Source organism: Triplophysa rosa, linkage group LG5, assembly GCF_024868665.1.
Source record: "Triplophysa rosa linkage group LG5, Trosa_1v2, whole genome shotgun sequence".
Classification (NCBI taxonomy): Eukaryota; Metazoa; Chordata; class Actinopteri; order Cypriniformes; family Nemacheilidae; genus Triplophysa; species Triplophysa rosa.
The window spans coordinates 15,073,964-15,298,328 of NC_079894.1; the positions used below are offsets into that span (position 1 = coordinate 15,073,964).

General features: G+C 39.9%; 6 protein-coding genes across 7 annotated transcripts; 2 read left to right on the forward strand and 4 right to left on the reverse strand.

Moving 5' to 3' along the window:
- The first annotated feature begins 3,418 nt into the window (after window positions 1–3,418).
- st6galnac5a (ST6 (alpha-N-acetyl-neuraminyl-2,3-beta-galactosyl-1,3)-N-acetylgalactosaminide alpha-2,6-sialyltransferase 5a) lies at window positions 3,419–43,894 on the forward strand. The gene is made up of 5 exons (XM_057333002.1): window positions 3,419–3,976; window positions 4,601–4,804; window positions 36,894–37,306; window positions 41,516–41,623; window positions 42,384–43,894. The coding sequence occupies exons 1-5, from the start codon at window positions 3,962–3,964 to the stop codon at window positions 42,628–42,630; spliced, it is 987 nt and encodes a 328-aa protein (XP_057188985.1). The 5' UTR covers window positions 3,419–3,961; the 3' UTR covers window positions 42,631–43,894.
- A 4,304-nt stretch (window positions 43,895–48,198) lies between these two features.
- pigk (phosphatidylinositol glycan anchor biosynthesis, class K) lies at window positions 48,199–82,105 on the reverse strand. Its single transcript, XM_057334752.1, has 11 exons — window positions 81,944–82,105; window positions 80,777–80,830; window positions 80,324–80,415; window positions 79,854–79,989; window positions 69,639–69,750; window positions 69,470–69,566; window positions 68,050–68,167; window positions 67,373–67,483; window positions 63,809–63,981; window positions 58,887–58,962; window positions 48,199–49,664 (listed from the first exon to the last, which is right to left on the reverse strand). Exons 1-11 carry the CDS (start codon window positions 82,025–82,027, stop codon window positions 49,548–49,550), a joined length of 1,170 nt encoding a protein of 389 aa, XP_057190735.1. The 5' UTR covers window positions 82,028–82,105; the 3' UTR covers window positions 48,199–49,547.
- Window positions 82,106–83,192: 1,087 nt separating this feature from the next.
- On the forward strand, window positions 83,193–158,076 carry ak5 (adenylate kinase 5). The gene is made up of 14 exons (XM_057334751.1): window positions 83,193–83,571; window positions 84,559–84,745; window positions 86,040–86,207; window positions 86,522–86,694; window positions 89,908–90,021; window positions 114,292–114,483; window positions 135,027–135,117; window positions 144,503–144,579; window positions 148,527–148,569; window positions 149,883–149,927; window positions 152,596–152,759; window positions 154,741–154,857; window positions 156,029–156,223; window positions 157,424–158,076. The coding sequence occupies exons 1-14, from the start codon at window positions 83,512–83,514 to the stop codon at window positions 157,487–157,489; spliced, it is 1,692 nt and encodes a 563-aa protein (XP_057190734.1). The 5' UTR covers window positions 83,193–83,511; the 3' UTR covers window positions 157,490–158,076.
- A 1,092-nt stretch (window positions 158,077–159,168) lies between these two features.
- On the reverse strand, window positions 159,169–190,205 carry zzz3 (zinc finger, ZZ-type containing 3). 2 transcript variants are annotated; one of them, XM_057334748.1, is made up of 12 exons: window positions 189,990–190,205; window positions 176,599–178,051; window positions 173,896–174,034; window positions 172,631–172,778; window positions 172,418–172,545; window positions 169,998–170,069; window positions 169,634–169,735; window positions 169,280–169,375; window positions 168,432–168,581; window positions 166,013–166,147; window positions 165,719–165,819; window positions 159,169–160,694 (listed from the first exon to the last, which is right to left on the reverse strand). In XM_057334748.1, the coding sequence occupies exons 2-12, from the start codon at window positions 177,984–177,986 to the stop codon at window positions 160,550–160,552; spliced, it is 2,604 nt and encodes an 867-aa protein (XP_057190731.1). In that variant the 5' UTR covers window positions 177,987–178,051; window positions 189,990–190,205; the 3' UTR covers window positions 159,169–160,549. The 2 variants fall into 2 exon arrangements, with proteins under 2 accessions (XP_057190731.1, XP_057190732.1); XM_057334749.1 differs by lacking the exon at window positions 189,990–190,205 and adding an exon at window positions 189,048–189,461.
- Window positions 190,206–190,810: 605 nt separating this feature from the next.
- usp33 (ubiquitin specific peptidase 33) lies at window positions 190,811–221,670 on the reverse strand. The gene is made up of 24 exons (XM_057333888.1): window positions 221,396–221,670; window positions 219,624–219,711; window positions 218,989–219,042; window positions 216,923–216,985; window positions 214,779–214,931; window positions 213,407–213,512; window positions 213,230–213,299; window positions 212,964–213,077; window positions 212,750–212,828; window positions 210,236–210,638; window positions 207,230–207,367; window positions 206,197–206,309; window positions 202,100–202,272; window positions 201,859–201,929; window positions 201,653–201,686; window positions 201,514–201,559; window positions 195,083–195,263; window positions 194,416–194,542; window positions 193,964–194,133; window positions 193,099–193,180; window positions 192,910–193,018; window positions 192,548–192,650; window positions 192,311–192,379; window positions 190,811–191,961 (listed from the first exon to the last, which is right to left on the reverse strand). The coding sequence occupies exons 2-24, from the start codon at window positions 219,705–219,707 to the stop codon at window positions 191,804–191,806; spliced, it is 2,700 nt and encodes an 899-aa protein (XP_057189871.1). The 5' UTR covers window positions 219,708–219,711; window positions 221,396–221,670; the 3' UTR covers window positions 190,811–191,803.
- LOC130554328 (zinc finger BED domain-containing protein 4-like) lies at window positions 207,374–210,226 on the reverse strand. The gene is made up of 2 exons (XM_057333889.1): window positions 208,327–210,226; window positions 207,374–208,240 (listed from the first exon to the last, which is right to left on the reverse strand). The coding sequence occupies exons 1-2, from the start codon at window positions 210,018–210,020 to the stop codon at window positions 208,087–208,089; spliced, it is 1,848 nt and encodes a 615-aa protein (XP_057189872.1). The 5' UTR covers window positions 210,021–210,226; the 3' UTR covers window positions 207,374–208,086.
- Window positions 221,671–224,365: the final 2,695 nt, after the last annotated feature.

The window sequence follows — 224,365 nt, forward strand, 5'->3', positions numbered from 1 at the left end:
GATGGATGTCAACATGCTTTTTGTTGTAAAAAGGCTGTTGAATTTAAATTTTGTCACATCTTCAAAGATCTTAATAAAGATCTTAGCACACGCTGTGCACAAATCCCACTGTTTCTTGGTTACACTTTTCTTGATTACCTTTTCCAGGAAAGCTCCTTAGTGATGGCCATTTTGTTAATGAAAAGAATGTGTCATAAATAATGCCTTTCCGTATAATGCTGCACCATATTTCCCTTTTAGATTTTATTGTCTTGGTGCCCTGAATAAAAAATGCCAGACAAGTAAATGAATATGTTGTTTAGCCAAGAAATGCTGGTTTTCAATGTGGCATTGAGATTTTAAAAAGTGCACAACCAATTTTTGCATTATAAATCTACTTGAATGCACAAGGGCATAACCAAGTTGTTTATTGACTTGCCTTTTTCTGGACAAGCATGCATTGAATGTTTGACACTAAAATTTATGCCTTGTTATTTTTCATCGTTTTTCAAAGGGACTTGAAATATGAAGGAATTATGAAATATGCATGATCTGCAGTGGATGACCAGAGGTGGACAGTAACGAAGTAAATTTGCCTGAGTACTGTACTTAAGTACACTTTTTGAGTATCTGTACTTTACTTGAGTATTATTTTTTCTGAGTACTTGTACTTTAACTTGACTACATTTGAAAGACAAATATCATACTTTTTACTCCACTACATTTATAAAAAGGTCCAAAAGTAGAAAATGGTTTCTATGCAGCGGGTTTTCCTGTGTGCTTTATTTATCTTGCTTGCGATCTTCCAGGACCTTTTACTGTTGCCAAGTATTTTATTTTTTCTATGCTCGCTGTTTTCCGGCAAGCTTTGAATGGCCATTTTGCATTTTTTTTACGTAAATCTGGCAACTCTGGGATCTTCCCCGCTAAACTAATGTAAACGTAGGCGCTGCTACATCGTTGATAGCGCTCTGAAAAGGCAAATAGAACATTAAAAGAGGAAAAAGGCACATGTTAAAGTGTGGTGTAATCATCTGTGGGTTACGATCAGTCAAAGATCGTAGAAACATTGTCATGAAAATGATCGGCATAACGGCTAAACGGTAAATAAGCATCACATACACCTTGAGCTACGCCTGCGTGTTAACTTCTGATCTGCTGCTGTATCATTTAAAGCGATTTGGAAAATGAATGATGTTTTTACTGAAGTAACTATAGTTGAAGTATTCCTGTTGAAATAAAAACAATAGAACCCTGCCCAAAAATACAACAGAAAATGTAATGGATTTAATGGTTATAAATGGGAATTGTACTATGGATACTTGTTGTCTACTTGTATGTGATGGATTCTATTGCTGGGATGGTAAATCCTATTGGGATAAAACCCAAAACACACTACAAAGAGGAATTTAATTTAAAAATCTCATTCTAATTAAAAAATTCATTGTTTTTTTTCAGCAGGGATGGTATTTGCATTAAAACCACAGTATCCACAAATTTACCATTTTCTAAATATAGGAACCATACTCCAATTAATAATATTTAGTAAAACCACAGCAACTAAACATACCATAGTTTCATTATATTCATTATTATACTAGCTATAGTTTATGTTTGTAGTTAAATTATGGTAATAAGTCCAACAAACACATGGCTTCTACACTTCACTATTTACAAGAACCTTACTACTTACTGGTAAATTGCTGCTAAAACTGGTAAAGGGAATATACAAAATAAAAGAACACCGCTCATAAATACATATAGGCCTAGGGGGCTAATGAGGATAATTAGGCTAAATGATCATACAGGATTATATCTAAACTAAACATATATGTGCTAAACATATAAAGCTCTTAAAGGAGTTGCTCACTGCAAAATTTGCCCCCATTGACTTTCCACAGTAGGAATAAAAACTACTATGGAAAGTCAATGGGGGCAAATTTTGAAGTGAACTACTCCTTTAATACCACTGATTCTGTGAGCTACTCGGTGTATTCAGTAGGTTGCTTCAGAGGCACAAGGTATACGACAATAAAACAATGCACAACTGACATAAAGGAAATTTACTTTTAATACTTGAGTACTTTTAAAAGCACGTACTTCTGTACTTTTACTCAAGTAAGAATCTGTCTTTACAACTTTTACTTGTAGTGGAGTAATATTTGACCAGTAGTATCTGTACTTTCACTCAAGTAAGGAAGTTGTGTACTTCGTCCACCTCTGTGGATGACATATAGAAAATCAGGCACTGGCCTTCTCTCTCTTTCCTAATGTGGCTGTCATAGCAACATCCACACGTGTGCCTTTTGGCAGCAAATGTAATGAGGTGAGCACACACGGTGTGCATGGGATGTGCTCTGGCAGATACTCTCAGCACGGTGGTCCTCACAGAAATGAATATCAGCAAAGATCTACAGCAAACTGTCCTTCACACACCTCTTCATTAGCATCAGACAGTGTCTCCAGGACCAATCTGACCTTCTTTTCTTTTACAAGCTTTGTAGCACAATGCTTCTATTAATCAGCTGCTTGTCTTATAGTGGATGCTTTTATCTAAATCGGTGTGCGGGACGTTCATTGAAGTTGCAGCTGCAACAATATAAGGTTGACCACCATGCTTACAGGTAAAAAGATTGATAGGGTTATATTAGTAGCACTCTGGACCACATGTACTGTAGTCTTGCAGAGGCAGACTTTTGGCTGTCGGCATAATGTCTGAGCCACTTTGCAATTTTGCCTGCAAAAGAATGTCTGTCTCTAGAATTACTGATAACTGATTTCACTGATTGTGGTTTACGTGCTATTATAAAATAGACAATTCAGATTGTAAATTCTGATTGGATGAGGACTGTACTGTAAAATGCCGATGAATGCACACCATTATATATTAATGTGCCCAGTTGCGACATTGACTATCAACAGTAAAGAGTCTACATCTGTAGATGGAGAAATCCTACACACAGGTAACATAATTACCCACAATGCCCCTGACTATTAATAATACATTTACCTGAATATGTGCATTATACAGGCTTAGTGTCTCAGATAAAAATTTCTGTTTTGAAAGATCCGACACCATGAACTTGGCAAACTGTGGCAGTTTCAGCATCTAGTCTTTCCTCAACGTTGCTCATTGTAGCAGCCTGTCACATTGTAACCACTTTATTTCCCAACAGACAGATAACAAACCTGTCCTGTCTGGCTCCCAGCATTGTTTTGCAGCTAGCCAATGAAATGGCATTAACTATTTCAGAGGTGAATAAAGGTATAATTCTTACATTACGTTTTTATACGATCTGCATTCTTCCCAGTGACGTCAGGTTTAGGGGTGGAGTGAGGGGTGGGGCTTCTTTCTTGCTTTTTCAACATAGCTTTTTGTACGTAAATAGTATGTTTTATATCTTTCACGTCATAACACAGGATCTCCTGTGAGATCAAGAATTTGGGATTTTCAGCAAGCTCTTGCCAATTTTTGTGTGCAATATAGTTTGTCATTGAATGCACTGTGGATCCTAGATCTCAGGTTGCCATGCATGTACCTTCAAAAAACAGTAATAATAGTGAAGTACTAATATATGCTAATTCATGTCAGCAACAATATTTATTTACCTACACTCTGTAAAAGAAAGCACAAAGTATGTTAAATCACAAAATCACATATTTCTGTCTTTTACATTGTAGTTAATTTATATAAATATAAAATATTACCGCAATTTGCAAAACTCGTGAGGAGTTAGAACACGCTGAAACCCAACGCTCTTTAGGACCGCGGGCTGTCACATCGCTCTATATCTGCTCGCTGCTCTCAAGACTGTGTGAATTGCTCGATAAGAATGGGTTCAGACCGAGCGCGCGCACTCTGTCATCTCACGCAGCCAGATCGCAACGCGGCAATTTAACCACAATCTGATGAAGTAACAACAACAGGGAAAAAGTGGATCTTCATGCACACATTCCCGGGAATATACCAGTGGGCTTCAGGATGAAGACACCGATGGTAATTGTTGTGAAACAGTTTTAATGGATCGCTTCTTTCTTGTGCAGCATTGTTAATTCCTGAAGTACTGCGGCTCTCTGTGCCGCTGTCCTCTCAACATGCTGAATGAAAGAAGATTCGAAACATTAAACAAACGAATACCTCAGTCTCCATTTCCTGAATAAGTCTTTGCTGGAAATTAACTGAGTTGGGTCAGGAAATGTTGTTTTTGTGCAGTGAGCGTGGCTTTTAAATGTTTTAAAACAAAATTACAGTTTCATACGAATATGATGTGTTAGCCTATATGCATTTTACAAATTGTGGATATGTTAATATTATTGTAGTCTGCCTGTATTAAACAGTTTTGTTTGAAATAAGGGTGTTTAATGAGACGGTGCAGTTTATACTTAGCTTACCTAATGTAACTTACTTAGTTTATTGTTGTTGGTGCAAAATGATTGTTTCATGACCAAATGCTTTCATTTTATTGAGAACACACAAGTTCATAATAACACGATTCATCGTCTGGGAATGAGATGTATTTCTCACGTGTGACTGCACTGAGCGTAGTTGGTGATGATTAATAACGTTGTGATCAGTCTGTGATATGTGCTCGGTATGAACTTTTGCCCTCGTGTTTTCCAGCGTCATGGAGTAGCCGTGTTTCTCGCCATCACCATGTGCACCAGTCTGTTCTTGCTGTACAGCGTCAGCTATAATAATGACAGTACAGCATCCAGCGCATCTAAGGGCGCGTCGGGTGAGAAAGCGGAGCCCACCAAAGAGACCGTTAACGCGCACCGGACACCTGTACCACTGCAGGGATACAGCGGCATCATTGACCACAAGGTAAAAACCCGTCATTCTTATTGTAAGGGAGATGCATGTCATTACAAACGCGATTTAATTACTTTCTTCTGGAGAAAACAAAAGACGATATTTTGAAGAACGTTGGCAACCGAACAACACTCGCCCCCATTGACTTACATTGTACGGACACAAAACCACTCAAAATATCTTCTTTTGTGTTCCACTGAATAAAGAGTCATACAGGCTTTGAACGACGCAAGTGTGTCATATTATTTAATAATAAATAATATAATGAGGATGAACATGTTGAGAAGTTAAAAGAAGTGCTATTCAAAAACTAGGTTTTTGTGTCAAAAATGACCCACATTTTTTCTCTAGCAGTGGTTTTGATTGTTGGTTTTTAGGACAGTGTTGGCATTTTGCTTTTCAATAACAGGATTTCAATGTGACAACATGCCCCAGTACTAGATTATATCAAATGAATGACTGGTATCTTGTCCCTCAGTAATAACGGTACAAATATTTAGTTGCTTTATTTGTAGCCATAACTTTAAGGTGTGCACCTACTGTATACAGAAATTGACTTTGAAAAATAAACTCACCCTGAGAAATACGTGTAGTCACGTAATATGTTTGTCAACCAGCCCCGGTCTTTCTTCTACAGATTTTGCACTTTTGCATTGATGTTATATTAAGCTTGTGGTTCCAGGGGTAATAACATCTGGTGCTATACTTTTTTACCATCTCTCTGTACTTTAACGATGAAGTGTGCTGCAATCTTGGAAGGATTTGTGGTTAAAAAACGAAACTGCAGCGTTTAAAATGTATGACCATGGTCTACAGACATACAGTATGTCTCCTAGCCTATTTTCAAGCTTTTTGGAGCCAAATTCAGTCAAATCTACCTAAGCCATTCTGACAGATTTAAAGCTTATTCAGTCTCTGACACTGCTAATCAATACACTAGATTAGTTTTGAAAATATTAACATCTGAGCTGGTGTTCTCTAATCTCATCTTTAGTTTACTGGTACATTTAGCAAAAACCCCATTCATTACTAAATTCATTTTGTGTTCACATTGACGTTGAGTCGATTCAACAGATGAGAGCTGACGGAAAGAATCAGATGGCCGGCACTTGCACAGTTCTTTGTGAATCTCCCATTAATCACTATTTACCCCTGGCTGAGACAGACGGGCTGTTCAATACTCACCTGCCTTTAGCAATATCAGCTTCAACTCGAGCGAAATCCCTCACTGGCCTCTTCTACCTCTTATTGATAAACCTAAAGCAATTATTCAGCAATAAAATTTGACACCACTTGGCTCCCGCCCATGCCAAATGCCGGGCATTGTTGTTCACATGAGAGCTTATAGAAAAAGTACTGTTATGGTAGTCGTGGTGCACTTTAGTCACAGAGAAGCTGTTGACAAAGCCAAATTACTCTGTGATCGATCTCCGACTTACTTTGATGGTTCTCTGTATCTTGGTGTTCCAACACACGGGATTATTGGACATGTCTTATTGTTAGAACTGGCATAGGTGAATGATTTCATGATCACATTAGTTAAGAATAATCAAATGAATTCACGAAAAACCATGTGGGCAGCAATTTATAATGAAGGAATTAAGGAAGATTCCTTTTATAAGGCACATGTGAAATCACACGTCTACATGAGTCACTTGCTGGCACCTTAAACTTGGGCCTTGATGATGCATTAAATGTTGCAATTCCTGAGCTGTTGAGATCAGCATTTTTGCTGTTTTTGAAGTCAAATATTCTCTGCTTTTGAACACAAACTGAGCATACTGAGCTCTGAGCCGAGTTTTGGGATCGAGTCCCTCCTTCAAATTCATTTCTATTAAGCGCAGGTGAACATGTGAAATGCGAAATGTTTGTGATTTCCTGTGACGGTGACAAAAACACTCGCCAATGCCATTGATCAAATTTGAACATTCTGCAAATTTCTCCATCTGACATTGTTGCAACCCCCGGCGTTAATCCGCGTCCGTGTGAACTGGCCTTTTTTACTTTCTCGTAACTTGCCACAATGTTGCACAACTTGTTGGCGTCAAGCCTGGTGGCCCCTACCAATGTCGAAACACTCACCAGAACCTTGCTGCTCATGTATTAAACATCAAACACAGACAAGGATCAATTGATTGTGGTATTCAAGACACAGGATATCGACATATTCCTCTAATTCCACAAGGAAACCATTAAAAGCCTCCTTCAACTGACAAGGTGAAGCATCATGGAAGTTATAAAAATACAAGGTTTGTGTGGTTTATATGCTTCAGCTGTGCAGTTCATGCAGAAAATCCATCCACATGCTGATCTGGATATTGTGTAAACCCTCGATTTGTGAATGTTTGGACTTAATAAAAAAAGCGAATTCTTTTCAATCATTTTTCAATCATGCTGTAAACACTAGGTTATTAAAAATTCAATTAGATTATTTTTCTTCTCACCATGCTGTAGAAAGTGTTATTTTTTGATAAAAAAAAAAACATGGGATTTGTGCTTTTAACACTTTATTAAAACATTGTCATGGGACACCAAAGAACACAACACTCACACAATGTTCCTTTTAACGTCCTTTTAAACTCTGCCTAGTTCATATATTTAATTGTGCCCATAAATCTCTATTAAATGAATATTTTACCCAAAAATGAAAATTCTGTCATCATTTACTCATCCTCATGTCATTTCAAACCTGTAAGGCGTTCTCTCTTCTGCAAAACACAAAAGAAGATATTTTGAAGAATGTTGGTAACAGAAAACCGTTGGTCCCCATTGACTTACATAGTTTTTTGTCCACACAATAGAAGTGAATGGGGACCAATAGTTTTTGGTTACCAGCATTCTTCAGAATATCTTCTGTTGTGTTTTGCAGAAGAAAGAAAGTCACACAGGTTTAAAATGACAATCGGGTGAGTAAATTATGACAAAACTGACATTTTTACATGAACTATTCCTTTAACATACATATGAGTCACTTAAATAATATAGCATTAAAATTCATGAATGGCATTTCTATGCAAATGTTTTTGTGGATATTTTCATATATGATTGTGGAACAGGTCTGTTTAAGCAGTATTTCAGTGTCTAGGCATGTCTTTCAGCATTTGGTGGCTTTCTCCATGAGACGAGGGAATTTCAGAGTAAGAGGGTTGTATACATTCATGTTTAGTGCATGACAGTAAGGTTAGATAGGAGAAAAAAGACAAAGATTGGCTTAAAAACAGTAAAAGTCGGGATCATGACTGATGGTGGCGTGCACATTCATTTCAGCCTTTATGCTGCTGTAAAACCTCCAAATGGGCAGCGGTTTAATCTCTAAAGTAGATGCCAAATTCTGCTCATTGTTTTGTTTGCCACAGGATTATGGGGGTGGATTAGGAAGTCCACCATTACATCAGTGATGTCTGGCTGACAGTATAGAAAGAAAGAATGCATATTATACGTTGGCCCACATTTAGACCCGCCAGTTCAAAGAAAGCAATTCTCAAGAGCATGTTGAACGTACAGCCTGCTGATGTGGTTTGAACACTCTGCTCACGGTAGGCAAATGGAATTATGATAGACAATTTCAAATGCTTTTAAACTCTGAATTCTTTGAAATGCTAAGAGACCGTCAAGGTTTCACAGAAGGCAATAGTTCACCCGAAACTAAAATCCTGTCATCATTTTACTCTTACTTCTTTCTAAAACTTTTTGCTGTTTTTTGCTATAAAGTGTCTTAGAAAAGAAAGACAGTTTTCAATTCAACGCTGTTATAATTCCACATTGCAAGCACAGTATTTCACAGATTGGACCTTCATGTCCTTTGAGTGCCCGGTAATTGCAAGGACTGAAGTAGATCTTTTGATTTGAGGTAGAAATACATACATCTTAAGAATTAATTTAAACATCAAAGGATTTTTAGAGTGAGCTATTTGCATTTCCTGCTCACTAATCTCAGTCTGTCTTTGTGTATGGTTGTACAAGCAAGTGTTTGATATCGCACATAAAATGGAGACTATAGGGAGCTGATTCACTTTACAGTTGTAAACACTTTTGTGAGTGGTATTAAGGAAACAAAAATCTGCGTCCCACAATCCACAAAGTGTGTGCGTTGGTGTGGCACTATGACATTTATGGTATTTAGTTATTCTGCATCATTCTTTTCTCCATGAACACGCCTCCTATGTAAATCAGTCTAGACTGCCCTATTTAAGTCAGCACATTTTTCCCGCATGTAATGTTTCACCTACACGGAGCCGGCAGTTAGCAGAACTTCATTTAAAGGATTAGTTCACTCAGACATGAAAATTCTCTCACCCTCATGCCATCCCAGATGTACTGTATATGACTTGCTTTCTTCAGTTGAACACAAACGAATAATTTAATATTTGAGTGTCGTCTTATCTTTTTATATGGGATTCAAAATGGCAAAGCTCCAAAAAGCATAAATCTACAGTAACATTAAAGTGATTCAAACAACTCCAGTGTGTTCTGTCTTCTGAGGCGAAACGATACGTTTTGCAAAATCCCATTGGTTGAAATCTCGCTGTACAGCAACCATCAAAAACAATTGGCTGTGATTGACAGCGTTATGCATTCAGCGTGGGGCAGACAAATTGCTTGTCAATGGAAACAATTGACTTTGTTTAACCCAGTGCCAACACTTTGTCGAGCCTTGGTCAAGTAATGTAGCAACAGTGCTGTCAAATTTGTGATGTACATGTATCATTTAATTTTCTTGGTCACATAGTAATTCAGTATGGTTTTGTCCCGGCCTATGTAATTAACAGCTTCCGAAAGGTGGATGGTGATAAAATTGGTCCCCGTGTTCTCTGACGAGCTCTCTCTGCATTTCATTTGCTGGATGACTGCTCCTTTGAATCCTCCCAGTGTGGGGAGAGATGAGTGTCAGTTCTTCTGTCGAGAGCGTAGAGGCGGAGAGGATGAAAGAAAGAGCGATATCCCAAAGGTCTTCCCTCCGCTCACCGTACCAGGCTGATGTCTCCAGCGATGCTGGATTTGCACACGCTCCCCTCGCTCTGAAAAAACTCGACCTGTAGACCTAACCAGTAGGGGAGCTTTGAATGTGCACTGATACTTTTCTATGGGCTCAGGTACAGAGGGTATTTAGAGGGTATTTGAAAGGAAAAAATGTGAGAGTCTATCCTGACTTTTCCTTCTTTCTTTGTGTGCTGAGAGGAAGAGATTTGTTGCTTGGAGGAAGAGATGAGCTCCTAAAGTACAATCAGTATCTGTCAATACATATGTGAGTGTTGCTACCTGATACCTCATTTATATTTGGTGCTAAAATTCTGTTCACAAGGCCTGTTTTCCTGTTTTTTGACAGTTGCTCAGTGTTAAGAGCGTTCGGAATTGACTTTGTATATCAGCACTTTTTCAGTTAGTGGGTAAAAATCACTAATATTGCTCATACTAAGTGACTGGATTTGAGATTTTCAGTTGGTAAGCAGTGTTATTATATTTTATAGTTTTTATTACATTTTTTGTTTTGTTTTTAGATTTACATTTTTTATTTTATTTTAAATGAGCTTTTATTTTTATATTTTTAGTTTTTATGTTCATTTTAGTTCAATTTTTAGCTATTTTGTTATATGCTTTTGTCATTTTATTATGTATTTGTATGTTGATTATATAAGATATATGACTATATAAGATGATTATAATATAATATTTTATTTAGTTTTGGTTTGGTTTATTATTATAATTCTAGTGCCTTAAACTAAACAAAACTTTAAATGTTGCCTCAGAAATAATCTGAGTTTTTACAATAATTTTAGGCCAGTATTTTATTTGATTTTAATAAACAGAAACATTTTCAAAGTTTTAATTGTAATAAACTAAAAATCCCTTTGCTGCGTTCACACCAAACACGAATTAAGATATTTTCGTGAGTAAATGACATACAAAGTCAAGGCAAAGACGCGAATGATAAATTTCAACTCGAACGAGAAATTCGCCCAAAAAGCTCATCGACACCTACTGTTTGAAGACACTCCCGTTCGTGCGATGATTTTCGCATCACTCACACAAAATTATGAACTATTCCAGCAAGTAATAAAGAGTGAGGAAAGCGATGCTTTGCGTTTGGTGTGAACACAGCATTAGACTGAAATTTACTTAAAGAAACAAAACTGATGGACTGTTTAGTCCTTAAAACAATTCCCTTACAGTAAATAAATCTTACGACTAGCATTTTATACATCAAACACTGCTCTCAATGCCGTTTGTCTATTTTAAGTCAGGAAATAGTTCTGTTTAACACGTAGCAAGAAAATAAGGGGACATTGGATGCGCTTCTCAGTGCAAATGCCAATTTCATGCTTTTTATGTTTAACCTCTTCTTCTCTGTGATCCATCAGCTTGAGGGAATTACGTTGTTCAGTCTCAGAAGGCATCTTGCAAACACTTACACAAAGACGGATTCTTGATATAATCTGAGGCAGGATGCACATACATAACAGATGAATTGATCTTCCTCTTCTTTTCTCCTCATGAGAAATGCAGCGGGGAAAGGCAGCAGATAAATTGCTGTGTATTAATGAATTTTTTTCGCCCCATACCGCTCATGAATCCTGAAGCATTATGCAGCTATTTAGCCGTGATTGATGAGTTTGTCGTTCGCCCTCTGAAGAAGCCGATCAAGCTATTATTTGTGTTTTCAATGTAATCTGGCCTTGATAAATTTGCATGCCGATAATATTTCCCAGCAGATCTGCAACATATTGCGTGAATCGCATGGAACAATTAATTATTGCTCTACTAAGTTAAATGATTTCTCAGAAGTTGTTTTAAATAACCTTTATTCTTTGCTTCTAATAACTCACACGCCTTTAATATATGTTTCTAGATGAAGCGATGATGTAAAATATGACGTTTCTGAGCCCTGGTGCTTTTTTAATCAAACCACAATAGCAGCAAAGGAAAGGATTTCTCGATTCCTATCAAGTTGGTTCCCCCCGGACTCGATTCGAAGTGATCCGAGAGGCAGCTGACAGTTTCCACTAGCTTAAACGAAAGTGAAATTCCCAAAAGGGTTCACCACTTTTACCCACAATTCCACACTGCCTAATGGCACAGCTTTTGTGAATATGATGGATGCTGTTGGCAGCTCTCATCAGCTTTCGTGACATGACAGAATGAAATGTTACACAATACTTTGGTCCCGAACGCTCTTGACAGCCCATTGTGGGAGACTTCATAATCGCTATTGTGCACATAGAGCATTATCTCCCGTTTTTATGCATATCGAAATTCCCACCGGGAGTTGACCGTAATTCAGGATCTGCCTTTGTTGCGAGAATGCGGGAGATGAATGGAGAATGTTTGTGATGGCATATTCTTGATCAGGGTTGGTAAATGACTCATTTTAATATCGTCAGCTACTAAAGATATGAACGCATTTCAGTTGCAGCTATTAAGGAGGTCAGGGGTGAGAGAGGTTTGGGTGTAAATTGAGAGCTATGATTAACCCTATAGAGGGACAATAGACAGCATTATTTGTATAATCATTTTACATTAATCGGTTTAAATAAAATCTTGTCTTCGGGGTTAATTATAATATTTTACACAATGGTAACTCAACGTATATGACTCTTCTGTAATGGAATCTAGTGTCTTACAGATTTCAAGGTCAAAGTTTATTATGTGTCCTGTTCTTAAACGGTCAACATGGAAACAAAGCTGAACTGTGACATTTTTCTGCAGTTATTAGTTAATGAATTAATAATTTTTTTCGCCCCATACCGCTCATGAATCCTGAAGCATTATGCAGCTATTTAGCCGTGATTGATGAGTTTGTCGTTCGCCCTCTGAAGAAGCCGATCAAGCTATTATTTGTGTTTTCAATGTAATCTGGCCTTGATAAATTTGCATGCCGATAATATTTCCCAGCAGATCTGCAACATATTGCGTGAATCGCATGGAACAATTAATTATTGCTCTACTAAGTTAAATGATTTCTCAGAAGTTGTTTTAAATAACCTTTATTCTTTGCTTCTAATAACTCACACGCCTTTAATATATGTTTCTAGATGAAGCGATGATGTAAAATATGACGTTTCTGAGCCCTGGTGCTTTTTTTTAATCATTTTTTAATAATTTTTTAATAGCAGCAAAGGAAAGGATTTCTCGATTCCTATCAAGTTAGTTTCCCCCCGGATAGCGATTATGAAGTCTCCCACAATGGGCTGTCAAGAGCGTTCGGGACCAAAGTATTGTGTACTCTTGTGTACACGGCATTTGCAGGTCAGGTGATTGGCTCAAAATGTTCCGTGGGCTCATTTGCAAAGCTGAGCAGATGCCGTAGAGATGCAGGGAAATGCTTACAGAGCTTTCTCCAGATATTATAGACCTCTTTGAGATAAACACAGGCTGTTGTTATCTATGGTAATGTTTGCATAAGGAGTATGTTGCCTTTGGGGTCTCCAGAGGTGGTAAAGGAGTGCACCGGTGATGAAAAGTCTATCCACTCAAGAGTCCGTGGAGAAAAGAGGTATTTCGAAATGTTATCCATGCAAGGTTAGAGTCTCCGAGCTCAGCAGAAGCCTGTGATCATTACCGTTATCTGATAAAGAGCTGAGAAGTTAATGACAGGCAGAGCATGTTTGTGTTTTATGTGGTGATGATAGGAGGTCTCTCATGAATAATGCGTCTTGGAAATTGCATGTGCCTTCTGGCCTGTGTGTTTTGTGAACTTGTTATACACGTTTGCAGATTTTATTGGGTGCTGACATAAATACACACACATATGAGTATGTATACAAAATGTCAAAATCATCCTCAACACAGTCCCACCTGTATTGTTTACATTTTATCCAACTTGCGTTGCATTTAAGATGTACACGATTGAAGCTTTGACATTTATTAACTTTGGTCAACAGGTTCCACACAACTGTATTTTGTTCATCAATAGCATAAATGTTTATGTTTTCAAGGTCTGCCCATTATATCGAAATGATAAAAATATTGCAAATGCATATCGCAGTTTGCAATAACTAAAACCTATGTAGAACTAAAAGTTATGTTTAATCGAAGTTTCAGGTTGATGCAGATAGCAGAGTGACTGTGCCTGATGTGTGATAGATGAACAAGTTATCGTATCCACAAGTTTTCTACGCCACATGACGCTTTGCGCGAAAGATGGGAGAAACTTCCGGTTCAATGTAAACAAACGTTTCTGCCGTTTTTTAAGTCATTCGTTTATAGCAGAATGTGAACTTACACACTGACAGCACTTATAAAATACATCAGCATACTAGTGTCCACTACTTTATAGAGGAATGGAATGATGATTTTAATTCTTGACGACGATATTTAGCAACTTTATTGATTCAGTTGTTGTGACCGTAAACCAATGAGCAATTTGAAAATCATGGAAGGTTTTCAATTTCTTTACATTTTCTCGGTCAAAAAAATGTGTATTTAAAAGTGAAGGGTTGCACGGCCCGCATGCACATATCATAAAGCTGTTGTATTGTCAGCTGGCCATTAAGCTGATAAACATTATACTAAACTAAAACTGCCTTTTTACATTTTTAAACATTCTCTCTACGTTTTGTTAAAAAGACGATAAGTGGAAGACATACAGTACCTACTGTACACCAAGCATATCAGATGAGAAATGTAGTCCAAGTCCACATCACATGATGTGATATATTCCAACACATTTTTGACAACACGTCTGTAAAATACAGTAAAGAATCCTTGTTTACTGTCTCGTGTTGTTTTTTGAAGACCATACAGTGTTTTGATGATTACATGAAATCTATTTGAACTCCCTTTTAAAAGTGCAAACGTTTTCTTTTTAAATATGCGCACATTCAGTCTAAGTAATGTTTGTTATCTATTTGCTTGAGATAAGCGGTCCACATTTTAAAGTTTGTCTTTTAAAAATGGTACAGTTCCTCATAGAAGAAGTCCTTCTTAACTTTAGATCTGTGTGTGAAGCGCTCTTTTTTTTTTAAGACAAAATAAACTTGGCCTGGTTGTAAGTGCAGCCACGAACAGCAGGTGTTGCTCATCAGTTTCGAAATTATTTTTTAATAGATTCCCACATGAAACAAACAGTATTACAATTTAAAATATGAATCAGTCTCATTTTCTGTCATCAGAATAAGTTATTTAACGCTGCAATTAGTGCAATACACTACTTCCGCCGCTTTGTGGAGCAAAAAACTTGTGGATATAGCATTTTTTAAATATTGTGCAGTGATCTAACGTAGCAAGCTTGTGTGACACAATATTTGTGAATTGAGAAAACTAATAAAAATCACTTCTGATCAGAAAAAGAGATATGTTTAACATACTTCACTCAAAAAGTGAATTCATTACCCTTACTTAATTTAACCGAAAGTTTATACACACACTTTTATTTATTTAATTTAAATTAAATCTGTTTTAAATCTCAGTTGGTTAATGTCACAATAAATCAATAGTGTTTTAAGTTTCTGTAGTGTTTTAACTTTTAGCACATTTATCAAACAAAACTTTCGTGGGTTCCACTTAATTTAATACAGCTTGATTTAAAAAGGTCAAAGTTGTCTTGTAGAAGCAATAACTGATCATATAGCACTAACACCAGTGTAGGCTATGTGTTCCCTGGAAATCAAACTTTTGCGCTGCTGACGTAAAGCTCAACCAAGTGAGCTCCAGGAGCACAGTAAGGGCGTTTATCCTGTGCAACATCACAGCTGGAGTTGTTTGTTCTTTGTTGCGTGATTTGTGTGTGTTTTCTATTCTGGAAATATTTTTGATCTAAATTCTAGACACAATCACACTTTCGTGGTGCTTTTTCCGCAACCTGTTTATCAGTACATGATAGAGAAAGGCAAAAGCAAACTGACAGGATTTTCATCAAAGCACAATGTCTAAAGTATAAGGATGTGATGTGTTTGTATATAATATTAGTTCATATACAGTACATATATGCAATCCATTGTAGCTTGTCACGTATTGCCTGTGTTGCTGGTGTAGAGTAAAACTCTAGATAACATACAAAAAATACCTTTTCTAATGTGTTGTGGCATCACGTCATCACATTGCGTCTGGTGTGGAGTGGACACGGTGTCAGGGGTACTTAAGCAGGTTCCTGTTTGTGTGTACTGTATATCCGCAGGGCAATGAACTGTTTTTAGTTTAACTTCAATTCTATTAGTCATATTGCTGGTTTAATGTTGTTTGTTTGAAGTTTTTTCTCTAATGATAAACCTAATATATTTGAAACATGTCTCTGACATGTGATATACCGTTCTGGGTGTTTCTAGGTCAGTTAGACCCAGGGGCGTCGCACCCATGGGGGATGTGCTTTTCCCGGTGAGAGGGTTCAACACCCGCACTTTTTCCGCAGTTTTGCACAAACGCCTTACAGCAGTCGCTCCTCCGTTTCTCTGGCCGCTCTGTGTCTGCGCTCGCTGCGGTTGCCTCCTCTCCCCTCCCTCTCAAACATGACACCGGCTTTGAGTGTGACCGGCTGATGATTGGCTGTTCTGCCTTAAGTCCTGCCTCTCTTGTGTGTTAGATTTATCGGTCAGCTCATGCTGAGGAGGCGGGAACTTATGATTTACATCTCCCTTTTCCAGGTACTTTAAATGATTGTTTATGCTTTCGATGTTTTTAAATAAGCTTGATATGTGTTTGGGAAGATGTTCTGTTTATGTTTTGTTGACATGTCAAATGTTTTCTGTATTACATTTCGTTTTTTAGACTAATGCTAATTGCTAATTGGGATATTGTTCAGCAGCTAGCTAAATTCGGTTATGTATGTGGCATGCAATGTATAAAGTAACTGTGATGAAGAAGGCAGGGAATTGACGAGGAGGAGGGACAAATTGTCGTTGTTAAGCAGTGTATTTATGGGTTTATTGCCAGTGCAATTGATTTTGATATTTTGAGCATTGTTTGTTGATTAGCTGAATACTTTTGTGGATACTTACCTGTTGTGTTTGATTGTACCTGTTGAGGAGAAAAAAGTGAGAAATGATGTCATTGTTTGCATACCTGTTGAAGAACTATGAAAGAAAAGTGTATATTATTTTAATGTTTCAAAACAGTAAATTGTTACATTATTTATACCACCAGAGGAAAAAGCTTTGTGTGGCCGTTTTTTTTTAATATCTCCCCTTTTCAAGGCGCAAGTAAGCAAAATGTATCAGTCTCAGTCACATTCACAGTCCTGTCAGACCCATGTCACTATCAAGCTTACCACCGAGTGTGTTTTTATACTTTTATAGTATCACTCTTTTAAATGGGAAGCTTTTTATATCTTGTATGTTATACCTTTTGTACCCTTCTGTCATTGTATTCATCGTTTTTATTGTTAACAAACAAACCACATCCATCCCCCGCACTTTTGAAAAGCTTGCTACGCCCCTAGTTAGACCTGTATATGAAGAGTTTGGTTCCAAAACGCGATAAACGCCATTAAAAAAAAAAGAGTTTCCGCCAAAATCAGTATTGTATCAGGTCGGTATTGAGAAGTCACTTTTTAATTATAGGCAAAATGCGATATCCGCCGTGTCTGTCATGTTTTCTCCCTTTACCCAAACCGTCTCACTTCTCTGCAGAATACGACCTATCCGCTCAACCAATCACAGCACACCATTCCACGCATTGTAAACAGTAATGGCGGCGATCTGAATACGGTCGGCTCCTAGTTTCCCTGATCTACTTTGTGCTTTGTGTTCAACAAACAAACACAAAAATGAATCATTTTGACGGCATAGATGAGCCTGTGCTGGTTTCGGCGGTGGGGAAGAAACGAAAGCCATCGAAATCTAATCATTTACGTGAGCAGATTAAGACGAGGCTCTAATTTATAGCATTAAAAAGATGACCCGTTGAATTCATTTTAGGAGCGATGATTGATTGAATGTATTTTTAATCCAGTGCCTTTTCAACAGTTTCAATTTGAAAAATAACTTATTCAATGGATTTACTGCATTTAAAAAAAATATCGTCATGTATTTATTGCATTTTGGGGAAAGAATAATCAGTTTTTATAATAAATCTTTTAAAATCAAAATCTGGATTTGAATTTTTTATGTTACTAGAACCTAAAGATGCTATGTGAAACTTTGAAACAGAAAATAGTGGTTTTCATCTTGCCACTTTATTTGTAACGAAAACACATTTTTACTCAATTGAATCAAAATGGATTAATAGCGGTTTGCAACCAAACTCTTCATATTATTATAAATGTCATCATACTTCAAAGTCCACTTAAAAAAAGTGGTACTTTAGACCCCCCTCCCCCCCCCCTCCAAGCACTTGCAATCCTGGAAACACCTACCCTCACTTGTTCATGATTGCTTCATCTCTGTCTCTCCTCTCCATACCTGTCATCGCTCTCCTTGAGAGGAGCTTTTTAGCATTGCAGCCCATCTCTGGTTTTTATGCCCAGGGATGGTTGCTAATTCCTCCCCAAGGGCTTGTTTTAAAGAATCTCGAGTGTCTGTGGCCAGACCTAATCTGTGCTGGCAAACAACACATACTGTTGTCAGGGGAGCACCTTTTGTATTCAGGGCAAGGCAATCATCTCAGCGGGGAGCATCTTCATCTCATCTTCACTCTGACAGTGACTTTTCTCTCCGTTATATATTTTTTTCAGATTTTTCTCATTCTCTGTCCATTTTCTGGCCATCATTCATATCAACTAAAGAGGGAGAAAGACACAGGGTGCTTCTCAATATGCCTCCTCATTTCCTTGCTCCTCCGTCCTCCATCCTATGACCCGGAAACCGATCAAGAAAGAAAAAAAGAAAGTCAAACAGGTTTGAAATGACAAGAGGATGAATAAATGATGACAGAATTTTCATTTTTGCGTGAACTATCACTTTAACATATTATTAAGAAGGTCTTTTCTTGTTTCAAAAATGATGCATAGAGCCAAAAAATATATTTTATTGTAACTTTATTTTATATGGTTCAAATGTACCCAAAAAAATGTAAACAAAGAAAATGATCATTATCCAATGAGAATCTCTGCAGAGCCAAAAATATGAATTCTTTTGTTAAAGTGATAGTCCACCTTTAAACTAAAATTCTGTCATTATTTACTCACGCTCTTGTCATTTCAAACCTGTATGACTTTCTTTCTTCTGCAGAACTCAAAGAAGATATTTTGAAGGTCCCCACTGACTTCCATACAGTCCATACAATAGAAGTCAATGGGGACCAGTGAACATTTTTCTTTTGTGTTTTGCAGAAGAAATAAAATCACACAGGTTTAAAATGACAACAGGGCACAGTGATGACAGAATTTTCATTTTGAAGGTGAACTATTCCTTTAAACCGGGTCTATTACTAATAACTAGTATAAACAATAATAACATTCAATAGAAAAAATTGGTGTACCATTTTAAACAACATTTAAATCAAATATCATGTGGAGAACTTTGTGGAAGGAGTACACCTTAGGTTTCTCATCACGTGGAGATTAATCTAATGCAGTACTCCACTATCAGCCTGCGATATGATGAGTTGACAGTGGTGATTCATCAAAATGAATGTTTTCAATTTTAATTCAATTTATCTGCTACATTGCATACTTAACTCTGAAGCATACTGTATAAAGATTTTCACCATACCGTAACTCGATGCACATATGGATGTTTTAATCACGACAGAGGAAGCTGACAGGACCCTATCATTTATTCCAGGGCTGTGCAAAATTCAGAATTTCAGAATTTAATTCAATTAAATGAATGAATTTGAATTTGAATCGACTCCACCCTACAGGATGTTGGATTTAATTTGAATTGGAATTACAGGAAGTGGAATTGAATTCATTGCAATTCAGAGAAATTCATTCTTATCACATATCAGTGAGAATGTGATACTTTTAACATACATTTTTCTTCCTAATAAGTACAGACACTAACATTAAGCATACATTCCCTTAATGTTGAATAATTAGCAATATCTTCATTTCAAAGTAATCAAATGAAACAATGTTTTGGTAAATGCAATTATCATTTATTAAAGTACAGTACTTTACAGGGTAACGTTGTTGCATCTAATGGTCAACAGTTCCTCAAATGTTTGGTCAACCATTTTTGAAGACTTGGATACAGCAAAGGTATTCTGGGAAATGAAGTGCTATCCTATCATTTTCCACAATTTGAAAGTTATTACAATTTTAGTGATCTGTTTTATAGAGTATGTTTTTAGTGTTAATTTGTGGTAAAAATAGGCCTATTTACTATAATAAAGTATTGTGTACATAAAGTCTATACAATAATATCTGTACGAAATTCATGTTGTAATCATATTTAATATATTCTGTAAAGCTTCATTGTTAAATACACCTTAATTATGTATCATGAATTTCTTTGAATTTTATGGAATTCAAATTCAAGAATTGAATTGGAATTTAGGGGTCATTCTCAATTCAATTCTGAATTTTGTACAACCCTGATTTATACTAAGCTGACCAATCAGGAAGGATATTTGATGCCAATGTCATTTGATTTTATCTAAAAGGCACAAAAAGAACTCATTTACTAATAAACAGTGACATTTCAAGCCCATATAGTATTTTTTTATTCATCGCACCTACATCCCTAACGTTTTTCTCTATATCACCATGTCTGTTTGAAACATGTTGTACCCGACAGCTCAAATTATAAATCATTTTTATAATCTTACTCTGGCAAATCAGGTAAGGTACTAAGGAGATATTTTTTCCAGTTTAATAACTGGATTCTTTTTAACAAAAAAGGATTGCTGCTTCAATAATTCAGTCTTCATATATATGAAATACAATTTATTAGAGCAGTGTTTCTCAAACTGTGGTAAACATACCAGTGGTACTTGAAGAGACCCCGGTGGTACGTGACACGACAGAAAATGAAAAACTCTATATATTAATTTACATTTAGTGTTTTAAATAAAATTTCAAATGTTTAAAGAGTACATTCCTCGAGATCATAAAAAATACGTTTCATGAAGTGTTTAATTTTGCCGTGTTTGAATGTAAGCAATCTGCCAAGTTGTAAATCCGAAGGTGAACGAATAACAAAGTTATTAGCTTATAAAAAAGGTAATCGACTCTGAATCACGCGAACAAGCCATGACCTGTCCGAATCTTTAACCACAATGTACCTACGTCACTAGAAAAATCCCCGCCTACTGACTGCGAAAACTTAACTCTCTCCTCCCCAAACACTGTACTAGCTCGTTCGTGACGTGTGCATCATGTCTAAGAGAAGCTGTGTTCTATGTAGTGAAACTAAGTCAGTCTTATTTTCACTACCAAAGGAAGAACTTCTGAGGAAAAATGGTTACTATTTATTTTTCAAACGACACCAAAGGAGTATAAACCGAACGTTTTACTTTGCGCGCGTCATTTTACCGAAGATTGCTTCATCAATCTTGGCGCCTTTACTGCAGGATACATTAAACGTCTTTCCTTAAAAGATGTTGCAATACCAACTTTATTTGGACCTGTAAGCTCCACCGAATCACAACCTGTAAGTGTGACTCTTTATTTTTGTCTTTACTTAAAATTAAATTTGTGTGACGTTATCTCATGTCTGTGTTTAGCTAACGTTACCGTTATTTTTGGGGTTGTTACTGTTTGTTTACCTAACGTTAGCTATAAACTCGTTGCGCTAATGTAAGTGTTCAACCATATTAACTCGCAAAGTCTTTATTTCAAGAACTGCGTGGTGTACTATAGTTATAATAACATCTGAAGATACGAACACCGTACACTGTATGCCGTGATAACTAACTGTTACAAGAGAAGTGTCTAAAACAGTCCTTTTTCTTACTGGCATCTGTATAAGGATTAAAGAATGATTCGTCAGACTCGGGCTCGAACTGGTAAGGTAAAATCGACGCCATCTCTCTCTATACACTGTTAATATCCAACCACCTGCAAACCGTAATACAGCAGTAATGATAGGCGGTCCATTTGCGACACATGCTGAACGCGTTTGACCAATCACAGCAGACTAGACCATTTGACCAATCACAGCAGACTAGACCATCTGACCAATCACAGCAGACTACACTATCTGACCAATCAGATCAGACTACGCTGGCGGAAAGGCGGAGATTACACAGATGAATCGCGGAACGAATCATTTGAGAGTCTGTCAAGAAGTAAGGTAATAAAAACTGCTTATTATTACGAAATAATAGTATTTTTACATCATGTATGTACATAAACTTGTTGTCGGACACTCCATAAACCAAAATAAGCCCTTAAAAATATTGAGGAATGTACTCTTTAATACATGGTTGATAAATACGGAATACATCTCAGCCTATGTGCAATTTTAAAATAGTTAATAAAAATAGTTATTGTTTATTTATCATTCATCGATGTAACTGACAGGCAGCTCAAACACAGAGCGGGAGCAGACAGGCGCTTGTGAGTCCCTCACTCTCTCTCTTCCCATGAGCTGCGTGCAAATGAAGGTTCTTATGTATTTCTGCACTTGAACTGCTGTTTAAAGCTGTTGTTAAGCGCTAATTCAACGTGCATCTGCATCTACTCGAGGTTAAATCAATAAAGCGCGCGTTGTGATTTAGTTTTGATGTGCCGCTTTGACAAGAGCCGCTGCAGTTAAGTGTGAGTCTCTGTATGTTATATCGGACTTTGGTTATATACAGCTGTTCTCTTGATGTTTAAGTAAACATATATTTATTTATCTTCTGTGTTAAATATTCCTTCCACATTGTTTGTCTTTAATATAAGTTTGTAGTCTCTCTTCAAGTCCCCACAACATTAATAAATCCCCATAAAAGTAATTGGTAACACTTCAGTATAGGGGGCAATTCTCACTATTAACTAGTTGTTATTAGCATGCCTGTTATTGGCATATTGGTTGTTTATTAGTACTTATAAAGCACATATTCTGCACGACCTACATCCCTAATCCTACCCAATACCTTAACCTAATAACTACCTTACTAACTATTAATAAGCAACAAATTAAGAGTTTATTAGGGTAAAAGTCATAGTTAAGGGTTTGTTAATAGCGAGAATTGCCCCCTATACTGAAGTGTGTCATGGCTCTGCCTCTATTAGTCATGTTTTTCTTGGTCCTGTGGCAGAGCCATGACAAGGCCTTTGGTTATGTGTGGAGAGAAACATATTGTTGTCCTTTTGACAATAATATGCGTTCTCTCCAGTGTCTTGTCATTAGCCCCGCCCCTCTCATCTCATGTATTGCTTTCCTGCCGTGTCTAATGTTCCCCACCTGCCCTCGTTAATTATCCCTCGTTTGTCTTGCCTTTATATTGCCCTCATGTTTCATTGTCCTGTGTTCGGTCATTGTTTGTGCTATGTGCCTTCCAGTTAGTCTTGTTATTCGTCCAGCGTCAACCGTCTTTGCCCGTTCTTGTTCCCGTCTGCTGCTTCCTTGTCTGTTTTGTAAGTGTTTAGTTTAGTTGAGTTTTTCAAGTGTTTATTCAGTTTAATGTCAGTTAGTCTTCGTACTATTATTTATCCTGTTTGTGTTTTGCCCCATTGTGGGTTCTTGTTTTGTATTTTATTATTTAAATAAACTGTTTGTTTACTGTGGTTCTTCCACGCTCTGCCGTGACAAAGTGTGACCAAGTAATTTACAGTGCACTACAGAAAAGTGTTTTGTGTCCACTATTACTGCTGACTAACTTGAAAAACATGGGAAAAACATGTTCTTTAGTTTGAAAACAGCTGGTAAATAAAAAAGTGTTTGTATTATTAATAATACATTAGAATTGGAGGACGAGATGTAAAGAGAAAGATTCACAGCTCTACTATTAATTTAAGTGTTTATTCATGTGATTTTCTATGGCGGTCATTAGGTGGTACTTGGAACAACTAATTTTATTAAAGGTGGTACTTGATCTGAAAAGTTTGAGAACCATTGTATTAGAGGATCTTGGAAAACACTAAACGGCATGGCCATATAATATAATAAAAAGCCATGGTGAAATGGAGTTCTACTACAGATTGAAGTGAATTAGAAGAACAGAGTTCTCCATTTATTGAGTCTCTAGATAGTAGTTATGTGTTCAGTGTTAAGTTTTGGGTTGGTGGTTGGAAAGGTTGTAATGCGTTATCATCAATACTATTAAGATTTAAGGGATAGGTCATATTTGTATCGGAGCATAATTATTAGCCAAAATATAAAATATGCTTTTTTCTGTTGGTGTGAGCAGTATTTATTACATATCATCCTCCCCAAAGTTATCTAGAAAGAGACATTCAGCCTCATCTACAGCTACTGTTTTCAGTCCTGTTTAAAATAGCCCAGCACCTAATAACACTCTCCTGTCTTCTGTTTCCTTCCCATCTGCCCTCAAAAGAATTCACAGACCCTCTAGATAACAAGCCTCTGTAGGTCATGCGCTGTTATTAGAAGCTCTGAATAATTGGGATGCGCTTCTTTTTTTGTGTCCGTGTGGCAAAAAATAAAAGCTTTTTGTCTAATTAAGAGCTTGCAGGCACACGCAGCCTGGACCATCAGCAGGGGATGATGGGAGGCCGATGGGATTCGGCTAATTGCCGCCTGTTCTGTTATGGCTGGCACAACCGATCGCGTCTCCTTTGTTAGCTCACTATATCATGTGTACCGTGGGCCGGTCCGGTCAGCAGAGCGATTTGCAGGGAGTCGGCGATCTCCGTTGGGCCTTTAATCGACGGCGCCCCGGAGCCACTTCCTCCCACAACGCAAATGCAATCTCATTTCCTCTCTCTGCACGTATTTGAAAGAGATATCTATTTTTTAATTTGTGTCCGATTGGCCTGCAGCATGTACACTAAAACTAACTGCTCGGTCTTCAATCTCTATTGCATTTCATGGAGCGTTTACTAAACATTACTGAATGTGGAATCGGAAGCTTGTCTGTATAAATGAAACTTGCCAAATGGAAATCTGGGTCAGACTTTATTAACATGTTCTGTTGGGGTGTTAAAGTTGCCATGAAAACAAAATTGACTATTTTATTGACTACTTATTTCCTTAATGCACGTTGCTGGTCTTACTGTGCATGATTTAACACTGCACAATGTTCAAAACAGAAAAAAGGTTATCTTTGATCAAAATGTGAAACTACTTTTTTCTGCTACTGTATGTCACTTTTTGGCTTTAGATGTCACTGTTGTCCTTCTGAAACCTTGCATCTCCATATTTTGTTTTATTTTTTGCATAAATCATTTTTATTAGTCACCCTTTATGTTTGTCCCTGGGATTTGCAAAAATATAACCAATATAAAGTTAAAAAAGTACTTGTCAACTTTGACCACACAATATTTAATCATTGAAAAAGTACAGTGTTTTTTCCATTTCCTGAAAAACTATGACGACATGCGTTTGTGGGTGAACTTGACCTTCAGCCTTCACATATTTTTCAAAAAGCCTTTTTTTGCCAGGAGTTTTTTAGAAAAGAGTATAGTTTCAGATCGGCCTTTATTCTGCCAATTTTTCATTATCCAATCAACTCCTGACATCTTACATCACGTCCCTTTGACATTTTGAATCTTCCCTTAAATAAGCCATCTTAGCTGACCTTTTTTGGAAGTGCTTCAAAACGCTTTGATTCAACTAGGCAATATGGTAGCAATCATGTGTCATTTCATAAGATTACTCTTCATCTTGTCTCTTCCTCATGACATTTCCTCAAGCTGATGGATAGAGTCTTGGTCTCTCTTCAATATGTTATTCATTGTGTAAAACGCAAGCTTAACTTCCAAATTCCAGCTTGAATCTACCTCCTCCACTTCTGCCCGCTCAGGACACAGATACTGATTCTGCTGTCAGGCATTTTTAGCGAGAACTCCTACAGCCTGTGGGTGTTTATTCAGACAGGTCCCAGAACAGATAACGCTGCCCACAGCTAAGGTATGGTGGACAATGACTGATTTCAGTAATTAGGGAAATCCTATTGTGTTGGTTCTCATTTTCTTCTTCATTACAGTAATGCCTTAAAACTGTTTGGCCATCAGATTGAGACTCTGAACTTGGTCATCATTTTTTACCCTCATGTCATACAAAATTTGTATCGATTACAAAAGAATATATTTTGAGAAATGTCTCAACGGTTTTGTTTTCATACAATAGAAGTCAATGGGGGCCAATGTTGTTTGCTCACCAACATTCTTAAGAGTTTCTTTCTTCTGCAGAACACAAAAGAAGAAATTCTGATGGATTTACAATGGATGAGTAAATGATGAAAGAATTCACATTTTTGGATGAATTATCCCTTTAAGCAGTCAATAATCTCATTTGTGAATGGCAGAGATGCGTGTAGAGACTAGAATGATATGGCCAGTATCTCTAATACGTATCCACAGAATCCACAGCATTTCTTCTTTTAAAAAATAGCAGTTGTGGTTATTTTGTCCACTTATCCCATTTCTTGTATCAAGACAACCCTGTTGTTTTCCTCATTTTACCTGCACTTACACACAGCACACCAGAATGGAATGGATCTCAAGAGTCTCTCGTGCAGCTGTCAACAATACCAAAGTGTTTTTCAACGCTTAAATGAAGGGTTTGGGGCAAAGCAGGAAGCTCATGTGTTCCGCAAGGACCTCGAAAGCTCCTGGCCTCATTAAACATTATGTCAGTGGAGCAGCACCTGTGTCTTCTATGACCTGCGGCGGAGTGCCATTACCAAGAGTGAACAATGGACGGCAATAGGAGAAGCATGCAAATGCCACAGCGCTGCCTGCAGAATACATGCCGCCATTTGTTATTGTTATTTCTCTCACAGCGGATGCTTTCATCCGGGACAAATTATGCAATGCTGGCTGCACTTTTTGCATATTATTGATTTAAAGAGTGTAACAGAGGATGGAGAAGAGTGAAAATGTAATGCTTCCTTTAAAAGCAGAGATAGGCCTTTTCCCAAAACACTTCATCCCCTATGGAGGAGGTGAAGGGGCTGTGCCCTTATCACTGTAGAAATGCCAATGTGGCTTTTATGTCGAGTTGGAATAATTCATGAAAAGCCATAAACTAGAAAAGGGAAAGACATGCAGTGGAATACTGTTTGGCATGTATGTGCAGATGTGTAGGAGAAGATGGATGGATTCTTAAGACTACCAGATATTCAAGGTCAGCCAGTGACCCCTGAATAACTAACCACTGCAATTATATATCTAACAAAAGAAAATCTTTAAGAAAAAAATCTGTTTTTCTGGATGCAAGTACTGATTGCCTTATCCTTTTCATTAGGGTATGCCATATTCCTCATCATCAATAATTATTTCTACCGTCAAGTTCTTAAAAGCCTTGTGCACTTAGATACACACAGCTTTGCATGTTCAATAATTGAAGAAGTGAATAACTGTTGTTAATTTTAGGGGTGTAACGATATTCGAACCGAACCGAATGATCCGCGATACACCTCCCTCGATACGAACCGCGGAACTGCGCGTGACGAGCTCCTTAAAAGCGTCCAAGTGAAACATGTGTTTAAACTTTAAGCACTAAACTATTGTATAAAGATCTCTAACAATACTGCAAAGCATACAAAATGTTATACATCACACTAAATACTATTTATTTGTGAGTCGCTATTGATAGAAGCCAAACGTGTATCAATGCAGCTTTCATGAAGAATAATCACTAAAAGCCTTCAGGTCTCGCGGGTTGTTTGAGATATGCGCGCGCCCAGAGAGTCACACCCGTTTCATACCGCACACATAAGCAGAGCGTAGGCGGAGCGGCTATGGAAAGCCGTTTGGGTCATATTTCGCCATCAACCAGACGCCTGGTGTTCAAAAGACGCCTGGTTTTTATGGCGTTTAAGACTTACAGACGTTTTGTAGCGCATGCGCCGTAAATTACGTTTTTTTCGCCGTCGAAACGGCGTTAATAACGGCGTTTTAAGTGCAATTTGAAACGCCGTTCATTTCGCTGTTTGGACTTCCATAGTATGCCGTAAACGACGGCGTTTCCGTGTAACAATGACGCCGTAAAATGCGGCATTTTCTATAATATTCAAATCAGCCCTGCCTTTTCTACACAGTCCAACCCCTCCAATGAACAGAAAGACCTGTGTAGTAGAATGTCGATCTGAATAACGTTTCCTGTTTTTAACTTTATTGCGAATAATGTTTAGACTTTCATTATGTGATTTTATCCCATTGGGCACGTTTTTCCATCTTTTCGTTTATCATATGTGCACAAACGGCATATTTTCTAGAGTGTGCACGGCCATGACTCTGTGTACGTTCATGTTTGTAAAATGCATTGACTTCTTTCACGAAGGTGTCAGCCTCGGTAGCGCAGTGGATCGCGTGCGCGGCAGCGGCAGTTTCAAATTGCAGTTAAAACGCCGTTATTAGCGCCGTTTCGACGGCGAAAACGGCGTAATTTACGGCGCATGCGCTACAAAACGCCGTACTTTACGGAGTCTGTAAGTCTTAAATGCCGTAAAACCAGGCGTCTTTTGAACACCAGGAGTCTGGTTGATGGCGAAATATGACCCAAACGGCTTTCCATAAGCGGCAGCAGCACGTAGGGAGAGCGTTAAGGCCAATTTATGGTTCTGTGTAACCTACGGCGTAGCCTATGCAGAGCCGCGTACCCTGTGCATACCCTACTCCTACGTAGGCTACACCGTAGGTCTTACGCAGAAGTAAAAATCGCGCTTTAGCAGCGCGTGCCCATTGTTCTTTCATACCGGCAGCGTATGCACTGTGCACCGCGCTGCCTGGGTAACTGTTACCACAGTACAACAATGCAATTTCACATTACGTTATTTACAAACATCAATGAGCAAAATATCTTCCAGAACTTCATCAAAGCACTTTTAAATAGATTGCATAACTATGATTTGTTATATCCGCCTGTTTCATGCTCTTTTAGATCTGTGTAGTACAAGTTATAAATAAAAAACCATCGTGCTTTGAAGGATACGAAGCACATTTAAAGGATTTATAATACAAGTATATCTTAGATGTTATGCTTATATTGCATATGAAGGAGTGGAAAACGATGGGTTACGTAAGGTAACCTAGTTCTATGAATAAGGTCAACACGCCACAGTATGGGTCAGCCTAGCTAAGGATGAGCTGTCAGGAGATGGTATATCAAATTAGCCACGCCCCGCTTGCAACCCTGGCTATAAATACGGGTGTGAACCACCACCCATTCTCTTTTGCCGAGTAGTGAAAAGTACTCCCCGAGTGACCACGCCGTGTGGCGTGTTGACCTTATTCATAGAACTAGGTTACCTTATGTAACCCATCGTTCTATTTCATTTCAGTCAACACGCCACAGTATGGGTCAACTGTATGCCAGATAAGGTCAGGAGGGGAGAACCAACCCAAGCGGGGTAATAATCTCAAGGAAACCTTTTAATGCTGAATAGAACATTTATTAGTTTACCTTGTTGTGTACACAGGTAATCAGAGGGCAGTCAGAACCTCGACAATATTTACATGTACACAGTGAAATCAGAGCGTGTTCTGCACCTCGATATTTACATTCACACAGTTAAGTCAGAGGGCGGTCAGCACCTTGACAACATTACCTTAACACAGTTAATCAGAGGGTGTTCTGCACCTGGACATCACTTACACAAGTCCGATCAGGCAGTACTGCTGTCTGCAGGACAGTTGATGAGACTGTCGTAGCCACATCTAGACGATAAAACTTTGCAAATGTCAGCGATGATGACCATCCTGCTGCTGCGCACACATCTTCCAAAGGAGCACCACTAAACAATGCCCAGTAGGCAGCCACTCCTCTTTTAGAGTGGGCCACTACTCCCTGAGGGTGAGGCATCCCAGCGCTGTGATAGGCAAGCTCAATCAGCCTGACAATCCATTTTGACAGCCTCTGCTTGGATACTGCCTGGCCTTGTACTAAGTTTCCATAACACACAAATAACTGATCGGTACGCCTGATCTGTTCTGTGCAAGAAATGTACCTTCTCAGTGCCCTGACAGGACAGATTAGATGAAGTCTGGCCGATTCCTCTGAAACATGAGGAGGTGGATGGAATGGTTCTAGCACCAAAGGCCTGGAAACAAAAGAACGGGGTAGAACTTTTGGCAGAAATGAAGGGTTTTGAAGAAGCGACATAGATGAGCCCTCTTCTCCCAATCTCAAACATGCCGAATGCACAGAGAAGGCATGAATCTCACTCACCCTCTTGATTGAAGAGATAGACAAGAGAAATGCCATCTTCAACGTCAGAAATTCCATCCCTAGTTCATGTAGAGGTTCGAAAGGAGGTTCTGCCAGAGCCTTCAAGACGACACCCAGATCCCATGAGGGAATTAGTCGAGCTCGAGATGGGCAAAGTCTGCGAGCCCCCTTGAGATAACGTCTGAGAAGAGGTTGAGACCCCACTGTGCAACCTCCATAGCCCTCATGACGGTCAGATATAGCTGCCACATAGCCTCTCAAGGTTGATTCCGTTACTCCAGTCTCCAGTACGAACTGGAGAAATGAGAGGATGGAATCCACTCCACACGACAATGGGTCTATCTCCAGTGAGTGACACCATCTAGAATACCGCTCCCATCTAGAGGCATAAAGCCGCCTTGTGGATGGAGCTTTGGCCGCTTGCAATGTGGTCAGAACTGCTGTTCCTAGAATCCTGGCTGACTCCTGTCTAGTGGCCAGACATGTAACCTGAACTTCCCTGGAGTCGGGTGGGAGATCTGACCCTGGGCCTGGGACAGCATATCGTTTGTGACTGGGAGACCCCAAGGTGCCCCTATCAACAATGCTATCAAATCGGCCATCCATGGCTGTTGAGGCCAATCCGGTGCCACCAGTAGGAGTCTGGCCTTCAGAGCTCTCACCTTGGCCAGGACTGCAGGCAGAAGTGGGAAAGGAGGAAATGCATACAGGAGCACTGGGGGCCAATCGTTCGCCAGAGCGTCCACCCCTAGGGGCCCTCTGGGGCCCCTCATCGAATACCACAGGGGACAGTGTGTGTTTTCCTGTGTGGCGAAAATGTCTACTTTGGCCTTCCCGAAACGAAGCCAAATGGCCTCTATCACCGTGGTGTGAAGTCGCCATTCTCCTGGCTTGGGACCCCCCCTTGATAAGAGGTCGGCTGCTACATTGTCCTCTCCTGGCAAGTGTACAGCCCTTAGGGACACACCTCGAGCATGTGCCCACAACAGGAGATCCCGGGCCTTCCTGTGTAGGGGCATCGACCCTGGTGGTTTATGTACGACACGACCGTTGTGTTGTCTGAACGGATAAGTACTTGTCTCACCAAAAGTTGAGGCAGAAAGTGGATCAAAGCTCGAAATACAGCCTCCAACTCCAAGAGGTTGATGTGTACTCCTACCCATGAGGCATCCCATTCCCCTTGTACTGGATTGCCTCGCCAGACAGCACCCCAGCCTGTCTGTGAAGCATCTGTCGTTATGGTCTCCCTTGAACATAATGGGCCCAGCTTGACTCCTTCTGTCAGGCCTGGAGTCGAGAGCCACCATTTTACCGCTGGAAGACAATCCAGGTCTCTGGGAATCAGTCGACGTCCATTTTCGTATGGATTCACTTTGTATCTTGCGAACCATCGTTGCAATGGGCGCATATGAAGCAACCCCAACGGCACCACCTGACTGGCTGCTGCCATTAGGCCAAGCAGCCTCCGACCCTTCTTTACCTTAACTTGCCTTGTTGTGATGAACTCGGACAGGCTGTCCTTCAGCACTGACTGTCTCTGTAGAGTCAGAGATGCTCTCATCACCATTGAACTCAAACTCAAGCCCAGGAATGTCACAACTCTCGTGGGAGTGAGACAACTCTTCTTGGTGTTCGGAGTCAGCCCCAATTTTCGCAAGTGGGCTAAGACCACGCTTGTGTCGCTCCTGGCCTGTACCTCTGTAGGGGAACAGATTATCCAATCGTCCAGGTAATTGGCAATGCGGAGACCTTGGCGACGGAGTGGAGTGAGCGCCGCACCCATACACTTGGTGAAGGTGCGGGGGGCCAATGACAGACCGAAGGGGAGAACGTTGTACTCGTAAGAGTTTCCCTGAAAGTGAAACCTGAGATACTTCTTGTGGTCTCTGTGAATTGGGATATGGAAGTAGGCATCCTGGAGATCTACTGTCGTGAACCAATCCCCTTCTCTGATGAACGTCAAAAGGGTTGAAAGACGAAGCATATGGAAACTCAGTCGCTTTAAGTGTCGATTGAATTTCTTGAGGTTCAGGATGGGCCGAAGACCCCCATCCCTCTTTGAAATCAGGAAGTAGGTTGAATAAAACCCCTGCCCTATCGCTGAGGGCAGGCGTGTTATTGCTCCCTTTCCTAAAAGAACTGAAACCTCTTCTTCCAGAGACCTGCGTTGCAGTTCTCCTCTCAACACAGTAGGAACTATCCCTTGAAATTGGGGTGGTTTCGATTTGAATTGGATTCTGTAACCGGACTCCAAGGTACTCAGTACCCATGGACATCGAGTGCATTGGCGCCAGTGCAAGAGATGTTGGCTGGAAAAACGTGGAGTCGGAGGTTGATGACTGTCATGGATGGTTTCTTCCTCCACGCGTAGTGGAGAACTTTGCTTGTTGTGTCCTACGAAAGGACTGCCCAGCTCCTTGGCTTGGTCCTGTAGGCGCTCTTTGAGCAGCAGAGTGACGGTGACCTACAAAGGCATGGCTTGATGATTCAGCTCGAGCCCAGCTACTGCTCCCGGCAAAAGTACGCGGACCACGAGTAGCTGGTGCTCTAACCACTGATCGGGTTAGTTCTCTCGTTCTGCGAGACTGTTCCAAGGCAGCTTCTGCCGGGGGACCAAAGACCTCTCCAGGCACCAGTGGGGCTGCAATGACTGCCATGCAGTCTTGATCCAACAGATTAGCATGAGAAAGCCATACCTGACGACGTGCTTGTACCACATTGGCCATGGATTGCCCCAGGGCTTGGGCATGTGCACTTGTTCCTCGGAGCAGCATATCAACCACTCGTAATGATTCTGGGATACTTTCCTCCTCTGTCGAGGAGGAGAATGAATCCTGCAACAGACTTTCCAAACACCAAAAGGAGAGAATTTGTGCATGCTAGTCGAGCTGACAAGGCAGAGGCCTGATAGGCTTTCCGCAGCTGACTGTCAATCATCCTACCCTGCTTGTGAGGGTGTGTAGCGTCCCTTCCAGTCCTAGCCACAGCCCCGGTCAACATAGCAAATGTTGGCCCGATCTGAGGAGCTGTAGTCAGCCCCTGGGTTGCTGCTCCTGCTAGGTTACTCATCTGTGTCCTAGGAAGTGCCGTGGAACTAGGGGCCTTCCAGGAAGACTGCAACTCCGCTATAAAATCAGGAAGGATTGGCAACCCTTCTGATTTATGACGCTGAGGGCCTCTATCGAACACTGAGGTTGATGTTGTGGCAGCCTGGGGAGGCAGGTTTGCCCACACTGCTGCTCTGGCAATCACTGCTCTGTCTGAAGGGTCTAGAGCCATTGCGTCTGAGGCCTGGGAAGCGTACTCACCCATGTCGGAGTCAGAGATGTCGTCCGTCTCAGAATGCTCAGGGCGTTCGTCCCTTCCAAACCTGCCAGACGCTATCACTGAAATTTTACCGTGAACAGTTTGCATCGATAGCTAGGAGGCAAAAAAGAGAATGGGTGGTGGTTCACACCCGTATTTATAGCCAGGGTTGCAAGCGGGGCGTGGCTAATTTGATATACCATCTCCTGACAGCTCATCCTTAGCTAGGCTGACCCATACTGTGGCGTGTTGACTGAAATGAAATAGAACGATCGCATTACGCTGTCAGTCAGTGTACTGTCTGAAACCCATTGTCATCATAACCTTCTGAAAAAACAGATACAACTACATAGACATCGTGTTATATGCTTATATTGCGTATGTGTGAGAGAAAAGCGATCGCATCACAAGTCAGTCACTCTCTCCTATGGTGAGTTAACCCTTAAGTGACTTCGTATCCTTCAAAGCACGATGGCGTTTTATTTATAACTTGTACTACTGAACCGTGGTCCCAAAACCGTGGTCTGAACCGAACCGTGGCATTGTTGTATCATTACACACCTAGTTCATTTCACATCTTTTCATATCTTTTCTATAGTTGAAATGATAGGGATACAAATGTATTGAACATTTTCATTAAATCTCAAGTAATGTGTAGTTTTAAAAAGTGTTTTTCCCTTTGAGAGAAATTACATTTTAAACATTTTTGTGCGTTTTTATGTATCTTAATGCATTTAAACAATACTTTCACACTTTTGGCATAATTTCGCAAAATACAGTTTACACGCGATGAATGTGACATTTTTTCTTTGTTTGTGTACATGCATCACATCTCGATAATGCTCTTTAATAAAACCATTGTTACCTCGGTAACCAAGCACACTAAAATAAAAAAATATTAGGGCAACAGTGTTTGTCTTTACGCCACAATTGTTGTAACTTCTGTAAAATGAATATATTTTTAACATAAGGATATAATTTTTTTTCCTTAATTCCTTAAGGTAATGAGTGTTAAAGTCCCAGTAAACCAGAAGTTGCGATCATTTTACTTCCGTATTCTGAAGCATTTCCGAGTGAAATGGAATTTTAGAATGAGGAAAATTTGTTTTTCATTGCAATTTGGTTGGATGTACGCAGGCGCGTCGCACCCGTGGGGGATGTGGGTGTTTTAACACCCACACTTTTCCCGGTGAGAGGGTTCAACACCCACACTTTTTCTGCAGTTTTTCCGCAGTTTTGCACAAACGCCTTACAGCAGTCGCTCCTCCGTTTCTCTGGCCGCTCCGTTTCTCTGCGCTCGCTGTGACTGCCTGCTCTCCCCTCCCTCTCAAACATGACACTGGCTTTGAATGTGACCGGCTGATGATTGGCTGTTCTGCCTTAAGTCCCGCCTCTCTTGGTGTGTTAGATTTATCGGTCAGCTCGTGCTGAGGAGGCGGGAATTTATGGTTATCGTTATTTACATCTCCCTTTTCCAGGTACTTTGAATGAGTGTTTATACTTTCGAGGTTTTTAAATAAGCTTGATATATGTTTGGGAAGAGGTTCTGTTTATGTTTTGTTGACATGTCGAGTGTTTTCTGTATTATATTTCGTTTTTTAGACTAATGCTAATTGCTAATTGGGATATTGTTCAGCAGCTAGCTAAATTCGGTTATGTATGTGGCATGCAATGTATAAAGTAACTGTGATGAAGAAGGCAGGGAATTGACGAGGAGGAGGGACACATTGTCATTGTTAAGCAGTGTATTTATGGGTTTATTGCCAGTGCAATTGATTTTGATATTTTTTAGCATTGTTTGTTGATTAGCTGAATACTTTTGTGGATACTTACCTGTTGTTTTTGATTGTACCTGTTGAGGAGAAAAAAGTGAGAAATGATGTCATTGTTTGCATACCTGTTGAAGAACTATGAAAGAAAAGTGTATATTATTTTAATGTTTAAAAACAGTAAATTGTTACATTATTTATACCACCAGAGAAAAAGCTTTGTGTGGGCGTTTTTTTTCTTTTTGTTTTTTTTAGTGCTGTCAATCGATTAAAAAATTAATCGGATTAATCACACGTTTTTTCTGTGATTAATCACGATTAATCGCACATAACTATTATATTTTAAAATATACTTTTACATTTTAATAATTTCACATTTAATCTTCAAATTGATGTAGAAACAACATATTTCTTTAACAGCATCATTTTATGAAAGCTAGCATTTTGATATTAGTACTGTAACTGATGTCTCTATTAAATTGATTATTTTAACATGAATTATAGCCATTCAACAGCATAATTGAGAGCTCATGTAGGAAACATACAGGAATTGAAGGACACTTTACAGTCTTTATTAATGCTAAATTATAAATTAAATGCAGAAGAATTCTCATTAAAGCTACAAAATCACATTGATTTCTTCTTTTATTTTGTTCTTTGATTAACATTAGTGACAGGAGTCACAGCAGCACGTTTAAGAACGTGGTCCCTTTAAGAGCTGCCCCAGAACGCAGATCTGACCGTCACCGCGCTCCCATTTTCACAACTCTTTGCATTCATTTAAGATTTTATTTTACACTTTGAAGTCTGTGCTTAAGAAAATGCTAGACAAAACGGGCTTTCTGACATAATCTTGTGTGGTTTTATCCATTCAAGCACGAAAGAGAACTTAACACGGATGCGCTGTCTGACAGAGATTCACCGACGCAGCCCTTAGCAGGTGACTGTTTACACCAGACTGGACCTCGCGTTGCGTTTTGCCGCGTCCCACAGTTTAGAAGCGGTCTATCTCCATTGAACGCGTCAAAGCAACTGTTTCAAATCGTGCTTAAGTGGTTTAAAAGCCTGTACACGAATAAGAGCGTGATTACATAATGTAACGCTAGACAAAGGATGTCAAAACAAACGGATGCTGCGTTAATTGCGATAAATATTTTCTCACGCGTTAATTTGAAAAAGTTAATCGCATGCGTTAACGCGTTAACGTTGACAGCCCTAGTTTTTTTATATCTCCCCTTTTCAAGGTGCAAGTAAGCCAAATTTAGCAGTCTCAGTCACAGTCCTGTCAGACCCATGTCACTATCAAGCCTACCACCGAGTGTGTTTTTATACTTTTCTAGTATCACTCATTTAAATGGGAAGCTTTTTATATCTTGTATGTTATACCTTTTGTACCCTTCTGTCATTGTAGTCATCGTTTTTTATTCTTAACAAACAAACCACATCCATCCCCGCACTTTTGAAAAGCTTGCTACGCCCCTGGATGTACGTATACATTTAAATGGAACTGGCAGCAGACTAAAGGGAGGAGCTGGCAGTTGAAAGGGAGGAGTTAACGGATGCTCCGCCTAAGACGTCTAACTTGTGTCATTTGTGATGGATAGTCACTAGAGGACTGAAGTGCATTATCAGATTTTAACCGAAGATTATGAGGGCAAACAAATTTTCAAGAGAATGACCCACACTGATACACTAGTTACAATAAACGCTGCAATATTTCATGAAAAAATAGGAATTGTACATTTTTATTTCACTGGGACTTTAAGGTAAAGTCCGTTTGTTTTGTAATGTTACACTGGGGGTTATGTATGTTTTCTTTGGCATTTTGTCGTTATTTACATGACACTACATCTTTAATAGACTGTGTATGAAATATTGATGGCTTTAGGGTCGTAGATAATGTTGATTTTTCCTCTCTGTTCCTCGCAGCCTCTGAAGATGCACTGCAGCAGCTGCGCGCTGGTCACCAGCTCGGGTCATCTGACCGGCGGGGGGCGCGGAAAAGAGATTGATCAGGCCGAGTGCGTCATCCGGATGAATGACGCGCCGACCGCCCGCGGTTATGGGGTGGACGTGGGTCAGCGCACCAGCCTGAGGGTCATCGCTCATTCCAGCATGCAGCGAGTACTACGCAGCCGTCAGGAACTCCTCAACTCCAGCCAGGACACAGTCTTTATCTTCTGGGGACCCAGCAGTTACATGCGGCGTGACGGAAAGGGTCTGGTTTACAACAACCTGCGGCTTATGAACCAAGTGCTGCCCAAACTCAAGGTCTACATCATCTCCTGGCAAAAAATGCTGCAGTTTGATGATGTTTTCAAAAGAGAGACAGGCAAAGACAGGTAATGGACACTTTTTTAATAGAATTTGAAAGTGGATTATTTGATAAGTGGCCAATTTTTAGTGTCTGTAATGATTCTGTCCAGAAGCAAAGGCTAAATGTGATGATTCACTACTCTAATAACACCTTGTCTAAAGGCTAGCAGATAGATTTTCATACCCAGCTGAGAATTGAAATGGGTCTGCAGAATGCGATAAAGCGAGCGTGTGCATTTACATGATTGAGAAACCAGACATGTTCGTCAGAATGTGTGTGCCGCACGCTCTATTGATTTGCTACCTATTTTTATTTTTAAAAAGATGTTATGAGGGAAAGATGATAGAATGAAGTGTACAGAGGCCGGTCTTATTCCAGATTTGCTGATGTGTGAGAACGCCAACGTCTTTTTTCCTATTCATCATCAGAATCACGGGGGAAATCAGTTTGTGAGGGATTTTAGATTTGAACATTAAGGAACATTAAGCTCAGATCTCCGCTTAATCAAAGAGAAAAGGAGGTTAGTGTGTATGATAAGAAAATGAACTAGATATACTGTAATATTTATTTACTTAAACGCACTGGATGTATTGATAATGCAGTCAAATTCATAAATGCAAATAATAACTATACTGTACATTATAACAGTTAGGAAGCAAAGGTGATAGTCTGCTGTCTGATATTAATCGGTTGTATGTATGTCCGGTCAAACTGTATTGGTGCAAATAGCCCAAAAAGGTGCAAAAAGGTTCAAATGACATGTTGTAGATCTGTATTTTTACACCTTTCATTTCATTTTTTCACCCCAGTCCAGCAAATTGGACAATTCCAGGAAACGCCACCATTATGATGATTCTGTAGCTCTCATTATTCTGTTTATGCATGTCATTGCTCATTTTTACAGATGTAGGTCTCCTGAAAACTCTTTGGAGACTCATTAGAGTGAAATTCAAACATTACTACTGATGAATTAGCTCAGAATGATACCAGTGTTTTGTCGCTGCGCTCGCTCATTATCACAGCAGCCTTTTTTCATCTTTTATCTGTTTCTGTGCTTTCATTCTCTCAAGTGGCAAATGAAATGGAAAGTGAAAATGAAAGAGCAAACCTCACTCGACAAACACCTGTTCTTGCGAGATGTCAATCAGACTGGGGACGGATGCCTGCTGCTGTTTTTCCTCGGTTTGATCAATGTTTTCGCGTCTTTGTTTGTAAATACAGAATTTCAAAGAGCTGGTCTATCAAAAGTTACTGTAGGAAACTTTTAAGATATTTGCTTACAGGTACAAAGTTTAACTCTTGCATTTTTCATGTGGGAGCTGAGGGGAAAAAACCTTAAAATGGTAAAAGAAGAACAAACAAACTAGAATTCTTTGCCTTCTGACCCAATTAAGTGTTAAAGGAAAAGCGTCCTCTTAAAACTAGAAAGTACAAATTGTACTAAGCCCAAGGCTCATGAATATTAATTTGATCACACGAGCTATACTTTTTAAATGAATGTTTCAGTAATTTACTCTCACTAACTGTACGACTGTTTTCTTATGCAGAATACAGAAGAATAATTATCTTTTGCATACAAGCAAACCATATTTAAAATTCTCTCCATTTATATAGAAAAGCTTGTTAAATGTCAAACTATACCTGTGTAAATGTCGTTTTGATCTTTTTTACTGTAATGCGACAAATTGTTGTAGCTGCCTAGTCCAACCCCCCCCAACCCCCCACCCCCCCCCCCACACACACACAAACTCACGCATGCACACACTACAAGTTATAGACATCAGAGGGTATGTTGAAAGATAAAGTACAACTGACTGAACTGGGTCATCATCTCTCTTGGGTCAGTGACTCGAAATGATGGAACAGGTTGCAAATGTTGCTCTTTTGAATACAATGAAAGTGAATGGTGACCAGTGATGTCACATTCCGAAGCGTGTCACGTGACTACTGTTTGATTTGTGTCTGAGAACCTTCGCAATGTTGAATTAGATGTTTAAGCTCAATTTTGGTTGTCACGGCTCACAAACTGTACTGGAACATTTAAGGAGAGAAAATAAAGACGGCAATGTTGATAGATGCAATAAATGTGAAGGATACAGGCTTGTTTACTGATTATTACCCAGAGCGTTTTTAAACCGAAATAACAATCTACAAAATGATCCAATCATTTGACAACAGGCGTCTGAAGGCAGCGAGCGCAATATAAATTGCTTTTCAAATATTGCCCATTCGTTCCCCCTAAAATTACTAGTTTATAAAGAAACCAGAATCCGTTGCTTATTAATCCCTGATCTTTTTTATTAAAATCTTTTCTTTGATGTAGAACTTTCCCTTTTAGCCAGCAAATATTTGAAGCTTTAGTTGGACCCCAAGACTCCCTAAAGTGATTCATGCTGAGGGTGCGAGTTGTGTATTGTAGGTCATGTAAATAGTCATGCGAGTTATAGAACAGTTGACATTCAGGATGCAGTGTGTTTGCTCTGTGGCCTGGCGCTGATAGTGTGACAGACAGCCCTGCGGCACAAGCACACGTGTTCTACCGTATTGTTTTTCCATGACTTAGCAGCTCTATTCTGTGTTTTCTGTCCTTCCACTCAAAGCAATTGGTTTTGCCTTATAAGAAACGCTTTTTCGAAGAATGCTGTCAAAGTGTTTAAAGGGTTTGAAGTAAATACAAAATTTTCTGGGTTGTGACAAACGTTGCATACGTTGGTTAAGTCCAATGTTATGACTTGGATGACTAAAATATTACCTCACACTTGAAATCTCGAGATGACTAAAATTCAGTGGCTATGGTCGTCCACTGTGTCACTGAATGTATGAACGGTTGTAAACATATACAGTACAGTACAGTACAGTACACACACACACACTTGTCTAAGAGCTTTTTAATTCACTAAACATTCTCAGACTGCCAGTTTGTATATCGGCTTGCAGGAATCTTTTGTTTTTTTGTGAAGACACACTGAAAGAAGCTTTCTCCTCTGTGCTTCTTTAAGAGGTAAAGTGTTGAGATTCATTCCACAGCAAATAGCAAACCCAGGCTTTTTTCTTTCTCGACTGCTGCAATAAGTTTATGCCTTTGGGGGCATGTTTATCCTTGGATGGTTTTTGAGACTATAAGCTAAATTAACTGTCAGCCCTACGAAGTTTGTAACAGTGAGGCAAACAATCTGTTTGCTCTTAAAGTACAGCTTTAAAGGGACAGTTCACCCAAAAATAAACATGCTGTCATCATTTACTCCCCCTCCAAATCTGTATAAATTTCTTTGTTCTGATGAACACAGAGAAAGATATTTGGAAGCATGCTTGTAACCAAACAGTTCTTGGCCACCATTGACTGTTTGCTTTTCTACATTCTTTAAAATATCTACTTTTGTGTTCAACAGAACAGAGAAATGTATAAAGCCGTTTTTCCTAATATGGTAGTCAATGGTGGCCAAAACTGTTTGGTTTCAAGCATTCTTCCAAATATCTTTCTCTGTGTTCATTAGAACGAAAATATTATACAGATAACTGTTCCTTTAATTTCACAAACATGTCTTTTAGATACAATATAATGATTTTTATTTTATGTGGTTGTTATTTGTTGTGCCAATCTTTGCAATGGTTTGTCGGAAATCTTGGTCAAGAATACAGTTTTAGGTCTTCAATAATACATCTACGAATGAAAAAATGTGCTGTTGTCATAAATAACAGTGCGTTCGAACACTTTTCATCAAATCGGATTGGTGGCCAGACCTAGCTGTTGTATAAACCTAATTAACAATGGTAAATGCCAAGCTGATAAACGACCAGAGTACACGCTGTAATAATTCACAGTGTTTGCAAGCTGAGGTTATAGTTTTGATGTTGATTAATTCTATTCATATATTCCACCACATGCACAAGAACATTGACGTGGCAGTAGGCAGAGAGTAGATGCTTTGTTGTCAGAGGTAATTTAACAGTAAGAGGCTTCTAATCAATCACTTCCGGGGCTGTTGTTCGCTAATGGTGTTTGTTTTCCTCTATCAATGTGTTATTTGTCAGAGAATCACCAGGGCTTTCATGTCAAACGGGCGGTTGGCAGAACTGATGAGTGGTTGATGAGAACGTTCAGTTGTAGAAATGATCCTGACAGCTGGGCTGAATTCTAAACAGAACGAAATCTCATGATTGCATGCGCTGAATGTCTATAGGAATTCTTGTTTGTTTGTTAACAATTGTGTTTTTTCTGTATTTTTTTTTTCAGGAGAATCTCTAATTCCTGGTTAAGCACAGGCTGGTTCACAATGACTATAGCCTTAGAGCTTTGTGACAGAATCAATGTTTATGGCATGGTGCCTCCAGATTTTTGTAGGTAAGTCAAAATTATGATTGGTATTTTATTACGATATACAGTATACATAAACTGTAGCGGTGTTCAAAGGTCCAAATTTGCTGTTTTTCATGAAATGTAAAAACACTGAACTTTTGAAATGATTGAATACTGTGTTGTCAAAGTTGACAAGCACTTTTTAATACTTTTTACTGGTTAGATATTTGCAAAACCCAGAGACAAACATAAAGAGTGGCTAAAAATAATGATTTATGGCAAAAAATAAAAATCATGGAAATATGGAGATACAAGAAGGACACCAGTGATATGCACAAAATGGACACTGAAATATGCATGCAATGTATGCAATTCTCCATACACATAGGATTTATAAAAAATACATTTAGTGTAAAATATGTGCACGCTATAAAGATAAAATCTACTTAAAGTTTTATACATGATCTCTCTGTATGATTGTTTTGTGTTTCCTACTGTGGCCTACATCACGACAGACCTTGCCATAACAGTGCTACATGAAAAATAACCGAGAGCTGAAAATTAAATGATTCATTGTGATTCCGGGCTGAGCCATGACCTTTCCCCTAGCCATTTTGCAACCTTAATGTATTACATGAAATCAATTCATTCCCCTTAAAGCAAGTTATTCTGTAAAACCAAATCAGGTTAATTGCCTTGAAAATGAATATCTATCTGAGGATTAATTTGGGAATCGGGGAATTTTGTTCGTGTTATGTTAATATAACACAGTCCCCATTTTAATCTCTACACTTTTTCTCTACAGGGAGTCACAGCACCCCTCTGTACCATATCACTACTATGAACCAACGGGTCCAGACGAATGTGCCATGTACATCTCCCACGAGCGGGGCCGTCGAGGCAGCCACCATCGCTTTATCACAGAGAAGCGGGTTTTCACTAACTGGGCTCGGATATACAACATCCATTTCTACCAGCCGGACTGGAGCCCTCCACCGTTACCCAGAAACAGCACGGAGACCACAGGCTCGCCCCGAACGCAGAAGACGTGACTCTGACTAGAGCCTTTGTCAAACTTAAACTGCATCGGATAGATCACTGGCTATTTGCCATGTGGATGGAGCTTTACGTGTTTGACTGTGAGAGGGCAAATTCTGAGTGAACTTTCTCAGAGTCATAAAAGACTGATGCTTAAACCATTTCTTTTGCTCATTTATAGTTAAGTATATAAAAGGCATTGCAATGGCCTGTAGGCATCTGTCCGAGACCATATCTTTAGATCATCAATGAATAGCAACCCTTATGAACAACCAGCTGAGGTTCACTGGATGTTCTTAATTTTATGCTGTGTGAGGAATTGTGGTAGGGCTTGAATAAAAAAAACAGTTAACACGTAGGGTTTGATGCCAAATGCTATGGAATGATGGAACAGGTGTTAAAGTTAACACAAAATGTAAGGTGATAGTTTTCTGTGTGAAACAGGACTGAGGTAATATTAGAGGGTAAATGAATGGGCTGTATGCATGTATAACTTCCGCGTTTCACAGGAAGAACCCAGTTTCCGGTTGGGGAGATAAAGCAGAGAGAAATGGAAAAATGGTTAAATTTAGCAGATGCTGTACATTGCGGCACACAGCAGTGATATATAGAAGTGCTGTTCTACTGTATTTGAAATGATACTTTCATAAGTTAACATTTAGTTATAACATTAAAATATGGTAGAACGCCACTTCTATATACCACTGCTGTGTGCCGCAATGTACAGCATCTGCTAAATTTAACTATTTTCTCATTTTTCCATTTCTCTCTGCTTTACATTTACGCATTTGGCAGACACTTTGAAAGCGACTTACATTGCATTATCCTATACATTTATACATAGGTATGTGCAATCCCCTGGGATCGAACCCACAACCTTGCTCTTACACAATGCTCTTACCACTGAGCTACAGGAAACATGGAAGTCACGCATGCATAGAGCCCATTGGCCCAGTGTGACACCTATAATGACCCCATAATATACCGAAAGCATATTGCTGTAAAACAGCTGCGAAAAAACATACTAATCGAAATTTATGGGGAATATATGACGAAGTACATTTTTTAAAAATAATTTATCTTTTGCCAATTATCTATTTTCTAGCCCCTACTGGATTGATTATATTTGAGAAATCTTTATTTATTTTACAATATTCTTTTTGGGGATCAATTACTGTATGTTTGCACATTATAAATTGTTTAACAGAACATAAAAGGCACAAACAGTTGTATTTGATTGAAAGTCCAATTTTAAGTGGTTTAACATGAATAAAAGTGTTGGTTAAAAATGAAAAACAAATGATTCTTGTATGTGTTGACTGACAGTAATACATTATTTAAATTTTGGTATTATGCCGAGCTCCAGACGCCTTGGATTTAGGATAGTAATTTCCCACAACCCGGAAATCACGCCTGGGTTAACATTTAAAGTATTTACTAATGTTAAAACATTAATGCTATTATTGGTTTAACATTAAAACAATAGAAGTATTTTGTAAATATTCAAAATCCCTTTTCAGTTTTGAGCACACTGCTTCTTTACGCATTTTTATACTGTTTTTTTATGCCAAAAAGAACGTGCAGCATCATCATCTATTGCTGTGGTCAGAGTGGAAATATGTTCGAGTTGTTGAGAACGCATACAGCATGAGGAATCGCATCATTGACCATGACCACGCTGCACCCGTCAGTCATGCAAATGTACGCGCGCGCAGAGACTGCAAAAGCAGCCGAGGCTTTAATGCGAGTGCGCTCCAGATGACTGACAAGTTGGCATTACCGTTGAATGCACAAATGCGTTTAGATACAAAGCGCAACTGTGAGTGATGAGTCGGCCTATTATACCGTGAATTATTGCTAAGTACCGTTTATTATATAAATTTTGATATATACCTGTCAAAACTTCAGCTGAAGCGCAAGTATTCTGCAAGATTTATTTAGCTCCTATAAAAACTGTGGGGTAATCGTGTGTCACTCTGAAAAGTATTGTTTAACAAATAAAGGATGAGATGCCGTGTACAAGAAATTGTGTTTTATAGGACTTTTACCTTCACTGATAAGCCGTCATTGTTCCTTTAATTTGGGAATCGTACGAACTCGAACTGAATACGAACGCTGGGGATATGACTGGAAAGGTAAAAATGAGAAAGTGTGCACACAGTCTTGGTTTTGCTTCCTTTCGGCAGTAATAAACACGAGCCATTTCTGGTTTGAGCCACACAGAAAAATTGTGACAATCCATGAAAACAAGTTCCTCTCTCTAGATAGAAAATACAATGGGTCAAGTGTGCCACTGTAGTATTATATTAAAAGAAAGAATTGGTGTAGCCAGAGTTGGAAATGGAGAAATAAGGCGATACAGGCCACTGCAGCAAGACCTATTACTATAAGGAGTCTTTCTCTTGGCGGTGTGTTGATTAATTTAGTTTAGTAATTTAAAAGATTTAAACAAACAAAAAAACGAAATAAATAAAAACATGATAAATCACATAGGCGTGTTTAAGTTTAAACGCAATTCTCCGGTTGTCCTGCAGGTGACCTCATAAATCTGTCGTCTTAACATGCATTTAGGGCTCTACGGTTACTCAGACAGAGCACTCGTAGATCTACGATGATTTTCAAGTGCTACTTAAGTTACGATGCTTTTGGGAAGGGGCGTAGCCAGAACTTTTGTTTAGAGGTGGCCAGACCCATTGATTTTATTAGGGTGACCAAAAAATCCTTACAGACAGAAATTCTTTAACTTCTACTGTAATTTACACCAATTCTTCATTACGCATAGTTTGCTGGTCAAAAACATACACGAAGAACGTAAAGTAAACAAATTATTTGCAATGCTTTCATGTGCTAACATTATTTTAAAATAATTTGCTAGCTATCGTTTGCAGTAAGTGAGCATTTTTTATAGAAAATAAACATTGCAGTACCCCAACTTAAACATTCTCGAAAATATAATGAATGAATGAAATCCAGTTAAACAAGACTGATTTCATTAACTTACACCGGCTGCACCAGCTGTGCGTAAGTTACAACTTAGCATACTGTAGTTTTGACTTAAACGGGCACTAAGTTACAATTTACGCACTACAAAATATTTTTGAGTTGCACCATTCAACTTAGTTGAAGCATAGGGTGCGTTTACACTTGGCATGAACATGCGATCTCGGTGATCCGAACAAGCAGATCGGATCTTCAGACAATCAGGACACAGCGCGTTTACACTTGTCAACAAGTGGCTTCCACATCTGGCTAACTGATCGGATCTCTATAGTTTCCCGCCCATTTTTTTAATAAGCCTGCAATTTAAAAATAGCCCCGGTGCAGGTAGATTTCACACAACACGTATAACGGGGAGGATGCGTATGTTACAGATTTGATACGCAGCCAGGCAGCGGTGGGAAGTAAACCGCGGTTAAAACGATTAATGATCATATAATGTGAAACTATATGCAGAGGACGTTTGTAAAATGACACAAGGTTTTGTACTTGAGCTGTGGCGGGTTTCACTAGCGCGCGCGCGCACACACACGGACTCTAACGGTGTTTTTAAACACATCATTTGTTTATTCATGTGACAGACACATAAAATAATCACATAAGTAGGCCGAAGTTACTATGATCAAAAGCGACCACTTACATCGTTCTCGTGTATTGGGTTGGTTCGGCTGAAAGTGACAGCGCGTCGTTTCTTTGGTCTGCGCCCTAAATAGCGTGCTTACTGACATCAGCTATAAGCAACACTATACAATCTTGTTTCTGTGTGTAAATGATATACGGTGTATTCAGAGCTCCGTTTCAAGCTGCCCGTCTGCCGCTTAATCACTTTCGAGTCAGATCCGTGGGCGTGGCTTGTTGGTTTTGACTAAATCTTTGGTGTTTCAAGTCTTACGAAACCTTTACCCTAACCCACACCCTAACCTTACTCTAACCATCTAAACTACCTATGATTGTTAAAATTGATAAAAAAAACACGTTAGGGTGATGACGTCAGACTCGACTGTAGGTTAAAGTATCCATGATAATTTCGTGGGAAAATGAACGACTGTGCAACGTTCGTGAGCAAGAGTAAACTTTCCGCTGCATTTGTCAGCTGCTCCGCAGTCTGAGAGGCTTCGGACAGACGAGAGAATAATGATATCGGACGGGGTTTTCTGTGAAATTGTACCGGTAAATGTAGATAAGATGTCTGGATTGCGTTTACATTACACTGAGATCCGATCACAATGCGTCCTCGACTACCTCTGGATCAGGACACGCTGATTGGATGACAATCCGTTCAGAAGCGCGTTTACACTTGTCTTTTCAATGTGTATGTGGACAACATCCAGATACAGGTCGCATGTTAATGCCAAGTGTAAACGCACCCATAATGTTACGTAAATATCTACGGAAGCCTCCTGTCAGGAATAACTGTAGGAATAAAATAGCATACTCTCTGAACTAACTGAATAAGCTCTTGTTTCACTCGACATTCTTCAATGATTTACACAGATGATAATGCTGACATTTACAGTCACTTTCCTTTTAAAATAGAGAACATTATGTGATGACATTTAATTTTTGACTGCTCTAACACGAACCGTCCTAGCGCGCCTCCGTGTGTGTATATCTGCCTGTCATGGCTCTGCCTCATTTAGTCATGTTTTTCTTGGTACTGTGGCAGAGCCATGACAAAGCCTTTGGTTTTGTGTGAGAAAACCATGGGGTGTTTATCTTTTGACACTCCATGTGTTTTCTCGTGTCTCGTCATTGGCCCCGCCCCTCTCGTTTTATGTGTTGCTTCCCTTCCGTGTCTCATGTTTTCACCTGCCCTCGTTAATTATCCCTCGTTTGTCAATATTTTTTGTCACTCATTTCAGAAAGTGAAAACCATATATTATATAGATTCATTACACAGAGTGAAATATTTCAAGCCTTTATTTCTTGAAATTTTGATGGTTATGGCTTACAGATAATGAAAACCCCAAATTCAGTGTCTGTTCAGTGGCTTCCATTACACCTGAGCAGTGCCACAGGCTGATTGCCTCCATGCCACGCCACATTGATGCAGTAATTCATGCAAAAGGAGGCCCAACCAAATATTGAGTGCATAGAAATGAACATACTTTTCAGAAGCCTGACATTTCTGTAAAATATCCTTTTTTTATTGATCTTATGTAATATTCTAATTTTCTGAGACACTGAATTTTGGGTTTTCATTATCTGCAAGCCATAATCATCAAAATTTCAAGAAATAAAGGCTTGAAATATATTTCACTCTGTGTAATGAATCTATATAATATATGGGTTTTACTTTCTGAAATGAGTGACAAAAAATATTGACCTTTTTCACGATATTCTAATTTTTTGAGATGTACCTGTATACAGTAGTGTGATTTTTTTCAATCAACCAGTAACCAACATAGGGGTATTTGTAACATACATTTCACATAACTTTCTCATATCTCAACATCTTATTACTGTGTTTAATTCCCGTAATGCTTCTTCATTGTAAACAGAGTTCTTTGTTCACCATTTCCACTATTTTTCTTCTACTCTGCTTTATTAGTTTAAATTTGAGATCAAAAGAACAACATAAAAACTTTTAGAGTTATTTAAGCGTAGGCTTTATTCAGAATGCCACCTTCAGCCAGTTTTACAATACAAAAAATACAGGATAATAGAAGTCAACAAACAAAAAAGACGAAATGGCACTCTAGAAACTGACTGATTTTTAAATAATGGATTCATACAAAAAGCATATGCGTGAATGCAAGTGAATATTCTGATGCTCCTAAACAGTGATGGGTGTCTGACCTACCAACATGATGCATTAGACGGACAGAGGAAATAAAGAATTTAGGGATTCAATCGCATTCACACTCGACCCCTTTTAAATGTGGAGTGGAGATGCTAATGGGCAGATACAGGACACAGCCAAAGGCAAATGGAGCCATGGTTGCTATATATGGAAATTCTGTGATTGATGTCTATGTGTCTCTCAAACGTGAATCTCATAAAAATGCCTAGGTCAGATTTCACCCCAAAACCAGAAGAAAAAATGTATGAAATTATATTTTCACAACAAAACTGAAGCATATTTTAGAAGCAATAAGAGTGACATTGTGTGCACAACATATGCTGATGCAAATCTGATTGGTCCTAAAAATAGGTCTTATTTTCTTCATGCGCCATAAGATGTCTTATAATTTTTCTTTTGCTTATGGGGTAAAATGTTACCCAGGGCATTCTTTTTTAAGCTTCCATTTACTTTACTGTGTGGATCTTTTGTGGATTTTTAAAAACACTTCTGTTGTGCCTTTAACATTCTTCCTGTTCCATATTCACAACAATACAGCCCTTAAACAATAATAGTGCAAATAATAAAGCACAATTAAATTAATGCAGTAAGTCAAGAATTGCATATACAGGTTTCGTATATTTGCACAAATACAAATAAGACTTCCATTTTATCACACTGTGGAAAAAAATGAAGACACCTGAAGTCTATAAAAGTTACCATTGCCAGTGTGATATAATACGCTTTAGGAAATAATTGAACTACGCTCTGGGCTGAAAGTAGATGAAATTATAACTGGAAATTAAAAAACAAAAAAACAAACAAAAAAATCTCCCTGCGAGCTGCCTGTGTGCTCAGTTCAAAAGAAAGTCACTGTGTGAAATTCAAATGCATTCGACTACAAACTTCTAAGAACAACAAAGAACGTTTCAAAGTAAAAAGTCAGTGCGTGTCACTTTCAAAAAGGATACAAAGCAAAACCCAAAGACAACAAACCTGCATCAGAAAGATGAAGATAAACCTATTCCTGACCAAATCAAGCATGAACAAAGAGAGGGTGGGGCTCTTTCATGAAAGAGAAGATATCCAGGCCTCACATACTGTATGGCGGTAGGTTTCTTGACTCCTGTGGTGTTGGGGAGAGTCGCTGCCTTAGAAGATGTGTTTGAGGTGTTTGATGCCATAGGTCTTGAAGAACACCAGTATGATAAGAGTCCAGAGGCCCAGAATGAAACCATCTGGAGGGTGCCAGTTTTTCTGCTTGGGTTTCTGTGAAGACATGAGAAGAACTTGTTCCATTAAAAGGAGCACATGAAAATGCAATAGATCTTTAGAGTTTGATGTACTATACTATACATTTCAGAAGTGCAAACATCATCCAAAGCCCAAATGTCTTTTGTGAACACTTTTTACAAAGGTTTTACAATGAGGCTGTTGTTTCAGGATGGGATGAGGCAACTATATTAAAACCCACAAACCTTTAGAAAGCATTAACAGGAAAGCATTATTATGATCTTCGTGTGTAACTAGGCTGCGTTTTCATAGAAATCTCAATCATGTAGCATTCAAAACCTATTTTACTCCTGAAAAAGAACACGTATTTAACAAAGGGATAATGTACTTGACTTTAAACATCAGAATGGTAAAAGCAGCCATTTTTTTTACCAAAATAGAGCCTAACATGAAAGCTTTGAAAGTTTTCAGTTGATTGAAGAGGGCTACTTTCCTGGTAGCCACTTTTGCGGACGCTTTCTGATCAAGAAGTGGAAACTGAAAGTCAAGTTGAACTTCAAGAGCATCTCGGCATGTCAGAATGATAATACTTCTTTTTCAAATCTTTCAATTTTTTGGTATTACAACCATAATCTTTATCACATTTACATTAACCAGCGTTTTACCTGCAACAGAACCTTAAATACAATGGCTAAATAGCTTTTTTGCAACTAGTTAAAGTTTGTTGATAAAAGAGTAAGAAGACAAACAACTGCCCATTATAAATTTAATTTCCTCAAAGGAGGAAGGACTTGATGAACGATTTGATGACCTTAAACTAATTATTCTGCAAATCCTTGAAAAACATAAGAAAGAAAAATTAATGAAAGGAAGGAAGGAAGGAAGGATTAAAGGAAGGAAGGAAGGATTAAAGGAAGGAAGGAAGGATGAAAGAAAGGAAGGAAGGATGAAAGGAAGGATGAAAGGAAGGAAGGAAGGAAGGATGAAAGGAAGGATGAAAGGAAGGAAGGAAGGAAGGATGAAAGGAAGGATGAAAGGAAGGAAGAAAGGAAGGATGAAAGGAAGGATGAAAGGAAGAAAGGAAGAGAGGAAGGGAGGAAAGGAAGGAAGGAAGGAATGAATGAAAGAAAGAAAGAAAGAAAGAAAGGTGTACAAATAGTTAAGTATCAAGTCTAATCTGCCTCAGTGTTTGTACACTTACAGCTACATCATCACTTTGTGTATGAATATTATACATTTAAATTAAACATGCATCACCAGACGCTCATTTATATGCTAATGAAGCTTGAATATTCTACTGAGAAGCAAGATTTAACCTCTAAAGAGAAAATGCCCATAACTTTTCCAATTATATTGCAGGGATGCTTGAGAGGCCGCGCTCTCAAAGGGTCTTGCACACACCATGTGCCCACGACCTCATGTTTAACTGCAGACCTTTGCCATCAACTGAAAAAGAGCTACACCCTGAAGCCCAACTCAACAGTGACCCAAAAAATACACACTGACCACCAGAGTGCAAATAATCAGACTCGCGAATGCCACCGACTGCAGAAACCCAGAAAAGGGTTCAATGTAAAACACACAACTCTGAGGACCGGGACATGCTTTTAAAAGCCTTTCGTATATACGCAGAAGAGAATGTATTCACGTAGGTGATGACTTTTTCTCCAGCAGAGTAAAAACAGCAGTAATGAGCAGCCTTCATCTGCATAATTTATCACAGCAGAGGGTGGAGGAAAGCGAAGGGGATGTACAGAGCTCTGAGGTAGTTAACCTCCAGAGATAAGAAGAGCCTGGGAGGGTGCAGACTGTACATAAGGGGCCTTCTCACATGATTGAACAGGGACTGATGGATCGGGTCTGACAGACAGTTCGTTCTACCTCAGGGAGCAGCCGAGGAATGGGAGTTAACTAGAGCCATGATCCAGAGGAGGATAGTAGGGGTTATTCAGAGATTATTGACATTTACATTTGAAAAGTAAATGATTATGTGTTGAAAATCTATGAAAATAGTCCCTTAATAGCCAGGCAGACAAAACACTTGTTGCTGGATTCTTCTGACATGTTAATACTTAAAGGGATATTTCAGGCAAGAAACAAAGTTTCCCCATGTTTTACTCACCCTCAAGGCATCCTAACTGAATATGACTTTATTCTTGCAGAATAATGCAGTCAAAGTTATAATATAATGTTATTCCAAGCAGTAGAATTTTTTGAAGCTCCAAAAAGTGCATCCATCGATCAAAGAACTGCTCAACACGGCTCCGTGGTCTTAAAAAAGGTCTTCTGAAGCGAATCGATGTGTTTGTTTAAGAGAAATATCCATATTGACAGCACTATTAACGTTAATGTGTAACTTCCGTTATCCCTCTGCTGCGCGTGAACCTTAGGATTGTTTTCCAGCAAGATCCACATGCAATGTACTATAATTCTTTCTTTTATGTAAGTACAGAACAATTCACATATTGTTAAGTATAGAAAGATCAACAGTAGTAACAGATCAACCTTGACTTGTTAGCAAACATTTATTACACGGCTCATTTGAATGCTTGATTCTGACTGGCCAGTCGCGACATTCCAAGGGTTGTTATTTTCAAATAAAAATAACTTTTCCTCGTTATTTTCAAATAACAACCACTCAAAACTAACAACACCCTGTAACCCGGATGCTGCAAATCATTTTGAGAGTGGCAGTTTAATATTACACAAAAATGAATTATAAATATGTCTTTTAATAACATATATGACATTATATTTACAAATGATTAAACCAATTTGCCTGTTTGTGACGTCTGAACGTCGTTTCCTACTTTAAAACCGAAACTAAACGGCTTTTCCTCGTGGAAGGTCTGCATTCGGTAAAAATGAGCTAATAAATGATTTCAAATTCACATTTTATGTCCAGTTTTTTTCATGTGGCAAGTAGCCGTGTAATAAGCGGGATAATGTACAAGCAGCCGGCTGCCTGTACATTATCCCTTACATATACCATACCGTATTGGTTTCCATGAAAATTATTAACAGTCCCAATGTAATGCTTGTGTAAATAAAAACTAGAACACATACCATACATCTAGAACATGAACTCACATTCTTTCACCTTTACGCTTCTAAAGATATAAAAGGAGCCATAACACAGAAAACTGGATTCTGGTAGATGGCTGCAGGGATTTATTCACATTCAGACACAAGAGCATCAATGGGGTCAGACACTGATGGTTGGGAGATGCGGTCTGGCTCACATTCTAAATCATCCTAAGGGTGTTCAATGGGGTTTAGGTCTGGGCTTTGTGCAAGTCCGTTTTCCACACCAGACTCAGTAAATCATTTCTTTATGGACCTTGCTTTGTGCACAGGGAAATTATCATGCTGAAACAGAAAAGATACGACCCATTCGTCTAAAAATGTTTGCTAAGCTGTAAAGGATTGCTGTATGCCTGATTTTAAGCACCTGTTAGTAATGGATGGGGCTGAAAAAGCCAAACTCGCTAATTAGGAGAGTGGCGGGGTGAACTTTCCCTTTAGGCAACTTGGTGTGAACTAAAACATCATTATAATGATACAGACATCCTAAAGACACAGTAGTCACATACATATAAAATGTTTTCTGTGCAAGCAAAAAACCTAAAGTAACATTTTATGTGATACATAGCACTAAATAAAATGTCACATAGGTATAAAATATGACCCATTTAATATACCCAAATATATGATTTATAGTGTTTAAGTCAAGTTTTCTCAATAGGCTACATAAAATTGATAAACTGCTAATTACTATTTGGTAAAAAAATAAAATGAATAAATATAACATTACAAACATTCATAAATCTAATGGTATGTACACAAAAGATTGTCTTTTTACAACACTACTGCATGTAAACAAATCTCATTTGAAATGTTCCATGCAAAAACATGTTACTGTATTTTGAAGTAAAAATGTAATCTGTTTCGACCAAAATAGTAATTTACAATAACTTGGTTAACTAATCAACTAATTTGTAATCACGAAACACTCAAACCTTTTCCCAAAATTGTGGTAACGTAACTTCATTCTTCCAGAATGTACACTCAGCCTTCATCGGCCCCTCATCCTAATGAGTGAGGAAATTATTTTCAGTTTGACTGGTTCACAACCCAGCCAGAAAAGGACAAAAGGAAGGAACACAAGCATGCCTCCTCCTTCAGCTCTGATTCCCTAAAGCCATGAGGCTGAGGCATCAATATGTCAAGTGAACAAATAACTATTCAAAGCTGAAGACAAGCTTTCTCAGAGCAAAATCATCACAACAAGCCAAGTAATTGAGTTCGGAGAAAAGCACCTTCAGCTGGGTACACTGTGATTAGTCACTGACATTTAAGCTGATTTAGAAGCAGGAACGAACAGTGTGGAAAGGGGAAAACCTCACTTGGAGATAGACGCTTTGACGCGGGAGACATCAAGCGTTCTTGGAAGATGGGGGTTACTGTCGTGACCCCACATTGACTACGCTCTTTTCAACGAAATTGTTGTGCTTTGGAACGTGTGAAGGTGTCATTTTGGGTACTTTGGTTAACTTTCATCATTTTGTACTCTTTTAGTGTGTCTGTCCAAAAATACACCAATTTACCCCAACTTTGATCATTGCATAATCTGAATGCAACAAGGAACGTCCTGAACCACAAAAGACTAGAAAACTTTAAAATAACCACAAAACTTTTAAGGTCATTCTTTGCAAGCCAACATATATTTAAAGGCTTTCACACAAAGTCAGACATTACGTGGCCTGGAGCTACATTTCAAATCGAACAAGTAAGTGGCCTCTGAATGGAAACGGACGAACACAGCCATGCATTTACAGAGACATTTTCAGTCTACGCAACGTCTGATGAATATCTGACCGAATGTAACTGCACGGGAAGAAACTTAAAGGGTCTCCATGGAACTGAAGATGATAGAGGTATAAAAAATGAACTCTTTACCTAGCAGAAGGTGTCATTATACATCACATTTCAATTCTAAACACATAATTCAACACCAGTGTTAAAAATAAAAAAGTATTACATAATTTGTACATGCAAATCAATAAACTGTCATGCAAAAAACAGCCATAGTTGAAATATGTTTACGTGAGAAATATACAGTGCAAATATCTGCGTGAAAGTAGGGTTGTGCTCAAATATTTAGACCTTCCTCCAACAGAAGAACAGGTGTTTACGTGACCTCCAGCATCATTTAAACAAAGCCTCAAGGCAAAACTCTACAAGACCTACAGCGCTACATCTCACACTCAACTTCGAAAACAGACGCTTGCACTTTGGATTCTCTGGGCTCCTCTCTATCGTATATGCTTTTCTTTAGCATACTCTTCTCTGAATAAATGTTATTTAACTGCTGTGCATTTCTTACCAATTAAAATGCACAAGAAAAACGTTTTTATGGTTTAAAGACAATTCAAATATTATTCTAATATTGTGACCTAGACAACATAGCATTCAAAATCTTGCATTAGTGGTTGACTCGGATCTGATGGGCCCTTTTAAAGTCTCTCTCTCTCTACCCCATGAAGCAAGATGAGTGAATCACAGGCTTGATGAAACTCACATCCAGTCAGTTCTGGAGTACAAACTGCATCAGGAGGCTGAACGTGTGACCTCCACTGTCTGCCATGTCGCTGCTATTCAATTGCTAAACTTTGCCCAGTTGTGTCATCAACAGTGGCCGTCTGCAACCTTCAATCAACAACGTTCTTGAATAAAAAGGACTTCTCCTCGCACTGCAAGTCAGTCAGAGCGTGAGTTCCTTGTTATTTTGTGATATAAAGCCTCTTTGCTGCTGTTTTGTATATCACGTGAAAAAGATAACACAATAACCATGCAACGGAGCAGAAATGGCCCTGAACGGGCTTTTGTGCTATGTTTGTGAATTCATAATGCACTGTGCCTGGCAAAAGACTCATTTTCAGTTCCAATCCAAAAATCTGTTGCACTTGAAAACTGTGCTTCATAATTGCCATTGTACCAAAAGAAGAAAAAACTAAATCATACTTGAACAACACCGTCTAAAGCATTTTGTTTACCGGAGGTAAAAAGTGTATAGACTGTGGATATAGTGTAAACAAAAAGCAATAAGCAAAATAAAAAGATGAAAAATGCACAGAACGATATTAGTTTCTGTTGAATTCAAGAATTTAATCAAACATTTTTGAACATTGTGTCCAAAAGTAATATTTTTGTGAAAGAATCAAGCCAGCCAGTCTTCATTTATGACCCATTTATGAATAGACGCAGAAAGATGAAGAGAAAGCGAGAGTATAAAGATGGAAAGACAGAGAGAGATCAAAGGTTGTGATGCAGTCTGCATTCGGCAGGTAATAGAGTCCAGCACTCTGTAGGAGGAAACGTCCAATCACCAGATTCCTGAACAGCTGCTGGAGGATCAGCTCATCATAGCCCTCAATCTCCCACTGTTCCCTTCATTTCCCTGTGCTGTCTGCATTACTCTGCTGCTTTTTATCCTGGATACAACATTTACATGTGTATGTCATTCGCAAAGCTAGTTGTGGCTGATATCCTGATAATACAAGCAATGGTGACTCACGACGCCCATGAATCCTCCGAAATATGCCGTAGTCTTCCAGACAATTTCTTTAACCTAGTGGGAACTGCACAGCGACAACCACTGCATCAAAATGAATGAGGTGACCCTTCATCCACAATTCAATATGGCAATCGCTTTCCTCTATCTTTGAAAATTTCCTGAAGTAGCATGCACGCAAAAAGAATACTGAAATGGTTTTTCAGATGTTTGATTCTGCCTCTAACATTTGGTTTCTTTTAAGATTGTTTGCTTATATTGTACAGTACGTGAATGCTTGAAATGAACTCAAAACTCTTTAAAATAAACTCAGAACCAGCTTGTTTGTTTTATATATTAATAGGGATGTAATGATTCCCTCAGCTCACGATGCGATGCGATACACGATTCTCACGGTACGGTTTCATCACGGTTTTTTACAGAATGAGTCGAGGAAAATTTTAAACGAACAACTGCCCTTTTATTATTTCTCTAATGCTGCACAATTCTTTGTAAAATAAAATATATTTTATGTCAAATAACAAAACTAAATTGCAGTTTTAAAAGAAAGTCCAAATCAAATAAAAAAATGAATAATACAAAAGTCTCTTTAATATAAACAAACTAAGACTTTGTCTGTGCTTTTCCTAACTTTTACTTTAAGAAATATCAGCACATCCACGTTTACCAAGTTTACCAAGCGGCCCCTGCTGTTCAAAACATGTACCGCGATTTTTATAACGTCTCAACCGACTTGAATCGTCACGTATTATAATCGATTTTCAACCGGCTCACGGTGAATCGTTACATCCATATTTTAATATCGAAAGTTAATAGCATAAGACGACAAGTTATTCTACATATAACCTATAATGAAGGAAATTTGTAAAAACATTTTATTTCAGATGGACTAGAAAAATAAAGTTGAGTCGTACAGTATAATAAAAACAGGAGCATCCATTACCTAAAATCTATCACGCCTCACCCAGCTCCAACGCTTTGTTGGTTATAATGGGAGCCAGCTTTCACATCAGTCTGGCCAACTTATTGAGAAAACTTAATGTGGTGAGGACATTATCCTGTTCCCCATCCATTAACGTTAATGCTTTAAGGAGCTGGTGCGGAGCTAATTTTCCATCCCTGATGGATACCACCATCCCTTTGATAGAAACACATGGAACTGGGCCAGCACCATCAGTGGAAAAGGAGTTGTTGTGAACGCGAAGAGAACCTGAAGTCAAGCATACACTACGTCTCAAACTACTTCAGTTGTGTAAGTGTATAAACTATACAACTAATCAGACTTGGTGGGTTAACTGCAAGATCATCTGCACGCTAGAAGACAGCTGCCCTGCTGGTGCAAGTGCAATATGCTTCTTGTCACGGTAATGATGCTGAATAAAATCACTTGTAGTGTGTACTTGGATTTCCAGAGAAGCAGACAAAGCTTCATTTATCATGACAAACTGGTCATTTTAATACATACTGTGTAGCATGTTCATGTTTAAAAATAGGGTATGGGAAGATGTGCCATACTGTGAATATAAAAGATGTATGGTTAGCAGTGTTGGGTAAGTTACTCTGAAAAAGTAATTAATTACTAGTTACTAATTACATATTCAATAGTGTAATTAGATTACTGTACAAATTACTCTCTCCAAAAAGTATTTAGTTACGTATTACTAATTACTTTCTATATCCTACATCAACCTTGATTAGTTATGTGATTCAAGGATAGGCATGAAACAGCTCTTTTAATTCATTTAAATAAATAATATTAAACTACATAAAGTACTCTTATTAACTGACCAAAGTATTACAGATGTGAGAATAATACATTAAAGCACGGAATTTAAAGTTAGACTTTGATTTTGATGTCAATTCCACCATTGCACACACACATTTTACACAGAGTATTTAGTTTAATTACATCAAAAGTGACTGTAATTAAATTACAGAAAAAATAAGAGTAATCCCTTACTTTACTTTTCCAAGGGGAAAGTAATTCAATTACAGTAACTAATTACTTAGTAACTAGTTACACCCAACACTGATGGTTAGGCATGACATGACACCAAATTCAAAACATGGCAAAGCCTTGAGTGCTTTATTGCTGTTATAAAATAGTTACCACATAATATCAAGGTTTACTAAAATAATTTTTAAACGGATAAAGTAAAAATTCTGTCATCATTTTACCAATCTTCTTGTCATTTCTAACCTGTATGACTTTCTTCTGTAGAACACAAAAGAAGATATTTTGAAGAATGATGGTAACCAAACCACGGCGGTACCCATTCACTTCTATTGTATGGAGACAAAACCAATGCAAGTCACTGGGCACCGTTGTGGTTCGGTTACCAACATTCTTCAAAATATCTTCTTTTGTGTTCTGCAGAAGAAAAAGTCATACAGGTTTGAAATGACACACAAATCGCATCTATTCCGTTTTATAGATTAGATTATCAACGCCTACCAGCTATTTACATACAGTACAACAGCTACCTACTACACATCATATTTAAAGACCTTAGTCCTTAATTATAGCAAACGTTTGCAACGCTAAACGAATGCTTTGATTTCAACATTTATTTTGGTATAAAAACTTTTGTCAAACCCTCTCCTGCTGTTATCCACTTTACAACCATGAATCATATTCATAAGAACTATGTCTTCATACTGAACAGATTTAACTACAGACTTACCTGATGAATTATTTGAGAAACTGGAAGCTGATCCACATACATCAAGGATTCAACCTGTAGAGCAGCGTTCCCAGATCTGAAACAAAATGAAAAATGACTAAAGCAGACAAAACAAATCCTTCTTCAAACTAAATGTTTTCAAATGCCCTCTGTGGTAAATCCACCACAACAGCATCTGCAAATTAAACAAATGGCTTGTTTTGACAAAATGAAACACTTGCTTTAACTCAATAAGTAATTTGTTTTGACTAGACAAAACTCTGGAAAATTTTAAGCTCTGTCTACTCTAGCCACATTACTATGCATGGGCTGAGGATGCAAAGACCTTGCCAACGGACAACCTTGCCCTCTGCAATTGCCCACAGTCTGTTCATTTGAGTGGTAGGATGATGTTTCGGGCCTCATCGCGGGCCAGCAAAGCTCTGAGAGACGAGACAAAACCCCTCAGAGTCGACTTCAGCCCGTCTGTCTGTGGCTTCATACATGAGTGGCTGCTGGAATTAAATTCAGGAGGCAGCTCTCAATTCCACGCAACAACTGACTGAGACCGGGTGTGATGTGGAGTGGAAGGGCACCAAAACAAACACAGAGACTCAATAATGAATGGAAAAGAAGTTGAGAAAAAGCAGAGAAAGCGCACTTTGGGCCCTGACATAACCTCGGTGAAATCCCATTAGACCAGATTACATTTTTCCCCTCCCCGCAATTTCTCTCCGTATAATACGTATCAGTATATTTTTCTCGAGAAAATATGCATCCGGATTTGGCTGGAGCAACACTATTATACGGTTAGAAGGAAAATAAAATGATTTGGGGGAAAAAAGAAGGCTTTTCAGATATTCTTGGGGTGATGTGTGGGCAGTGATTGACAGGTAATTTCAGAGGTGTCTGCGCTATTCACTGAACAAACAGCAAACAAACTGAAAAGTGTGTTTGCATGACGAATGAGGACCGGAGGTTGCGGAGCAGCTATATATATATATCGGAGAGTGGAGGCGATTGGTAATCTATAGGCCACAGCATTTCAGTCAACAAATCACTTCTGTATTTCAATGAGAAGCCTGGGCTGCAAATTCATGGCCCACCCGGAAATGAGGCTTTTTCTATTAGCTGACAAAATGGCCTGTCAATCTTGCCGTTTGTACGGTACAGCCACATTGAACCACATTTGGTCTCAGTTCAAATGGCTAAACTTGAATTACAGCGAACGGAAACCAGAGTATAGATCACGTACAATGTAAGAACCGCTGGAGCTGCAAATCAGCAATGTAATGGCGCAAACTGTTGAAATGTTTGTAACATAGTTTTTTTTACAGCCCAAATACTCAGCATTTTAAAAAGTACACAAAAGAAGATGCATATTTTGAAGAATGCTGGTAACCGAACATGATGGTACCTATTGACTTGGCATTGGTTTTGCGTACATGCAATAGAAGTCAATGGGTACCGCCATTCTTCGCTTACCAACTTTTGTCAAAATATCTTTTGTGCTCTGCAGATAAAATAAAAGGCATGCAGGTTTGAAATGACAAGAGGGTCAGTAAATGATGACCGATTTTTCATTTTTGGGTAAACTAGCACTTTAAGTAACCGCCATTGTGGTTTCCACAGTAGATATGACACAAGTACATCAGGTCAATTAAAAAAAGAAAAGAACCCAACTCTCTTCAACAAGCCAATAAATCTGAGGTATCACACTTGCCTGTAGCACAAACGGTACAGACATCAAAGTTTAATACAAGCCTTGTTCATAATGACAGCAATTAAATTGCCGGAGGTCACCGAGTCTATGTGCTTTTGATTGCCGGTGGACGTTTCAGATTATATCAGGTTTGTTATCACCCCCTGCACTCTCCTGAACTCGGCTCAACTTTGTTACATCACCAGCAGTCACTGCCATCAAAAATCAAATTGAAAATAAACGACTTCTGGTTCTTTTGTCAAAGCAAATCGTTTTACGTGTTTAAGCCTCTTGGGGTTTTGTTTAAATCCCTAACACCCAAGTATAAACAATAATAATAACGATTCTTGCCTTCGCAATTACCTATCATTTCCATGAATTTAGAAAACACATTGTAGCAAACGAATCGTTTAAATAGAGTGAAAATTACTCACACATCTGTCCTGGCAATTTCGCAACTATTTTACACAATAAACTTTTAATCAGAGTTCATACATTTATGAGAAAAACAATCTGAAGGTGTCTCGGGAGAGGCCAATGTGTACCAGAGTGCGCACTCTCAATTCCTTTATGCCCACGCTGCACCTTCTGATTTATTTTTCATTTCGTAACATCACCTGACATTTAATTACTTTGAGACTTGAGACCCGTGCTAGGCAGTCAACATCATCACCCTGGGCAAACCTGAATTACAATACACTCTCGTAAAGACTGGGTACGTATCATAAAGAGGAGATGGGAGTCTATTAAACCGTCCTTCTTTGTAAAACTTAATTTACCTAATGGAAGCCCCCCCCCGATACGGCGACGGGGATGCAGAGGCGAAAAACAACTACGGAATGATTTAGTATCGTCACGCTTTTACTGTCATACTAGAGACATCTCATAGGGGGAGATATTTGAGTTGGGTTTCTTTTGAACACACTCGGGAAGCCGATGTTCGACGAAGTACATACTGTGTGCTAACATTTAACAAATCACATTCCAATCTCAAAGATGGATTTGAGCCGGGAGTCATAAAGTCCACTTGAATATGTAAATAAAAGTATGATTGATGGCTACCTTGATTCCACTGCTTCTGTTACATACGCGCTGCTCCAGATGTGACACAACCAGTCCATATTGTCACAGGTCGTGATAGCGCTCAAAGGAGCAGGCTTTAGACAAGGGCGAGTGGAGTAAAAATCTGACATGCGTCCTTGACAAGGCAGCCTGATGGCGGATGAAAGTGGAATGCGCTAGCCAAGCATGACAGCTGTAAGACCCCCCCTCAGGTGCATATGCTGCTGCTTCAGCCACAGATGTGCTCGTGTACAGTGAGCCCTTTGGAAATGTGCCATGACAGCCGGTGTCGGTGGGATAATAACCTGAGGTTGTGCTACATATAGGCCTAATCATTATCTGTTAACCTGCCCGACTGAGTGGTAAAACTTTGGTCATGCTTTATTTTCATGTCAAGTTTGTTTTGATATCCCCATAATAATTTTATAATGACACCATTACTTTGTATGGAAAGTAGAGCGTGCTGTAAAATAAGGCTAAACTGTCACTTAGCTTCAAGCGTTCTCTCAAACAATCTCACTCTCGCTAACAAACACACATACTGGAACGTTTAAAATGTTTGAGAACGTTTTAAAATACTGTAAAATTCGTAGGCAAATTATATCCTTAAAAATGGTTCATTTACTATTTTGCTTTAGTTTGCTCTTTCAAAATAGATTTCCAAACATTATTTTCTATTATCTATAATAACTAAATAAGACTTTTGTATGAACAAGGATTCCTACAATAGATGGTATGGCTCACAATGAGACCTGACCTCACTATCATTGAGTCAGTCTTACATGACGGCAGCCTAAATCCATAAGAACTGATACAACATTTATAAGATGCTTTTCATTTCATTTAGTAAATGAAAGTTGATTCATAAATAAAATCTATTAGTCATTATTTAAAAAAACATACTTTACAGCATCTTTTTGATATAATATGCTGCTACGACTTTTTACAGTATTGCAGTTTCCAAGTCAAAAAAATCTCATTTGATTAATACAGTTGATGGCAGAGAATGTTTGTAAATGTGTAGTGATGATTTCAACTCGCATACTAAAGCAAAAATAAACTTAGAAATGATAAACATATAAATAAACTTCAAAACATTTTCAGGGGTGACGCATCTAATATGCCTTACATTTTTGCACTGCTGTATGACAAAAACTGTAGGTTCAGATAAATCAGGATTCACGTTTATTTGATTTTAATAGTGTGCTGAATTGTGCACTAAAAGTCAAACAGACCATAGATCAGATGGAACTGTATTAAAGTATAAACTCTCCTTAATAACACTACAGAATCTAATAAGTGTACTACGTCTGATTTATCCAGCGAGGTTCATATACTGGCTGTATTACTGTCAGTATATGGATTACTTGTCAAACAAGACATACTAGTGCCATCTTGTGGCCTTCATCATTCGAAACACGATGAAAACTGCCTGAACATATTTTATACTCAAAAGCATAGTCTGCCAAAATGTGAATTTCTTATCATGTGTTATAAACGTTTCAAGGCTCTATTTAATAATATAATGTTATCATGGGAAGTAAAAAAAAGCGTTAAACAGTCCTACGTGTCATACTGGAACCCGTGCGACCTGATTTAGCCTATTACACAGTAGCCATGGTACCTGCAGTATGCAACATCATTATAAGGTCATTAAGGGAGTCAATGTCACTAATCAGGTTTTTAATAGTAAGCAGGCACAATGTCTTTAATGCATCATTACATGAGAGTGTTTGGTGTGGAACATTAAGAAATGGTTTCATTAGTGCTGCCTTCCTACTACACAGTTATTAAAAACACTTTAATTATGCAGGACCAATGAAATAAATCATTATTAACGCAGAATGTAATTTTTTTAAATAGTTCAATAGGAGCAAAGTGTCCATCAGTTGTACCCCTTAAAATCCTTCATTCCAAATAGCCCTTTGAAGTGTCCAGCTTTTAGCACTTCGGTTTAGAACCACTCTTCAATACAATTTTGTAACTCAAACAGTTTTTATAATAACATTACACAAATCCATTAATGGTAAAATAAGCTGTATGAGCACACAGCATTTCCTAATATTACCTTTGAAGTAATGAAGGTTCACACTGAATAGGCTAATTTACAACCGCAGAGCACTTTTCCAAAAAAAAGTAATGCTGAGAATCATTTAGGTAAAATCACTGTTATGCTTACCTCTCAATTGGCTGCTCTATAGGGGAATCAAGATTTATGGTTTCCTTGGTGATCTCCACTTTGCGCACACTCCCGAAAAAGTCTGTGATGAGGACGCTTCCGGGATCCCTCTGAAACAGGTCAATGCGGTGGCCCGGTGTGGATACACACTGACTTTGTGGGCACACCTTAAACTGAAACAAACACGTGTCACACATTGTCATTCAAATAGATCACAGAAACAAGCAAAGGGATAATACTGCAGGTAATTTTGGGTTGGCAAAAAATATGAGCGCATTCATTCTTGAGCTTACTGGAAGCTTCCAAAAAAACAAACACCATCATTTGCATTTTAATAACATCTGTCAATGCACATCCAACTATGGCAAGCATGGACGTGGTATTAATATGTGGTCTTGTGAACTCTTAGGAGTGATGATAAAATTGACTGAAAATGGGTTTGGGAGACATGTACTTTACAAAGGAACCAGTAGCAAAAGAAGATTTAACTGAAAAGTAGTTAGAATCTATTTTGTTGTTCCAAAAATGTTCCACCTATTTTGTACACTGATTTAACATTTGTATAACTGTCTGTAGAGGTTTAGGCCATTATCAAAACATCTAAATTTAGAAATGTGTTCTCTTTAATCCACTCTAAGCTCTGAAATAATCCTTTCTATAAACCAAAGGATCAAATATTTTAAAACCCGATCATGTCCACCTGGAATTATGTGCATTTTTAAGTCAACATGAAGTGATTTTTGCAACTCAATTCACATACTGTATGAATAAAACAGATTGCAATCTGAAAAATATTCCACTGTATCTCTCAAGAACTGATTGGATCATAAATGGACATTTCCTAACAGAACACAGAGCCACCCCTGAATGAGTTTGCATGGACAGGATGAAAATGTTGTCCCAGGAATCAGGCTCTACATTTAGGGAATCTCAACATTTCTGATATTAATGTTAACTAGATCAATCAATGGCAAGTTATTACATAGGAGCTACTTTAACAACAATAGTTGTAAAGTTTAACCGACTTGCTATACACATAATGAATATGAAACTGTTTAAAATGCTTAAAGGCTGTAAACAAATCATCACTACACCCTTACACTCCCCAAACAAGATGATTCAATACATTTATCACAAAAATATAAAAAAAACAATGATAACGAGAACGATTGAAAATTTGAGAAAGAATTAAAAAAATAGCTGTCAATGCTGCTTAAACGATCAGGACTGAAAGGATTAAATAAATGAGCATAAACAACTATTTGGAGCTTTCTATTCTTCTGTTTCAAAACACACCACGCTGTAAAAAATACAACTTCAAATTGTTCTCCCAACAAAGGTAATAAAGTAAATTGAACAAAGTTTTTGGTAACACTTTATTTTACGGTGCCCTTGTTACGCATGTTACATGTATTTACTATAGTATTTACTATAAATTATGCATAATTACATGTAACTAACCCTGACCCAAACCCTAATCCTAACCCTAACCCTATAGTAAGTACATGTAGTTGCTTTTTATTACTCAGTACTTAAATGTATAATTACACTGTAACACGGGCACTGTAAAATAAAGTGTAACCAAGTTTTTTTAGTAGAAGAAGAAGAATGTATTATTTTGAGTATGCTGAACAAAATTAGTCTAAATGTGGTACAAACAAAGATTCTTAAACTTAGATATCTAAGTGATTGTCCAAAGTGCATCAAGAAGTTTGACCAATTTGCCAAACTGGGTAATCTCAAAAAACAATTCTAGTGTTTGAAAGTTCTCAGCATGCATTGCAGAATTTTCAATTAAAATTAATAAAATTATTGCTATTTTAGTGTTTGATGGCTATATTTTTTGTTGTCATTCTAAGTTACCTTTAGTATTTAGAGTTCCTTTTTAACTATATGATGTTTAATGATGTTTGATGACTATTACCATGATTGAAGCTCATGTGCTCAGTGTTGAGGTCTGAAGTAAATGACGCAGTGAGGCCAGTGCTAAAATGTTTAAATCACCAACAGCTTAAGCAGTTACTTAAGTAGAGTGTGTATATAATATATCTATTAAGTAGATTGTGTATATAATAATAGAACATTTATATATTAACATTATATAAAACATAATCTTTTGAGTTGGGTCAACTAAGTCCATAGTTGAGTGAATTCAGAAATTTGATTGTTGCATATTTATTTTAAGTTGGTTCAACATTTTTTTTTCAATTGACAGTCATGTGACATTACTCAGTTAATTGAGTTAGGTGAAATACTTTGCCAAAAGTTGAGTAAACTCAAAAAAGCTGTGCAGCGAGTTGCCTTGAAATTTTAAGTTAAGTCAACTTTTCATTTTTTACAATGCATCAATTCTCCTTAGAAAAATACATCGTTATAAATTAAACATTGCTATGTAGCAATGTCATGATTCAAACTTTAGCATTATTCATTACTCCCCTTGACATAAGGTTTTGGAGATGTCAGTTTCCCAGCATCCAAATCAGACATTAGCCAGAGGCAAATTGAAAGCAAGAGGAGAAATTTTCTTAAGTACATACTTGACGCATGCTAAGCAATTTCAAAATGAGGAGAAATGAACCTTCGGCTGGAAAATGCCATTATATTCCAGCACAACTAACACGTACTGACAGGCAAAAAGACATGCAATCATCCTGATGAGAGTCAGTGGGATCGCTGAGGAGAGAGAGATCAAGTGGCCATTTTCCATTCAAGATTAAAACCTCTCCCACAGGAAATCCATAATATCACTGCTAATCCGAGAGAAAGGAGACACGAGAACAAAAAGCAGCAGAAAAAAAAGCTTTTTGTAGGACCTATTTGATCTGGGAAGGATATGGAAGGCAGGGAAGATCAAAATGGATTGTGGGAGTTGGTGGGACTCCAACCAGTCAGATGAATAGAAGAGAAACTGCAGCTCAGCCAAGCCTTCAGAGAAAAGGTCTGCCTCCTGACTGTTTCAAAGCTGTCTGACCTACACCTGTATTAGCCACTCTGTTTAAAGTGGCATGTTACGAGAGCTGCAGTCCTTTCATCTGAAGTGATGGGATGTCTTTGTGCCCTCAGCTTTCTAAATCTAGACCAGGTTTTACTGTATATCAGTCTGTGCACTTCCTAGAAATCAAACCTACAGTATGAACCTGACGTTGAGAGCACCATGCAGACACTACATTTCCTTTGATTACAAATGGGTAGTTGACAATTATACCGTATGTGTTCTATGGTGTGACAGCAAATATTTAGAAAACAAATATTTTATATTATTTATATTTATACTACAATTTATTTGTCAACTACCCATATATAAGCAAACGCCATAAAACATAAATTGGTAGTTGACAAACAAACGTGTTAATGTGTCCTATAGTGTAACAGCAAAAATTTAGCAAAAAAAAAACTAACAATGAAGATAAATCTCTCTTATGCCATTTTATTTTGAATATAAATATTAATAATATAAAATATTACTAACCTTTTGTTTTCTACATTTCTGCTATGTCACACCATAGGACACATGTACGGTGTAATTGTCAACTACCGACATACAGACACATACAGTAAACTTACCAGGTCATTCATGTTGGCCTGGCTGGCAGGATGCACTTCCTCCAAGAACTCCAGTAAGTAGAAGGTGTACTTGTCCATCAAATGGACTCCTATAGCCAAGTCTGGCTGGTGCTGTGTACACAAAATATTGATGAAGAAATTCAAAACTTATAAACTTTCTTAATCTACTTAAAATAAAAACAAGAAACAATGCAGCAAATAAAATAAAATAAGTGTCTGAAGGCTGTTCACACAAAGTCACACAAAATTTGGGCTTTTTTGCACAGTCAAATGTCATAAACTTTCTTTTTTACTTTCTGGAAAAATACTTTAATGCCTAAATGAAACAATGTTTTCCAAAGAAACAATAAATAAATAAAAAATAAGTAAGCGTATGAATGGCATCTGAATTATTCATTGATGTATAAACTTAGGGTTGTTTGCTCATTTTTCTCATTTGTAAGTTGCTTTGAACATCTACTACATGAATAAATATAATGTAAAATGTTGTCCTTAATCGTTCTACAACATTTAATATTAAAATGCCTTTAGACTGCTCCAGATATAAAAAACAAATGCATATAAAAAATAATGCAGAACTACACTAGTACTACACTGGTATTCAACAGCTGCATGGTTTAATCTGTAAAGGGGGATGACAGATGTGCAAGAGATCAAGTGCGTCAGGTTAGACTTACTGAGAGCGAGTCCTCTCCAACCTGGCTGCTGGCCAGGGCCATGATGTTGGGTGAGTAAAACCTCTCGTACATAGATGCTCCCTGGCACGTGTCTATGATGAACAGTAACTCATTATACCTGCAGAGAAAGGAGTTTGGTTTTATATTGCTAATGCAATCTATGTAAGTAAAGTCGGTTCTGGTGTAATGAGAGGCGGTTCAGGCCGTCTCAAGGCTGCGATCACTACACAAAACAACACAGCACTCCTCTGCAAGTTGTTGCCACAGTAACCAAAAACCTGGCTTCCATTAAAGCTTCATTCAGAAAAAAATATAATAAATATTAGACACCACTTCTAGCCCATTCAGCCGAGCTGGAGAGAGAGAGTGTTTGGATCCCATGAGGCCAAGGTGTAATGGGGGAGCAATGGTGCACAAAAGGGGCTTCACTAATTTATTGGATCAAACCTGCAATTACAACATTGACGGCACAAAATCATCCTGTGCAGTAGTGGCTGAAGAGGGCGAAGTTCTCATTGTACCTCACACCAGCCTTCAACAATATTGACACAGCTCTGGATCCTAAACATGCTACTAGAGCAGTATAGTGCAGGAGTCACATAGAGCAGAATAGGTTGCTGCATGTTGAACTCTGACAGCAAGAAACATGCATTTCAAAACTGAGAAAGTATTGGGTATGTGTTAATAGCAATAAATAAACAATGAATAAACTGAACATGCTTATTAGCTAAAACAGTCAAATACATATAATTGAATACAATTGTGAGTATAACAATTGCACATATTAGCATGTATATTTTCTGAAGAAAATGCAAGTGGTGCTCTTGCAAACCATAGGGCTAAGGTGGTTGCCAGGGTGTTGCTATGCAGTTGCTAAGGCGTCCAATTTATAACATGCACTTTATAGCATACTAATTTCCTTCTGATACCTTGTATCACCATATTTCGTCATCTGTATTTTCTTTGCCATATTTCATTATTATTAGTCACCCTTTATGTTTGTCACTGGGTTTTGCAAAAATGTAATCAATAAAAAGTATTAAAAAGTGCTTGTCAACTTTGACAACACAGTATTTGTGAGATTCTATAGTAGCCTGTGCCCCTCTCTCCCTCTCCCTAGACCCTCTCCTCATTAAAGGGGTCATATGACGCGAATACGTGTTTTTCTGTGTCTTTGGTGTGTTACAAGTTGCCCATGCATGTATTAGACACGTAAAATTGCAAATATTAAAGTGTCGGACTCGGAACAAAAGAAGCATTTTATCTAAAAGCGAATGCTCACCCAGACCTGCCTGAAACACCTCATGTAACCACATCCCCACACAGCTACGTCAGTTCGTGGTATGATTTGACTAAGATATATATATATAATGTTCAGATGAGCATGAGTTGTGTCTATTTGAGCACTGTCTCTAGTTACCTCCGCTTTTGCCACATCTGCTCAAAAGCATCGGCCAGCTCAGTGTTGCTGATCTCTTCGGAATCCTGGAACTTCAGGAAGCCATTTCCACCATGACCTTTAAAAACACAGATATTCAGGCAAAGGGAGGAATAAGAATAAGAGTTCATTAGAAATCCAGGAACCTCACCTGTCAGATAGATGAGAATATTGCTGCGGTCATCAGACAGCAGCCTTTTGGATCGAGGGGTGCTGGGAGGGAGTCGCCCTGTCAGGACTCGCAGGAAATTCTCAACCGTGACCTGCACAGTCAAAGAAATGCCTGAATTTGATTCTTATTTATTGAATTTAAATAAGAAATGATGATTAAACACTAGGGCTGTGCGACATATCGTCCAATTCTTATGCTCAGTTTCCTCAATGAATTACGGTTAAATGCTGCAACATCCAAAAGCCAGAGAGCGCTCTTGCACAGAAACTCAGAATATGGGACACAGAAGAAGAACGATTTACACACACACACACTCTGCGTCCGAAATTGCCTACTTCCATACTATATAGTAGGCGAAAATGAGTATGAGTCATGAATAGTATGTCCGAAACCTCAGTATGCAAAAAAACAGTAGGCGAGAAATTCCCGGATGGTATACTACTTCCGCCGAGATTCGTGAGTGTGGATCGGATGGACACTTTTCTATCCCATGATGCCACGGGAGCTGACCAACGGTCAAATTTCAAAAGTAAATCAAATAAATATAGAGGAAAACTTTAAGGCGTACATTCGTTTTAAATGTAAGTGCCAATATATGAATTTCTTGTGACTAAATTATGTTTTTATAAACGCTCACGTATAGGTTGTTGTTAAAACATCATAGGTCAAAGAGCATACGGGTCACATGACCATAAAACATGGCGGACGTAGTGTGTCCGAAATGTATTCATACTAAACCCACTCATACTATATTGAACGTACTGTTTTAAAAGCCGATAAGGTAGATACTTATTCAAATTCAGTACGTACTGTCACAGTATGCGATTTCAGACGCAGCGACAGGCTGCATCCGAGATCACATACTCAATGAGTAGGTGCTTAATTTCAGTAAGTACGTACTTAACGAGGGCTGAATGGGTACGTACTGTTCTGCCTGAATGGGTGTAGTATGAATGCGATCGGCCGTTATCCACCATAGTGACGTGATCGTGATGTAATTCTTCTTTTCCTTTTTAATGGTGGGTGGCAACTTACGTTTGAGGTGCATATCCACCACCTACTGTACTGGAGTGTGGGCCAGAAATTACCCATGTGATGTAATGACAAGTGCAACAACGTCTTGGTTACGGATGTAACCTCAGTTCCTTGATGGAGGGAACGAGACTTTGTGTCGAGCCGACAGATGGGGTTCGCTCTTGAGAACCTATCAACTTCTGACTAGTTTAGAAAAGGCCAATGAAATTGGCGAATGAAATTTGCATGCCGGACTCCGCCCCCAGATATCCGGGTATAAAAGGGAGATGGCGTGCTGCATTCATTCACCTTTTGGTCTGAGGAGCCTGAGCATCCCTCGACCGCTGCGGCAGGCGGCCAGCGTTGTGGCAAGAAGGACACAACGTCTCGTTCCCTCCATCAGGGAACTGAGGTTACATCAGTAACCAAGACGTTCCCTTTCTGTCGGTCTCTCGACGTTGTGTCGAGCAGGCAGATGGGGTTCCTTTGGAAAACGCCACAGCACTGTGCCGCGTCACAATCTCCAGAGGAGCGACGCTGACTGGCCTGGGCGAGTCAGACGAGCGCTAGCGCGAAATTGTAACCATCCAATGGAGAGGTAGGGGGTCCCAGAGCTTTTGAAGAAAAGGTGGGAAGCCAATGCCACCGGCCGTCACGGGCGGAGGCCTTGATTCTCATACAGCGAGAAGCCGCCCGGCACCGTAAGGGCCACTGGGTAAGCATTATTCCCCCCTGGGGAAAAAACGCTACAGAGACCACTACCTCCGTAGGGAGGAATTAGTGGAGACACCAACATGGTCTCACCATCAGGGGAGAACTCATGGGAAAATGTGCGGACTGAAGGAGTTAACCGCAAGGTGGGAGTTCACCTAGGGAGGTCATGGGTTACCGAGGTGGGAACCATTCATGAGGATACATCAGACAGAACCGCCCACTGGGGGGGTACCACGTCTGGACACTAGGTCCGGTGAGAGCTATGTAGATGACTCAACTGTTTCCCGGCCTAAGGGGGCAGGGCTGCTCTGCCCAGCCTGCCCCCAGGAAGGTGCTTAGTGATGGATGGAATGCCTGTTCTTTACCCAGTGGGGAAAGAAGGGAGGCGGAAATAGCCGCTGACCCACCTAAGGAAGGGGGGAAGGGCTTTCGCAGGCGTACGCCCTACTGGCTGCCGGTCCTACATGTTGCCTTGCAGGACACGGGCTCACACCGGTTCCATGCGTAGGTATTAGAACCTCGCAAAGGTGTTGGGCGTAGCCTAACCCGCAGCTCTGCAGATGTCTGCCAGAGAGACGCCCTGAGCCAGTGCCCATGAGGAGTGTGCCTCACTCCTAATGGGCAGGGGCGATCTTGAGATCGGTATGCCGTAGCTACGGCATCCATGATCCAGTGCGCCAGCCTCTGTTTGGAGACAGTCCTCCCCTTCTGCTGACCTCCAAAACAGACAAAGAGCTGCTCAGAGATTCTGAAGCTCTGCGTGCGGTCCAAGTAGAGGCGCAGTGCGCGTACTGGACAACACACGGATGGGGTTGGGTCTTCCTTCCCAGTGGGGAGCACCTGCAGGTTCACCACCTGGTCTCTAGGGGGAGTGGTGGGAACTTTGGGCACGTAGCCGGGCCGGGGTCTCAGGATAACGTGAGAATCACAAGGCCCGAGTTCTAGGCAATCTGTGGACACGGAGGGTGCTTGTAGGTCCCCTACCCTCTTGGAGGTGAGCGCCATCAGGAGAGCCGCCTTTATCGTGAGGTGAGAAAGAGCGGCAGCTCCGAGGGGCTCGAGGGGGGGAGCCTCTTGAGGCCCGCTACCTAGGTCGCAACTGGGTCGTGATGAGCGGCCATAGCGGCTACATACACTCCCAGTGTGGAGGGGGCAGAGGTTACTCTCCAGTCTCTCTTGAGGAAGGGACAGCACGTTCCCGATCGAGCAACTCCGCGGGTCTTCTTTTCTTGAAGAGCACCAGGACGAGAAGAGGCGCCACTTATGGGCGTATAGCTGCCTAGTGGCCGAGGCCCTAGCCTGAGTGATGTCCCAACCACGCAGGGGGTGGGCCACTCAGGATCTTCTCGTCCCATCCAGACATGGAAGTTCCAGGGGTCTGCCTGGGATGCCGTTACGTGCCCTTCCCCTGTGACAGAAGGTCCTCTGTCAGGGGAATCGGCCAGGGGGGAGTTGTTATCAGAAGCACCAGCTTTGAGAACCAAGTCCGGTTGGGCCAGTAGGGCGCAACTAGTACCACTTGATGCTCCTCTTCCCTGACCTTGCACAGGGTCTGTGCAATGCGGCTCACTGGGGGGAAGGCGTACTTCCGCTTGTCCCGCGGCCAGCTGTGCACAAGGGCATCCGTGCCGAGGGGTGCCTAGGTCAGGGAGTACCAAAGCGGACAATGGGTGGAGTCCGGGGAGGCAACAGGTCCACCTGTGCCTGGCCAACTGCTCCCAAATGAGCTGGACTGCACGGGGATAGAGTCGCCACTCTCCACGAGGCGTCGACTGACGAGAGAGCTCGTCGGCTGTCTGGTTCAGGATGCCTGGGATGTGTGTGGCTCACAGGGAGCTGATCACCTGCTGACTCTAAAGGAGGAGGCGTCGGGCGAGTCGTGTTAGCTGCCGTGAGCGAACGCCACCCTGACGATTGATATATGCCACGGCAGCTGTGCTGTCCATCCGGACCAGCATGTGCTTGCCCCGCACGAGAGGTTGTAACCTCCTCAGTGCAAGTAGCACAGCCCACAACTCTAGGCAGTTGATATGCCAATGCAGGCAGGGGCCCGTCCACCGCCCCAACACTGCGTGCCCGTTGCACATGGCACCTGAACCCTGCAGGGAGGCATCCGTCATCACCACGACGTGCCTTGACACCTGCCCTAGGGGGACTCCTGTCCGCAAAAAGGTCATGGAAGACCAGGGGGTCAGGGTGCGTCAGCAGACAGCCGTGATGACCATACGCCTGCTGCCGGTGTGCCACGCTCTCCAAGGAACCCGACTCTGCAGCCAGTGTTGGAGCGGTCGCATGTGCATCAACCCGAGGGGGACCACCCCCACCAAGGATGCCATGTATCCCAGGAGCCTCTGAAATTGTTTCAGGGGGACCGCTGACTGCCTGAGAACCTTCAGGCAGTTCAACACTGACTGGGCGCGCTCTGTAGTCAGTCGCGCTGTCATGGAGACAGAGTCGAGTTCCATACCGAGAAAGAGGATGCTCTGCACAGGGGAGAGCTTGCTCTTTTCCCAGTTGACCTGTAGCCCCAACTGATCTAGGTGCCGGAGCACCAGGTCCCTGTGTGTACACAACAGATCTCGCGAGTGTGCCAAGATGAGCCAGTCTTCGAGATAGTTCAGTACCCGCACACCTCTTTCCCTGAGGGGAAGGAGGGCGGCTTCCACGATCTTCGTGAAGACACGTGGAGACAGGGACAGTCCGAAGGGGAGGACCCTGTACTGATATGCCCGCCCCTGGAAAGCGAACCGTAGGAACGGCCGATGTCGAGGGAGGATCGAGACATGAAAGTACGCGTCCTTCAGGTCGATTGCCATGAACCAGTCCTGACATCTGACAGACGTCAGGATGCACTTCTGCGTGATCCTCCTGAACGGCAGCTTGTGTAGGTGCTTGTTCAGGGCACGCAGATCACGCCTTTCTTAGGACAATGAAGTATGGGCTGTAAAACCTGTTGAACATCTCGGCTGGTAGGACGGGCTCGATCGCTCCCTTCACCAGAAGGGTGGCAACCTCAGCCCAAAGCACGGGCGCATCCCCACCTCCGACTGAGGTAGAGAGGATGCCCCAAACTTGGGAGGGCATCTGGCGAACTGGATCGCGTAGCCGAGACGGATTGTCCTCCCTAGCCAGCCTGACGGCCTGGGAAGCTGAGCCAAGCTCCCAGGAACCGAGACAGGGGGACTAGGGGTTTGATCTGCTTCATCGCCCCCGCTGGGGGTTGTTCGATGGCCAGCAATACGGATCCCTTGCCGGGGGAGGGCCCCCGGGGAGGAGATTGGCTCTGCTGTTTTTCCTGCCTGGCGATAGGCGCAGCTCAACACACTGTCTGACTGAGAGGGCTGAGGGCTGGTGTTAATACTCAACGTTGTGCTTCGCCATGGCGCAACGTCGAGTTGCCGTCCACCGTCGTGCCGAGCAGCTGTAATCACCCAGAGAGAGAGGAAACTCTTTTTGTGAGTAAGTGGGCGCTAGCCCCCCAGAGGGGGCCAGCAGGTGGTGAGACGGGGCAGGAACCGTCCCTCTCTGATCCCCCAGCGATGGAGTGACTGGGGTCAGGCCCGATGGTATTCTCGATCTCCCTGGGGTCTTCCCATGAGGGCCGCATTCGCAACAGCTGCTGATGGGGCGATGGTCTCCTCTTCGATGTCTCTTCTGGGGGGGGGCCGCCTGAGTGGGGGGTGCCAGAGCCGGAGGGCGTCGAAGAGGACCAGGGCTGCTGGGAAGCAGACGTTGCACGGGACTCGCGGCAGGGGAGGATATGCTTGATATCCTCTGTCTGCTTCTTTACTGTCGAGAACTGCGGCTCGACAGTATCTCCAAACAGCACAATTGCGAGATGGGTGCGTCGAGAAAGTGGACCTTCTCGGCGTTACTCATCTGTGCAAGGTTCGGCCAGAGGTGTCTCTCATGGACCACAAGTGTGGACATCGCCCGACCCAGGGCCCGCGCGGTTACCTTGGTCGCCCGTAGAGCGAGGTCGGTGGCGGCACAGAGTTCCTGCATAATTGCTGGGTCGGTCTTACCCTCATGGAGCTCTCTCAACGCCTTGGCCTGGCAGGAACCATAGTGTGGAGAGAGGAGGCAGCTTGGTCCGCCGCAATGTAAGCTCTCGACATCAGAGATGCCGAGACCCCACATGCTTTGGACGGGAGTCTAGGTCGAGCCCACGTGAACGTGAACGTGCCGGAAAGGGGGCGTTCCAGGTCTTACTAAGTTCCTAATGCACTTCCGGTAAACACGGCACTGGGGGCGGGCGCGGCTCCGAGGCACCATGTAGCCAGCCGCGAGTGCTGGGAGAGGCAGTGCAGGCACTGCAACCCAACGCTCACAGCGGCCCGGGAAAGCATGGCTGACATTTCGATGTCCGCTTCTTCCTGGGCTCGACCCCCCGAGGGAGGGAGCCCAAGGAATCGTCGGAGTCGGATGGCAGTATGTCACCCCCCGATGCTGCAAGAGACATCTCATCATCACGCATCATGTCCGAATACGTGTTTGAGGAACAAGACGGTGGGACCGTCTCTTGGGGAACGGTCAGACAAGCAAGACTCGGTGCGAACGGTCCGTGAGCCAGTGGCTGGCGGATAAACGCTCACAGTAATCCTCACATCACCCTCGCTGCTTGCCGTAGCAGGAGGGCAGGGCCGTAGTCCTGCCGCCACGGAACGGGGAGCAGACGAGGTGGGAGTCCCGTGGGAACACAGCCACCTGTGACGCAACGTCTGAATCGTCAACCACCCGCAGTGTGGGCAGGACGTATCCACAACGTCTGCCCCAGCGTACTGGAAGCAGACATCGTGTCTGTCCCCGTCCTCGATGAGTGTGTTGCACCCATGAGAACAGCGGGACATGCCACGCTGGAGAAATTTGCTCTTTTAGAGAAAAAAACTCGAACACTTCTGGAACTGCCGAGACGCCCAGGGGAAGTCGCTGCAGGAAGGGACCATCCGCTGTACCATGTCATAAGATTCCAGCAGTAATTCGGCGTAGAGATTGAAGTCTCGAAGTCGATCAGTGTGAAGGCTCCGAAGAACAAAAGGTGAATGAATGCAGCACGCCGTCTCCCTTTTATACCCGGATATCCGGGGCGGAGACTGGCATGCAAATTTCATTCGCCAATTTCATTGGCCTTTTCCAAACTAGTCAGAAGTTGATAGGTTCTCAAGAGCGAACCCCATCTGTCGGCTCGACACAACGTCGAGAGACCGACAGAAAGGGAACTTAAGTTATGAGAGACAGGTTGCATTAATAACCTTACCTACTATGGGTTTTGAACAAGTAAACAACACATAAAACAAAGCTTTCAATTTTCTTCAAGTACAGCACATTCAGAGCTTTATATTTTCATGTATTTTCATATTTATCTTGTAGAGCTATATGCTTTTCATAAAAGTAAAAAATTAAAAGGAATACAGCAGCTTTGTGATTTTGCAATGTGTTTTCTCAGTTAAATTCAGGCAATAACAGGTCCATCCACACTTCCCATTGGGAAGAATGATTATGCCAATGGAATGTTCTTTTTGTAACAGAAAAATGCTGGACTGTAAACTGCTGCTAATTATTCTTTTGTCTGTACTCTGCCTATTGGTTGATGTCTCTCACGTAGATACACCCATGTTGCTCTAATATGCATTCTATTGTAGTATTAAAATCCTGAAAAAATCTCTTCTGTGATGTTTTTTTATGTGCTTATTATGTTTTAACATGGACGTTATCTAAATGTTATCCGACCACGCTCTCGTTTTACTTTCACTTTCTCCTCATCTGTTCTTTTCTTTCGTTGTCCATGAAACTACACAGTTTTTACACGTCTCTTCATTTTTTGTTTGGATAAATAAGTCATTTAATTTTAGTAACTAATTGGTTTAGGACTTATTTGTGTTTTGTAACTATTTGTTTATGAAAGGTGATTAGAAAGTTGAATTGCGCCAAAAGTGTATCCGTTAAAACCACCTGATTAAAATGATCTTGTGAATAATCCCCTTTTTATTATCATGTAGCCTATTTGTTATATCTGCGAGTTAAAAAACTATTTAAGTAATATATAATATTGTAAAGGGCAAATATACATATAAAAAACAAACGTAAATAAACTGCTGAAAATAAGCTCAATATTAATGATTCATATTTAAATTCTATGAATTAAAATATGCACAATATAAAACACGGTCAATTTAAGAACAAAGCAAGGTCAATGTTAATGTTACATTAGTTTTACAATAATTAACAACATGTTTAATTGTACATGAAAGTTGGCTGAGACTGGGATGTGCATGGTATTCTGTCTGGTGCCCTCATGGGATAGAGAAGTATCCCAAGTATCCGTCGCTGAGTACTTCTAAATCTGGGCATAACCGGTAGGCCATCCGGGAATTTCTCAGCTACTCTTTTATGAATACTGACAGTTCGGACATACTGCTCTGTTCACGTACTGTTTTCTCCTACTACATAGTAGGTGAGTAGGCGTATTCGGACACAACATTAGTATATGCACGTTCGAATCTCGAGAGAAATTGTCCACCACCCGGATATTTCTCACCTACTGTTTTATGAATACTGACGATTCGGACATACTATTCGTTCGCCTACTGCTTTTTGCCTACTAATTAGCTAGGAAGTATGCAATTTCGAAAGCAGCCACACACTTTTCCAGGAAATGGGCGATATATCGTGCGATTCTTATGCTCTCAGTTTCTCAACGAATTACAGTTAAATGCCGCCACAGCCGAAAGCCAGAAGGTGCTCTTACGCAGAAACTCAGAATATGGGAAACAGAAGAAGAACGATTAGTTTCAGGAAATGCCAATTGTCATATTCTATCGCTGTTCTTCAAACCTTTTCAGGTATTTTCATGATAATAAAGTATATTTATAGTGATGATGTTTGACGAGTGTTGCTTCTTCAAATGCACGTTATAAACGACTACATCTTGTAGTGATTTTAGATCGAGCAGCAGTGGCGTTGCTACGCCCTTTTTAGGAGAGCTAAAGTTTTGTCTCAAAGTTCTAGCTTAGCCCCCCTAAAATATTGTGAGTAATAATGTAATCTGTACAAGAATTCGAGATCGCTTTATAGTCCCCTTTAAAACTCTTATTATGAAAACGGCGTTAGGCTGCGTTATTTAGCGCATTCTTCAGTTCACAGCAGCACATTGGAGTGAACGTCATAAGCAGAGTAAAGTTACAAGGTGTGTGCATTAACATGACATCTGCATTTTTGCTATTCTTTGTTATAAATCCAGCTTAATATGATGTGGGAGCGATACAAGACCCTTTCCCATCCACTGTAAAAAAGTTTGCGTTCACCCCTCGTTAACTAACGTTAGTTGTTTACCTGCAGCAAAATGAAAGCATCACTTCACACCAATGACGGCATACTTTAGAAAACGATCATGATGATCTTGTAGCGCACAGAAATGTGTCATTCATGATGATGTGCTGTTTGATTTTTCTGCACCTAAATTATAAAGAGTTGACGATAGTTTTGACAGCCCCGGAAAGACGTCGACGGGCAGATAGAGTTACGTTACTGTAGTTCAGCCTGGTGCGGCTGTGTTATTCATTGTTCTGAGTTCCCAGGAAACAAAAGTGTACCTAGAAGCTCTTTGTCATTTTTCAGACGCTTCAGTATTTGTATTATTAATTTAAAACATATTGTGGATGTAATAGATGAACACGCAGTCTTGCACAGGAGTGACAGCGCTCGTGCTAATCAGAATGAATGGCAGGGAAACATATCAAGTTATCCCTACTAAATAATGATTCAGCAGTTGATTGTGACATTTATTATACGGATTTGTGGCTGTTGTTGTCACTTTGAATTATAAATGTTGCAGATTGACCATTAATGTGATATTCATTTGAATAACAATACCTTGTCTTTATGCTTTTCTGCATATTCTTTTTTAATTATTTATTTTAGTAATGTATACAGTATGTGGTGCTTAGAGTGTGGCTATATATATATATATATATATATATATATGAGCCCCCCTAATATTGAAAACCTAGAATCGCCCCTGTCGAGCAGTACTTCCTTCTGATCAAAGAGCCGTAGTTCACGGAAGAGCTGTGCATGAAACACAGAATCGATTTAGACATGTATAATTAGAGTGAATCGCGATATTTATCGCCCAGCCCTTCTATCGCTGTTCTTAAAACCTTTTCAGATATTTTCATGATAATAAAGTATATTTATAATGATGGTGTTTGACGACTGTTGCATTTTCAAATGCACGTTATAAACGACTCAATCTGGTAGTGATTTTAGATCGAGCAGTACTTCCTACTGATCAAAGAGCTGTAGTTCACAGAAGAGCTGTGCATAAAACACAGAATCAATTTAGACATGTATAATTAGTGTTAATCGCGATATATATCGCCCAGCCCTCCTGTCTCATCCAGCTAAAAAGAATAGACTGGCTTGGGTGATATTATTGTAAAATCAAGCCGGGCAATAGCAGCTCACCTCGTAGCCACGGTAATCCACTTCCACGTCATCTCCATACACATTGAGCTCCATGTTTTTATGGCTGAACACGGTGGCTGGTTTGGGGTTTCTATAGTTACAGGCCATATCATCGGCCAGCATCAGCACGATGTGACTGGGGAAAGCAGAGCAAACAAAACTAATTAGAGCAGACGGGAAGATGGCAGGAGATTTCGCTGTGGTTAGAGACACCAGCACGATCTGGACACAAATATCACCGCCTCTGGAGAACACAAAGTAACTAACAGCAAAACAGTGTGTAAAAGACTATTAAAATAACGTGTCATTATAATGAGAAACCCAGGAGGTAAAAATAGTTAAATAATTATATACAAACAGACTTGTCCAATTATACTGGTTCAATAGGACAGTTTGAACCAATTAAGCTGTGCTGTTACAGTTTCCTAGTGTCTACAGACATGAGAATAATTGACTGTGTTTAAATGTACCTGTCTGGAATACCCAGTCTTTTAACACTCCTGTACACTGACAGAGTGTTTGCCACATGACGATAATTGAACCAGAACCTAGATGTGCAGACCTAAACATAAACATGATTATGGGGTTAAAAAACAATATGAGAAAAAAAGGCCATGTTATCCTTAAAAAGTGGAAAAAGTACAATAATTACATTTTCATAAAAGAGTTATCTATATAACTAAATATTGCTATATCGCTAGTTTAATGTCTCTCATATCACTTTGTGGTCTCTTTTTATGTGATAAAAAAATTTAAGTTGATATTTTATGTAACTTTATTTATTCACTTGAAGCACAGCTGTGTAATAAGCATAATGACTTTCTGACTACTATATTCCTTACATAGTGTAATGTTTAAAAAGAAAGGAACATGTACACATTCATTGATACACACACACTAAGATTCCTTATAATTTAACTTACCAGGACTGCCCAGTTGTTGGTATGGCCACTGCTGAAAAACTCACTAGCTTTGGTCTAGAAAACAATCACAATGAAACAGCGCTATTAGGAATGTACTACTAACAAATGAACAGGACTAAACATTCAAAGTGAATTTAAAACTTAAATTTAAAACAATGTCAACAATATGAACAAACAATGCAGTATGTTTGTTGACGGCTCACAACACATTTCATTTAACATTTGCTCATTCTTTCAAAGAGATGAACACGTTTCCATTGTCTAAAGTCTGCCAGTGAGATGACAAAGAAATGACAGCTTGTGTGTTTTGTCGTCATCTGAACAGGAACATGTCAGCCAAGATAATAGCAAAAAACACAAGGTAAATGAAACGTTCAATGAAAAACACTAAATAAAGCATGTGATCCACAAAAAAAACCCTGTCAAACTAGGGTAGCAGCTTACATGTTTTAAGGTGCACCCAAGGACAATGCTGATTTGTTATTATGTCAAATATGAAATCAACTACTTTTTAACCATTTAAACTATAAAATAGAATATAAAACAAATCATAATAAAGCTGGTATGAAACAAAATCAACATTTAAAAACTAGGCATGACCTTATCAAATGTTTTCACGATCATCTTTGGTCATGGTATATGGTATAATTATCACGATTTTTGAATTTTTATTTAAAAAATTTCAGTGTTGTCCTTTTTGACAGCAGACCTTTACAGTTTGGGAAACACAAACATTACATTTTTAAACATAAAAAATCTTTATAATTACAACAAACAATTGCAAAATACAAAAGAACATAACTGTAAAGAATAATAATGACAAACAATCAGAACATTGTCGACCAGTATTTTTTTCTGACCTGTTTTAACAGAAATATTTTAAAATGTCAGGAGTTAATTAAACTGGACAACCAAATCCATGCTTTTATTATGCTCAAGTCACTGTCGTTTGTCTGTTGCATTCATACTGGAAGACGGTGGCACGTAAAAGAAACTGTACACAATATTGTTCATTATCATGATATGTTGCATTACTATTTTTTTAACAAGCTTTTAATCAGTCTTCCATGAGCTGGGACTGACCCTGCTCTCTATGCTTCACTTCTTCACGTACAATGAATCACAAATACTCTTAACACTACAGCAGACATAAATGAAGACACTTACCTCAACATTATTACTGTGTGCTAGGGGCATGGAGATAAGCAAACATGTAAGTGTACATATTGCCATTAAATAGTAATTATCCATTTTGGTTGTCACTGTTTAAGTGACGGGTAATGTTTGCAGGCAGGAACCACCAAACTTCCGGTTTGCGGAACATCTCATCTTTCAAAATAAAAGTCACAGTGTACAAGGCAAATACTTTACATGAAAATATATCAATGCTGAACAGAAATGGTAAATATTAGAAACGTTTACATATATTGTTGCTTATTAATATACAATATTTTTAATTGTTTATTTATTATTTATCAATTAGCATTTACGACATTAATCCGTCTTTGTACGTTTTAGTTGATCTACTTATAATTTTAGTTCAGTGCATACTAGTCAAGTCACCACTGACTAAGGTCCTCTAAAAGTCCCACTGGTCATAGCCTTCCCTTTGGGCCTTGGTTTATAAGTATTTCTTATCTGGTTTTTAAATAACACAAGCATCACACAAAAATGACAAACATTTGCAATATGTAAACCTTTGTCACCTTTAAACCAGCCAGATGCATTTCCGTAACATTGCAAAAAGGATTATTGATTAAAAAATAAAATCCGTCTGTTCATAACCGAGACACTGCATCAATCACTGCCCCCTCAGACAAATCTCATCTCACATGACAGATATTTAAAAATATGACACAGAAACCTTGTTTGATTTACATAATAATGTGTTTTAGAGCATATAAGCAGGCACTGATTTTAAGACATGGAAAAAAATGCCACGGGGCTTGGATTTTGAACATAGTAAATTTCATAAATATTTCCATTAATCTTAGTAAAAATAGGCTAATGATGGTGGGGGTGTATTTGGGGGCTCCCATGCCACTATCAAAATCCAGGAATATTTGGTGTCTGTGTGACCCTATGTGACTGCTGTAGTAGTCCGATGAAATCAGGAACGTCATCATGTCCTTATAAGACCCAGCAATACATTTTCTGAATTGTGCATATGTTACTAAAACAGATTGAAGCCTACATACCACTGTTTTACGGGTGCCTTCCTAAAATACCAAATGTCTAGAGATCAAGTATTAGCCCTAATAATAATGCTATAACAATAAAATAATAGTAATGACACAAAATAGCATAGTATGACAATAATAAAACGATACAATTAGTTTCAATTTGTTTAATTGTTTTGTCTTCAAGAAAATGATAAATCTAGTAGTGTTTTGTCTTGGTATTTGCACCGCATCTCGCTTCAGTCGTAAGGGCGCGCAACATCAGCTGGTCAAATACGCGGACTTGAATCACTCCATCTGTGAGCTGGCAGCATGCAGGTGTATCGTACTGTGTCGGTGGGTTTCAAAGACTGAAGTGAGAGACTAAAACCAAGACTAAGGGAGAGGTTTGTACATGCACAGCGATTTACCGAGAGTGTCGCTTTATCCGTTCAGTAGACACTTGGAGAATGCGTTAAGATCGGAACAACAACACGGATTCGTGAAACTGCTCTGTTTTATAAAGAGAAGAGACAATTTCAAGGCAACACTGTTGATAGTTTTCTGAAAACAGATATGAACACCAACGATGCGAAGGAATATCTCTCCAGAAGAGAGATACCACAACTGTTTGAGGTGAGCATTTGTGTGGGAACTTTTGCATTGATGAACACTGGAAAGAATTTGTTTTTATATCACAGGCTAGCAAAAATATCATTAATAAGTTTCTTGCATAGAAAAAAACACTGCTAATTCTTTGATATTTAGGAAAGTCACTCTATCCAATTCCTTAAATAGGACAATCAGTATGGTTTTGATTTGATATTACTGGTAACAGCAAGATCAAATGATTAGTTGGTGATTGATAATTTAATCGTAATGATTAATTGAAACATTTATCTAAGCTATTGAATCGTCTATTGAATTGAAGCTCTGACAGTACTGTACTGTTACATTGCATTAGGATATATATATATATATGATATTATACATGTAGATGGTTATTAGGCTATGGTGTTTATAGTTGTCGGGTGTGCGTGAAGATCCATCGTGTGTGTCAACATCACTGATCGCCTGTTGTTGTTTATTATGTGAGCGTTGATGTCAGAAACAGTTATGCTTGTAGATGTCCTAAATAATAACAGTGTATAACGGCTTATTAATTGTATTATTAAAATGAACAATTACAGTAGAATGTTGCTGTAAGCTACTATTATTGTATTATTACTGCCGTTTTGTGAAAAGTATAACGCAGGAGTCAAAACTTCTTTGATGTTGTCCTATTAAAGCATTTATCAAGTAAGCAAAACAAACCTTTTTTAGAGAGTTTGGTCTTCTTGAGTATTCTGTTACTAAACTGTATAAAGATGGTGACGATTTACATTGATTGTATATTACCAAACAGTTATTTATACAATAATAATTATAATACTTGCATGTCAAATAGGATAGACTTTAGCCTTAGGCCTGTACAAAGTGGATTTATCATGTGTCCAAAAATAAGTCAAATAATATCATCTAAATACACAGACAACATACTTACAAAGATAATAATGGATAAATACAATACCTTATATAAATTTGGGTTATCTTCCCTGATGTTCTCGTTACTTTTTTTCCTAGAGTCTGCTTACTGGTTTGATGTACTACCGACCAGATGACCCCATAGATTATCTTGAGACCTGTCTTAAGAAGGTGAGGGAGCTGGGTGGAACTGATAAAGTTCGATGGGACACATTCGTTGGGCAGGAAAAGAAGTCTTTACCGCCACTCAACGGTGGGCAATCACGACGATCATTTTTCCGAAACGGTGAGTTGAGAAAACAGTAGGGATGAGGTGTAGTCATCGGCCAATGGAACTTGAAGTAAATTGAAGGCAACAATAAAATTCATGCAAAACAGAAATGCTACAAGCTGGTGTTTTGTTGTATAATACACAGCAGGCTCATTATTCATTATTCCGATCTTGTTAGACCATGACTGTCATCAGTAGGGGTTTTTCTGTCTTTTTTTGGCTACACAAAAAGCAAATGAATGCAGTCAGATTACACAGTCAGATTGTCCACTAAACAAAACATCTTCTTCTAATTATAAATAATAAGAATCAGAGATAAAATGCCAATTCACCCACAAATCTGCTGTCAGGTGCTACAGAGGTGTGTGAGGTACAGATTGAAATGTGATTAAAAAAAGAAAACCTTGCTAGACATTCTTAACATTAGGACAATGTTCAGTCATTAAACATTGAACAAGACGTGAGCATTATTAAACAAGCTGTGAGCGGCCGTGCAGACTCATTGTAGGTCCGGCGAAGTGCAATTTTAGGCTGCGCACAAAAGCTTAAAATCTACAAAGTAGGCAAACGTCCACTCAGGAAGCAGCAGCATTAGCTTACCTCTACATCATCTTATGAAACAGCTAGATCATATAAGTATGTTTGTCTTTCAGACTGTAATTTCAGACTGAGCGCAAGTCTCATTCACCAATGAGTTCAGAGTGCGTGTGGCGTGTAAATAAAGTGCCTTTTCATATATTTCTGAACTTGGACGGCTGTTTAAAGCTGTTGACAGTTATTAAAGGTGTAAAGCGCTATTTTCAACGAGCAAATGACACCACACCGCGTCTGTGTTATAAACTACGAATAAACTCTAGCTCGTGTTAAAATCAATCAAACACGCACCTCTCTCGTGATCTGGCAGATTAATCCTTTTGGAATAATGCCCAAATACAATTTTGTAATGGTTTTAATGCAAAAAGCCAATGGTTCACAATGGTATTTTAATGGAAACCATTCATTTCTGTGATGGTTTCTTTTGGGTTTCTTTTGTTTTTATAAGCAGGGTTGTTACATTTATAATCTGATCTGTCATATTCAGGTATTTGTTGCTTCTTTATATATAGTTTATACTATATCTAACATATTTTACACATTATCTTCTCTATCCTCAATGTACAGTATGGGGGGGGGGCAGTTCTTTAAATGGGTTTACAGGGGGGCGCATCCATGAAAAGGTTGAGAACCTAGAGATACCTGTCAAAGGTGGTCAAAGATGAGGATCAGGTGCTCTCATGACTAACTTAAGTATTTGCATTAATTCATATAGTGCTCCCAGACAGCCCCAACTTCCCATATCGGAGATACGAGCGCCTCCCACCCATTAACCAGTTCTCCATTGAGAGTGACTCAGACCTGTCTGAGACAGCAGAGCTCATAGAGGAGTATGAAGTGTTTGACCCCTCTAGACCAAGACCCAAAGTCATCCTCATCATAGGTAAGCCCAACGTCTGAGATCTTTTCTCACAAATCCGAATTCACAGCCATTTGTGTTAGAAAGAACAAGACTGGTTTTTATGTGCCAGTTTAAATGTTTTGTGATCCAATCATCCATCTCTGATTTCATTCTTTTGGGCTTTTGTACTTTTGATTTCTATTGTTGTGGTCAGCCAGTATTGGCAGATGCATGTATATATGTACAGTTACAGTATATGTATGCGGGTGTTGTTTGCGTGATTGCATAGCTGTGTCTCACAGGTACAAAGGTTCAAACGTTCATGTTCAAACTTCAGCCACCTTCTTCCCAAACAGGCGGTCCAGGCAGTGGTAAAGGTACACAGTGTCTGAAGATCGCTGAGCGCTATGGCTTTGAATACGTGTCGGTGGGAGAGCTCCTGAGGAAGAAGATGATCCATAATGCCACCAGTAACAGGAAGTGGAGTCTGATTGCCAGAATCATCACTAATGGGGAACTGGCACCACAGGTATGTAGTTCAGTGTTATTTAAAGGTTTAATCTTCAGAATGCATGTAACTGAATTTTTCAATTGATAGTGCTGTATGTTACATGTTACAGTATAAAAATGTTATGTCTGCGGTCAATAGTTGGTAATTTCTTAAAGGAGTAATGTGGAGATTTTAGCGACATCAAGTGGTGAGGTTCGGAATTACAACCAATGGCTCACTCGCACCCCTCGCACCTCCCTTTCGAAGCACTACGGTGGCTGACACAGGACAAAGATGTTGTCACATGCTGAAGGAGATAACATATTCTTCGCTCTGTAGAGATGTTTGTCCGTTTAGGGATACTGTAGAAACAATATAGCGAATTCCATGTAAGGGAACCCACGGTGTATGTCGATAAAAATAGCTCATTCTAAGGTAACAAAAACATAATGCTTCATTATGTGAGGTCTTTATACACCTCCGAAGACAGTTTTGAATATTATATTGCATTTCTGTCAGAAGATCCTCCAAAAACGTACACACTGGACCTTTAACATCAATGTAACAAACAAATATGTTAAACTGTGTCATGAATGTTGAAACACAAATTGAAAAGTGCGTAAGCAGGTGTGATGAATCCTTTTGATAAGCCCTGCTATTTTTTCTTTTAAAAATGACTCATTTTGGTTTCTCAAATCTATGTGAACACAATTCTAATACTCACACAAAAGACTACAGTATTTTAATGTTGTGGAAAAAGTCCAGAAATAGCTCTTCATTTCATACTTTGAGAATAAAGTAGCTGCGCTTGAAGTGACAGGCTATGTTTGAATATATTTTTTCAGTCTGTTTCCAGACTTAACCATAATTAAAGCTACCAAATTCCCTGCCTATAACAATGTGCTTACACACCCCTTTCCTGCATATTAGCTTTCCGATTTAAGAGCTGAGCGTAGAAGCATGGGGTTGGAAATGAGGGCATCATAGTTTAGGCAGGAGGTTTTAAAGAGAAGCAGAAGATAAGACCTCCTGCTGGGTGTTGCTTTCCTAATGCACTTCTGAAAAATGCTTTGTAAGTTTTAAAAGTAGGCCATCTATCTGCAAAGGTTATTGACTAGAGGATAAAATGACCAACCCAAGTCATTTAATCCTTAGCTGCATTAAATGTCCCATAATACAGAGACGCGGGTCAAGTTCAGCCTCCTGATACTGCCAGAGAAATAAAAGACACTTTCTTCTAACGATTTACTGGATTAGGGAGACAAAGGAGACTGTTTTTAGACTTTAAAGGAAAGATATGGGTCAAGAAGTCTTGGTGTTGTAAAATATGCTTGTACTACAGACATACCGATTCATCTAATTGGGGTTATGCACTGCAAAAATGAAAAAATGAATTACTGAGTATTTTTGTCTTCCAGGATCAATATCTAAAGATTTTGTCAAAATTAAGTAAATTTATGCTTAAAACAAGACAAAATGTAATTTATACGTTTTTTGTACATTTATTTTTAAGCTAAGTTACCTCATTGGTGGATTTTTTTCTTGTTTTAAGCATTATCTCAATTAACTTTATTATTTTTTTAGAAAGCAAGACTTAAAGGTGGAATAGACGATTTGGTAAGATGCTAACTTTAGCCTGCTAGCACTGAAATCATGATCCCACCCTCCATGCGAATCGCCGTCCAAAGCCACGCCTCCTCCAATACACATGAACGCGAACAAACCAGAAGGTCTTGGATCAATTCCAATGAAATCATGCCTCATTCACCAGTGAGAACATGTTACAGTACAAAGTAAGTAACATTACTACAATAGCGAAAACCGCTACCATAAAAAACAGCTTTAAAATGGGATTAGATGCAGCATAGTTCCCGTTAGACGCTGGGTAATGATGTAATGCATAAAGGTCCACAAACTACATAAGCAACATAATCAAAACCCATCAAAATCGAATCATAACATGTACCTGCCTGTCCAGAAGTTACCATGGCATCATCTTTGAAACCCTTGACTCCCGTAACGTTAGTTGCTCCAAGTGTGGAAAAGCAACACTGAGGGACAACACATTCCTACTATAGTCAATTGTGGCCAAGAACTGTTTGGTTACAAGCATTCTTCCAAATATATTTCTCTGTGTTCATCAGAACAAAGAAATTTAAACAGATTTGGAACAACTCGAGGGTGAGTGAAAGAATACAGAATTTTTATTTTTGGGTGAACTGTCCCTTAGGTCATTTTGCTTCTTCATGTATCTTTATTTGGGAAAACAAGAGCAAACAGTATGAAATTCAGAATTTTTTGCAGTGAGAGAAATGTTCCTTGCTTTTGAACTGAACGTTTCTCTTTAGTCCAAAAAATCTATTTATTTAGAATAGGCTGCATAAATGACTTTGTCCAAAATTCTATGATTTTTCATTTTTTGTCGGACTGACACACTTGGACATATGACTATTCTTGCCTTATAGTGTTTGCAACTGTGTTTCATACAAATCTGTAAAGCAGGTTGTTGGATCCAGATATGGTGCAAACAATGTTTTGGAATGTGAAGTTTTGCATGTGGAAGAATGTATGTGTTTTCGAGGAGGGTCTTCATCATAAACTTGTACTCTGCACTTTAACATTGCAAGGGTTGCTTCATGTAGTGGTAAAATGGAAAAGACAGAATTTGGTTGTACAAATTACATTCCAAACCAGGCGACAATGGTGACTGATGTAAGAGTTATTTTTAGAGCAGTCTTTTACTGTCTGTTGCAAAAGATGCCATCCACATCATTAGATTTGCTACGCCTGAACATTTTCCACCCCCAATGCCTTTAGTTGTCCTGCATTCCTCAATGACAGTAAAATAATCCCAGTAAAAACATAATATTTTTGGAATTAACAATATAATTTAATTTAAATGCATACCGTATTTAATCTTTTTAATGCATGAATGTGTTGTAAATTTCTCCTTTACATTGAATGTTTGCCTTAAAGCTCAGCTAATCTAAAACAATTTCATCCAAACTAATTTAATGGGATTCAACATACTGTACAGTGTAGCCCGGAATCACAAAGCACATTTGCTGTTTACTGTAGATACTCAACATATGAGAAGCAAATTGCATACAGAAACAGGGTTTATAATAGGTGCATATTTAAGGGTGCACACTCATCTGAAATTGAAGTAATCTGAATGTCCAAGATGAGTATTCCTGAATTTGTGAATAGAGTACATGATTTTCACCTGAGTGTATTCATTCATCCCATTAGGAAACAACAATCACTGAAATCAAGCAGAAGATCATGAAGATTCCAGACGCCAGTGGTATAGTCATAGACGGCTTCCCTCGAGATGTGGGACAGGCACTTTCTTTTGAGGACCAGGTGAGTGATTTTATTATTGCCGTTGCTATGACAGACTCTATTATTACTGCTCGCACTTTAGGCTAGGGATTTGACCTGAAGTATTATTAAACTTGGTCATATCTAAAAATCGGAAAATCATAAAAATTGGGCACGGTCTCTTTTGACTTTCACCTACTGTAGAAAACGCTCAGAGCACCATAACAACTGTATAGCAACATGCTCAGAATCATTCAGAACACCATAGCAACAAGTAACACGCATCATTTTACAAAGTCAAGCATCTACTCTACTGTAGTTGAGAACTTCAATGGTCCTATTGACGTGACCATAGTCATTTTTATTCCTACTATAGAAAGTAAATGGGGAAAAAGTTTTGGGTGAACTATTCCTTTAAAAGGTCTTTAAAAGTCTCTCAAGTTGTGTGTATAGATAAGTGTGAATGGCAGGCTACCATTCATGAAGATTAGTTGCTAAAGACCTGTCAATTCTGTCCAGACTGCAACCTACAATTGCACAAGTGATCACAGAAGCGTTAGTTAACAAGCGAACTTTTGCGATCGTGTTTGGGCTCGGGTGTAATTATGTTTAAAAGCAAGGCAGGGCTGAAAACGCAATATAAAATGTCAGATTTGGCATGGCTAATGGACCAGATTCTCACGGCTGAGTGAATAATTACGTAAGTGGATAATACAGTTGTCAAGGCAGGGCTGTCGATACTGTGTTTACACTACTAAACTGTTCATCAGCATTTTAAAGGCGAGTTGGAGAAGGCATATGGAAAAATGCTTGATGGGCTTAGTAGTTTAACTTTTTAAACAAAAAATGTCTAGTGTGCATTAAAGGTCTTTTTCAGGCGTTATCGATATTTATTCCTTGACAAAACCGTGAGACTATTCTGCAAACCTGCAATGGGAGAATTTAAGTCTGGAACAAAGATTTAAACCTTGTTGATTCAGACCTGCATGAATTGCCTGACCAGAAAGCTCAAGTCAGAACTCAATCCAATACATGAAACTCTTTTAAACAGAAAAATCTTGACAGCCCTCATGTGAAATATAATTAAAACATTGCCTGTGACAGGTTTATATTAAAGGTGCAGTGAACTGGCTGTTTTTATTGTTTATGTCTATTGTCTGATGTCTACGTATGATGTTCGCGTGGTTTTTACATTCGAAAACATCAAAATCAATAAGTAATAGGCTATTTTCTAACCTGGTTTTGAGGCCGGCTGGAGAAACGCTCGGTTTTTAGGGGCGGGCCGCATAGAAGACTTGGAAGTAAACGCCCACTGCTATGATTGGATAGCAGCTTGCGTAGTTGACTTAGTTGGAAGTTTCAGTACTGTCATGCGCGAACCAGTGGGCAGGGCTAGAGAAGTAGGTGTTGATATTCTTCTGTGGAGGCAGTGTTCAACCTATCTATAGATAGGTGCATTATTCCAGAACCTGCCGTTCGCTGAGCCTGTTGTCAATAACAGTTGTTATTTCAGTAACAAGGGCGTTTTCAGGTCTGACACTTACAGGATGTTCGCTTGAATACGATTCCCTCTTATATAACAAAAGCTTGGGTTCAAATTGTGGTCTTAATTCACAGCCCCTTTAATGCTGTAAAGACAATAATCGCACTCGCATATCGCCAGCGTTTTTCGTGACGTTTTTCGGCTTTCATACCCAAACGATTTTCCGAGTGATGAGCCGAGTGAATGTGCAAATTCACTCCCTGACATAAATGGCGCTTAATGAAATACAGAAAAACCCTGGTACACAAGGTGATTGACCGTTGATGACTTGATGACCGCTCATCTGCAAATTATATCTTATGTGCCTTTATGTCTCATCATGACTAATTTGCTGTCTCTTTCTTCAGATTCTCAGTATGTTCATTATCATGTCTACCTCACACCTCATCCCTAGCTCTTCCAAATTAACCTTTACGTTTTACATAAACGTAAGACTGAGATTTTAAAATGACAGAAGTGTGCAACTCTAAATCTCACATATTGCATACATCATCTTCATCTGCATACACGAGCAGTAAATTGTAAAGAGAAGCAAGACACAGATACACCGCCATCTTTCCTCGGCTGTGTCTGTCCCTCCCTAACGCTTCTTCTGTGCCTTCTATTTCACACCAATTATCTAAGAGGTGCTTTAACGTAGGCAGACAGCTGCGAGGATCACGCTTTTTGCAGCCAGAAAACATTTAAATGTGTGTGTTCTGAGCCACCCTTATATGGCTGTCATTGTATTACCAATGTTTACCACATTACAAAAGACTTTCGCCTCAGTAGCCTGCCAAACATTATTTCTTACATAATTCTTTATTTTGTTGTTTGTAACCTTTCACCAGTGATGATGAGTGACTTCAATTCAGTCTAACAGACAGTTGCCAATGTGTCACGTAGATAACCAAATATCAAAGCAAGTGGGATCTGCAAATGATGCCGCACCTTTTCTCAGAACTGCTTTTTTGCTTTTTAGGGACACTGCATGTAGTGAGTTTCTTATATACATTAAAAAGCATCTGAGGAGCTGATAAAATCAGGCAGTCGCCAGTTACCGTGGCCGGTGGGCCAATAAGTTAATTTTCCACCTTGTTTACAAGATGCTAGCTCAGATATGGCATGTTCTGTATATGATGCCCGGCTTTACTGTTAGAATAATTAGTTTACTTTCCTGGGTGCTGGCTGTGGCACCCAGAATCAGGAGCAGCATCCCTTGTGCACCCTTCTTCTCTCCTCCTTTGTCGTTCCGGGGTGCCGGCACAATCAGTGAGTGGATGTGTGAGTGAAGAACTGCCAAAAACACAGATTTTTTTCTGATAGACTGCAACTCGGAATGCTTCTGGAAGAGCCTATAGCACTCATGCAGCATAGCAGTAGTGGAGCGTTCAAGTCTGTCTGTCTTTGTGCTTTTCATATAGCATGTGCTTTGCTGTTTTTAATTCCAACAGGGAGATCATTTTCAATGGATAATTGTCACCTGATTAACCTAGCACATTTAAAAATAATTTTTATGCACTTTTTTAAAAAACAAACACAAAAAGGTTTAGGAAAGTTTTTCTCTCCATAATTCAAATCTAAAATCTTTTGCATATTTTACTTCATGTTTGCATTGGAAATAAATGAATAACCATGACACGATGATAGTTGGTTTCCTATACACCATAGATGGTTTCAGCAGTAACAAAATAAACAAATGTTACGTGGCCCAAACTTAACTTCCGGTAGACTTCCGCAAAGAGTCAATAACTGTTGAGTAGTTTTATTTTAATTTAATACAATTAATGTACAATAAAATATTAATATAAATGAATATTAATATAATTAAATATAAAATACATTGTTATATTAAGTCAATGCATCCGATAAATGGTCTATATAATAAGTTATGGCATAATATTTTTTTAATAACATGTTACATTTGTGCTATTCCAATGTACTGTAATAATTTTTTATCAGATCAGGTAGAAAGTCTCTTTAGGTTTAGATCTGCCCATATTCACATATGGTGCACCGAAATACATCACAAAAGAAATTGGCATTGTTTTTCAAAGACAGTAATACACAAAGCACACTTCACTAAGCACATTAAAGAGAAAAGAAAACCTTTATTTTTTCATTACTTCCTTTTATGCCACTGGAACTGATATGGAACAGTGGCAATGGAGGCTGAGAGATTAGTTCAAAATGAATGAAGCCACTGGATATAATAAAGCCAGATTAAAGAAGGAGACAATAAATTTACGAATACTGGCGATGATGTGAATAACAATGCGCATGTGTATGTGTGTGGTGTGTGTGTGCGTGTGTGTGTGCGTGTGTGCGTGTGTGTGTGTGCGTGCGTGCGTGCGTGCGTGCGTGTGTGTGTGTGTGTGTGGAAGGAAAAAGGTTTGAACAGGCCTTAGACTGTTTTTGACAGTCTTTATTGAGTGACCAGGCAACCAATAATAGTGCCACCATAGCCAACGTCACTAACCGAATTAGCTTTGACTCTCACAGAATAGTAATGAGCAGCATTGAGGGGATTTAAAACCCAATTATGAGGCAAGAGCAAAATGAGTGGGGATCAGAACACAGCTTTAACGGCGATCATTATAGGATTACAAAATACCTCTAGTGTGATTACACCGTCTCCCCAGCCTGTTCAAGTGTCAACTAAATATTATTCCAGAATGTCATGGTGGAGAAAGTCTGACTCTGTGAAATGTGTGTTGAGTGGTACAGGAGAGTGACTGGAGGAGGACGGAGGATCTCTAGAGATCAGAGAGCGAGTTTTACACACTACACAACTCATACAAGCTGGTATCTGTTACATTAACCCTCCCAAACCACCTGTACACCTGCTGCAAGTGAGATTTTAACCGATTTCAGTCGGCATGGACAGCAGGCTCTCACTAAATCCTTGGTGTTTCGAGTCTGACGTCATCACGCAACAGTGTTTTTGGCGATTTTAACAATCATAGGTAGTTTAGATGGTTAGAGTAAGGTTAGGGTTAGGGTGTGGATTAGGGTAAAGGTTTCGTAAGACTTGAAACACCAAGGATTTAGTCAAAACCAACAAGCCACGCCCACGGATCTGACTCGAAACACCAAGGATTTAGTTTGAGCCTGGAAAGCAGGCACGCTAACAATGAGGCTAGGCTATTGATTTTAAAGGGATAGTTTATCCAGAAATGAAAATTCTGTCATCATTCACTCCCCCTCTTGTCATTTCAAACCTGTAGGACTTCTTTCTTATGCATAACACAGAAGAAGATACTTTAAAGAATGTATAACCAAGCAACAGTGGGACCCACTGACTTTCACTGGTTTTGTGTCCATTCAATTGAAGTGAATGGGTACCGCCATTGTTCGGTTAACAACATTATTCAAAATATCTCCTTTTTGGGTTCTGCACAAGAAAGAAAGTCATACAGGTTTGAAATGAAAAGAGGGTGAATAAATGATGACAGAATTTTTATTTTTGGGTAAACTTTTAATATCGGTCTCCAGACTGAACACTGAGCTAAGAGATAACATTGACCCAATTACTTGACTAACACAGTGACACTGGACAGCAGGGCCTTACTGTTGACTTTGTTGTTGTTAGTGGCCTTTACTGTCAAATGAATAAAAATGTGCTCTATTTTGACACTAAAGGGGCTTTGCTAATATGGCGTAATAAGCCTAAGGTTGTTGGATGAGTTGTTGTCTGAATGAGGTTGGCATGTAGCACAGTGGTTTGACAGAGGATGCTGACAGTAATGCTTTAAATCGGCTTACTCAAAGTGATACTTCACCCAAAAACCTATTTACACACCTTCATGTCATTCCAACCCAGTATGAGAATGAGAATGAGCTTTATTGGCCAAGTATGTTTCCACATACGAGGAATTTGTTATAGTGACAGAAGCTCCACAGTGCAACAGAAAGACAGCAACAGGACAGAACACAGATGAATAATAATAATAATAATAATATACAATAATGTAGAAACAGGCAATGTACAAAACAGCAAAAACACAATATACAATATAGACAATTATGTATGTACAGGTCTGATATGTGCAAATTTGGTGAATAAATAATGTAAAATAGAGTTGTGTGTTCCGCATTTAATGTCAAGTGTTCATAAGATGGATTGCCTGAGGGAAGAAACTGTTCCTGTGTCTGGTCGTTCTGGTGCTCAGTGCTCTGTAGCGTCGACCAGACGGTAACTGTTCAAAAAGGGAGTGTGCTGGGTGTGAGGGGTCCAGAGTGATTTTACCAGCCCTTTTGCTCATTCTGGATGAGTACAGTTCTTGGAGAGTGGGCATGGTTGTACCAATGATACGCTCAGCAGTCCGGACTACCCTCCGTAGTCTTCTGAGATAAGATTTGGTAGCTGAGCTGAACCAGACAGTTATAGAAGTGCAGAGGATGGATTCGATGATGGCAGAGTAGAACTGTTTCAGCAACTCCTGTGGCAGGTTGAACTTCCTCAGCTGGCGAAGGAAGTACAGCCTCTGCTGGGCCTTTTTAACAATAGAGTCAATGTGAGTGTCCCACTTCAGATCCTGAGAAATTGTGGTGCCCAGGAATCTGAATGACTCCACTGCAGTCATAGTGCTGTTCATTATGGTGAGTTTGGGGAGAACAGGGGGCTTTCTCCTGAAGTCCACGATCATCTCTACAGTTTTAAGCGTGTTAAGCTCCAGGTTGTTAAGACTGCACCAGACAGCCAGCTCCTTGACCACCTGTCTGTAAGCAGACTCGTCACTGTCCTGAATGAGGCCGATCAGTGTGGTGTCGTCTGCAAACTTCAGGAGCTTGACAGAGTGGTCTTTAGATGTGCAATCATTCGTGTAAAGGGAGAAGAGCAGTTGGGAGAGAACACAGCCCTGAGGAGCTCCAGTGCTGATGGTGCAGGTGTTGGATTTGAATTTACCAAGCTTTACTAACTGCTGCCTGTCTGTCAAGAAGCTGTTGATCCACTGACAGACAGAGGTGGGACGGAGAGCTGTGCCAGTTTATTCTGAAGGGTGTCCGTGATGATGGTGTTAAAAGCGGAGCTGAAGTCTGTCATGGCTCTGCCTCACTTAGTCATGTTTTTCTTGGTTCTGTGGCAGAGCCATGACAAAGCCTTTGGTTATGTGTGGAGAGAAACGTATTATTGTCCTTTTGACAATAATATGCGTTCTCTCCAGTGTCTCGTCATTGGCCCCGCCCCTCTCGTTTCGTGTATTGCCTCCCTGCCGTGTCTAATGTTTCCCACCTGCCCTGTGTCATTATCCCTCGTTTGTCTTACCTTTAAAATACCCTCGTGTTCATTGTCCTGGGCTCGTTCGTTGTGGTTGTGTGCGTTTGATGTACCATGCACCTTGTTCATATTCTCGTGTTGTTGCCCGTGTGCCTGTTCAATTGCCTTGTCCGTGAACTGTGAGTGTTGTGTTTTAGCCTTAGTTACCCTGCCGTGTTTTTTTGTAAGACGTTGTGTTGTGCCTTGTTTTGTTTACCTTTTGCCCCCATGTGGGAAGTCTTTGTTTTTTGTTTTATAGTTTAGTTCGTCTTGTTAGACACCCCCTCGTGGGTATTTTCTTTTGTTCAGTGGTTGTCCTGTGTAATGAAATATAATTTAACCCCTTCATGCCTGCCTGCAATTGGGTTCTTCCTCCACGAATCGTGACATAACGAACGAGCCATCGCTGAACCCAGCAGGCGGCACAATGGATGTCCTCCGATCTCGCCAGGCTCACCTCCTTTGTAGCATCCATCAGGGTGAGGCTGACATGGTGGAGTACACCGAGAGGTTCCTGGAGGCTGCAGAGGATATGGTTTTTGGTGAGGCGGAGCTAACGGTGAATTACAACGGTGGCCTAAACGATCCGATCTCGCGGGCGGAGATGAGGTTGCTGAGGCCGCTGCGCTTCGAGAATGTGGTCAGATATGCCATTAACCGGTCGGAGCCAGGGGTCTCAGTTCACTCCAAGTCTCCGTCCCCGTTGGTCACGATCCCGGAGGATCATGCCATGCAGATCGGAATCGTGGGCATCACCTCACCGTCCGCCTCACTCCCTGCAGCCTCTCCCCCACCAGTCAGCCTTCGAGGCAGGCAAGGAAGGAGGGAGTCCTGGAGTCCCTCGTCGGAGGCGTCCAACCCGGAGCCAGCTGCGCCCATCACCTCATCCCTTCAGCCTCAAAGGCTGAAGAAGAAAAGGCAACAGAGAGGGGCACGCAGTCCAGTGCTGCCGGCATCCAGTCCGGTGCAGCCGGCGTCCAGTCCGATGCAGCCGGTGTCCAGTCCGGTGCAGCCGGCGTCCAATCCGGTGATCCAGCCGGCATCCAGTCCGGTGATCCAGCCGGCGTCCAGTCCGGTATCCAGTCCGGGTTCCAGTCTGGTGTCCAGTCCGGTTTCCAGTCCGATGTCCAGTCCGGTGCAGCCGATGCCCAGTCCGGTGTCCAGTCCGGTGCAGCAGCCGGCCTTCCAGCCGGTGCACCAGCCGGCGTCAAGCCCTGTCCAGCCGGCCTTCCAGCCGGCGTCAAGCCCTGTCCAGCCGGCCTTCCAGCCGGCGTCAAGCCCTGTCCAGCCGGCCTTCCAGCCGGCGTCAAGCCCTGTCCATCCGGCCTTCCAGCCGGGTCCCAGCCTTGTCCCGCCGACGCTCAAGTCGGCGGTCCCCCCAGGACTTCCCCCACAGAATTCCCCAGGACTCCGCGCCCTCGAGCGCAGCCGGGGATTAAAACTGTTTCCCCTATGAACCCTTGTTTTGCCCCACCCCCCCCATGTTTGTTATTTTTATTGTCCCATCCCAATCCTGTTATTATTTTGTCATGTCTGCCCTTGATTGGTCTGTCACCCAGTCTGTCTTGTCTCGTCCGTCTACCCCTTGGTGAGCACCTGGAGGTGCTCATTAAAGGGGGGGCTTCTGTCATGGCTCTGCCTCACTTAGTCATGTTTTTCTTGGTCCTGTGGCAGAGCCATAACAAAGCCTTTGGTTATGTGTGGAGAGAAACGTATTATTGTCCTTTTGACAATAATATGCGTTCTCTCCAGTGTCTTGTCATTGGCCCCACCCCTCTCGTTTCCTGTATTGTTTCCCGGCCGTGTTTTATTTACCCTCATCTGCCCTGTGTCGTTATCCTTCATTTGTCTTCCCTATTTAATGCCCTCATGTTTCTTTGTCTTGTGCTGTTGGATTACATTTGTTGTGCTTACCTGTTTTGACGTCTGCATTACGTTCCATGTGCTCCATGTTCGCTGTGTCCTGTGTTCCTGTTTGCCGTGTAAATCCCCTGTCTTAGTAAGTGTTTAGTTTAGCCTTTGTCAAGTATTGTCTAGTTTAGTGTTTAGTTAGCCTAGGTCCTGTTGTTCGTTTATTATTTTGTTACCTTTTCGTTTACCCCCTCGTGGGTGTTTTGTTTCTTGTTTTCGTGTTAAATAAAGTCTTGTTTGTTAACCTCTTCATTGCCTGCCTGCATCTGGGTTCTTCTTCCACCACGATCCGTGACAGAAGTCCACAAACAGGATCCTCGCGTAGGTCCCTGGTCTGTCCAGATGCTGAAGGATGAAGTGCAGTCCCATGTTGACAGCATCATCCACAGACCTGTTTGCTCTGTAGGCAAACTGCATGGGGTCCAGTAAGGGACCAGTGATGTCCTTCAGATAGGCCAAAACCAGTCTTTCAAATGATTTCATGGCCACAGACGTTAGAGCCACAGGTCTGTAGTCATTAAGTCCAGTCATTTTGGGTTTCTTTGGGACTGGGATGATGGTGGAGCGTTTGAAGCATGAGGGGACTTTGCACAGCTCCAGTGATCTGTTGAAGATCTGTGTGAAGATGGGGGCCAGCTGGTCATCACATATTTTTAGGCAGGCTGGTGACACACCGTCTGGGCCTGGTGCTTTCCTTCTTTTGTTCTTTCTGAAGACCTGGCGCACATCTTCTTCAGTGATCTGAATTGTAGGTGTGGGAGAGAGGGGGCTTACTGAAGGTGTGAATGGTTGTGTGGAGAGGTGTTCAGGACGGGTGTGGGGTGTTTTTCAAACCGGCAATAAAACTTGTTCAAGTCGTCAGCTAGTTGTTGGTTCTCCAAAGTGCTGGGGGATGGTGTCTTGTAACTGGTGATATCTTTCAGACCTTTCCACACTGAAGCAGGATCACTGGAAGAGAATTTGTTCCTTAAGTTGACAGAATAATTCCTCTTTGCCCCTCTGATCTCCTTTTCCAGTGTGAATTTGGCCTGTTTATACAAGACTTTGTCCCCTTTCCTGTAAGCATCTTCTTTGGCCTGACGGAGCTGTCTGAGTTTTGCTGTGAACCACGGTTTGTCGTTGTTGTAAGTTAGATAAGACTTGGTAGGGATGCACATATCCTCACAGAAACTGATATATGAAGTTACAGTTTCTGTCAGCTTGTCTAGATCGGTGGCAACAGCTTCAAAAACAGTCCAATCAGTGAGATAGAAACAGGCTTGTAAATCCTGCTCTGTTTCAATAGTCCATCTTTTAACAGTTCTTAATACAGGTTTTGCAGATTTAAGTTTCTGCCTGTAGGACGGGATAAGATGAACCAAACAGTGATCAGAGAGTCCTAAAGCTGCTCGTGGAACAGAGTGATATGCATCCTTTATTGCTGTGTAACAGTGATCCAATATATTACTGTCTCTGGTGGGACATGTGATGTGCTGTCTGTATTTTGGCAGTTCGCGGGAGAGATTTGCTTTATTAAAGTCCCCGAGAATAATTAAAACAGAGTCCGGGTGTTGTTGTTCTATGTCTGTGATCTGATCAGCGAGTTTCTGTAAAGCTGAACTCACGTGCGCTTGCGGAGGAATGTAAACACTCACGAGAATGAACGAACAGAACTCCCGCGGAGAGTAGAACTGCTTGCAGTTAATGAAGAGTGTTTCTAGATCTGAACAGCACATCTTCTTTAACACGGTTACATCTGTACACCACCTCTCATTGATGTAAAAGCACGTCCCGCCACCGCGCGATTTCCCCGTTGATTCCGCGTCGCGATCTGCTCTGATCAGCTGGAAGTTAGGAAGTTGTAACGCGCTGTCTGCAATGGCGCCGTTCAGCCAGGTTTCCGTGAGGGCAGCAGAGTTAGAAAAGTCCTTGTTAAACCGGGAAAGCAGAAGGAGTTCGTCCGTTTTGTTGGGTAGAGAGCGGAGATTCGCCAGATGGATGCTAGGCAACGTCATTCGAAATTCAATTCAATTCAATTTTATTTATATAGCGCTTTTCACAATGTGCATTGTTCCAAAGCAGCTTTACAGGAGCAAATAAGAAAAACACAGAAAGGTAAAACACAGCACAGTGCATGGTGTTTATAGACCAAGCAAGATCATTATAATAAATAATATCTAATAAATAAATGAATAAATAAATAAATGCAGTCTCCCGGTGAGCAAGCCAACACTGCACTGCTCTGCTGTGGCGAGGAACCCAAACTCCAATGATGAATAATGGAGAAAAAAAAACCTCGGGAGAAACCAGGCTCAGCCGGGAGGGCCAGATCTCCTCTGACGTGTCATAGCTGCATCAGTGACCCCGACCAAAGCCACCGAGCAACGTCCACGAAGAACAGGGAGAGCCCACGAGCCGCGACCCAGGAAGCCCCACCCGCCGAAACCGTGCAGGTCCAACCCGGTCCATTCCGCGATCAACAACAGACAACAGAGGAACAACCAGGGAAAAGTAGTAATGGCATAATTAACTTTATTCCTCTGTTGTCCGACATCGACCACAAAACAAGACCAACCAGACCAGACCCACACAGTCCCAACAAATGAAACGCCCCGAACCACAACCAACAAGCCCCCCCACTCCCACAACACCCACCCAGCTACCTCCAATCAAAGTCACTGAGTGCAGCCATAACTTCAAACTGCTGTCATGTGATGAAGTTTAGCATTAAATACCAAGTATTGTAAATTTAGCATTTATGTGACAGGTAGTCCGTCTTTGCTCTCGGTTGGGGATGGAATTGTCTGAGCTGGGCCGGCCAGATGGTCGCCTTTTTCTTGGGTGGTGATGGAATTGCCTTGGATGGAGCTGGGATGGTCAGTCAGTCCACAGGTTCTCGCAGGAGGATGGTACGGGATTTTCCGATGTAGCTGGCGTAATCTCTAGTTGTGGATGGGCATATGACGTTCATCTGGGCCTGGCGGAATCTCTCCCTACCTCGGGATGGGCATCCCGAGGCGAGGGCAGAAAGAGAATAATTAGCGTAGCTGCTGTTCATTAGCTATGTGTTAGTGAATGCTTGGCTGAAAAGATGTGTCTTTAATCTAGATTTAAATTGGGAGAGTGTGTCTGACCCTCGAATAGTATCGGGGAGGCTATTCCAGAGTTTAGGTGCTACGTATGAGAAAGCTCTACCCCCTTTGGTGGATTTAGTTATTCTAGGTGTTATCAAAAGTCTGGAGTTTTGAGATCTTAGAGAGCGTGATGGGTTGTAGTGTGGTAGAAGCTCTGTTATGTAGGTAGGGGCTAAACCGTTTAAGGCTTTATAAGTAATTAAAAGAACTTTAAAGACTTGCTGCTTTTAGTGCCTTTTTATAACAGTTTGCACTCTCTTTCCACGCAATTTTAAAGACCTCTAATTGGGTTTGTTTCCATTTGCGCTCCAGTTTACGTGTTTCTCTTTTAAGGGCGCGAGTGGTGCTATTGTACCATGGTGCTGCGTTTTTCTCATTAATCTTTTTTGACTTCATAGGTGCGACAGCTTCTAATGTATTAGAGAAAATAGTACCCAATTTGCTGGTCATGTCATCGAGCGATTCTGTATTTATTGGTATGGTTATTAAAGGAGTCAGATCTGGCAAGCTCTTTGCGAAACTATCTTTAGTAGTCGAGGTAATTGTTCTACCCTGTCGATAACGAGTTAAACGGCTGATTTCTGCAGTGCGCAGTGTACATGTTATAAGATAGTGATCAGTGACATCGTCGCTTTGAGGTATAATATCTATATTGGTTAGATCGGCTCCGTGAGATATAATCAAGTCTAGTGTATGATTAAATCGTTGAGTGGGTCCATTGATGTGTTGTGTTACTCCAAAAGAGTGTAATAGCTCTGTAAACACCACTGCTAATGCATCGTTAGCACTATCTACGTGGATATTAAAGTCTCTGACAATTAGTACTTTATCAACGTTAACCAATAGGTCCGATAGGAAGTCCGCAAACTCTTTCAGAAAATCAGTGTAGGGACCAGGGGGTCTATACACTGTAGCCAACGTACAAGAAAGCAATGATTTTTTACTGTCAATTGGAACAATTATGTTCAATGCAAGCACTTCAAATGATGTAAATTTATGCTCCGTTCTCGGAGTTACAGTAAGAAAGTCTCTAAAGATTGTTGCGACACCGCCACCTCGACCAACCGGACGTGGCTCATGCATATAACTGTCACGCTCGGAAGAACTGGACTCAAGGGCAGATTCAAATCAAAAGAATTTAATAAATCAGCAAGACAAGAGTCAAAAAACAAAATAACGGAACAGAGTTCCGACAATCCCAAGAATGAGACAGAGGCAGGGTCAAACAGGCGTGTGGTCAGACGAGTGGCATACAGTGTCCAAAGGGAAATCCAGAGAGTAGTCAGACGGGCGAGGGTCGATCGAGGTGCAAACAGGATCCAGAGGGAAAAGGCAAGCTCATAATCCCAACCGGTGAAGAAGACTAAAGGAGGATCCAGTACCGAACAGCAGGTCAGTCCCGAGAACAAAACTCCAAACAAAAACACTCAAGGTAACTACGACTAGAAGAAAACAAGATTAGAATATTCCGAAGGTAGCAAGAGCGGGGTAAACCATACAACGCAACAGCAACTAAGGAAAGAAAAGAGAGGAATATAAAGGGGAGAGTTGACGAGTAGAGATAAGAGACAGGTGTGCGCTGCTGAGCCGCTCGGCTGATTGCCAAACCGCATCAGCTGTGCAACAGAGTAGTGATGAGGCGAAAGTGAGACAGTGAAAAGGAAAATCAAACCCGGGACCTGACAATAACAGTAGCTTGGTGGGGTACACTCATTTAGACCGTAATAATCATTTGGTTTAAGCCACGTTTCGGCAAGGCAAAGTATATCAAAGCTGTTGCCTGTGATGACCAGAGCTACGGCTCCGCCAACAACAATGTCCAGCAAAACGTCAGAAAACTCAAAAACCGGTAAAAGATTTTGTGGTGTGTTCTGCCGAATGTTCAGCAGGTCATCCGTGATAAAACTGATCGTATTTGTATGCTGCTGTTTTTCCTAAGAAAACATGTATGGAATGACATGAAGGTGAGTAAATAACAATTAAGATAATTAAGATATTTATATAATTATACATTTTTCGGTGAACTATCCCTGTGGATAGCAATGTGGATTTTAGCGGCATCTAGTGGTTGTGAATTGCAACGAACACCTCACTCCACGCTCACCCATCTCTTTCGAAACACTACGGTGGCTGACACAGGACTAAGATGTCGTCACGATTTCACTTCTTTGCCAAAGGAGATAATGTTTTTACGAAATGCGCTCTGTAGAGCAGCTTGTCCGTTTAGTGATACTGTAGAAACAACATGGCGATTTCCATGCAAGGGGACCCACGGTGTAGATAGAAATTGCTCATTCTATGGTAATAAAACATAACGCTTGATTATGTAATGTCTATATACACCTCAGAAAGCAGTTATGTATATTATATTGCATTTCTGTCAATAGATACTTCTTAAGCTTCCACATTGCACCATCACAGAGGCATGGTGTTAATGGAATGAAGAACAAGAGCACATGAAAATGACGATGAAATAAGAGAAAAACATAGCACTATTAATAGATTTAAAAGATTAGGAAAAGGCTAATACCGTAGAGAGGCTAGTGAAAGAACAGAGGACAGGAGTGTTTCTCAGAGGGTTCCCATTATGCTCCTGTAGATTGGCAGCTTGTCTCATGCAATACACATCGGGAGGTATAACTGGCAGTGGCTCTCCTGGGTATTTTAGGAGTAATTCCCTTTAAAACAACATGCCAGACATTTTTCCAACAATCCTTTGAGGCAATCACAATTTTATCATCAATTCACGGCAGTCCACCCCCCCGATGTGCCATCTAAAATCATTTGACAGTGTGAATACTGCCATTTAGTTTCGGCTTTGTGCTGCTGCTTTATGAATTTATTCATAATGAAGCATGCATGTGTGCGTGCGTGCGTGCGTGTATGATTGTGTGTTGGGTTCAGGACTGAATCTACTGCTTACATATGTAAAGGTTTGCTTTGGAATTATGATACTGTTCAGTGGCATAGCAAGTCAGGTCTGGGCCCATATACAAAAACTTTTAACGGGCCCCCTCCGTCTGTTTGCGACTGCGTTACGCATTACTGGACATCGGTTGTTCACTGAGGTCTGTTATTTAAATGTTGACAAGCGTAAATCATGCTCAAATAGTAACGGCAGACCCCAAGGGAGTGCAAACTCACAAGAGCCAGAAAGGGGGAAAAGACGACACAGCAAGCGTTTTTCACGTGTTTTTACACGCGATATGTGAACGGCCCTAACATTTATATGATAATACAGTTGTCAAACATTAAACATTTAGCTACTTACATCTGGCTCTTTCACTCTTTCAAGGCAGACTCGATCTTGCATTCCACTTTTTTTAAACTACTTACTCACTACGCACTGAAGCTGCTGGTGAAGTGGCGTATCTGCCCATCTGTAGACCATATCTGAGATCAGTCATCTAGTAATTTTCTGCAGTATTAGACGGCCATGAATAAAACTTGGATGCGGGCCCCGGGCCCATATGCACCTACCCTGCACACCCAGACGCTACGCCACTGATACTGTTTTTAAGAGTTACATTTCTTCCAAATTTGTTATGGTTATTTTCAAGTAAATTGTTTTCTTTTCTAAAGTGCTACAGGGTCATGGGTTATATTCCCATACTGATCAAAATAAAGCATACCTCAGATGCACTGCAGGTTGTGTTGGAAAGCTTTTAACAAAGACATACAAAACCCTTTGACTTTCCATGAAACACAAAAGCAGGATGTCCAAGCAGCGTTTTTTCACTGAACAGATACAGTGACAGCCTATCAAGCTTTAAAAAACAAACAAAAAACACAACTTAGTCTTCTGAAGCAATATTCTAAGTTTAAATACAATACTGAAGTGAAACACAAAAGCATTGTGCTGCTTGGCATATCACTGGGTATAAATCTAAACAGAAGAAATTAGTTTATGAGAATATTTCATTCTGAATGTATCTCAGACAGCTTACTTGACAAGCAATCTTGTCAGAGATAAAGCTAATGAGATACAGTACATTTGGAGTGAATAACAGAAACAGATTCCAGTTCAAAAATGGCAGAAATTCATGTCAGTATCATAACTTACGCTGACATTTCGCCTGCCAAGCTTTCTTTTGAGATAATCAGCATGCTTTCTGTTTTGTGGCAAGTTTTCAAGCTGTTTAGAACTGACATTTGTAGGTTTTTCTTCACCAGCAGATGACTGATTTAATACATATTTCCAAAATGCTTTCCAGCAAACTAGTTACAAAGATGGCATCGTATTTAAGGTAAATATCTGCTAAATATCTGCTCTTTGAGGTTGCAATGTTGCCAACACGTACTACGCATAAAAATCAATGTAGTTCTGTGGCCACTTTGTCCCACAGACAAGATAAAATTTAAGATGTTAATTTAAGCTTTCGAGGGCATTGATTTTTAATTATACCAATACAATCCTTGTCAGCCAGCTGAACGACAAAGAAACCCACAGTTAACACAAGGCTTGACGTGTTGTTTGGCCGAATACAATTAAGTTATTTGAAATATTGGACTTGATAAGGATGCAGCAAGTATATGAATGCTCTTTCAGCCAAGCTTTACATACAAACTGCGTGTGTGTATGTTGGTCAGGTCGTGCCTACATTGTTCAGGGATAGAAAAAATGATCTCAGAATAAAAACAAGTCAATGGAAAATGGAAGTCAATGGAAAATCACTGAATGATATTTCATTGAAATACAAACGTCTGAGATTGTCTGTGTGTATGTGTGTGTGTGTTTAAGTGGCTGATACATGTCTATTAAACTGCAGGCCGATGACAGTAGATATGTTATCAGAAGTCTTTGACGTTTCTTTTTGTTAGCCTTTGACAATTGTTTAGTTAATTGTGGAATCGTAACCATAGCAACACAGTCAGCAAATTTCCTGTGGTGCAGTTCTGGCCCAAATAAACTGCTGACCTGTGGCCCACTTAAGAAAGTGTTCCCCGGCCCAGATCTGGTCCACATCTTCTTAGCCACAACTCAACCAGACACGTGCTATAATTCCACCAAAAGTGAGCCATATAATAAAAAAATGATGTGGCCCATATGTGGACCTTATATGTCATTCTTGTTTGGCTGAGTTCAGTAAAGGACTGATGGCCCTTATGTGGGCCACATGTGGCTGATAGACCAAAAGCCAGAATTCTCCCAGAATTTTACCATATTTACACCACAACATATTTTTTATTTGAAATATTCAATAAACACAATCAAACAATATTAAACACAAACACTGATTCTCAAAATTTATTTTATTTATTACAGATTATGCAAAAGCTCAACTACACTCAACTACACAAATGTATTCAAAATCATTTGCTTTTGTCATGTTACATGTACTCAAATATCTACAGGTACTCTGTATTCATTTGTAATCCGTTTTTTTAATCATTTGTAACATTCAAAGAGTCTATCTTGCATTTCTGTTCACTAAAACATGTGAAGCGTAAACTAACATTCTAAGAGTAAATTTACTAGTTACATCACTAATAACGTGATTAAAATTAAACATAATTTACTCCTTTAACAGTTTTCCTTCTGGGGTTATTCCCAATGTCTGTGGGGATCATTTGAAGGGAAATCTGCTGGGAAAACTATATACTGACATTAGACATATTTTATATTACTGCATACTTTATTTAAACACTGATTTTGTTGGTAAGGCCTTCACATAAGAATTTAAACAACAATTAAAAGACAAAAACGTTACTGTAAAAATATGTATTAGTCAATTTGAGCCTAGTTTGATATGTCTGGAGAGTGGAGTGTCCATTTTTACACAGATTTTTCTAATGAGCGTTATTTCATCATTAAACCATTATCGCTGAGGAAACACCAGATTTTTTTTACGAATTTGACAGCTTTATCAAAGAAACAATTTACAAAATCCTTAATCACATGCAATACTGACACAAAATGCTACATATCTCAATAAAATAACTAAAATCCATCCCTGCATCCTCATTCACGCATTCGGAAACGGTGCGTGAAGAAGATGAGATGTCTATCGCAGCATCGGAGAGCGATTTGCTAGCATCCGATCCCGACGATTCCTTGCAGCTCCCCCCCATGGGGGGTCGAGCTCAGGAAGAAGCGGATTTCGAGATGTTGGCCATGCTTTCCCGGGCCGCCATGAGCATTGGGTTAGAGTGCACTCCGGTGCCTCTCCCCCAGCGCTCACGGCTGGACACATGGTTCTTGGGCTCTGAGCGCGACTCCAAGCCGCGCCCAACCCCGGTTCCGTTCTTCCCGGAGGTGCATGAGGAACTGACGAAGACGTGGAACGCCCCTTTTTCAGCTCGTACACGTCAAACCAGTTCCGTCGCTCTTTCTTCCCTCGATGGTGGGGCAGCTAGAGGTTACGTCGACGTGCCCCAGGTGGAATGTGCAGTCGCGGTGCACCTGTGCCCGCAGGCGGTGTCCACCTGGAGAGGTCGACCGAAACTCCCGTCCAAAGCGTGAAGGATTTTGGCATCACTGGTGTCGAAGGCCTACGCTACTGCGGGCCAAGCTGCCTCCTCTCTCCACGCCATGGCCATCCTGCAGGTCCAACAGGCCAAGGTGTTGAAAGAGATCCACGAGGGTAAGACCGACCCAGGGATAACGCTGGAACTCCGCACCGCCACCGACCTCGCCCTATGGGCGACCAAGGTGACCGCGTGGGCCCTGGGTCGGGCGATGTCCACTCTTGTGGTCCAGGAGAGGCATCTCTGTCTTAACCTTGTGGAGATGAGCCCATTGCGCAGGGTGGGCTGTTTGGTGACACTGTCGAGGACTTCGCTCAGCAGTTCTCGACAGTGAAGAAGCAGATGGAGGCGATTAGCCACATCCTGCCCCGCCGTGACTTGGCCTGCCCACAGGCTTTCGAGATCCCGTGCGGCGCCTGCCCCCCAGCAGCCCTGGCCCTCTTCTACGCCAGCTCCGGCCCCGGCGCTCCCTACCCAGGCGGCACCCCGGAAGAGGACATCGAAGAGGAGACCGCCACCCTGTCAGCAACCTTCGAGGAAGAAGCGACCCTGACAGGAAGACCCCAGGGAGGTTGACACCATCGGGCCCAACCCCAGCCATGCCATCGCTGGTCGGTCGATCCGGGACAGTTCCTGCCCCGTCCCAACATCAGGGGGCCTAGTGCCCACTTCCTCATAAAAAGAGTTTCCAATCTCCCTGGGTGTTTCTCACAGCCGCTCTCACCCTCTGTCAGACGGTGTTCGGCAACTCGATGTTACGTCTTGGCGAGGCGCAACATCGAATGTACATTGCAGCCCTCAGCACTCTCAAATCGACGGTGCGTGGAGCTGCATCTCCAGGCAGGCAAACCAACAGAGCCAGTCTCCTCCCTGGGGGTCCGCCCCCGGCGAGAGACCTGCACTGCCAGCCATCGAACCACCCCCCGGGGGGTCGATGAAGCAGATTGTACCCTTAGTCCCCCTGTCGCGGTCCCTGGGAGCTTGGCTCGAGCTTCCCATACCGTCACGGTGGCTGAGGGAAACGATCCGTCTCGGCTATGCGATCCAATTCGCCTGAAACCCGCCCAAGTTTCGGGGCATCCTCTCAACCTCAGTCAGAGGTCAGGATGCTCCCGTACTACGGGCCGAGGTTGCCACCCTTCTGGTGAAAGGAGCGATCGAGCCCGTCCCTCTAGCCAAGATGTCCAATGGGTTTTACAGCCCGTATTTCATTGTCCCCAAAAAGGGCGGGGGGATGCGCCCCATCCTAGATCTGCGTACCCTGAACAGGCACCTGCACAAGTTGCCGTTCAGGATGCTCACGCAGAAGCACATCCTGACATCTGTCAGATGTCAGGATTGGTTCATGGCAATCGACCTGAAGGACGCTTACTTTCATGTCTCGATTCTCCATCGTCATCGCCTGTTCCTACAGTTCGCTTTCGAGGGTCAGGCATATCAGTACAGAGTCCTCCCCTTCAGTCTGTCCCTGTCCCCATGAGTCTTTACAAAGATCGTGGAAGCCTCAGGGAGAGAGGTGTGCGGGTACTGAACTATCTCGACGACTGGCTCAGGGCTTTGGATGGGCCCCCGCCTGCGCTTGCATATCAATTGCCTAGAGTTGTAGACCGTGCTACTCGCACTGAAGAGGCTGCAGCCTCTCGTGCAGGGCAAGTGCGTGCTGGTCCGGTTGGACAGCACTACTGCAGTAGCGTATATCAACCGCCAGGGTGGCGTGCGCTCACGGCAGTTAACACGACTCGCCCGACGCCTCCTGGGGAGTCAGCAGGTGACCCACTCCCTGCGTGTCACGTATATCCCAGGTGACCTGAACCAGACAGCAGACACGCTCTCTCGTCAGTCGACGCCTCGCGGAGAGTGGCGACTCCACCCCCGCGCAGTCCAGCTCATTTGGGTGCAGTTCGGGCAGGCTCGGGTAGACCTGTTCACCTCCCTGGAAACCACCCATTGCCTGCTTTGGTACTCCCTCTCCGAGGCTCCCCTCGGCACGGATGCCCTAGCGCACAGCTGGCCGCGGGACAAGCGGAAGTACGCCTTCCCCCCAGTGAGCCTCATTGCACAGACTCTGTGCAAGGTCAGGGAAGAGGAGCATCAAGTGTTACTCGTTACGCCACACTCGCCCAACCGGACTTGGTTCTCGGAGCTAATGCTCTTGACAACAGCTCCCCCCTGGCCGACTCCCCTGACGAAGGACCTGCTTCCCAGGGGAAGGGCACGTTATGGCATCCCAGGCCAGACCTCTGGAACCTCCATGTCTGGCCCCTGGACGGGACGAGGAGATCCTGAGTGGCCTACCCCCGGCGGTGGTAGAGACCATATCTCAGGCAAGGGCACCAGCCACTAGGCGACTGTACGCCTACAAGTGGCGCCTCTTCTCGTTCTGGTGCTCTTCTCAAAGAGAAGACCCACGGAGTTGTGCGATTGGGACCGTGCTGTCCTTTCTACAAGAGAGACTCGAGACTAACCTCTCCCCATCCACACTGAAAGTGTATGTATCCGCCATTGCCGCTCATCACAACTCTGCGGAATCCGCCTCGTCCGCCCCCCTTCGAGCCCCTAGGAGATGCCGCTCTTTCTCATGTCACGATAAAGACGGTTCTCCTGATGGCGCTCGCCTCCATCAAGAGGGTAGGGGACCTACAAGCATTCTCCGTGTCCCCTGACTGCCTAGAATTCGGACCCAGGGATTCTCACGTTATCCTGAGACCTCGGTCCGGCTACGTGCCCAAAGTTCCCTCCACTCCTTTTCGGGACCAGGTGGTGAACTTACAGGCGCTCCCCACCGGGGAGGAAGACCCAACCCCATCCGTGTTGTGTCCAGTACGCGCACTGCGCCTCTACTTAGACCGCACGCAGAGCTTCAGGAGCTCGGATCAGCTCTTTAATTAACACGTTTGCAACCCGTTTATGGTAGTTGAATCAATGGCGCCCCTCAATGGCAGTTCGTTTGAGACTAGGAATTCAATAATGTCTATTATTGCAGACATGTACATGCGGTTTCTAGAAAACTGTTCTGAATTAACCAGGGTTGAAATCTCCTTACCGGCGGTTAGCATGTCTGCAAAATCCTTTCGTCTTATCTGTTGCATGTTTCCAATTGCTAAAACCAGTGGTTGTTAACACTTAAACCAAAATTCAATCTTTCTACCAATTTGACGAAAATGACCGCTTACAGTCAGTCTTATGTTGTTGGAAACTGTTTGAGACGAACCTGGGCTGGCTTGTCTTTGCCAAGGTCCTCTGGCACACTTAACGGTGAGGGCGAGTCGTTACTTTTGGTGGGCGGAGTGACAGTGGTGAGTGGCGTAGACGGGCCTGGGTCGTAGTCCACCCTGCAAACTGTCGGTTTTTTCTTTTTAATCCAGTTTCGAATGTCCATGATAAAATGAGATAATGCATTGCAACCGTGAAATTATGAAATGCACGTTGCCTGTGCGCTTTCCAATATGTAATGTTAGGGTGTCTGAGCGCGCTATATGAAACAACCAATCAAAATGCGACTTTGCCAAACAGAATGTCCTTAACTAAATATTAATTTGTATTTTAACATCCACAGTAGAAAGACAATACAGTTCACAAATGAAATTTATCAATAAGATGTTAAAAAAATCTCATTAATTAAAGGTCACATTCATTTTGATCTGAGGGGGCGGGTTAATCCCAGCAAGGGGGCGACGCCCCCCTGTAGCACCGGCCCTGCCGTTGGAGCATAGTTTGTATAAATGTAAGTTTAATTTTCACTTTCAATAACTTCTGATTGCATTTCTAGCAAGAAATTAGTATTGTAGTTTTTAAATATGATTGGTTATTGCAAAGACGCTCTCTGTTTATAATTCAAATAGACCTCCGTTATGCTGCCTGTGATGCCTGTCTGCCTTCGTGCACAAATGCTTTCTTTGAACATTGCCGGCTGCTATTTGTAACCACAACGCTGTGAGCGTTTTTTACAAAAAAAAATCACCATTGTCAACTTTTTCTTTTCAAAAAAGAAGTAAAGTGTGAACACGGCCTTAGGTTGCAATTGAGTTATAGTATGTGTTCATACTCATGGCAAAGTCAAGATAAATATGTTTAAAGGAATAGTTCACCCAAAAATAAAAATTCGGTCATCATTTACTCACCATCTTGTCATTTCAAACCTGTATGACTTTCTCTTTCCATATAACACAAAAGAAGATATCTTGAAGAAAGTTGGTAACCGAAAAGCGGCGGCACTCATTCACTTCTATTGTATGGACACAAAACCAATGCAAGTTAATGGGTGCCGGTTACTAACATTCTTCAAAATATATTTGTTTGTGCGATCTGTGGAAGAAAGTCAAATAGGCTTGAAATGACAAGAGGATGAGTAAATGATGACAGAATTTTCATTTTTTGGGTGAATTATCACTTTAATACCCGTGACATTGCTTTAAAGGAGACATCAGATGAAAACCCCACTTTTTTTGTGTTTAAGTGCTATAATCGGGTCCCCGGTGCATCTTGCAACCCAGAAAATGTGAAAAATAAGAACCCAGTAAGTTTGTTTTGGTGTGCCTTTCCCTGCAAGCATGTGAGAAATCGAGCCGTTCAGATTTCGCTCTGGTTGTGACATCCAAAGCGGATTTTATTATAATGTTACTGCCCCTTAATCTACACAGTTCCACCCACCGCGCTCCGCCATTGTTGTTTTCACAAGTGACAGCGGTGTACGTGACGCCATGGCTAAAGACATGCAATGTAGTCGCTGCACAGAGTCCAAACTTAGGAAGAGACAGGAGTGGATTTATTTTATTTTAGTGGAAATCCATCAGAAACCACCAGTAGTAAAAACCTGCTTGTTTGCACGAATCACTTCAAACCGGAGTGCTTTTTCAACCTGGGACAGTACAAGCAGGATTAGCTTCAAAGTTGTTCCTCAAGAGGGATCGAGACAGACTGAATGAGACAAAACTGCCGATGTAAGTAATATTTATCAACAGTCTGAATTGACGTAAATGTACCGTATATATAGGAGAATAACGTTAGCATATGATAGCGAAAGGAGCCAAGTCAGTCACGGGCTAAATATAACATTCAATGCCAGATGGACACTTGGAGTTTAGCTGTATGAATGTTAATACATTATGTGCGTTAATATGTTTAGCTGCGGCAAGCTGTTTGTTTTGCTAATGAACAGGGGCGAACACTGGGGTTAGTTTCGTTTTAAACATCTCAAATCATTTGTGCTTAGGCTGAAAAATCTGTCACAGCAAACTAGCTCTCACGTTGTGTGTGTAACGTTATAATTTGTCAATGACGAGCACTAAAATCCATGTAATTCCGCTGAGATTTGCAGTGGATTCTGTGGATTTTAGGTAAGCATACACGCACAACGTAAGCGCATTTGCTGGGACTGATTTTTTTGTCTCCGGACGAATGATTTGAGACGTTTAAGACGAAACTAACTGCAGAAGAATTCAGGAAATATCATTTATCTAAACCATTGCCATGGCAGTACTAACACGTGTGTTGTGTTGACACGCCGGACGGAAGGGGGGTGGGGTTCGCTGTAACTCATTATCAGTTAAAAAGACATGCAACAAAACGGGTTGTTGTGAGCATAGCTGTTTTTGACGAGGCAAGAAGGGTTTTGTTTACACAGCCATTGAGTGTTTTTAAGCAAAATATGATCAAGACATTTCATGAAGACCCTAATAAATCGTACCAACTTGTTGAAAGTGCTGGTCTGATGAGACCTTTAAATCTTCAATCATTAAAAATGCCCTTTCCTATGGTTTCATGGATGAATGTTTTAAATATGACACTTGATGCATTCTATATTCCTCTCATCAACATATAGAGTTTTTTCATTATAATGTGAAGGGCCACAATAGATCCTGTGAATCATTCTTGGAGATGCATTGACCTGTGTCATTTAATAAGTACATACAGATCATCCTAAAATCACTTTGAACTTGACATTGTGAAGGTGACTGTATTAAAGAGAAATGAGACATTAGTTTAAGTGCATGCTGTTCATTTACAAGGAGACACTCACCTCCTCTCCGTCCCTGCAGATCTGCACTCCAGACCTCGTGGTGTTTCTGGCCTGCTCTAACCAGCGTCTGAAGGAGCGTCTGGAGAAGCGGGCCGAGCAGCACGGTCGCCCGGATGACAACCCTAAAGCCATCGATCGACGCTTGACTAATTTCAAACAGAATGCTATCCCTCTGGTCAAATACTTTCAGGAGAAAGGCCTCATCGTCACAGTAAGTAATACTTTTGGATATGTAATGTAACTTAGTGAAACATAAGAAAAGTTAAATATTTAGTAATTGCCATGAGATTGTGTAAAAAAAAAGTCACCTTTGACGTTTCCGCATTTTTCACTTGCACCAAACCATTTAACACATTTCGCAGTGATGTACGAACAAAACATTAGCAATAAAAAAAACCACACATTATCTAGGCTATAGGCACTTTATAAATGCGTTAATTTACATTTACACATTTGGCAGACGCTTTTATCCAAAGCGACTTACATTGCATTATCCTATACATAGGTATGTATAATCCCCTGGGATCGAACCCACAACCTTGCGTTGTTAACGCAATGCTCTTACCACTGAGCACTTGGGTCCTCTTTAAAAGAACCGAACTCAGACCCCTTTAATTGGACCAAGAGGTGGACCAAATGAAAAAGGACTGAGTTCTTTTTATGTTCACTGTCACGCCAGAAGGATGGGAGTCAAAAGCAGGGGTCACAAAATATACTTTATTTACAAAAGGGAGCAGACCTTCACAATGTGGTAATCAAAAACGGACCAGAAGGACACAGGGGCTCGAGCGCTCGGCCGGGGAATGCAAGAGAGAGCTAAGAGAGTCTAGGTGAATCACCTGGAACAACCCCGAAGGGAGAGTCTGATAATCCGTTTGAACAACTCCAGAGGAAAAAATAGGGAAATCCGCTTGAACAACCCCGGAGGGGGAAACTGGTAAATCCACTAGAACAACCCCGGAGACCGAGTCTGGTAAATCTTCTTGAACAACCCCAGAGTGAGAATCTGATAAATCCACTCGAACAGTCCCGGAGGGAGAACCTGGTAAATCCGCTTGAACTACCCAGGAGGGAGAATCTGATAAATTCACTCGAACAGTCCCGGAGGGAGAAACTGGTAAATCCGCTTGAACGATCCCGGAGAGAGAAACTGGAAAATCTTCTTGAACAACCCCCAGAGAGAGAATCCGGTAAATCCGCTTGAGCAGCCCCAGAGAGAGAGGAAGGATTCCTAATGACTGACCTCACCGGAAGAGAGATGGGTCCACCGGGGAAAAACTCGTTCTGCCTTCAGCCAGAGATGGTACCACGGTCGCCGGCGCAATGATCTGCGTGAGAGTGGGACACCAAGCAGGGTGCAAAAGAGAACTGGAGCCTAGACGAACAAAACTAATTAACCAAGAGTAAGACAAGACAAGACAAGACAAGACACAAGACTGGTCGTCATGAAGGTTAGAAGTCTAACGGACTGACGAGGAACATAGGGATTCTGGAAGTATAAGAAGGTAGAGAGAGGAGATAGCGAGAGTGGAAACCGGTGTGGGGTGATTAGTGGGAGTAGAAACAGGAGTGCGGTGATGAGTGGATAACAAGGGGGTGGGGCACCCTAAAGTAAAGACCGAGCACATGTAGAGCTGTCAAACGGGCTCTTCCATGTGCTTGGTGAGAAGAAACATAAACAAGACACATGAACCAACAGGTGCTCAGACCCGGGACCTCACAGTTCACACTGTCTCTGTCCCTGAAAAAGGACTCGGATCCTTTTTGGTCCACTTAAGCAGTAATGGGTACTCAGACCTCTTTATGTTCATACTGATTTTTGGGGACTGATCCGTAGGAACATTTACCATGGTTTTATTATAGTAAGAATAAATTAAAATATAGTAAACGTTAGCAGTTAGTAAGAGTTTGTGCACTGTAAAAAAGGACTGAATGGCGAATTAACTAAAACTACAATGCTATATTGAAGATCATGTGTATTAAAAACAGACAAATACGTGCAATGAATAAACATAGAGCCCTGCATTCCTGTCTGAGCCCGACAAATAGGGCCGGGCTTCGAGCCAGTTTGTTAAAACGCGAGCCGGGCATCGGGCCTTTTTCACGGTGCCATGCTCAATCCCCACTCCCCCGCATGGCAGTATCACTTTATTATCCAGACCAGCGCATGCATACAGTACATATTGTTATGATGCGAGTGTTTTGAGTTAAACAGTGGGTAAAGCGCACAATCGACAGAGTAATTAAGTTTGTGATTTATTATGTTTTCAACTTTATGCGCGCGTTGCGCAGACCCAGCAGCTTATGATATTAAAGTAACACAAGAGCAATTAACGAAAGGTGCTTTCTCCCACAGTGCACGCCAATAAGTCTGTGCAACAACAACAAAATCTAAAATAAACAGACAAAAAAAATTTGTCCGACAAACCGAATATTTTGACCAGTTTGGGACACGGTGACACAGAGTATGTAATCATGTCGTGCGTTACCTGTATAAAGTTTTTTTTCTCATGGTGACAGCCGAAGCTAAAGGAGGAATTCAAGCAGACTCTTACCCGTCATGCATTCAAATTTGAACTCTGGCGGTTGGCAATCAAACTGCGTTCTGTGCCTGAGAAACAAACAAAAAATACTCAAAACATTTTTCTAAACTAACGTAATAAAGAAACGAAATGAATTATAATTAACCATTATAAAATAAACTAAACTAAACTAAACTATTTTAATGGCTGCAACAGTTTTAACAGTCTCATTCACATCATTAATTTAAATCCGCGCTCCAGCGCAGTTGGCAGTCAAACAATGTGTTCAGCACCTGAACCACAAACAAAAAAATACTTCACACATTTTTCTAGATTAACATAATAAAGAAACTAAACGAAATATGAATAATTACCATTAAAAACAAACACTAAACTACTTTAATGGCTGCAACAGCTTGAATGCGGAGGTAGGCCTACATAAAAAACCCCGGGCTGTTTCAGCCAGTCGGACTCGGGCTGAGAATTCTGATAAACTGTCGGACAACGGCAGTTACACGCAGATCCCTTTACGCGTGCACTGTACTTATCAGGAGAGAGAGAGAGAGAGAGAGAGAGAGAGAGAGAGAGAGAGAGAGAGAGAGAGAGAGAGAATCGAACAGGAACAGCAAGGGAGCCGAAAGCGGTTTGTGTTCACAATGCATGTTTTTAGCAAACCGTAGGTTAGCCTAACCGTTGGTTAGCTTCCAAGGGGTCTGAGATCATTTGCAGTGTTCACACATGGGCCAAAAACGCAGCGAACCGTGCTCAGACCCCTGAAAAGGACCAAGTGTGAAAACTCTCTAAGGGCGTGTTCATACTTGTAGTTCGGTTCGTTTGGTTCTTGTGGTCCGGACCAAAAAAATAAAAAATGTGTTCTGGTTCGCTTAGTGTTCACACTGGTATTTTAAAAGCAAACCTAAATATTTTGAACCTAACAGCTTACGTGTAAAGTCGCAACAGCTTTTATGATTTATATTTTAAAACGGAATTTACCGGATATCCAAAACAATGCTGTGTGCTGGCCGGATTATACATGCTCAGTGTATGACTTCGCATATGAGGGTATTTTTAGCAAGCCGGTAACTCGCGAAGACCTCATGAAGTGTTTAAAACAAAAACGGTGCCAGGATTTCCTCCATTACATGCGCAAGCACTTATCTAATAAACACTCCTTTTGTATGAACAAATCACTTGATTTTCGGGTCGTATATTGTTATCACTTCCTGGTTTTGGTTCGGTTCGATGCCTTTGGTCCATGTTGCGTTCATATTTCAATCGAACCGTGCCAGAATTCGTTTGAATGGTGCGCACCAGGGTTCGGGTGGCAGCGTTCACACTTACACAAATAAACCGCACTAACAGAGCAATCGCAGTTCGTTTCAATCGAACCAAACATGGCATAGGTGAACACGCTCTTAGAGGCATGCATAATTCGTTTTGCAAATCAAACAGGTATCAATTTGATACCAAAGTGCTTAAAAGTTAAGAAACGCAATACACCTGCGCACATTTCAGGAATGATGTTATGAAATCCCATGCTGCCGTATTTAACTGCACTGACCAGGTGCACATCCACCACAAAGTCCCACAGCTGTCAGTATCATTAAGACACGCTCTTTAATACATGTGATCCGAGAGGGGCTGGAAATAAAGGCAGTTAGATCCAGCATGTGTCTCTCGTGAACTTCTTTTAGTTAATAAACAAAGATAATGAGGATGTGATGTTGAACGCTGATTACATCCTTTTGTTCTAAAGACCTGAGTCACGTAACAGATAAGATTGAGGAGAAAGATGCTTGAAGCAGGGGAATTTAGGGGAAATGCAGTAGATGTCAAATCAAGGGTTCACATGGGAAATACCAGGAGTAGTGCTTTGGTGGTTATTTTCATTTGCCTTTAAATGGCTGCAGGGGATACGCTCCCACTCAGAATGAGATTTAAGCTAAAACAGAAACCAAACTGCTAGATTTTAACAGACATTTGGACATATGATCTAAAACATTTGAAAGGTGATAATGGTGATAAAGGTGTGTTGTTTCTTCTGTTCTTATACACTTCACTCAAAAATGAAAATTTAGTGACATTTACTCCCTCTTATGTCATTACAACCCTACATTACTTTTTTTTTTAGAAAAGACTAAAAGTCATACAGCTTTGGAACAACATAAAGGAGTAAATAATGACAGAAATTTTATTTTTGGGTGAACTAATTCTTTAATTATAAAAACAAACTAATCCTTGGCTAAAGGTATTTGAGTTTATGAGCTGGTGATAAACTGAATCCATGTGTTTTCTTCCTCTGCACACATTCTGAGTCTTTTTTGTGTGTTTATGTGCCCAATCACGAGGCAGGCGATTGCTAATAGCCCACATTTCACCTGCTCCTGAGAATGCTATTACACAGCAATAGACAAAATTACCTCTAAACTAGAAAATGGGAAGATAAAAGAATAAAGCATTTATACCTATTTGAATAAAATAGATTTTAGTTTTGGGTAATATGCCAGCATGAACTGCAGGTTTGGGGGGATGCAGGTGTGTGATCAGGGTTGGAGAAAGATAAATGACAACGTTCCACTCTTTCGAGCCGCACATTCTGCAGATCATTTAGTTCAAACTGAAAATTCTGTCATCCAGTAACATGATGCACCTTGCACTGTAATACAAAACATACCTTTTATAACGAAATTGGCCTTGGGAAGCCCATTGGAGCCAAGGGATGGGAAAGCAAAAACAGTCGTTTTTCTGCACATCAATTGTTTATTCACTTCCTGTCGACAAGACTTAATTAACTGTCAGGAGTCTGATGGCTCTAGTGTTGTGTGTTGTGTGTTGTGTGTTGTGTGTTGTGTGTTGGGCAGTAGCGACTTCATTTCAAAACATCAGATTAGCAAACATTGGAGCTATTGCACTGACTTGCTATTAAATTTGGTTCATACTATAATTTTATTATTTAACTATCCTTTCATTTAATTACAGCCTTCCTTTTAATTTTGAACCACTTTTGCAGCTTGTTTATATAAATTGGCTTTTTCATTGGGAAGTTTCAAGCTCTTAAATTTAAAGTATGTTTTTATATAACGCTATATATTTTGTTATCTCAAAAGATCAAAACAAATTTGAATCCTCATATAAAGTAAATAGGATGCAAACAGAGGCAAAGACTCAACACATAATCTTAAAACAATTTCAACTATTTATTTTAGTGAAAGCAGAGTAACTTTATTCTATCATTAATAAGTGTGATCATTTGATTTGTGTTGTAGGCGGACAAAGTTTTTTTAATTAAATGTGTTTATCTGGTATAAAGCGAGGAGGTTTGTGTTAAATCTGTTGGCATTTCAGATGGTTGAATGTGATTCAGACACAGCTCAGGCGAGATGACTTAATTAATCTCTTCCATCTGTGGCACCAAGTCTGATATCTAACCAAGTACACTGCAATAATCAGCTGTAAAATGACATTAATAAGATGTAATTCCTTATTAATCTTGATTTATTTCCTCAATGTCACAGGAAAGTCCGGCGGAATATTACTTGAACTGTTCTACTTTTTTGCCTTCTTTAGAAATAAATGTTGATAAACAACAAACCATACAAATCTGTTGAGGGATGGATGTTTATCAAGGTCCTTAAACACTGATGTGTTTAAGATGAGAGATGTTCTGCTCACAGTGCAGTACTGGAAATGAGAATGTGTTTGTATCTGCTGAGAGGGATTGAACTTCCTTTACAGTTGAATTGCTTCGTAATGTAAACACTCTAAAAATCCATAAAAATAGGGCACAATATACTATATTAATATGAAGGAATTTTCTGTATTCATTTTTTACAGTTGTTTTACCTGTATTTTACATTTTTTACTGCATTAAAGGAAAAGTTCATCTCAAAATCAAAATTGTGTTATTTTTTACTCACCCACAGTGGCGCAAAAATGGGGTATGCAGTATATGCGGTGCATAGGGGTGCCGCACATGGCGCCATTGTGCCAAAATAGTAGTTTAAGCTTTTTTAAACAAAACTTTATAAATAATAGAAAGTATATTGAAAAAAGTAAGTAAGTAAAAGTAAGTTGAACTTTTGTCTATCATTTTAAACGAGTTCAACAAATATATTTTATTTAAATCAAGTTATTATGTCAACCACTCACTCTGTGACAGTCACATGACCAAATGGATCGAGCAAAGAAACGAGGTGCAGAACAGAACAAGAAAATGAAAAACAAGTAAACTGACAAGTTCAAAAGTGTCCGTCTCGCGCACAAATGCGTCAGCACAGCTTCCTGCGCATACTCATCACTGATTAAGCGCGGACATCCGAGTTCAACACATGCGCAATACAAATGTGTCGGGGAAGGCAGAACCCAAGCGCAGGCAGCAGTTGTGAAAAACAAGGATCTTATTAAACAATAAACACAAAGCAAAGACCCACGACTGACAGGGATATATTAACAAACAGACTAGACAGAAACAATAAACTAGACTGACTAAACTTATAAAACACTTGACATACACTAGACTCACTAAACTAGACAAGAAGAATATAATTTTACAAGGCATAAAATACGCAACGTCTTAAACAAGGCTATGTAGCAAAACGAACAGGCGCACAATTGCACAAATGCACAGATGCACAAAACAAACAAGCACAGGACAGCAAACCCAAGGGCATGAAATAGGGAAACTAACAAGGGATAATAACAATGGGCAGGTGTGGGGAATCAGACACTGGCGGGAAGCTAACGAGGAAACGAGGGGGCGGGGCCAGGAGACGAGACAGGAGAACACATGGCACGCCAAAACAAACAATGCCATGTATCTCACACAATACACGTGGGGCTGTCTTGACCCTGCCACAAGACTAGAAAAGTATGACAAGGTGAGGCAGGATCATGACACAAATGAGTATGTGTGCTCTACCAGACCGTCAGAGGGCAGTGCTGAGTTGCGTCATTCACAGACCCACTGCAAATTAATGATTGAGGAAGTGTTTTTGCCATTGCAAACAATCCGAGCAAACAGCAAGACAACAAGAACAACAACCAAACAGTATGAAGAAGGATATGCTTCTTAGCTTACTGTCCTTGGTTTCAGTGTGTTGGTTTTGTATCATTCTTCTTCAACAACGGCACACTGTACACTTTCTGTGTGTGTATTGACCCCTAGTGGACTAGTGCACTTTTTTCGCGCATGCGCTATTAAACGCAACATTTTAAAGTAGAAAGACAAAATACAACTTGCTTGTAAAACATACTCAAGTAATGCTATCTTTATTTACAAACTCAAAAAATCATTTTTTACAGTGCATGAAACAAGAGGTTCTGTCATGGTTCTGCCACTAGATTAAGAAAAGCAAGACAAGATGGGGTAGAACCATGACAGAAGCCCCTCCTTAAGGAGCGGCAACCTGACGCTCCCTCAGGCACAAACCAGACAAGACTAAACAGGGGAACAAGCAAGTCCAAAAAAAGTCCACAATGACCCCGATTGGAATGGCCGGCTGCACCGGACTGGAATGACCGGCTAACACACGGACAGGATTGCCGGCTGACACACAGACAGGATTGCCGGCTGACACACGGACAGGATGTCGGTGGCTGGGCAGCGCTCTCTGGCAGCTGGGCAGCATTCTCCGACGGCTGGGCAGTGCTCTCTGGCAGCTGGGCAGCAACTAGGACATCGGCTGGATCGCCCGGCGGGACAGGAACAACACATAGGACGGGGTGTCGACTGGACAGGCCTGGGTACCGGTTGGAATGCCGGCAGGGATCTGTGGCAGGACAGGACACCGGCAGCCTCAACCCTGAAGGGGAATCCAACAGCCTTGAACCTGGAGGGAAGCCCGCCAGTCTTGACCCTGGACGGGAACCTGGCAGCCTCGACCCTGGAAAGGAGCCCGGCGGTCTCGACCCTGGAAAGGGATCTCGGCGGCCTCGATCCTGGAAGGGAGCCCGGGGGCCCCGACTCTGACAGGGAGTCCGGCGGCCTCGACCCTGGAGGGGAACCCGGTGGCATCAACCACCCCACACCGATCCCTTTGTCTGCTGGGTCCTGATTTGGCTGGTTCATTCTGTCACGTAACAGGGTGTGTTACAAGGATACAAAGAACGGAGGACCCAGACGCAGACAGCGGGTAAGGGGTTAACAGATTTGAATACAAAAATGACAAAACAAAATCCCACGATGGGGTAACACAGCAAAACAGGGGACTAGAATAACAAGACAGGACTGAGACTAACTACACTAAACTAGACAAGACTAAAAAATAACATTTACCATATATTACAAAAGACTAAACTACACTAACAAGACAAGAACTCACCCACATGAAACAAGTGACAATCACACAATGAACCAGCCCGGGACAGAAAACACAAGGGCATTATAAAGGGGATAAATCAAGAGGTAACAGGTGCGGGGCATGAACTAATAACGAGCACTAACGAGGAAACAAGAGACCTGGAGAGAGTATGGCAAGCCAAAGGGCCAAAACGCCTCTCTCCACATGAAACAAGAGGTTCTGTCATGGTTCTGCCACTAGATCAAGAAAAGCAAGACAAGATGGGGCAGAACCATGACAGCATACATTCTTAGCATTTCATAATTATTTATGGTTTTAATATTTTGTAGCACCTAACCCCACCCTAAACCTAACCACTTTTCAACCATATAAAACACAACATGCGAATAAAAGTAATCACAGGTATTTATTGCACAAACTGACCAAAAGCAGTATAAAAGTATTACAAACAACTTGTGTCGTAGACCTTTTTGCACCGAAGCCGTACGATAACTTTATATGAAGATGCCGTGTCCGTGAATGCACGCAGTCGGTTCCCATTCAAAAGATAAACCGGAACATTAGCTAGATGCAGTCGATCGCAGGAGCCAATACTGTTTCACGTTCAAAGCCAACGAAATGACGCAATGAGTCACGAGACACGGGAGAGCCAATGGCATCGAAGCTGACGTAGCTCTTCTTCTGGCTGCAATTTTTGTACGTCTGTTGTTCACCGGATCTGAGATTTACAGCGGACGGTGATCACTTTCGCATCTGTTCCTCATACAAATTGATCGTTTTGCGTTGGTACCCTTGGAATATCTGTATTTTTGAATGACATTGTGACTGCTTGTATCTTGTTTTATATTACGATAAATAAACTGTTACATTATTTGCTCAAACTGCCTGAACAGCGTCATGTAAACGCACTTATCCTGGCCGTTAAACTTAAATTAAACCCTGACACATCATCATTGCAAATTATATCTAATATACAATTTGATAATGACCGTAAAATTTGCGTACCCTACATGTCGCCCAAAGGGGTACTCTGCGCGTTCAAAAGTGAGGCCGAGGGGTGCTGACCGAGCGTCAATATGTGACGAGTTTGGAGTGAGAATGTGTTGCAACCTAAAACCATATGACTTTTGTGAAATACTGTGAATAGTGCATGAGACGGTGAAAATCAGACTGCATTTCTGAAAGTTATGTGGGGGCACCAAAAACATTGGCACTAAATGTCACATCATCGCTGTCCTTCCAAAACCTCGGATGTCCGAATCTAATTTTTTAACAAATTAAAAAACAGTGTACTTTTTAAATGATTAAATGCTGTGTTGTCAAAGTTCACAAGCCCTTTTTTAATACTTTTTATTTAGTTAGACATTTACAAAAGGGTGACTAATAATAATGATTTACGGCAAAAAATGAAAATCAGGAGAACGAGGTATCAGAAAGAAAAGCAGCGGCATGCAGGGTCTTTCACTGACTTTTTTCTGCTATGTACATGTCTATGTCTTTTGAATTAAAGTGCGCATTGAACTATGTTGCTTTGAAACTCATGCTGGTACTATTAATTCCATATTCACTCCTGGCTGCATGTCCTTGCCTGCCAGTATGGTGGTGTAAAGAGAATGGGTCACTTAACATTTATTGAAATTGTAATATTTTAAAAAAATGAATAAAAAGGAATGAAGGTATAATGCATGCATTAACACATTTTGCTATAGCTTCCTCTTCCATCTTGTTCTCATTCCAAGAGAAATGAACCAGCCGAGCATGGAGGACCTCCATCTGCTGAATTTATTTGCAACAAATTGGTTTAGCAGCCTATCATCTTAGTTGCAAATACTGTCAGTGATGCAACATCGCCAGAGAATTAGGAGAGGCTTATGTCTTATAAGAGATATATGGGTTCCCCTGAGATCAATGAAATGTGCCATTAATGCCAGCTGAATTCAGGATGGTTTGTGTGCTGGCTGTCAAATTGTCATTGTCACTTTGTCAGCGCTGCTCGAAATTTTGCTAATTTGCTGCTATACAGGTATATGTCTCATTCTGCCTGCAGGCGCTGTATAAACACTTTCAAAACTGCACAACTTTGTTAACTGAAACTACCATGGTATGGAACTTTACTATTAATTTAACCTAAACTGAACGGTTAAATCATAAAGAAGCCAATTTTATCAACCAATCAAGTGCAGCACAAGAGGAACTAAAACAGGGGCGATTCTAGTTTTTCATCTTTTTAGTAATAGTTAAAGTAGCAGTTCACCCTCGTGTCTTTCTAAAACAGTATGACTTTTGTGAAATACTGTGAGAAAATAAAGTGAATAGTGCATGAGACTGTGTGAGGGCACCAAAAACATTGGTATAAAATGTCACATTGTCACTGTCCTTCCAAAACCTCAGACGTCCAAATCCAATTTTTGAGCAAATTAACAAACTGTGTACTTTTTAAACGATTAAATACTGTGTTGTCAAAGTTGACAAGCCCTTTTTTATACCTTTTATTTGGTCGAACATTTGCAAAACTGTGACAAACAAAGGGTGGCTAATAAATGATGCTTAATTTAACAAAGTTCGGGAGGAGCCGGAGCAGATAATCAGCCCGGCTGATCCGTAATCAGCAATCACTGCATCTAACCAACCAGCTCAAAGCAGCATTCCTATAAATAGACAAGCCGTCTTACCTGCATCATCTCTACAAGCTTTCTGAATCCCATCCCTTTCTGAAGCTCCGCTCCTTGAGCCAGCTTGCTCACACAATAACCCGGGGGGTGCTCTCTGGGTTCGGGCCGGTTCCAAGCTCGGTGCACTCGCCCCGATCGGGCGGGAGCTCGGGGCCCGCTCCCTGGACAGCACGCCAAATACGCATACCTTTCTACCATCGCTCCTACGTTATTATCTGCATAGTCGAACTCGTGAATAATGATTTATGGCAAAAAATAAAAATCAAGAGATACAAGGTTTCAGAAGGACAGCAGCGGTATTGTAGGGTCTTCTACTGACTTACATATGTACCAAGCATTAAAGCTATTTAATGATGAATAAGGGGAGGATTTAAATCAAATCCATCTCAGTCTCAAATATTAAATACAGTCACCATCTGTTCTCAACTAGGTCTCGGGTTCTTTCTGATTTCTCCTGGATTAAAGTGTGTCAATTTGTGCAACATCTGCTACTGTATTTGTCATAGATTTAAAGAGGCCAAATTTTGCTTTAGTCTTATCAGCTCAGGCAACTTTTTTAGCCCGTCTTGAGATGTTTTTTTATTTAGGATTAATTTTGTCATCACATGCTTTTTTAAACAAAGATAACATTCTTTTTATTGAAATGTTTATACATTGCAGAATTACATCAATGTAACCTTCCCCTCACCACCAATCTTTAGCCCTGCATGTTTCATTCAGTTGTAGACAAAGATTTTATATTTACTATGGACTTAGCAGCACAGCAGAGACCAAGACGAGGATTTATTACTATAGATGAAGGATGTTCACAGTCAACGCAGAACTAATGCAATTTCTCAAGAGCTCATCCCCTTTGTGCTATAAATAGTTTTCATGACTGTTACGTTAATTTTATGAATAATAGCGATGTGTAAATAGGATGTGCTTGCTGTCTCAAGCAGAAATATAACATCTTTCAGTTTCAAACATCAAACATTTGCCTCTGTCTGATTTAACCTTATCGATTTTCTAATGACACGTAATTACATTTGCTCAAAATGATACCTGGGGTACAAATGATGCGTGTAGTAAGAGATGCAGGTGAATGCATTCCTTTTAATGAATCGCCTGGAAATGTAAGTAAAAACTGTGTGAGCTCTGCACTGCGGCCCTCTCACAGACAGATAAACTGATAATTAAGCACAAATTGCTTCTCTAAGTCATTCTCAGTTAGACCGTAATGACAGACACCCCAAGAGCTGTCACGAAGAGCCAGATTATTCCGCATACACTGCCTGTGTTTACCTTATGAAAGAAGCTCATCTCTGCCTGATAAACAATTTCATTTACCATCATCATATCTGATATTTTTCTTAATCAATCAAATAAACAGCGAGTAACATTTCATGTTAAATATAGATGTCAATGACCTTAATATCATGTTTGTCTATTTACACAAGCAATATTCTTGATGTTTAATTGGGTTTTTAAAGGGGTCATATGACAGGGCTGAAACAAATATTATGGTTTGTTTTAGATGTAATGCAATGTGTATACACGATTTAAGGTTAAAAAACGCTGTATTTTCCACATACCGTGCATGTTTGTATCTCCTCTTTTCCCCGCCTCTCTGAAACACGCAGATTTTTTACAAAGCTCATCGCTCTGAAAAGCGAGGTGTGCTATGATTGGCCAGTTAACCAGTGCGTAGTGATTGGTCGAATACTGCAAGCGTGTGATGGAAATGTAACGCCTCTTACCATATTTGGAACATCAGGTTCCAAAGCAATTGTACTGACAGGTACGCCCACCTTACTTGCATATACATTTGGGTGGTCTTAGTCAAATCATACCACGAACTGACGTTGATTTGTGGGGGTGTGGTTACACGAGGCGTTTCAGGCAGGTCTGGGTGAGCATTCGCTTTTAGATAGAATGCATCTTTTGTTCCGACACTTTAATTTTTGCAATTTTACGTGTCTAATACATGCATGGGTAACTTATAACACACCAAAGACACAGAAAAACATGTATTCGTGCCCTCTGACCCCTTTAATATCAGGAGCATGTAACGACCAAAACTGTGTATTTGCATAAAAGACATTATTGCGCAGTGTGCCCCTTTAAGAGTCTGGTCACGCCTCTCTGTACCTCTCACTGTGTGTGTATGGCGCAGAAGGACTGTGTAATGAGAGCCGTGTTAGATGACAAATGCTCAACTCTGTTGTGTTACTTTGATTTATTTTGTTTTGTGACGCTAAAGAGTAAATCCCTCATGTATGAGAGGAGTGCGCTGCCTGTGTACCTGGCAATAAACATGTGGGATGCAGACTTTTTGCCTTCAAGCTCTTTTGTTTTCTTGGATTACACAAGAACTATCTGGGTAAAGCGTTACAAGCAGTGCATGTGAGATAGCCATGCCCACCTATTTACAAACCCTGGTATAAAAATGGAATTAAAAAATGTGTTGTGGTTGACATTTTATTTGTTGCAATAGCTTCATAACATCCAGCCCTGTGCTAATTTTTTATATTTTCTAATGCAATGTAATGCAAGTGTAGGCTACAAGAATGTGTACATTATTATTATAATATTACATCTCTCTCTCTCTCTCTCTCTCTCTCTCATATAATAATATGACTACTAGTCAATGACTACGTTTACATGCGCACCAATAATGCGATTATTTCCAATAATCAGAGTAAGGACTTAATCTCAGTAACATGTTTACATGACATGAGAATAGCTCTTTGCTCCCGTTTCCATGGAAGTTTTATTAGTCTGATTATTTGCTATAAAACACAGCACAAATGATAAACTTAGATACAATAAATGTGTGTTAGGCTACTAGCTATCATTTTAATATATTCGAGTCAAATGCAAAACAGCGTTATATGGACATATTTTATTGTTATTCGGCGCCGTGATGATTATAGAAATTTGATGGAAAATGTCTCTGCTGCGGTTTCTGTATGAAGGTAAGGAGCAGAGTCTACTGACAGCGAGTTGTGTTGATGGTAAAACTTCAGACTATCATGTTTACCACGAATTTGCGCTCAAGGTGCATGACAGAAGCACCTGCGCACCTTGATCAGAGCATCATAAATGCAATTAAGGGGCAGGTGTCCTGAAATTTCACCCTACCCTTCAGATTATCCTACCAGGTATGCGCACATCAATGTTACGTCATTTTTTTGAGCTATAAAGTCATCCTGTCTGTTTATTTTATACTGCTACGGTTTATTTTTCATTGTTAAATCAATCTACATATTTATTTAATACTGGTAGTACAATTTGATAGGGTTTTGCGCTGTAAATTAATCCTACATGTTTCTTTTATGCTGGTAGGATAATCTGACAGGGTAGTTACGATGTAATTTTATTTAATGTGTTTATTTTAAAATGGTAGGACTATCTGACATTTTGCATTGTAAAAAAATTGTAAAATGACAGGGTAGGACAATTCAACAGAACCGGTGTTGTGCCGAAAAATTACTCCTGCCAAATTATGACCCCCCTTTCCCCACTAACATTAGGTGTTAGGATTAGATGTGGGGGAGGGGTTAGGATTAGCTAATTCCCCATCAAAATCAATGAGGGGAGTCGTAATCTGGCGGGGAGTCAAAATTCGGATTCACCGGATTCACACACCGGATTCACAACAAATTATAAGATTGTTCTTGAGATAAATTATAGGAAGTTCGGAAGAATGTTCATAAGTGCGATTCTCTTAAAACGTTCTCAAATATTTTCTTAAGAACATCAAAATTTTTGTTGTAAGAATAAATTTATATGCTTTGTCAATGATTACTAGGGCTGTGTATATACGATACATATCACGATAGATCGGTCACGATACAATATATTGCTATGTGTTTCGATACGATACGATACGATACATGCAGTATGGAGTGTGGAGTGTGCACATGAGACTGTGGTCTCATGTGCATCAGCCCGAGGGGGATCACCCCTGCCGAGGACACCATGTGCACCAGGAGCCTCTGAAATAGTTTCAGGGGGACCGCTGGCTGCTGCTTGAAGAGGTTCTGTGCGCGCTCGGTAGTCAGCCGCGCTGTCATGGAGACAGATTCGAGTTCCATACCGAGAAAAAAGATACTCTGCATGGGGGAGAGCTTGCTCTTTTCCCGGTTGACCCGTAGTCCCAAACGATCTAGGTGTCGGAGCACCAGGTCCCTGTGTGTACACAACAGATCTCGCAAGTGTGCCAAGATGAGCCAGTCATCGATATAGTTGAGTATGCGACCTTCGTGAAGACTCGTGGAGACAGGGACAGAACGAAAGGGAGGACCCTGTACTGATTTGCCCGCCTCTCGAAAGTGAACCGCAGGAACGGTCGATGACGAGGGAGAATCAGGCATGAAAGTACGCTTCCTTCATGTCGATCGCCATGAACCAGTCCTGACATCTGACAGACGTCAGGATGCGCTTCTGCGTGAGCATCCTGAACGGCAGCTTGTGTAGGTGCCTGTTCAGGGTACGCAGATCTAGAATGGGGTGCAACCCCCTGCCTTTCTTGGGGACGATGAAGTGCGGGCTGTAAAACCTTGGCTAGAGGGGCGAGCTCGATCACTTCCTTCACCAGAAGGGTGGCGACCTCGGCCTGAAGCAAAGGAGCATCCTTGCCTCGCACGGAGGCGCTGCAGTCTCGCCGTGACGCAATGTCGAGTTGCCGAACACTGTCATCTGGAGGGTGAGAGCGGCTGTAAGAAAAACCCAGAGAGAGAGGAAACTCTTTTTGTGAGAATGTGGGCGCTAGGCCCCCGAAGGGGTCCACGAGTCATAAGAATCCAGCTATTTTTCCGAATTTTGTCATCAGATGTGAAGGCTCCGAAGAACAAAAGGTGAATGAATGCAGCACGCCGTCTTCCTTTTATACCCGGATGTCCGGGGCGGAGACCAATTTTCATTGGCCTTTTCAAAGTTAGTCAGAAGATGATAGGTTCTCAAGTCAAACCCCATTCTGTCGACACAATGTCAAGAGACCGACAGAAAGGAAACTTTAGTTTGTCACAGGCAGTCGTGGCCAACAGTCGTGGTTGTACGTGTGCTCACGACTTGCAGTGCGTGTGTTCACTACTCTCTGGATGGGTTAAATGCAGAGGTCACATTTCAGGTATGGGTCACCATATCTGACAAATAGGTAACTTTCCCTTCACACTTTCACTATTTGGATTCTATTGATGTGATGTAATCTGGCAGCTGGGAACCAATAGAACAACAGTAATTCCTATTTGAATAGTGGCCAAAACATACTACAAAAGGAATTTTGTAATGGCTTTAATGGAAACAATTAGAATTTCTGTAATGGTTTTATTGTTTTATTTCAGCAGGGTAATTATACCCATACTGTGCTTCACACTATTGACAATATTGAGCTGAAGCTTGACTTAGAAAAATTAAACCGCAAATCGCAATCGCAATGTCTGTCAAAAAAATCGCAATTAGATATTTTCCCCAAATTGCACAGCCCTAATTGACAGCCTTTTTCATTTTTAAATACACATCAAATACATTAAGAACAGTACATTAATGTAGGCCTACACGATGTGCTTATTTATTCGCTTTGTCCTTTTATTAGGAATCAAATATTTATCGAAATAAAGTATTATTGTAAACAGCTCTAGATTTTCTCCACCCGGAGAACAGTTTTATTGCTCATGGTTTGCTCTTTCTTTGCTCAAGAGACTATGTCGTTCTCTGCTGTATTTCAGTATCAACTCTGCGTGCTTGTTATACAATAAAAATGAGACAACTTTGATGCTGTACATGTTACTGTAACTACTGCAAATCTTAAATAGGCAATTTCTTTAATTATTATTGTGACAAATGTGTTCATTTTGTACACAGACTGCTATCCCAGTGACAGAATCCATGGTTACCAAACAGACTACTTGTGTTTTTTTTTATTACATTCGCAAAGATGTGGATCCTTAAAAATGTATTTAATATAGTTGATTTAAAATAACCTGCTGTCAATTTTCTCAGTACATTTTCTTTGTCCTGCAGATTTATGTAACTGGTCTTTTGAGGTCAATAGCCCCCACACACATTACAGGTTATAATAAACTATTAAAAAAAACACACAACTGAAGATTCAACCAGCAGCAAAATAATTAGTTTTCTTTGCTTTGCTTTGCTTTGCGTCTTGCATGTCAGTAATTTCAGCAGGGCACTCTGATATTAGACTCTGCTCTAACCCTTTTAAGCGTAACTGCACTGGAGTTGTAAGAATCCATTAAATTAATTTAAAGATGTCATTTCCTGAAAAAGTCAGAGTCTTTCAAACATGCTCTGAAATGACCACTAATGAAAGAGGAGTGCACTGGCGTCTCGGGTCTCAGTAGATGTGTTTGTAGTAAATTTGTTGTTCATTGAATCAATTGTTTTATGCCAATCTATTATTCCATGGAAGATCAGAAACACATACTGTATGTTGATACTTTTGCATTTAGAAGACAATCAATATATATATATATATGTTCTAGATACATCTAATTTAAGATGGACCTAATGTTGCAGTCACACTAGATTTTAAGCCTGTAAAAATTCTTGGAAACTAGAATACTTGGAAATGGAAATGATGTCCAGTCCCCACAGGATTTTGCAGAGATTTTTTGTGATTTCTGCGGCCAAAAATGCTCAATTCAAATTTTGCGATAAGAATTGCGGGGGGGGTTTACAGAAAAGTAAAAAATATTACTTGAATTGGCAAATAGGATTCTTCTTTAAAACTATCACCTGTGAAAACGTTATTTATGCATTTCCTATTATTAAAAGGCATCCAGCAGATTCATACTGAAGGTCTGGAAACCTTGGCTGCTTTAAGTTTAAGGCCCGCTAAAGAGGCCATTTTGACTGACAGGTCAAGCAACTAATTAAGTTTGGTTTCATGCCGCTTTGTTTATGGTTGTGGAAATGTCTCTGTGATAACGTTTTTGAGTTTATACCATGAACCTACTATTAAGAAATCAGCATTTAGTTGATTTGTGATGAATGTTCATTGACACCGAAATAAACATGACAGCTTTATTCATAGATCAGATGGCTTTATGTTGTTTCCAGATGTGTTGTTTAAGAACTTGACGCACGCATCGGTGAGGCTGACTTGACCAAAGCCACTAGCCTGCAACCTTTAGCCAAAAAAACTTTACGGCTAATGCTAACGCCTTCAGCGTAACGAAGGAAGGGAGACCAGAGGCTATTTTTTTAATAGATGGCAATGGGTGTTGTTAGCAAATTGTAAGTGTTACTGACCCTTCTATCTCCCTTCTATAGTATTTCTGCTTGAGTTTTGGAGCAAATAACACGGCTTATTTATGCGTCTTCGGCCAAATTATGTGGAAAATCTGCGACAATCTCTAAGTTTTGCAAGTTGCCGCAAATTTTGCGGAGTTTGTTTGATAATGCGTTAAATTCTGCAATTTCCAAATCCTGCAGGGACTGATAATCATACACTTGTATACAGTAACTATAGTTGCAAACGCACTGTCAGCTTGCTCTTGAGTGTTAACGGACCGGCTTGCTTGCCCTGTTCCAATATGGCGGATGAACTATGTATTGTATATATTTGGCACATAGAAACAGCTGCAAATGTGGCATCTAGTTATTTACGTCTATGATTGGGCCCATCTACTCTTTGAAGGCCCACCCTCCAAAGACACCCAAATATATAAAATGAGCGTTCTGTGATTGGTTAAAAAAAGTTCGAGCTGCACAGCCAACACATTTGATCTCTTTAATTTCTTTACAGAGTCTAGGGCTGTTACAAAGACAGATGTGATATCTCACCAGACAGCTCAGTGATATCTATCAGGTAGAGAGAACTTTTTTATGAGTGATATATGACAGGGCTCCAAACTCCAATTTGGAAACCTTACTGAGAAGTTATGCAAGTTGCTAGTATGCAACAGTTTGAATTTTATATACATCTGAGAAAAGAATTGCTTAAAAAGAATTAGAATAACATTCACAATGGAAATGAATACCATGCATCACTTTAGCACACTGGAACTACTTTTTCTCTCTAAGCAGTAGATGTGTTTGAACATTTTGGGCTTTTTAGCTCAAAAAAAAGGCTACTTTTACCATTAGGCTGATTTATGTCTAGGACATTCCGTGAGCTGCAAAGTTTGGAGAGCACTGCAGGGCTGAATGCAAATCTGATTCTCATGTACAACACATTGGAAGTGTTCAATGTGAATAACGATTAGCCTGAGAGAGGAGAAAAGGCAACGACACACTTTTCCTCGATGGGAGTTCATTCAGATATTGTGAAAAAAGTAAAAAAGTTTTTTCAATTGTGCCCAAACATGATCAATAAAATTTATAATAAATAAATAAAATTATGTGTAGGTTCATACAGTGCTCCAATTTCGTTGTATGCAAAAATATTCAATGCAAGTTGCTTTCTGTTCTAGGCTTTCTATTCTATACTGTTTTTATTTACCCTAATTGTCACTAGCACCTTCAGTAAATGCCATGGTCATCGTTCACTATCATGATATATATCAAAGTACAATGGTATTTTTTACTGTGATACTGCCAGCACACTTGTTTTATGAGCGAAAGAATATCATGAAATTGCATCGTAATAAAAACAGAAAGACGTCTTCGGTCAGACCAGGTCAGAATCCAATACGTGCGAGTTCATTTCTAATATTTGACACCTTACTCTGTATCCAATAATAATACAACAGGTACACGGTCTTCTCAAGCTCAAGGGACACTCCTACGCACTACCTGCTACACTGTGGCCCGTTTTAGTCTGTTGTCATGGAAACATTCAGAGAGACCGGATTGGGTTGTTGCTCTTCCTGCCTGTTTCTCAAAATGTATTTTGCCACGATGCATTGTTATGCGTTTAGACGAGGTCCTTGTGAAACGTCTTATGAAGGTTTTCTGTTCTGTGTAACCGTTGAAACTGAGAGGCTGGCGTATTTCTAGCACCTATCCTGTTTAGTGAATCCTATAGTATGATGGGAGTTATAGGAAAGTGATGAAGTCTGCTTTCATTGATGAATCGCAGCATGGCTCCAACCCAATGAGTTTCTAGCCAAGCCTGAGATCGATACAGTAATCTTGTTTACACAGACGTGTTGGACCACCTATAGGAAGCATTAATTAGTAGAGACCACTGAAACACGATTCAGAAAGTAACAATCTGTTGTTTGGCTTCCTCGTCATGTGTTGTCGTACATACCTGTGTGAGCTCTTTGTAAGTAACTCCTGGTACAAACCAAACACTTTTTTGTTTTTTTACAGCTTGATGCAGATCGAGATGAGGAGGAAGTGTTTTATGACATCAGCTTGACAGTCGACAACAAGCTGTACCCCACCAGAGAGCCCGTGGCAGGTAAGAATATATACTGTAATTAACATTCCATTCCTTTAAATGTTCTTTTTATCAATTTTTAAAACATACGTAATCTCACGCGAATTCGTGTAGTTTACAATGTGGCTAATTCAAACAATCTCATTCTGACGTTTCATTCAGGGTGAGTGACACACAAAAAAAAGGGGAAATTCATGTCAATGGAACACAAATCAATAAATTATAAATTTCGTGACTGTGTCATGAACTGCTGTAGAACTTGGTTATATGGTCAGAAAGTTGAACCTCGTTTTCTTTATATTATTTAAAAAAAAATTGAACATCATCAATGTTAGCATACTTAGAAACCAGTGTAAAAGACCACACACTGGCCCGACGACGGAATCCAATGGCCTGGTTGAACGGATCTCGTGTTCTGCTTCTCCTCAGCGATTTCTACATGAAGTTATTTAAAAACTGTTACAATTTAGTTCAATTTACATGACTCTGTGGTTAAGACCGATCTGACTCCAATTTTATTATAATGTCAAATAAGTTATAGGGCATTTCCAATGTATCTGTTGATCATAGTTAATTTTATCTGTAAATCTTCATACTTTATATATATATATATAGTTATCCTTTCGTTTGGGACCTGCAGTTGCACAGAGTCTCACGTCGGCCGGATCGCGGATCTCACGGTCACAAAACTGTCAGTTCTGATCTTTAGTCAGAGGTTGCCGGGTAAACTAATATCATTAAGTCTGGCCGCCCAATGCTTGCTCAGAAACATAACAATAGTTTTTTTAGTCACGATCATGCAACTTGCTAAGGCAGGTGATAGATGGAATTCTGGTACATGTGAGCTTTAATAAATATGCCCCATTTATTGTTGAAAATCAAAACTCCAGTCCATCCTATCCTGACATATTGATTTTGCGGTAACAAAACAGGCTTTCAAACTACCGGTAATAACTGACTGTTAAGAATTCAGATATAATCAACAATACCAATTTATTATGCCAGGCAGGTACAACATTAATTAAATCATAGAATGCACATACAAAGAAAATCCAAACTTAATAGACAAAGATGATCAATATAATATAATAATAAAATAAAACCACAAAGTTTATCATACCTGGCAAAATTGAGACACACCGATGCAGTGTGGGAAGTTCTGGTTACAGATGCTTCCCTGAGTCTTTGTCCAATGCACCTTATATACCCAGATGTAACAAAGAATCCAATGGCCAGTGAGAAACTTGGTTTGTTTGTTTTCTCGTGACTGAAGAGAGCATCAAATGGGATCTCAATCTATCTGTAAAAAAGATTCCCTGAGAAAGTCACACCTCTTAGAGGAGTGCAGTTTATGTCCTAAAGTTAAAAAGCTCTAATACACTCTTTGTTAGGTTTGAAGGAACTAGACCCTTTTACCCATCGCACCATGACCTTTAAAACAATACCAAACATGATGATCAAGTCTTCATAACATGACAATAAATTATATAACAGTATGAAATGTGTAAGGACATTTCCAATGGTCAGGGCCTGAAGAGATGAAGGGGAGGGGAGAGGTGTGATAAGAAGAGGGGGTTCAGTTCCTGGGCATCAACAACCCCTGGTGGGAGGGCAGGATATCATTCCTCGGGATCTAGCAACAAATGGGGTTTAATTGTTTTGTGTCCCAGCATCACAAACAAACTCAGTTCTTTGTACTTTTCCAGCTGCCTTACACCAGGATTGTTGACAGTTTAGACTTACACTAAAGTTATTATATGAATATATCCTGTTTCAGCTTCCTTTCAATGGGAAATAAAATTGCGGAAAATATTAAAATGGGAAAAAGAAAAGAAAAAAGTGGAAGAAAAAAAAAAAAATTCAATATATATATATATATATATATATATATACGGTATATACAGTATATGTATGTGAAGCTATGGCCATGTATTGCAAAACACTTTAACTGACAACATTAAACGATCCATTTTAGGCTTAAGAGTGTATAGAAAATCCTTTTGTTAGGTTGAAAGAAGTCAACAGTCAAAATCTAAAACATTCTTCTTTAATAATCTACCAAGCAGCAGAAACTCAAATTGTCCATTTAACAAAAAGTCAAAACGGTCACCGAACCCATTTTTTAAGAGCCATGAAAAAGTCTTCCCACAAATGAAACTTTTCCAGACACTGGATTTAATTAATCAGCTTGTCAAGATTTCCTCAGCCTTGGCAGGAAGAACACATGAGAGAACTCTTGAAGTGAATTTGATCTCCTTACAAAGGTCCCGGCAAAATGACAGCCGAAGTTTTTCGTAAGAGCTTGATGCAGACTTTCTGCATCCCCATGTGTTATGCTGTCAACCGTCGTCCATGTCAGTCAGCCTTGATGATTATTTACTAGCGCTGGTAGCACAGAATGAGAGATTAGAGGATGGTGGTGTGAGAAGGAACTTTGTGATCTTTGGTTCAGTCTCTGTGGGTCCTGTGACCTTGAGGAGAGCTGGGGAGGTGAGGAAGAGGCAGACTGCCACGTCCAGGTGAAATGTTCCCTGGTGCTGCCGGGTGGGGCTGATAGCAACAAAAAAACAAGGGGGTGTTAATAATTTGGCCCAAATGGAGATGATGTATACAGAGGATAAAAGGCTGTCTGAGGCATGATGTCTGTTTGTGGAGTGTAATAGGATGATTGTGAGGTCTGTGTTTCATTTTGCATCAGTAAAAAAACATTATTTGTTTTTTTAACAATTTATTGATCATAATTTAAGCATAGCTATTATATTTTATTTTCATGTACTACAAAAAGTTAACAAATTATACAGTAAATGACCTCTTATATACCAATTGTAAGTGTACCCCACTTACAATTGGCATTGATGTAAAGGGACAGTTCATCTGGATTTCTGTGAACCCGGTCTTTTTTGACATTGACGAGCACTTGTTACCGCTGCTGCATTAAACCACTGGGACACAGAAATCACAACAGCTAGTACCAAGTGAGCAAAAGAAAATTATTATTGTTATTACTTCTTTCTGTCCTCACAGTGGCCCACATTGAGCAACGCCCCCCCCCCCACCATGGATATTAAATCCATTTTAATATCTGTAATAGAACAATACTGCACATATTTTCCAGTGTGCAACAGGGGATTGTGCTGGAAAGCCCAGGATTTGTTGTGCTAAATGGTGTAACTGATCAGTGAGCTGAAGGGAAATCGCTGAATGAATCACTTGATGTCACAAAAAAAAACTTAGCTTTGTATACTGTGGTTGGCTATATGATACCAGTTTTATTGCACTTACTGTATGCTTTTTGTTGACCTTATGTTGTTCCAATTGCTTCCATTGTTTACCTCATTTGTAAATCGCTTTGGATAAAAGTGTCTGCTAAATGACTAAATGTAATGTAAATGTCTGCTTGTTAGATGAGTCATTCCTACTATAAAGAAGTAGGCCTATTTCATTTCCCCAACATTATCATTTCTGATGATAGATTACAAACAAGAAACTCTTATATAGAAATATTTCTTTGAATTTCAATACAAGCAAAACATTTAAAAGTGACATAGTATTCCTGAATAGCAGGAAATGACACATGCCCACTTGAACAATCTCTCAGATGTTTCTTTTTTTTAGAAAAATGCCACGTCTGCATCAGCAAATGCATTCCTGTGACGCATAATCCTACCGGGGAAAGAAATGTCCCATTACTACCAGAGGTGCGAAACCAACTATTTAATGCGTAATACTCGCCATAATCCTACAGCAAATTTTTTATACTCCCAGAAAGGTCTTTCATCTTTGTCAAATGGTTTCACTGGATAAAGGCTGGCCAAGATACGAGACACACTACGAAAAGGCTAGAAAGATAAAGCGAGCCATGCTTTCGGTAAGACAACATGTGACACTATTTCAAGTTGCTGTCACTTCTGCTTTAGTGCTGAAGGACAGAGACTGGAGGTGTCAGCGAATGCTACAATGTACTAGTCCATAAAAGAGGCAGCCAATGTCACAAAGTATCAGCCTCTGGCAGCCTGTGCTCATAGTGTAGCAGTGTGCTGAATCCGAACTTACAACAGATGCTTTTATGGTAAACTGAAACCGTGTGTGTGTGTGTGTGTGTGTGCGTGTGCGTGTGTGCGTGTGTGTGTGTGGGAAGGGTAAACCCTACGGTATGGGGACAAAATGTCCCCACAAAGATGGCAATATCCAAAATCCTTGTCCTTGAGGGGACATTTTTTTGTCCCCATGAGGAAGCAAGCTTATAAATCATACAGAATTAACTTTTTTGAAAATCTAAAATAGCAGACAGTTGTGTGTGACTTTTAGGGTTAGGGGGTGGGTTAGGGTAAGGGAATATGATATACAGTTTGTACAGTATAAAAACCATTGCATCTATGGAATATCCCCATAAAACATGGAAACCCAACATGCGTGTGTGTGTGTGCGTGTGTGTGCGTGCGCGTTTGTTTACGTGTGACCTCATGGCTGAGGCCAAAACCCTGTGATGCTGGTTTTTATGTTCACCTCTGTGAGCTGTCAGAATCTTTGAAAAACATTTCTTGCAGTTGAAACCCGTTTTCCTCTTGCCAGTTGCGATTTTGTCAGAGAATCTGTGACCTCATTGTTATACGGGACTGCATGTTCTTGGAGCTCAGATAGTAGAGCATTGCATTAGCTCGAAAAGGGCACAGGTTTGTCCCAACCCACATACTGCTTAAATGTTACACTGCACTGGTTATTTCAGATCAATAGAATAGAATAGAATAGAATAGAATAGAATAGAATAGAATAGAATAGAATAGAATAGAACACAGCTGTACAACGAAATATAGCGCTCTTCTCAGTAATGCAATTAGAATAGAATATTTCCAACAGGCAGATAGGATGAGACACATGTAAAGGTAAATATAATTACAAGATTAAGATTTTTTAACTTTACAAAATTACAAGATTTAGATTTTTAAGATTACAAGATTTTAAGAATAAGAACAAAGCGATTGATGAGTGACACACAAGCCTGGGACAACTAAACAGTTTACAAGACATTATACAACAATATCTGACATTGAACTGTCAGTATTAAAATATCTGTAGATGTCATTTGATATAATAAGTTCTAAGACATAATATTAAAATCTCTATTGGACATGTTTAGTAAGGCTGTAAGAAGTAAGAAGTAACCCAGAGGAAAGGAAAATCAAACAAGAGATCTCCATCTCATCTCACATCTTTCTCCTAGGCAGAAATTAAAATGAGACATAAGGTTGAGTCTCCTGCTTCTCACATGTTTCTCCTGTGACAAAAAAAGTAATTCTCTCATGTTTGTCTCCACTTAAATTTAGAAGAGATCTCCATAACATCTTGCACTGTGCTCAGATTATTCTCCTTCAGTAAAGACTCTTACATTCTCAGATTTATCTCCCCTAAAAGTTTCGTAAGAGATCTCCGTAACATCTAACACTGTGCTCAGACTTTTCCCCTTAGCTAGAGACTCTAACACCGTGTCTACACCGGATGCGGCGTGGCACGACGCGACAAGAGACAATAGAATGCATTGGAATCCATTATAATTTTAAATTTTGTCCAAACCGGACATGGCGCGATGCGGCGTGACAATCCCATTAGAACAAGCCGTGTGTCGCGTCGCACCCCGCCGCATCGCATCGGGTGTAGACACGGTGTAACATTCTCACATTTATCTCCTCTAAAATCTCATAAGAGATCTCTGTGACATCTCACACTGTGCTCAGACTTTTCGCCTTAGCTAGAACCTCCAGCATTCTCAGATTTATCACCTCTAAAGTTTCTAAGGAGAGAATGTATTAAAAATTTGTTGGGGATTAAGTCATAAGCCATTTAATGTGCCATTCCAACCATACCGGGTTGGCCAATCAGCATAGAAAGCTCCATGGTTACTTATGCACTTAAATTGTACAGCTTTCATTGTATCAACAAATAAAGAATGACATTAACCTTATTTCTGCGTATTTTCACTAGTAATATAGGCTTATATATTGGTGCACACTTTGTAAAGCTATTGAACTCTCATAAACTTTAAGAGGAGACAGATGTGAGGATTTAGTTTCTAGCTAAGGAGAATAATCTGAGCACAGTGTGAGATGTTACTGAGATCTCTTATGATAACTTTAGAGGGGATAAATGTGAGAATGTTTGAGTCTCTAGCTAAGGAGAAAAGTCTGAGTACAGTGTGAGACGGTATGGATATCTCTTATTAAACCTTAGAGGAGATACATGTGAGAGTGTTTGTCTCAGGAGACATGTGTGAGAAGCATGAGAGTCAAGCAAGTCTCTATTTGATGTTAATGTAACCTCATTTATGTCTTGCAAAAACCTTCGAGATGTTGAAAGTAGATTCTATGTCATTCCTCCACACCATTTCAATCAAGCACAATACATGCATTGACATATTTTAGTGATCGTGTCATAGTTTAGTGTTGTGTGTGCATGTGTGTCAGGATCTCGTGGCGGAAAAACCCAAGTGCAGGCAGGCAGTGAAGGGGTTAACACAGCAAGACTTTATTTGACTAATACAAAACAAAACAAACACCCTCAATGGGGAAAACGAAACTAAGAATACAAACAAAACAAACAAAACAAAAGACTTCCCACGTGGGGGCAAAACGTAAAACAAAAATAGCAAATCTAAACGAGGTACGACACAACGTCACAAAACAGGGAAAGGTAAACCAAATAAACAAAAAGGCAAGGAGATAACATGAAGCACAAGAACTTACAAAACTCAGGACGAGGACGAGGACGAGGTGCATAACACTCGGGCCATAACATTGAGCACAAGGAACAGGGTACACGAGAACAACCACATACAATGCACGAGAACAGGACAAAGAAACAAGAGGGTATTTAAAGGAAAGACAAACAAGGGATAACGAGCAAGGGCAGGTGAGGAACATAAGACACAAGTGGGAGACAATACAGGAAACGAGAGGGGCGGGGCCACAGACAAGACACTAGAAAACACATGGGAAGTAAAAAAATAAACATCTCATGGGTTCTCACATAAAACAAGGGATCCTGCCGTGATTCTGCTACAAGATCAAAAAAGACATGACCAGATGGGCAGAATCACGACAGTGTGTGCGTGAGTACAGACATTTGTTTTGTATTTAATTTCTTATCATTATCCTTATTAATCTTATTTTTATTATTCTTTACTATTTTCATATATTTAGTTTTTTATTAGTTATATATTATATCACATCAACATGGAAGCACAGCAGCACCTCGGGCAGCACGAGTTCAAATCTCAGCTAAAGGTACTTTCCTCTTCCCTTCCTGTCCCTCATCCTACGGTCATGTCCAATGAATGTGAAAAACAATATCATCAACATCATCATCATAAAAAACACAACAATAAACAGTTCTCCAGCTTTTATTCTTTTCATGACTTTCTCATGTCTCAGTTGTGTCTACTCTTATTTCTCCTAATGGATTTTAGGAGAAACATGGGAAGACAAAGCTGATACCTAAATTAGACAATAAAGAGATTTCCCAAGCTTCTTTCACCACAATCTCAGTTTTCACTCTCTAAAGGTCAGTTTATGGTTCTGCGTAGGACCTACGCAGAGCCGCGTACCCTGTGCGTACCCTACGCCGTAGCCTGAAACACATCTCTCCAAAAATGTAACAACGCGTCAACTCAACGCGGACCCTACGCGGACCGCAAGCGCTGTGATTGGTCGGTTTGGCAGCATCGTACTTCCTTCTACGCATTTCCGGCATCTTCTTCTCTGGTGTCTTCTTCCGGCAAGTTCAGAGTCCACAAAAGAACAACATGGTGAGCATCGACATCGACCAAGTTACTGAGCGTCTGATTGAAGAGGTTCGGAAATACACGCATCTGTATGACTCATCTTCGGCGGACTATAAAGACTGTCAGATGGCGGCTTCCATTGTCGTTTGCAAACACTAGCATACACACACACAAAACATCGGCGAGGAAGAGCAAACCCATGAAAACACAAAGAGCCAACTAGCGTTTCGGCGGTGTAATTGCAGTATGACGCATACTCTCAACGCAGAACCATAAATGTTCACGACGGCGTCATCTACGTACGTAGGCTACGTACGTAGGCTTACGGCGTAGGTCCTACGCAGAACCATAAACTGACCTTTAGACATCTCTCATTTGCATCTATTTTTGTTTCTCCTAAGGAATTTTAGGAGAAATATCTGATAAACTGCTGAAACCTAATCAAGAAACACAGGAGAATCACAACTATGTCTCCTGAGCTTAGAAAAAGCAACCGATGAGCAAAACAATTTCCTCTGGGAAGGCTCGATAAACAAAAGATTATTTCAAAATTTCTCTTTTTTAGGGAAGTGAATCATACCTAAAGTACGAGTATCGGGAAGCAGAGAGAGAGAGTTGGTAACCATCGTGGCTCTTAATGTGAAATGTTGCTGCTATGTTGTAGGGTCCACCAGATACTGGTGCTAAATTTACGATACTAGTACTACCGTATGCGGGGTGTTAACATGACAATTATTAATATTACAGTTATTGTCAATAGCGGTATATTGTGACAGCCCTACTCAGAAATAAAATCCCATGATTTATGTCAGTCTGAACACCTTGAAAGTGCTCTTATTACTGTAGGTTTTGGCAGGATTTGCACATGCGTATCACTGCATTTGTGTAAGCTGCATGTTATTGGGTGCTATAGGCTTTGGTAACAGAAAACAAACAAATAAATTGATTTGTTGGGATGAACTATTGCAGTTGGCCAAAGAGGCCAACGTAGTGCTGTTTTTGAAAAGCAATACACCACAAAAACCTTGTGTTACAGTGTTTAACTTTGTGTTTTGTCTAAGAATAAACGTTACTATAATCCATCACTTACATTTGTTTGACTGTTATTCAGACTGTTCTAAATTTACACCCATTTCTGATTGGTGTTATTCTAGTCTTATTAAATCAAACGAGGTTTTTTAAAGCATCCTTTTAATAGAATCGGTGATGAAACAACCATCTCAAGCATCAAAAACATCTATACATCTGGTTAAACCAATGCAGTAGTCCGTTCCGAGAGCTATTCTTCTCTCTGTGAAATGTCTACTTATGCCACATATGAATGACTAATGAACACACAGGAAACCTTTCTAACACGGAAATCATTGCCTGCGCTACAGAAAGAACTGCAGGGTTCCTCTTGCAATTATTGCTACTGAACAATAAAGAAATATTAGCGCACCACTGCACTTCATTTCAATTACAAGCAGTAGGTTTGAGGTAAATAAGTGTCTCTATTATTATACGAGGCTTCAGTGTAAAGACTGCATATAAAGATCCTTCTTTGTTCAGTATGACTCTACAACCTCTGTTTTACTGTTTACTGTTTTTCTTTCAATATGATTGTATCTTTTGCTTTCTCTCTCTCTGTAGGACCCAGTGAGCTTGACCTCAGTTTACTAGCAGACAGCAGTAGTCTGGCAGATGTACCTACCAAATACGATGAACAGGTACATTCTCCACTACTTGTATAAAAAATATATTTTATAAACTAATCTATAATAATGAACAACTGGTCAACAATTTAACAAATGATCTTAGAACTACAATAAAATAATTACATATATTATATACACAAAAATCTCATGTCTGGGGTTCCTACATAATTTGTACCATCCACCAATTTTTTATCGATGTCAGTCAAGCCCATCTTTTTTGCTCTTTCTTCTTCTTGGAGGCTAGTGTGGATTCTTAATCCAGTAATATGACAATGGTTTGATGTTATCGCGTTATTGTGACATCACAATAGCATTCAGAGCATCATTAGTATGTCAAACAGTGGCTCATCTGTCTCATCACTTTAAGTTATTATGAAGTTATTGGAATCTCAGATTAGCCTCATGCAGATGAAACTGCTGAATGGTTATTAGAAGCGGGCCGAACACTGAACACTGTGTTAAATGGAAATGGCTGCTGAGTGACAGGCCTGTATTAGAGTTTGGCCATATGCATGATCGTATCTCTTGCCGTAGCCCCTGTCTTAATGAAACTAGAGCCAAAGTCCTTGACATTTCTATCATTTTACGACCTTTGCTATTTTAGAAGTAAACTTTATTAGCCTGTTCTTAGCGTATTTCACAAAGTAATTATTGCATTAATGACTGGTACATGTTCACTGACCTTCTATGTGGAAAATATGATCAATGTTTCTGAATCATTGAGTGTGTACAGATGGGTCTATAATGAGACGCTCTATAGTTCTCTGCAGTAACCTTTCAGTATGCACACCTGTGGGTGGGGGCAGGCACGCAGATGGCATTAGGGATGGGGGGGACATGACCCGCTCAGCATAGTGACCCGATCCGTCCCCCTCATTGTCCCTACGAAAGGCGACAAGCATCGGTAAAACTGAGGATTAATCAAGGTTTCCGCTATGTACATTAGCCTAAGCATTGGCGGACAGGCCCACCGCTCCTTAATTATAGCTTGGTCCCCTCAGTTAAAACATCCCATCTGCCCCCCTTGGTGGGGGGGGGGGTAGGGGGTTGCGGGAGATCATTCAATATCTCATGTTAGTTCAGTCATTATTTTTAGATTACATGGCTTCAGTTAAAGGTCCAGTGTGTAATGTTTGAGAGGATCTATTGACAGAGATGCAATATAATGTACATCACTATGTCTTCAGAGGTGTATGAAGAACTCACATAATGATGTGTTTTGATTACCTTTGAATGAGCTATTTCTATCTACATACACCGCGGGTCCCCTTAAATGGAATTCTACAGCAATTCTACAGCCATGTGGTTTCTACAGTAGCCCTAAACGGACAAACTGCTGTACAGAGCGTGTTACGTAAATATGTTATCTCCTTCAGCAATGAAGTGAAAACGTGACATCTTAGTTCTGTATCAGCCACCATAGTGCTTCAAAAGAAAGGGGTGAGCGGTGGAGTGAGCCGTTGGTTGCAATTCACAACCTCGCCACTAGATGTCGATAAATTTCAATGACTGGTCCTTTAAGGAAATAGTTTACTCTGAAATAAAAATGCTGCCACAAACACCATCACAGTACTATAAATGTATTCATGTGACTTCCATGTCATCCATTTATACTGAATGTAAAGATTTTCTGGTTTAAAGTATATTCTGAGGAATATAACACTTCATATTAATCTTCAGCTTATTGAGGTCTAATTGTATTGAAGATAAATAGTGTACCTGTCATCGATTGTTTTCATTGTGTTTGTTCTCTTCCTCTAGCATCTTGATCCCTTCACTTGCTTTTCCATTCTCCCAGACTCTCTCTCACACACACGTAAACTCACTATCACACAGAGACATATTATCTTCTTACTCACAAAATTTGTTTTATCTGGCGATGTAATCCTGCAGCTGTACACAAAAGCAGACAACCAATTAGTCTCTCACCGTCGCTAGATCTCTGTGAAACCGAATTCTGTTTCCACCGAAAGACATTCATGCATTTTGCATTATATTTGTTTTATGTGACGGTCGCATGAGACATTCTGTGAGGTTCTTTAATGGAGGACGGTGTGAAAACTGTTTATCAGCGACTGGATGTAATACACACGCGGCAGGCCGGTCCACATTCACAGCGTGACCCTTTCATCTGCGTCCATCAGCTGTGCTGCTCACAGAAAACTCTCAGTGCCACTTCTCTAGATTTCAGAGCAGTCTTCATCTCAGTGTGGAGCTTGTTCTGTGGTTTCTTGACTCCGGTCACACCGGCTTTGTCCATCAGAAATGCTTCAGTCCAGATTTAAACCTTGCTATTTTTAGCAGTCTATTAAATTGAAAGGAACCAAAGCCGTTAGATATTTTACAGGAGGTTTATTTTAGGGATGTTTACATTGTATGTGTCAGTGTTTACTCCCAGAGGAAAAATTATTTTAAGACATATCGGAATTTTGTGGTATTCAATGGAGTATAGGAATACCATGAAAATACTATGGTTGGCTATATAAACAGGTGACGGAATGTTCTTTTTAAGGGGTTTATATTTAAGTAAAAACTGTTGCCTTTTTATAAATAAATAATTGTAATTAATAAGATGCAGAACAAGTGTGAGTGTTTCATCTATCTGAAGTGCCGTGCTGCATTATAAGACAGACTTGTCTGCTGAAATCATGCATCCAGCCCTTCCTGCAGCGCCCACGACTCCGCCATGCATAAAAACAAGGCAAACGACGCACAGCTAATGAATGAGAGGCAGTGATATTCGAGAGAGAGAGAGAGAGAGAGAGAGAGAACATGTGAAATGCAAAGAAAAACATCTGATCAGTGAGCGATTCATCAGAACATCATTCCTTACTGAGTGTTCTTGTTTTACAGGAAAAATAGCTAAACATGTAAAGAAAGGCAACAGACACAATTGTAACAGCACAACTGCACGTGTGATATTTGTATTTGGGTGTGTGCAGGCTATAGATGTAACCTAAATATTCACTTGTTGAGTTGGTACCGATTGAGTTAAGGTTGGGAGATTAAACCTCTAAATTGATAAAAAATGTATACCTTAAATGCACTGTAAGTCACTTTGGATATAACTGTCTGCCAAATGTATTAATTTAAATAGAATTTAAGATTGACGGTAATGAAATGTAAAATGTTATCCATATGATTGTGAATTTGGCTAGCAGTTGGTGTTCTGTGGGCTTTCAGTTCTGATCGTGTCTGTGCGCGTGTGGATTTGTTTCACTCTCTCTGTCATGACTCATCGGACCGGCTGTCCTGCCCACATCACAAGTTCATCAGAGGCACTCTGCACTCCTCCCCCTCACACACACACACACACACACACTTTTACATCTCATCTTCTCTCGCACGCACGCACGCACGCACACACACACACTTTTACATCTCATCTTCTCTCATGCTTAAAAAAATGTTTTTCTCTCAAACAACCCAGAAAGTGTCAATCTCTCCATTGTTTTTCTCATGTTTTTGTTCAAACACAAAAAGTACTAATCACAAGCTGTGGTTTACTTACCCAAACTTTTTATTACCATTTTATGCTTGAGTGTAAATTGCTTTAAGGAGCCAAGCTGATTGATGACTGTTAAGGGGTCAATTCAACCAAAAATAAATATTCTGTCATCATTTATTTACCCTCATGTGGTTCAAAACCTGTATATGACTCTGTGAAACAAAAATATTGTCTCAGTGGTTTTGTCCACATAATGGAAGTCAATGGGAGACAATGCTGCTTGGTTACTAACGTTCTTCAAAATATCTTCTTTTGTGTTCTGGGTAAACAATGAAATAATGTTAATTTTTGAGGAAACTCTAGAAAAGAACATATTCTGTTTTCTGTTAGATAAACGTGTTCAGATTATATAGTTCTTCTGTTTATGATGGTATGCAGTGTATCTGAGTGCGTCTGGTTGTACAAAGCTGTAATGTATTTGTACTTTCTTATGTATCTTTCTCTATCACAGACTGATGAAGAGGTTTCAGGATACGCAGAGGCAATTGCAGAAAGTGAGTGCAGTATCACTCTTACTATATTTTGTGTATATGTGTATTTCCCTTGTGTATGTGTATGTCCAAATTTGATGTTTTTCAGAAAAAAAACACTGAGCTTTTTCAATGATTTAATACTGTGTTGTTAAAGTTGACAAGCACTTTTTACAACTTTTTATTGGTTAGACAATTGCAAAACCCATTGACAAACATAAAAAGAGTGACTAATAATAATGTTTTATGGCAAAACAATAAAAATCTCAAAATATGGAGATACAAGGTTTCAGAAAGAACAGATTAACACAGGTCAAGTTCAAATACCTCAAATACTGCAAAGAAAACAAGTTCATATTCACCTTTAAGCAATACAACAGTAATATTTCTATATGTATTTAGGAAAAGTTAAAAAATATTAGGATAACACAGTTTTCATATGTCTTGTCTTTCACATTGCTATTGGATGACTTTATGTCTAGAAATACTGATTAAATGAAAATTTGGAGCGGTCTCTTAATTTGCTTTCTGTGGCTGTCTATAAGCTCATGCAAATGTATGAGTGTGACCTGTATGTAAACAGTGCCAGATGTTAGTCAACTAAAGTCGATTGTAAAAATTCTTTTTGTGAGTTCTGCCTTGATAATCAGGTTGGGGTTGCAATATTTAAAAGAAAACCAACATGGAATGTGTTATTATTGTGTGTTTCTTGCATTCCCACTTATCTCCTACCACTTGTGCAACTTTTGTATTGCACCTGAAATCTATTCCTAAAATCTTTGTTCCAAATCTGTATACATCTCTTTGTTCTGTTGAACACAGAGAAAGATATTTGGAAGAACGCTTATAACCAAACAGATCCCCCCCATTGAGTCCCATAGCAGGAAAAATTACTTTATTTTTTTTGTTCTGTTGAACACAAAAGAAGTTATTTTGAAGAATGTAGGATATCAAACAGTTCTGGGGTACTTTTGAATACCTTGTATTTTTTCCTACTATGGTAGTCAATGGGGGGCGAGATCGGTTTGGTTATAAGCATTCTTACAGATATCTTTCTCTGTGTTCATCAGAACAAAGAAATGTATACAGATTTGGAGCAACTCAATTGTGAGTAAATGATGACAGACTTTCCATTTTTGGGTGAACTATCCCTTCAAGACTAAAGTGTGTATTTTTCTGTGTTGTAACATGTTTTCCTCTATCTTAGCTTTGTAATGATTCAGTAGAAACCTTTGGTTTTACTTTTAGTACTCATGATATGGCAACATTTTTTTGGCGATTTTTACTTTCCAACTAATTTTAATGTCATAATCGCTCTTCTTCCAATATGCCACCAGGTTTTCCAGCGGAGACCAAGAAACCAAAGGTCATCTTTGTGATCGGTACGTTGAACACTACAGCAGCAGCAGTCGCACATTTTTCAAGCATTGTTCACACAGAAAGCCACATGCGTTTGTTTCTGCATTTCAACCTCAAAGAACGTACATCAGAGGTTATTCAAACATGACCAGACCTAATGATAAATACCAGACACACACACGCAGCACAATGAAGTGTGAAATTGGGGAAAGTTGAAAGCATCTCAGGTGTACTAATACGCTTCCTAATTGGAACTGGTGACAGTCGACATCTGAGCACCATTCATGTTTTTGATAAATGGAAGACAAGATGGTCTGAGTCTTTGTGTGAGGCGTTTCTCTCCTCATGTTGGTTCAAAAGCTTTACGTTACCCCACTGGGACGTAGTCAAGTTGAACTAAGAGCCAAGCTGAACATCTCTTTGTGGTGAAAGGCAGGCTCAAAGAAATCAATTTGGCGGCTCTTTGAATGGAACCTGATGGATATGGTTTGAGTTCATGGTGTTGGATCACCAGATTGGAAAGGTAATGAAGGGAACCGTACAGCATTTATGCACTCAGTATCACTGTGAATATGCTGTCATCAGTCTAATGGATAGACAGATGTGAGATTGATGGTGTGGATAAATGACGCTCTAAAAGTGCTCTCTAAACACCTAACCCAGACATTAAAGAGTTGGAGAGATATTTATTAGCTCTGTACCTGCGCGGTGGTACCTGTCAAAGAAAAAAATGGCTAACGATTAGAGCTAAGAGCCAGGCTCGGGGCTCCTCTGAGGGAAGTTTTTCTTGCAGTTAAACTTTAAGTTTAACCTTAGAATAGATATATTGAGAATAAGGCTTTGTACAATGATTGGCAGGCTAAAACTAGCCTTTATTGACAGATTTATAGATTCACAAGTTTATTAAAGTATATTAAAAGCTGCTGTCTGCCATGAAGCAAATGGTACAGGCTCAAAGCTTTTGAGGGGCGGTAGGAAAAGTTGAAGTTTGCCAGAAGAGTGTTTTCAGGAATGAAGTGATCTATATTTAGCCAGAGAATTGTTTGGCTCAGAGGTTGCTTTTCCACAGATCAGGAGATTTGAGGTGTGGTCCAGTCCTCAGGGAATTTATGCTGTGTTCTTGCTCCATGTTCCCTCAGTTATAAGTTTAAGTAAAATCCTTCAAACTCCAAGAAAGTCTCCCATTTGGTCTCCACAGGCTTTCTAGGAGAAACAGATATGTTAAAAGATTTGTGATTGTTCTTTCTCGTGGGTGGATGTACATATAAACCAATTCAAATACTCTGGTTGCTCATGGAAGTCTGCAACAGAACATTTCAGTCAGTATTTCCTAAATTTGAAGAAAACATTTCTGTCACTTTTCTTGTCCATTTTTTTGTGTATAGTTCATGAAACCACCCACTCACTGTTTGATACGTCAGTCAGTATGTTCTGTCAGAAATAAAACCAAGTAAATGTGAAGGAAAGTTTTCAAAACATATGTCTTCCTCCTGGAATTAACTCTGACTCAGTCTCTTGACTGGGTCTAAATTGAGAGAGTTTGTCTTATGCTGGGTGACGTGTCTCGCTCGTCCTAGTAGTTTATTTTTGCTATAGAATTCCAAAATTCATAATATGACAACATTACATTGACAAAAAAATGCATTTCTTGTGCAGTAAATGATTTATTCTCTTGGTCTGAGCCAACTGCTTTAATGTTTGAGGACCTTACTGTGTCTTGGAAAGGGCAACACGAACGCCTAATCATTCATGTGGCATTACTGAAATGTACTCTTAAAGGGACATGTTGTCCCAAAAGGAAAATTCTGTCTTCATTTACTCACCCTCAAGTTGTTCCAAATCTGTATAAATGTCTTTGTTCTGATGAACACAGAGAAAGATGTTTGGAAGAATGCTTGTAACCAAACAGTTCTTGGCCACCATTGACTACCATAGTGGGAACATTTTCTTTGTTCTGTTGAACACAAAAGAAGATATTTTGAAGAATGTAGGAAAGCTTGTAGGAAAGAAATAAGCTTGAGAAATAAACTTGAAGTAAAATAATACTTGAATAAAATTCATTCAAGACAAGTTCATTTATCTTACCCGGCTGGCAAATTTCCGAAGTGTAAACCTTACAAATTTTATGCTTATAATTGGAAAATGTATATACTGATACATTCTGTCATAGTTTTTTTGCTGCTAAAGTAAATTTAATGACTGAGTTTTTTTTAATTGATATTATCCCTCATTGTTTGTTCACAGGTTATTATCAATAACCCAGAAATAGGCATTGGAAATGATTCCTTAAAGATTTGAAATATTGTTGACACATCCCTGTAAGCGGTCAACCGGTAATAGTCAACATGTGCAAACTGTGGAAGACGCTTTAGCCTTTGGGAAGATTTGCTGTAGGCTGTATAGACAGATAAGGGTTGCTCTGAGATGTGTGAGGAATCTTAATGAAAGCCTATGGGAGTTAGGTCACACGGTGGGTTAGCAGGTACTCTAAGGTGTAGCTGCTAAGACATTTGCTGATAATCTCCCAAGACAGTCAATTACTGAAGCTCCGGCCCTTGTTCCCCAGTATCTAGAGCAATCCCTCCTTCCTAGCAGTATCTTTCATTTTTTTCTCTCGCTGTAGATCTGATTCTGCCGTTCTGCTCAACATTCATTGATGGTTGTTGCCGTGTGTGGGTGGTGTTTGTCTAGGTGGGCCCGGATCAGGAAAAGCTCTTCAGTCTGAGAAGATAGAGGAACGGTACAGTTTGAAACGCCTGTGTCCTGGAGACATCCTGTGCAGTGAGTTACAGTCCCACAGCGAGAGAGGACGGTTTCTCCGAGACCTCCTGGAGAGAGGAGAACAACTTCCAGAGGTGCATAATCACATTAATGTCCATTTGGGGGAAATTATCATCATTCATTTATGCTGCTGACAGACATTTTTTATGCATTCAGGGCTTGAACGATTCTAGAAATGAGCCTTAAGAGTGTCTAGACTGCCTTTCAAAAAGCACTGCTTATTTAGGACAATCAGTCAAAGAAAAATGTGTTAAAAGGATCCCTGGGTATAGAGCGATGTATGGCTTAATATATGAACAATGGCATTGACTTTATAATTGTGAAATAAAAAAACAGTGTAACTGTCACAGTATTCATAAACTTTGAAAAAATATTTTTACTTGGAGGCCGCCATTTTTTTTGCGTCAGAATCCGTGATGTCAAATGGTTGCGACCTAAACCTGTTCTCTTTCGCAACAGCGAAGCACACACGTTTTCCATATATAACAGTAAAATATGACACGTAAAACATAAGATCAGATATACAAACACACAGGGACAGCAGGTGGCGGTATGTCCTCTTGACACAAGCCAGCCTGCCAGCCATAAAAGAAGAACGCGTTCAGTATTAGACGTCTGTTCAAAGTGAGCGTGCATTAAATCATAGCTTTAAACTACCGCCTTTGAGACATTTAAGACTATTTAAGACATCAGCATCCACCATAATCATATACTTTATACATTATGAGAATATACTGATAAACACAATAATAATGCTTGCGGTTTGGTTATTTATTCTGTATTAGAGCACACGTGAATATTAGCCCCCGTCAGCTAATGATGGAGGGAGAGAAGACAATAACGTTAGGCTACTGATGTTGATAAATCAACATCAAAAAGTCAAAATCTGGATAAAATGCATTGTATAATGGCTAAAACATCGTGTATACAGTATAATAAATTCGAAATGATTTTGGTTATTAATATGCATGTTTGTGTTGTTTCTGACAAACAATATTAAAATGTAGGAAAATACACCAAATAGCGTCTTTATTTTCTTTCTTTCTTCTTTTAGCATTATATAAAAGGAGGAGCGACAACAGTAAAGGACGAGAGAGAACCAGGCCTGGACTTTACGTTATGTTTTATTATGTGTGACCGGCAGTCGACTGTGAGGGAGCTGCCGGCATTTTACTTTCGTTTTGTTGTTTGTTTATTTTATTAAAGTTTTGTTGTTCAACGTTCGCCAGTTCCCTCCTCCTTCTTCCTTGCTGTGAACATTGTTACACACACACATATATATATGTATATATATTATCCTACAGAACCTTATATTTACTGAAGAACTGATTAGTGTGTCGGTGTTTAGTTTGGCTGCCTAGCTGTGCGTGCAACCAGTTTACGTCATCGAAAAAGAATATGGCGGCCTCCGTAGGTTAAAATGAGTATTACATTTAGGGTTTTTTTAAGAACTGAAAATATTTGATGTGTTTCTAACGACAAATGCTAGTAGTGTAAGGCTATTACAACGCATTAAGCCATACATCTCTCTATACACCGGGTTCCCTTTAAAGAAGTTCAACTCTTTGATAGAATTAACTCAACATGGCTTTCATTGCTGTAGTGCTTAATGTTTGAGGTCAGTTCACCACTGTGCCATATGCGATCTGTTCAAGGATTTTTCTCTGCACAGGAAAACATGAAATATTTTACCATCAGATATTTTTAAACACTGTTAATGAAGCAGACGTTTGACCGTCTTTGAAAAGATGTTCAGATACGGTCAGCTGACTTGTTTTTCATCTATACTCACTAGTCACTTAGAGGATCGAATCTTGTTGTGTTGTATTCGTTGATCCGAGTCCTCTGAGAGTTAGCATGTGGCTTAGAGAGAGATACAGACATAATCAGATGATTTATGTTACAGTGGTGTTTCCTAGCAACATGACTGTCATTAACATTTGCCGTGAACTACTTTTAGTTTTCCCAGACTTCTCACTTTCAATCCGTTGAGTATCTTTTACTGTCCAAGTATCTGTTAGTCTTATGAACATTTCACGTTTGTGTCTTTTAAAGGAGACCGTGCTGGATCTGTTGTGTGAGTCCATGGTGTCAACCGTACGTCAAGGGAAGGGTTTCCTGGTCACTGGCTTTCCAAAGAACCTAAAGCAGGCGCAGGCGTATGAAGCCAAGGTCTGTGGTCTTCGGGAAAGATACTAAAACTGTACCTTTACATTTCAGCAAAGAGTTGCTTCATAATGGTGGACACAAAAAATCTCCTTGTCTTATAGGGACAGTTCACCCCAAAATAAAAATCTCTCTTTCTTCTGTTAACAAACTCAAAAGAAGATATTTTGAGAAATGTTTTAGTGTTTTTTTTGTCCATACAGTGGAAGTCAATGGGGTTCAGTGTTGTTTGGTTACCAATGCTCTTTACAAATTAAAGTCATACAGGTTTGTAATGCTCCTGTGATTTTCTTTCTTCCATGCAGAACAAAGTCAGGCTAGGCTATATATATAGCGATTCATGCTAATTATACATGTCTAAATTGATTCTGTGTTTTATGCACAGCTCTTCCGTGAACTTCGGCTCTTTGATCAGTATGAAGTAACGTTACTGCTCAATCTAAAATCACTACGAGATTGAGTCGTTTATAACGTGCATTTATAAAAAGCAACACTCGTCAAACCTCATCACTATAAATATACTTTATTATCATGAAAATACCCGAAAAGGTTTGAAGAACAGCGATAGAATATGACCATTGGCATTTCCTGGAACTAATCGTTCTTCTGTTTCCCATTTTCGGGGTTTCTGCTCAAGGGCGCTCTCTGGCTTTCTGATGTGGCGGCATTTAACCGTAATTCATTGAGAAACAGAGCATAAGAATCGCACGATATATCGACAGCCCGAGAACAATTTTTTAAAGGATACATATGCAAATATAGCTGCAAGCAGCAATTACGGGGTCAAGCCCAACAAGGGCACAAAGGGAAATACACGTGGTCATGTCTGATCATGAGTTAATGAAAATCAGACTTAAAATCATAGTTAAAAGTACTAGAAACACAAGGAAATTGCTTATAACTTTTGACCACTAGGTGTGCTGTTGTTAAAGTAATATGAGGTGAAAAAGATGTTGTACTGATGTTGTATAAAAAGTTTCGTTTGAATATGTCAAAGTATTGCAAAGATACAGCAAATTGACCCTTTGGCATGCTCATCTTCACATTCATTGTTAGATCAATCAAAAAGCTTGGAATAACTTTTTGTCAGGAGTGTCTGTAGATGCTAAGAGGATACAAGAGTAACTTAATTTCAGTAAGTTGCTGCAGGTATTACAGGTGCATATGTGTGTTACAGATGGGACTGCCCGACATAGTGCTGTTGTTGGAATGTTCTGCAGACATCATGAGCAGACGGCTGCAGCAGAGGGCCTGCTGCAGTCTGCACACTAAAGAAGCTCGTGACAGAGACACTCGCCGCAGGGTGGACGGATTCTGCAGTCTGGTCAATCCAATGGTCAATCACTACGAACACACACAAATCCTACACAAGGTGGGTGTGAAGATGGCTGGATTCAGCTGGCTCAGAGACCAATACATGAATCAAATTTGGGAAATGAGTGGAGCATTTTGAATGGTTTTGAAAGTTTTCATTACTACATGGCCACACATAAACATCCCCATTGGAAATTATTGAATATTTAGGACCAACCGCCTGATCTTAAGCTGGGTTTAATAAATCAAAGCACATTTATATTAGCCTGATTTGGTTTTGTCATGTCAGGACGTTTAAATTCTGTGAAATCAATGAAAATGGATTAAGGAGCTAACCAGCTGGAGTGAATCCGATTTGTATTTGAAAGATCCTCTGATCTCTATGAAAGGGAAAGAGTCTTTTAAGTCAAAGTAGATGAAGATAAAGCCAAAAGCAAGCAGGATCAATCTCAACATATACCAGCTATGAAACACTGACATAAAAAGGGATTTAGTCATTGTTTTGCTGTGTGAGGTCATGCCAGAAAATTTTAAAACTATTCACAAAAGAGAGGGGATAGTTCACCCAAAAAAATAAATCCTGTCTTCATTTATTCACCGTCATGCGTTCAGAAACAAAAGATATTTTTGAGAAATGGTGGTTTTGTTTCCATACAAATGGTAAATGTTGTTTAGTTATCAGCGTTCTTTAAATGTACCTTATGTATTCTGCAGAAGAAAGTCATAGGGGTTTAACATGACATGAGGATGAATAAATGAGAGAATTTTCATTTTGGGGTGAACTTTTCCTTTAGTCATGAATATTGCTCAAAAGATGTGGGAAGTCTGTTTGGTGTATGCGTGGGAGTGTGATTCAACGGAAAAACTTGTGATGTTCCCGCGAAGGCAGCTATTTCTTACATTTTTTTTTTTGTATCTGTAGCAAAGCAAGATTCACGTTCATTTGTCATGTTAAAATGTTTATTGGACGTTTCCTTTTAGCCGAATGCTCTTTATGAAAAGCATTTCATTCAAACAAAATGGATTTGATGTACTAACGTATCTGATCCAGTGATGGTGATAATACAAATACAAAGGCAGACACGGTTTATTTTGGTTTCTGCTCCACTGTTTTCCTATACGTTGTCGTCGTCTCCTCTTGATGCATTCAGAGCATCTTCATGTTTGTAGGGTTGTGTTTATTAATACTATATGACAGGTCTCCAGTGAGATAATGGCCTAGTTCTCAGATTTTTCACAGCCGTGTGTATGTGTGTAGATTGATGCTGAGCGGCCCCCGGAGGACGTCTTTGAGCAGATCTGTCTGGTCTTGGATTCCTGCTAGACACCTTGGAATCACACTGCCCTCCTGAGGACACAACCCTCAAATACAGCTCTACTGCACACTGACTCACATTCAACATTTACACGCTTTCCTGTTTGCTCACATGCACACTTACAAACTTCAGAAAACTAACAGCCAGCGATCAGTTTAACATCTCACGCCAACCACATTCACTGTATATACCACCAGAATATGAAATTTACCAGTGGTGTACCAGTGTTTATCTCTTGGTATTGAACGGTTATGCTATACGCTTTTACATACAGTGGTTCAGTGGTATAAACATAAGTTTGCAGCAAAGTTTCTGTGTCTTTGGATCATGTCACTCAAACATTTTAACCTTGAGAACAGGAATCTGCACAAGGACAGGCTGATGGATTTAATTTCATGCTTTATATTGTGCCAAGCATGCTGGAATAGTAATTTATTGCCATTGTATAGTTAATTGAAAGCAGAAATGAATGAGCTGAAGGGGAAAGAGTTTGAATTCTAGGCCGTGGGCATAATGAATTAATTTCACAATGAGGTCTGATAAGTGTATTCCTTCTTTCTTTATCAAGCAGAGTGAAATAAAAGCATTTCCTATGTTTAAGTGTTTCAGTGTTTTTTAGACCGCTGAGCTGAGCTGAAAGAAATGTTTTGTTGAGATTCATGATGGGTGGGTTTTAGCTGCTTACAGAGATTTGAGACACCAAAGACATAACCATTTATTTCATGTATTAGGGCAATTTATGTGTGGTAAGGTAATCCCCCCAAAAACAAATTTCATGATTTACTTTGTTAAAGCTTTGAACACACAAAGTGTAATTTTATAATACGGTAGTCAACATTTGAAGTGGATCAAAAAGGTTCATCAAAGCACAATACCTGTTCTTGTCTAGGACAACTTTGATCAACTTTTTTTTGATCCACTTCAAATGTTGACTACTGTACTTCAAATCAGATTTTTGAACCACCAGGAAGCTAATGGGCTAAAATGTATACATAAATAGTTTTGAGCAATTCCATGTAAATGTCAACCTTGATGAAAAAGGTTTTTACCCAAAGGTTTTCACCATACCGCTAAGTCAAATGTCAGTATTTGGTGGTTAAAATAAAATACCCATGTGAATTTTTGTGTGTTTTTAAAGCATAGTTTTCTATAGTCAGGTGAATTATCACATCCATAACCATATTCCTCATAAATGGACACTTGAAAATGAATATATAGTAACTATTTTATGTTCAATAAAGAGGCATCCTTTTTGTTACCCATTTGTTGGGTATTATTGTTTCTGGTTTGTACATTTTAATTTTGTCTCTCAAATAAATGCGTCCTTTTTTGTCACATCCATAACGCATGAATTTTTCCCTCTTTTAAAATAAAAAAACTTATCAGTCTGGATAGATATTTTTCATCAGGGGTTTAGTAAAATAAAGATGGGTCAATATATTGGCAAAAATAAAACATTCTCAGAGGATTTAGAAATGTTACGTCCATAATGTATTTGGTGGTCCTTTGCATGTTATGGTCATATATCTTATTACAGCCATTCTCCAACAAGGTACCACCCTCTGGTGGCTGCAAGGTAACATCAAGCAAATGAATGCCTATCAAACTTTAAAATGAAACCCAAGCCAATAAAATCGAGTTAAATAGTCCTTAGCAGGAAGGTCAATCATAATACCAGAGTCATGTGGTGTAGAAAGACTTTTCACATACTTTTATTTCCACAGTTCTCCTCTAACATTTTTTACGTTATTTAAGAACAGACTGTTATACACATACTGAAGCAGGTCAAGGTAGGGGAGGTGAACATAACCGAACACAATACAAAATGGTCTACTCAAAGCACAACAAAATTTATGTGTATAAAATAACGTGAGAGCACCATGTGCGGCACCCTCCACCAACTTGATTTCTTCTGTTATGTCCTTTTTTAAATAGATTAATAAAAATACAATCTTTTCATGGACCGTGAGGAAAATTAGAGGGATCTAAAGGCGTGACGATGGTCGGGCAGTTTTTCCACAGAGGGGCGACTGTGCCACCAGTTCTTTATTTTCTTCTTCTAAAACAAGTGGCCGAGTTTGAATCAACTGGACAGGAAAAAAATGGCACACGGCAACTACCACTGGCTACTTTTCACCATATATTTGTATACTCCACATGGTCAACGACAGTACATATTGAGAAAAAAGAAAACTCTCTACAACAGTAGAGAGCGCAATAATGCCTTCCAAATCTCAGCTGGTCTTCTCCGTGCTGTAGTGCTTTTAGGTTTGGGAACCTATTGGGTTAAGAGGAGTGGGGTTTTATTCAGCGTTTAAAAAAACCAAGAAGTGAACAGAAATAAAGTGACAACATTATGTAACGGTTGTAAGAGGAAACGAAGAGCAGCTTCTAGTGAAATTGGTAGCCCATGGCAAGAGACACGTACGGGGTCAGTCAGCTGGGATTGTTGTCCCCCCAGACATCTGAATTGTGAGTGAACCTCGCAATTTTTTAAAAACCTGGTATGAATCAAAGACAACAGTCTCAGCACCAAGTTCCTTTCCTTCTACTTCCAACTCACGAAAAGAGAGCTCACACACAAAGCTTCACTTATAAATATTTCAACTACAGACGACACTTTGCACTTTAACGCAACCCCCACCCCTCCCACCGACGAATCCGCCCCTGTCAAAGTTTGACGGCTCGTTCAGCCGCTCGTCTGAGTGATCTGACATCTGTCGCTCAAACAGCGGAAACAAAGGGTGAAGTCGGGTTGCCTTGTAAATGTCCTGGGATTGGGAATGTCGGTGTGCCTTTTCTTTCCTCTTTTCTTTGACATTGTGTTACTTGAGGAGACCCGGTAAGGTTTGACAACAGCGGCAGGGTGCTGCCCCCTCCCTCCCACAAACCCCCCCATCAACCCATCCCCCCTCCTGCAGTGGGTCGGAGGTGGTGAGGTGCGGCCCATCTGCGGTACCCTCCTGCCCAGACTTAAGCATTGCTTTGACTTGGATGATGGAGCCATGCACAGAATGCCCTGGGAACTGCGGCCCAGCCTTGGATTTTAGCGCCGGAGCTCGTCCCTGTCATCTGTTGGCAGGGAAGTAGTTGGGGTCCAGGTAGTTGTAGCCTGTATTCTGCGGTAAACAGTAGTCCTTGTCCAGAAACGTTTCGACCTGGTAGACCGGCTCCAGCCTGTGTGTGGGCTTGTGGGTCTCAGTTTTAAACGGACTGACGGGGCAAACAAAAAGTGCATTGTTATTAAAACATACTATTTCAGATGAGACAAAACCTCAGTTGGTAGAGCACTTGTGCTAACAATGCAATGTCGTGAGTTCGATCCCAGGGAACACACATACTAATTAAAGACATGTATAGACTAAATGCACTGTAAGTCGCTTTGGATAAAAGCGTCTGCCAAATGCATAAATGTAAATGTGAACAATAGATTTAAAAGAATCCATCATTACACAAAAGAAGACCTTTTTTTAGTAAACGTTTTAAATTCCTGAGTCCTCATAAATGCATTTTCTCCAGAATTACAACTGCAGGAAAAATGCACAGATCCTTCTCGCACACCCACAGAAAACAAGACCTGCACTGATTGACAGTTCACCGTTTAAGGCGGCTATGTGAGTCACCTCTTACACCACGTCATTAGAAAATCCATTTTAGGGCAGACAAAACAATCTTTTTATGTGGCATCTTTATAAAGGAATTTGAGTCACCTAAAAATATTTAATAAAATAGGTTGACGCTTTGTGCAAATATCTTATTCTAATGTAAAATAAGATGGCATTAACAAATTGCACCCCTTGAGTAGTTTACTCTTAATTTTATTGTTTGCACACAAAAAGTAAAGAATACTGTGGCCTCAAGAGACTTCCATACACAGCCACTAGATGGCGCATCTATGTCATTCATACAGCGTTTGTCCGCATTAGGGCCTGATCAGACAGAATGCGACTTTTGCTGTGAGAAGCGCCTCTTTTGAATTGTTTTCAGTTGGCAGGGAGCGTTTTGCGGGCTGCTTATGCGCGCCGGGCGCCTCGCGTTTCTGCCGCCTGCTGCTCCTCGCGTTTTAGGCGGAGCGCTCTGAGCGCCCGAAGTTGAAAAAAGTCAACTCTGAGCAGAAAAGCGCTTGATGTCATGTGCGCTTTTTTCCATTGTCCAATCGGATGAGTGGAGAGGTGGGGCTTCCCTTGTCGCAATGCTCGGAACGCCTGGAGACATGGAGGAGAAACTTGTTGTGGCTGTTTCGGGTTACCTAGCAACATACAAAAAACGCTGCGCGCTGCTCTTTTCAAAGAGTCACCAAAAGAGCAGCGCGGCACGCCTCGCGTTTTCGAACATGAAAAGCGCGTTCTGTGTAATCGTACCCTTAATCCGCATGTAATAAAGGTTTATGCAAAGGATGCATGTTGCGGTTTTAGTTAATTGAAATGTATGCATTAAGTAAAGACTTCAACGCGTTTGTATATAGACAGTGACTAGATCGGCCATTTGTATAGTTTCAAGCCATTAAATCGCGGAATGACCTATTTTAGTCTCTGTATATAGATAATGTTTAAGCATATCATATACTGTAGACGTCTCAATTTCCAGACTCGGGATTTTCTGTATACGTAACAAAACGCTGTTCAGTTACCACCAGTAGCGTAGCCAGAAAAGAGACTCTGGGTGTGCATTTGAAAAACTGGGTGTGCCACATTTATTAACAGACTAAAGTGCAAAAAACCCAACTCTGCATATAACGTTACAGAAAACTAAACTCGCCACATATACATAAAACTATAGCCTATACATTTTATATTTATATAAATTATCAAATATAATTATTCATTACATTCAACAACAACAACAACGCCATAACACATAAACAGTACCGTTAATAATGCCTCAAAGGGGGAGACGGCGTGGCCTGACCTCTCGTAAGTAAACAACAATAGCGCGTGTATATATTTTTATTAAAACCCTTTCACACGTGATACGTAAGTTTAAAATTTTCAGAATGACTCCCTGGCGTGAGTTTTTTTCAAGGCAACCGTTAGAACATATCACTTTAATATTTCCATGGCGACGCAGGACTAGTTAGCATGTGACAGACACACCGCAGAACGAAAGCAGCTGTATGACTGATGTATTGCTTTTACGTATTTTTTCTTTTTTATTCAAAATATTCACAAATTTGTTAACTATGATATGAAATATCTGATATTCTGATTGTCAAATATGTGTATATGAATGTGTTTCATTGTTTAAACACTTTTATAATGATCGCGTTAGTTGAGCTAACAGTTATAAGCGGGCGCTGTCATGTTTGTTTGTGCCGCATTTACAGCACGTGAATTTAAATGTATGAAGCCTAAAATAAACATTATGTGATTGAAAGCACTGCATAGTTGTGATATGTGAGAGGATTGAGTAAGTCTGTCTCTGGCTCAGTGCCAGCCAAAGCGCCGAATGTTCTAATCACACCGGTGTGATCGTATACGCTCCAAAGTGTTAACTGTAGACTTTTAAAAAATCTGCATTTATTTTTAGGTGTGCCAGCTGCCACTTTGGGTGGCTACACCACTGGTTCCCACGCGCTTTTTTGGCCGCATTTACACTGCAGTTCTTGATGCTCAATTCCGTTTTTGTGACTATATCCGATTTTTTTGATGACCCGTTTACATCTTTTAAAAGTGACACATATCCGATATCTGCATTTACACTGCACATGGCGAAACAACCCGAGGTAGACGTACTGATCAACAGTGTTGGGTGTAACTAGTTACTAAGTAATTAGTTACTGTAATTTAATTACTTTTCCCATGAAAAAGTAAAGTAAGGGATTACTCTTATTTTTTCTGTAATTTAATTACAGTTACTTTTGATGTAATTAAACTAAATACTTTGTGTAATATATGTATGTGCAATAGTGGAATTGACATCAAAATTCAAAGTCTAACTTTAAAATCTGTGCTTTAATGTATTATTCTCACATTTGTAATACTTTGGTCAGTTAATAAGAGAACTTTATGTAGTTTAATATTATTTATTTAAATGAATTAAAAGAGCCGTTTCATGTCAATCCTTGAATCACTTAACTAATCAAGGTTGATACAGGATATAGAAAGTAATTAGTAATAAGTAAATAAATACTTTTTGGAGAGAGTAATTTGTACAGTAATCTAATTACACTATTGAATATGTAATTAGTAACTAGTAATTAATTACTTTTTGAGAGTAACTTACCCACCGCCGCTTATTTAATTGCCTTTTCATACAGAATCATACATACATCTCGGAAAATGAATGCATAATGTGTCCCAGGATGTGTCCCCCAGTGCGCCTTCACACATAAAGACACGTGATAATGTATAATGTAATGTGTAATGTAATGTAATGTAATGTCATGTGCAGATTTTTTATATCGTGAATGTATTTATAAAGCACATATTCAACATGACCATATTCTACTTCCCTAATCCTACCTAATACCTAAACTTAACAACTACCTTACTAACTATTAATAAGCAACAAATTAAGAGTTTACTGAGGCAAAGGTCATAGTTAAAATGGTTTATTAATACCGATAATTGGACCTTAAAATAAAGTGTGACCTATTGTTGTTTTTTATTTTACTTGAATACCTTTTACTGATATATTTATTGGTAAATGCAGAGCAATGACAATAAGAACAAAAAGAATGAAAGGTTATGAGAGAAGGATTAAGCTCAGCCAGTTTACGAAGATAAATATGAACTGTCAAATGAAAATAAAAGCAAATTGTTCAGGCATGGCGCCTTCAGTGCATTTTTACAGAGCCTCAATACAAATTATAACGGAATGCAGTGGAGTCTTAAAGTAAAAATGAGCTGGTATTTTTGCAACTGCAATATAAAAGGCACAGGATATTACAGAAATGCATTTTTCATTTATATGACGTACAAAAAAATGTGAGCTCAAAAATGACTTAATCGTTAAAGTTTTTTTAAAGACCGAGAAAGTTTTTTATCATTTAGATTTTTTGAACAAGCTCATGCAGACCGAACGAAAAACCGCTTAATAAAAGACAATACATAGACACTTAGGTTGGTGTATGATCATAATGTTTATGTTCAAGTGAAGCCTGTTAAAAGTAAAGCAGGTGTCTGCAGAGAAACTCACGCTTCTCCATTGCGTGGAACAGTTAATTGTTTTAAAGGTTATTGAGGGATCGAGCTTATTACATTTGACATTTTTATGCATTTGGCAGATGCTTTAAAAGCGACTTACATTGCATTATACTACACATTTGTATCCGAGTATGCAATCCCTGGGATCGTACCCATGACCTTGGCGCTGCTAACGCCATGCTCTAACCACTGAGCTACAGGAAAGCAAATTAAAGCAATTTGTATTTTTGTGTTGATAATTTTTGATATTGTGATGAATTTTAATTTTGATTAATTTCAAACTTTCAAACTGCATTTAAGCAGACAACGCTATTCTCTCGTCTTGAGATTCAGTTTGAAGATTAGGACGTACATGCATTCATGCATGATTTTGCTAAATAGAGCCTACCAATAGTTTTTTTTAGTTTTCGAATAATTGACAAACTTGCTTAACTCTTGTTTCCTGGCAATTGTATGACAATTTTCCGGGATCATCGCTCTGTTTGAAAGGAATTAATGATGTACAACTCGACGAAATTGCACGTATCTGATTCATATCAGATGTATTTCCACATACGATTGAGGCCTGAAACCGATCTGTAAATATCGGAATCCCTGCGCTTTTTTCCTGCTTACACGGTCATGGGTCATATCCGATCTGTGCCACATTGGAGGAGAAATCGGAATTGGGTCACTTGATACAAATGTGGCGTTTGAGTACCAAAACAGCTGTGTTTGGCGTCTATTTTCGCAGACTCTCCGGATATATAAAGATAACTCGCTTCTGAATGAAGCGGTCGCTCTGCATTTACAACAAGCATGTACATGATGTAGAGAGCGTAGAAAGGATCCTGTTGGCCGGCTGTATGATGACTACGCGCATATCCCCAAACCCCCACCGCCCAATCCCGTCACGAATTAAAATAAATCGAATTTTTGCAATTTACGCGGGTGATCCCAGCGAGCTCAAAATATGGAAATCCGTATTTATACGGAAAAATCAAATCCCTGATTAACGGAAGTGTTTGAATTTATATGAATTAATTGTGAGGTCCTAAAAAATCCTGCCCCAACTGTTAATAATGTAATAAAGCTGAAGAGGTGCGGACTCACCAGTCTGAGCAGGTACTGCAGAAGTCCACAGCGTTGTCCTGCAGGCAGTCCTGGCAGTGCCACCGCACACCCTGGATGGGCTCCATGCCACACATGTCACACTGAGTGAGAATGACATGTAAACATTAACGAAACAAAACAAAAAAAGGCCTGGCCTTCACCAAGACACCTTACACAACACCAAAATCTAAAAACGTAAAGGTTCCACACTCCGTGAACACTCCGAAAACAAACCGTATTTAAAAGCATCACAGGTCAATGGTTCTGTGCACATGCAGGTCTAAGTGTGTGTACCTTATAGCCGATGTGTTGTGTGAGAGCGCTCTCAGCCTGGATCTCTTGTAGTTTCTGTTTCTTCAGTTTCTTCAGTTCCAGAAGCTCCTTGTACTCTGGCAGATGTCTCAGCTCCACAGGAACCCCGTCCTCATCCTGAGATATCACAGCAGAGTCAACACTATACAGCGCTCTTCACCAAAACAGATTTACTTCTTTTCAGCCATCACTAATACAATTTTATCTTTATCTGCAGCAACAACGCTTATTCACAGCAAAATAAACTTTCAGCATTTTAAAGTATTGCAGGTTGTTCAGGAATACAGTAATGAGAAAATCTCACTTCTAATTCAAACTCCCTATATAAATAAAAGCTGCAGTTAAATGTTAAAAAATGCTAGGGCTGTCAAACAATTAATTGCGATAAATCACATCCAGAATAAAAGTGTGTTTACATAATATATGTCTGTGTACTGTGCATATTCATTTCGTATTTATAAAAACACACACATACATGCATACATTAAGAAATATATTAAATATAAAAATTAATAAACATTTATATAATTTAAATTATTGGTAAATATTAAAAATACATGTAAATATTTCCCAAATATGTATACATGTTTGCGTATGTGTTACATACAAAATTAATATGTACAGTAAACAGACATAAACACAAGCTTTTATTCTGTATGCGATTAATCGTTTGACAGCCATAAAAAAATGGCAAACTATTAATTTGTTTCAATAGAGGGTATGGACGCGTTGTCACTTTACCACATGAACACCAAGTGAGCACCCCAGAGCGCACCCCCGAGGGTGGCAAAACACTCAGCAAAATGAAATAATTGGGGAAAAAATTAAATGGAATTCTTCTTGTTGTTGTTGCGTTATCCCTCATCTTGCAAGCCCTATCTCTCTGGCCCCTCATTTGGGATGCTTTCATGAACTGGGCCCCATGACAATCTAACTGAACAGCCCTGCTCTATACTGTATGCACCAATATGCAATATTTACACCAGCTATAAGGTAATGTATATAATTGTACAACTGCACAAAATATATGATCATAATTTGGCATATTATAATAAAATAACTAAGGCTGTCAAACGATTAATCGTGATGAATCACATCCAGAATAAAAGTTTGTGTTAACATAATATAGTATATCTGTGTACTGTACATAATAATTTTGTATTTATTGACACATACATACACATACATGCATATAGTTAAGAAAAATATTTTTTTTAATATATAATTTCAATTATTTGAAAATATAAATAAATGTAAATATTTCCTAAATATGTATTCATGTGTATGTGTTTGTATTTATAAATACAAAATTAATATGCACAGTACATTTTTGTCTCAATTCTCTTTTGGTTGGAGGGGTAGGGGACTAGGGCTAAGGGGAAGGGCCAGATAGCCCTTCAAACGAAGATTTTTCGGGACCTCACTTCAAACGAAGGGCTAGGAGAAATTTCCAACATGGCTGCTCACTCGAGCAAGCAGACCCATAAATTTAAGTAATTTTTGCCATTAAAAAGGATTTTTATGACAATTTTTCATTTTATGTATGTTACATTCAATCTTGTGTTTGTATTTACGGTGATGTTCTTTTAACGTTTACAAAAAATTCGCTTAAGTTTGCTAGCGGACAGCACTGATTGCACGATATTAGAAAATATATTTTTATGTCATATACCCGGTGCATCGGCGCATGTCCTCTTACGTAACATTAGGAGCTAGCAACGACGTATGATGACGTATACCAGTGTAGTAGTGGTAATTAGTCATTTCCCTTGCCACTTTGTTTCAAGGGGCAAGGGGCAATGTAGGCGAAGGGGTAGAAAACAGAATTGGGCCAAGTCTTTCAAAGAACACTCCATCTTCACAGATGACACACAAAGACAGTCAACACACGTGCACTACAATTGCAAAATGTGTGCCATGTGCACTAAAGATAAGCTAGAATATGGCTAGATTGGGCTTTATGAGGACAGAAGTTTTGTACTGCATTAAAGGTTCACTGATGCCTGGCTATGTTCTCAGCAGGGTTCACTGACCCAAAGTCTTGTAAAGGTCACATATATCAGAGGAAGAGAGAGAAAATGTCAACCCTACACTGAGCCAGTTCAGTCACAAAACACACAGCCCTTTCAGAAAAAAAGAGAAACTCCAATCAAGTCATCTCTAATCTTTCAAAAGGCAGATCGTCATTATCAAATGATCAAACAAATCTCAACAGTGGAAATGCCGGTTTGCTGACTAATGGATTTCCTGTTTGAGCACGACCATCAAATGTTTGCCGATGGGGAAGGGAAAGGAGCTACTACGATGAAACTAAATGGTTTTAAAACGCAGTGAAAATTTGCCATTCATCTATTTATTCTCGTCAAATACATCTGGAATTGACATGTTCATCAGGACTTACAGAATCATCTGCACCGTTATCCTGTAGGCTGTTGTAGTAGTATGAACGTTCATCCTCATCATCCATGTAGACGGGCGGCTCGTACGAGGTGAGAAACGTTGATGGCCTGTACAAATGTTTATTGAGATGGTGCTGTCGCTTACTGGAGGCCTAAGATAACACACACACACAATATATCTCAAGTAAATATCAAATGCAAAACTTTATAGCACCCATAATGTAAGAGTCAAGAGGAATACAACATACTAACATCCAAGCAGGTGATCACACAGAACGCGCCTTTTCTGTTAGAAAACGCGAGGCACGCTGCGTTGCTCTTTTGGTCGTCTTTTTGAAAAGAACAGCGCACAGCGTTTTTTTTATGTTGCTAGGTAACTATCGAAACAACTGTCCTGTCAGTCAAGGATTATAGCACGAGGACTCTAGTTGCTGTTAACTATCATATTATCAGAAACTTTAAAAAGGTACAAGCAGAGGGCGCTTGCGCTGACCTTGCTCGGTTAACCCGCGTCAGCCAACACAAGTTTCTCCTTCATCATTGCAGTCTACGGACGTTTCAAGCAACTGTAAAGTTCCGTCACCATATCGGAAGGCCCGCCTCTCCTTTCATTCAATTGGACAATGGGGAAAAGGAGCATGACGTCAAGCGCTTTTCTGCTCAGAGTTGAGTTTATGTTCAACTTCAGGCGCTCAGAGCGCTCCGCCAAAAACACAAGGCACAGCAGGCGGCAAGAACGCGAGGTGCACAAATCGCTCCCTGCCAACTGAAAACAATTCAAAAGAGGCGCATCTAACAGCAAAAGACGCGTTCTGTCTGATCAGGCCCTAGGAATGTACAGTATGTTTACCTTTTTGCTGTACATGCACACATTGGGCGTTCTCCCTGGTACTGGAATACCAGCTTTTGTCAGTTTAATGAAGTATTTCTGTACCCTGCTGGCAACCTGAAAAGAAAGAGGTTCCAAAGGTGTTTAGAAAAACTCAAAAAGCTTCAGTTGAATTCATTAGCATGTAAAAGCAATGGCAAGAAAACGTAGTCAAGGAAAACACGTCTTTAAATGAAAAATCTAAATTAAACTGGGGTCTTAATTAAATTAATTTTAATGAATTATAACCTCAGTTTAATTGTGTTCATTATTAATTGTATTAAGAGATGTTCATCAAGGAAGGGAGAAGATCCGAGGAAGCGTCTGAGAATATACCTGTTTGGCAGTTCTGTTGCCAAGTTCATCTGCAATCTTCTGCCAGCGTTTAGACTCGACCTCCTCCGGTGGGAACTTTAAAAGCAGCTGTTCCAATCTTTTCTACACATTTCACAACAAAAACGTTTTAAGCAAATAGCCAAACCTTATCGCACAAGACCTACACATGAAGAATTTGTAAAAAAAAAAAAGTAACAGTTCCATGTGTAGTATATGTTCAGCTCCACACACAACTACAGAACACACATCCAAAAACTTTGATAATGTATTTAAATAAAGAGTGAATGTCAATTTTCCAAAGTTGGACATCACTTTTGGACACTACTGCATATGTTTAAGGCTGTGAGATGATGTTGGTTTATACCTGCTCTTCAACAGTCCACAGCTGGTTAAAGGTGTCAGGTTTGTTCTGGTTGCACAGTCTCCCTCTGATCATCTGCGCACACAAACCATGAGTCGGAAAAGGTTAGTATAACTTTTACTCCCATCAAACCCACAACATTGGCATTGTTGGTGCCCTGATCTAACTTTTAAACTAAGAAAATGTATATGTACAGGAGAAACTATAATTACAAAGCATTACATTCCTCGCTCTTATTACACGCAGCATTAGTTCGTTATCTTCGCACAAATTTCTCGCTCAAATTGAACATTTTCACCTTGCGCGGAAGACACGATTGATGCACATTCGCGTTACCCCGTCGCGAGATCGCGTCTATTCGTGTCTTTGCGTTGACTTTGTATGCAATTTACTGATTTCTTGATTCGCGTTTGGTGTGAACGTAACAAAGAGTTTCTTTTTATCATTTTTAGATTTTTACCGATTCTGTAAAATGGTCCAGCAGAGTGACATAAATGTTTAAAAGTAAAATACCCATGCGTCCTAAAAACTGTATGTGTGCTAACTAAACAATAGTTCAAAACTGCTGTTTAGTCAACCTATAGGACGACCAAATGGTTGATGCACCAAAAAAACAATTATTTACAATTAATTGACAGAATTTGTTTAGAACAGAATATACCTTTATAATAATAATAAAAAATGAAATAAGCCAGACTCAAGTCACAATGTGCAAAATAATTGTGTTTAGGCAAAATGTCTGAAATGCAGGGGAACATCAAAACACAAGCCACAAATAGTAAAATTTATGGACATTTTCCTTAAACATACCGTTACAATGCTGTGCGCCACTTACTAGACCAGATCTCGCCTCAAAACTATTTTCAAAACTACTCGATAATAATATTTTTTTTTACAAACGGGAATACAGTGTGTTCATTATCAATGAACTACCAATAAAGTTACTTTATTTACCGCATGTAACGGAGAAATGCAATAAAGAATCTTACCATTTAAACAGTCAAAAAGTCCCTTTCACCTTTTTACCTGCATACTCTTTCTCCGTCCTCCTGACGCGCACGCTTGCTTTCAGTGCAGAGAATGACAAGTTACGAAACTCTGCGCCGTGCTTGCTATATGCGGTGATTTTGGTTATATAACTTCATTAATATTTTTTGTATCATGCAGTGCGGGTGCGTGTGGAACATGCTGCTTCTCTTCTATACCGGTCTCACAGCACAGAAGACGTGGAGAGACGTGATCCTGCGCTGGGTCATAGCTAGACCTCGCACTCATGTGCGCCGGGGGTTTCGGTACCCAACCCTAAAAATGTCCCATTTCTTTACATCATAAATAATATTTTTGGCGGCGCAGTGCGTGCCCGTCTGAAATGCCACTGCCCATATAACCAAAAATGGCATGATCCCCATTGCATAACACCGCTACAAAGATTTGACTGTGAGACTGGTAGTCGAATCAGGCTCCTCCTATCGACGCATCAAATCTTCGACTATTCGGGGTCACCCCTATATTAAACACATTTGAATGAAGTTTCAGCGATTCTTTTTTCTTACCTCACCCCATGACTCTGGTGCTACCAAATTAAGGGTTGGTGCCACCTCGCTCAAATGTTAGTCTAGAGCCCTGTTGTGACATGTCATGTCAACTACCCCACAAGAATAGCAGACATGGCTGTGGCTCCTCTCAAGAGTAAGAACGCAATGCACACTGTGGATATGACATGACATCATAACACAGACAGAATATAATACTCTGTACTGTACAACAGCTGTCTCTATAGACCCAGCATCAGAAACACCAAAATTGAACTTGACTGAAGAACCACTGGAAATGCTTTTTCCTCAAGGTAACACACAACATAAAAATAGAAAGACTGTCCCTTCGTACATTTTGTATAAACAGTCTTTTCTTATATACGTGCTTAACACTTAAACCCATGTATAGTGAACATACTGTACAGTAAGAGACTTGACCTGTGACTGGCGTATGAACCTGCAGGCAGAAACCTAGTTTATGTGGGAAACACTAGCACCTCTTTTGAGCAGAGCATAAAATACATTTAGATACAGAGTGCAATCAGGTGCAGTTATAGTTTTTATTAACAGCATGCTCGGTGCATATTCTGTCAAAATGTTACAGCATATTCAACGCATATTCAATTGCACATCCTACAGCTCCACGACACATAACAAGAAACAAACCTCGTCTTGCTCGTAAACCATATCAGATTCAGTGAAGCATGATGACATACGCAGAAATTGTAGGTCACAGGAGAAAATGAGCACAGTATAATGAGAAGCTCATGCTTCTCTAGAAAACCAACAGAATCAAACGTCAATGCGGCTGTAAATGATGGCAGCAAAATACGCTCATTGTTAATACATCTTGGTCCAGCAAAGCTGTGGGATGATGGGACGGTTTACCTGACTTCTGATACTGGACATGCTGTGTTCCGGACCATCACTTGACGGTAGAGAGGATGAGTATATGGATGAAGAATCACCTTCCTTCTTGGAATCCACAGGACTTTTTGGTCGAGCAGGCAGGCCCACTACAAAAAGACGACAAACATTTTAACTTCAGACTTACTTATCCCTCTAAAAATCTAATCAGCTGTTACATCAAATGATACAGACCTTTATCGAAGATTAACTTCAATCGCCGTGTTTTGCGCTTCTTGTCGCAGAACTCCCTTTCAAAATCCCCGCAGCCTGAGGTGTACTGGTCCCATGCAACGTCTGGGAGCTGGACCACTCTCTGCGGACGGGGCAGTCCCAGCTCCACCTGTGACCAGAACAGGTGATATTGAATATTGTATGTAGGGCTGCAACGAACGATAATTTTGATAGTCGATTAGTTGGACGATTCTTTTATACGATTAATCGGATAACATGTAATTACATCTTTTGCTTATAATAAGTAAATCAGATATGGGAAAAGTATTCACAACTGAACTCATTAGCCTTCTCCCAAAATGTTGTGAATGTCTCCATAATTAACACACCTGGTGAGTTGATTCAGGTGTGTCATATTAGAAGCAACTGACAATAGTCTCTCCCAAACGTGGGAGCAAGGGGAGGGTCGGCCAAGGAAATCATTTTTTGTGCCATGAAAAGTGAGATATTTGTCATTCAAATGTAGTGAAGTACAGTAAAAAGTAATACTTCAGTACAAATACTCAAAAAGTGTACTTAAGTACAGTACTCAAGTAAATGTACTTCGTTACCCACCTCTGAACTAAATAAACCACCAAATCAGGGTATTTAGCCTATTATGTACTTTGCAAAGTGCAAACGCCACAAATTGGGTTTTACTAATATAATCTTTAATTTTGTCATTTAAAACACCTCTCCCCTTTAAACTTTACAACTGCGCAGCTTGAAGAGATGCATGCAGAACACGTCGGACTTTAAAACTGCGCACCTCGCGCTGCACAGAGAGACACGTGTGACTTTAAAACTGCGCAACTTGTGCCGCACGGAGAGACACGTCTGACTTTAAAACTGCGCACCTCGTGCAGCACGAAGAGACGCATCCACGGAGAACCACATCTGACATTTAAAACTGCGCAGCTCATGCTGCACGGAGAGACACATCTAAAACGGTAATTTTAAAAGGGAAGAAGACGCACTTGATTTGTAACTGCGCAGCTCGCAAGTGACGTCACAGACCAACTAATCGATAATGAAATTCGTTGACAATGAATTTCATTATCGATTATTATTGATTTTATCGATTAGTTGTTGCAGCCCTAATTGTATGGTATGCAAATCTTGTTGTTTAAGCAAAAGATTTTACCTGGAAGCACTATAAGTACTGTAACTGCCAAGCTCAGCACATGATTTATTAACATGCATATCTTATAGCAGTGGTGACATCAGCAAGTGTACAGCTGTTGTACCTGTTTCTGTAGCTGGTCCACAAAGGTGATTGGGTCAGCCAGGGCCTCCTTCTGATGCCGTGCCAGAGTTTCCAGGTCCATGATGGCTTGAGTTCGCTGGGCCTCCAAGACGCTTATGGTCTGGAGCAACCTCTGATAACTAATGTGTAGGAGAGATGCAGTGATGCTTTGTACATTATGAACACGTAACACTTCCTATGCATCTAGCCATTAAACATCAATCCTCGTTCATTCAATTCACTCAATTATACAATCCGTGTTAAACATTTGTATAACAACTTTGCTAAAAACAGAAAGGGGTACCCATGTAAATATTTCTAGCTGGCTAGTAGGTGGGTTGGCAATGGCTCAGAGCTTCATGCACATTATACAAAACCAATTCTCAAATTCTCATATCAATTCAAAATAATCTAATATTCTTACAAACTATTCATGAATAGGATCTTGAAAAAAAATGTTAAGAGACAATCTCAAGTCACATTAAATGTTAATAGAACCAGATGAGTGCAATTTCATTTAATAAATATGTCTTATATCTAAACAAAGTCCATTTACGGAAGTCGTGCCACTCGGCGGCCTTGTTTGCAACGCCTCTGGGCAGCTATTTACGTCATAGCAAGTTCACAGTCCTATTATCTACTTGAATGGGAAGAGGCAAACATTTCAGACAAAAATTAAATGAAATAGCATATTTCTGATCAATAATAAACCATGACATGAACATCAACCATTTTGAGCGCTGCATTCCTTGCCATTCATTGTAACGGCAGTGGCGCATCTTATTAATTTTAATATCTTTGATTCATATAATTTAATTTAATTCATATTATAAATGTATAACCATTTTTATGATGTAAAAACTTGCAAGTAGCAGGTTTACAAATTGATTCTAAATTACTCTAAAACATGTACTGAAATAAAACTAAAAACATGTTGAATGTTTTTCCTTCTAATAACGTGTGTAATTGTGTGTAAATCGCTTAGCTTTACAAATGCTGCTAACGCTGCATTCAAAATTAAACCAGCTAACATTTAAAAGTGCTTTTCGAGATTCATCTTCTTGCTTACACAGATATGCCATTGCCTCAGCAATAAAGAGCTTTGACCTTTTCCCTGCACACCCTCAGGAAAATAGGATCCACAAATAGGAACTAAAAAAGGGGGCAGGGCAAGAAAAAAAGAAGCGAATTCAACAAAGATGCTCTTCTAAGCAAGAGATTCTGCCTACTGCTTACTGCTAATCTTATTCAGAAGCTCAGCAGACCTTGTCAACTCAATCTAGCCTAACGTGCCATGAATGAAAATCAATTGATGACGGCAAGTATTCAATCTCAACAAGAATTCATTTAGAGGACTTGGTTCATTTGATCTGCCTTACTCCAGGGCAACTGACTAGTTTTGCTTCAATTTCTTTGCTGTCTAATAACTTAGACCGCAGAGCAGCTGTTAACTGCCTCTCCTTTCAGATGCACAATGAAGATAGGCATGCAACACTGCAGGTTGGGGAAAGTAGCCAACGATGGCAAGGAGCCCAAAACTGACATATGGCTGGCAGTGCACTGCCACCTATGGGTCAAGCATCTGAAAGGCAGACTAGATCACTGAGAACTGATAGAAAAACATATTAAACAAAGATGCAGCGATATGGGTTTCAGGCAGAGATCCAATTCAATCAATACCACCAGAGTTATTTTGGGCTCGGTAAACAATGTGAGCAGAAAAGTTATTGCATGGTGCCTTTTTTCTTAATAGTGCAAGCATCTTTATTATTATCGCTTATACTTAAAGATCACCAACATACATACGTTTTTGCTGTATGTGTGCTATAAATATGTATGACCTCAAAGCAGACGGTTTAGTAGCCTGCCATTAATATTCTATGTGATCCAAAAACCATATTCAGAAATCCAAAACATCAGAAACTCTGGGGTGGGTTCATAATGCAAACAACCCAGAAGACCCTTGAAACCAAATCGCAAGACCATAGCAATCACAACTGCCCTACATTAAAATAAAAACAATTTGATCTAACCTCAAAAGATTTATAATTCATATCACAAACCAACACGACTGAATTCTCTCTTTGTTCCTATTGACCCACAAGCCAATACAGTTGGCCGCTCCTGATCCCCGCTGGGCTTGCGGGGAGATGAGCCGAGCACTCACACTGTGAGATGGGCACACGCTGAATGAGCACCACCCAGGACAACCTGTCCTCCAGCAGCAGGCTTTCCCCTCACTTATTACCCACCACCGTCCTGGAGATTACAGCAGCTGTTACTTGCTTCATGTTAGCACTGTTGACTATTACGCTAGAGAAACTAAACATGTATGCAGAATTAAATCAGAAGTACAAACTTTGACTCTAACAGACATAAGATGAAAAACGAGCTGCGCAGACAAAACAAAACTAGAACAGCTGTATTTTGACACATCAAAACACATCAATTAAGCACTGCAGGATGTTAGTACTTCTATAAAACTCATCTTTGTTTGTTCCAGAATCAATGAAAATTGAGAAATGGAAATCTAAACAGGCCATTTCAAAAAGGATTTTTACAGAAAACGTAAGCGACAAGGGCCAGGTGATTAGGATTTAACTTTTTACATTTATGATTACATTTACACTTGCATCAGCAAAAACTGCGATTTGAGCAAATATGCGCCACCACTTGATACAGAACACCAAAAACCTGAACATACTCTTTGTTGTGTTTGAGCGCCAAGTGATCAGACTCAAAATAGTAGACATCTGGATCCTCCTCTTCCTCCTCATCCTCCTCAGCCTGACTGGCCAACAGCTCTTTGGTGGATCTGGCCGCTGTACTATCTGAAACGCCCACTTCTCCACTGACCCCTGCTTTCTCTGACAGTTCTTTGTCTGCCTCGCTAGAAAATCCCAGTGCATCATGGGAAGAAACTTTATGGCTGACGTCCTCTGAGGAAAGAGGAACCATTGTGGCCTCCTCCAGCAAACCATTGTCTATGTGTGGGGAACTGGGTTTGGGGGAGCTGGCTTTGAGCCCACTACCACAGGCAGCGCGGCGTGGTGAAGTCCTCAGGGTGTATCTGTGTTCTTGAGGCTCCATGAAGGAGGGGGGCTCCGCAGGCGGCTGGGAGGAATTCATCACCACCGTTTCTCCTGAGATATTCGAGCAGTCGTCAAAAGGGTCCTGTGACTCGGCCTGAAAGCTGCCATTGGTGCTCTCATCCTGGGCCTGGCTGGCGTCCCCCACGACGTCCACCTCCATCTCGGGTTCCCGGGACAGCACAGCCTCGGCAGCTTCTTCTGGCGTGCTATTCCGTTCACAGTCAATCTGAGGGCTGTCGGACTCATTGGCTTGCTTGGGATGAGGGGATCTACAAGGCACAGTAGGGTCGGGGGATGAGGGAAAAGCCTGGCTGCCATTTAACAGTGACGGACTGTTGTTGAGCGTGGCAGAGGAGGTACAGGGCTCCGCAGGTAAGGCTGCAACTTCAGAGTTCTCTTTGTGGAGTTCAGCAAGGCCATTCGTAGCCTTGACGTTCTTACTGACCTGCAGTGGAGGAACAACATCCTCTGCTGGGCCGTCGTCTTTCTGCTCCTCTTTGTCGAAGCCAGGCGGAGGGATCGAGGGCGCGTTCGATTTGGGTTCCTCGTCATTTTCCTTCGATGCAGCAGGATCAGGGCTGTCCGGTTTGAGAGGAGCTTCTTCCTCAACTCCGTGCGATTCACCTGAGCGAGGGCACCGTTTGGCCCTCTTCAGGGCGGGGGAGCCTTCCGGCCCACCCCCAGCCCTCGACCGTTCGCAGTTGTCCGATTTCCCCGACTCGTCTTTCTCAGAACTTGGCAAGCCCCGTTTTCCATAGATGGGCAGGGGCTCACTTTCCGCTTTGCTTTCGGCTACCTTTCCGACCTGCGCTCCGGACTGCTGTTGCTGCTGACAGTCCTGTTTCTTCTTGGGCGAGCGGGCTCTGGGCGCAGGAGGCGGAGAGCTCTCTTCCGGCTGGGCGATGCTGCGATTCCTGAGGGTTCGACCACAAAAATTCTCATCCAATCCATTTATCCCCACTGATGATCTTGTGACGCGCGAAGAACGGGACGCGGCCATACTATGGTGGGTGCCTACTGTCTCTTCATCGTGGTGCTCTCTCCTCAGCAGCAGAATGTGGGCACCTGAGGTACACAGGGAGAGAATAATTAAAGGCCATTCATACTTACAGTTAAATGGGTCAGAATGTAACCTAACCATGACCAGTCTAAAATAACATTCAGTGTAAAATATCCTTTACATCCAGGATTGTCCATGGTCAAAACACACGAAGGTCCAAAAGGCCAAATAAGGTAAAATGAGATATGCTGCTAGCTAAAGATGTGAGCTAATCTGCTTGCTAAATGTTCCACCGAGTGGATCAATGGATTGAGACTGAGCAGGAAGAACATAACTGATGTCCAGTGTGACTGTATGACTAAGTACATTCATGGAATATCTGGAACATTTCCATGCAAATGCTGCATGGGAAACCAAGAGACCCGTTCCTTAATAGTTTGTTAGTGAAAGAAATCAACTATTTTACACAGACACGTAAGATAAGAATAATGATACACTCATGGCAAACATTATGTGTTACAACTCATAGGCCCGGTTTCACAGACACGGCTTAGCTTAAGCCAGGACTATGTTTTAGTTGAATTAAGGTATTTATGTCGCTTTTATAAAAATGCCTTAGGAGAATACATTACTGGTCTGCATCTTGAGACAAAATAATTGCACTGATATATTTTTAAATATTTCAGGGCGAGATTATATTTAGTTAAGACAGGTCAAACATTAATTTTAGTCTGGGACTAGCTTTAAGCCTCATCCTGTTATTTAAATGTCATCTGGCTGTTCTGGGTGTCTTGAGTGAATTATGTGCACAGTTTAACATACAACACGAGTGATGGTCGAGTATTTATCTGCGTCTGCACTGTATGAGGATATGAACACACGAACTTCATCTCCAGAGTTGCTCTGAGAGTTTATTTTACGAGCGTTTTAGTGTTTGAGTGAAGCTATCTGCAAACAAGCGTCTTCCCAAAGACCCATCAAAATAAAAGTCCCGTTAAATTGAACACTCAAACAAGAAATACTGTAGTGTACTATTGAAAAATGTAGTGCCCTTGTAGTAAATTGATAAACACTGTATACTATAGTAAAGTTCAAAAACAATATAGTAGGAATTTTACTGCAGTTTGCTATAGTAAATACTATAGTAACCTACAGTAATTTATTTGGACAAATATACCACTATTGTACAGTTAAAAAAGGAAAAACACAGACCTTAGAAATATTAAAACAAATTTAGGTCATATAAAAATGATATGGCCCTAATGTATCCATCTGTATGTAACATTAATGTCTTTTGTCAGTTACCTGCCCTTTTCATGATGAACTGCACTTGCACATTTCTGCCTGTGCTACCAAACTTTAAACCTCTCTAGCACCAGTGCTATGTGCAAAAAAAGTTAATTTACAGCCTTAACACTAATAATAATTACTGCTTGCCTTTGTTTTATAGCAGTCACGGAGAGTAGGCCTTTAACCAAATTCAGGCGGCCAAAGTGGACACTAGTTAAAATGCTTAGAAGCAAACTTGACCAATCTAAATCCAAAACAATTATATTGATTATATTATATTATAATTCAAATGAAATATCATTTTTTATCTTTGGACAAGTAATCTTTGTACTCGGACAAGTGAATGTCAAATTTACTTGTCCGAAGGACAACCACATGACAATGCTTAATGTCAAGCCCTGTGTAATGCACCACAACAGCCAAGTGACTTGCGTGAGCCACCTTATTCCCCTGTGCTACCCACTTGAGGGGCGCAACCCACAGTTTGAGAACCCAAACCTCTGATCTAAAGGTCCATGCATCGCACATCATGGCCACTCTGCAGAGGTAAGGGATGTTTTTACACTTATCCTTACAGAAAACCCCAGGTGGTGGACAGCATGTTGTATTTCTAGCTCTACTTTTTACATTCTCTATTTAAAGTATTGCAATAAATCGCAAATGTGTATCATATCGTATCAAAATACATAGCAATATATTGTATCGTGACCCATCTATCGTGATATGTATCGTATCGGGAGGCACTTGCCAATACACAGCCCTACTACACGCGTGATGCTCATAAATTTGTCTGCGCTGAATGAGGACATGAACTTCACCTCCAGAGTTGCGCTGAGAGTTTATTTCACAAACATGTTATTGTTTGAGTGAAGAAACACATACTAAAAAATAAGCGTCTTTCGACAACCTGCCAAAATAGTAAAAAAATAAACTAATTTAGATAAACTAAATGCATCATGCATAAGCTGAAGTTAGTTGTTTACCTTTGAAATTATTCTTTCCATTTTTATTCATGTTTCTTATTTATATATTTGTATTATATTGCATTTTGAATGTAATATGGCAATGGAATGTACTAAATGGGTTTAGTTTTCACAGATATTAATGTATGCAATTTCAGCAATTAAAACTTTAATTGTTCTAAAAAGCCAACAAATTAGTTGTTTTACTCATTTTAAGAGACCTGTCTTATTTTCTCTTGTATATTTGGTATTGCTTTTTAATAAAGAAAAAGTACTTATTATCCGAATACCCGATCGATGAAAAAATCAGTAGAATACTCGATTACCAAAAGAATCGATAGCTGCAGCCCTATCTGGATCCCTGTTTCGTAACAGGGATCCTATTCCTTTTATTGGGCAATTCTCCCGGAAAAGCTCGGCAAGGCGAAAGAAATAGCCCGCCCACGCCTACCATCAAGATCGGCTGCACTGTGGGCCTGCAGCTGCAGCTCGTTACTCGATAGTGAGAGAAGTCAGTAGTTTGTTTGTTCACGGCATTTCAGTGATGGATGTTATATAAACGGTGGATATAATGCTGGATTTGGAGATTGTTTAAAACAGGTAGATGGCACGGTCCCAGTGCTAAAAGATGCCGAACATGAACTGCACGCGGTAAGTGAAACTAAGTCATATGTCTGTGTTTTGTTGGCAATCGGCACGTACGTGCATAATATAAAAAAACACAGGGATTATGCGATGATGTGATGTTATTGTGTGCTCGTGCTCTAGTTCCGTCCCGTCTGCCTGCTTCCAGCTGCTCGTGTTTTTCCGGAAATAATCGTACAGCTGTATCTATCTTTTATAAATGTGATCAAACTAAATGCTCTTCGAAGATACGACATATGCAATACTACTGTATAGGTACTCAAGATTAATATGAGATTGGCAGAAAATGCTTGTGTAACCCCATCTTTAAATGCTTAGTTACCCTAATAAACCACAGAAATGTCCGCCTGGATTCACCAATATATCCTCACCAAAAATATATAATTTATATAATATGCACAATGCATACATATGCACACAGTTTCAGCAACAGATTTATTACATATTCCTCTTCCTCATGTAAGTGAGTTTTGTAAAAAAAAAAAGGTTGAACACATTAGTGCAAGAACAACATCCCTCGGGAAAGTTATGATCTTCTGTTATGTAATATTCTATAATTGTGTTTGATATTCAAAGGCTTAAAGTTTCCCACAAGCTATCAATCTACTTATCACACATAGGCTTGCAAGACTTTCCCTGGTGTATTGCTAAAGCGTCAGATGTGAAGGGGCCAGGGGGTTGGTTTGTTATTCACGAGCTATAAAGGGCTCTCCAACAACACCTACTACAATAAAAACCTTGTCTTGAGACTGTAAATAATCATGGGCGCATATTATTATGCTAATGATCTTCAAAAACCTGTGACCCTCGAAATTACTTACTATAAATACATGCTAAGCACCAATGAGTAAAAATGGACTTTTGAGTAAACAACACTGTAACCTGTAGGGCTGGACCAGAATATTCGATTATTCGAATTAGGGTTGGGCCGATAGACGATGACATCATCCATCGCCAATGGCTAACAGCCATCACGATTAGGGATGCTCATATTGACCGTTTAAACGTTAACTGATCGTTAAAATTTTGACCGGTAAAAAACTATCAGTTAAACGATTAAAAAATTTATGTTTATTTTAAGTTTAATAATATTAATATTTTTTTAATAATAAAAATAATTTAATAATACGTTTTTAAATGACTATTAAATCGTACTTGTTTTTAGTTTTCTGTATGGTGAAAGAAATAACATGCTAAGCATTAACTCACGGAGCATGCGACTATGTGTAAATGCCCTCCGAAATGTTTTCGAGACAGATTAAAATCCGATCACGCAAGTCACTTGACGAAACTGGACACGTGTAATTCATGTGATTGTTGAGGCCACATTTGTCAGGGCTTTACTCCTCCAAACGGAGTGCCACTGGCAGCCTTGCTCAAGTTCTTTGTTTTAAATGTAGACACGGGACAATCGCGCTCACAATGAGCTGTGATGTTCTCTGTCTTCCCGGCATGTGTACGGCTCAGCAAAGCTAATAGCGGAGCTACTGCAAGGGAATTTCGGTGCTAGCCATCAATTTATCCTTTACATAAACTTATCTCATGGATGCTCAGCATCGGCTGCCCGTGCGCTTTGGAGAAGAAAACGGCGCGACCGGTGGTTTCTCTGCCTTTTAGACGTGACGTAAAAATACGAATGTGAAATATGAATAAGTAAAAAATAATGTTTGTATTTTGGGTGGTATAGCAGATCGGATTTATATATGTTTAGCTAAGACTGGCTGGTGGAAAGCAAATGTGACGCGCTTCCCGAGGCGTTATCTCTTCATTCCCAGAACATCCGTGTCATCTGAAAGGGTGTTTTCTGCCTCGGGTCTAATTGTCAACAGGCTCCAGACTGTCACCACAACACGTAAACATGTTACTTTATTAAATAAAAACTCCAAGCTTTGGATTGAGGTAGGCCTGCTAATTTTATTTGATGAAAAAACTTTCTATCAGAAGTGTCTCGCCTGGGCTAAAGACAAAAAGGACTGGACTGCTGCTGAGTGGTCCAAAGTTATGTTCTCTGATGAAAGTAAATTTTGCATTTCCTTTGGAAATCAGGGTCCCAGAGTCTGGAGGAAGAGAGGAGAGGCACAGAATCCACGTTGCTTGAGGTCCAGTGTAAAGTTTCCACAGTCAGTGATGGTTTGGGGTGCCATGTCATCTGCTGGTGTTGGTCCACTGTGTTTTCTGAGGTCCAAGGTCAACGCAGCCGTATACCAGGAAGTTTTAGAGCACTTCATGCTTCCTGCTGCTGACCAACTTTATGGAGATGCAGATTTCATTTTCCAACAGGACTTGGCACCTGCACACAGTGCCAAAGCTACCAGTACCTGGTTTAAGGACCATGGTATCCCTGTTCTTAATTGGCCAGCAAACTCGCCTGACCTTAACCCCATAGAAAATCTATGGGGTATTGTGAAGAGGAAGATGCGATATGCCAGACCCAACAATGCAGAAGAGCTGAAGGCCACTATCAGAGCAACCTGGGCTCTCATAACACCTGAGCAGTGCCACAGACTGATCGACTCCATGCCACGCCGCATTGCTGCAGTAATTCAGGCAAAAGGAGCCCCAACTAAGTATTGAGTGCTGTACATGCTCATACTTTTCATGTTCATACTTTTCAGTTGGCCAAGATTTCTAAAAATCCTTTCTTTGTATTGGTCTTAAGTAATATTCTAATTTTCTGAGATACTGAATTTGGGATTTTCATTAGTTGTCAGTTATAATCATCAAATTAAAAGAAATAAACATTTGAAATATATCAGTCTGTGTGTAATGAATGAATATAATATACAAGTTTCACTTTTTGAATGGAATTAGTGAAATAAATCAACTTTTTGATGATATTCTAATTATATGACCAGCACCTGTATATATATATACACACAGATAGAGTAGAAAAGATATAGAAGTCAGAAATGATCGGTCAGGTGCTGACGGAAGAGATGTACTTTCAGCCGATTCTTAAAGATATCACATTTCAATTTCAAGTATTTAACTATTTAACAATTTCAAGTATTTAAATAAGGTCCATATTTCTCTTCCACTCGTCATGTGGTTGCTACACGCAAATATAATAATATAAATATTATTTATATAAATAAAATATATTTCCCAAACCACCGCTGTTGATTTGTCCATTTGTCCAACTGCCACCGTCACAGTCCTAGCTGCATCATAATAATGTATGCATGCTCAGTCTGGTCCGGATAGTAAAGTGATACTGCCATGCAGGGGAGTGGGACAATGGCACTGAGAAAAAGGCCCGATGCCCTGCCCGCGTTTTAATATATGGTAATTAGGGGTGCAACGGATCAAAAAACTCACGGTTCGGATCGTTCCTCGGATCAGAGTCACGGATCGGATCATTTTTCGGATCAGCAAAAAAAAAAAAGACAAGACAAATAAACATAAGTTTTGTCTTTTTGTTTATTAACTCTTTTAAATTATTAAATTAAAATATATAAAATCAACTTCGCAATCTTTTCGCTGAAGTGGGTGCGCGACGGGATGTCGTAACGTGGCTCAAGCACTTTCAGCATGTGTTTAAAGCCCTCGTTTTGCACAACCGAATATGGCCTCATGTCGGCACCTATAAACACACCGATAGCGTTTGTGATGGCTTTAGCCTGGTCTGATTGTGCAACAAGTGGCTGCTTAAATGCCGCGGTGATAAGCGGTTGTTGAGCAGCCTTCGTTTTCACTCCTGTCAGTGAAACACCGGGGTCGCTTCAAATGCGTGGCCATGCTTGATGTGTTTCCACTGTCATATGTCTTTCTTGTGCCACAGTGCCTACACACCGTCACGGTTTTATCCACTAACCTCTTTCCTTCATCATTATATTTGACAGGGAAGCCAAAATGCTCCCATACAGGGGATTTAAATGACGCGGGGCGTTCAAGCTCCTCCGTTCCTCCGCTCGCCATGACCACGCTGTGTGTGGACTGAACATGCGCAAAACTTTTTTTTCCATAAATCAATCCGCGGATCACGTGTGTGCCGAACCGAAGATATTGATCCGAACGGATCACGGATCAATGATGATCCGTTGCACCACTAATGGTAATAAATAAATTAGTTTAACTGTTAAACACTTTTTTGCTACATTTTTTGATGGCTCATGCTCTACATGTTTTCACTGTTTGTGAACTCCCATTTTACCATGTGTTGTACCCTATTATCCCCATTTATATCTATGGAGCCAATGATTAAATTACTACTATAGCTATTGTATTCTTATAGATTGAGTCACTTAATGTTGCTCTTAAAACGCACCAGATTGCAGCATTTACCTTTAAAATATGCAAAATTTTCGATACGATAATATCACAATGCGCCGATTCTGCGATAATCGATATATTGCTTGGCAATTCTATAACAATACATCACGACATCTGTAAATGAAGGGAAAAAAGGATCTATTAGATGGCATTTTTAGTGTGTTGCGACTCTCTGTCTTTAGGTTTGTTTATTCTTGCGCTTGTCTTTGGACTGTGAGTCTCTGGTGACTCCACACGCGTCTTTCAAAACGGGGGTTTGCGGCGCGTCACGTCAAAGCGCTCACGCTATGAGGATCATCGCGCATTTCAACGCAAGTTTCACCTCGGCTTGCCTAAAGTTGAACTTTATAAAAACTAGTAAAGCTTTACAAAACAATCTGACTTCTGAAATACATGAGAATGAGCTTTTTTAATATGCACGCGCAGATACCTGCACCCCTGCACGAGCACTGCACGAGAGAGAAAGCGCCGGACTGGAGCGAATCACGAAACTACAGACTGAAAGAAGGTCAAAAGAGTATTCCCAACTTGCAGAGCGCCGAGTTTACCACGCCTACTTATTTACATTCACTACGAAATTCAAAGTGCACCCAAACTTTTGATTTAAAAGACGCTGGCGCATCTCTAATTTGTTGTTGGTCCGCCATTATGCTCGTATTTCTTCTCCGCTGTGAATTACAATTTCCGTTCATCTGACCATCTGAAATCTGGGAGCGTCACCACAAGAAATATGTGGGTACTGCCTTTCTGGTAAGCACAGTGTAGGTATGAATTTAGATCTTTTGTATTTGAAAAAAAATCAATACTTTGTGCCAGAGTATCGATAACGCCTCATGTAGGGATGTAACGATTCACTCAGCTCACGATGCGATGCACGATTCTGATCTCACGATGCGATTTATTCACGATTTACTCACGATTTATTTTTACAAAATGAGTTGAAACAAATTAAAAATGAACAACTTCCCTTGCATTATTTCTTAAATGCTTCACGTTTCTTTGTATAGTAAAATTATGTTTTATTTCAAATAACAAAAACTAAACTGCAATTTTAAAACAAATTAATAATAGAGAAGGTCTCTTTAATATAAACAAACTAATACTGTCTGTGCTTTTCTTAGATTTTTTTGCATTTAAGAAATATCAGCATGTCTGCAGTGAAAATAGCGGCCCCTGCTGTTCAAAAAATGTATTGTGATTCAGTTCATACTTCAACCGATTTGAATCGTCACACATTATAATCGATTTTCAACCGGCTCACGGTGAATCGTTACATCCCTAGTCTCACGGGCTGAAATGTCGCGATAAATCGCCATATCGATTTTTTCCCCCACCCCTAATAATTAGTGTGTGGTACTGAAGTCAAACAGAAGATTCAAGTGTGACAAATTACATTAAACCGTATTAAATTTCTCAATTGCCTCCATTCCACTATGACCATGCAAGAGGATACGTCTAGGACAAACGTGAGAAAGATAGGGATCATTTTAGTTTTATTACATAGGCAGTTGACCTACAAACACAACAAACATAAATCAGCCCTGTTAAACACTTGCTGATCCATATCGGAACATTTCCACACAAGTGGGTATTTCATGCATTCATCCACAGCACACCGAAAAAAACAATCACTGCCATGTACTATTACAGCGATCTAAATGACAAACAGTGAATTAAGATTTTGCCCTTCTGACATTTGTTTTGTCTCAAAAACAAGAGGCACCTGAGAAGAGTCCTACATGCATCCCTCATTCACACACTGAAGCCTCCCGCTGAGCGTTTAATGTGATTTGACCATGCATATAAAAGACAAGACAGAAAACAGGCAGAAAGGGTGGTGTCACGTCTTAATACTAAAGCTCTAAAATGTTTGAAAACATGATTTCGCATTACTACCAACGTCGATTTAACTATTATAATATATTTTCCTCTCTCCAGAATATAAAAGCCCTGTTTTTCCACACAACAAATCCAAACCCGTGGTTTGAGCTGGCACCCACACATAGGCTGGTATATTTTTATATTTGAAGTCCCTGTATACTTTGAGTGGTTCACATATTTTCTTGCAATTCTCAAACGTAAAAAGAAAAATATCCAGTGATCGCAGTAATCTAAATGATGTTGGACCAGTTTTCCTTTTCGGGACAATCAGTCATCATAATTATCATAAATGATCAGAGATAAACTGAGCTTCGTCATGAACTCTTCGCTAAGAGTCACCGCTAATATCATCACACATGGCTACTGCCTTTCTGACATGACTCATTTGTGTATAATGCGCATCAGGGAAACTCAAATGACCCAATTGCAGGTTAGGTTGCATCTCTTAAGAGCCTTGATAAAGGAGCAAAACACTAAATAACAAAGTATGCTGAGGGATGTAACCGTAATTACTTTAATTACTTTGGAGCATGTTTTACGGTCCATGTAAGAAAGTGGTGATGAAGTCTGATGGGGTCTGAGCAACATGAGGGTGGATAAATGATTTTAATTTTTTAGTAAACTATTCCTTTAAATAGCACTCCCAAGACGAAACTTCTATTGACCAAAAAACCCTGTTGTGACTACAAAGGGAGAATAAATGAAAAATTGCTAATAAAATCTAAATGTGTTCATCCATCTGGAAGAGAATATGCGATAAATCTCACTTGAGACACATGGATCTCACTTGAAGTGTACTTGGTCCATTCATCGCTCAGTTTTAGCATAACAAAAACTGAAATCTCAGGATTACAGGCTGCCTTAGTTATAGACACTAGAGAAAATTACTTGGACCCCATCAGGCCATCTGTGCAGTGGCACTTATTGTTCTTATGAGAACCAATAGCAAAGCTTTATGTCATTTGGCATTGTCCAAAGGTGAAAATGCTGAGTTAATAGAAGAGTTCACCAAAAAACCTCTATGTTGTTAGCAATTTGTATACCATTATTACTTCTGTGGAACACCATAAAAGTCCATTCAATTTGTGTTATAATCCCATGTCTTCTAAAGCCACACGACAGCTATTCTGCTATTCGCTAATAATGTTTTTCCCAGGACAGACTTAGTGCATCTACATTTAGACATAATGAAAAACATACATCACCCAAAACTCACCCCAGCACCTCCTAAAACCACTATGAATTTATAGAAAGAGCTACGAAAAGGTCTTTTTTAAACATTTCTCATGTGTTATACATGACAATTAACTGCAACACGATTTGGGATGACATGAGGGTGGGTACAATAGGGTGGGTACAATAGGGTGGGGTAACTATTCCTAAAATATATTTAAAAAATGAGTCAGCATATGGTGTATATGTCATACGTTACACAGGTGATGCCTCAACAATGATATTCACACATTTTTTTTATATATTTACACTTTTGCTTACGTTAGACGATGAAAGACAATTAAACACCTCTGTTTATCAACCAATGACAGGTAACAACAAAACACAAGGAGCTGGAGCCGTTGCAGAGGGAGATGACGACAAACTCTCCTCAAACTTTCCCACCGTTTACATTTACAGCCGTTAATGTGACGATTTAATCATTCTGTTGCGCACGTTAAGAATTTTAAACTTCCTGGATGATCGAGCAACTAGCGCACGTGGTGTAAAGAACTTTAAATTGACACGTGCTCGCCAATGTACTAACACAATACAACCCAAGTCAGTCCAAATGACAACATGTGTCCCGCCGAACGTTAAAACACTAAGTCAGCTGTGGTTTTCAGTGGACTCAGAGAAACAAGTGCAACGCTGTATTTAAAAACCATAACCCTAGTTTTAATAACGTTACATGTTCTCGGGATGACATGTTTTCTTTGGAACGGGGTTGCCTCTTTAAACTTGACAGAACCACATATAGACAGTGTGTCTCGAACAAAACTGCAAATTGTTAACTCACCGTTATCTATCTAGGACGTAATTTCACCTTAAGAAGTAACATTTTCTCCTTCAACTGCGTTTAATGGGCCTCTCCGGCATCACCGCATCCGCGGCTTGGCATGATGTGCAAACCGGCTGCAAAGCGCATCGCGCTACTTTCCCATACGCCCGTGTGCACGTTTCTCAAGCTCTGGGGACTTCTGACCGAACTCGAATACCGAAAGAGTTTAAAATGCAACCCATTTGTTTAATGCAGCTAACAAATCAAGTATAAACATACATTAAGTCATTACCAGTTCCATAATTGACCATTAGCAACGCCGCTACGGACTCTAAATGGACAAAACAAACGAGTGTCTGCATGGTTTATTAGCTCACCTGCTAACTACTGCATTTACAGGATGCGCAAAAGCGCAAGCACTTTCAATTTGCACCACACACAATAAAACACACGTTACTTGTTTATCGCCACGCAATATGAAGTAAACGGTTTCTTTTCCACAACTCACCCACTAATTAGCATCACGGCTAAAAGCGCTCGCGAGTTCTACACTAATAAAACGATACTCATTGTAGCATGCTAAATGCTAATGAATTTGGCGCACCCATTGCAGCACTTCCACGCAATTATAGACCACTTGTTAACTAAAAAACGTGGGCTGTTTTCCATGGCACGTAAACAAAACCGGCACAAGCAGCGATCAGAGAACTTTAAAAAATGAAAGGGCCTAAATGTCGAAGCTAACATGCTAGCGTTTAACACTACAGAGGAGCGGGGGCAGCGTGCACATTCAACTGATCGCCGCAACAACTTTGCCCATCAAATCCGCTCGAACTGCTACATTTGGAGCGGTTTGTAAGTCAGACTCTGCTTCAACTCGGAGAAAAAAGTCAGGGAATTGGACTTGAGTGACATATAATTCAATGTAAAGGGTTTATGAAGCTACAGAATTACACTTACCTCACTTCCGCAAATCGTTTGCTGCACATTCGGCAGCCGCCATGTTTTTTCTCTCTCGGCACTGCTGTTGAATGTGATCCCACAATCCCGCTCACTGCGCTACTGTACAGGACAGCAGCCGCGGCCCACACGCTTGCTTTCATAATGACCGCCCGGCTCTCCAGAGCACTACTGTAAGCACTCATCTGACTGACCAGTTCAGCTTTATGTTATAAAGAACATTACTTGGATGAATAGTCTTATTGATTTTTTTCTATGAATGGAAACGATGGGCTTTCAAGGTCTCTTTATCCATTAAAGCCTGAAGTCAAAACAAAAACCAGTGCTGTACGACTAAGCTAAATCTTCAGTGCTGCTGTATTTTACTCTATGGGTGATTCTCAAGCAACCTGTCAATAACATGTAGCTACTGGCCATAGTTTGACTGTTACTCCAAGAATCAATTGTATTACGGTAACGAGAATTACCAATGATGCTAATGTAAATAAAACCAAAACCCACTGAAGTACATTGTCTGGGACAAAGACAAAAAAATATCATTTTTTGAAAATAGGATAATTAAATGCTAACGTCAATTTAAGAGGTAGAAATTCCTTACATGGGGTTATCAGTGATTTTCAGCACACAAAGAGTTAAAATGCATTAAATTTTATATGCACAATTTAGAATGTTTTAGACTGTAAATCGTATTATATTGTATTGTCATTGTGTTGAATGTCTGTACTAGAAGCTTCCAACACCAAAGAAAATTCCTTGTGTGTGCAAGCACACTTGGCAATAAAGCTCTTCGGATTCTGATTCTGATTCTGAAAAGCGGGTAAAAATGATGCCACATTGATTTCCACGGTATATGTTTTGGGTTTAATATTAGCCACTGAGTTACAGCTTGCATCTTTGTGGACAATATTGAAAACAACATCACATCCTTCTATACATTAAATAATGCCTTGACTGTACACATCTGATGCAGCATGATTTAATTGAGCCACTTTCTTCCTTCACAGAAAATTTTTAAACAAGACAGCCATTGATTTTCTCCAACGTGTGCCTTATTGTTGCATCTACATGCAATCGAGTAGCACAGCTATGAAACACAAAAACGAATCGATCTTCTTGCCAGCATAATGTCCCACATCATTCCTATTAGCGTGCATTTGCTCGAAAGGAGTTTGCCAAATCATTTTCTAACAAAGAAAATGTCTATGAATGCTGAAATAAACATACCCCTCTGGAATAAATAATATTTAGTGCAGGAAAGTGCGTTTCTTAAGCACTAGTACATTCAAATACACATAGAACATCAGAGCTGAAGCATGCACGCCTTTGAATCTACAGTACAGTGCAAAACAAAAAACTGTTCTTTCCTGAGACTACGTAGCATTTTGTATCCCTTCATACCTTTGTACAAAACATGGAGACTTGATCTACTAAGACGACATATTTAATTTCCTTAAAGGAGTTGTTACCCGGACAATATCTACAGAAAGATGCACTGGAATTCTTCACTTCTTCCAATCGACACATATATTGGACTATTTGGTTTTAGGGAAAGGAAAAAGGCAGTCACACATAAAAATCAAATGCATTAACGTGCCGTAACAATGTGCCTTAGGTCTAACTTCAGCCAATAGGATGTGGATATGCACAGTATATACAAAGCACAGAAGTATCTGCTATAAAGAACAGTCAAATGTGGAAGGTATGTGTGTACATGTGTATCGAGGTGAAGCTGCAAGGTCCTTTGCTCGAATGCTTAGAAACATAAGTGAAGTGCAAAATAACAGTTTCTCGGTCCCTTTGCAGTGCGGAAGCAACTACACGGAGCGCGTCTCCACTTGAATTTTCTCTTCTGCTTGATAGTTCTCCGTTTCCGGATGGCTGACGCTTGGCCGCACGGTCACCACCGGCCCTCCTCCGTGGATGGAATAAAGAAAGTTCCAGGTTTCTTCGGATATTTGGCCTGAATCGGCACCTGTTAAATCAATAAACCAGTGGAAGGGTTTTATGATAAGAAATTTATGATGGGAATTCGACAAACTAAACATGCTCCTCGAATATAACATCGATGCATTTACTTCTCGATTACATATTTTTATTGTGATTTCATCAGTGCACTTTATTGCAATAGATTGAAAAAAAAAGCCCTTGTATTTGTCATATACAGAACAATCTTTACAATCTACTCTGTGCCTCATTTATTTTACCATTAAATATTCTGTTTCACTCAAGAAATATGATCTTAGGTAAGTATAATGAGTTATAAATGCTGTTTTATGATGACATTACAGATGAAACATAAATTGTATGATGATAAACTTTACCTGGTTTTAATGTGATGTGTCCGTTTTTATTTACAGCGATCTTTGAGTTATCAATTTGCCCTGGTGGGTCTGAAAGACACAAGATCATCAGTCTTCAAAACACACCCAATACAATACCTCAACCAACAGTTATAAAGTAATACTTTGAGGACTAATTTACCAATATCTGCAAAACAATATATCCTAAAATTCCATTTCAAACTTTCAGAAACATTATCACCAAAGGAACTGACTTACCAATGTCCTTGCCTTTGACAAAGCCCTCCCATTCCCGAAACCACTGCATGCTGATACAGTATATCACTACAGGAGACTCCTCCTCCTGAAACGCCTTATTGAACTAGATGAAGGACAGAAGAGAGATAGAGAGGAAAAAGAACACATAAGATGATTTGAGAAACTCTGAGCTGATCATCACTTCATAAAACATTTCACTGCACCACTGCAGAAAAAAACAGAGAATCTCTGTTCTCGGTCTAAATGGTGCTGGGTGTGTATATGTGTATGTGCCTTATATAGGACATATAGCAGCCCAGACTGAAAAGACAGAAACGGTCTATACCGTTGTTCTTTACGATTTCCAGAATTGCAGCTCTTACCCGCACAAACATGTCCAGTTCGTTCTTACGTCGCTTTTCCAGCTTCTCGATCTCTGTCTGGCACGTGTGGCAGACGTACAAATGATTGACAGCTGGGCCACCTCCATACCTAATCAACAGCGAGTCAACAATGAGCATGTAATAACAACCAAAGATTTAAGAATCCATACTCAAGCATCAAACTCATACCTGCTATACAGATGATCCCATACGTTCTGCGGAAGCATCACAACGAGATCATCAATGGACGTTGCTTTGTTTGGTGGAATACCTGTCAAGAGGCACGTTGACTTTAGTTTAAAACAACACGCATCGTTTGAATTGAATTACACATTTTGAGCTTAATCATAATGAAGAGCTGCTTCAATCGTTGATCGTCTATCAGATCTTTTCCTTTAAATTCAGCACATATCAACCAGTTCAAACGTTTCAGGATCAAGGGAAGGAAAAGGTCTTTGAAATGCTTTCTGAAAAGATTCACTAAAAAAAGTTCTCCCTTCAAAGATAAATAAGTAACTTGAACATCAAATTTTTAGTTAAACGAGTCAAAGGATTGTTTTGCATATACTAAACAAAATTTGCCTAAACACGTTTCTAACAAAGACTATTTTGTTGACTGGACTTAGATTCTCAGGTTTTTGGCCAAAATGTACAAACAACTTACAAAAACAGTGTAGGTAAACTTGACTATGTTGTGACAACTAATGACTTAAACATATTTATTTTAAGTTGGGTGGACTTCAGTCTCTGTTTGTTAAATTAACTCAAAAACGTGCTTGTGATAGGTTGCCTTGTTATTTCAAGTTGATTCAACCATTTTTTTTACAGTGTATTCGCTGACCTCATTCTGCACTCTCACGTTTACTTTGTAGAATAAAAGACACAGGAAGAGAGAAAAACAAACATAATCAGAGAAAAGGATGTGGAGGCACCCTGCTTGACCTCTGATGCTGGTTTAATCCACAACTGTATCTGATCCGTCTGTGGCTTTCAAAATATGTTATATTGGTTACAGGGTTAAGTGACGACTAGGTCTTATGAGAGTGATCCTCACCTCCGTGCGCACACAGGAAGTCATGGTTGGTGATCGGTCCTGGCTCAGCGAAAGTTTTAAACTTGTTGAGCCACTGGCGTGAGATGTAAAACTGCAGGAGGCTGGGTTCCATCATGTTGAGCAGACCAGTCACCTTCCGCCTTTCCTTCTGTGCCTCATCATTACTCTTCCTGTTACACATACACAAATAACACCAGGGACATTCACCAACACACACACTTCAGCACAGAATTGAGATTCACAGTAAGACTCAAGGCCATTTGTCCTGCTCACCAGAACCTTGAGCTGCTATTTAAAAACATGCTTGATGTTTAACCACTAAACCAGGCTACAATGAAAATATGCTCAAGTCTCCACTGAATACAATATACATCCTTCAAGCTTGATTTGAAAAATGGCAAGAATAGCACAAAAATGCCAAACATCTGTGATGCATATGTGGATTTTCTTACTTGTAAAACAGCACATATGCCTCAGCGTTTTGAACACAGGACTCCGATACTTCAGTGACGCTCTGGTCGTCAAACTCGTACCACAGCTGGTTCAGTTCATTCCGGCAATATGCAATATAGTGACCACCTAAAAAAGTAAACCACAAGAAATAAAAAATTTGTGGTTGATCAACATGTTTTGTTCTCGCAGGGTGGCCAACAGCCAATGCAACAAACCTTATTCAGCTGAACTTTATTTTACAGTTTGTGAATTTACAGTGTACATATTCAACACTAGTACCAATACACTAGTAACTCCGTTTACAAAATAAGTTCAAGAACACAAAAGAAGATATTTTGAAAAATGTTGGTAACTGAACAACCCATTTACTTCCATTGTATGAACACAAAACCAATGCAAGTTAATGGGTACTGCCGTTTGGTTACAAATATTCTTCAAAATATCTTGTTTTGTGTTCTGCAGAAGAAAGGCATACAGGTCATGTCTACTGGTTAATTCACATCCAGCACACGGAGCTGTGGGATTGAAACATGCACGCAAAAATTCGAATCTGGCTCTTGACACATCCTAATCCTATTGTTCCCACTTCTATACATCATTTACTAAACCTCGCTTTACTGTTGCATCACTAAACAGCCATCCCCATCTATGCAAGTCCCGACTTACTGCTGGCAGTGCCATGGTGACAGATGACTGCGAGCAGGTCGTAGGTGGTGGTCTGGGCGGAGCTGTCCTTGGCTAGAAAGGGCTGCATTTCTAGGCCTTCCAAGGGGAAGGACACATGAGTGCTGATTTTAGTGGAGAACATGAGTTCATGTCTGAAGCGCTTGAGGTGAATGCACAAAATCTGTTGGGAAACAGCAGGGAGCATTTTAACACAGCACGAGATGGTTGGAATATTTCCAAAAATAACAACTGCAAGAGAGTATCAGGACAAAATAATTATTGGTAAATTTTCTGAAGGAAATGCGAGTGCTGCTTGCCTCATTCTTTTAAACCGGTTCTTGTCAGTGAACCTGTCAATCCGGTTCACCAAATCGTACTGAATCGTTCTAAACAGTTCGCGTCTCCACTAAGCACTTAATCACAAATTACTTTAATTACTCACTTAAATAAGTGGAGCAATCTGGCGAAAAGTATTTTTTTTGAATAACAAATAAATCTTATTGGATTATGCATGGATCAAATAGACCGTTTCATCAGACGCGTGCGCACCTGACCACCAGTTAACTTCCGGTTTGTGTTTGGCTAATAATGTGTCTAATAATATATCTATTTATATTTAATTTAATTTATGTTAATATTCTTTTTTATTATTATTTTACTTTAACGATTTGTTGAATTTTGTTGTATGTTCATTTTATTAAATAAACAATTTGTTGAATGGGTCCTGTAGTTCGGTTGCATTTAAAGAAACCATATGGTACATTGGCATCTAGTGGTTGAGCTTGGTATCGCAGTCTAAAGTCAAAATATTGGAGAGACAAGTTTAGCTAAGTAACCGTTCTCGGTTTCTTTTGCTTGTTATCAGAAATAATCTACAGGCACTATTGTTTGTGAACGTGTACCGGAAGTTCAATTGCGGTCACAAAAGTGCGCATGCCCAGTAACGTTTGTTTATGTTGTTAAAATGAAACTAGGGATGCACCGAAATGAAATTTCGTGAAAAGTTTCACAACGAGGAAGCTTCCGTCAAACACAACTTTGCGGCAACCCGTCAAAATAAAAGTCCTTTATTTGAGAACAAGTTATAACATTGTTTTTAATAATTAAAAATATATTTACTTACTTTAGTAAATTGAAGTAAATGTGCTAGTAAAATTATAAAAAAAATTGTACATATAATTAAAAAATAGTACTTGCTTAGAAAATAGTACTTAAATTTATGTAGACCTAAAACCAGAAAGGAAAAAAGAAATACGGTCTACCAGCCAAATAACCATAGTGATGTAAAGTAAATATGTTGAATTACATTATGATGTGCTCCTATGCACAGGCTAAGTGCCGTAAATGGTATGCTAAGGAACACACACACATTTTGTTATGTGGCATTTTCTGTTTGCTCAGAAGCATTTGTAAACTGCAGTTCTAAAGCTCAGCTGTAATAAAGAAACCGTTATATCTAAAATGTTTAACATCTTTTCACATCGTGTTTTTGCATCAAATTATAGAGCGATATCGATATCGACAGTATCGATATCAATAAAATCTTAACGATACCCATCCCTACCAAACACCGAACATGGCTTTTCGTATTTCTTCTATTTATTTAGCCAATTTTTTTCACTATTGCATAAACTGAATGGTCAAAATTAGTTTTTTATATTTTGTCTTAATTTTCAATATAATACAGTACAATATACCTTAAAATAAAATTGAGCAAAACAAGTATGTTAAAAATTGAGCCCTCTCCCTTCTTGAATGGCCTATATTAGGCCTATAACTGAGTGCTGAAAGAATGTACTGTAGGCTACTCTGTACACTTCATCAAAAAGTGTCATTCAACGTTATAATATAAAAATATGAATAAACTAAAACTGTTGGATTATTTTAGGCAACACTGCAAAATTATTTAAAGGGGTTGTGCAACGGTGTGTCATGCATTCTGACTTCTTTACAATGTTAAACGTGCTGTCTTCTCATGCTTAACATGGTCAACTTGTCAAAAAATGAGTTGGCTGTATTACGTAGTATTTCTGTGCTCGATACACTCCCTCAGCGATCGTACAGGTTTCGGAAAGTTTTTTTCGTAACAATTTTTCTTAGTCCCTTATTGGACAATTCTCCCGGAAAAGCACGCGGCAGCAAAGAGAGCAGGAGAAGGAGCATACGCAGACGTCACTTTCAGAGAGAGAGCATACGTTCGCGAAGTTCAGGTGTTTGTTTGTTCACTGCATTTGGGTGATGAATGTTATATAAATGGTGGATATAACGCTGGATTTGGAGATCGTTTGAAACTGATATATGGAGCCGTCCCAGCGCTAAAAGATGCCGGACATGAACTGCATGCGGTGAATGAAACTGATGTCTGTGTTTTGTTGTCAATTGGTGCTCACGTGCTTTAGTTCAGCCTACCCCTCTCCCTCTGCACGCGCCGTATGCTTTCGTAAATAATCGTACAGCTGTATCTATCTTTTATAAATGTGATCAAACTAAGTACTCTTCGAAGATACGAAGTATGCAATACTACTCTATAGGTACTCAAGATTAATATGAGATTGGCAGAAACTGTGTGTGTTAGGGCCGCTTTAAAGAAGAAAAAAAAGAAGAAAAAAAAACACCCATGCAAGCAATTCTGAATTTCTGACTGACAACCATTTCAGTTCACGTCTAACTGACGTCCCACAAAAGCTGACTGTTGCTGTTCTCTAAGGTGCACTCATTGCTGTGATGCACATACACAAGTTACCGACCGGTAAAGACGCTTTCATTCAGAAATTTACTCTGGCGCGACAAGTTCCGTGCTGTGTCTTTCTCTGACACTCCAAGAGTCCACACACTGCCGACACGTTTGCTGCATTAATAAAGCGCTCTCTCTATCTCTCTCCCTCTGCGCTGGTTGCTGCTTGATCATATCACATCACACCGAACATGCTTTTTTTGAATATTTTCGGTTGGCGAACATTTGGTGCATCCCTAGATGAAACCGTCTACAGTTTTTGTAAAACGCTGATGAAGATTAATTTATTCATTTTACACCTTTAAGACTAAAAATATTATAGTTTTATGTTTACTGACATTTATGATTACAGATTTATTTGAATGTACCGAATGTATTTTTATCCCAGCCGGCCGGGATGATAGACTTGATGCGCTACGTCATGGCGATTGATGTCATTACGTTAGGGCGTAAAAAAATCGGTGAACCGGTTCATTGAAACGAACTGTCTGAAAGATCCGGTTCGCAGGGAAGAAACAGACTTTCAATCACTAGAGAGCAACCTCTGTGATGTCATAAACAACAAATATCCCAGAACAAACCTAAAGCCACCACGCCGCGATTTTGGTACAGGATGCCCAAATGCTCTATTAAATAAATGGGAAATGCTCCTGATGAGCCATCGTTTTAACGTCCTTTCAACGCAAACCTTCAACAATAAAATGTGTTTTTAATTAAAGTCGTGATCAATTAAAGAGTGATTGAGTCATCTTCATTTTAGTAGCGAAACAGATCAGCACGCATCAATGACACTCATTTTGTAATGCATCTAAAAAACAGATACTACATACAGTACAATAAGTATGCAATTAAAACACTTTAATAATACAAATATCTGTGTCACGTCGTTGTCTCGGTAACAAACTACATTTTTGTGCACTACAATCTACTAACAGTTCATCCAGACGTCTTGTTTTTAAAAACTTCACCAGCCAAAAAAGTAAGCAACGCCACAGCAACCAATCCAAGTTTATAAAAAGATATCATTAATAGATATCATAACCTACAAAAATCGACTTGCTTCACTCTGATAACATTGTTTGTATTAAAGTAATACTGACATTACCTTCATGTCATAAAATTTGGGAGAAGGAGAGAAGTAGCATTGACAGAAAATAACTAAATATTTGATTAACGGTCGCTTAGGATGTTTCCTATCATGTCACTGCATTGAGAACAAAATAAAGATGGTGACCACTACTCACAATGAAACGCAGCACAACATTCTAGTCTGAATGAGGTAAATAAATAAAGAGGAAAAATGAATGAAAACAGACTTTGGCGATAAGTGGTGTGCAGTGGACTTAAAATGAGTAAAAATGAGCAGGAAGAAATGTAATTTTGTTAATGGACATCATTTTTATAACAAGTACATTTATTCTGGGACACAAAATTATTCTACAATCTGGCCTAATACTTTCCTTAAAGGGGAGGTGCCACAGTGTTTCGTGCATTCTGACTTCTTTACAATGTTAAACGTGCTGGCTTCTTATGCTTGACATGGTCAACTTGTCAAAAACGAGTTGGACGTAATACGTAGTATTTCTGTGCTCGGTACACTTCCCCAGCGTTCGTATAGGATTTGGAAAGTATTTTTTCGAACATGAAATTCCCTAACGTAACAACTTTTCTTAGTGCCTTATTGGACAATTCTCCTGGAAAAGCACACCCACGCGTGTCAACCAGGGAGAGCAGGAGCATGCGCACACGTCAACCAGCTGGAGCAAGAGAGAAAGAGCACTGCGTTCGCGAAGTTCAGCTGTGTTTGTTTGTTCACTGCATTTTGGTGAGGAACTTTATATAAACGATGGATATAACGCTAGATTTGGAGATTGTTTAAAACTGATAGATGGAGCAGTCCCAGCACTAAAAGATGCCGGTCATGAACCGCACACGGTAAGTGAAACTGAGTCATATGTCTGTGTTTTATTGACAGTAAGTGCATAAGTCACACAACACAAACTTATAGTGAATCAAGGTCAACAGTTTTGCAGGGATAATGCGATGATGTATTGTGTGCTCGTGCTGTAGTCCCGCCCCCCCCCTGCACGCGTTTAGGGCTCGCCTGTTTTCAGAAATAATCGTGCAGCTGTATCTGTCTTTTATACATGTCTTTGAAGATACAAAGTATGCAATACTACTCTATAGGTACTCAAGATTAATATGAGATTGGCAGAAACCGCTTTAAAAAAGGATAGGATTTAGCCAAACTGATCCATGGCTTTTCGTTTCTTTTGCCTAAACAGACACCAAAAGTTATCCTAATGCTGTTTGACACAAGACTGCCGAAAAAAGTAATGCCAAATTTAAGACAGTTTCAGCCAAGAATTTGTTGCTATCTGGGGTGCAGCTCTGTCATTTTTTTTCAGTTTCCAACAATTCATACATCATTAAGGTTTTAACAGAGCTTGCTATACATTATAAAACTGTGCTGTTTTATTAGAACACTTAAATCACCTAAAGAAACCTTTTTGAAATAAATTGTTTTGAAAGCACATTAGTGGGATTAAAATGATTTAATATGAATATTTTTTATTTATCACCATGAAACGTGTCTGAAGTATTTAGTTTGAAAAAACAATACACATACTTCAATAAGAGTGCAAAGAGTGTGGTAAACATATGCTTAATAACTGTTATCATTTTGAAAGGGTCCTTTTCTCAACTTAAAGGGGTCCCTGGTCCCAAAAAAGTTTGAGAACCCCTGGCTTACAGGACCCCTGAACAAAGAAAAAATGACACCAAAGTGTATTCTAAAGGTATGTCTACTTTGCACTTAAGAACTTCAGTTCAATGTTGTTTATATGTCGTGATTATGGATACATGCAAAAATAAAACACATCTGACATCGTTATTACGATTTTCTATAGCGGTGAAAAGATGTATTATTATCCTGAAAGACTTCATGAAAGCACAGCGGTTGCACATGATCCGGTAAAATGGCCTCATATTTTCTGGCCATTCTACAAACGTGCTGAGCAATCATCGGATCAAATGACTCCCATACCAAATGACATCCATGTCATTACAGATCTCTCATCATTTAACAGGCTCTCTCCAAACATAAATCCACTTGATGTAGAAAACACATGACTCACCAGACTCTATGGCCCATTACATTATTATCATTATTACCCAAGGGTCCATGGTTTTATGTGACTTACAGGCAGCCTTGCCACAAGGCTTCAGCATAAAGTGGTTTTATTACAGCAGTTTCAAGAATTCAATGGACACAATGGACAGACTTTGATAACACTGGGCCAAAGCTGTACACATTCATTTCTGGAGGAATTTTTGAGGATTTTGTGACTGAGTCACTTGCAATTTTGTTACTTACGGTCCTCAACCTTACCTATTAAAGTGCAAACTTCTAAATTGAAAACCAATGTGACTCGCATCTAGAGCTGTATTAATACTAGCAACTCAGTTAACTCAATGTCAAAAAGTCTTTGCGCTATTTTTCATTTTGTTCACCTCCTGTATGCTGCTTCAAGTTTCATTACTGAACTGTCTGAATACAAAATCTAGATTTAAATACAATTCAGAGCATGATTCAAAGTACCCTGATCAAACACACAAGTTCTTTAAGATTAAGAAAGTTGCCTAAAAACATTATAGCTGGCTGTCTAAGAGCACTAGAATAAATAATCGCTCTTACCTCTGGCAAACTCTGAACTTTGCAGAATTTGACACCATTCCGTAACCTGAAACAATAAGAAGAATCAAAGTTTAAATGTTAGTTTCTATAACCGTCACCTAGGAGCACATTTTTAGATCTAAAACAAGGTCATACTCACTTCTTGCATTTTTCACAGCTGTACATGTTGTCTCCTGAAAAAACAAACACATGGTAAGAACTGCGCCACTGATGGGCTAAATATTGTGTTATATGAAGTGAAAGATTTCCATGTCGAACACTTTGTTATGTATTATGTACAAAGCGATCTCAAAACTGCATTTCATTAGCAACTAGTTAAGTTTGCTGGTTCATTTCTGTACAAACCTTTAAGCTCGTCTCTTGCAAAAAAGGCAGCCAGACAATCCTGCAGTGTGACCACAGGCCCCCAGAACCAGCTACAAAAATATAAATAAATAAATAAAAAAACAGTCATTCGCCCACAAGAAACATGCAGCCCTTCTGGTAGCTATTTTTAAGGCAAAACTTCTTGGTCTACAATGTTGACCAGGTTGAGTTTACAAATGTCCAAATGCTATTGTGTATAGAAAAACTGCATGCGCAATACCTCTTGATATATTCCATGACAAATGCGATCCATCCTTGAGGGGCGTAGGCTTCTCCACAGGAACCAGCCTTTACCAGAGCCGTCTGGTGGGAGGAAGAGTGCAGCTTGGCAAGGTCCTCTTTCCCCGGGATGGGCAGAGAGATGTCCTGGAAGTTCTCCAAAGTAACTGAAACCTGACACAGGAAGGACAGGTAACAATACAGACATGCCTTATTTAAAATCTAACTGCACCATTGGTCAGGAACAATAACAAAACCACAGAAACAACTATGCTCTTAATAGAATGACAATGCGGTGACTACACCCTCATGTTTGAACACAAGATGATTGTTCTTATTACTGATAGTTAAAATAAAAATTTGACCTTGGTGTTGCTACTGCCCGATTCTACATGAGCCACAGAAACATCATATATTGGTTTTTCACAAGTATTCAGTCTTCAAAAACTAAATACTACTTGCTATTATCCTCTGACTAAGGAATCCAACACTACTGGTTCTTCATATCAGAAGCTGCATTTACATGGACCAAAGTAATCCAATTAAAAGTCCAATCCGAATGAAAATGCTCCACAGGGCTCTAGACTAACTTTTTGCACTGGTTGCACTGGTGCGCCTAGGGCTGTGCCGATAAACGATATCATATCGAATCGCAATAGAATGTATTTCAAAAACGATGATAAGCTATTGGCATTTTGACTCGATATGGATTAATCTTACAGTCTAACAGAACGCAGAAATAAACGCAACAACAGTCAGTCAGCGTGTAGCTTTTATCATGCACGCGTCAATGTACAAGGTCCATTTCATACTGCACTTGGCAAAGAAAACTCGACATGACGAGGAAAACATTACTGGAAGCAGAAACAAAGGTGAAACTAACCTCGAGTTGTCATCACGCGGTTTATCAAGTGTCTTATTTTTTGTCTTATTTTTTTCCCCGCAATCGCCGGTTAAACAAAACAAACTTGAGGCGCAATTGCAAGCGAGTTACTTCGAAACTCAAGCACAAACGTTTTTATATCCATCGTTAACATATCTGCTAACTTGAGCTGGTGCTTATGAAACAAACCAGCGCTGCCCTGTACAGATCAGAGATGTAATGAAGTGAGTTTGTGTGCACATTAAAGTATTGAACCTTGTATGTAAGATGCTTGCATGATTAAAGAAATGTACTACAGTTTATGTGAGATGTCTTTTTGAAAGACTAAGGTTCACAGAATGCATTGAATGAATCCCACTACTCAAGCAAGACATTATTGCAGCATTATGTATGTGCGCAGGTGCTGAGGTGCAATTTTCGACCGCATCGCATTTAACACCGCAGTTTTACCAGTTCACTTTTTTTTTAAATCGCTGTCCATATAGGCAAAATTGACTTGTATATGATTAACTAACAATCTGGTCAACATAAAGTTCTTTATTTGAAGTACAATTCTACAAGAAAGGTAACTTATTGAAAAAGTGTTGGTGCTTAAAGCGCTTCACTGAACTGAAATTTAAACTTAAAACATCTCAAGATAAATGGACCAGGGCTTGACATAACCTGGGAGGTTGATGGCTCCGTGTCAGAGCATTGCTTATGATTTTCGGACAGATCAGGCCTTAACTTAACATTATTCACGAAAAAGTTGTCAATCGTTCTTTTCATCTTCTGTCATCATCCGCGGCTACATCCACTCTGTTTAACTGACGGGCCTATAGGCTCCTCCCCTCTCTGTCTGACTGCAGCACACGCATTTTCACACGTACACACCAGAGGTTGCGCTAGACTTTTTTATTGTCCGTTATTTTGACTGACAGGCTCGTAAAAAATCCGTCATAATCTATTATTGCCCGTCACTATGGTGCAAGGTGGCTTTACGTGGTAATTAGTATGTTCGTGACGTCATCACGCTGTACTTGCGTCTCGGAACTTGTTGTATTTTAATACAACTGAATGCCCAATAAAGCCGTTGTTGTTTATATTTATCTATATATTTAATGTTTTAATGTTTATGTACATTCGTGTGTGTGATTCGATCTGGGAAAACCCAACACATGGTGAAAATTTATATATTACAGTTTTTGATACCATATTCAAGCCCTTTCCAAATCAGTTTTTATTTTGCTCATACCTTGTGTATGTAACAAAAGTTATGGCTGAGGTTGGCTGAAGCGCTATGATTTTCAGGAACGGAATTTGGAGGAAAACGGGTTTAAAGTTAAGTGATGAAAATAAAAGCACCACAGTCCAGTATCACAAGTAAAAGTCACTTTAGAGTAGTAAAAGACTTACTCTAATAACAATTTAATAAAAAAACATTTCCCAGTGTTGAAGTCTATAAAAATACTGTACAAAACCGTTTGAATAAAACGAAAGTAAGGAAAATGGTGCAGGGCACACTTAAAGAACGAGAGCTCTGCCATTATCATTCACTACACAAGGAAACTAGCAAAGCAAACATTACGGACAACAACTAATAAGCAGTGAAGCAAGTTTTACGTTGTTTATCGTGTGCATAGTGTCTGGACTTTTGATCATCCCTTGTATGTTTTGCGATCGGATAACTCCTGGTGCTGCAGACGAGGAGCTCTGTCATCTCACGAAAACATTGTATAAAAATCTTTGCATGCCGTAGTTTACACAGGACTGGCGGGAAATGTGCATTGATACTCCTTCATTCTTCATGTTATGTGGTTTACTTTGATAGGTGAACTGTCTTTCCCGCGTCCCAGCGCGACATCCGACTGGTTTTCTCAGATCGCATCACAGTCTAGTCTGTAACAATGACGGGTGAAAACACGCACGTCCCTTTGCGAGCATATCACGCTCTAATGAAGGGAAACGGGGAGTTACAAATTGCCCTCATTGTAATCCGTCAAAATGACGGACGAACGGCCTTCAGATTTTTCCGTCACTGGTAAACAAAATCTGTCAATGACAGAGAATTTTCGTTTAACGCGACCTCTGGTACACACACGTACAGGAAAATCTGGACCACGGCCAATCAGAGGGGGGTCCGCCCTTCACTATCTCTGATTGGTTTAGACCACGATATGAGCCTAATGTGTGTCTGTTGTTGAATCACAGGGAGACTTTCAGAGCCGCGGAGACTTTTTTCTCCCTCGAACGGCTGGTCGCACCGGTGCGACCTCAGATTTTTCTTAGTCGCACCATTGAGAAATAAGGTCGCACTCTAGAGCCCTGCTCCATATAAACGCATCAATCAGATTAACAAATGCCCCAACCGATTGAAATTTCAGTCAGATTGTAAGGGGTGGTTTATGCCATTTGTAATCCGCTTGATAGGACATGTAAACACTTGATCAGACTGAAAACCGAAGTAGAAAGTTTTGCGCATGTGCAAAGACGTCGCTGGGTTGTACAGACGTAAAGGCGTATGATACACGGAACGAGCAGCTGTCGCTAAAGAAACCAAAAGCGATAAATCTGTCAAAGCGGTACAAATTTTCATATGCTTGTCATCTCTAAATGAACATATTAATGTTTTTACGCATTTAAAATGTCAACTGTTTCCCTGGAGTGAGTTTTTAACAGCAATTTCTCCATTTCTTTTTAAAACATGATACATTTGCAGATGTACAAACATAGGCTAATAAAATATCTAATCATAAAATTTCATTTGTATTCGTAATACCGAACATGTATTATATTTATAGTTTACTTATGTGCTTTGGAAGGATTTACTGGTTTTACCATGGTAAATCGGTGTAAAACGACCTCGTTTCATTGATATGTAGACATTATTTTACGTTTATGAACTGTACATTATTATGCTGGTGTCTGTGACATAACATAAACAAATCTGTGCTTCTAACATTGTTTTTTTTCATGCTGTTTTCTTAATAAAATATACACAACATGTGCTTTAAAATTTAGGTGAACACTTGTGCAGTGTACGCATGTCAGCACATTAAATCGGCTTTGAAGCTTGTCATGTAAAGACGCACATCAATCAGATCACCTTTCATGTAAACACTACATTCATATTGCACAATCTGAACTAATTTAATCCGATGTGTCCATGTAAACGTAGCTAGAGTCAATGGAGCACGGGTGACTGGGTTCAGGTGAAGAACATGGAGGTCACTCACCCTGTCACAGGTCAGGCACTGAACAGAGCTGATAATAGTGCCATCAAACACCTCAGAGATGATACTGCGATATTTCCTCTGCCGTTTACTCTTTGGAGGGGTGAATGAGTGCACTGATAACATGACACACAACAACTTGTGTGAACTTACTTTCAGTTTAAAACACAAAAGATTACAAGACAATTGCCCGGTTTCACAGACAAGGCTTAAGACTAGTTTCAGACTTAAATGAAAGTTTGAGCTGTCTTAATTGAAAATAAATTGCCCAAAAATATCTTAAAACATGTCATTGCCATTGTTTTGTTTCAAGATGCACACCAGTAATGTTTTTATCGAAGGCATTTTATTAAAACGACTTAAAGGGAACCTCCGCCCAAAAATGAAAATTCTGTCATTAATTACTCGCCCTCAAGCAGATTAACATGCATATTAAGTTTTGGAAGCTTTCTGACTCCTCCATGGATGGCAACGCAACGAAACTTAAAAGTGCGCGTTCCTGAGAGCCAAACAACGCATCCGTGTGGCGATGACAGCATCCAGCGTCGGTCGATGCTGCCACCGGATGCACGTATGAGTCATGTGGCTCTCGGGGACGTGTGCTGGAAACTAACACTCAAATCAGGAAGTTTTTGAATATAATCGTTACTTTTGTTTGTTTGCTCACAAAAAGTATCCTCGTCACATTATATTAATTAACACTGAACCACCGGAGTCGCGTGGAGTATTTTACAATGTCTTTACGCACTTTCAGCGCTTTGAAGTTTGGATGCGTTACCATCCACGGAGGAGTCAGAAAGCTTCCAAAACTACCTTAATTTGCATTCTGGGGAAAAAAGGAGGTCCTAGGGATGTTAAACTACATGAGGGCGAGTAATTAATGGCAGAATTTTCATTTTTCCTAAAGCTTAATTTAACTAAAGCATAGTCCTAGCTTAAACTAAGCCTTAAACTAGGAAACCGGGCCAATATTACATATCTTAATTCCCGCATTAATCTATGTACAGAAAGAAGATTTTGACAATGATTCTTGTACTTTTTTTGTGAGCAGAGCTCAAGTTCGGCCACATGGAGGACTTCGGGGGGCTGTTGGACAGTCTAGATGAGATCCCTTCATTTGCAGCAGGACTCTGAGATCTGGTGCTACTGCTGACCTGGATATCAGGGTTTGAGTCTAAACACAGAAAACACAGACATCACTAGTTCTGTTCTACAGCCCTAGACAGGCAACATCCTAACCAAACATCACATTCACATATGACATCATTGAGCAATGCATTCTGGGATTGCCTTGTCCACCAAAGACACATGTAGTTTTGCTTTTAATCTGGGCTGAAACAAGTGATCTCAGAAGAAAGTGGTGTACAATTAGGGATGCACCGAAATGAAAATTCTTGGCCGAAGCCGAAGCCGAACTTGATGTGAAACACTTGGCCGAAGGCCGAATAATACCGAACACCGAACATGTATTTTTGTGTTGCAATTTTGCTATTTATTTAGCCCATTTTATCACATTACATTTATATAAATAATCAGAATATGCTTTTTACTATTTTGTATTGCTTTTCAATAAAATATATATAATAATAACAAAACTATTAAATTTAAAATATTTATTTAACACTGAACATTATACATATCAGCAGACAATCAGAAAACTTAAGCACAATATAACTTACAAATAAATTAGGAAAATAAAATATTTGGTCATCTTTTAATGGCCCTTTTTGAAAAGCCATGGGCCTATAACTGTCTGCTTAAAGACTGTAACTGTATATTTATTTACTGTAAAAAACTTGCATTAAGTACTGCATTGAAAAAAGTACAACAAAGTGGATGAACCCACAACAAATAAAAGATAATTCATGAATAGGCTATATAAGCCTGCTTAGCCTATTTTTTAAGGAAAAGTGGCAGGTTCTTTTTGATGAAAAGGAGTTTCTCTGCTTTTTCACACGAAAGTCGGTTCCTCTTTTCATCAATTATATGAGATGCAGCGCTAAACAGTCTCTCACTGTCAGTACTTGTAGATGGAGCAGACAAGTACCTAGGATCAGAATAGTTACATTTTTAAATATTTATGTTTCGAGACATTGATAAATAATATAATTTAATATTTAATCCCCTTCTTACCTGCGTGCCATCTGTGCCAGGTCGGGAAAGCGGCTTTGATTGTTCCTCCAATATTCTAGAGGGTTATTGCTCCTGGGGATGGGGACATCTGAGAGATAACAATCTAACTGCTGCGCGGTTGAGCTGGTCCTCTGTAGTACATTCGGGATATTTTCTTGGAGGATCTCTTCAAACATGTCGGACAGCGATGATGTGTGCGGCTCATCTGTAGTACGGGCCCGTTTTCTGTCCGTGTTGTTTCCCGCTTCTCCTGCGCTGTGCGTCCCCTGACCGTCTACGTCACCGAGCGGCTCCAGCTCTGCTTGTATCATTTCTCGTGTGCGCTGCTTTTTTCCCACATCAAAATAGTTATCTTTATAACGAGGATCAAGCACAGTTGCAATGCAGTACAGGGGTTCGGACTCCACCTGACTAAATCGTGTGGAGACAGCCTCTAACAGTGCACTTTTAGTTGTTTTCACTCCGTGGTCCGTTTCAGCCTCTTTGTTTAGAAGACGCTTCAGTGCTGCCAGTAAGGGGATAACATCTGCCACAGATGAATCAGATGAGCTTATCTCCTTTGTTATCTGCTCAAATGGGGCCAGAAGAGAGAGCACGTTCTCTATTAACACCCAATGGTATGCTGTGAAAGTCGCAGGCAGTTCATGATCTGCTAGGTATGCAGCCAGGACTCGCTTTTGCGCAAAAAGGCTCTCCAGCATATAATATGTACTGTTCCACCTAGTGCTTACATCTTGTTGGAGACGTTTTGGTGGCATTCCGAACTGCTCTTGGACAGATTGTAGGTGCGTGTAAGCAAGCGGAGAATGCTTAAAGTGACCAATCATTTTTCTGCCAATCGCTATCACATCCGCTATACTGCGCTGACTCAACAATCCATCGTGAACTGCTAGTTGAATTGTGTGTGCCGTGCAGCGTATCCCTTTCAGACCGCTTTCCTCCATGGCTTTGGTCACATTTCTTGCGTTGTCACTGACTACCGCATGCACTTTAGATCGGTCTATATGCCAAGTGTCAAACATCTTGCTGAATGCATTAGAGATAACTGCAGCTGTATGGGACCCCCTGAACTCTTGTGAGTGAAGCACAACCTTTCGTAGCTTAAAATCTTTGTCAATCCACTGTGCGGTTAAACTCAGCATGCTGGTGGGGCTTACATCCGAGCTCCATATATCAGTTGTGAAACTGAGTGCTGTAATATCTGTAGCCAAGAGCTCGTGTACCTGAGTTGAAACGACGTTATACATCTCAGGTAAGCACACGTCTGAGAAATACCGTCTGCTAGGCATGGTGTAACGGGGCTCAATAAAATCAATGAGCCTGCCAAATCCAACATCCTCTACTATGGAGAATGGCTGATCATCCAATGCGATAAATTCCATTATCTTTTTAGTAATTCCTTTAGCTTTGGCACTATCGCTGGCAAACCTCTTGGTCTTTTCTAAAAAATCAACTACAGATGGAGTGGGTGTGGGGGAAAGAACTTTCCTTTTCGCTGCTGATGCCGCTGCCGCGTCTTTCTCATACTCTGCATGCTGATCGGGGTGTCTTGATTTTAAATGTTGAATCAAACTTGAAGTGCTGTAGGTTTTTGCAGATGTACCCCCTCTAGACAATTCTGCAGGACAGTGACTACACACAGCAAATTTTGCGTCTTTTTCAGACACTTTAAAGTGTTTCCACACTGCCGACATGTTTACTGCTTTACTGTTTACTGCTTGCGTGCCTCACTATACGCTCACGCAACTCTAACGTTACGTTCGCTGCGTCAATGTTCGGTAAAAATTATTCGGCCATTTCACAAATTCGGCCGAACACCGAACATGCCTTTTTTGCTATTTTCGGCCGAATATATTCGGTGGCCGAACATTCGGTGCATCCCTATGTACAATAAAACCAAAATGTTCACCTGTAGTTCGGCCCTGAACTTTAATGGCTCCTTGGCTGCTGATTATTGGCCTCGCCTCACTGGCCGTGTCCACGTCTTTATCCAGGTCGGCATGGGAACCGGCACGATAAAGGTTGTTGATGATGTTCTTTTCTTTCTGCCAATCTTTGTTGTTCTGGTTTTGCTCTGAGATCAGCATCTCTGCTTCGTTGATGTCTTCTGGGACTCTGGGGCCTTCGCTATCAGCCCGATCGCTGCTGCCGCACGACTCGCAAGACTGAAAGTCGTCCGACTGGCTGTGGTTATCCTCTTCGGGACTGTCGTCCATGGCCACAGGCTGGTTTGGGTCCTCGGGTTCAGGAATGGGCTCTTTTAGCTCCTCGTGGAGTTGGTCCATCAGACAGCGCAGAAACTCTTGAGAGTCCTAGTGACAGATATTTACAGAAGTTAGGAAAAAAAATAGGACCTTTAGGAAAACCAGTAGCTTCAAGCCAATTGTCAAAGGTCTGCATGTTCACTAGCACAAATCCACACATACAAAACATTTTTTAACATTGTTGAAAGAATGCCACAAGTACGGAGCCTGACTCGGATTAGCATGTAACCCACGGGACCCCCATTGCCCAAGAAACAGCTGAAGCTTATGAGAGTATTACTAATTACTGGCTCATCTACACTGTGACATGGCCAACTGGCTTTATAACATCCTGCTACGAAGAATCCTAGCAAGCAAACCAGTTCCTAGAAATGAGATGCGGCACATTAGACCACAAAGCCATGTATTTTCTGCAGTTATGTAAATGCAGTACAACAATGAAGGTTTCCTGGCTGGATTTATATTACGGTTCCAAATAATGGCAATTTCACTCCATACATTGCAAAGGGAAAAGCATTAACACAGGCACAATTAGATTAATGCTTCCCGCTGTCTCTGAACAGCCTGTGATAGCCCATTCATGCCAATACTAATGTTACAGACAGCCTTCATCTCCAGCCAGGCATGACAATGGATACAAAGAGCACATGAGGTGACGCACTAAATCAAATAGCGCTTGCTTTAAAGAGTACATTCCTCGAGATCATAAAAAATACATTTCATGAAGTGTTTAATTTTGCCGTGTTTGAATGTAAGCAATTGTGCCAAGTTGTAAATCCGAAGGTGAACGAATAACAAAGTTATTAGCTTATAAAAAAGGTAATCGACTCTGAATCACGCAAACAAGCCATTTCCTGTCCGAATCTTTAACCACAATGTACCTACGTCACTAGAAAAATCCCCGCCTACTGACTGCGAAAACTTAACTCTCTCCTCCCCAAACACTGTACTAGCTCGTTCGTGACGTGTGCATCATGTCTAAGAGAAGCTGTGTTCTATGTAGTGAAACTAAGTCAGTCTTATTTTCACTACCAAAGGAAGAACTTCTGAGGAAAAAATGGTTACTATTTATTTTTCAAACGACACCAAAGGAGTATAAACCGAACGTTTTACTTTGCGCGCGTCATTTTACCGAAGATTGCTTCATCAATCTTGGCGCCTTTACTGCAGGATACATTAAACGTCTTTCCTTAAAAGATGTTGCAATACCAACTTTATTTGGACCTGTAAGCTCCACCGAATCACAACCTGTAAGTGTGACTCTTTATTTTTGTCTTTACTTAAAATTAAATTTGTGTGACGTTATCTCATGTCTGTGTTTAGCTAACGTTACCGTTATTTTTGGGGTTGTTACTGTTTGTTTACCTAACGTTAGCTATAAACTCGTTGCGCTAATGTAAGTGTTCAACCATATTAACTCGCAAAGTCTTTATTTCAAGAACTGCGTGGTGTACTATAGTTATAATAACATCTGAAGATACGAACACCGTACACTGTATGCCGTGATAACTAACTGTTACAAGAGAAGTGTCTAAAACAGTCCTTTTTCTTACTGGCATCTGTATAAGGATTAAAGAATGATTCGTCAGACTCGGGCTCGAACTGGTAAGGTAAAATCGACGCCATCTCTCTCTATACACTGTTAATATCCAACCACCTGCAAACCGTAATACAGCAGTAATGATAGGCGGTCCATTTGCGACACATGCTGAACGCGTTTGACCAATCACAGCAGACTAGACCATTTGACCAATCACAGCAGACTAGACCATCTGACCAATCACAGCAGACTACACTATCTGACCAATCAGATCAGACTACGCTGGCGGAAAGGCGGAGATTACACAGATGAATCGCGGAACGAATCATTTGAGAGTCAGTCAAGAAGTAAGGTAATAAAAACTGCTTATTATTACGAAATAATAGTATTTTTACATCATGTATGTACATAAACTTGTTGTCGGACACTCCATAAACCAAAATAAGCCCTTAAAAATATTGAGGAATGTACTCTTTAAGAACACTAATTCTAGGATCCAAGAATACAAATATAAGAGCAAGATTATTATAGTCCAAGAATAAAAGTGGGTCTTTTAATTTGTACGCTAACTACAAAGCGGTAACCGCTCGCTTTATACACTCTGTTGTGTAAAGCATACCTGTTGGGAATACCCACGGAACATTGGGTTGACAGCCTTGATGCCCTGGAAAAGATTTGTGGGGACAACATAGGAGTTCCTGCAACCACAAAAAAAGAACAGAAATGAGGCATTGTAACTAAAACTCCATTACATTGAATAAGAAAAACAGAGTGAAGTGGAAAGTAAGAAATGAGACTGAAATAGGAAATGACAGGACAGGAGGGGAACTGACCTGTTTTTGTGCCACAGGTCTGAGATGAGTTTTTGATAGCTCTTGCATAGCGCCGGCTTCTTGTCTGTCTTCATCAGACCACCACACTCCAGGAAAAACTGAGTCAGGGGAGGACTAGAAAAAAAACAGGGACATCAAAATACCAATGAGACGATGTGATTAATAGTGAGCGTTTAGGATGCTGAAAAACACACTCAAAGATACATTTTATTGTAGTTTTATTGTAATCAATGTGCATTACAGATATCAGACACTAGGATTCTTACCAGTTGGAGAGCGCCTGAAGCGCAGCGTTCATGTAGCACGTATTACCAATGTTCTTCAATCCAGTGAGACCTGCAGGGAGAAACAGAGGCTGAAACGCAACCTCAACAGCATCTGACCAAACAGGGTTCTCAATCCAGAAAGAATGAAGAGAATTCTCGATATTAAAGATGAAGGACCTCTGGTCCTCAGTTCATCCTCCTCTTCAGTTTCCATGTCCAGGTCATCACAGGCTCCTGCTGGAGATACTCTCAGAGAGGTGGGGCTGCCGGGAGCTTTGGGGTCCTGAGAAACCACAGGGAGAGACTGAATTTTACCCTTCACAGATGAGAGTCTAATGCAACTGAATGCTTTTTTAAACAAACATTCACGAAACGTGGTCTCAAGACCAACTTAGAGAACAGACAGTATGTAAAGTATTATAGTTTCCACAGAAGAACTTTTGTTAGCTGATTGCAAGCTTATTTCTAGTTTTTGCATTCTAAACAGAGCTGTATAGATATTCCTCAAACGCTATGGCCATAGGGATTTGTGCCAAATCCCAAATTCCTATGGATTTGTGGCATGAAATAAGCCTGAACCACTGAACCATGTACAGACCATTCAAATGATGCTTTTCTACAACATTTCAAGCTGTTTGGGGTATTTGCGAAATTTATCTTGAAAATTTTAGGAAATAAAATGGAAACCATTGATTTACACACAACAAATTGTTTAAAATTCAAAATGTAACCGACAGCAATAACATCAACAACATTTGCATACTGACTTGGGAATTGACTTTTCTTTCTTGCATATATTTAAAGCTGCTCACAGTTTTAGTTTAAAAATAAACAAAAATCAGTTACTGAGCAAGTGCATTAAAAATGACACCATGTCTACACCGGACACAGCGTGGCGTGACAATAGAACGCAATAGAACCCATTATTATTTACATTTTGTCCACACTGGATGCGACCGACAATCCCATTCGAATAAGCCGTGTGTCATGTCGCGCCGGTGTAGACACGGTGTTAGTGTTGTTTACTTATCCTCACCACAAAGGTAACAACGGTGCGACAAAAGAATCCATTATAATTCACTTTTTTGTCCACACTTGATGTGGCGCAATGAGACGAGACAAATCCCTTTTTCTTAGTGGGTTTGTCGTGTTGCTTGTGTGTAGACAAGGTTTAAGATTATAATAATGATTTATAATCTGAGGTGTTGGGTACAATTTTGTGGGACATATCAGTTTGACGTCATTTGATTTCAACCCACGTAAAAATAATCACATAAAATAACCTGCAAATTTTATATTTTAATTTGAAATGAGGATAAAGAAGCAATCGTTACGGATTGCAGTTTAAAAAAAATGTGTTTACAATGTAAAAAAGGATATCATGTATAACCTCATGTATAGTTAACTGAAAATGAAATTTTATTCACGTCCAGTTCAAAAACTACATTTACCTAACCTTTCAACAACGTATTTACTTCAGCAAATGAGAAACTAGTTCCTTTTGCATTATGTGAAAAATAATTACTACAACTAGAACATGAGTTCTGACCTGGCTGGGGCTCTGTACTGGGGAGATGGGCTTGGCAGTGCTGGGCAGCTGTGCTTGGGGACCCAGTTTCCTTTCCAGGAAAACCTCTTTGGTGCAAGCGTAGCACCACACTCTCAACGTGGTTAGATTCACAGTCAAGTTGTGCTGTGTCTCCTGCAAAAAGAAGCCACTTAGCTTAGAACAATACCAATGCTATGCAAGTTGAGAACATTTCTAACACTACTATGTACAACTATATGAACAAAAACTTTGGTATTTGGTAAAGAAATACGACTTGCTTTTTTCTTTTATTCCTGATCAACCTAAATTAGTTGTAAAATAAAAAATCAGTATATCAGTAATAATATTCACTTAAAATATTAAACAGCTATACATCTTTTCTACTGCACGATTCATTTCTTTAGGTCTGATTTCACTTAAATTTCTTTAAGCAACTCACCATACAGCATATAATTTAAATCACTGACCGCAACAAAAAATATCCGCATCTGCCTGAATTTCTATGTATGCATCTAACAACATTTTAAACCGTACAATGCAGAAATTTTACAAGTAATTTACAAAATTTAGGACAAATGAGTGCTGCTACAAGACTGGGAAGTAGTAAGTGGCTGAGGCGCGCGCGCGCGCGCACGCACGCACGCACGCACGCACGCACGCACACACGCACACACACACACACACGCACACACACACACACAAACACACACACACACACACAAACACACACACACACACAGAGCGGTGGCTAAGAAGTATCTGCATTATTCATGGATCTGGATTGACTTTCACTGCAGTACTCGCTTGCAGTGGTGCAACCTACCAAAATACAAACCCTGCCAGAGTCTGGCACTCTGACCATTTTAGATGTCAAAAACATACACTTTATATCCATTTTAGCTCACCGTCAGGAATGAACTTTGTATAAAAGCATCTGCTAAATGAATAAATGTAAATGATGACAATGGCATTATTCAAAACGCCTGATATTGCCTGAAATTGTTTTAGCATTAGCTCATTCACTTTTATAATATAGTGCATGTTCTCTGTTTTACAAGGTTATGCTTGGTTGATGAAGGCAGTGAGATTCAATAAATGATCTGCACATCACTGAATATGGAGAAAAAGAATATATGCGCATATTCATGTATTCCTTTCATGTTCCACTGTGGTTCTCTTTCATGTCCTATGAGCCAATCTCACACTCACACAAAATTAACACACTCAAAAGAGTGAAATCACTCGTTAAAATGTATTTATTTATCCTTTCTAAAATAACATTCAGCTGGATTTATATAGCTGTCTTCGGCCATCAGCTGATGATTTTTTTCTGCGCTCTGCGATAAAAGGCGTTTACGCCTGCGGCCGGCGTGTTTTTTCAATTGTTTCCTATGGAAATGCCACGCTTTTTAAAAAAGCCATCAGCTGACGTTTTTTTCCCGCGCTCTGCGCTGGTGCTATGCGTTTTTTTCACGCTTAGCGCCGGCGTTCGACCGAGCGCCCTGAGTTGAAAAATGCTCAACTTTGGGCAGAACGCTGCGCCTGTAGCGGGCGTTTTCAGCCGAGCTCCTGACGTTTTCAGCCGCATAAATGCACCTTGGTGGACACAGCCCCATAGGCTCTTTCAAAACAAACATTCCTCATTAATATCCAAAAGCAGTCTGCTGATCTGCAGAAAAACTGAGGGGCTTCATTTTGTTTATGCAAGAAATGTAGTTTATCTTGCTGTATTAATTGCTGACAGCCCTTTATTATTTCTCTTGCTTTGACACACACGGGGTGTTTTGGAGTGGTGTGTTACGAGGTTTGGGTAATGAGTAATCAGAAGGGGGTTAGATGGATTGGGATACCCCCGCTGGAACCATCATTAATAATGAATGAGCTCACCCACAGACGAGGCTGAAACTCAAACACAGTAGACTCTACCAGCCTAATTCAATATATACATAAAAATCTAATAATTATTCTACATTTAATCACAGACGGATCATATCTACAAATGCGGATGAAGCCTTTGGAAGTTATTAGCAAAATATTTATTGTGCAAAAATGTGCAGGCAACAGGGCTAGTTAAATGACAAACAAAAACCCACACAATTATTGTACAGCTTGAAAGAGTTGAAATAAAGAATATGATGACTAACCTGTGAGTGGATGGTGCTGTGGTCTGCATGTGACTCCCCACAGCCAACATAAGAACAGCCATTCTGAATGAGATAAACAAGTTTGGATAAATACAGTTATTCCCCTTTGCAGTTCACTGCTGTGAACAAGTGTTGATTTATCACCATGCATAAAAGGTTTTCATTTATTCAGACAAACTTGTTTTTTTAGATAATAACTTTTTAATAGATAACAGTGTTCATAATACAAAAACTTTAGTAGTCAATTTTAACAACAGTGACATTTCATAATAAAATCAATTCTCATACCTGAAAGGTAGAGAATATGGAACTAATATGTTATTAAACACAAAATACATTTAAGCATAAACAAAGTAAAACAGTGGCATGTTGCGTGACACTGATGCAAAATTAGCCTCGATTCACATATCGTGCCTAAAACCGCGCGCCCTTTCTCTAGTCTAGTGGTTCTCAATCTTTTTCATTGTAAGGCCCCCTTTGTGTAGGGTGCATCACGTTGTGGCCCCCCAAATAAGTACTTACTATAATCTTATACTTGAACCAAAAACATATTCAGTTTTACAATGCTGGAACATCAATTCTTTTGGTTGGAGGTCTTATTTTTCTGATGTTTGATTGCATAAAATGTATGATAAATTTCTATATTTCATAAAATGCCACAAAATCTGTGGCCTCCTGGATCCATCTTGGGGCCCCCCAAGGGGCCAAGGCTCCCAGTTTGAGAACCACTGCGTCTAGTCAAATGACCCGCGGTGCGCTCACTGATTGGGTCGTCTGTATCATTGAGTTTGTTTCCCTGTTTCGTTAAGCCTCTGTCATATGAGCCATTACGCTACCTGAAGGCGGCAATGACCAGCCTCGCGACGACCGTGTATACAACAGGCTTGTTTGACTTCATGCAGCGCTGCATACACGAATCGAGCCGGTGACATTACAGCACCACAAGAGAGAATCGAGAGCCGTGCCCTCCGTATGCTTTTAAATCGCTCTTTTTCGGTTTAAACCGCCATTTTCATGTGACAACGGCCGGTGTAAACACCACCTAAGGTGCACTGTGTGTCATTCACCATGTAGGACATAATAAATGTGTGAAGTGAACAAGTGGCTGATATCGCTTCAGCGGCTTTCATTGTGAAGAGGGTGGGACTCTTTGATTCTAAAATGTGTTTGATTGGACAAGAACTTAGACACAAGGCTGAAGTCTAGCATGATATCATGGAATTTCAAGATTTTTTTGAGCGCACGTGCCAGACTGTCAGTTTTGAACGCTTATATCTTCTAAATGTGAATTTTGTCGGAGCTTAGAAGCATATCAGTTCATTGATGTCCTTAAGGCTAACATATTTTCAATAAAGGAAAAAAAACTCTTTTTGATTTCAGTTCTCTCTCACAGTTTTAGGGGCGGTTTCCCGGACAGGGCTTAAGACTAGTCCCAAACTAAGTTAAATGTTAGAGGCGTCTTGATCGAAAACAATTTGTACTAACATATCTTCAAATATATCGGTGCGATTGTTTTGTCTCAAGATGCACACCAGGGATATTTTTTTGTAAAGTATGTTTTTAAAAACAACTTAAATATCCTAATTTAACAAAGGCCTAGTTCTGGTTTAAGATAATCCCTGTCCTGGAAACCGCCCCATAATGTTTAGCAGTCAGAAAAATAGTAAATAAAAGTAGTGAGTAGTTCTCTATTTTTAACAACATGCACTGATCCTTTATTTAGACATGAACCAGATTCTTTGTCTGCATGTTAACAATAAAACTGACTGTGTTTACATTAACACCTGACCCTATTTTATGGAAAAGCATGTTGGACTTCTCACAAACACAGGCGTGAACTCTCTACACCGAGCAATTAAACAAAAACCAAACTAAGTTGGTCCTACCAATGCTCAATACCAGTGCTTTGTTTGTTATCTACTTACTTTGGTATTTTTACATTTAGTACTGTACTTTTAATATCCTCAGAGGATAAATGTATTTTTATCGATCCCACGGGGGAAGTTCAAGTGCAAAACAGCAGACACGTCATAGTAAAACATGAGCCGATATGTTTAAGATCTTACCTGTAGACAGGCCCAAAGGTTTGGTCCTCCAACTTTACAGTCCTGACACTGACCCTGAAAGTGTACATATTCATTATGTTAAATTTAGTATTGAGAACGTAACAGGACTGAAGTTGTGCGACAACAAGCGGCACCATATGGGACAACAATCTGTTTTTCTTATTAATGCCAGTTTGAAAAAGGTTTTAACTGCGTGGTGACTCAACAAAACAATTACACATTTCACCGTGCATGTAAGCTTAAAGAACACACTCTTCATCATTAACATTACAAATGCAGGCAAGAAAATGTCTTTTTTGGGGGGGATTTTTACTTTTATCCATAGGACAGTGGAGGCAGACAGGAACATGAGGGTAAGAGATGGGGTGTGGAATTGGGAGATGACCCGGGTCAGACTTGAACCCGGGTCCCCGTGAGCCAACAGCTCATGTATATGTGTCTGAAGAACTAACCACTAGGCTACCGCTCTGACAAAACATCTCATTTTAAAGGATGCTGATAGCAGTGCATCATTACTGATTAAGTCCAAAACAGAGGTCAAGTGCTTTATCACTTTACACTTAGAAGCACTACTGATTTTAGCTCTCAGAAACAAACATTAATATGGTGAATATGTGATGTGACTGGAGACTCACATGAGACTTCTGGATGAGCTCCTCTTTAGTGATCTCCCCCACACACTCCAAGTGTGGGCAGTCATTGCTCGACGCTCCTGGCATCACTCTTAGGAAAAGAAAGAGAAAAAATAACACATTAGTATGCTTTAATTTCAGTTTTAACTGGCTTACACTTTGGACAAATCTGAATGATACGAATCAAAATAATAACTGAAACAACAGCAGAGAAGATTCAAGCAGCATTTCCAATGTCAAAAAAAGGCCCAGTATGAAACTTCCATGTCTTGAGGTCACAAAAATGATTTATTGTATTTTTGTCCATGACAGTGTTACTAAATAATTTAAAACCGTAACATATCACTTTTAAAAACTTTTCCCTAATACTGAAGACGTTTTGCGTGACCGAAGCGTTCTTATACACATTAAAGCAAACCTAGATTTTTCACAGACCATATCAAATAAAAACTTTGTTGATCGTTGAGTTGAGTTGCAAGGTCAAATAACAAAAACACACTCTAACATTGGCTAAAATAGACTTGGTCACGACAATATGAGATGTTTTGTTACAATCAGGGTTACTTGTAATAATCATGTAAGAATGACAAGTACTTTTTATTGGTCAGATATTTGCAAAACCCAGTGACAAACATAAAGGGTGACTGATAATGATTTAAGGCAAAAAAAATAGAAATATGGAAATACAAGGTTTCAGAAGGACAGCAGCCATATGCTATCTTTGGTTTGATAGACAGATGGAGAACACTTCCTATTGAAAACTATCTTGTCCAAAATAAACACACTACTCAAAAAAAAGACTGAACGCAGCTTTACAAAGTGCAGCGAATCTACACAAACAAATTAAAATGGTTATTTTAATATGAACCTCTAGTCCTATAAAGTACTTCTCATAAGTACATAAAACTGCAGCTGTTTTGTAGAACTACGTGTTGCCAAACAAACCACAAAATAGTCTCACACCCTAAACAAAAGAAACTCAGAGGTTACTGACAATACTGAGTGTAAAGCGAGAGCAAAACCATGGTTTGCAAAAAAGATCTTACCGATATCCCAACTGATTTAAATCTACACCATGTAAACAATGTAATGTGATAACATTTACTTTAAATGAAAATTATGCGCTTGTAAATTCTGCAAGGTCTGCATCTCGACTATGCCATACCACTTCAATCTTATCTCATGTTTAAGTAATAATATCATAAAACTCTGTCATTGAAGTTCTGCTGACTGAACATTTTTGACAGCAACAACACTGTGTTTCATGTAGTTAAATAAAGATAACGTATATGTAATTTAAATATGTAAGTCATTTATAGCAACGCACATTATAATAAAGTACAGTAACAGTCAGTCATGCACAGCTGTGGGAGAGCGTGACGTCACTTGACCAAGCCAGAATATTCGCTAGGCTAGTTAGCAACTAGCTGCTGCCTGTCACGCACATACTCGCCAACAATTTCTCCAGCCATTATTATAAATCTTTCGATCACTGCTACCACGAGCTGGTTTGAGAACAGCTCAAATCTCACAGACTGTGACAATGATTGAGGTGTTTACTGTGAAAGAACAGCAGACTGCGAATGCGGCGGGCTAAAGCTAAAGTCACATCATCTGACAGCTCAGCAACTCATTTTACAACACCACTGTTAAAAAAGCATAGAGCTAATGCACAGATTCGTAACAGAATATATAAAAAAGCACACCACATCATAGATTTTACACCGTAGGTCGCACATAACGTAGCCGCTGATTTAATACTAACGTTAGCTCACCTCTAGGGAAATGCACGATGATGTAAATATAGCTCGATTCTGATGTGTTGATGATTTCTTTAATCCTGTCAGCTACATACTAGTGACATCCTTCTGTTCACAGAAAGCAGAATTGTAAACGGCTGGAATCGGACACTGCAACTTCAGAGTGGAGCGACATGATATGACTCATTCAATCAAACAGCCTCTTCCGGATGTGCAATGCTGAAAGTGAATGAGGGAATCTGACCGTGGTAAGGTGGTAATGCCTCCTAGTGTGGACACACGGAACGACTCGCACAGAGAGGGATCTATCCCAGCCCAGACGCCCCAGTGTGGACACTGAATGAATTACAATATGCCCTTGCTTATGGTCTGTGATCATCTAACCCTCCTGAGACCCAACTATTCATATTACATCCTGGGCTTTCTAGTGATGCCACATTTATGAGGTTGGGCTGACAAAGCAAGCTATTTAAAGAGATTAGATAAACAACATTGCTGCAATGTGTCTCTTTTAACCACTATCTTCATTATATATATATATATATATATATTAGGGCTGTCAAACGATTAATCGTGATTAACCGCATCCAGAATAAAGGTTTGTGTTTACATAACATATGTCAATGTACTGTGCATATTCATTTTGTATTTATAAATAAAAACACATACACAAGTATACATATTTAGGAAATATTTACATGTATTTATTTATATTTACCAATAATTGAAATGATATATAAATGTTTATTAATTTTTAGATTTTTCTTAAATTATGCATGGATGTGTATGTGTTAATAAATACAAAATTATTATGCACAGTACACAGATATATATATATTATGTAAACACAAATTTTTATTCTGGATGCGATTAATCGCGATTAGAAGGTTACAGAATAAACAGTTGGGCCTATTTTGGTTACATTAAGTTGAATTGTTAAATTGTGTTGAAATAAAAACCTCAGTGTGCAACAACACAAATAAATGTCAAAAGTAAATTTATTCAGAGTGTATAATCCTGTTTGGGGAATGTTGTAGATAAATACGTCCCAGCAGTGATAACACATCTACATACAAGCAAAGTGTTCCTTGACATGTCTTTAACATGCCATCTGGAGTCATGTCTTTCATCATGATCATGTAACATGGTGACAAAAGTTTATTTAAAGCGGCAGTCCGTAGAATTGGCCTCTTTGTCGCCATCTCAGTTTGTAATTGCTACTGCAGGTGATGTGCGGAGATATTTCTTTGCGTGAGTTGTGATTTGGCACTGCTCAACTGCGCGGATGAGTCTGATGTTTTGAGTCGTGGCCTGTGACAGTGCAGCGGTGAGAATCTTCACTGTACATCAGTAGTAGCGCATAATAAACACAGATAACATGGCCGATGATATAACACGAAACAAACAAGAACATAAACAGACACAAATAGCGCAAATGGAGGCTGTGTTGAAGTGTTTTGATATTATATCGGGTGCTGGGTCATTTTGTTATTTCTCATGGAAACTCCCGTAACGCGAACCGGACAGAAGATCCCCGAACGCGGGTCTCAAATGCTGACAGGCACGGTCATAAATCATTATACACCATACAACTATACTATATGCAAAGCCTTGCCATCATATCCGGGATATAAGTCCGTAAATTTGAATAAAATCACAGGCTTCACTTGTCCGTGCTAATGAAATACAGATGTGGGGAGGTCATTTCTAAATCACACGAGGTCCCCAGATAATACTAATCAAGGGCGAATAGGTCTTAAATTACATTTATCATAATGAACATAAAGAGAGAAAGAACAACCGATGAAACTGTACCCGTCTATATTAACACAACAAGTGCACTACGGTTTTTGTGTTATCTATTGAAATATTAAAAATGTGTCTTACCTGTTCAGAAGAAATAAAGCCATGTCTGCATCCGTTTACAATCCTTTCAGATCACGGAGTTCACGCCACCTTTGAAATGCCTTGCCAATATTAATTTTCGCACGAGTCCGATCACATTCCCTGTTTCTTTGTAAACCGTCTTCAGTTCGTTCTTTCTTGTTTTTCACAAATGAATCCCCAGATGTCAACACTGCTTGGCGTTTAAAAGTAAAAGTACTAAACGCCGCCATAAATAATACTAAACGTTGTATGAAATCCTACCCAACAGTTGTGAGTACACGCTACAAATCGCCTGTCACTCGCAGCATCCACGCGCTGGCTAGCAGCCGGATCCTCTTCGTTCTGTGTACGAATGTGACGAAATGACGCACAGACGAAAGACACCATATAAGGATCTCCGGAAAAGTCGACCCGACAGGGCAAATTACAAACCATTATTACAAGCTTTCAGTGGTGAATCCAGCAAGGGTAGTGACACAGTTTTAAACACCGTTCTTTCGTGTACTTGCTCAATAATTGGTTTTAGCTCATTTTTACTCCAAAAAACTTGTGGACTGCCGCTTTAAAGAGAATTAAAAACTGAAAATTCTTTCTTTATTTCACTCGGCTTCATGTTGTTGCAAACTTGTATTTTCTTTATCTTCCTTGTGTTCTGTAAACACAAAAGTGATAGGAATGATAGCCCATTTCTGACACTGTATGGAAAAGTGTACAGTTACAGTGAATGGTAACCAAGGTTGTCAGTTGCTATTTCTGCATATTTTATTGCTCTTTTTGTTTTCTACAAAAGAAAAAAGATCGTGTGAGTTAAAAAAATTATAATAAATTATTACAGGATAGATTACATTTATTTTATTTATTACATTTATAAATATTTATTAACCTAATTTATCCATCTTTTTGGGACTGTCAGGCAAGTTTTGACAATAACAGACATTTTGTTTATGTGCACACTTCTCTTTTTGTGTCAGAAATAGTTCACACCTAAATACAAATTTTATTTTTATTTATTTACCCTCATGGCATTCCAAACCTGTACAAAAGAGATATTTTGCTAAATGTATATTTTCTATAAACTTTACAGGATTTTTCCATATT

Excerpts from the sequence above, each read along its gene's own strand:
- pigk (XM_057334752.1), bottom strand. The coding sequence starts at position 82,027 with ATGGATAATTACTATTTAATGGCAATATGTACACTTACATGTTTGCTT. Across the intron at positions 80,831-81,943 it reads CACACAGTAATAATGTTGAG|ACCAAAGCTAGTGAGTTTTT; the intron begins GTAAGTGTCTTC and ends ATTGTTTTCTAG. Across the intron at positions 80,416-80,776 it reads CCAACAACTGGGCAGTCCTG|GTCTGCACATCTAGGTTCTG; the intron begins GTAAGTTAAATT and ends GTTTATGTTTAG.
- LOC130554328 (XM_057333889.1), bottom strand. The coding sequence starts at position 210,020 with ATGTCGGCAGTGTGGAAACACTTTAAAGTGTCTGAAAAAGACGCAAAA. Across the intron at positions 208,241-208,326 it reads CTGGCACAGATGGCACGCAG|GTACTTGTCTGCTCCATCTA; the intron begins GTAAGAAGGGGA and ends TTCTGATCCTAG.
- zzz3 (XM_057334748.1), bottom strand. The coding sequence starts at position 177,986 with ATGGCCGCGTCCCGTTCTTCGCGCGTCACAAGATCATCAGTGGGGATA. Across the intron at positions 169,376-169,633 it reads GCAACAGAACTGCCAAACAG|GTTGCCAGCAGGGTACAGAA; the intron begins GTATATTCTCAG and ends CTTTCTTTTCAG. Across the intron at positions 165,820-166,012 it reads CACAACACATCGGCTATAAG|TGTGACATGTGTGGCATGGA; the intron begins GTACACACACTT and ends ATTCTCACTCAG.
- ak5 (XM_057334751.1), top strand. The coding sequence starts at position 83,512 with ATGAACACCAACGATGCGAAGGAATATCTCTCCAGAAGAGAGATACCA. Across the intron at positions 83,572-84,558 it reads AGATACCACAACTGTTTGAG|AGTCTGCTTACTGGTTTGAT; the intron begins GTGAGCATTTGT and ends TTTTTTTCCTAG. Across the intron at positions 149,928-152,595 it reads AAAGGTCATCTTTGTGATCG|GTGGGCCCGGATCAGGAAAA; the intron begins GTACGTTGAACA and ends GTGTTTGTCTAG.
- usp33 (XM_057333888.1), bottom strand. The coding sequence starts at position 219,707 with ATGCCAGGAGCGTCGAGCAATGACTGCCCACACTTGGAGTGTGTGGGG. Across the intron at positions 213,300-213,406 it reads GGATGAACTGAGGACCAGAG|GTCTCACTGGATTGAAGAAC; the intron begins GTCCTTCATCTT and ends TTCTCCCTGCAG. Across the intron at positions 213,078-213,229 it reads CTTCAGGCGCTCTCCAACTG|TCCTCCCCTGACTCAGTTTT; the intron begins GTAAGAATCCTA and ends TTTTTTTTCTAG.
- st6galnac5a (XM_057333002.1), top strand. Across the intron at positions 37,307-41,515 it reads AGAGAGACAGGCAAAGACAG|GAGAATCTCTAATTCCTGGT; the intron begins GTAATGGACACT and ends TTTTTTTTTCAG. Across the intron at positions 41,624-42,383 it reads GTGCCTCCAGATTTTTGTAG|GGAGTCACAGCACCCCTCTG; the intron begins GTAAGTCAAAAT and ends TTTTCTCTACAG.